General features: G+C 40.5%; 27 protein-coding genes, 1 long non-coding RNA gene and 2 pseudogenes across 45 annotated transcripts; 14 read left to right on the top strand and 16 right to left on the bottom strand.

Moving 5' to 3' along the window:
• Positions 1-5,199: 5,199 nt before the first annotated feature.
• arid6 (AT-rich interaction domain 6) lies at positions 5,200-11,033 on the bottom strand. 4 transcript variants are annotated; one of them, XM_086054180.1, is made up of 7 exons: positions 10,874-11,032; positions 9,860-10,007; positions 8,829-8,991; positions 8,404-8,456; positions 7,972-8,069; positions 7,730-7,889; positions 5,200-6,626 (listed from the first exon to the last, which is right to left on the bottom strand). In XM_086054180.1, the coding sequence occupies exons 3-7, from the start codon at positions 8,926-8,928 to the stop codon at positions 5,331-5,333; spliced, it is 1,707 nt and encodes a 568-aa protein (XP_085910306.1). In that variant the 5' UTR covers positions 8,929-8,991; positions 9,860-10,007; positions 10,874-11,032; the 3' UTR covers positions 5,200-5,330. The 4 variants fall into 4 exon arrangements, with proteins under 4 accessions (XP_085910306.1, XP_085910304.1, XP_085910305.1 ...); XM_086054178.1 differs by lacking the exon at positions 9,860-10,007 and having other exon boundaries at positions 10,874-11,033; XM_086054179.1 differs by lacking the exon at positions 10,874-11,032 and having other exon boundaries at positions 9,860-10,867.
• Positions 11,034-18,758: 7,725 nt separating this feature from the next.
• On the top strand, positions 18,759-19,500 carry LOC147135527 (histone H2B-like). The gene has a single exon (XM_086053408.1). It carries the CDS (start codon positions 18,759-18,761, stop codon positions 19,131-19,133), a length of 375 nt encoding a protein of 124 aa, XP_085909534.1. The 3' UTR covers positions 19,134-19,500.
• A 1,350-nt stretch (positions 19,501-20,850) lies between these two features.
• Positions 20,851-22,509, top strand: LOC147135528 (histone H2B-like). The gene has a single exon (XM_086053339.1). The coding sequence runs from the start codon at positions 20,991-20,993 to the stop codon at positions 21,363-21,365; it is 375 nt and encodes a 124-aa protein (XP_085909465.1). The 5' UTR covers positions 20,851-20,990; the 3' UTR covers positions 21,366-22,509.
• Positions 22,510-22,900: 391 nt separating this feature from the next.
• Positions 22,901-24,091, top strand: LOC147135529 (histone H1 pseudogene; annotated as a pseudogene).
• Positions 24,092-24,628: 537 nt separating this feature from the next.
• On the top strand, positions 24,629-25,685 carry LOC147135530 (histone H3-like). Its single transcript, XM_086053648.1, has one exon. It carries the CDS (start codon positions 24,706-24,708, stop codon positions 25,114-25,116), a length of 411 nt encoding a protein of 136 aa, XP_085909774.1. The 5' UTR covers positions 24,629-24,705; the 3' UTR covers positions 25,117-25,685.
• A 932-nt stretch (positions 25,686-26,617) lies between these two features.
• Positions 26,618-30,386, top strand: LOC147135531 (histone H2A-like). Of its 2 annotated transcripts, none has more exons than XR_015089852.1 (2): positions 26,618-27,292; positions 30,242-30,359. XR_015089852.1 is itself a non-coding variant. In XM_086053649.1 (2 exons), exons 1-2 carry the CDS (start codon positions 26,642-26,644, stop codon positions 30,249-30,251), a joined length of 393 nt encoding a protein of 130 aa, XP_085909775.1. In that variant the 5' UTR covers positions 26,618-26,641; the 3' UTR covers positions 30,252-30,386. The 2 variants fall into 2 exon arrangements, 1 of the variants encoding a protein (XP_085909775.1); XM_086053649.1 differs by having other exon boundaries at positions 26,618-27,024; positions 30,242-30,386.
• Positions 28,942-31,887, top strand: LOC147135532 (uncharacterized). The gene is made up of 2 exons (XM_086053642.1): positions 28,942-29,349; positions 30,242-31,887. The coding sequence occupies exons 1-2, from the start codon at positions 29,229-29,231 to the stop codon at positions 31,390-31,392; spliced, it is 1,272 nt and encodes a 423-aa protein (XP_085909768.1). The 5' UTR covers positions 28,942-29,228; the 3' UTR covers positions 31,393-31,887.
• A 134-nt stretch (positions 31,888-32,021) lies between these two features.
• LOC147135533 (uncharacterized) lies at positions 32,022-35,110 on the top strand. Its single transcript, XM_086053643.1, has 2 exons — positions 32,022-32,426; positions 32,979-35,110. Exons 1-2 carry the CDS (start codon positions 32,303-32,305, stop codon positions 34,118-34,120), a joined length of 1,266 nt encoding a protein of 421 aa, XP_085909769.1. The 5' UTR covers positions 32,022-32,302; the 3' UTR covers positions 34,121-35,110.
• On the top strand, positions 34,934-36,127 carry LOC147135534 (uncharacterized; annotated as a pseudogene).
• A 1,273-nt stretch (positions 36,128-37,400) lies between these two features.
• LOC147135535 (uncharacterized) lies at positions 37,401-48,248 on the bottom strand. Of its 3 annotated transcripts, XM_086053238.1 has the most exons (3): positions 47,876-48,248; positions 46,628-47,047; positions 41,351-43,223 (listed from the first exon to the last, which is right to left on the bottom strand). In XM_086053238.1, exons 2-3 carry the CDS (start codon positions 46,773-46,775, stop codon positions 41,632-41,634), a joined length of 1,740 nt encoding a protein of 579 aa, XP_085909364.1. In that variant the 5' UTR covers positions 46,776-47,047; positions 47,876-48,248; the 3' UTR covers positions 41,351-41,631. The 3 variants fall into 3 exon arrangements, with proteins under 3 accessions (XP_085909366.1, XP_085909364.1, XP_085909365.1); XM_086053240.1 differs by lacking the exons at positions 41,351-43,223; positions 46,628-47,047; positions 47,876-48,248 and adding exons at positions 37,401-38,710; positions 39,337-39,745; XM_086053239.1 differs by lacking the exons at positions 46,628-47,047; positions 47,876-48,248 and adding an exon at positions 44,107-45,793.
• A 325-nt stretch (positions 48,249-48,573) lies between these two features.
• Positions 48,574-51,788, bottom strand: LOC147135536 (histone H2B 1/2-like). Its single transcript, XM_086053245.1, has 3 exons — positions 51,754-51,788; positions 51,563-51,644; positions 48,574-49,855 (listed from the first exon to the last, which is right to left on the bottom strand). The coding sequence occupies exons 2-3, from the start codon at positions 51,563-51,565 to the stop codon at positions 49,436-49,438; spliced, it is 423 nt and encodes a 140-aa protein (XP_085909371.1). The 5' UTR covers positions 51,566-51,644; positions 51,754-51,788; the 3' UTR covers positions 48,574-49,435.
• LOC147135537 (histone H1-like) lies at positions 50,323-51,821 on the bottom strand. Its single transcript, XM_086053242.1, has 3 exons — positions 51,754-51,821; positions 51,563-51,644; positions 50,323-51,496 (listed from the first exon to the last, which is right to left on the bottom strand). Exons 2-3 carry the CDS (start codon positions 51,563-51,565, stop codon positions 50,870-50,872), a joined length of 630 nt encoding a protein of 209 aa, XP_085909368.1. The 5' UTR covers positions 51,566-51,644; positions 51,754-51,821; the 3' UTR covers positions 50,323-50,869.
• A 1,986-nt stretch (positions 51,822-53,807) lies between these two features.
• LOC147135538 (uncharacterized) lies at positions 53,808-59,113 on the bottom strand. Its single transcript, XM_086053241.1, has 2 exons — positions 58,637-59,113; positions 53,808-56,408 (listed from the first exon to the last, which is right to left on the bottom strand). The coding sequence occupies exons 1-2, from the start codon at positions 58,761-58,763 to the stop codon at positions 54,931-54,933; spliced, it is 1,605 nt and encodes a 534-aa protein (XP_085909367.1). The 5' UTR covers positions 58,764-59,113; the 3' UTR covers positions 53,808-54,930.
• A 613-nt stretch (positions 59,114-59,726) lies between these two features.
• LOC147135539 (uncharacterized) lies at positions 59,727-70,322 on the bottom strand. 3 transcript variants are annotated; one of them, XM_086053236.1, is made up of 4 exons: positions 68,981-70,322; positions 68,683-68,789; positions 65,443-65,889; positions 59,727-61,603 (listed from the first exon to the last, which is right to left on the bottom strand). In XM_086053236.1, exons 3-4 carry the CDS (start codon positions 65,801-65,803, stop codon positions 60,057-60,059), a joined length of 1,908 nt encoding a protein of 635 aa, XP_085909362.1. In that variant the 5' UTR covers positions 65,804-65,889; positions 68,683-68,789; positions 68,981-70,322; the 3' UTR covers positions 59,727-60,056. The 3 variants fall into 3 exon arrangements, with proteins under 3 accessions (XP_085909362.1, XP_085909361.1, XP_085909363.1); XM_086053235.1 differs by having other exon boundaries at positions 68,683-70,319; XM_086053237.1 differs by lacking the exon at positions 59,727-61,603 and having other exon boundaries at positions 63,938-65,889; positions 68,999-70,307.
• A 1,471-nt stretch (positions 70,323-71,793) lies between these two features.
• LOC147135540 (histone H1-like) lies at positions 71,794-72,428 on the top strand. The gene has a single exon (XM_086053243.1). It carries the CDS (start codon positions 71,799-71,801, stop codon positions 72,426-72,428), a length of 630 nt encoding a protein of 209 aa, XP_085909369.1. The 5' UTR covers positions 71,794-71,798.
• A 690-nt stretch (positions 72,429-73,118) lies between these two features.
• Positions 73,119-73,598, bottom strand: LOC147135541 (histone H2A-like). The gene has a single exon (XM_086053247.1). The coding sequence runs from the start codon at positions 73,573-73,575 to the stop codon at positions 73,189-73,191; it is 387 nt and encodes a 128-aa protein (XP_085909373.1). The 5' UTR covers positions 73,576-73,598; the 3' UTR covers positions 73,119-73,188.
• Positions 73,599-74,119: 521 nt separating this feature from the next.
• LOC147135542 (histone H3) lies at positions 74,120-74,756 on the top strand. The gene has a single exon (XM_086053246.1). It carries the CDS (start codon positions 74,255-74,257, stop codon positions 74,663-74,665), a length of 411 nt encoding a protein of 136 aa, XP_085909372.1. The 5' UTR covers positions 74,120-74,254; the 3' UTR covers positions 74,666-74,756.
• A 1,047-nt stretch (positions 74,757-75,803) lies between these two features.
• LOC147135543 (histone H2B.3) lies at positions 75,804-76,007 on the bottom strand. Its single transcript, XM_086053293.1, has one exon. The coding sequence runs from the start codon at positions 76,002-76,004 to the stop codon at positions 75,804-75,806; it is 201 nt and encodes a 66-aa protein (XP_085909419.1). The 5' UTR covers positions 76,005-76,007.
• Positions 76,008-79,475: 3,468 nt separating this feature from the next.
• Positions 79,476-103,117, bottom strand: LOC147135544 (glutathione hydrolase 1 proenzyme-like). 8 transcript variants are annotated; one of them, XM_086053641.1, is made up of 16 exons: positions 102,835-103,117; positions 100,771-100,964; positions 93,774-93,921; positions 89,668-89,726; positions 88,920-89,105; positions 87,311-87,441; positions 87,130-87,219; positions 85,617-85,809; positions 85,371-85,534; positions 84,577-84,726; positions 82,505-82,641; positions 81,814-82,001; positions 81,609-81,736; positions 81,333-81,445; positions 80,979-81,092; positions 79,476-80,717 (listed from the first exon to the last, which is right to left on the bottom strand). In XM_086053641.1, exons 2-16 carry the CDS (start codon positions 100,779-100,781, stop codon positions 80,571-80,573), a joined length of 1,959 nt encoding a protein of 652 aa, XP_085909767.1. In that variant the 5' UTR covers positions 100,782-100,964; positions 102,835-103,117; the 3' UTR covers positions 79,476-80,570. The 8 variants fall into 8 exon arrangements, with proteins under 8 accessions (XP_085909767.1, XP_085909763.1, XP_085909761.1 ...); XM_086053635.1 differs by lacking the exon at positions 93,774-93,921 and having other exon boundaries at positions 79,615-80,717; positions 88,920-89,112; positions 89,662-89,726; positions 102,835-102,920; positions 103,056-103,078; XM_086053637.1 differs by lacking the exon at positions 93,774-93,921 and having other exon boundaries at positions 79,614-80,717; positions 88,920-89,112; positions 89,662-89,683; positions 102,835-103,104.
• A 5,395-nt stretch (positions 103,118-108,512) lies between these two features.
• On the bottom strand, positions 108,513-142,458 carry LOC147135545 (uncharacterized). Its single transcript, XR_015089853.1, has 10 exons — positions 142,199-142,458; positions 138,962-139,086; positions 138,823-138,889; positions 134,880-135,165; positions 130,104-130,183; positions 129,654-129,729; positions 125,392-125,497; positions 125,188-125,274; positions 120,847-121,008; positions 108,513-109,242 (listed from the first exon to the last, which is right to left on the bottom strand). It is a non-coding gene; the product is annotated as an uncharacterized LOC147135545 (long non-coding RNA).
• Positions 126,874-142,969, top strand: LOC147135546 (E3 ubiquitin-protein ligase RNF34-like). The gene is made up of 7 exons (XM_086053644.1): positions 126,874-127,009; positions 131,264-131,482; positions 134,708-135,184; positions 138,842-139,118; positions 139,209-139,232; positions 139,896-139,937; positions 140,940-142,969. Exons 1-7 carry the CDS (start codon positions 127,004-127,006, stop codon positions 141,122-141,124), a joined length of 1,230 nt encoding a protein of 409 aa, XP_085909770.1. The 5' UTR covers positions 126,874-127,003; the 3' UTR covers positions 141,125-142,969.
• Positions 142,970-142,980: 11 nt separating this feature from the next.
• On the bottom strand, positions 142,981-169,811 carry kdm2bb (lysine (K)-specific demethylase 2Bb). 2 transcript variants are annotated; one of them, XM_086053629.1, is made up of 22 exons: positions 169,650-169,811; positions 168,800-168,944; positions 168,648-168,726; positions 168,515-168,561; positions 168,018-168,196; positions 167,193-167,299; positions 166,307-166,400; positions 165,182-165,335; positions 164,370-164,485; positions 164,173-164,299; positions 162,651-163,015; positions 161,865-161,951; positions 153,819-154,064; positions 151,607-151,750; positions 150,854-150,940; positions 150,460-150,744; positions 148,748-149,083; positions 147,399-147,958; positions 146,907-147,070; positions 146,336-146,497; positions 146,024-146,242; positions 142,981-145,664 (listed from the first exon to the last, which is right to left on the bottom strand). In XM_086053629.1, exons 1-22 carry the CDS (start codon positions 169,692-169,694, stop codon positions 145,459-145,461), a joined length of 3,954 nt encoding a protein of 1,317 aa, XP_085909755.1. In that variant the 5' UTR covers positions 169,695-169,811; the 3' UTR covers positions 142,981-145,458. The 2 variants fall into 2 exon arrangements, with proteins under 2 accessions (XP_085909755.1, XP_085909754.1); XM_086053628.1 differs by having other exon boundaries at positions 150,460-150,752; positions 150,853-150,940.
• Positions 169,812-171,567: 1,756 nt separating this feature from the next.
• pde8b (phosphodiesterase 8B) lies at positions 171,568-188,834 on the bottom strand. Of its 2 annotated transcripts, XM_086053632.1 has the most exons (23): positions 188,318-188,371; positions 186,337-186,386; positions 184,856-184,912; positions 184,356-184,546; positions 184,165-184,224; positions 182,852-182,909; positions 182,692-182,780; positions 181,848-181,926; positions 181,594-181,734; positions 181,435-181,523; positions 181,294-181,348; positions 179,200-179,251; positions 178,728-178,805; positions 178,559-178,635; positions 178,232-178,396; positions 177,996-178,041; positions 177,466-177,595; positions 176,976-177,174; positions 175,529-175,746; positions 175,046-175,184; positions 174,615-174,782; positions 174,405-174,534; positions 171,568-172,385 (listed from the first exon to the last, which is right to left on the bottom strand). In XM_086053632.1, the coding sequence occupies exons 3-23, from the start codon at positions 184,880-184,882 to the stop codon at positions 172,276-172,278; spliced, it is 2,301 nt and encodes a 766-aa protein (XP_085909758.1). In that variant the 5' UTR covers positions 184,883-184,912; positions 186,337-186,386; positions 188,318-188,371; the 3' UTR covers positions 171,568-172,275. The 2 variants fall into 2 exon arrangements, with proteins under 2 accessions (XP_085909758.1, XP_085909757.1); XM_086053631.1 differs by lacking the exon at positions 186,337-186,386 and having other exon boundaries at positions 188,318-188,834.
• Positions 188,835-193,008: 4,174 nt separating this feature from the next.
• On the top strand, positions 193,009-197,885 carry crhbp (corticotropin releasing hormone binding protein). The gene is made up of 7 exons (XM_086053442.1): positions 193,009-193,204; positions 193,286-193,382; positions 193,773-193,930; positions 194,879-195,092; positions 195,613-195,761; positions 196,543-196,663; positions 197,481-197,885. The coding sequence occupies exons 1-7, from the start codon at positions 193,103-193,105 to the stop codon at positions 197,633-197,635; spliced, it is 996 nt and encodes a 331-aa protein (XP_085909568.1). The 5' UTR covers positions 193,009-193,102; the 3' UTR covers positions 197,636-197,885.
• A 1,939-nt stretch (positions 197,886-199,824) lies between these two features.
• Positions 199,825-203,078, bottom strand: s100z (S100 calcium binding protein Z). The gene is made up of 3 exons (XM_086053415.1): positions 203,034-203,078; positions 202,371-202,561; positions 199,825-199,983 (listed from the first exon to the last, which is right to left on the bottom strand). The coding sequence occupies exons 1-3, from the start codon at positions 203,062-203,064 to the stop codon at positions 199,825-199,827; spliced, it is 381 nt and encodes a 126-aa protein (XP_085909541.1). The 5' UTR covers positions 203,065-203,078.
• A 3,469-nt stretch (positions 203,079-206,547) lies between these two features.
• ch25hl2 (cholesterol 25-hydroxylase like 2) lies at positions 206,548-207,483 on the top strand. Its single transcript, XM_086053831.1, has one exon. It carries the CDS (start codon positions 206,548-206,550, stop codon positions 207,421-207,423), a length of 876 nt encoding a protein of 291 aa, XP_085909957.1. The 3' UTR covers positions 207,424-207,483.
• A 3,505-nt stretch (positions 207,484-210,988) lies between these two features.
• Positions 210,989-215,363, bottom strand: f2rl1.2 (coagulation factor II (thrombin) receptor-like 1, tandem duplicate 2). The gene is made up of 2 exons (XM_086054302.1): positions 215,130-215,363; positions 210,989-214,093 (listed from the first exon to the last, which is right to left on the bottom strand). Exons 1-2 carry the CDS (start codon positions 215,197-215,199, stop codon positions 213,003-213,005), a joined length of 1,161 nt encoding a protein of 386 aa, XP_085910428.1. The 5' UTR covers positions 215,200-215,363; the 3' UTR covers positions 210,989-213,002.
• A 391-nt stretch (positions 215,364-215,754) lies between these two features.
• Positions 215,755-219,710, bottom strand: f2rl1.1 (coagulation factor II (thrombin) receptor-like 1, tandem duplicate 1). Its single transcript, XM_086053493.1, has 2 exons — positions 219,401-219,710; positions 215,755-218,002 (listed from the first exon to the last, which is right to left on the bottom strand). The coding sequence occupies exons 1-2, from the start codon at positions 219,477-219,479 to the stop codon at positions 216,936-216,938; spliced, it is 1,146 nt and encodes a 381-aa protein (XP_085909619.1). The 5' UTR covers positions 219,480-219,710; the 3' UTR covers positions 215,755-216,935.
• A 430-nt stretch (positions 219,711-220,140) lies between these two features.
• On the bottom strand, positions 220,141-223,666 carry LOC147135554 (proteinase-activated receptor 1-like). The gene is made up of 2 exons (XM_086054503.1): positions 223,486-223,666; positions 220,141-222,362 (listed from the first exon to the last, which is right to left on the bottom strand). The coding sequence occupies exons 1-2, from the start codon at positions 223,559-223,561 to the stop codon at positions 221,113-221,115; spliced, it is 1,326 nt and encodes a 441-aa protein (XP_085910629.1). The 5' UTR covers positions 223,562-223,666; the 3' UTR covers positions 220,141-221,112.
• A 4,068-nt stretch (positions 223,667-227,734) lies between these two features.
• LOC147135555 (proteinase-activated receptor 3) lies at positions 227,735-231,430 on the top strand. The gene is made up of 2 exons (XM_086053417.1): positions 227,735-227,914; positions 229,177-231,430. The coding sequence occupies exons 1-2, from the start codon at positions 227,851-227,853 to the stop codon at positions 230,238-230,240; spliced, it is 1,128 nt and encodes a 375-aa protein (XP_085909543.1). The 5' UTR covers positions 227,735-227,850; the 3' UTR covers positions 230,241-231,430.
• The last annotated feature ends 2,178 nt before the right edge of the window (positions 231,431-233,608 follow it).

A 233,608-nucleotide genomic window follows, 5' to 3' on the forward strand; every position in this document is an offset into this window, starting at 1 on the left:
CTGTCCGCCGCTTCTTTTAAACGGCCGTGCGTCGGCAAGTCCGAATAAACTGTCAACATTCCATTTATTCTCAGCGAAACAGGTTTGGGATATTTGATCGTGAGTCTGATGTGTGGAATTTTTTTGTTTAACAATTCTGATAAGCAATAATCTCCAGCATCGTAACAAAAACAAAAACGCTCACCGAGGCTGAAATTTAGTACCAGCAAACGTCGGAATGTTTACATATTTTTACAACGGACAAATGTCTCACGTGTTTGGTAAGTTCAAAGCATGCATTGCAGATTTTCATGACAAGATTGCCTGAGTTACAAAGTGATGACAACGTCTGACACTTTAATTTGTTTATAAGTGTAGACAAAGGCTTTAGTGAAAATACCCCAGGCATCAAGAATTAGTATCAATGTACTGTATTTTGATTGATATTTTAAGACCCACAGATTGTGTTCTGTGACTGCACCAAACGAAAGAGTAGACTATTTGCTTTTTTTTCTTGCTAAAATTAGCCATCTTGCTAGCTGCTTTGGATGGTATGATATATAATGAACCCCTTGTTTATTTTGGGTGATATATTTAGACCATAGGTGCAAATCTATGATCTGGAGAAACTAAATAAAAACACCTCCCACATACTTAAACACATATTAACTTAGTAAAACACACATGTTTATGTATTACTTAACACTCTTTCACTCTTTTGCTGTCAAGAAATGCATGAGTATCATAACACAAACGTTTAAGGAAATGTAAATGAGATTCATGCTCACAGTTCTGCTAATAAGAGACAAAAGCTTCAAGGTGTTTGTCACACCCTGTTTAAATTTACCGTGAAACTGACACATAAAACAAAAGGTAGTTAAATATTGAACTGTATGTTTAAACACAAAAATGTTCAACAGCATCATTTAATACAGTTTAGAACATCACTTAGCTTAATGCTAACATCAGAAATAGGCATTTTACTACAAATTGGGCACCTGTTATTCGTCATCCATCTGCAGGGTGGGTACCCTTCCGTCGTCCGTCATTTGCCTTTTTTTCTGGGGGTGAAAAAAAAAAAAGTATCGACTACAGGCCGGGCCGCCTCTAATTTTAAACGGGTGACGGATGATGGAAGGCTACCTACGCTGCAGACGGATGACGAATAACGGACGCTCATTTTGTAGTAAAATGCCCAGCTCTGGCAATTATAAACCTTCAAACAACTGCTATTTTAACACACGGAGCACAACACAAACAAATGGAGCATACAATACGCCTCTTCTTCTGGCTCTTAATTCCGCTGCATCTCTTCCAGCAGAACTCAGAGCTGCCCGAAATGTTGTGGTACAATGTGGTGCTATACAGAAGGCGTGCAACTCTAAATTTGAGCTTGCCTGCACACTGAAAAAGACATAAAAAATGAAAATAAAAAAAATGGCCAAAAGAATCTGTGATGTAGTGGTGGCGCAAACGATGAACAATGATATAGTGTGCCTTAACCGCGATATTATTGTAAACTATAGTTTGCGTGGTACCGATTCAGGACTTCAGCATCCTTGTCTTTCTCGAGTAGACTTAACTTGCTGTGAAAATGCTGCCCGCTGTTGTTTTTGGTGGGCCCCAAAGCGTGAAAAGCATTTCATTTTGTAGCGATGTATGCCATCCGACACATTGACGTTACCACGGAAGAGACTTAACACGAGATAATTACATATTGGCATCAAAGACCTGTTGGTTCTGTTTCCCAAGATTGGCCTCTGTGAAGCAACACACAATTACGGCAATTAAATAAGGCACAAGCTGTTCTTTCAAACAATCCTTGATGCCAAAAAGCTGCCTAATTGTGACTTTTATTAAATTCCACGCATTGTCACAGTGTCATTGTGACGCTCCGCGCCTGGGGTGTAGTTACATTATACAATCAAATGCAGTATTTGTTTCCCAACATCCATTGAGCAAGGTAGCCTCCAAACTTGGCTCATTTACATCAGTTCTGTTAGGAAGAATGGCCCAAATTCCTGCCAACCATTGTGAGAAGCTTGTGGAAGGGTATCCGAAACGGTTGACCCAAGCCATACAGTTTAACACCCCCCCCCCAAAAAAAAAACTCTCATTATTCTGCCATTTAGCAAATAATAATAATAATTTTGGTAATTCTAATTGATGTATCACAGGAAAAGTTAAGCCTTTAGTCAGGCAGTGAGAAAAGAAAATTGTGCCCGAGAACGTGAAGTGTTATGATTTACTATTTAATGCCATGGAAAACAACGTACTGTAAACAAACTACATCTAAAAGACACCAAATTTCCCATGACACAGATGGTGAGCAAAGTTGAACATGCCAAAACCATCCCAATCATAGTTATCTCGTCAAAGCTGTTTTTGTCCCTTCACATCCTCATAGCAGCGTAATTCTGCGTGTGTGTTTGCGTGTGCGCTCGGGCGTGTGAGTGTGTGACATAGAAACTACACTCTTTTTATTCCGATACAGAGAGAGGCGTTGGAAGTGAGCCTGTGTTAAGGTGGATCTCACTGCAGCTTCCTTGTTTACGAGTTTCACATCGCAGCTCATAAAAGAGAAGGAGCGTATTGTGACGGCACTTGGCAGTAAGTCAGCTATTCGTCAATTGCTAAACTTAATGAGTCCCACATTCTCTTATATGCAAATTAATTGCTGGCATCGTGAGGGTGTGGCGCACCATTGCTTGGATGCCGCTAAGTAACTTCGATGAACTCTACAAGGACAAGTCTCCAACTGCACTGCCTGTGAATATTCTCATTCATCCAGCTCATTGAATTCTCAGGGCGCTGAATCGATTGCAGCTGAGCTATTCTTGACATTTCGCTTCAAGCCTGGCTGGCTGTTGGTGTAGAAACCCATACTTTCCTTGAAGACAAAAAAATATCAAAATGTTGATGGTAAAATGGAACCATTTGCAAATGTTTGTATATTTATAAAATATTTTCAGATGGGCAAGATAAATAATATATACCGGTAGGTACTGATGAGTGAAATTGTTTCATTTGCCTGTGTTAGTGTCGCACCATCCACTCTGGTCCGCATTCTCTCGTTAAAAGTGTGACATACACAGCAGGTTCTCTTCAGTGCAATAGATAGGGCCAAGATGGGGCGTGACATTTATTCTATGTACGCAGCACTTTCGCATTCTATTTGTCTTTTTGGGAAATGACATATACAGTATGTTCATTGGCATAGAATGAGTTAATACCACCAATATCACTTGGCCACAATCAATATTTTTCTAATAATATGCCAAAAAACATTAAACAGAAAGTCAACCCCCCAAAATTCTTGACAAGAATATGGTCTCTACACCGCCACTAGTCTAGACACGGCATTCTGATTAATACAGTATTGCATTTGTGGAATAAGAGTTAAACAGTAAAATCCAGCCGTTTTTAGCCATCTAGGGGTGGATTTTGCTGCTTAACTCTTATTCCACAAACGCAATATTAATCAGAATGCTGTAATGAGACTAGTGAAGGCGCAAAGAATTGTTTTGGGCGGTTGACATCCCTCTTTAAAAAATAATGGCGTGTCTTGCTTGCTCTGACCAACCATTCATCGTTCATGGAGGATGAATTTGAAATCTAGTTAAACAGTCCCACTGCGAATAGTTTATGTATCATCGATCAGTGGTACTGATTCTGCGGGCCTTAGCAAATTAGCTTGATATGACTACACATTTGAACTTGAACATGAAAACAAAAAATTAAAATTCAAAATTCACCTTTTCCCACTTGCTTGTCCTTGTTTGGCCTGAATACGATGACGTCCTTCCAAATGTGTTGAACAATGGGCGTGTCGACCTTTTGTTTGCTGGCTCTCTGCAGAAAATCCCTAAATGTTCTCCTTTAATAATGCAACTAATAATATCGCACCCAATCAAAGTTTCTTAGGTGTATCAACTAATTGAGGGTGTACATAGCAATTACCAGCCGCTCAGCAAGTTTCGCTTCTTGATGAAAGACCTACCGCATAATTCACGGGTGCCTTGGAAAAACAGTTATGAAAAGTGCTTAAAAAGGAAGTCAACTCAAAAAATGTTTTCAAGAATATGCTCTATGCAGGCCCACTAGTCAAAAAATTGAGATCTGATTAATTTTGTGTGTGGAATATGAGTTAAGCAGTAAAGTCCACGCGTTTTTGTCTCTCTCAGGGGGCGGCCGTTTTGTCACATATGTCGACTAAAAATGACATCACAGTTGCTCAGGGTTAAGATAACGACCAATCGTGGCTCAGCTTCTGAAAACAGGTGAGCTGAGATTGGTCGTTACCTGAGCTCTGAGCAACTGCGATGTCATTTTCAGTCGACAGAAGTGACAAAATGGCCGCCCCCTGAGATGGCTAAAAATGGATGGATTAACTCTGATTCCACAAACGCAATATTTATCAAAACCCCTTGTTTCAACTACTGGGCCTGCATAGAACACATTCTTGACAAAAAGAAATGTTTGGGTTGACGTCCGCTTTAATTTTTGGTGTTTATTTGAAGCTCGACTGTTTGAGTTACCAACTCAGTAATTGGAATGTTAACAATCTGAACACAAATGTACGTCTTTTGATTGATGCCTCACCGTTGCAGTGATGTGTTATTAAAAAAAAAAAACCCAAAGACACTGATAAACCAACCATGAGCGTATTTACATTTACATTGTTTTATGCATTCACAGTGGAAAATAATGTTCCCTCACATCAGCGTACATTTTTTTTTTAATTATATGATCGTCGGCCAAGTAATTGAGAATTATATTACATAGGGCGCGCCTCCCCTACAAGGATCCTGCCACGGTTTGCAAACATAGCGAACCTAGTTATTTAGCATCATGCCCATGAAATGCGTAACAAATGCAATGCACTTACTTCATCACTTGAAGGAATGCGAGAAGTCCTTTGTGATGACATTTTGCTTGCACCTCTGCTGAAGAAATCGGTGGTAGGCTTGCGACGTGTGGTCTCTCCGTAAAGGCGCCGTAGTGCGAGTGCTTCAAAATGCACGCGCTTCGTAGGTCGTTGCGTTCTATTAGTTCGCCACCAGGGCACAAAATTCTACAGAATGTCTCTTCACAGCAAGCACATGTTGCTTCTTATTTGGAGAATTGCGCGTGTAACAGTGTTTTTTATGTTTGTTTCATCAGTGATATGAAATGATTGTTTCACATTTCTTGACAGTGACAGAGTCTGGTGTGAAGGAATACTTTAAAAATACTTTAATTAGTTTAAAGGAGGGGTAAAAAAATACAAAAAAGTCTCTTGTATCGCCCATGATGAAACGGGTGTTCTCAATACTTATATTTACACGTTCTTTTTTACACCCACGTGAGTGTCACGTGGAGTTGGAAATGATTTTTTTGAGCTTGATCACCTCCTCGCTGGTTAGCTGCAGCATGGAGGCGGCTAAGTTGGGATTCGACGAGTTTATCTCCGGCGCCTTCCAACTCAGCTCGGCGTCTCTCCGATGGCTCGTTTTCGCCGTGAGATCGTGCGGAACTATAACGGGGCTCTGGGGCAGTTGCCTGTCCTTAGCGGAGGCCTCCCAATAAGATGGATGTTTGGGACCGCTTGATGACGCCCCTTCTGGCGGAGAACACTGAGAAGCGTCCAGAACGGCGCTGGGCTTCCGAGCGCTGCTGGAAGGGGAATCCATTGTGCAGCTGCTGAAATGGTTCTGGCTGGGGATGTGGCGCACTGTGGACGTCTGGATGTTTGAGCTTGGGCTTGGCACTTTTCTGCCAGGCACTCTGAGGTCTTCGATGCTGTCGCTCCGTTGATGGGCGATCGGGTGAAACGGTAACTGCGCCGGGGGCATGTCCTTATTCCTTTGCGCCGCCTCCTGCAAGAGGCGAGGGAGGTGCTTGGCGTCGTAGGTCACACCCGGAGGGCCGTACGTCCTCAGCCAGTTGTGGAACACCGACAGGGGCACCTCGATCTCCATTTTGCCATTTTCGGGAGGCGGGCAGGGCTGATTGTGGCTGATGTTTCGCCTCTTCGCGGCTGGACCTTCCTCTTGCACTTCCGTTTGAGTCTTGTACTCTACTGGTTTCCACTTAGTAACACAGGTACGGCTGTCGGTCGTCATTGTCCGGGCGGCGTCAAACTCTGGACTACTGCTGGAGGTGAGGTCAACCACAAAGTCCTCCCCGGCCCTGGCGAGGTATGGCGTCGCTCCGACTGCGGCCGCCTCGTCCGGCTTCTTGCTGCCATCCTTTCTCGCTACCTGCGAGTACAGTGGCGTGTACAGCGATGATGGCATGTTCAGAAACTTTGGGTTCTTGCTGGCCAAGGGTGGGGAGAATGATGACTTTGCATTCCTGTCCACCCTCTGACTCTCGGCTTTGATGCTCAGGTTGAGAGGCTCGCTCAGTCCGGAAGAAGACTTGTACTGCTCGGCCAGGAAGCGCAAGTGCTCCAGAGGCCTCACTCGTTCCGTCAGGCCCGGACTACATGCGGGGAAGGTGAATTTGGGTGGGGGCGCAGTCTGGGGGCTGTGTGAAGTCAACGGGGAAGCGGAAATGGGGGCATAAGGTGGCAGAATGGCGCGGCTTGAGTGATAATAGTGGGGGGGTTGGAGTTGGAGAGGAAAGACGGCGCGATGAGGGCCCCGCTGGAAATTGGGATGATTCTGTTGGAGATAAAAGCGGTTGGTTTAGTGTGCCTGTCTTATGTTTTTCATGCCATGACATGGTTGCCTTGATCCACTTTAACACTGCTGTGAACTTGAAAATGACTTGAAGGTGAAGTCAATCTCCAAATTTTTAATTTTTCAAGAATATGTTCTATGCGGGCACACTAGTTGAAACGAGGCATTCTGATCGTTTATTCCACGTTTGTGGAATAAGAGTTAATCCACCCGTTTTTAGCCATCTCTTTGGGTGGCCATTTTTGTCACTTCTGTCAGCTGGAAATGACATCACAGTGTCTCAGGGCTCAGGTAACGACCAATCACAGCTGTGATATCATTTTCAGTCAACAGAGGTGAACGAATTGCCGCCCCCCCCTGAGATGGCTAAAAAGCGGGTGGATTTTGCTGCTTAAATCATATTCCACAAACGTAATATTAATCAGAATGCCTTGTCTCAACTAATGGGCTTGCACAGAACATGTTCATGAAAAATATGTTTGTGTTGACTTTCTCTTTAAATAATCTTAAAATAGAATATTCTTGCAAAAGGGAACAACAAAAGAAGTACACACAGTGGTTGTTAACACAATACTTCTCTTAATTTCCCTTTATTCCTACAGTATGGTAGCCACAGGAGCTTCCCTAAATCTAGTCTGTGCTATATGTGACTGTTGTTTTTTTCATATCCCAGCAAGATAATCTTGTCTGACTTAATCGTCCTCTGATTTAACCAAACAGGAACTATAAACTCAACCACAAGCGTACTCGAGAGCCTAATCGCTCATTAGTATTAAGCAAGAATTTACAGTTGTGTAAGGACATACAGAACATAATCTATCATTGCATAATTTTCTATCAAATGCCAAAAATCATTTGGCCTCATCTGATCTATTATCAGACACGTACTCTGATACTACATCTGAAGCCTGCAAATGAGAGTGAGGAAGGAAAAAAAGACAGTTTTGCTGGTACTGTAAAAGGCGCTTGAAAGGTAGACCAGTCAATCATGTTCTCTCGCTGCCCTGACAGGAAATTGGCCTTCAAAACACGTAAGCTAGCTTTCATCATCTTTCGTCTCACCGGAAAGAAGTAACGTGACCAACCTGGTGCTGCAGCGGCAGCGACATCATCTTGCGTTTGACTTGTCTCGGACCGTCCACGTCCTCCACGCCGTAGCCGTGATAGCGGTAATGGTCAACCACGTGCGGCGGCACCACGTTCATCGGCATTCCCTTCAGGTGGCATTCGTACGGCAGCAGCAGCCTTCGCGGGACGCCGACATGTTTGGTGTCAAGTTGAAGTCTGACACATAACTGCCCCCCCCCCCCCCCACCCCGTGACTCACTTCTCGTAATGGCGGCGGGTACAGGTGGCGGCGCTCGTGCTGCGAGGGTTCCCTCCCAGCGAGTTGTAGACCTGCTTCCAGAGCTGCTGAGCCGTCACCTGTCCAGACAAAAAGCTCCATGAGTCGTCTCCATGACACCGAGCTTTGTGAGCAAACCTCAACATGAGGCGATGTCGCATAAAATTGGGCCGGTAGATCCCAGGGGAAAAAAAAATAGTTCTTGCTGAGAATTTGGAGAGAGGAGCTTCAGGAAAGGAAGTGAGGAAACAGAAGCCCAGAGTCTCAGGACGATGTCTGTGACGGACTGAAGAGAAATGTTCCTCGTGTTCACACATGCAATTGTATTTAGATCAGGTTCCGGTCTTTGAATGTTAGCCATAGAAAGAAGAAACAAAGTGGCAGCGAGGCAGAACTAATTCATTAATAACTTACCTGGTGGTAGCCCCCCAAGTCTCTGACAGTCTTGAACATCACAAATAGATCAACTGTAGGGAAAGAAGAATGACATTTTAGGTCTAATTCGGCCACTTTAACCAAAAGCAGAATAACTGTCTTTAAAAATTGTCACCAGGTTGAGGTAATACGACTAAACTAGTGGTGGGAAGTTTTAGGCCCTCTCTGTTAGCCCGAACACTATCTGAAGCGCTGACCTGAATGTACAACCGCAATTCTAACGTTTGTTCCATGAAATTGTATTCATTGATTCCCAACACTTCTCCTCCTCATTTCATAGTGTTCCTTTTGGCTGCACTGCCGCCACTACGTATATGTGGATGTTTTTGTTTTTTTGTCCAATCAGATTTCCGCCTCTGTGTTGCCATGTCAATCTAATGACAATTCCAAAACCACTCAAGTACTTTGTTTAAAGCCCAGATGAGGGATCCTCTCGATGGGTGTATCTCGCTTCTTCATGAAAAGGTAGAGATTGGTCAGGAAGGCCTCCTCACTCGCGCCCATCAACTCCCTACGGCGCTCCTCTGGGACTCCCGGGACACCCAGGTGAGCCTTAGCCGTATGTGCCTGGGAAGGCCAAGAACAACAACAACAATCATCGCTTTGACAAAAGGCTCCCTGTTCTGCTCCTGATTGATGAATGGTCGTCAAACGCGTAAATCAAATCTGAGACGGCCGCGCCATTGTTGCGTCCTTGCATGGATGACGTGTCGGCCTTCGGGAATCTGTCAGCTCGCATGCTGTGACTGCTATTTGACTCTAACATGCTATCCATCCAAAGATCTTAACCCTCACCCAAAACATACCCCGGTTTAACTCCAACTGCAGTTGTAACCCTAATCCCGAACTTCAAACCCTTACCCTACTTTAACCTGAACTCCAACCGCATGATTAAAAGCCCTCTCGCACACCGAGCGATGTTATTGACCATGACAATCCTGCACTAAAGGGGACAGACCTTGAGATTCTAAATATAGTTGAGTATTATTGTAAAACACAATATGTATACAGTATACTGCATATACTGAGCTGGCATTGGTCAGCGGCAGCCGGATGGATCTGGCTTCATACTTGGAAATTTAATTTTTCTTGCGAAAGATGTGAAATGGCATTTTTGATGGTCCCTTCCATCTGCGCTGTTGCAATGCTACTCACCTGCAATTAGGGTTGCCAACTTTCTCACTCCTAAATAAGGGACAGGCGCACGGCGCCACGGTGATGTGAGCATGATGTATGAATTTGGGATTTTTTTCCTAATTTTCACGTGAATGCGGAAACCACATTCACGTAAAAAGAAGAAAAAAAATGAGAAAAATGGACAGTGTTTTTCACAGGACAGCGGCGATCTGTCACCTCATATGAAACCACAATTTGGCTCTTTTCATCAAAAAACAGGTGTAAGAAATCTGAAATGTAAAAGAGGAGTGTGACTCACCAAATTTATTTTTCCATGGATACTTTTGGCTGCTTTTGACCGACTCAAGCAGTGTTCTGTCCTTTTGCGCAGCCAGAGAGAAGTCCTTACATGACAGGTGGAGTGATTGCCGCTTGTTCTGAGATTGACGCTCGATCTGATCTAGGATCTGTCATGCGTAATACCGAGAGTCTCCAGTTAGGAGCGCCGTAATGTGCTATCACTGTTTAAGAACCAGCAATGTATGTTCGAGCAAGTATACAAGTAAAAGAGCTGACAACCCGTCTATGTCCGCCGTTATTGACAATCGATCGCCATCCAAAGCTTTACTAAAAGCTTCTTATATTACAGGATCGGTAGATTGCAGTTTTCTGTATTTGCAAGAGTTGATACTCAATATATGGGACATTTAAGGTCCCGTATGGGACAAACCAAATTAGCCCAATATACGCGACGTCCCGGCTAATACGGGATAGTTGGCAACCCTAGCTGCAATTCAAATTTCAAGTTTATGAAAAAACTAGTTGCCGAGGGTTGGTGACTGATTCAAAACTAGTTGCAGAACACCACACACTACAGAATCCCAGCTTCTTACCCCAAACCCTAGCCCAAACCTGCAACCTTTAACCCAATCCTACCCACAAAATCGTAGTTCCAACCTGCAACCTTAACTCTAATCCTAACCCCAACTCTAAACCCTCTGGATGCTTCTCCTAATCCTAAAACCAAACCCCAAACCCAAAATCCTAACCTGCAACTCTAAACCTACCCTAACCCCACTCCTAACTCAAAAGTCTTCAAATCTAAGACTCTAGTTGCCTCAATTCAACTTTTGCGATTTACCAACACCTGGATGAGAATCTCCACCGCTATAAAAAAAAAAAAAATCTAGCAAGCCTGATTCAGGCAATTATGCTATTAAACTATTAAACTTAACCTGCAACGCTAACCCTACTCTGCCCTAAAGCCAATTCTAACGCTAAAAGTATTCCATGTCTAAAGGACCAAAAGTCATGACACACTTCCTGTACTCACCATTTCCATCATGAGTGCAAGTGAGGGTGCTGATTAGTCAGTGCAGGGCGACATCCGAAACCACTGCAACGCACTAACACCAACAAGCACACGCACATGCGTACGTCTCGGCAGTTGTTTGCAAATACTTGACAGCGCGACAGAAGGTTTCTCTTTCAACGTCCCACTGTTGAGGTTTGGATGGTCCGACCGGTCTGACCAGCTCTCGAACAACTGCAGCGCTGAAATCAACCGCACGGCGCAATTTGGCATGAGAAGTAACCCAACTAGCTCAAATCGTGTACTGAGTCTTGTTCAACGGATCACGTTACGCTCGGATTTTCACGGGAGCGTGTGAGGATTTGATGAAATGTGAAGATATTTCGACGAGCAAAAAGACAGATCACCGCGCTAATATGCAGGCACTGCATGTCATGTCATGTCGTCATATTAACTAAGACAATTATCTGCGTGTGAACAGGAAATTCAGCATTTCAACAGCTCCCCGTCTATTTTTGTCTCTCTGAGGTTTGATTGTATAAGAAATTCTTTTTCATGTTTTATTAATTTGTCGCAGGATTATCTGTGCAATCCTGTTATAAAAGTTTTTTTTTTTTGCTTGAAAAAAAGAAAAACACTCTGGAAACGCTCTAGAGTGGTTTAGATCCTATTTGGCTGACAGGACTTTTTCTGTTAGCCTAGGTCCTCGGAGTACCGCTCTGCCCCTCTATCGTATGGTGTTCCTCAGGGTTCTATTTTGGGGCCCTTGTTGTATTTGCTGCCCCTGGGTTTCAATCCATCCTTAGAAAACATGGCATTTCCTTCCACTGCTATGCGGATGACTGTCAAATCTATGTCCCTCTGAGCAAAAAAGACGGCATCTCATTAAGACCACTTTTGTCCTGCCTAGAGGACATCAAAGCCTGGATGTCACTAAATTTCTTAAATTTCAACAAAAAGAAAACCGAAGTTAAGGCGTTCGGTCCCAGTGGCTCTTCTACATCCCACCCTGTTGCCCTGGGCCCTCTGGCTCCTTATCTGAAGTCATCAGTGTCAAACTTTGGTTTCAAAATGTGTGTGTTTTTAAACCTCTTTGGGCTCAAAAAAAGTATGAAGTTTGAAAAGTGTGCAGGAGCTAAACTAAGCCACACAGATACTACAGTGGGGGTACCCGAGTCGATGTTACTAAATATCAGCAGATGTCAATTTTTGACATCCAAGCTAATAATATTCACCATCATTCCATACTTGGGTAGGCATCATCAGTTCACTGGGTGACAGATGACAATCTATCATCAAATGAATATGTCGAGATGCAATTTAATCTCATGAGGCCCAGCTGGTTCGACAGGAAGGAGATTCGGCAAGTGTTAATCAGATACAATGCAAAGACGCTCCTTTCGACTGGCATGATAATTACATAGACGTGCTTTAACTTGGGGTACATAGATATTCATTCAACGCCTCTTCAAGGACATTTTGGAATGAGTCAGTTATTTTTCCCACTCGGACAACAAATCAATTTCTCTGCTGTTATCATAATAAGTAGATGGTGATAATCACATACAAATACACATTTTAATTTTAAAAACAGGAAAAACAATTTAGAGGCAAGAAAAGTAATAACTCACAAATAACACGGTCAAATAAAAATGTAAAGTACAGTAAAAACTAAAAACCCAAAAATGAAGAGAGGGACAAAGTCCAAAATAAACATAAAAGAGTGAAACTTGCAATCTAAAAATATAGGAAGATAAAATATAATGACTAAATTAAAATATAAGTAAAAAATTAAAAAAAAAAAAAAGAATAGCTGAAAAGGTACAAACTAAAAAGTATAGAAAAAAACTCTTTTAAAAAAATAATACAAAATAATGTACATAAATACCCCAAAATTAAAAAAGAAAAGGCAAAATTTAGAAGAATGACAAATATAAGCATAAGATGTAAAAAACAAAAAAAATCGCAGAATTGCTTGTGGTTGTGCAAGCGTTTCTTTGTTAACTCTAACCGCCCTCTCAGCAAAACAAAGACGACATTGTTTCAGAGGGAAGTCCAAACGTGAAAGTCATGCTTAACCGTCTTCAGATCTGACTGCCACAGGAATCTTATATTGGGAAAGAGGATGTCATACTTCTGTCAGTCGCCTCCTATTTTCATTATATAATATCTACATCAGTCACAGAAACGCTGGGATATTAGGCTGCGGGTGAAATGTTAGCGAAAAATCAACTATAACCTTTACAGGTGACCTTAAATTGACCTTCTGTGAACTTTTGAATGTTTAATGGTTCAGTGTTTTTTGCACAACTTGCTCTCCTCTAAGAAGGAGCTCAGTGGCAAAATTCACACATCATTTCATAACAAATGCATTATTCCGCTAAAATGAGAACTGCCAAAGTCGCTCATTCTGATATAACAAGTCTACACACACACCCTTGTTCGAATGCCAGGTATTGTGATGTGAAATAATCGCTCCAAGATAAATTATTTCAAAACTTTACCCGACATTAATGGGTAAAGTAATCTGTAGCCTGTGCAACTCAAGTGAAGGGAAACAAAATCTTTAATGGAAATGTGGTTGCAGAAGTGTGCACACCCACACATTTATAATCATTTTAAATAAGAATGAATGATGGAGCCCAAATAAAGCTCTGATTTTCTAGTAGGCTTTCTCTGCATATGTTTGCTTTTTAGCAGAAGCTTGAAGTTTTGTATATTTTGAACTGTTCATAATGGTGTGTGTTATTTCACAAATTTTTGAAACCAAAGTTGAACATTTCCACCATATGATTGGTGCAAACACAAAAGAACACCATTCCTACAATGAAGCATGGTGGTTTCGGCATCATGCATTGGGGCTGTTTTTCTACAGCTGGAACTGGGGCCTTAAGTGGAGGGAATTACGAACAGTTCGAATGGGCAGTTAATTTTAGCACATCATCTTCAGGAATATCAGGAAAAGCCTACTTAGAGCAGCTGAACTTTTAATTTATGTTAATCAGAGGTACTTTAAACGGTGGCAGATGAGTGCTGCTGACTCCCATTTTGTGTGACTGAATGTGATTGGTTCCTTCTGAACATCCCCAATTTAAAGAGAGTGCTTTCACTTTTGCTTTCACTGAGTTGTACAGGTTATTGGTTTGAAATGATTTGTCTTGGTATCATTTTTTTTTTACATCACAAAAAATTGAATGAATGCTTTGAACCAAAAAATTTGAATTCGGGGTGTGTAGACTTTTTATATCCACCGTACCTGTTCTGTGAACACGTTATGAGCAGTCGTGAGCAACAATCACACTGACAGCAGATGAAACAGATGTTGGCTGCCAATAAGGGATAATGTGTACTGTCATCATTATAATCTCCCACAGCTCTTTCAGTTCCAAGTTTAGGAGCATTTTAATGAACTAAATGTGACATCTATTACTTTTTTTTTTTTCTTTTTGCTTGTGGTAAAACAACCATGTACATTAGAGCCCTGATGCCAACACTAATACAGTGTTGTCACAGTATGTTAGCTCACTTGCTACTACATTATTTTAATGTTAGAAACAAACCCAATCCTTAATTTCTGCTTGGATGGGCAAATGAATAGAATCGATGTTGCTGTGATACAACCCTTTATGTGCGGTTATAAGTGTTATAACCCAACCACCAGGCCACACAGAAAGATTGAGAAACACTAACCAAAGGTCTGACATTTGCAAACAGCACGCAGCCCCGAACGTGAAATCTGCATATGGAATGCCAAGGTGACAGCAAATTCGACGTTCGGAACCCGAGTTGAATAGCCGGCTTCGGCACAGGCAAAATCTCGCATCGTCTGCGTGACGACTATGTCAAGAATGGTGTCGGCCCACGTGCTGATTTCACATGTGAAGATCCGCTGTTACCGTGTCATCAACGACATGCATATGCCGCCTCTTTAAATTCTTTGTCAAGGGTGTGCCTTTAATTGTTCCACAAGACTTATTTTAGTAGTAGACTTGTTTTTTTTTTGTTTTTTTTATCCGACAGCTGTGACTCGGACCAGGCTGAAAGCGAATATGAAAACAAATGTGGTAAGGGAATTTGCATGAGAGAATGCATACTTTCAGGTTACCAGAGAAATTTTCCTGTCTGATTGTCCTGATATGCTCCTCACTCTGGTATTTTTCTGGCATGAGCATCCACTGATGGTCAGGTGCCCATGCTCATGAATTTTTCTGCTGTCATTAGAGTCGCTACACAGCAAAAAAGTGAAAATAAAAAGTGAGGATAAAAAAAGAAAAACAAGAGAGTGGCAAACCAAAAAAATAATGAAAAAGTAAGAAAAAAAAGAATCCAAAGTTTTTTTTTGACTTTCTTTACAACTGCTTTTAAACTGTTCTCATTTCTTGAGATTTGAGGTTTTTGGTTGTGTTAAAAAAAAAAAGTGAAAAACATTTAGGGAAGCAGGCAGGATAAATGCTTCTATGCAGATGATGTAAAGCTGTCAAAAGATGACTGCTGTGTGTACTCAAACAAATTTGAATTAGTATTGATTTTGTGCCTGTCTTCCAATGAAAATATCAAACCAAGAAAGTCCACAATAAAAAGTGACGAATCTGAAAAATTTTATTTGCAAAAGTAAACAGAAAAAGGCAGAATTCTTAATTAAAAAGGTTACAATTTAAAAAAGTATAGATAACATGAGTAAATAAATGTGAAAAATATGAATCCCCAAAAATCTGAATAATAATATAACAAAAATGTGAAAAGTTAAGTCCAAAGTAAAGAAGTGACAAATAAGTTGAAATAAAAAAGGAAAAAAAGAAAAGGGCAAAATAAAATACGAGTCAAAATTTAAAGTGAACATTTTAAATTTAAACATAAATAGAAATTTTAAAACAGTCAGAAATAAAATTGATAAGTTTAAAAAAAATGAAAAAATAAAAACAATAAAAACTTTAAAAAGTCAAAGGAAAACATATTTACAATAATAGGAAACTGCACAGAAAAAAAGTTTTTGTTGATTAACTCAATTTTATTCTCTAAGTTGTTTCATGAAATAAAGTCAGCTAAACTGTACTACTTAAAAAATGTATCTGTATCCAGATGATTTTATTTTGTGCAGCCACTTGTCGAAATACAATTGAGTAAATTCAACACACAATTTTTTTCAGTGCATGTGAGCGTTAAAAACGACAAGAAAAGAGCAAAAGTAAAAATTGGTGACAACTTAAATAAGTGAAAAAAAAAAAGTTTAAAATAAGTAAAAATTATTCAGCAAAAATAAACAATGGAAAAAATGACAAAAAAAGAAATTAAGAAGAAAAAAATAATTTCTTTGTGACAATACCTTCCTCCCGCCAGGTTCCTTCATTTACATGATGAAGGTCATGCTAATTTCACTCTAATTGCGGCAGTTAACTAAGAGTACAGTTGGTTCCGATTATCTGCAGAATGTCGGGCACGCCTGAGAACAAACTAATGACAAAGTTGTCTTTTCACTGGGCCTTTTGTGTAGTGCTGGCGTCAAACCACTTTAAGGTTTGGCCGCGGGCGCTGGAGATCAAGCGTTCTTTTCCCAATTACTCAACCGCCTCTTGTATTCCGTCTCGTTGCGCCTAATGTCACAGTGCAGCTGTTGATTTCACCGAATATGGTGATGGAGTTTTATGATCGCCATTGTGTCTACAGTTCTTCCATTCCTCATGATGCAGCGGATTGTTGATTTGTTTATTTTTCTCGACATCACATGGAGAACAACGACAAATTGCTAAGTGATGAATAGAAAATCACCATGTAATTGAGGATTTGCTAAATTACACTTGTGACAAAAAGATGCCGTCAAGCCGCATTCTTGGTACGGTAAATAAGGGCGTCAGGAGCAGAGTTAATACATTGGCGCATTTCTGCCTGGAAGGGACATCTGTAATTGTTTTGGGGGCGGGGCCTTCATCTCACAGTGAGAAAGACTAAACGCCTGTTGATTGGATTGCATCCAGCACCAAGATAAGTGAAAACCTGTGATACAGAGAACAGCATTTTTGTAGGTTTACTCAAGATAGACACACTTACCAAATTTTAAAGTTGCTAAGGCAAATTGGATTTGGGTGCTGCATTTATTTCAGGATGGCACTACAAAAGCCAAAATGAACACTTTGAACCAAAATGGCAGATTTTTCATTAAGGCATGGGTTCTTCAGACTTTTTTTGTGAGTCTACTCACAATAGACAGGCCTACATGTTGCTAAGGAAAATGGGATTTGGAGGCTGAATGTATTTTGAAATTGTCAAGGGTGCTACCAATGCAAAATGGGCACTTCGAAGCAAAATAGGTGACTTTTTGTGTGTTTCGGGTCTGGCTTCTTGTGAATTTTTGGTGGGTCTCTTTGTGATAGACAGGTCTATGAAATAAACAAGCTTTGTGGGCTGAATTATTATTATTATTTTTATTCTGTAGGGGAATACAAGAGACTAAATGAATGTTTTGAACCAAAATTGGTCACTTTCAGTTTGTTTTGTTATATTACTTCTTCAGACTTTTTTTGGGGGGTGTCCTCATGATAGACACGTCTACCAAATTTCATGTTTTAAGTAACACTGGCCTTGTAAGTTTGTTTTATTTTATTTTATTTTATTTTATTTTATTTGTTTGTTTGGATGGCACTACTGGAGGAGCACAATTGACCACTTTTAACCCAACTGACAAGACTTCCTGTGCGTTTTTAGGCATACCGGCAACCAGTCACCTGATTGGCCAGGAGATCTGAGACAGGCTAATTGTAGCGATAAGATTGGTTATGAGGTCGACAAGTTAATATCTTCAGCTCCAGGAAGTGAGGTGAGTCACATCATAATCTAATGACTGTCATAACTGCATACGGTGTGGTCACACATCCTCATTAGAAAAGTATTTTAATTGCCCCCTTGTAATAAGAACAGCCTTTTGTCAAAATAGCTGTGTGCTACATTCAGGCTCATTTGGGTTCATTACGCCACTCCCAATTCCAAAGATGCATCACTGCCTCAGCCAATGCATGGTCTCTCTCTCTCTCTCTCTCTCTCTCTCTCTCTCTCTCTCTCTCTCTCTCTCTCTCTCTCTTTCTCTTTCTCTTTCTCTTTCTCTCTCTCTCTCTCTCTCTCTCTCTCTCGCTCTCTCTCGCGCTCTCTCGCTCCCCCTCCCTCTCTCTGTGGGAAATAAAAGGGAGAACTAAAAAAATATAATAGTAAAAGTAGTTTGAAAAATAAAACCAAGGAATGAACTGTAAAAAAAACTGAAAAGAAAGACAACTTTAAAATTATACAAAAGGGTCAAAAGAGTCTTCTTTGAAAAAATGCGAAAAAATGCAAAAAAAAGCAAAAAAGTACATAAACACATCAAAATAAATTAAGATAACCCCAACAAAGAACCGCAAAAATAAGCAAAAACAAAACAAAAACTCCTATGTAAAAAAAGTAAAATAGATAAATAAACAAATGAACAAAGTCAAGATTTTTCAAAATAAACCTTATGAACATTTGACTATCATTGGCTGAAGCCAAAGTGTTGTACACGCAATTTCCACTAGATGGTGTCAAAGTCAGAGCGACGAATTAAGTTCAACTGTAACCATAGTTACTAGTAAAATACTGCGGCTTTATATACCTACAAACTTCAACTAAATAATGTTTAGGGTTTCATATAAACGAATTTTCAAGTCTAGTACGGTTTCTTTGCACGAAGATAATTTTCTTCTATACGCCCTTATAAAGTGTAGTTTGGAAAAGCGCTCATGTTTAATCACGTGGTCAGAAACCGCCATTTTAAATGGACATGAAAACCTCAGAGTGAACGTCCAGATTCCAACCAATCACAGAGTGGCGTTCACACAGTGAAATTTGCATTGTGGTGTCTATAACAATACTGGCTCCTACAATGAGAAGCTTTTAATTAAGCATGCCTGAACTCGCGAAGTCCGCACCCAAGAAGGGCTCAAAGAAAGCCGTAACTAAGACCGCTGGTAAACCCGGCAAGAGAAAAAAGAAGGGAAGGAAGGAGAGCTATGCCATCTACGTGTACAAGGTCCTCAAGCAGGTGCATCCCGACACCGGCATCTCATCAAAGGCTATGAGCATCATGAACTCTTTCGTCAATGACATCTTCGAGCGCATCGCCTCCGAAGCTTCTCGTCTTGCACACTACAACAAGCGATCTACTATCTCGTCCAGGGAGATCCAGACCGCCGTACGCCTGCTGTTACCCGGCGAGCTGGCTAAGCACGCCGTGTCTGAAGGCACCAAGGCGGTTACCAAGTACACAAGCTCTAAGTGAGATATTGCAGTACATCAATAATCCAACGGCTCTTGTAAGAGCCACTCAAATCCACACAAGAGTACTTTTTCCGAGAACATGGTGAAATTAATTTACCCCCGCTATACATTTAATAGTCGCTGATATGTCGCTTCAATGTTTTTCAATGGAGAAGAATGAAGTTCCCTCTGCAGGCAAACAGTGTTTGATATAAGTCTAGCAAGCGTGCTTTGTGCCACCCAAAATAAAGTAGAGCCTGCAAAAGTATTTAAAATCAGTACTTGTATACCTTTAAATCCTACACTTAAAAAATGCATCTATCAAACAGAACCTAAACTATTAAGCAAATAATTTCACTATATTGGAAACGTGCTCTGAGAATGAGTGAGTGGCCCTTAAAAGGGACAAACTTTCGAGGCTCCTCTCTGCTTTAACAAAAGGCCAGACGTATGGCAGCCCAAAAGAGTCAAAATAAAATAAAAACATTTACAATATAAATTAATTAAAAAACACTCTTTTGAGAACAGCCAAATATGCAATATGGCCATTAAATTGTAGAATAAGGTAATATTAGGAAATACGTTCTTAATATTCTTTAATATATTTTTCCTGAATAAATTTATCATTAAGTATTTCATAATTATTTGAACCAAATCGACATCAATAAAACGTTTTCTTTTAATTTCATAATGTCTTTTTCCCACAATGGCCTTTTTATTTCATAATGCCGTTATTCAGCACAACGACTTGGTCTGTCAATCAAGCCACATGAGGCGGTGCCTGTGGAAAAAGAAATCATTTAAAGAGTAGAAAGTGTGATTTTGTTCAAATAATCATGAAATAGTTAATTATACAATTATAAAAACTATATTAACGAAATTTAAGGGCGTATTTCATATGACCTTACTTTTACAACAATTTAATGGCCATTTTATATAGTTGTCTGTCATATATTTATTTCAAAATGTTTTTATTTCTTAAATTTCGACTCTTGGTATTCATACAGACGTGCAGTTACTAAATTTTCCAGCAGATGGTGTAGTTTCACATCTTTTCATCCCTTCGTGAGAAAGGAATAACCATACAACAGTACAGTGTCTTTTATTCGAGGCACAATATGTAAAATCTAGTGTCATCTAGTGTTGAACTAATAGAATGCAACGACCTAAAGTGCGTACATTTTGAAGCGCTAGCACTACGGTGCCTCAGAGAGACCTTACGTCGCAAGCCCACCATCAAAGTTCTTCGAGAGATTTGAGCTTTGATGTTTGAATATAGACGTACCGAAATATTCAATTTTAGATATAATATGAATATTGCATATTTTCTTTAATAAAATAGAACTCAAGCAAGTTCAGTTGACTTAAATGCAATATTTTCCATTGTTGCTCGCTGGTGTGTCCTGAATAAGATGTACGGTTGAAAGATAGAATGGGAAAGATCAGGAACGCTTTGTTGCTGTTTTGAAAGTCTTATACAATTATTTTTTTTGTTTTGTTTTGTTATTTCATGTCGAAAATGTGGACTGGACTCTATGCACGAAGCAGTTAGGCGTATCAATCATGTTTTGGGTTTTATCTATCACGAGGACTTCCCATGAACAACAATGTGTCTTTTAGAAGAAATAGCTTTATTTATTTATTTATTTAACCTCCTTTTAAAACATAGTCTGGAAATGACATGTCAAACAAAGGACTTGACCACGTGATCATGAATCGCCTTCACTGGTTAACTTGATGCCTCACAGTATGGTCCAGATTTTTTTAGCCAATCAGAAAGTGGCGGTGGCATGGTGTAATTTGCATTAAAGCGTCTATAAGTACTCCGGCTTTTTCGCCCACCTCACAATTTCTGGAAGATCTTCTGAGCTTCGTCAGAATGCCAGAGCCAGCAAAATCTGCGCCCAAGAAGGGCTCTAAGAAAGCCGTTACAAAAGCGGCCGGCAAGCCAGGCAGGAGGAGAAAGAAGGGGAGGAAAGAGAGTTACGCTATCTACGTGTACAAGGTGCTGAAACAGGTCCACCCCGACACTGGCATCTCCTCCAAGGCGATGAGCATCATGAACTCGTTTGTCAACGACATCTTCGAGCGTATTGCATCCGAGGCTTCTCGTCTCGCGCACTACAACAAGCGCTCCACCATCACGTCCAGGGAGATCCAGACCGCCGTGCGTCTCCTGTTACCCGGCGAGCTGGCTAAACATGCTGTATCTGAAGGCACCAAGGCTGTGACAAAGTACACCAGCTCTAAGTAATCTTTCCTGGCGTCACCCTAACCCAACGGCTCTTTTAAGAGCCACCCATCTTCTCCAAAGAGTTTACCCTTCATGCACGGGAGAGTGAAGCCTGAATCTCTTGACACTTATTGAATGTGTATTAATGGTTCTTTATATTTGAATCGGTGCTTATTCAAGCAGCCGGAGCTTTATAACCAAGGCTCCCATCCACTCTACAAACACGCTGATTGAATGCACATTAGTACATACGTTACGTAACTGAAATAAAAGGTTTAGTTTTCAAGGGGGAAAAAAATGCAAACTCAGCGAATGTAACGTTTGTATATTGTTGAACTATCGTGGAGCAGTCCTATTTTTTTCTTGATTACATCTGGAAGAAGAATGCGAAGGGGGGTTTGCAAAGTTACACAAAACTGAAATGATTCTTCATAAAGCCTGCGGGTGACTATAAAGTCCAGAATTTCACAGGTACAGAATGTGCCAAGAGTGTTCTCTTTTGTATGTAGTCGTATGCCTTCTGAAATGGCAGAGAATCTACCAGACCAGTGTCACTGTCTGAATGCACATGGCACAACTGATTCTTCACAATTTCACACGTTCATTTGAAACCTTTTTTGTTACTGTTAATGACAGAAAAAAATATTAAACAATGACAGGAAACGTTACTTTTCGATGAAGTCTAAAGTGTAAAAAAAAAAAAAAAAAAAAAAAAAAAATATGGTCAACAAGTAAAGCTTGTACTTTTGAAAGCAAAAGGAACATTTCAATTATTGGTGTCTAACAAAGTTTTAAACCGTATCAATAATCATTGGAACGTTAATTCAAATGACCACTTTTTCTCACTCTGTATAATAACGATGTATGGTAAAAGGACAGAAAGTAAAGCAGCACAATCAAGGGACACCAAAACAGTATTTTATTCACAAAACGTACTGCACTATTTAGAAAGCATTGGTGGCTTCACTGCTTCAGTTCCACTCGAATCCATTCTAGCAACATGCCTGTTTTTCTGATTTGCGCTTAAATATATGAATGAGTAAAACAGAAAATAAGAGTATGAAGAAAACTTAAATTATTGTTTTCATGCGGAATGTTATTGAAGCCCTCACATTAAAGTAGTACATGAGAAACGTCAGTGTGTTTGCTGCCATCACAAAAACGTTGCCTTTCTCCAAAAAGAACATCAAACTGCGTCTGTTTGCCCTTTGGGTGTCTGGTCAAACATGTTTTGTCATCTGTAAAACAATTTGTATTGCTCTGTGGGCGATTTTGAAGCTTTTAGAGGTTTAAAAAGTGAGGAAAATCTTCCAGCCTGGTTGCTCATGCCAATGAAGAGGTGCCGTTTGAAGGCTCTGCAAAGTACCCAGAGAAAGTCAGAGAGCTGTAAACCACTTCAATGCGGCGCAATACTTGTTTTCCATCACTTCAAATCAGATTGGATGTTAAAAATATCTATTAATGTGATTTTTCTGCGTTTAAAGCGCGCACAGAAAGCACAAGTAAAAACGATTTGATCGCAGACAGGCTGCTTGACTCTCCACGGTTCTCATGGCTTGACTCTCCACGGTTCTCATGTGGTGTTTAAGTACTGTCTCTCCACGGTCGGGTGTCAACGTTTAGTGTTAGACGGCAAGCAGCTAATAAAAATGGCAGAAGTCGCTCCAGCTCCAGCCGCTCCGGCGAAAAGCAGCACCAAGAAGAAGGCGGCGTCCAAGCCCAAATCGCCTGGACCCAGCGCTAGCGAGCTCATACTTGAAGCCGTGGCGGCTTCCAAGGAGCGAAATGGCGTGTCCTTGGCTGCCTTGAAGAAGCATCTGGCCAGTAAAGGCTATGACGTGGAGAAGAACAAATCTCGCTTGAAGACTGTCATCAAGGGAATGGTGGCCAAGGGAGTTCTTGTTCAGACCAAGGGCACCGGAGCTTCCGGCTCCTTCAAGATGAACAAGAAGAACGAGGGGAAGACAACGGAAGCGCCCGCTAAGGCTAAGAAGTCACCTGTTAAAGCTAAGAAAGTCGCTGCCAAGAAGACAGTAGTGAGTAAGAAGCCCAAAACTACCGCAGCCAAGGCCGTCGCCAAGAAAGCCGCCAAAAAGTCCGCGTCGCCAAAGAAGACAAAGAAGCCCGTCAAAAGCACCAAGAAGGCAGTGACGCCCAAAAAATCCACCGCGGTTAAGACCACCACCACCAAGAAGGCCCCTGCCAAGAAGGCGGCCAAGCCCAAAACAGTCAAGAAGGCCGCTGCTAAGAAGAAGTGAAGGGATTCATCAACACAGCGTCACACAAAACGGCTCTTTTAAGAGCCACTACATCTTCTTTAGAGAGTAATCGGATTCCCTGTCGTTCGTTTTTGTATCTAAACAGACTGTTGCAACACATTTCATTGAAAGCTCCGTTGGGAGATTATAAACTTACATTGAGGTGACTTTGCTTAAGATATTCAACATTTAAAACGTAAAATGCGAGTCATCTTCATCACCGCTTATCCTGTTCAAGTCGACAGGGTCTGAGCGGGAACCGAGCCTACGGTGCCTGCACACAAGTCAGGCGAGTGTACCGCTACACTACCAGCAACTCATTAAAATGTTTTAAGCCATTTTTTAAATCAAGAAAATGTATACTTGCCAGGTGATTGTTATGTAAGGGGAAAAAAACAGACGTCTTGATTTTAGATTACTCTTATTAGACATGTTAGAAGTGATTCCCAGATCAAATCTAATGAAAATAAAGATAAAATTAATGTGAAAGTTGTTTGAAAGAAGTTTGGCTTTGACTCGGTATTATTTATCGTGTTTACTGTTTTGTCATTAACTTATATTTTTAACTGTTTTTAAGGTCTCATTTTTACTTTATTTACAGCACTGGTCGTAGATATTGCTTGTTTATCATGTGCTCTATAAATAAGATACTTTAAAACACACAAACAAACAAAACCATTAACATTTTGACTAAATCACCTTGACACGGCTTTTCTTACTAAACAAAACTAAATGAATTTTCAATTCATTTTCGATTCCTTTAAAACACAAAATACTGTCACTGGATTTTATGTATAAATATTAACTATCGCTTCTTAATCGGCGTACGCGAAGTTGCCTAAAACGTTCGTTTACTGTAGGCGAAATGTCAAATAAAGTCAGAGGTGTGTATGTCAAACGCATCTCTTTTCTTCACTTTCCATAGGTCAGTTGTAATTGGTGCTGATTGGTTGGATTCAAATTCATGTCATCCAATGGGTCAAGAAGCTTTACGCGCAGGCGCTTCTCAAACGCACCAATCAGCGCTGTCCCGCTTGAATAAAACCCGGCAGCTCACCGACTTCTGATTATTCAATCCTCTAGAACTGCAAAGCGTAGAGAAGATGGCAAGAACTAAGCAAACTGCTCGCAAATCCACTGGAGGCAAGGCCCCCAGGAAGCAGCTAGCCACCAAAGCTGCCCGTAAGAGTGCGCCTGCCACCGGCGGCGTCAAGAAGCCCCATCGCTACAGGCCCGGTACCGTGGCTCTCCGTGAGATTCGTCGCTACCAGAAGTCGACAGAACTTCTCATCCGCAAACTCCCCTTCCAACGTTTAGTGAGGGAGATTGCACAGGACTTCAAAACCGACCTACGCTTTCAGAGCTCGGCCGTTATGGCATTGCAGGAGTCGAGCGAAGCTTATCTGGTGGGTCTTTTCGAGGATACCAATCTCTGCGCAATCCACGCCAAGAGAGTCACTATCATGCCCAAGGACATCCAGCTGGCCCGCAGGATTCGCGGCGAGAGAGCTTAGACTTACTTGACACAACAACAACAACGGCTCTTTTAAGAGCCACAACCATTTTCAACTAAATGAATCATTCCTCCACTTTAGTCAAAATTCTGCCATTAGTATGAACATTTCCTGCATTGATCCAATCGTTGGCTACATTCCACTCATCAGTGCTCCTCATTTCTCAGATGATTCCTCAATGAAAACAGGCTGTTTTGGTTGGCAGAGAAATTTGACTCAGGTACTGACTTTAAACTGTTCCACCAATCCAAATCAGTCAACGAGTGATTTTTCACTTTATTTGATCAATCAAACAAAGGCAGTCGTGGAAAGGGCAAATAAGAACGTGCTAGTGTAGAAGGATGCTCCCTAAAGCAATATCTGAATTTGCAGGGTCTCATTTTATAATTTTGTGCAGATGTTAATGCTTTGACTAAAAATATCAGAAGTTAACTCACCAGTTTCTGAGTACTTTTTTCCCCCACTGAATAATTAAGGAATTAATTGAAGGACCGTTTTTGCTTGCCATTCATTATTCTAAACCGTAGTACGATTTGTGGCTACTCAACCCAACAGTGTGCTAATCCTAAATTACTTGCTTATGTAATTAATGAAAAAGCAAACAGTTGTTGGAACACACATGACATTGTTTTAATAATAAAACTGAATTTTTGAATCTTAAATTCATATACATTGTTTTTGTTTAAACATATCGCTCGCTAACTTAAGATAATGGCCTGACATTTTTTCCCCACTTCATATTAAATTTCACTTCAGGGGTAGAACCGTGTTTAACTAAGAATGTAACTAATAATAGTAGAGGTGGTCAGCATCCTGAGGACATGTTTAGGGCAATTAAGTAAATGCTGTTATTTTAAGAGGGTGACTATATTTGTTACTTCATCCCAAATATGCTTTACTTCACTTCTTTTTCTGTATATGTAAATTATTGACAAATTATGTCGACATCCGTCTATGTTCACATATGTGCTAAGTCTATGTTTAAAAAAATGTCCTTTTGTTTTCAGTTACTCAAATGAGGAGCTTCAGTTCAATAAAACAAAGACATGGGGGGGAAAAAAAATCAGTTACCCGTAATGGATGGACCAATACATATTCTGAGTAGGTCAATATGTGTATCATCAGATTCACGGCATTTAAGTTTATTTTGATTGAGATAGAACAAACAAATGGCACTGATTTGGTGGAATGGCCATACACAAGACAGCAGAAGAGAAAGGTGGCTGTCAGACTGATCGATAATTTACAGATGAAGGAATTAATTGTATTATTTAATTGTATTATTTCTGTTTTAGAATTGATAGTTTAAGAAATAAATGTCTCAAGTCATCTTGAAAAAGGCTCCAATGAGAAGTCTACACAAAAGACAGTGGCGGCAATTAAAGCTCTTTACTGATTGGACAACTGTTTCCCCGTAGCAAGTTGGCCAATCAGTGAGCAGCAGCTGTGTGTATAAGTACCCCTGCTACGCCAGCGGTGTGATATTCTCGAGGTTTTCGAATCCAGTACATTTAGAAAATTTAAGATGTCCGGACGCGGCAAGACCGGTGGAAAGGCAAGGGCGAAGGCTAAGACTCGCTCTTCTCGTGCAGGACTTCAGTTTCCAGTGGGTCGCGTCCACAGGCTGCTCCGCAGAGGCAACTATGCTCAACGAGTCGGTGCCGGCGCACCCGTCTACTTAGCGGCCGTCCTCGAGTACTTGACTGCTGAGATTCTGGAATTGGCTGGTAATGCCGCCCGCGACAACAAAAAGACCAGGATCATCCCACGTCACTTGCAGCTGGCTGTCCGCAACGACGAGGAGCTCAACAAACTTCTCGGCGGAGTGACGATCGCTCAGGGTGGTGTGTTGCCCAATATCCAGGCTGTGCTTCTCCCCAAGAAGACCGAAAAAGCCGGCAAGGCTAAGTAAATACACTTCGTCCTACTACCAAAAACGGCTCTTTTAAGAGCCACCCACTTATTCCGTGAAGAGACCATTCCGGCAAATACTGGCTTGGAAGTACATGCTTTGATCATGAAATACGAAAACATAGAGATATTGGATGTAAGTGAAAGGAACAGTTTATAATAGCCACGACGAGGGTGAAATAAATGAAAACAAAATTGGCATGGACAAGTATCACCACAAAGACCCATACCTGAACACAAAGTCGGGAGAACTGACAAAAACAGGGTAACTGCTCAATCCATACTTTTGATTCCCATAGCATTTGAGCCACATGCGCTTTTAGAACCATGAATAAATTTAAAATAGAATAAAACAAAAATAAGTGCTGATCTCATCTAATTTACTCAGCGGCTCAATTCATGTCGTGATTCATTCACAGGCAAAGTGATTGCGCAACACAAGTTTCTTCTAAATGGGTGTGTCTGCACCCCGCCCCCCGACCGCACTGTGCGCCAGTAATTACCCCGTTTCGAAAACAAAAGCGTCTGAACACACTCTTATGTAGATTAAATAAAAGCCTTTCGTAAATTGGAGACCTTGAGGTAAAGATGGGGTGGAAACGTAAAATGGTGGAACCTTGGAATAAATATTTTATGTTACTGTCGCCACGAAAAGAAGGTTGAATAATGTTTAGCGAAGGGGAAGGGCATCTGGACGTGACGTCGCTCGTGGCGAAATGGTTCAAATATCCTCTTTCAGGTCCGCTGTCTTGTCATATAAAAAAAAATAAAATAAAAAAAAATCATCGACGGGCGTCATGTGTCATTACTTAAAGTACCTGTATTTTTGATTCTGCTAGATGAATTGAAGAAAAATGTCAGGCCCCGGATCAAATAAGATACATTTTTTGATGAAAACAGACTTTGATCTATTATGCCTCCACGAGCTTAGACTGAAAACTAACGCTGACGTGGAGGATGTAATACAATTATGGGCCAGGGGCAAATGTGCAATTTCAATTGGTGACAGTAGTGCTGACGGTGCTGGAATCTTCTTTAAAACCCATGATGTAGAAGAAGAGATGTTATTCCGGGAAGACTTCTGTTTTTGGATGTGTATTATAGAGGGGATAAATACAGAATTATAAAAGTGTATACCCCTCCTGATGCAAGTACGAAAGTTAATATTTTTAGAAAGTTAGGGGAACTACTCCTCATAGGATATCACATTATTGTATGTGGCGATTTTAATACGGTAACGGAGGAGAAAGACCGGATTGGTGCTACGGCGGTTGAACTCTAATTGCGGCCTACCAGCACACAACCAAAACTGTCCTTTTAAGGGCCACCAACTGCTTCTATAATGAGTGCACGTTCATATTTTGTTACTATTCTTTCTTGTCACAGCATTACTAAACCTTGTGGTGGTGCAGATTAAAAGTGCAGTAAATTTCAATGATAATTTTTCAATGTTGTGTATTTCATTTTAAAACATTAATTGCCGAAAAATTGTAAAGTTTGTATGGGGGGCCTCAGGTGACCACACTTTCAACCCATTATTTTATGCAAATGAACTATATTTACATAATTATTCGGCACACTATGCAGGTCAGTGTCTTTTTTATAGGAGAGGGGTTTTGCTTGGTTTGAGCCAGTCTTCCATGGCGCCCACTCTGTCAGTGATATACATACGTCAGGGTTATTTAATTAAATTATTCAGGGCGCCACATTATCAAAAACCCAAGGACATTCCTCTTTCCCATTTTTGTCTATTTGACATGCGCTAATAAAACATAAATAAATAAAACAATAAATAAATAAAACAATAAATAACCATGCCGAGTCGCGTGTTGGCGTGCTGGAGTTTTGTCCAAGTGAGGTTGCCGTAGATTTGACGTATACAGCTGTGCTTCTTTCCAGGCTTTTGTACGTGCACGTTTCAGTACATCATTCGGCCTAAATTCTTACTGTGCCAAACGAAATCTCAAAACTTTGCGTCCATCACTACTTTATTAGAGTAAAAGTAGCGTCACTCATTCAATATTTGTGTCCCGTTAAACTCGTCTCGGTACACGTTGAAGCTTCTCGGCTTTGCTTAGCTTAGTTTATCTTAGCTTATGTTATCTTAGTTTGTCTTGCTAGCTTCTACTAAAGGTACGCGTTTGCACATTGCTCAGCAGAGATCAAGTGTGAGCGTAAAGCGTCGTGGTTGTCGTGTCAACATGTGCGCAAGAAAGATAAAGTACGAAGAGGAATTTTGTGTAACACAAGACGAGAACAAGGGACAACGTCAACTGTTGGGCGCTGTTTGCAAGAATCATCGAGTTGTGTTACATAGAAAAGGTGCGGTGACTAATGTTTTTTTACTCTCACTTGTTGCTTGTTAAGCTTGTTTAGTCAGTGCTTTCTATTTGAAGAATACGTTACGTGTAACATAACATTATTAACGCCCAATAATGTGCACTAACTACATATGATGTAATGTGGACCCGGTGGGCGGACAACTGGTTCATGGAAAATTGGTACTCGCAATAAATCTAACAACCTGTTTGTTTGTGTTAAACAAATATAACAAGAAACTCACGTTTTTAACAGTAAACAAAGACCATAAATTGCTAACAAATCAATCAATATTACAAAATTCCATTTTTTTTCTTTTGCTGAACATTTGGTCAGTCTTCTATCAGAAACTCTGCATTACACAGCACCCTCCTACAATACGAAAGAGTTATTTCTCCAATGATTAGTAGCCCTGATGTTAATATTTTGTACAAATCCTCATGCTCCTCTTTAGCTACTACACAGGTTTTCAATGGGGTTGAGGTCTCGGGGCTGAGATGGCTATGGGACGAGCTTGATTATGTGTCTGGTGAACCATTTTCACAATGCTCAGTATGAGAGTATGATTTATGATCCTGCACTGTAAGTCAGTAATAATTCACACAAACTAAAGTGCTGATTACAAAAATTATGCAAACAAATCTTGCTTTACCACTTTAACAACCGTTATTTTGTTGTTGTTGTTAATTTTCGATCCCCTGTCCCCTGGTTGCCTCTAAAAACTAATAACTGATATACACATTCTCTTTTTACAATTTCTAATAAAGCTTAAATTGTGTTATTTAATTTCTGTGGCTCACCCGATAACCTATCATATAAATAGAAACAACAATGTGCAACATCAAAGTTACCACTGACTGCACTTAACCATATTTTGTTTTCTTTTGATCCTCAGATGTCAGTGAAAAATATCTTCATCCTGAGGAGCAGGAGCCAGAGTTGCCTGTTGTTAAAGAAGAAGAGGAGGAGCAGCTGCAGCTCTCCCACATCCGAAAGGAGGAGCAAGAGTGTCCATACATTAAAAAGGAGGAAGATTTCACAGACTGGCCATTGAATGGTGTCCTGTTGACGAGTGAAGATGAAGGCCAATGTGAGGAGAACAAAGGGTCGCGGCCTCCAAGCAGCAGCTCAAGTCAACGCATGACAATAGAAGGTGATGGTGACCACTGTGGACAGTCACAAGCAGACAACTGGTTAGCTCCACTATCAGAAAGTGACGATATAACGTCAAACTCTCCTGACACCAATTATGGTGATGAAGAGTTTGGTGATATGACATGTCACACTGACAACAAACGCTGGAAATGTCAGCGTGGGAAAACTTTTGGGTCGAAGTGCCTTTTGAAAACTCATTTGAGCGCCCACCCTGGAGAAAAACCATTTGCCTGCGCCGATTGTGATAGAAGATTCTCTCGTATGGGAAACTTAAGGACTCACATGAAAACGCACAGTGATGTGAAGTCTTTTGCTTGCTCAGTTTGCGGTAAAACTCTTTCTACACAAGGAAACTTGAAAAAACACACAACAACACACACTGGGGAGAAACTTTTTTCCTGCTCAATTTGTGGGCAAAGCTTCTCTTCTAATGATTATTTGAAAATACACACAAGAACACATACTGGTGAGAAACCTTTTGCCTGTTCAATTTGTAGTCAAAGCTTCTCTTCAAAAGAATATTTAAAGATACACACAAGAACCCACACTGGTGAGCGACCTTTTGTCTGCTCAGTTTGTGGACAAAGGTTCGCTCAAAAGGTACACTTCAGAACACACACACGAACACACACTGGAGAGAAACCTTTTGCTTGCTCAGTTTGCGGCCAACGATTCTCTCAGAGGGGAATCTTAAAAACACACACAAGAACACACACTGGTGAGAAACCTTTTTCTTGCGCAGTTTGTGGTATAAGATTTTCTACAAAGGGAGTCTTAAATAGACACGCAAGAACACACACGGGTGACAAACCTTTTGCCTGCCCAGTTTGTGGTAAAAAATTCTCTCGTAAGGGAAACTTAAGAATACACGTTAGAATACACTCTGGTTAGGAATGTTTAGTTTACTGAAATAGTAATGCATTTTATGCTAAAACATGCAAAATAATGTTGATTAATAAAAAAAAGTGGTAGGAATGTGCTCTATGTGCATTATACAATAACTGGGCCTGAAAATTATTTTGATTTAATATCTGGCTGGATTATTAGCTGCTCGGTACTTGTACATTTCATTACAAGTAGAAGTTGACTATACAAATGACTCAGTGTACTTTTGCGCTCTACTGAGCATACTTTCTATTCTACTGAAACGATTAACTGTACAAACAATACAGAAGGGTTGAAACAATAGTTTTAAAAAATCTATGTAATTTCTCAATATCATGGAGCCCTATGCCCATATTTTTAAAGAATATTATTGATTGACAATAGACTGTGAATAAACTTTGTCTCTGTGGTAAGATGGAAACGTGTTTATGTTGTCATTTTCTCATATTTGGCTTGCTTTCTCCAATGAATATGCTGCACAAGTAAACATGTTTGTTTTTATGTGTTCGTTGTGTCATCTTTTTTATTTTGTACAGTTAAACGCGCGTTTTCGAACTTGTATTCCTATGACCATGTTGTTTCGTGTGTTAGTGAAACTAAATTTATCCAAGTGGACTTGCCGTAGATATTATGTTTCCAGGCTCCCCACTCCCTTTTTACAACAACAGCCGCTTTGCAGAATAATTCGTCCTAAATTTACTCAAACCTCGACACTGTGCGTCCGTCAATACTTAATTGAAGTCACACATTATTAATATATCTTCGTGATCGGTTTAAAGTCGTCTCACTTGCTCGTTGAAGCTTCTCGGCCTTTATTAGCTTAGCTTAGCTTGCTAGCCGCTAACAAAGGGGACGCGTTTGTTCCCGACACCTCGGCTCAGCAGAGGTCAAGTGTGAGCGTGATTGTCGTGCGAAAATGTGCGCAAGAAACACGGTAAAGTACGAGGAGGATCTTTGTGGAGCGCAAGAAAAGAATGAGCGACAACCCCAACTGCTGGACGCTGTTTGCAAGAGGCCTCCAGTTGTGTTCAACACAGCAGGTTTGTCTCTTGTTTAGTCAATACGTTTTAACGACATTGCCGTGTTTATTTACAATATGAGTTTTTTTTGTCGTGAACCGATTTTTACGATTTTTAATCTAAAATGCACCAATGTGTACTTTGAATTTCACATGGAGAACAATTTATAAAACAACAGAGCAGTGGTTCTGACAGTGTTGTACGGTGTGGGCCTCCCTCTGCGGGAGTGTCAAACTCATTTTTGTCATAGGTTACATCTTCGCAAATTACATGACGTATGCTAGACACACTTTGGTTGCTTTAATGGGCCAAATAAAGTGTGGTTTTAAACCATGTGGTTTTCAACCTTTTATCACCATTATTGATACTTGTCTTGTAGGATATTTATTTTACAAATGTTTATTTTGTTATGATTTAAAAAATATATATATTTAAAGTTTTTTCTTTTGCTAGTTTGGACCATCTGATAACTTAAAAAAAAAGATATATATTTATATATATAAACAAGAGAACACATCATAAAAGCCACAACAGACTGACTTGACCAAAACATGTTTATCTTGTGTCCTGCAGACACCAGTGAAGAAAATGTTGGTCCTGAGCAGCAGGAGCCAAAGTTTCCTAACATTAAAGAGGAGGCAGAGGAGGACCTGGAGCCCTTTCACATTGAAGACTCCCCATACATTAAAGCAGAGGAGGATTTCACAGAGTTGCCAGTGACTGCTGTCCCATTGAAAAGTGAAGATGAAGGTCAATATGAGGAGAACAGATGGGTGGAACCTCCAAGCTGCAGCACAAGTCAGCACATGAAAACAGAAGGTGATGGCGAGCACTGTGGACTATCACTAGCAGACAGACGTTTCACTCCAGTATCAGATAGTGATGACACGTCACACTCTCCTGACACTGATGACGATAAAGAGTCTGAAGATGATATGACATGTCACGCTGTCAGTAAACGGTGGAAATGTTCTCAGTGTGGAAAAGCTTTTGGCTACGAGTCCAATTTGAAAAAACATATTGTATTACACACTGGGAAACGTTTTCCCTGCTCAGTTTGTGGTCAGAGTTTCTCTTTAAGGGGCAACTTAAAAGTACACACAAGAATCCATACTGGAGAGAAACCTTTTTCCTGCGCATTTTGTGGTCAAAGTTTCTCTCAGAAGGGTTATTTAAACATACACATAAGAATCCACACTGGAGAAAAACCCTTTGCCTGTTCAATTTGTGGTCAAAGATTTTGTAGACAGGAACACTTAAAAAAACACAAAAGAACTCACACTGGTGAGAAACCTTTCACCTGCTCAGTTTGTGGGCACAGTTTCTCTACTCGTTGCAGTTTAAAAAACCATGCAACAAGACACACTGGCGAGAAACCTTTTCCCTGCTCAGTGTGTGGTCACAATTTCACTACGCGGGCCAATTTAAAAAAACATGCAGTTTCACACACTGGAATGAAACCTTTTGCCTGCTCAGTTTGTGGCAAGAGGTTCTCTACAAATGGTTATTTAAAAGTGCACACAATGATTCACACTGGAGAAAAACCGTTTCCCTGTTCAGTTTGTGGTCAAAGATTCTATAGACAGCAACACTTAAAAAAACACACAAGAAGTCACACTGGAGAGAAACCTTTTCCCTGCTCAGTTTGTGGTCACAATTTTGCCACACATTACAGCTTAAAAAAACATGCAATAACACATACTCGAAAACGTTAGCCTGTTCAATTTAAGTCAATGATTCTCTATAGACCCGTTTCGCTGATGTATTTTTCCCCACAATGCTTAGTTTCTGGCTGCCATATTTGAGGGCACACACACAGAAGAAAAACACGACGAGAAGCCTTATCCATTGTAAGCGCTATCGGTCATTGGTCTCCATGTGTCTAGTTTCGGTGGAAAGGTCATTATTAGGACACCAATCCATTACATCGACACATTGGAAGCAGTCGTTCGAAGTCAATATGAAGAAAAAACGAAGAAGTTTGGAAGAACTTCCAAAAATCAGACTAGTCAAATGAAGCCAGTTTGTTCCCCAAAGTGAGCTATCACAACATTGTAAATAACTCGATTATAAAGAAGAAGAGTGACTGTAGCAACTGAAACTGCACAGGTTGTTGTGATTTATGAACATAAAAAGGGACTTAGCGAATATTTTTCTTCTGTTTGTCTCACTCACTCGACTGTGTGCTATCCACCGCTTGCCCTCGAACATGGACGCTTTTGCACACAGCGCACGAACGTGATGTCAGAACAGAAGGGTCTATACAGGAGTACTGTACTTAAACACAATAGTTCCCACTAGTGCGGAATGATGTCAATGCGCAGTTTGTAGCCATAAACATTCTGCACAGAGCAATTCACATAAACGCAAAAACACACATTGTCGACAAACCTATACCTGCTTAGTTTGCAGTCAAGCTTAAAAAGATGCCCAATCGCACACACTGGTGAAATCTTTTGCAGAGAAGAGCACACGTTGGTGAAAACGTTTTGCCCGATCTGTTTATGTTAAAAGATTCAAACGTAATGATGAGGTTAAGAGACACAAGTGTGCTGGTGACAATAGCAGTGATCATAGAAGCTTTGTGTTTAATGCTACAATGACAATGATTGTAAATAATCTACATTATTGTATTATGTGTATCTTCTTGTATTTAATCTATCATATGCTGTGCCTGTGATTTAAGGAATAAAAATATTTATGTCAATAAACGTTGTCAAAATGGATATAACAGTAAACGCGTAAATTTCAAATTTTGGGGATTAGTGTTCGTTTTCTTGATTCGTGCGGCACCTATGTGTTAGCACCATATGTTAAAGAGGAGGGAGATTTCACAGAGTTGCCAGTGACTGGTGTCCATTTGAAGACTGCAGATGAAGAGAACAAAGGGGCGGAGCCTCCAAGCAGCAGCTTAAGTCAACACATCACAACAGAAGTTGATGGCGACCACTGTGAAGGATCACAAACAGACAGCCGATTAGCTTCGATGTCAGATAGTGACGACATGCCACACTCTCCTCACACTGATGGCCATGAACAATCTGAAGATGATATGACATGTCACACTGACAGCAAACGCTGGAAATGTTCTCAGTGTGGGAAAACCTTTCGACTTGAGGCTTATTTGAAAAATCATGATTGTCCACACTAGTGACAAACCTTTTGCCTGCTTAACTTGTGGCCAAAGTTTCTCTCAGAAGCTTAAACATACACACAAGAAATGGCACTTGTGAGAAACCTTTTGCACGTTCGGTTCGTGGTTGAAGATTTTCGGAAAAGAGTCACTTGACAAGACACAAGAACCCACATTGGTGAGAAACCTTTTGCATGCGCAGATTGCGGGTTGAGTTTGTATCGGAAGGGACACTTATTAAACCACAAAATAATCCACACTGGTGAGAAACCTTTTTCATGTTCGGTTTGTGGTCGAAGATTTTCTGGAAAGCAAAACTTGACACGACACGCAAGAACACACACTGATGAAAAACCTTTTGTCTGCTCATACTGTGGCCAAAGGTTCTTTTCGAAAGCACACGGATGAGAAACCTTTTGCATGTTCGGTCTGTGGTCAAAAGTTTTCCAAAAAGACAACCTTGGTACAACACACAAGAACACACATTGGTGAAAAACCTTTTGCCTGCTCAGTTTGTAATGAAAGATTCCTAAATAAGGGAAAAATTAAGAGGCATAAGTGTGCTGGTGAGATTCAAGTGATAAATTAAGATTTCTATAATCTCCTTTTAGCGTTTTAAAGATGTTACAGAAAGCACATTTTGTGCACACTAGCTCTGTTGGGTGCCTAGTACCACTGAATGGTTTAATGAATGAATGATCTGTGTACCTGTACTGATTTTTGAATGTTTTGACTTTTTTATTTTTATTTTTTTAAGTATTCAAATTGTTACATTAACCTGCCAAAGAGCTGCAGATTAAAATTAACAATGGCTATAATCTCATGTTAACATGTAAATGCTTGTTAATATAAACTGTCCCATTTTAAATGAATATATACATTAAAATATACATTTTCCATGTTTATTTTTAGCAGTAATTACAATGACAGTGATTCTACATAATCTACATTCTTGTATTATATCGACTCTTTTGTATTTGATCAATTTTGTATTTCTAAATATATTGTTATGCTGCATTTTTAAGGAGAACGAAAGCCAGCCTATCAGAATGACTACTGTTTTACATACTGCAATTGATGCACAAAAGCCACTAATATCATGTCCAAAAATCACAATGACTCTTAATTCTTCGCAATTTATTCACTGCTTTTTACTTAGGGTTGTTCCTGTTTGTATCTCCTTTTTTTTCATGACGATTTATGAAAACATGACAGTGATTGACGTCACACACAATACCTTCTCAGCCATGAGTAATGATTACGAACAAACCAAAGAGTTCAGTGACAAAATAGCAATCTATTCAACTTAGCTGCATTACGTTCGCAGGAAGTTCTGATTGTGGAAATTGCTTGAGTAAATAGCTGACTTACTATACCTTGTATGTAACATTATAAACTGCTCTGCGTCCACTAGAGCAGTGTTTTTCAAACTTTTTTCAATCAAGGCACATTTCTTTCATTGAGAAAAAATGTGCGGCACACCACCAGCTAAAATTGTGAAAAACTGCTTATTTTAACAATAAAAGTGTTGTATTGTTTATATAGGATAGGATAGTATTTTAACCTGGGGTAAGGGTTTGAAAGTAGGGTTTTAATAATGTTAGGGTTTAAAAAAATCAGGGTTTTAACCTAGGGCCAGTCACTGGGGTAAGGGTTTCAAAGTGAAACTAGGATTGGGGTTTCAAATTACAGATAGTATTTTTAATTAGCATTTTACAATTTCTGCCTTATTTTTTCGTTTCAAGATATAAGGCAGAAGCGTGCTCATTTCATTCATTCACTATACTTTAGCATTTGCATGCCAAACTCTCTCAATCGGACAAGCACACAATGTGTCAGTGTGTTTTGTGTGTGTTTATACATCCAATAAAAACCACAGTAGAATAATAAATGTTGGCGTGATTCTTTATTCCCCATGTTGATAAATAATTTTCTGTGTAGCTTTGTACCTTAATTTTTATGGCAGGCTTAATTGATTACTCACCATCACACTCTTATAAACATTCCTTGTTAGAAAGTCTTTGACCACTCTCACCAGTGTGGGTTCTTGTGTGTACGTTTAAGTTTCCTTTCTGAGAGAAACGCTGGCCACAAATTGTGCAGGCAAAAGGTTTCTCTCCGCTGTGCGTTCTTGTGTGTTTGATCAAGGTTCCCTTTTCAGAGAATCTTTGACCGCAAACTGAGCAGGCAAAAGGTTTCTCACCAGTATGAGTTCTCGTGTGTATGGTTAAGCTTCCCTTCTGAGAGAATCCCTGACCACATATTGCGCAAGCAAAAGGCTTCTCTCCAGTGTGCGTTCTTGTGTGTGACCTCAAGTTTGCCCTTTCAGAGAATCTTTGATCACAAACTAAGCAGGCAAACGGTTTCTCACCAGTGTGGGTTCTTGTGTGTGTTTTTAAGCTCACCTGTGTAGAGAAGCTTTGGTTGCAAACTGAGCAGCTAAAAGGCTTCTCTCCAGTGTGTTTTCTTATGTGTGTCCTTAAGTTTCCATTCTGGGAAAATCTTTGACCACAAACTGGGCAAGCAAAAGGTTTTTCACCAGTGTGTGTTTTTGCGTGTGTTCTCAAGTGTCCCTTGTGAGAGAATCTTTTACCGCAATCTGAGCAGACAAAAGGTTTCTCTCCAGTGTGAGATATTATATGGGTTTTCAAAAGTGACTTGTACACAAATGTTTTCCCACACTGAAAACATTTCCAGCATTTGTTGTTGGTGTGACGTGTCATCATCGTGTCACCATTATCATCATCATAATCATCATCATCATCATCATCATCAGCAGCAGCAGCAGCAGCAGCAGCAGCAGCAGCAGTGTCAGAAGACTGTGACATGTCGTCACCATCTGACATTGGCGCTAACAGGCTGTCTGCTTGCAATCCTCCACAGTGGTCGCCATCATCTCCTGTTGTCATGTGTTGACTTGAGCTGCTGCTGCTCAGAGGCTCCGCCCCTCCATTCTCCTCATAATGACCTTCCTCTTCAGATTCGCTCTTCAATGGGATGCCAGTCCACAGCAACTCTATGATATTATCCTCCTGGTCTTCCTCCTCCTTTTTGATGTTGAGGAGCTGCATCTGCTCCTCCTCTTGCATGTAAAGATGCTCTGACTCCTCATCTTTAATGCCAGGCGACCCCGGCTCCTGCTGCTCAGGAAGAAGATATTTTCCACTGATGTCTGTGGGACACAAGAAGACAACACTCCAATTAGCATTAGCACAGGAAGGAACGTCATAACTTTGTCAGATGCCTCATTTGAAAATTGCCTTCTACTACGCTAAGATGTTGATTTCAATTTGATTCATTGTTCAGCTCAAACAGAACGCAAGCAATCCAAGAGTATTTGTGAGTTTTTGTGTGAAGAGTACCCTAAAATTGTCTGAACAATGAATGAAGGTTAATGCAAGTGCATCAACATATGTTTTCATCACCCTAAATACTTGTTTAAAGCACTGCTTGAGAAGTATGGACATACAAATTGTACACAATTATACTGCATTGCAATGTACACAACAGTCTATACTCCTTGAAAGCTGGTTGTAGTACCAGATGTCATCCGTTATTCAGTCGGTCATTTTTGTAAATACAGTAATCCCTTGCCACTTTGCGGTTCGAGTTTCCCGGCCTCAGTGCAAATCCTGTTGGGATTTAGGTCATGACACATACTGTACATAATTTAGGTGATCTTAGTACTTGATATTGAAAACATTAGAGTTGGACGCATTTTCTTTAGCGAAACAATGGTAAACAAGTAATACGGATGAAGTACAGCATTGTCTAAATATGAATAAAAAGTAGGCAAACCTCCTCCGTGTAACACACCCCGAGTCTTCTTGAAAGCAGCGCTCGTCAGAAGTTGACGTTGTCGCTCGTTTCCCTCTATTTTCTCACACAATTCCTTCACTGCCGTTCTTGCAAACATTTTCACACGAGAATCACGACACTTGGCGCTCACACCTGAGCTCTGCTTAGCTAGGAGTTGGCAGCAAACGCCGCTCATTGGTTAGCGGCTAGCTAAAATAAGCTAAGCTAAGCAAGGCCGAGAATCTTCGACGTGCACGGACGCGAGTTTAACCGCACACGAAGATTTAATGGGTGATGTTTTTGAACCACTATAGTAGCAAGGGATGTATTGTATCCAAGCTTCGTGCGTTCAGTTAAGAACAAATGTCAGTGAAGTGCGTGCGGTGAGCACAAGTTGCTACGGACACAACAAACGAAGTACGGCAAAACCACATGAACAAACTACACGAGACACACGCGAACTACCTGAAAGCGAAAGCGAAAAAAAAAAAATCTGCGAAAATTAATTCGATTCAGGCTATAGGTAATACAGTCACATGTATTGGCGCATTATTAATAACATGTGGAAACTGTAAATAAATATTGATAAAAGTGTAGCGGCTACTCTGGTTCTCCTCAGCAGCGGTCCTATCTTGAATGCCCCCCAGTGCCAGACGCTACTTTTCTTCCTGGCTTTTCTTTTGAAATTGTGCAACTAAAGGTTTGCGCTTTTCCTCTCAAGTTTCCCGAAAAACATCCATCCATCCATTATCCATGCCGCTTTACAAAAACAAAATAAAAAAGAACTACATTTACATTTCCCATCTTTGACAAACAATACCCACACACCAGCCAACAGCTGGCAGCCATCTCTCCTCGTGCGAACTCCACACAGGAAGGCCAGTATCCAGATTCGAACCCACGACCTCTGTACTGTGAGCTGGACGTGCTGACCAGCCGTTCCACCCCATATCAAATATATTTAGAAAAAAAAAAAGTCCGATCGGAGAATACACATCATTTCAGCATGTAATAGACAATTCATCGTATAGAAGGTTTAAACGCAAAGCATGAGTGGTAAGTATATAAGCTTTCAAATACTCTTATTCCTAACTATAGCAGCCTTGGCAATACTGTAATGTGTGTACAAAGTACAAAGTGCATTGTAGTATGATTGTTGTCCACTTGGAGTCGCCATTTTCACATACAAGACACTGGAATCCTTCAGTCGATGAGGAGATGTGTAAATAGTGGGTTGAGCCTGGATTTGGACAATTAAACAACAGTGACTGGAGGCATTTCCTTTCCGTCTCTAGTATAAATAACGATGATGACAACAATGCTTTACACATACAGTATCTGTCTTTTAACTCAGAAATCTGAAACAGATGTTTTTGCAACGTACTCAACGTGTTTACACTCACTTATGATGATAGCCTAAAGCACAGAAAGAATGAGTACAGTATTGTGTGTGTTTTTAAAAAACATTTAGTTATTATTATTATTATCATCGTTATTATTATTATTTCTATTTCAAGATCATATCTCATCATCAGTATGATCCATGGACATTTCCTGAGTAACAGGATGAGTGAGGAAGCAATAATCTTGATCAGAATACAGTACTCAACGACGTCAATCGTCGCATCATCAGTTTCCCCGGACACTGCGTCTGGTCCTTCTTTGTTGTTTCAGTTGTTCACTGCAAAAAAAAAGATACTGGCAGAGCTCTCACCTTTCAGGCCAGCTGCAGTTGGAGGTCGGGTGAGGTCAGAGCTTTGGAATTGATGACTAGACACACTGGCTTGTATTACTTATGGTGCATTTGTCTCGGTAGGTATTAACTATCCATCTCCTTTATACTTCTTGAGCCATTACGAAGACATGTGGAAACTTAAAAGTCAAGTTAGTGTTGGCTGGAGCAGCAAATGAAACACTTTCGATGCCATTTCGGCTTTATCAGGTGGTCCCAGAAGCTTGACATCTGACCTTTCCACAGGAAGCTTGGTGATGCTCCACACAAATTGAGCTAGTATCACTGTCTGGAAAATTGCATTTTATTCAGGATTACACGTACATGTACTTTTCCATCTTATCACAAAAAGTTAACGTTTTTTTTTTCGGTCTTTTTCAATCAGTCGTTTACTTATTTGATATGGACATCACAAAAACATTACAGAAACTTGGCAGATTGTCTTAAGTGGTTTTGAGCAAATCCTAATTCTCAACACTTGTCCTCGGGTGGCTTTTAAGAAGATACATAGAATACAAGCAGATAGACAAAATTCAAGAAGATATATAATACAAGAATGTAAATTACTTCAAGTCATTGAAATGACTTTCAATATTACAGATGTCAATTTTCAATTCGAGCTTCTCTCTGCTACTCTCACCAGAACAAATGTGTCTTTTAACCTGATCCTTACGAGAGAAACTCTGACCACATACTGAACAGGCAGTGTGTGTTTTTGTGTGTGCTCTAAAAGTTTCTTTTCTAGGGAATCCTTTACCACACACTGAGCAGGTGTAAGGTTTCTCTCCACTGTGTGCTTTAGTGTGACGATTTAAGTTGCCTTGGTGAGCGAATCGTTGACCGCAGACTGGGCAGGCAAAAGGTTTCTCTCCAGTGTGCGTTCTTGTGTGTGCTTGAAAGTATCTCCGGGAAGAAAATCTTTTACCACATAGTGAACAGGCAAAAGGTCTCTCTCCAGTGTGTGTTCTCGTGTGCGTGGTCAAAGTGCGCCGCTCACAGAATCTTTGACCGCAAACTAAGCAGGCAAAAGGTTTCTCGCCAGTGTGTGTTCTTGTGTGTGTTTTTAGGTTTGCCTTTGTAGAGAAGCTTTTGCCACAATCCAAGCAAGCAAAAGGTTTCTCTCCGGTGTGTGTTCTCATGTGTGTTGTCAAAACGCGGCTCTCGGAGAACCTTTGACCACATACTGAACAGGCAAAAGGTTTCTCTCCAGTGTGTATCCTTGTGTGTATTCTTAAATTTCCTTTTACAGAGAATCGGAGATTGCAGAATGCGCACGCAAAAGGTTTCTCGCCCGTGTGTGTTCTTGTGTGTGATATTAGGTGTACCTTTTGAAAGAATCTTCTGCCACATACTGAGCAGGCAAATGCTTTCTCACCAGTGTGTGTTCTTGTGTGATTTGTCAAAGTGTGTCTATAAGAAAATCTTAGACCGCACACTGAGCAGGCAAAGGCTTTCTCTCCTGTGTGTGTTATTCTATGCCTTCTTAAGCTTCCTTTTTGAGAGAATTGCTGACCGCAAACTGAGCAGGCAAAAGCTTTCTTTCCTGTGTGTGTTATTGTGTGTCTTCTTAAGCTTCCCTTTTGAGAGAATTTTCGACCACAAACTGAGCAGGTAAAAGGTTTTTCTCCAGTGTGGACAATCATATGCATTTTCCAAAGAGACTTGTAGGCAAAAGTCTTCCCACAATGAGAACATTTCCAGCGTTTGCTGTCAGTGTGACGTGTCGTATCATTTTCAGATTGTTCATCATCATCATCATCATCGTCATCATCATCATCGTCATCGTCATCATCATCATCATCAGCGTCAGCGTCAGGAGAATCTGACGCTATGTCATCGCTATCTGATAATGGCGCTAACAGGCTGTCCTGTGATTCTCCATGGTGGTCCCCATCACCTTCTGTTTTCATGCGTTGGCTTGAGATTCTGCAGCTGCTGGTTGGATGCTCCGCCCCTCCTTTCTTCTCCCCATACTGTCTTTCATCTTCAGTCTTCAAATGGACATTGGTCACTGGCAATTCTGTGAATTCCTCCTCCTCTTTAATGTGTGGTGGCTGCGGCTGCTCCTCTGTCTTGACGTGAAGGACCTCCAAAGCGCGCTCCTCTTTTAGAAACTCTGCCTCCTGCTGCTCAAGACCAAATTTTTCACTGACGCCTGCAGGACACAAGAAGAGAACGTACACGGTTTACTGAAGTCAAGTCTGTTGCAAGTTTATTATAGTTAATGGAAACTACCAAAATAATTCAAACGGAAATTGAAAAAGCATTTATTTAACAAAATAATGTAAAAATTAAAATACTTTTAGAAACAAAAACTAACGTAAAGTACATCTTACATTTATAAAACAAACTAAAAGTAACAAAAATAATAGTGAAAATGTCCTTCCTCATTGTCAATTAATTCATACATAAGCTTTCGGGGTTCATTTTAAATGTATTTATTTTGCCATTGCTGTACAGCCAAACAGATGAAGGCTGGTCAATCCAAACAGAAGAGGGAGGATTAAACAGTTGTAATAATAAAATAAATAAATAAAAATTAAACTGAAACAAAGCATTTTCAAAGAAAACAACTAATAACTACTAAACTAATAAACACTAACAAAATGACCTTATCAGGAAATTTCATTACTGTATAGGTCCTGTTATACAATTCCATGTAATAAATAACGAGGCCAGTGTTACTTGTGTACAACTGCTGTTAGCTGTTAGCGTACATCAAGATAAAAACAGGTAAAACAATCAGCAAATGGGCAATTATTTTGACCAATGCTTGAAGGGCCAGAATCGGTACACAACCCTTTCAGATCAAAACTTGAGGAATGCTGCCTGCGAGGACCAGTTGTGACCAGTTCTTCGTCCAACCATAATGAAGGGACACCATTGGAACCCACATGGTACACATTATTGGATGGTAATCATGTGCTATTAAACGAACGTCATAGAGTGCCCGGATGAATAGTCCATAAAAAATAAACACGGAAATGTTGTTAAAAACAGAAAGTACACTAACTAAACAAGAGCAAAAGTAACCACACCTGCTCCGCCTAATACAACTTGAGGCCTTTTGCAAACCGCGTCCAGCACTTGACGTTGTCGCTCCGTCTCCTCGTTTGTTCCATAAAGTTCGTCCTCATACTTTATTGTCTCTCTTGCGCACATTTTCACAATGCAACTACGACACTTTACGCTCACACTCGATCTTTGCTGAGTGAATGTGTGGATAACGAAGGCGTCTCCTTTGTTAGCGGTTAGCAAGCTAAGCTAAACTAAGCTAAGCTAACCAAGGCCGAGAAGCTTCAAGGAGCACCGAGACGAGTTTAACCGGACACGATTTAAATAATAACATATTATTCCACGGAAATTGTGATGCTGATACTGTACCCAGGCTTTAGTGCGTACAGTACTAATTCGGCAAGAATTATTTAGAGATGCGTGCAGGTAAGAAAAAAACATTTGCTGACGTACAGCTTAGCTTAGATGCAAGATGTACGGCAAGTCCACCTGGACAAACTTTGTGATTGTAATAACAGCGAAAGTAGACTACACAAAATATACTTAAAGTATCATTTGACAACTTCAAGGCAAACCATATATATCTATATACATATAAATGTATACAATATTGTATTGTCCATCCCAATCAGATATTGTGCTGCTTGTGGTTGGTGGGGATAACTAAGCTACGTCTGACGCCGTGTCTTTGGAAGACGTTACAATACACTTCAAACGGACAATGGATACCTTGTCGTTGCCAAAATTTGAGTTATGAAATTAGGTCATCCCCAATTGCGACTTTTTAGCTCAGGTAAACTATTTCAAATTGTTTGAATCAGTTTTAAAAGTATTTTTCCTGTAGTGCATGTTATTTTACTAATTTTAGTTAAGCTATTGTGTATGTTTTTCTTTGTTTTGAAATGCCTTTAGTTTTATTCTTTTGAAATGCTTGTTGTACTTTTCGTTATGTAAATCACATTGCGTTGCCTTGTGTATGAAATGGGATACATAAATAAAGCCGTAGTGCCTTATGACTGAGCTTCTGATACCCTCTGTTTGAGTGAAGTGGGGGGGGGGGGTTTATCAATGCCCTCGCATATGGGTAAGCAGAGCCACACAGTCGCTGATATACTTTCGGCCATTTACTTCATTACAGTATGTTATGTTTGATACAACACAAAGCTATGTTCCTTCATTAAGAACATGTAACAACAAATCTGGTGATGTTTTTGTTTTTTGGGGGGTGCTGAATGGATGGCATTTCCATTCAATATTAATAGGGAAATTGATCTAATATACAAGTAAATTGAGTTACTATGAATGTTTGAAAATTAGTGTTTTATTCAGGATCACATTTACACGTTTCCATTTTTTCACTGAGTCAACATTGCTCCAGAGTTTACTGCAATAAATCAATCATTTACTTGATATTTACACCACCAAAAATGGACAAACCACGTACATTGCTTTTAGCACTTGAGCTCAGTCACAACAGTTGTCCGAAGGGGGCTTTCAAAAAGATAGACAGACTACAAGAAGGCAGATATAATACAAAAAAGAATCCAGAATTCAAGATTGTAAATTTAAAGTAAATTCAATATTAAGGATCTAAATTTCCATCTAAAACTTTATTGATTATCAATGGATGGATGATCACTGCTGTTCTCACCAGTACCCTTGTGTCTCTTAACCCAATATTACAATTTTTTTTTCACAAAAAAGCAGTGTGTTGTGTGGGTCCTTAATTTCCCATTCCTTGGGAATCTTTTGCCACACAATTAACATCGGGTTTCCCTCCAATGTGTGCTCTTGTGTGACGCTTTAAGTTTCCTTTCTGAGAGAATCTTTTACCACATTCTAAGCATGCAAAAGGTTTCTCTCCAGTGTGCGTTCTTGTGTGTGTCGTCAAAGTTCGCCTTTCTGAGAATCTTTGCCCGCAAACTAAGCAGGCAAAAGGTTTCTCACCAGTGTGTGTTCTTGTGTGCGTTTTTAAGTTTGTCTTTGTCGAGAAGCTTTTATCACAATTCAAGCAGGAAAAGGGTTTCTCTCCAGTGTGCGTTCTCATGTGTGTTGTCAAAACGCGGCTCTCTGAGAAACATTGACCGCATACCGAACAGGCAAAAGGTTTCTCTCCAGTGTGAATTCTCATGTGTATCCTTAAATTTCCTTTAGTAGAAAATCGTTGATCGCAAAATGAGCACGGAAAAGGTTTCTCTCCTGTGTGTGTTCTGGTGTGTGATATCAAGTGTACCTTTTGAAAGAATCTTCGACCACAAACTGAGCAGGCAAATGCTTTCTCACCAGTGTGGGTTTGCGTGTGAAATTTGACGTATCCCTTTGAGGAGAATGTTTTACCGCAAACTGAGCAAGCAAAACGTTTTTCTCTTGTGTGCGTTTCCAAGTTTCCCTTCTGAGAGAATGTTTGAGCACAGTGTGAGCAGGCGAAAGCTTTTTCTCCTGTGTAGAATATCATATGCGTTTTCAAAAAAGACTTGTACGGCAAAGTTTTCCCACACTGAGAACATTTCGTGTGTTCGTTGTCAGTGTGATGTGTCATATCACCTTCAGACTGTTCATCATCATCATCGTCGTCGTCGTCGTCACCAGTTTGAGGAGAGTGTGACGTTGTGTCGTCATGATCTGATATTGGAGCGAAGAGGCTGTCTGCTTGTGATCCTCCACAGTGGTCTTCATCATCTTCTGTTGTCATTTGTTGTCTTGAGCTGGTGCTTGGAGGCTCCACCCCTCGGTTCTCCTCATATTGACTTGCATCTTCAGTCTTCAAATAGACACCAGTTACTGGCAACTCTGTGTAATCCTCTTCCTCTTTAATGCAAGGTGGCTGCTGCTCCTCATGTTTTATTTTGGGGGGCTGCTGATGCTCCTCCGTTTTAACTTGACTAGGCTCCAAGTCTTCTTCCTCTTTAATGTCAGAGATGTCTGGCTCCTGCTGCTCAGGTTGAATACATTTTTCAGTGAAGCCTGCAGGACACAAGAAGACAAACAAATGGTTTGGTTAAGTCAAGTCTTATGACTTCGATGTATTATAGTTTATATTTATATTCAAAGCATAAGTCAATTAAAACGTTTTCTTTGAAACATGTTTTGTGCTCCTACTCGTCTAAAACACTATATTCTTGACTAATATTGCGTTTGTGGAATATGAATTAATTGATGAATCCACCCGCTTTCAGTTACCCAAGAAGGCTGTTGTTTTATGCAGCCCCTTCTGTTGACTGAAATTGACGTCACGTTGTTATTGAAAATGGCCATGAATGACTTTTTCCATACAGACCTCAAATGTTCAATGGTTGAGGCACACACAATTCTGTACATACATTAAAGCAAGTTTATCAAATTATTTCGTTTGCTTGGGTAGTAGTTAAATTATCTATTTTACATGTAAAATTATCTTTGAAATCTTTGCTTATCCAAGGGGTCTAGAAACACCCATGTGTACATAAACACTACAATACGCCTTATATTTTTGACACATTTTCTGATTGCATTTTTTTTTTAAATTACTGAACACATTTACAATTTTCAAATGTGTTTTGAATTGCTAAAATGTGTATAGCACAGGAAAGGGAATAATACTACATGCAAAAAATATATGCATGCATACAGTACCAGACTGAATATTGATTTCATTTAGCATTACCAAGTGTTCAGCAGGCACTATTTGTTGTTAATAAGCGCAATGTCATGCACTCCCCGAATGAGGATTCAATTGAAAAATGAACACATGAATATTGGTGAAGACAGAGGGTCTTGACTAAAAAAGTGAGAACAAGAAGTGAACAAACCTACTCCGTGTCGCTCGGTCTCCTCTTTTATTCCACTAAGTTCCTCCTCGTATTTTACTCTCGTTCTTGTAAACATTTTTTCGTTCGATATTCACAACAATTTACGCTCATACTTGATTTCCACTGAGCGATGTGTTAAGAAATCAAAAGGAACGCGTTAGCGGCTAGCAGCTAAGCTAAATAAGAAGCCAAAATAAGATTAGCTACACTATGATCGCAAATCTCCGAAGAGCACAAAACAAGTTTGATGAGAACCGATCATTTAATCAGTGATGCTCCAATAAACGGATGTACTGCGTCGGGATTTCGGTGCTCATTCGGGAAGGACTTCTAGAAGCGCATAAGGTTACGAAAAAAAATATATATATGTATATATGCGGAAGTACAACTAGGACGCATTATGTACGGCAAATCCACGTGGACAAAATTGAACGTGGAATAAAAGAAGGCGACTACAACAAAACAAACTTGTAAGCATACAGATATAGGACGTTCAAATGTTTACTCGTCTGGAGAATGCATGATAAAATGCAGTTCTATGGGAGAACAAACCAGTGCTAACCGTAGGATAAAGTTGCAAATTCTGCGACAACCCCCGAAATAAACACACACACTAAAGACTGGTTAAGTAGAGGGTTGAGTCAATCGCGAGCTCACATATTCCTCTATTGTGGGTAGTGGACGAGAATGAAGACCCTTCAATATGTTTCCAGAATGTATTTATTCATGCAGATGTTACAAGACATTAATAGTCTTTATGCTCCTCACGGGATTAAACATGGAAACATGACATGTTTACCTCAATTTAAGTGCATATTCATTATTATAAAAAGACATTTTGCATTCAACACTGTAGACCTTTATTCACAGCTGTTGTGTTTACATGTTAGTCTCACGAGCCTTAGAACGGCTTCAGACAGAGTTCAGCAACAATGAGTCTCAATGATGGTGTGTGAATAAACTGGTTTACGATCTCAATGGTTATTTGACCAACTTACATTTTCTAGCTCAAGAATTGTCAAGAAAATAGCATGTTTTGTTTTTAAAACAAATCTCCAAAAAGCACAAAAGCCCATAAATGGGAAAAGACTGCCACCTAGAGGCTAAACAGTGCATGAGATTGCGTTACCAAAAATGAATGCCCGAAATACTTTTAATAGAAAACATTTGCAAAAGACATTGGTAAATTCCTCTACTCTTAAACACGCAATGACAGATCGCTGCAAATTACAACGGTAATAAAGGCACAGAACTATATTCAAAGACAGGCGAAAAGAGAAAATAACAGCTCAGAACAAAATACCCGACTTCAAACTAAATCAAAAGTTACTGTCGTAATTCTGACTCACTGTTGAGCTTCACCAAAAACGGTCTCTAAAAGTGATAGAATTAAATTTGGGCCATACGGTTTATGAATTCGCCCTCATTATGCATTAGTACACATTAGTGTCTCTACAAGATGACAGAAAATCAACAACCGTACGGGGAATACGTGGTACTCTTTTAGGGAATGAGTTGGTGGTTCTTAAAAGAACCGTTGGGTTGCTGGTCGCTCCAAGAGAGATTACTTGGAGCTGGTGTACTTGGTGACTGCCTTAGTGCCCTCAGACACGGCGTGCTTGGCCAGCTCACCGGGTAACAGGAGACGAACAGCGGTCTGGATTTCCCTGGAGGAGATGGTGGAACGCTTGTTGTAGTGCGCCAGACGTGAAGCCTCTGATGCGATACGCTCGAAGATGTCGTTGACGAATGAATTCATAATACTCATGGCCTTAGAGGAAATACCGGTGTCAGGGTGGACCTGCTTCAGCACCTTATAGACGTAGATGGCATAGCTCTCCTTTCTTCCCTTCCTTCTCTTCTTGTTGCCCGGCTTACCGGCACCCTTGGAGACGGCTTTCTTGGAGCCCTTTTTAGGGGCTGGCTTTGCAGGTTCAGGCATGTCGACTTTGCTTGTCTCTAAGCTGGATCGGAATGGAACAGTCTGGGGAGAGTCAGAGAAGTTATAGGGTCTCTGATGCAAATAGCACTGTGCCATCGCCACTCTTTGATTGGCTAAAAGCAAACCGTGCCACATTTCCTTTGTGACGCTTTCAATGGTCATTAGCATCAGAGATGCGCTGTAGAAAATGTTTCGTTTTTTTATTTTCAAAGTTTCATGATGTCTTTTATCACCTCTTTAGTTATTTTGTTCTATTATCCATTATATGTATTCGTGTTTATCGTTTTTTTAAAAATGAGTACTCTAATTTGACCTTTTATCAAGGTGTAATGTGTTTGTTGTATTAAAAAAAAGGATGAAAATCATATAAATAACTACAGACATCTGACCATAATGAATAATACTGATTATAAAATTGTTGTGAAAAATTAATAGATTAAATGATATCCTTGAAAAATATTTTCTCCTCTGTATTGTAATGGTGAATTGCTCTAATAAAGTTCTGTAAAAATCGAAAGAACAGAGCTTTTCCAAATCGTTGTTTCTATGTTGTTTGTATAATTATGTGGAGGACAAGGTGTGCCATGAGTATTACAAATACTGTGATTAGTAGTAATACTGTTGTTAAACAACTTGGACAATTGCGAAGGGGGAAAAAAAAAGGACCAAAAAAGTTACCCTTGGCATATTTTGGACTTGTTTACTTCTGGAATTATATAATATAATATAATATAATAAAATATATTATACAATATCTACATGAAATGTAGATGTGCCATTGTACGGGTAGTCAATAGATGAGCGCTCCTGCTTCTTGTTATGCATATCCTGCAGCTACCTGGTGTTGCACAGCAAGTGCAGTTTGTCAGTACATTACAGTGTCTACCATTCTATCTAAAGAGAATTGCTCTATTAAATAGTATATGATGCGTTTTGTCAACAAGTCACTGTGGTCTGACTATCCACTATCCAGAATGCAAGAAACACATGAGGGCAAACACTTTAAGATAGGTGTGATGGCTCTTAAAAGAGCCTTTTGTGAAATGCAGTTTGGAATCACTTCTTTTTCGGTGCTGCCTTCTTGACACTTTTAGGCTTGGCCACCTTTTTGACAGGGCTTTTCTTGGCGGCGGAGCTCTTCTTGGCCGCGGGGGCTTTTTTGTCCACCGCCTTCCTAGTGAGGCTCTTGGTGGATTTCTTGGCTGCTTTCTTGGGCGTTGAGGCCTTGGCGGGTTTCTTGGTGGTTGCCTTCTTGACTGCGGTTGTTTTGGGCTTCTTGCTCGGCGTTGCCTTCTTGGCAACAGGCTTCCTGACTTTAGTGGGGCTCTTCTTGGCTACCTTGGCTAGTGCCTTCACCTTCACCTCTGTCTTCTTGTTTATCTTAAAGGAACCGGAAGCGCCGGTGCCCTTGATCTGAACCAGAGTTCCCTTGTTCACCAGGCTGACTACGGCGATCTTGACACGGGACTTGTTCTTGTCCACGTCGTAGCCGGAGACCGCTAGTGACTTCTTGAGGGAGGCCAGAGAAACGCCATTGCGCTCTTTCGACGCGGCCACGGCCTGGACGATGAGCTCGCTGACGCTGGGTCCGACCCTCTTCTTCGTCGGCTTTGGCGTCTTCTTCTTAGCGGCTTTCGCTGGGGAGGGTGGCGCTGGCGCAGCCTCTGCCATTACGTCTGCTAACTAAAGTCAAAATGAATGGACTTGCTATTTACTTGTCCGAGCAAGAAGCAGGACAGTTAAACTCACCATGAGAACCGTGGAGAGTCAACCAGGCAATGTGCTCCACGGCGCGCTGACAAACTCTCCTCACTTGTGTTTCCTCCGCACACTTCAAATGGTGAAAAATCACAATGGAAACAACTCAAACAACGGAAAGTTATTTTAATCGATAGTACATTTATATAATTCTACATTGAAGCTGTTTAAAAGTCGCATACTTCCTGCATTTATTTTGAAGTCCTTCCAAATTTCACCTCCACACTGTCATGTGCTGCGCTACACAGTGCATTGCCTCACTCATTTCTAAAATAAAACTATTTAAAATGACTCACGATTTCACAAAACGTATTTTAAATACGAGGTAACATGTTCAACCAAGCACCAAAAGTCTCAAAAGGAGAGCACTGATGATCATTTTAGAACACGACAACGTTTTCTGACGGCGGCAAACACACATGACGACTGAGACTTCTGACTTGTCTTTTGGCATTTGATAACATTGCTCACATCCTTAAACGGCAAATGTATTTCAAAGCAAAATACACGTTTATCTGTCCGACCATAAAGAACTCACACGAAGGTCAGCCATAGACACAGATTACAGTACAACTTGTACACTGATCATGATTTAATCATTTATAGATTCATAGATAGATCCAAGTCCAAATTTGCAAGATAGTAAGATGTGTATTGGATATACACATATCCACATATCCTAATTCAATTTGTTTTGCCATTGTTGGAGAAGTGGGTTTTGGTTTTGAATGAATAAAATATCTACTAATGTATGTACATGTCTATCAATCTATATCATAGCATACAAAATCAATTGGACTATATTAGCTTTTTCTTACACTGCATCATTCTCAGCTACTGCATACACAACTGCCAAACATTGATGTCATGAGCACATAATGAAATAGTGTTATTTTTACACTAATTATGAAATTCAGGGAAATTCAGTTGACGCTGTAGTGACTGTAATGTACTAAACTTTTGTTGCACGCCCCATAGAGAAGCAGTCCACACTTTTATGCATTCCTGCAACAAGACATGTCAGTCACAGGGCACTGAATAACTAATTGACAGTGTTGGGAAGATTAATTTGCAACATAATTTAATTGATTCTAAGTAGTTATATTTAATGTCCTGATGTTTAAGCATGTTAAAGCTAAACAAACTGTGAGGAATGTTATAATGGCTGATTTTTTTTTTTTTTTTTTTACTAATACAAGCTCTTCGAACTACATCACTGTAATGTAATGGTGGTGGTACTTGGATTGCTAGGTATTTTGTGGTAGAATGTAGTACAAATCTTGAGCTTTTCTTCTCAGTACTGTACGCAAAATTTGAGCTCACTAAATAACTTATGAATTACATTTTTTAAGTTTGAACCCTTATTTATCCAGGAAATATCCTGCTGAGCGTAATAAAAAACCTCTTTTTCAATTGAGTTCTGGCCAAGAGGTAGCAGTTACATATTGAAGTTACAATGAAGTTTACAAACACATGAAAGACACATATATATCGTGGGATTCGTCTAAAATCTATCAAATTAGATTTAAAAGTGCTTGAAGAAATTAAAGCAGTCAACAAAACGTGGTAACGAATTTAGAACAAAGGACATTCAGTTTCGTTCATTCATCAGGCGAGGCTACAAAGGTCCAACCGCGAAATTACTCCAACTGTCCTCTTTCAGGTCCGAAAACTATTGGAAACTGAAAAGGGAGGGGGGGGGATTTTTAAGTAGGTCTGCAACGTGCCATTTATTGCAAGTCCACTTGTACAAAACTTAAATCAGCAAAACGAAAATTTATCAAAATTTTTTGTGCGACAAAAAACTCCTACCATCTAGAGAAAAGGGCATTTTAATTATTTTGTATCCATGTCACTAAAAGTCAGTAGATGGACGAACAAACATTTATACTTAGTTGATTACCGAATAATACACGTTTCTGACAAAGAGGAGTTTGGTCTTTCCCGCATCTCCCACAATGCATTGCCGGTGGACTTATTGAAAGGCTAGCCTCACTCACAACGCGCCATTTGCCATACGTTGTGTAGCTGGCGCTAGTGTTGCCGTCCATTGGTTGCCACGGCAACTCAAACGTGGCCCTGCAAAGGGCGGAAAAGGTTTCTTTAGACTGCCGAAAATAATTACAAACCAGGGATTTGACGTCGCGAAATTACAATGACCAACAGAGGGAGACGGAAAGGGAAGCCTGGTGGTTGGCTTTTCCATTTCACCATCAAGAGTCAGAAGTTCCTTCAGTCTATTTTTATCACTCATTTGCTTATTTAATGTGCTTATCACTAAATCGTTGGACAAATATTCAGTGCTTTAAGTGTTTTTTCCCGAGTGCTAATTCCAAACACTTGTCCACAGGAGATTTTTAAGATGGTACATAAAATACAAGATATACAAAACACAAGAAGGGAAATGGAATGAATACCAGATTGTTTCAAGTCAGTATCACAGTCATTAATTTCAATAACTACTACAATACGCCTGTGAATAGTTTTACTCATCCAGGTCATTTCATTCTCTGGGTATTGAAATCAATCACAACTGGACTGTTCTGACTGTTTAAAGGCTGCCACACACTGACTGAGGCGTCCACACCCGATTGAACTCTCATGCAGCGTTCGGCAACTGTTTTTTAGAAGTTGCCAAACACTTGACCACTGGTTTTGAATTTTAATCGCACTGGTGAAGCAACTAGAAAATCAAAATACAATGAGCTTTCACGAGTTTTTCATGAATTTCTGGGTTTTAAGCAAGCAGATTCAGCCGTCTGCCACCAAGCCAAATATAGTGCATTAAGTATACATTTATTGTGGTTTACAACTATTTTTAATTCTTATTTTGTAAGTACATGTGTGTCAATGAAATTGTGAGGCTTGTGGCCAAAATGTATGGGAACAGTAACACCCTGATCAGTACATTCATGTAAGTGGCAACAAGCTAGACCTTTCAATATATATTTGTCTTTATTCTTGCTCAAATCTTACGAGCAACACGAGAAGTGGCTGCAATTGACACTGCAGCTTTTTGGGGTTAGAAGTGACACAGTACAACATATTGTATGAGAAGCCTCAGAAGCCGATACAGGGTCGCTCAGTTCACATCATGTGGTGTGTCCATAAGTTAAATCGTCCAACGTGCAGGTCTTTTTTTCCCTCCTATGGTATAGTCAAAATAGGCTTTGGACATTATGCTGCTGGCCGTAGAAACCAGTCCACAAGTTCCACAGCAAGATTTAAGCGCTCCAGCGTGAGGTTAGTTACGTCTTATCAAACCTTTGTGTGTGAGCTGATGAAGCCCGCAAAGTGTCTTCCAGGACAACCAGAACAATTCTAGAGAGCATCCAATTCAAAATGCTAAATTTCAAGTTTCATTGATCACTTCTACTGTTACCAACACACTTGTGTCTTTTAATTTTGCCCTTCTGATAGAATCTTTCACCACAATCTAAGCAGGCAAAAGGTTTCTCACCTGTGTGGATTCGTGTATGACTTGTTAAGGTTCCCTTCTGAGAGAACCTTTGACCACAAACTGAGCAGGGAAAAGGTTTCTCACCGGTGTGCGTTCTTGAATGACTTGTCAATGTTCCCTTCTGAGAGAATCTTAGGCCACAAACTGAGCAGGTAAATGGTTTCTCACCAGTGTGCGTTCTAGAGTGACTTCTTAAGGATGCCTTTTTAGAAAATTTTTGACCACAAATTGAGCAATCAAAAGGTTTCTCTCCAGTGTGTGTTCTTACATGTGATGTCAAAACGTGTCTACGAGAGAATGTTTGGCCACAAACTGAGCAGGCAAAGGGTTTCTCTCCGGTGTGTGCTCTTGTGTGTGTAGTCAACGCATGTCTACGAGAGAATCTTTGACCACATATTGAGCAGACAAAGGGTTTCTCTCCAGTGTGTGTTGCTGTGTGACTTATTAGGTTGCCCTTATGAGAGAATCTTTGATCACAAACTGAGCAGGCAAATGGTTTCTCTCCAGTGTGTGTTTTTGCGTGTTTTGTCAAAGTACCATTTTCAGAAAAACTTAGACCACACACTGAGCAGACAAAAGGTTTCTCTCCAGTGTGGGTTCTCATGTGACTTTTTAAGTATCCCTTATGAGAGAATCTTTGGCCACATACGGAGCAGGAAAATGGTTTCTCCCCTGTGTGTGTTCTAGTGTGATAAATTAATGGTCCTTTCTGAGTGAATCTTTGACCGCAAACTGAGCAGGCAAAAGGTTTTTCACCAGTGTGCGTTCTTGTGTGTCTCCTGAGGTTTCCCTTTTCAGAGAATCTCTGACCACAAACTGAGCAGGGAAAGGGTTTCACCCCAGAGTGGCTAATCATATGACTTTTTAACCGGCTCTTAAAACCAAAGGTTTTCCCACACTGAGAACATTTCCAGCGTTTCTTGACACTGTGACATTTTGTATCACCTTCAGACACTTCACCATCATCATCATCATTATTAGTGTCATCCTCTTCCTCCTCCTCATCATCATCATCATGAGAGTGTGTTGTTGTGTCGTCACTATCTGATAAAGGAGCTATGAGTCCGCCTGATTGTGATCCGCCACACTGGTGTCCATCGGTTTCTATTGTAATGTGTTGCCTTGAGCTGTTGCTGCGGCTGCTTGGAGACTCCGCCTCTCTGCTCTCCTCACTTTGACCTTCATCATCATCTTCACTCAGCAAAGGGACATCAGTTAATACAACCTTGATGATATCCTCTTGCTCTTCCTCTTTAATGTGCAGGAACTCTTCCTCCTCTTTGATCTGGGAGGGCTCTTTATCCTTCACTTCTTCTTTAATGTGAGGGGACTCAAATTGAAGATCTGACGAAGACTGATGAACATCTTCACTGATGTCTGCAAGACACAAGAAAACAAACACACTTGAGCCAAATCTTGTTTGATTCGACGCGTCTCAAAAATCAATCAACTCAGGGTCAGAGCACATCCACGTTATGCTTTGTTTTAACATGGAATCAAATTACACTCAGACATGAATTAGTGCTGGTTTAGCACGGCTTTATGTGTCTTCTGTTAATCACTACTTATTATTCTCCTTCTGTGTTAACGATACTTGAGGAAGAGGCATTCTGCGGGATGCAGGCAGAGGCAACAGTATGGCAACAATTAAGTCGGCCTACGTAAGAATTAAGGTTCACGGAACTGTAGCAACGCAGCTGCTTTAGGTAGCATCTTTACATGATCTGCAAATATGCATTTATGGCACTGCAAAAGGAGCATAGATGTAATAAATATTACACAAAAACAGTGTACATTACTTGAAAATTAAGTTGTTTATTTTACCAGATATTTTTGAATGTTATTTTTTTTCCCCCTTTGGGTTGTGTTTTATTGTGGTTGATCTTTATGTAACTCATATGATACTTTTTCTTATTTTAATTAGAAAAAAAACCAATTATAATCAACTGGAGGTGGCATGGCTCAGTGGAGTATTCTTGAGCAAGATGACAAGTGACAGCCCATGTACCATTTACTGACATAAAATTCTCTTACCGTGATACATTTTACAGTCATATCGCCCAGCCCTAGCTAGGTCAAAGACTTGAGGGGGGAAACGGAAGAGTAACGTGAGGGTACAATCTAAATTTACATTTTTTTAACTTTCTCACAACTTTTGGGGAAAGACATTTTTGGGTTTTCATTATCTGTATGTAGGCTTGTCACGATACTGACTACAATTACAGTAATACTAGTCGTCGGACAAATTAAATGGACACAATCTCGTGCATGCATGCACACACACTAGGGGTGTAATGGGTTTTCAAAAGCATTTAAATGTCTCTGTTCGACTGTTAGCATGTCCCGTCGGTTCATAGTTGGGCCAAACAATCACAGAAAATATACTGTAATTATGAGGTTTTTTCCCCACAAAATTGCGATTATCTTTTTAAGGTGCTTATCTAATGTATTTTTCAACAAACAATACACATTTAAAGGTAAATTAAGCATTAATTAATATGAAATACAGTTTATATACTACAATTACAGGTATATACTTTGACGTGCAGTTTGGTAAGCATTCACCATGACAACAATTCTGCCACACAGCTGTGGTGTAAACATACAGCAGTATATACAATACAGTAAATCACTGACATAAACTAAAGTGTAGATTACTATAACACTGGGAAACAACATTGTTGAGTTAGGTCTGACAGCTGTTTTTAACTCATTTTTGGGTGCGGAATCCAAAACTAATGTCAATTTTTTTTAGCTATAGGTTCCCCGTTTTCTTAATCATATGATGTAAATGTGACAAATGTGTAAAACGCTAAGATGTTCTTTAGCTTTCAAAGCTTGTAACTTACAACAACAACACAAAAACAGCATAAAATGACAAATGAAATAGAATAACGGTATGCCCATGGTTACAATGTTAAGAGAAAAGACATCACTGATCCTCTTAATTCCTATTATGATAGCTTTATGTTTACGGATATTGATAGTACTGACCTATTGAGAGCTGCACAAACCTCTCTCAATTGTCTCAATTGTGGCTGCACAAACACGTTGCCGAATAGCTGCAGATGAGGCCAATCATAATTAGCTCTTCTTACCACTGTCGTACTACAGCTACGCAGTGGAATTTTGCTTATCTGGAGCATAAGCTGTGGAGGGAAAAAAACAGTTTTTTTGTTTTGTTTTTAATCAGGACGCAGACTATATGAACGACCTACTAGTGTGTTAATAGGCGGGGTTTTTTCAATAAAATATTCAGCTTTGACATTTCAAAAGGTTGGAGCTTGGAAATGGTTAGAGATAAAGCCATACTGCAAATATCGTTTGTTCCAATTTTGCTGCTCTTGCGCTAAAAGGGTTTTAATATGATAACATGATTGGTAGTAAAGAGAACAAGGGGTAGGACTAAGGTTTTTGTACTTCTTTCTACTCCCTTTGAACATATCACGAACATCTTTGTGATGTGTTTATATGTTCAATCAATCAGATCCAAACATCGCTGAATGTTACTCATCACATCACACAGTACCCGTAAATAAACACAGGATCGATTTTAGTTAAGGTGTTAAGTATTTCCGAAGTAACAGAGTGAGACGTCAACAAACCTGCTGCGTGTAATTCAAGTCGAGGCTTCTTGAGAACATCGTCCGGTAGTTGACGACGTTGTCGCTCGTTCTCCTCTCTTGATCGACAAAATTCCTCCTCGCACTCTGCTGTCCTTCTTGCAGACATCTGTGCGCGAAAACAACACTTAACGCTCACACTTGATCTCAGGTTAGCGATGTGTGACTTACAAACGCGTCTCTTTGTTAGCGGCTAGCACGCTAGGCTAAGCTAAACTAGGCCGAGAAGCTTCAAAGTGCACCGAGTGTAATTTAACCGAACACAGAGTTATCGGATGATTTAGTAGCCCATTGAAGTGACGATGGACGTACAATGTCGAAGATTGTGTATGTTTCGGTAGTAAATCAATAAGCTGAAGTGCAGCGCGTCGATGAAAGTGCGGCGATTATGTAAAATGAACGGGTGAGTTGTCGCTGCATTATCTGCGCTGCGCATGCGCAACAGCTCAGCCATCTTGCATCGCAAGCTACGGCAAACACTCTAGAACAGAATACGTAAGTGGCTCCGGTGTGCTGTGTATTAAGAGTCCACGAATTACTTACAATAACGTTCAGTGTCTCCCGCCTTTCTTCACTTCGTGCCGTCCACAAGTCAGGTCAAATTAAGTCAAATTTATTTATACAGGCATCACATGCCCACAGTTGACAGAGGTGAACGACACTCCCTCGATCTTAAAGGCACGTGTAGAATGTTTTGATTTTTCAATGTTCATTCATTAAAAAAACATTATTAATTTCAATAATATGAACAATAAATAGTTTCTCTCTCAAATGGTTTTATATAATGGTAGGCAGAGCTGGGCATAGCAGAAGGCGATAAATGGACGGCAATTGTTTTGTAAAATGGATATAGATGGATGAAATAGCAGAGCTTCTTCAAAGCAAAGAGGAGAGCTTCCATGGGATCTGTTTGCTTTGAAGTCAGGCGGTAACACACATGATGTGGAGGTCTGGACTGTGGGTTCTTGGGGCTGAGGAAACATTGTGAACCTATCCATTACACTAGATTAAAAAAAAAAGAAAAGAAAAAGAAGCCACTGCAACATTTTAGGCACAGTCGGAACATTTAATACAGTGTTTCTTTCACATACCACTAGAGCATCAAATAATCAAATTCAAGACAGATCTGGCTCACTGCACCACTTTATGCGGCCTACTCAAGCAATTAAAGTTGATCTATTTCTTTTGCACGTTTTTATGGTGCCATTTTTCTTCACTTTTAATTACTATATCAGCAACCCCCCCCCCACCACCACCATATCCCTTCTTAACGTAACGTCAACAATCGTACACTTATTTGTGTGCTGCAATTTTCAATGACTTTTGATCTCAAATTCAGTTCACTGTTAACAATAAACGTAAACAAAGCAAATCATTGGTTGGTTGTACCATAAAAAAATATTCACACCGAAGTTACACCATCGTGCGTTTTTATGTGTGTTTTTAAGCTCCCCTTAAACGTAAAACGCTGACCACAAATCGAACAGGCAAAGGGCTTCTCACCAGTGTGTGTTCTTCTATGTTTTCTTAAGCTTAACTTATCAGAGAATTGTTGATCACAAACAGAGCACTCACAAGGTTTTTCAACAGGGTGTGTTTTTGTATGATGTATTAAGCTTTCCTTACAAGAGAATCTTTGACCACAGACTGAACAGACAAAAATGATTTCACCAGGGTGGTTTCTTGTGTGGGTTCTTAAAAGTCTCTCTTGAGGGAATCTTTCGCCACAAATTAAGCATGAAAATGGCTTAGCTCCAGTGTGTGTTGTTTCATGCCTTGTTAAGGTTGCCTTATAAGTGAATCTTTCACTGCAAACTGGGCAGGCAAAAGGTTTTTCACCAGTATGTATTCTTGTGTGTATTCTTAAATTGTGCTTTTCAGCAAATCTTTTACTACACACTTTGCAGGAAAAAGGTTTCTCTCCAGTGTGTGTTCTTGTGTGTATTCTTAAATTTTGCTTTTCAGAGAATATTTCATCACACAATGAGCAGGCAAAAGATTTTTGCTTCGTATGTGTTCTTGTGTGCATTCTTAGGTTTCCCTTTTCAGAGAATCTTTTACCACACACTGAGCAAACAAAAGGTTTCTCTCCGGTGTGTGTTCTTGTGTGTGCTGCCAGATGTTGTGTTTGAGTGAATCTTTTACCACAAACTGAGCAGGCAAAAGGTTTCTCTCCAGTGTGTGTTCTTGTGTGTGCTGCCAAATGCTGTGTTTGAGTGAATCTTTTACCACAATCTGAGCAGGCAAAAGGTTTCTCTCCAGTATGTATTCTCATGTGTCGTTTCAAATCCCATTTATAAGCTAACGTTTTCCCGCACTGAGAACATTTCCAACGTTTGTTGTCAGTCTGACATGTCATATCATCTTCAGCCTGTTCATCATCAGTATTAGATGACTGCAACACTGTTTCATCACTATCTGATAGTGGTGCTAACAGGTTGTCTGCTCGTGGTCCTCCACAGTGGTCTTCATCACTTTCTGTATTCATGTATTGACTTGAGCTGCTGCTTGGAGGCTCTGCCCTTCTGCTTTGTTCACACTGACTTTTATCTTCATCTTCACTCTTCAAAGGGCCACCAGTCAATGGCATCTTGGTGATATCCTCCTCTACCTCTTCCCCTTTAATCTGTGGAGGCTCTTCCTCATCCTCTTTGAAGTGAGAGAGCGCCTCGTCCTCTTGCTCTTGTATGTAGATTAGCCCTAGTTGCTCTCCCTCCATATTGTGAGGATGCGCTGGGTCCTCCTCTTCTTTAATGTGCATGGGCTTTTGCCCTTCCCCTTTAATGTGGCAGTGCTCTGTCTCCTCTTTCCCTTTATCGTAGGGGGGCTCTGGCTGCTCCTCCTCATCGTCGTCTTCTTTAATGAGTGGGGGCTCTCTGTCATCCGCTTGCTCCTTAAGATGGGGGGACTTTGATTCATTTTGCCCAAGACGAAGATTTTCATTGATTTCTGCAAGACACAAATAATAGAAAATAAACATGGCTTGGAAATATAAATGTTCATTGTGACATTGATGTTCTCTATTATTGTTAATGATTAAGGGTGTTCATTGTACAAGGTGAACCAGAATGCAGCCCTACGGGAGGCACAAGCCGGTACAAACTGTAGGTCGTTCCCAAGACATGTTGTTGAAAGAAACTCGGGTGAAGAAGAAGTGACGGGTACGTTTGGTAACCAGGAAAGGAAGTTATAAGGACACATGGTAGTGAAGTTTTTCACACCTGGTAGGATGGAAATGGCTGTAACGAACACATTCATTCAGAAGAGGCAGGGACATAAAATGACCTTTGCGACTGGAGGAATAGGCACACCCGTAATTTATATTTTGTGAGAATAATGTGATCTAAATCTAAATAAATTAGTGACTGTATAGTAGTGGTAGGGGAGGGTGTAGCTAGGCAGCATAGGATGATGGTGTGTAAAATTACTCTGGTAGCGAGGAAGATGAAGAAGACAATGGTGGAGCAGAGAACCGTGTGACGGAAGCTGAGAAAGGAGGAGATTATTTAAGATTTTAAGAAAATACTACTTCTGTGTATTTTTTCCCCCCGCTGTTTAAAATTACACTGAATATTTAACATCCCAACCACTAATACTGGAAAACTGTCTCAAAGCCCAGTCATTTGGTTATGTATTGATACACACAGTGAGTGATCAGCTGAATGATTGGTTGTAATTCAGTAGAATAACAGTGCAAAGTGCGATCAATTTAAGTGGGTGGAACTCAAAACATTTCGGGTAAAAGTAGAGTTGGGCAATTCCAATTCCTGGTTCCTCGCTGCGATTCTGGTTCCAAACGATTCTTGATTCACATTGTTTTAGGGGGCGGGGTGAAAATAGCTTGTTTTGTTTAAATGACGGAGCAGACCGGTTATTTTGGGATAAAATAGTCTGAATTTATCCATTAATTTTAATTATATGAATTTGACTATAAATGTCTCAGTGCTATTTGTAAGTAGTATATTCATATCACACATATAAACTTGATTTTTTTTTTCACGAGAGCTTTATTTTTGAAAACCTCATGAACTTACATTTCCACACGAGTGTCAGATATGGCAAACACTATCTTTGACCTACTTTAAAAAAAACAAAAAAAAAACAGAAACCAACAAAAAACCTTAACATCTTTCATGCACTCACTACATTTAGTGCAGTTTATCATTGTGCATATTGGTATCTTTTGTGTCTATGTTTCTTTACCTGTCCCTACTAGGGCTGGGATGACACACATTTGTTACGATCCAATTCGTATTGCGATAGTTAAATATTATATAAATATATATTAAAAAAAACTGAGGCATGTGGTTCCAAAGTTTAAACTTAAGTGACATTTATTCAAGTGTCACAAATTGAAAAGTGCATTACTGTTCCAGTAACTGTTCCTGATACAGAGGAGTGCAATAAATAAAATTCCATTCACAAAGCTCAACTTTAAGGACCTCAAATGTTCCAAAAGTATGTTATAGAACATGCAAAAAATAACAAGGTATCGAAAGTATCAATACTTCATCAACGTACCACACCATACCATACTTGGTATCGGCATAAATCATCGCGATACGATATTTTTTTCCCAGCACTAGTCCCTACCTTCCCATGTTTTATTTTTTTTTTAATAACCTTCAATTTTCAAGCAAGTCCTATGTTACTGAGTTGGTGGAAGGGAGCGGTGGGGAACAAAATGTCAAATCAAGTCATTACTTTGCGTAAACTAGCCCCAAGTCAAGTCAGACAATCTTGCACAGTCACACAACACTGGAACGGTCAAATATCTTTTCACTGATAACACAAAAGAAGTACCTTTATATTTCAAATTATTAAATGAACACACGAAAAAGGACATTTACTGTCCATCTAAAATAACTTTGTGGAGTATGGAAACATTTTAAACTTTCAAAGAATGTGTTTGTTTATGTTGTTTTATTAAACTATCATTCAATGAGTGTTGACAGCTACCAATGGATCTGACAGTTACTTTAATACTAAATATTGACGTCACACTGTATAAGAAAGTGAACGTAAACGTAATCATCCGATTTTGAAAATATATACCTCTTAAACTACATTCAAGACTCAATGTTACATTTAAAGCGGAAGTCAACCCAAACATATTTTTTTTCAATAGCATGTTCCCAGCAGCCCCACTAGTTGAAACATGACATTCTGATTAAAATTGTGTTTGTGGAATATAAATTAAGCAGCAAAATGCACTCGTTTTTAGGCATCTCTGGGGGCGGCCATTTTGTCTTCTGTCAACTGAAAATGACATCACAACTGCTCAAAACGGCTGACCTGTTTTCTGAATCTGAACCGTGATTGGTCCTTGTGAGCAGTTGTGATGTCATTTTCAGTCGACAGAAGACACAATGGTCGCCCCCAGAGATGGATAAAAACAGGTGGATTAACTCTTATTCCACAAACACAATATTTATCAGAATGCCCTGTTTCAACTAGTGGTCTTGCATAGAACATATTCTTGGAAAAAAAAAAAAAGTTTGCGTTGACTTCCCCTTTAAATCTTCATTGATCAGTGCTATTCTCACCAGCACACCTGTGTCTCTTAACTTGACCCTTCTGAGAGAATCTTTGACCGCAAACTGTGCAGTTAAAAGGTCTCTCACCTGTGTGTATTCTTTTGTGTATTTTTAAATAACCCTTCTGAGTGAATCTTTGACCACAAACTGAGCAGGCAAAAGGTTTCTCACCAGTGTGGGTTCTCATGTGCAATCTTAAAATTCCCCTTCGGGAGAATGTTTTTCCGCAATCTGAGCAGGTGAATGGTTTCTCACCAGTGTGTGTTCTTGTATGTGTTTTTAAGCTCTCTTTTCTTGAGAATCTTTGACTGCAAACTGAGCAGGCAAAAGATTTTTCACCAGTGTGTGTTATTGCGTGCAATCTCAGGTTTCCCTTTTCAGAGAACCTCTGACCACAAACCGAGCAAACAAACGGCTTCTCTCCGGTGTGTGTTCTTGTGTGTGTAGTCAAATGACTTCCTTGGAAGTATCTTTTACCACAAACTGAGCAAGCGAAAGGTTTCTCACCAGTGTGTGTTCTACTGTGTGTTGCCAAATGGGTTGCTTGGGAGAACCTTTTACCACAAACTGAGCAGACAAAAGGTTTTTCCCCAGTGTGTGTTCTTGTGTGTTTTGTCAAACCACTTTTGGAAGCAAACATTTTCCCACAGTGAGAACATTCCCACAGTTTGTGGTCAGAGTGAGATGTCTTTTCACCTTCAGATTGTTCATCATCATCATCATCATAAGTGTTATGAAAGTGTGCCATTCTGTCATCGCTATCTGATAATGGAGCTAAGAGGTTGTGGGTTTGAGTGTGTGTTGTCAAATTGGCTCTTCTGGTAAATTTTTTACCACAAACTGAGCAGGAAAACCCTTTTTCACCAGTGTGCGTTTTTAAATGTGTTGTCAAATGGGTTGTTTGAGAGAACGTTTTACCACAAACCACACAGGCAAAAGGCCTCTCTCCAGTGTGTGTTCTTGTGTGTGTTGCCAAATGGGTTGTTTGAGAGAATCTTTTTCCACAAACTGAGCAGACAAATGGTTTCTCCCCAGTGTGTGTTCTCATGTGTCGTTTCAAATCCCACTTATAAGCAAACATTTTCCCACATTGAGAACATTTCCAGTGTTTGGTGTTAATATGACCTGGCTTATCATGTTCGAACTGTTCTTCATCATCAGTGTGAGGAGAGTGCGACGTTGCGTCGTCACTATCTGAAAGTGGAGCTAAGAGGCTGTCTACTTGTGATGCTCTACAGAGGTTTCCATCACCTTCTGTTGTCATGCGTTGACTTGAGCTGCTGCTGCTGCTTGGAGGCTGCAGCCCTCTGTTCTCCACACTTTGACCTTCATCTTCACTCTTTGAAGGAACACCAGTTGATGTGATGTCCTCATCCACCTCTTCCTCTTTAACGTGGGGAGGAACTGCCTCCTCCTCTTGCTCTTTAATGAAGAGCGGCTCTGTTTGCTCTTCCGCTATACTGTGAGAATGTGCAGGCGCCTCATTAATATTCAGAGGCTTATCTCCTTCCTCTTTGATGTGGGGCTGCTCTGTCTCCTTCAGTTGAATGTAGGAGGGCTCTGGCTGCTCCTCCTCTCTCAGTTGAGGGAGCTCCCGCTCCTTTTCTTCCATGCGTGCGGAGTCTTTGTTCTCTGCTAGCTTCTTAATGTGGGGAGACTTTGGCCGCTGTCGCTCAGGACGAAGATCTACACTGACACCTGCAAGACATAAGAATAAAAACAAACATGGCTTGGCAATGTCAATTCTCATGTTGTAACTTTGATGTAGTGGATTATTGTTTAGATATGAATATTTAAGGTAAATATATACGTATACAAGGCAGGCGAGAATGCATCCCTAGGGGGGCACAAGCCAGTGCAAACTTTACAATGCTTGTTGGTGAAGGAAACGGTTGATGGATATGTTTAGTATCCAGGGAACGAACTTGAAGGGGATGCAAAAAAGATGCAAATGGCTGCAGCAAACACTTTTTGCCAGGCAGGGCTCTAGAGTGTGTCTAATTTGTGGTTATCTCATCGATTCTGAAAGTATCCATTTGGTTTAACAACACATATTAGGCCTATCGATGTGGCGACTGAAATGAATTGCAAGTTGTACATGTGCAACCAGCAGAAGTTTCGACTAAAAAAAAAAAAATACAGTAATCCCTCGCTACTTCGCGGTTTGAGTTTCGCCGCCCCAGTGCATCGCGGGTTTTCAAAAAATACTCATCAAAAAAATGAAAATGCTAAAATACAGCCATATAGGCAGCCATATTATATATGAATATTGAAGCTGGGTTGCCTGAAGCCGCTTGGATGCCGGAGTGTGATGACGAACAAGACGTACCTTTTCCTTTTTAACTGTACTTTTACCTTTGCTGCTGGATACTATAATTGTGTGGATTTAATCGACATTAGGATTACATTACAAATTAACGAGTTCTAATGACTTTTTACCACACTTTCAACATCCTGGACCAGAGTGCGACCAGTGGGATCTGTGTGGATTGTTGTCAGGTCTGGCAGGAGCTGTAGATAGCGGAGACAACAAACAGAAGCGGGGCTGCCGAGATGGGCTATGGCTAGGCTAAAGTGAATGCTAACCACTCAAATGCCGTTGCCGACCTCTCTACCTCTGACACCGGATCCATAACACACAGAACGGGTGATCTGGAGCAACAACCAGTGGGAAATCGCTAAGTTCAGGACTGTTGCATTTTATTAATCATGTAAACCTGGCTACACGCTTAGATTCCCAACAGTTCAGTGCAACGGTATTTCAAGCTAACCGCGGCACAAAGTGAAGCCTCATCACCAGATTATAATGTCCAATACTGCGCAGACTATGACTAATGATAACTTTATTGCACGCTTGCGACCCTAGTGGGGATAAGTGGTTCAGAAAATGGATAGATGGAGAGAAAACTATATGACACTGCACACACACATATACACAAACAGTAAAACACTCCTGCACGCAGTCCTGCTGTAATGATCCAGAGGTAATTTTTAAAATAGGAAAAATAACATAAATTGGTCAGGAAGTGAATTTCTATAGGATGTCAGCTGTGTGAATGTGATTTTTTTCTGGAGCGTTCGGGCCGCCATTTCATGCACACTGTCCAGGAATGACTCATAAAAGCATTCGCTAATCAAGCCGCTCTTTTATTAAACTAGTAATTTAGTGTTATTCTGTTTGTTGGGAATTGTAGGTTACATTGATACATTTAAAACAATTAAGAAAAAGAAAGGGAAAAGGCAATGCAGCCCCCCAGCCAGGGTAAGACTGGCAAGTGTGACGAAGGAGGAAGAGATAAACAGCAGTTTATCTCACACAGTTCTTATAATTGCTCAAATAAATACTGATTGTAATCTGGCAAGGCCTTCAGTTCAGTTATTTTAATTTTTGATCAAACAGTATGAATATTGATGTTGGATGGAATTATGGATGTTAATCAACCAATAGGTGAATAGTTTAACAATTTTGGACTGCCCCCCTCATTTGAATATTTCTTTCTGCATTTCATGCTGATATGAAGAAATGTTATTCTAATGAGGGGCCGGTCCTGAGTGTGGTTTTGGTTGAACTAGTTTCCTATTGGGTAGGTGATGATGCTTGCCGCAATGAAATGTCGTTCAACCAATAGGAGAATAGTTCAACCAAAGACACACTTAAGTCCGCCGCCTCATTTGAATAACATTTTATTCTGCACTGCAGGACCAAAACTGCCAAAATAAATGAATAAAAGTGAAAATAAAAAACAATTGAAAAAAAATAAAATGAAAAATATACATGGAAATATATATATATATATATATATATATATATATATATATATATATATATATATATATATATATACATACATACACGCGCACACACAAAATACAAGTAAAAATAAATACAAACATTAAGAAAGATTTTTTTTAAAAATAAGTGCCAAAACAAATGTGGAAATAAATACAAAAAGAAATATATAAATACAGTTAAACATGAATTCATATATATATATTATTCATTTAAATTATCCTTCCATTATCTATACCACTTATCCTCACAATATTTTTTTCATATATTTGTTTTTATTTTCACTTTTATTACTATTTATTTGGGCAGTTTTGGTCCTGCAGTGCAGAATAAAATGTTATTCAAATGAGGCGGCGGACTTAAGTGTGTCTTGGGTTGAACTATTTTCCTTGGTTGAACATAGTAATGGGACATCTGATTTTTATTTATATGTGTTCTTCTTTGACATATTTATTGCACAGCCCTAAACCCATAAGATTTTCAAAACTTTGGAAATGCTGCTCGTGTCCACATAATCAAGAGGTGACAGCGTCACATGAATCCACATACTTTATTATTGCACGTTACTAATTTTATATCAAGTTACACTAAATGTGATGTCCTACAATGCCCGGATGACGGTCCCTCCATTAAAACAAACAGGAATACTGTATCCATTTTAAAAAAGTGATTTTCAAAGAAGCGAGCACAAGTGAACAAACCTGCTCTTTGAAACCCAACTCGAGTCTTGAAAACAGCGTCCAGTCGTTGACGATGTCGCTCATTCTCCTCTTTTGTTCCACAAAGTTCCTCCTCATACCCTGCTGTTCTACTTGCACACATTTTCACATGACAATCAACACTTTTGACGCTCACACTTGATCTCTGCTTTGCGATGAGTTCATCACACTCGCGTCTTCTTTGTTAGAAGCTAGCAAGTTGTGTTATGCTAACCTAGGCTAAGCTAACATAAGCTAGGCCAGGCCGCAAAGCTTCATCGTGAACCGAGAGGAGTGTTACCTGAACGCGAAGACTTACAGTGCGATGTTTTTGTCCAGTAAAGTCATGACGAGCATACCGCGCCGAGGCTTCAGAAAGCTCAGCCGGCACAAATTGATGAAGGTATAGAGCTCTTCTAAGCAAGTATGGTTGCGTAAAAAAAAGAATTGGCGCGTTTTGCGGCAGCGGCATAAGTCGCGGCAGCTTTACGTCATTTCCGTTTATGTCGCGGCAGCTCGTGGATGCCTCAGCTCAGGAGAAGGGTATGCGTGGGGAACCAAGTACAGCCTGTTTGCCAAGTCTGGACCCTATGATGACTTCTATAGGCAAGATCTATCTAACTATATCAGTTAGAAGTAACAATCGTAATATACGTTCCTTATTTCAAAAAGATACATCTACAACACTTTCTTACTGGTCTGGTTTTGTTGATAATTTTCACTGGGGAAAAAAATCTGGTCTCTTCCATATAAATATCTTCTGACAAATAAAGTATGGGAAATATCTTTTAAAATTATACACAGGTACTATCCCACCAAGCATTATCTTCTTAAGTTCAAGAATGACTTTTGTGTTGAATGTTTATTTTGTACGATGTCTCCTGAAACTTGATTCACCTGTTCTGGCAATGTCCATATACCATCAAGTTTTGGAAAGATACATCTGGATTTATCATTGATAATATTGACTCTAATTTTATTCTTTGTTGGAAAAATGTACTGTTTGGTTTCTTCAATAACGATGGTAAAACAGCTAAACAAATATGTATTATAAATTTGATTATTCTAGCAAAATTCCATATCCACGAATCCAAATTTAGTCACTCAAAACCTCTATTTGTAATTTTCGAGGCAGGAACCAGACAGTATATAAATTCTATTCTTGATTCTAAAAATATGAAAGCGATTAAGACTGTTGTTTTATGTTATTTATTTTGAATTTTTTTAAATCCGCCTGCCTCTTCTTTTTTTAATTTTCTCTGTATTTTATGTATGTATTATTAACTGTGTTTGGTTTGTTAATGTTAACAAAGTTTATTAAAAAAAAAAAAGGAGAAGGGTATGCGCGGCATGCGGCTACCTCGTATGGAGTAAGATAGCTGTGATTAACGATGCATATCCATAATAGTAATAATTTGTGTTTTAATTATTTCCCTATGAGTACAAATCAAAATTGGGAAGGTTTGAATTTTTTTTTTTTTTTTTAATCATTTCAATCAGGTGTGTCGCAGCAGGGAGATATGCAGGATACCTGCCCTCGAGGACCAGAAATGCCCACCCCTGGTGTATATACAGTAGCATAAAAAAAGTGATTGCCCCCTTCCTGATTTGTGTTTTTTTGTGTTTGTCACAATTAAATGTTTCCCATCATCAAACAAATGTGAATGTTAGTCAAAGACAACAGAAGTAAAACAACATGCATTTTTTGATTGAACGTTTTGATTAAGGGAGAGAAAAAAAAACTTGCATGGTCCTGTGTGGGTGAAAAATGCATTTTGTGTTTACTTTGGTTATTTTTGTCTGATCTTTATAGTTGGTTGATGATCTTAAAAACTCAAGCGGGGAAACAATGCAAGAAAATGAGAATTTTCAAGGGGGGCAAGTACTTTTTCATAGCACTATTCGGATATTCATCGAAACTGAGTATACTGCTGTACAGGAATAAATTGTTGGTAATCCCCTTCAGAACTGCAAGGAAAGCTTTTCTTTGAGAGGCCTGGGGTTTCCTGAACTAAACTCAGAATGAAGCCTATATTTCTTAATGATGTGTCCCATGATGGATTTGGCAAGCACCTGCTTTCTTTCTTGTTTTCTTGTGTTTGGATACTTAATTCGCTCTAAGTTCCTCAATCACAGAAACATGCAGCAGTAGTTGTCTGTGTGAGCTTGGAAGGATAGGAGGTTTCAACAACTCCATGAGATGTATCTGAGGTGACTGGGTTTGGGTTTTCTTGCTTCTTTGCCATATGTTTTTTAAAAAAATTTATGTTGCTCTCTTTATTATTTCTATTTTATTTTAATTTTTACTTTAGCCACTGTAACTTTGAGTAGTTCTCTCTTTTAAGGTTGTTCTATTATATTTTGACAGCATTGCCTTTGTCTGAAACACAAACAAATATTTTAAACCAAATTGGACAAACAGCATAATATACTTTGCTTTGTCTACACTATATTTACACATTTATGCTAAAGTCATGTGTAATTTATTTGTGTAAATTCTTCATAGGAAAGCAGACAAATATACGTGAAGACTTTAAAACAACACAATTGCAGTTAAAAGACGTGATGAGTGTTGCCAAATGCCAACAGACACAAGTCAGAGGTCTCAGTCATCATGTGTGTTTGCTTCTCTCAGAAAACGTTGTCTGGTTCCAAAATTATCATCAATTCTCGCTTGTTTAGATTTTGGGTGCTTGGACGAACATGTTACACCGTATTTGAACACATTTTGTCGAATCGTGAGTTATTTTAAATCGTTTTATTTTAGAAATGAGTGAGGAAATGCACTGAGGAGCGCCACACACGACAGTGTAGAGGTGAAATTTTGAAGCTCTGCTAAATAAATGCAGGAAGTATGCGACTTTAAAACAACTACAATATGGAATTACATATGTGTGCTATCGATTAAAATAACTTTCGTTATTTAAGTTGTTTCCGTTGTGATTTTACATCATTTGAAGTGTGCGGAGAAAACACAAGTGAGGAGAGTTTGTCGGTTCGCCGTGGAGCACATTGCCTGATTGACTCTCCACGGTTCTCATCGTGAGTTTAAGTGTCCGGCCTCTAGCTCGGGATACATATTAGTCTATTCATTCATTAAACCATCGACAGAGGTTCTAATGGCAGAAGTAGCTCCTACCCCAGCCTCCCCGGCGAAAGCGGCAAAGAAGAAAACATCTAAGCCGGTGAAGAAGAGGGTCGGACCCAGCGTCAGCGAGCTCATCGTCCAGGCCGTGACCGCGTCGAAGGAGCGCAATGGCGTTTCTCTGGCCTCCCTCAAGAAGTCATTAGCCGCCTCCGGCTACGACGTGGACAAGAACAGGTCCCGCATCAAGATAGCCGTAGTCAGCCTGGTGAACAAGGGAACTCTCGTTCAGACCAAGGGCACCGGCGCTTCCGGCTCATTCAAGATAAACAAGAAGGCCGAAGGGAAAACGAAGGCGCCCGCTAAGGCAGCTAAGAAGACTCCCGCTAAGGCTAAGAAGCCCGCCGCTAAGAAAGCAACGCCGAGCAAGAAGCCCAAGACAGCCGCAGCCAAGAAGGCAGCCACCAAGAAACCCACCAAGAAACCCGCTAAGTCCTCGACACCCAAGAAGGCTGCCAAGAAAGCCACCAAGAGCCCCGCCAGGAAGGCGGCGGTCAAAAAAGCACCTGCGGCCAAAAAAGCCCCTGCGGCCAAGAAGACCTCTCCCGCTAAAAAGGTGGCCAAGCCCAAAAGTGTGAAAAAGACAGCATCGAAAAAGAAGTGAATTCCGCAATTCCATCCATAAAAGGCTCTTTTAAGAGCCACCATATCACCTCCAAAGAGCAAAATATTCCTTCGCACACATTTCTTGCATTCTGGATACGTCAAACTAAAATAACTTAGTCAGCACGTTGCACACACTAAGAAAAGGAAAAATAGTCTTTCAACATAAAAATACAAGACACTGGACATATACTGACGGTTTGTACGTGATGTATAACAGTTAGCTGCAGGATCTGCATAACATTAAGAGTGCTTATCTACTGACTACCCGTACAAATGGCATCTCCACATTTCATATCGTATCATTTCATTTATAGTGTACACGCACAGATCGTATTCCATTTACACACACCTCACATGCATTTTAACCACACTTGGCGAATCCTGTTAATGTGTGGATGTATAAATTAACGAAAACAAAAAAGCGTTCCGTAGTCTTTGGAAAAAGTGTTTTGTCTTTATTTTTTTTTAAGGAACCCCAAACTTTCAGGCTACGTAGTAATATGAATAGTCACCATACGTTTGAAGCGCAGTATAACGTACAGTACATCCAGTTGAAGTTTTTTGTTTTTTTTTCAGATTGGGTATATTGGAGGTTGATTTAAGCGTAATCAACATTTAATCCGATTTTGTAAATCGTAATTTTGACGTTTCTATTAATCGATCGCTCTAAACCATTGTTTTAGGGGGAATGCTCTTTAAGGGAAGTGCGTGGCTCTTAGAAGAGCCGTTTTGGATTTTTGAAAGTCTAGCAATCAGCTTTACTTAGACTTGGCTGCTTTCTCCGTCTTCTTGGGAAGGAGAACTGCCTGGATGTTGGGCAACACGCCGCCCTGAGCGATGGTCACACCGCCCAGAAGCTTGTTGAGCTCTTCGTCGTTGCGGACAGCCAACTGCAAGTGACGTGGGATGATCCTGGTCTTTTTGTTGTCGCGTGCCGCATTTCCGGCCAACTCCAGGATCTCGGCAGTCAGGTACTCGAGCACAGCCGCCAAGTAGACGGGGGCGCCTGCGCCAACGCGCTGGGCATAGTTGCCTCTACGGAGTAGTCTGTGGACGCGACCGACTGGGAACTGAAGCCCGGCACGTGAGGATCGAGTCTTGGCCTTTGCTCTGGCCTTTCCGCCGGTTTTACCTCTTCCGCTCATTTTGTCTGTCCTTTCTGGAGTGAACGCTCAAAGAGAATACGGCTAGTTGGAGTACAAGTCCTGCTTTAATAGCTGCAGAATGCGCGGGGCGCTTGAGTTCGACCAACCAGAAAAGAGCGCGCAGGGGCGCTTTGCATTTTGACTGTCAGTTTGAACAGAAACACCCCCCAATTGGCAGCGAGCCTTGTGGCTATAGGTCTCTCTTCTAGGCGGGGCTGAGCTCAAGCAGGAATCGCGCACCAATCAGAATAAGGGAGCGGTTCGACCAACCAGAAAAGAGGCTTTCAGCGCGCAACGCGGCTTTGCATTTTGGCGGTCATTTTGAACAGAATCCCGTAGCCCAATTGGCAGCGAGCCTTGTGGCTATAGCGCTCTCCTCTAGGCGGGGCTGAGCTCAAGCAGGAATCGCACACCAATCAGGAAAAGGGAGCGGTTCGACCAACCAGAAAAGAGGCTTTCAGCGCGCAACGCGGCTTTGCAATTTGGCGTTCAGTTTGAACAGAATCCCGCAGCCCAATTGGCAGCGAGCCTTGTGGCTATAGCGCTCTCCTCTAGGCGGGGCTGAGCTCAAGCAGGAATCGCGCACCAATCAGGATAAGGGAGCACTTATGCGCGGCCGAACCAAGCGTTTAAAAACAACTCGCGTCGCTCTTCGTCTTCGATAGAGAACCACTACAAGATGGCAAGAACCAAGCAGACTGCTCGCAAATCCACCGGTGGTAAAGCACCTAGGAAGCAGCTGGCCACCAAGGCAGCCCGCAAGAGCGCCCCGGCCACCGGCGGCGTCAAGAAGCCTCACCGCTACAGGCCCGGTACCGTGGCCCTCCGTGAGATCCGCCGCTACCAGAAGTCCACCGAGCTGCTTATCCGCAAACTGCCCTTCCAGCGTCTGGTCAGAGAGATCGCTCAGGATTTCAAGACCGATCTTCGTTTCCAGAGCTCGGCCGTCATGGCTTTGCAGGAGGCAAGCGAAGCTTATCTAGTAGGCCTGTTTGAGGATACCAACCTGTGTGCCATTCACGCCAAGAGGGTCACCATCATGCCCAAAGACATCCAGCTGGCTCGTCGCATCCGCGGAGAGAGGGCTTAAGATTTCACCCTTCACCCACAACGGCTCTTTTAAGAGCCACCAAACTTTAAACTAACAGAGTAATTTCTAAATATCAGTGCCTTGTAGGGAACAAAACGCTGTCCCAAGATCCCTTAAGATTTTGGGACATTAAAAAAAAAAAACTCATACCTCGACTGGCTGAGTCTCGCTGCAATTGCCTTTTTTGTTTGAATCCACATAGGCCTCATCTGGATCGTGTGAGTGGTTACCTTTAGCCGGAGGATTTGAATCTGAAAATATACTGTAGTATAGATCCCAAGTCTGTATAAAAATTTACTCGATACTGGAGTAACATCGGTTTCATCCCTGTTTACACCACTGCAGCTTCGTCAAACATGCGACATCCAGGTTGCCATATTGGCAGCTTTTGGGTCAGATCAGAGCTGTCGTAATTTGCTCCCCACCCACGTACCCTTATATGACTTGCCAATTCATCTCACCACAATCCCCATTGCAAATATAGAGGCCAAGAATTTAACTTGGTTTGAATATTGATCGGTTTTATCACTTTCCCATCCATACGCCTTCGGATGGATATTAGCGAACGAATCTTTTGAACGGTTCTTTTTGATGAACTGATTTTAATGATTCCGTTCACTTGAACTGTCGTGGCCATCACTACTGGGAGTCGTCTCTTTCAGCGGACATGAGAGAGGACAGCTGACTCAATTCGGCGCGAGGAACGTCACTCAGCTGCCCATCCTCCATAACTTGACTAAACACAATTTTACCTTCTTAGAAGCGACAGTGAGTGATTTTATTAATACTACATCCGTATTTACTCTTACATATTTTGTATTGTTTCGCCTTTCACTTTTGTGGACCCCAGGAAGATGAATCGGCCAGGGATGAATCTAAGCTCATTAATGCAAAATCCAATTTTTGTCTCCAGTTCAGTCAACAAAGTGCAAGTGAGTTAGTCCAAAAGCACTTTTGACTCAAGATAAACAGCTCAGATACAATGAGGAACCAATTTCAAACAGTAGGGTGTGTACAGACTTTGAAAAATCAAGACAAGTTGTTTGAGATAGCGATGCAACAGTGGCTGAAACAAGAATAAGTGGATGGCTCTTAAAAGAGCCGTTGATTTGTACAAGTGCCGAAATGACGGAGCACCCTACTTGGAGCTGGTGTACTTTTTAACGGCCTTGGTGCCCTCTGACACAGCGTGCTTAGCCAACTCGCCGGGGAGCAAGAGATGCACGGCGGTCTGGATCTCTCTGGACGTGATGGTGGAGCGCTTGTTATAGTGAGCAAGACGAGAAGCCTCGGAAGCAATGCGCTCAAAGATGTCGTTGACGAACGAGTTGATGCTCATGGCCTTGGAAATAGAGTGACCAGATCTCAACTCACCAGATGTGGGACAGGGAGTATGCTTGTGGGGGACAATGTGGGACACAGATGACACTGGCGACGGACACTGACAATGTGGGACACAGATGACACTGGCGACGGACACCAAAAATGTATGAGCTCACAATAAAGGATGAAATTAGTCAGTCTCATCATATCTTGACGTAGATGCACTTTATTTGTCGCACTCACACAATAGAACCATGTCAAATCTCAAGTCAACATATTAAGTGCAGTAACAAAGACACGATACTATAACTACTGCAATCCACATTTTCAAATCTAACAGCCACAGCATAAAACGAAAATAAAAAATACTGCAAGTACAATACAGTTGTGAACAAACGTGTCCACCATAGCAGCACTTCCAGAAGCAAGGAAAGCATTAATGAAACACTTTATGTACATCACAACTCAAGTCTTTCAGTTTTCTCCATAATTGCAACAGTAGCCACAAAAGTTCACAGAAAGCTTTATCTGAATTTATCAGGCTTCACCCACGGTCAATGACCCAGACCTTGTTGTAACCACATTTCATTTTCTTTGCAGTCTTCTTACTTTCCTTAGAGTCCTCCATTCTCAATTCTTCACATATTTTTGGAACGTCTGCTCTCCTCACACAGGCATTTAATGTAAAAAAAAAAAACAAGATTTTCAGACGCACGTTTGAAAATTGGTGCCTGCCGGTCAGACATGCGGCAAAGCGAGTCACTTTGCGTTACGCATCAAGAATCATTAAAATGCGGGATGAGGACCTTGTTCACATAGATGGCGTCGCTCTGCTTGCTCCCCTTCTTCTTTCTCTTGCCCGGTTAACCGGCGGACTTGGTGGCCGTGACTATGCAGGTCCAGGCACGGCGTCGCAATGGATAAACGATATGGGGAGTCGAAGGTCTTATGCCGGTCTCATGCAAATAGCACTGTGCCATCGCCACTCTTTGATTGGCTGAAATCATACCACACTATACTTACTTTGTGGTACATTTTCAAGAAGATTTTAGAACATGGACCTACCAGAAAGGCTCCAAACGACACAATTTTACATTTTTATTATGTTTTCTTTCTTTGAATGAAAACATTTCCAGTTTTCCGTCCACTTTTTTTTTTTTAGTGTAGTATAGTTCAGTAGTAGTTTAGTATGTCTGCACTAAATTGGTAATATTCATTTATCCATGATAATATTGCTAGAACTTTCAGTTACTTAGTTTAAAGTTATTAATTATTATTATCATTATTTTAATTATTTATATTGTATTTTTTATTATTATTATTATTATATTATGCACAGCACGGGCACAATACAGAATGTAAATGCACTCATTTGTACAATAACCATAAACACTGGAAAATATTGTACATGTCATCTCAGAAAACCCGTTTATTATTATTATTAATTGGCATACTTTGTATCAAGTTTCCTCTTCCAAATGTGTGCTGTAGTGGCTCAGCACTAGATGGCACCATTGTAGTTGTCCTATGCACTCAGTCAGTGGTCTGTTATCAGAAGCGTGGAGTCGAGGAGGGTATTTGGAAAATGAATCGCAATCCATAAAGGGGAATGAATTACAGCTACTTAACATACGCTTGTCACAAGCCGATTAAAATCGTTTTTTGAGGGGTGGTTCTGTCTCATCCAAATGCGCAACATGGCCTTCGTTGCCATGATGACCGATAGCGGAGGTAGGGCATTGCGACAAAGCTAGCAGCTAGTCAGTGATGCTACCTGTACAAATCTGTTAATATCTGATAACACACATAATTACTGACCTGTTGAGCTATACAACTGGTACCTACATTTAAAGTGGCAATGTCCGAATGATTGCGTTTTGATACATTTACAATATTTATTAAATTATTTCTATTACAGTATTAAAAAGAAAACGTGCAGGAAAAAAACTTTTTCAAAGTTTATATATATATGTTTTACCGGATGTTTCCTCCTCATGTCATATAATTTGAAGGCTATTAAATTTGGAAGGTCGTCACTTAACACCCTTTAACTGACTGGATTGTTTTTTTTTTTTAGTCCTCAAACTTCCAAATGTCAAGGTCTTCCTGACATTAAACAAATGGAACCAAATGATCTACCACGCTAATACAGCATGTTATGCTAAACTAACGTCATTAAGCATGGCCAAGCTAATGAAAGGGTAATCATTTAGCTTTACCTTGACATGTTTTCACAGAATGGACGGGGAATTCTTGTAGGCAGCAAGCTCGTGGACTTTAGTTTTACACAGGACACAATACATTTGCCAAGAATTGTTCGTCGACACACTCCACATCGTCAATCATTTTACTTCTTCTCACGTTCCAATTAAATTATCTTCTGTAGCGGGTAGCATAGCATCTTCTCGGGTGACGCCATAGCTTGAGATAGAGCCAATTACAAGATATGATGTTCGGGACCGGATGTAACTCTTCATATGATTGGCGGAGCCACGAACATTGGTCTATTTTTTTTATTTTTTTTTCATGAATTACAAAGTACTGCAAACAACTTTTCAAGTACAGTAACGAAGCATTTGTACTTACAACAACAAATATTAAAATTGAGGTTGTAAATCGAGAGCAACCATACCTATGATGCAGCCGGTGATGAAAACAATTCGACACTCCTGTCTCCGGTCACTTTGAATGGCAGCCATTTTAATCAAAGCGGCTTTTAGCAGGGCATACAGAGGTGAGGCTGTGCTGTGGATACATCTCCAAAAATACCGGAACCAAGTCTGCCGTCCGAATTACAACGCTCGTTTGACACCGTCCAAAATGGAATTACAACAACTGCAGATTATAGTTTAGATGCAGTGAACAAGTAGTGTGTGCGTGTGTGCGTGTGCGTGTGTGTGTGTGTGTGTTGTTTAAGTGTCAGCAATACGTGTGTGGACCTGAGGTGGTGCTTAATTGGGCCTTGGAGGCATGAAACAGCCACACTCCAATGTCTCCTTGTCTTCTTAATGACTAATTGCCAAAATGCTCAGCAAGTGGGGATCTTTATTAAGTTTGGGGCTTTTTAGTGGCCTTTGGGGGGGGGGGGGGCGCTTTGGGAAGCTTTGAAATATTCACACACGCCCAATTTAGGGCTTTATTACCTCCGCCAAGTATAAGGTGAGTATCTCAATAATATATTTCCTTGATCAACAATGGGGAAGATGAACTTATTAATTGCCTATTTTGTGATTGGAGAATCTCACTTGGAATGTTCTCAACTCGTGTTTCCATAGCACAGATCTTCATAGCTAACGTAATTTTCTTCTTTAAAGCGACACTTTGTCATATGTCAGTTTTTGTTGATTATAGCAGTGCCATGTGGACAAAAGCAGTAGTGTTTTGACAAAAGTCAACCACATTTCCCATGCGCGCCAGCGCGTAGTCTCGTGAAATCCTGAGCTCTCGCTGGCCTGCAAGTTGGACTGAATTACATTTCTATTTCCAGTGGCTGTGTGAAAGATGAAAAGCAATGAGGTAATGAATCTAATTTTGTTTAAACAATACTTTTGGTTTTTTGTTTGTTTTGGGGCTTCTGCCATGACACCAGTAATAGCGCGTAGACGTTTGAATCGACTTCCGTCCTTATAGCGAACAAAAGTCCCATTCAGCTACTTGTCAAGTCAACGTTTCATTAAGAGAGTTGTCCAAAAAATTTATTAGGGTCAAATTCTTTCCCAGTGCTGCTTTAAGCGGTGTACTGTACAAAAAAAATAATTTTCAACATCTCTATAGATTTTTTTTTTTTTTTAACATGAGATGCCATACTTGGTCAGTGAAAAATAGCCAAGTGTACAGTGTTCTTCTTACTACTCTTTTAGTGCATTTCATACCCAAGGTAACTCAGTGTTCTTGGCACGATTAAAATTATAACATTTAAAAGCATTTAAAAACAAAGAGCTAAAGACATTGAACAGACATCATACAGAAATAAGACAGCTTGCTAAATTTACTACAACAACGTAGAGTGCAAGAGAGGGAAAATACTTCATTATGCTGAATGTTGTAAAAAACGAAGAACTTATGCTTCTCTTTCACTTGTTCTACGTGTCACATTGTTTTACGAAACATTTCCACATTCTTGTAGCACAGTACGGCTGTGTGCCACACTGCGATGTATACTGGTGATTTTGAGAGCTTCTGGAGAAAATTCGTTCCTATAAAGAGCAGCTATTCAAATGACAATTCAATCTTTCAATGGATCGAAATGACTTGTCAGTGCTAATGATTGACAAAAAGTCCTTCATAAACAGCAAGGAATCGTACACTTTTATGATCGGCCACGAGGTCACACAGAGGCTGTGCTTTAAACATTCACTGTAGCTCCTTTTAAAAGCCGTGAGGACGATGAGGTGCTGTCCACATACAGCAGACACAAGGAGCAAATACATTTTTTTTTGTTGTTGTTATCCTGATATACCAAAAAAAATAGACAATGATGAACTTTTTGGGGAGAGTGTTTGGTGCAAATGACCACTGTCAGAAGTCCCAAGCGTCTCCAATCTTAATATCCAATCATGGTGGCAGGCTGGCGCAGGTGAGCTCAGTAGCCCGCAGCGTATGCCCACTTGCGAGGGTCAGACTGAGCGTGGAGTCCGTCTTTGTAGCGGACCACCGCCTGCACCACGCCTCCAGTCGATTTAAGGAATTGCGTCTCGTGGTTCTTCTTCGCCAGACCCTCCATGATGTCCTGCCAAGACAAGAAAACAAGACACTTGCAACAGTCTTTCATCTCATTTAAATAATTTGACCACCCCATTTTATAAAATAATGAAACCATTTTTGTTTTCTCGCATGGTTGTAAAGTGGGCAATTTGTGGCCCGCTGGGCCATACTTTCCCCATCTATGAGAGTGAGTACGAACAGCAGGAAGGATTTGAGGTAGGAACTGTTGAGTACCGGTTGACCTTCCCCATGTACGTATATTTTTTTTCCTGATCACGGGCCTCACTTTGTCAAAGTCTGGCTCGGCCACAGTGGCGTTGGGACTCAGCTGGTTGTGGAGCCTCGGGTCGCATACGGCTTTCTTCAGGTCGTAGTCGAAGAACAGCGCCTTCATGATCACCTAGGAGGCACATAATCATTACAACCGTTTTCACAGCAGAGTTCCCTATAATTCCCCGGCGCTTTCGAGCAATTTGGACTGATCCATCAAGACCTACAGAATAATGTGTTTTGTGACAAGATAAGCACCAAATGTGCTCTGCGATTGACTGGCGGCCAGTCCAGGGCGTCCGCGACCCCGTGCTCAAAGTCAGCCGGGATAGACGATAGAGAAAATGAAAACGTCTTCTTTGAGGGTTACCTGAGCAACGGAAGTAGTGATCTTGGTACCACCGGAGCCGCCCACCACCATCTTTACTTGGCCATGTTTGTCGAAGAGGATGGTTGGACACATGGAAGACATTGGCCTTTTCCCTTTGAACAGCATTAAACAGTAGTGGGGTCAGTTATTATTGAACCCAGGCGTGTCACACTAATTTGGTTTCGATGGAGCCGGCCAAACTCCTTCGTAAGCCGCGGTTATATTAGCCGTTCACGGAGGATAAAGAATATAGTAATTAAATAGCCTGTAATCAACCTGGCCTGATGAAGTTATTTGGCGATGGAGGCACCCCAAAACCGTTTGTAATGAGTGGGGAGCTGAAGTCATCCATCTCGTTGTTGAGGAGGATCCCCGTTGACCTCGACATGACTTTGGAACCCAAACTGTGGGCCGAAAGTACCGGTAACCAGCAGAACGTTTAAAAACATGCTGACGCTTCTGGGTAAACGAGAGCTCGTACAATTGGTTAATGGTACTGGTGGCCGCCACGGCGCTGCCGTCCTCCGCCACCACAGAGAGGTGCGAGGTGCCGTGGTTCTCGGGGAGGTAAAACTCTGGTTCGTAGTAGCTCATGTTATGAGTCGTCCAGTCCGTGATCTTTCCCCGGAGCTCATCGGCGTAGGACTGCGAGGTGATGTTCTCAATGATCTTCGCAAGGAGAGAAAGACATAAAAATATTTTAAAATCCATTTTTACAAAGGAATTTGAAAATCCATAAAGAAGGCTGATTATCGTAAATGTTTTACTTGTTCAATATTTACGATAGCAAATCCTTGTGTGTGGCCAACACCAAGTTTGGGGTGAGAAGCCACATACTGGATACACACGTACCAATAATCAGACTGAATTTGTGCATTTTCCTAACCCCCTTCAGATCAAAGTCAGTGAAGACCCGATTATCGGATGTCTACGTACAATATTGTGAAATGGAATCGGGAAGCTCTGATTTTCACAGTCACTTTACCACTATTTACATTCTTTTATTTGACACCCCTTTGATGAATACGATTATTCATTAGTTTAATTAGTTGGATTGAATTAATTAGGAGTTTACAAATAATCTTTTGAATAATAGTACACAAGTCACTAAAGATAAAGGGTATACACATACGGCATGGGGAGGAGCTTGGAATGATTGAAAGAGTCCTTACGTCGGTGATGTTGAGGAAGGCAGGATCTCCGAGTAAGGTCCTCTTTGCATAGGCGAAGCGAAATGCCTCCGTGATGCGGTGGTACGTCAGGATCTTCTTGTCGGTGCTCGCCACACTGTCAGGCGACAAGTTGTACCCTGTGGAAAGTGTTTGTGCTCTTGAGAAACGTTTCATTTTTAAAACAGACAGCTCAGCCGTGAGGTCATTTGGAAAATTCGGTTTTTGTCTCCAGAAGTTAATGATTATGTAAAATATTGTAAATGTATACTCATTTTTGTAATGATTTTAATTGTAGTGAATTAACCGATTATTTAATGCTTGAAAAATATTTGATCATATTTTCCACATCATTTTAATGAATGTTTATTTTAATCAATAAAACATCATTGTAAGTTTTTAATATCTTTATTCATCATTCATTCACTCATGGAAAAGAAAAACCCATCTATGTACTTTGGCGTTGGCCCGCTCACCACAACCAGCTCGATTTTTTTTCCCAATTAGAGCCAAATTGGCCAGATTAAAGATTACACATGAGCCCCGGTGAGTGGGTGGCCCTGTCAGAGCAAAAGAAGATTGGAATAAATTAATGACTTTAGAAAGTCATCTCGCCCTCAGATACTGTCACCAAGGCACACATTTTCACCCTATGAGGCTATGTTTTGCAAGAAACCCGAAAGCAACATCTAAAAAGCCTTTTTGCGCTGAGCTAGGACAAGACAAGGATTCTCATCAGAGAGATCAATTCAACAAAATATTAAGCAGTGTAAAAAAGGTTGAAAGTTGCAATAGTTTAGAACCGCAGCTGATTTGGTAGAACATTATGGTGTTTAGATATACAGATGCAATGTTTACTTCTCTTCTGTTTCACGTGTCAGTTTTAATGTGAACTTCAACCAAGAGTAGCAATTAGCATAACATATATTCTTTATCCTCTGCAAAGAATGACGAATATTACTGCTCTACTAGGAGAGGAGCTAAGCTCCGCACAGTTCATCAGGATGTCTCTCTTAAGACCCCTACACACCAATCCGATGTCAGCCGTCGGAAAGGCGGTAGGCGCCGCCTGTTTGGTGAAGCGCACAATGTCGTAAAGTCGGAGCCGTTGTTGGGATGTCTGGGGGCGTGTTTGGCCCATTCAACATGTAAACTCGGTTTGGGCTGTCAGGACAAATGATCACTGTGATTGGCTGATAGCTAGCGAATCAGTGCACTGGACACGAACGGGAACTGACGAAAGTGGACAAGCGGTGAAAATTGAAGCTATTCCTCAATTGAATCAAATTCGCAAAATTTTTCAGATCTCCTCTATGGACATAATGGCTACGCCGATCGAGTGATGCAAGGCAAACTATGGGAAGCTATTGAGAGGTAGCTAAATATACCAGGTCGAATTTATTTTTATACAGAAACCGTTCGTAATTGTTTGGTAAATATAGTGCTGATGGCTTGGGGGCGGGTTACTACTTCTCACGCATGCGCAGAAGTCTGGAGTAGTCGGCGTCTCCGTCGGGGCTTTTGCAGTGAGTTCTTCCGTCATTTTCCGGTCTGACATGCCGACTTCTAGGCCGACGCGACAGTTGGCCACGACGGCCGAAATTATAGAGTGCTATATTACCCATTTTAAAAACATAAAAAAACATTTGTTTGTATTTTGCGAACGTATTAATAGCATTTTAATTGACAATCATGCCATTTGTTTGTTGGTCAATAAAAAATGTGGGGGCTCAAAATCTTCTTGGTAAAAGCACCAGTGGAGACGTTTTTTTCCGTTTCAATGAATTAGTGTGTTGGGGGTCAATCGCCTGATGTGTGGGACTGCGGGTGTGAGCCACCAACTGGAATTTTTTTATGTGAGAGTCAAGGTGAGATCCTTTTAAAGTCTTTGAGGGTATTGTTGACAGATGCAGTTAAAGCCGATCTTATCTCTTATATTAAGAGCAAAGTTTTGCACTGCTACGGAGTCTTTCCCATTTCGAGCAAGCGGCTGGCAAAAAGTGAAGGAGGCTCACATGAAAGCGCGTCCTCTCCCACACAAGGTGCTTTTTTTGGACAGAGCATCCAAGGTTTACCATTCAAGATGTTTAATATCAGTGAGAGTACAGGGCCGCTGGCGGGGGCGTTGGGAACAGCCATGGTGTACTCCCCCACGTTCACGCTCAAAGGCTCCTCATCCAAGACGGGCACATAATCCCTCAGATCCTCCATTGTGATGATTCCGCCTACGCAGGCGAGAGACAAACACTGTCAATGCACTTGGACTCAATCAGGGATACAAATCCGTCACGCAGTAAAATTAGACGCCGCAAAGAGGGGAGCAGTTTGCTGGGATGCTTGAGAGTGTTTACGTCTTCGAATCAACAAAGATTAAAAAACGGAATATTTCGTTTAAGTAAAAGGCAGTTTCGACTTGATACATGACAGAATGTACCATCCATCTTGATATAAACACTTAGAGAAAGTAGGACCCAACCAATATGTATTTTGGAGGCAAATGCCGATTCCAGTATTTGGCAAAATAAAATTAGGATAACCGATTCATTGGTCAATTGATTAAAAAAAAAAAAAAAAATCAACCCTACAACAAAGATATTAATTACAGGCAGAATATTTGACTGTTTGACAATACTTGGTCTTTTAGTATCTGTTTAACTTCACAACAGAGAGAAATATCAGCAAAAAAAAAAAAAGAAATATTTTGCCCATTTTTTTGGTGGGTGGCCTTGTCTGAAGATCATTTTCGTTGTCTTATGTTGTAATGTGCTGATGTGTTTAATAAAAAGACTTAAAAGAGGGATTTTGTCAGATGGGAAAATATGTTTTAAAAAAATTCAAAGATTCTAAATGATTAAAAAAAACAAATAACCTGCTGCCTGAATATCCGCCACCAGATTCTTTGCCATTTCTCCATGGTAGAAGGTATCAGCGCCTCCTTCTGCTATTCGCCTGTAAGTGTCTGCAAGCTTGGGAAATTTAATAGTGTCGTTTTCTTTCAAGACCTCGCCGCCGCCGCCCCTGCAGAAAACCTCACTGCAAGACAAGGAATGATTTAGTTTGAGCATTCCATAAACACTGCTTGAAAATGAGATTCCTGACAGTTTTCATGTCTCACCACAAGGCTGAGTCTTTGATGATGGTTCCCTTATGTCGGGCCAGAGCTGAGGCGAGCGCCCTGCCTAAAGGAAATCCTTTCTCTGCCAGATCAATGCTCGGCTGGAACAAATCCTTCCAAGGAAGTTTGCCGTGCCGCTTGTGAGCCAGCTCGTAACCTCGAATCTCTCCCGGAACAGCGATGGATAAACCTCCTATCAAGCAATAAAACCAGCAGGATGGATCATTTTATTACCTAATTATGTGAAGGATGAGAGATCCGAGCAAATGATATAAGTTGGAACGGCTTGTAATAGTGACACCATTTCTTTGCAGATCAAACTCCATCAAAGAAAGTAATGTTTCTCATTTTAGAGATGACATTATCCTTTATCGACATGAATTCAAGATTCTGAATGAAGATTGCTGTTATCATTATAGACATTTTTGAAAAAAAATCCTCACATTCAAACTTAAAACGTATGTAATCGTCCGTTGCTATATACTATACTTCACCGCATCAAAGATGATTATTTTTGCCATACTTTTGTTGCAGAATATTCACTGTATTGCAAGATTTTGCACTGATTATTATTTTTGCATACGGACTGTTACTGCAGACCCTCGAAGCGACGAGCGAGAATCAAGACGAAAGAGGACGTAAAACACAGAGACTGTTCAAAGTTTGGCATCATTTAAAAAAGAAGCTAAGATACAATGTGCCAATTGCCAACTACAAATCGCTTCTATATAACTTCTATACAGTTATAACTTATAACTTTACATCTATGGTAAAGAAAACATCGTTAGCTACCACCTCTCGTTACAACAAATTATAGTCCCTCCACAGGTGTTTAAGATAAATGGAATATACTGTAGACAAAGCCGCTCTACATTCTCATTCACTGAATTCCACGTCACTCAACATGCCCGGCCTGCCTTTTAAAAGAAAACGCACCCATTCACTGTCACAGATACTACAGTGTAGCATGTGAGTGGAAAAAAATAATAGCTGTCCTGAACCTCACATGCCTATATTTTTGTATACATTAAGCTTTATATGCATAATAAAATAAATATTTGGTTGCAGATTTTAGTTATTGCGGGGGTGGTCTGGAACGTAAACCCGTTATAAGTGAAGGATTACTGTTAGGGTTTTTTTTCTTCAAGGCAGATTCCCCATGGTAAAGTGAGGAAACTCTGGGGGGAAAAGACAAAATACAAATATATATATATATATATATACTTAATATAATAATTACTACTACATTAATAGTCATTTTAAGAGTCGATGCCGATATAGCGTCCTTCAAGGGCAGTTCTGGTTTTGCTGATGCCATCTCTGTGCTACTGAAACCATGTAAAACTTTATCTTATGCATGATATCCGGGCTTTGCTCACGTGATATTCAGTCAGTTCTGTATTTCCCAGTGCAATCAAGATAAAACCCACATTGGATTTCTTTCGAGCTTGCCAGCAGCATCGGTTTTACAAATGGTTTCATCAACCTAGAGTTCTTTGAGACCCTTAAGTACCTTTCTGGGACAAATCAGTGCTGTTTCCAAACATGTTCTCTGTTGCGTTGCGAGGCGCCGTCTCCCGGGCGTCGATAGTTTCCACTTTGCCTGGGTGTGTTGCAGAGGCGCGTCATTATTATGGGCAGACCGCATGTGCGAGTTATTAAGTAAAGCTGTTCAAGGCGAATCGGCAGCGTACCGCGTGTTGCGTTGTAGATGGTGATGAAAAGCCCTCCCCCGATGCCCATACTGTGAGCGTTCATCAGGCCGACACACAGGAAGGTGGCGATGCAGGCATCCACTGCAGAGCCTCCTTTTTTTAGCGTGTCACTGTCAAAACGCACACAAAGAGGATTTTAGTTTAAGAACTACAGTCACGCCTTGATAAACCAGTGAGCCGACTTTAAGATACAAGCCGTTGTTTGGCCGATTTTTAGTTGGGGTTGCTGTGACCTGTGGACAAAAGCTTGAGATACGAGCGCTGTATGGTGACAGTGAACTCAACTAATTTCAAAACAAGCAGCTGATTGGCAGATAGTAAAAAAAAAAGAAAAAAAAAGAGGCTTTGAATTGTCTGCTGCCAATCCCAGTTCAAGGTTAGTATCAAACTAAACATAACGAAAGAAATACATGTATTTAAAATGTCCACATAAGTTTTCCACAAAATCCGCTAGCCTAATGCTAACACATACTGGAACTTTACTACTTTGAATCGAGATTTAAAGCTTGGAATAGCTAAGTCGACTAATCACAAATCACATTTTTGGCCTCTTCCACTTGGCTTTCGGCGACGGACCTACACAAAAATGTGCAATCGAGGGACGTGAACCACCATCGAGTATGAAATGAAATACGGCAGATGCATTGAAAAGAAGTCCTGCAAATGTATGCATGTGTGTAGCACTGTTCATCCATCCGTGCACATTTTGCAGCCGTTGCATGCTCGCGCAAGTCATTTACATGTTCTCCGAGTCCCATGTTAAGCCCCGTACTCTGTTTCCATGCAAGTCATGGAAGCATGACAAAGGGCTCTCTCATCCTCTCAGGGAAAGTCTTGTGTGTGATGCATAAAATTAGATCTTCCACTATGGATCCACCGGATGTCATTAGATTATTGTGGGGAATGAGAGTGTATACATGACTGTACTGTATATACTGCTTATGGTGTACGGTAGTTAAGCCTGAGCTGGGTTACATTAATGTGTGTGAATAGAGTCATGTAAGGGTATTAATAGCAGTCAGTGATGGTTGCTTCGCCTGAATTCTGTTCATCGGTTTAATTCTCACTCAGTGGTGGTGCGAACGTGAATGTGAATGGTTGTCTGTCTGTATATACATCATTGACTGGCGACCAGTCCAGGGTTTAGTCTGCCTTGTGATCGCTTGTCAGGGATTGGCTTCAGCTTTGTATGACCCTGAACAAGATAAGCGGTATAAATAACGGACACGCTTATAAGTGACCCGGACATGACAGACCCTCTGCACATATGAGCCACTTCATTGCATTGAAGAATAAAAAAAAATTGTTACCTGAGCCCTAAGCGACTGTGATGTCATTTTTAGTTGACAGCAAGTGCCAAAATGGCCGACCCCTGAGATGGATTTAAAACGTGTGGATTTTGCTTCTTAATTCATATTCCACAAACACAATATTAATCAGAATACCGCGTTTAGTCTCCTGGGGGCGCATAGAACATATGGTTATGAAATTGTTTAACTTGACTTCCACTTTAACAGCAGAGCTTGTCAAACTAGGACCCCGTGAGCCTTAGCGTGGGATCGCAAAATGACTGCGTGTGCATGCTTGCCTGCCAATCTCCGAGCACGGCCCAGCGTCCGCCGCCACGGCCGCCCTCAAGTACACGTGGTCGCTCGGGCGCGTGTTTCCGTCCACGCCGAAGTAGACGCCCACAAATATGGCCGCTGCCGCCAGCAATAGCAGCGTCACCGCCAGCACGATCGTCACCCTCACCATTTTGCTGACCTTGGAAACGCTGAAATCTGAAAGCAGAGTTAAATAGAATGTCAAGAATTCATACAAATTCTTACTAGCTTGAAGAACAAGTCACCGCCCCCTCTGATTTTTATTTTATTTTTCTTAGGGAGGCATGATTAAAATGGCACCCAATGACATCTGACATGAGTCGCCCCTCCTCCACTATAGAAGAATTTGAGCTGCTTGGTGACGTAATTGGGAGACCGATTGGATGTCCCATTAGGTACCCACCAATGAGGGTAAGATGCCTTTTTAGGTCATTTTATGAGTACAGTGGACTATTTGTGCAGGACCATAATGATACAAAATCCAGAAATAAAAAATCCCAAAATAATTGCAGCTGTAATTCCATTTGCCATATGACCTTTATATTTGGATTTTAATGTTAATCAGATGAGCGAATTTATTGATTATGTCAAATGACTTGTCACGTAACTAAGTAAGTTACTGAAAATTTTTGTCCATTTTTTGGTAGCAGAGTAACTCAAAATACTGTCGGATTCAATTGCTTTGCATCCAAAGGATGACAATCGGTGAGTGTGAAGTGGTCTTACCTTGACTTGGTGTCAGGATCCTCTGCGGCAAAAAGGTTGGTCCTCGTCGTTATGTTGGCCACATTCTGCAAACCAGGTGATATGCGACACTCACTGTGGCTTTTTAATATGTAACTATCACTGGAGTCGTAAACCTTAAGCCGGCCCACTGTACACCTTTATGAAACGCAGATCATCAGAAGAACACTGACGCCGCCTCGCATGGTGCAGGCAAATTGAAGTTAATTCATCATTTTGAACGTGAGAGGAAACCATATTCAACTGCATTTTCTACTAGCTCCGGTAGTCTAGTATCAATAGTAGTGATATTTAGTTGTATTAGTGTATAGAAGTATTAGTATTTCGTAGTTGTATTAGCATATTTAGTAGTGGTGGTAGTAGTAGCAGTAATTGTAGTGATGGAATGAATTATTCTTATTATTATTAGTAGTAGTAGTAGTGGTACTATTTAATTGTATTATTTATTAGTATTATGATTTATATATCCTAAATGAAGTATTTAGGAGCAATAGTAGTATTTAGCAGTCGTTCAAGTATTTAGTAGTAGTAGTAGTAGTAATTGGGTTAACAGTATGTATTTCTGAGTAAAATTAGTATTATTAGTACTTGTAGTATTCCTCTTATTCATATGAATAGTATCCAAGTAGTATTGGCTAATTGTATTATTAGTGTTATTTACTAGTAGTGGTATTTAAGAGTAGTAGCAGTATTTATTTGAATTAGTATTAAAATAAGTAATGGTAGTAGTATTATTAGTAGTACAGTGTAAATGCAAAATGCAAACTCTAACCCGATCTCCCATAAAAAAAACCCAAAAAAAACCTGTTTAAATCCACGTACCTGGTGAAGGGCAGACCACCAGAAGAACACACTGACAATGAATTAATCATTAAGAACCTGAGAGGAATCCGCATTCAGCTGTGTGACTTGTGCTTAATCTGCACAGACGGTTCAACTTCTCTGCGACAAATATTAACTCTCCACCACATAAGATGACGCATGTCCCACATTGGCCTTTGGTATAGTCGTACAATCAAATGCTAAATGAAGCGCCTCCTCACCCGGAACGAAGCTCCACCAACTGCCAATCACCACAAGGGGAGGAGAGAGGGTAAAAGAACCAAAACCAGGCCAAGAGGTGGTGGTTAACCGGGATGGCGGGCTGGATTCCTGGCAAGTGTGAATGCGAGGGGACAAAACCAACCAGGTGTTGAAATATGCCCCCCAACCCCTCCACCTCCCCTCCGTATCCTTGAACGCGGCCAATCGGGGGAAAGTGTGGCCGGATGGGGGGAGGCGGACGCCTGCTGATTGGCCTTCAAACTCATTCACAACAAGTGCAAATCTTGATTTATCACAGGCTTAAAGTTGGACCTGGTATGGATGCATCTATCTGTAAATCTTTCCCCACTGAAATGGACGGAAATGCTATTCAATGTGTTTTAGCCTGGCCCCAAAATAAAATCTCATTTGGGATTTTTTAATGAAGCAAAAAGAGCACTCTATAATATCGTAGTTTATAAAAACATAAAGTAATAACATTATTGAATAGAACATAAATAAATCCAATTAATTGTGCTGCTCCTTCTAGTATGCCTGCCTTGGCCACCGGGGGGCGGTATAATACAGTCATGCGGACACAAATGAAGAAGAACAGTATTCTTATGACAACTGTAACTCAGTGAGATACTGTAATATTAGTCATTTTTCGTAGATGATCAAGGAAACATGTCTGTGAGTATTGTTTTATTATCGTTCGAACATGCAACTATCAATGCTATAGACATTAGCTTGCCAATGGCTTTTGTATTGTTTGTGAGTTATTAAGCTAAGACGACCTTATTATTAATATTTATTGTTTTGTCGGGGACCATTTACAAAAAACACAGAGATTTGAGAAACATTTAAGAAACATTTTTACATGCAAGTACTCACTCCCATCGAGTCCATTGAAAAGTTAGTCGTTAGAAGAAATCAATTCTGACAGGCTTGGTTTCATCCCTGTGAGAAGTGCCCTTTGACTAATATTTCATTTCATAAAACCGATAAGCAATTTTATGAGTATTCGCTCTGTTGTGGATTTTACGGTTATTTGCTCCCTGCTTAGCTCCAGCTGTGGAAACATTGTCTCTTTTTGGTGTTTTCCCAGCTGCAGCCTTGGAAAGCTGTAACAAGTAGACTGGAGTCTCAATACAAACAGCTGCATACTTTTCTCCACGGTAGGTAAATAAATGACAGATTCAGATGTTGCGTGTTTGTCGATGCTATGTCATAAATAAAGTCTAATTATGCTACAGTACTGTAGGAGTTGTTGTGGGAAGCATATTATTAATGACAGTGCTCTATTATGACATTCATGAATTGCAATACACCCAATTTGTACGAGTGCACGAAAACATCTTTTGACATGTGTAATACATTTTGCGTAATAGTTGTGTTGCACATTGAAACTTGAGAGAACTTGGCAAGACATGGCAAGTTTTTCGGAACCGGATCTGTTCTTGGCAAACCATGCAGAGGAAGGCGTGCTATTACTAGTACTGATAAAAACACCAAACTCCTAGAGGAGGCAGTCATGCAAAGCCGAGAAAGTATATCCAGAGGGCTGCATTAGAATTCAGCATCAGCAAAAGACTAATTCAGCGGATGCTTCGGAGAGTGACCAAGGCCTGGTACACATACTGCACAAGGATTTTTTAACTGTGACAAACCCAACAAATAAATATAGAAAATTTGGCATTTAACAGTTTTGGTTGTATAGTGTATGGTCTGCTCAACACAGAGCCCCACGCACATTAAGATTTTTGTCTCACTATTGATGTAATTAATTTTTTAAAATATTGTTATTATAAGGATTTATTTTTATTGTTACTTTTATGCTTTATGTATACTGCTCAGTGCATCTGAAAAGAATTCATCCTGTACAAACTATAATGAAAATATGTCAACTGTATATAATATTTTGCCTTCATTTATTGCTTTCACTTATTGTATTATTGCCATTTTGTTGTTGTATGTTAAGTGCTTTGTTACAGCTCTAGCTGTTATGAAATGTGCTATATACATTTTATTGAAGACGTTTGCATTTTAATAATAATAATACAACTAATTATTATTATTATTATTATTATTATAGTTGTACTAAAAAGTACAGTGGCCCTGAAGTGCAAATCACTAATACAAAAACAAACAAACAAAAAAATGAATCAAACAAAAAACAAGCAAACAAGAAAAAGGAATCGCAAACAAATAAAGCAAAAAAGAAAAAGAAAAAGAGAAGCACGCAATGTGGTAGGAAAATGTTGCGTGCTTCTCTTTTTTTTCTTAGCTTGTATTTTGGTTGTGATTCCTTTCTGTTGTTTGCTTGTTTTTGTTGTTTGGGGTTCCTTTTTCTTGTTTGCTTATTTTTTCGTTTGCAATTTTGGGTTTGCAGTTGTGTTTTGTCTTTTGTAATGTTTTTGTTGGAGAGTCATTTTTGTTGGCTTGTTTTTTTGGGGGGTTGTAATTTGCACTTCAGTGCCACGGTAAAAAAGTACTACTTTCCTTTCCCTCCCTCAAAATTCTACACACAACACCAAACAATTATTCTTGCAAATTCATTCATTCATTCAGAAAAAAAAAGAAAAAGAAAAACATCGAAGCACTGTTCTACTTTGCATTGCCTATGTGTAATGCTGTCGCTTGAATCTGGTGATGCTTTTGTTGAGAGAGGTCAGGCCAGCAGCTGTTTAGAGAGCGCTCTTCTGATTGGCTGAAAGCAAAACGCGCGTGCACGGTAGATGCGAGGGAAAGGAAGGGGCACGAGGGGCTGTCGACTAAACGCGCATACCACATTTGTCTCACGTTGTGCAGCGTTCAAACTTTCTTCATCATAGATGCGTTTGCGCGCAATTGGCTGCAAAAGTGTCATGTTTCGGCTGCCTTCACGTTTACGCGTAACAACAACAACAACAACAACAATAACAACGCGTGCTCTCAGAAGTGATGGGCTCCAAGTTGAGCAGGCAGAGAAGTCTAGATTTGGAAAGTAAATGGACCAAGAGACCGCGGCAGAGAAATGACTCGCCGGTGCAAAGCGACAGAGGAGGTGGCGGAGGGGATCTGTTGTTTACCTCCTTGATGTTCAAGTCCGACAAGCTGCCGGCGATTCTGCGCAAACGCGACCACAGCCCGTACGTCAAGCGGGTGACTTGGATTCGCGACATCCAGCGACATCTCCGCGAGCACAGGTCCGAGCAAGCGGCCGAAGCGCTCAAACTGCTGAGAAAGGTCAGTTTGTGTTGGGTTAAAGACACCAATGTACCGTTTTTTCCTACTTTGTTCTCACTTTCAAGTTTGTTATTATGCGCATGCACAAAGATGCAGCGGCACGATTGATTTAACAATAGCTTTATTCTAGATGAGGTTACATTTGCACTACGAGCATTCTGGAACAAAAGTTTCCAAACACCATTTCATGATACTGAGTTATTATAATAGATTAACTTCGTTGGCAATATACTGCACGTGTAGAAAGCAACAAAATACAGATTGCATTTAACCACAATTGCATAAACGGTAAATAAATAGCATATTATCTTCTATGTACAGCTAGTATAAGGCAGGCCTAATAATGTAGTCCAGTAAGTGTTCCTGATACGCAGGAGTGCAATAAATAAAACTCTACCCACAAAGCTCAACTTTAAGGACCTCAAATGTTCCAAAATAATGTTATAGAACGTGCAAAACATAACATAAGGTATCGAAAGTATCGATACGTCATCAACGTATCGATATATCAGGATTGTATTCTGCCAAATATTGGAATCGGCTTGAAAAAAATCAAGTCCGGTTGGGCTCTAATACAAACCACTGTAAATTTCATCAAATAAAACTGAACTGCTTCACTGCTTTTTTGAACAGCTCCTCTCTGCCTCTTTTGTGTCATCTTCGTGGCCGCCCGTAACTCGACATACTGCGTCCGTTATCAGATATCCACATGATTGTGTAACTCTTTCCACGCTTTTAATCCGCACTTTCCACAGGGAAGGCGGGGAGGGTGATTTACCCGAACTAGAGAAGTGAGAGTGAGCATCGTTTTTAGAGCTCAGCTTGAGCTTTCCACTTCCTCTTGGTAGCTTTGCACTGATCAAAGGCAGGGAACAGTCAGGATGCTCTGACGGGAGCACTTCTGATCAAGAGAACTCCCCGGTGTTAGGCGGGTAAAAAAAAAAAAAAAAAAAAAACAACAGCAAAAAAACAACAACCTGAAAGTAACTTCCAGCCCATCTGTAGCTGATGTGGCATACACCCACCGTACAGTGAAAGTGAGAAACAATGCTTCTGTGTTGCCCTGAAAGTTCTAAAGCAGAATGTCAAGTAGGTGTAGGATGAACAGATGTCTTTGAATTGATATTCGCATGAAGCTAAAACGATGTGACTCATGCTAAACTTCCTGTAAGACTTTCTGACCAATGTGTCTGCCTGTGCACATTAGCAGCATTTACGTCGTGAGTCACTTAGGATGAGAAGGATCCTTTCATCCTGGGCTCTCCCTGCCTTACTTTTTACACTCTTGTGAAGGTTGAGCGCAACCTACAATGCCATCAAGTGGCTCCAAAGTCCTGGCTAATAGGAAAGTAGAAATTCGTGTCAACAGAAGGATGTTGGAGTGACACATTTTGATTGTGAATAAAAAAAAACACAAAAGTCACAGTCGAACAGATTGTGCACTGTTGCGGAGAGCTAACACTGTATGGGAACAACTCGGCTATTAATACCAGTGTGCCTTGAGATGTGCGTTTTGATGTATTGTGTGACCATGCTCGTAACTCAAAACTTGTTGCATCCCAAATCATTGTTCCCCATTTAAATGAATGCAAATACCATTTTTTCGTGTTTTTTTTTTTGGGTAAAATACCACTCTATAACAGTGTATTTTATACAACATACAGTTATCTGTTTATGTGTCATAATTAATTAAATGCAAATCTTTCTGGTGTGTGCGACCTGACCACCAGGGTGCATTATAATACCATCATGAAGATAAAAAAGAAGACTTTCACAACTACTGTAAGCAACTTTTTTCTCAGACTGCAGTAAAAGTTTTTTTTTTCCCAAGGATAATGATTATATGCCTGTGAGTATTGTTATATTGTCTATCTACATGTGTTGATGCACCGTTTGTATTCAAATATCTGTTCCCTGTAACACCGTGAGTATGCCGTCTATGGCATTTTAGGTTGTTTTTCAGCATTAAGTTAGTAGTGTTGCGTAGTTGTTTTAAATACACAATGTGTGATTCTTTGTTTTATGTTTAGTTTGACCCACGTTTAACTGGGACTGGCAATAAACACCCTAAAGTATCTCTCCCTCTCTTTTTTTTTTTTTTTTTTTATTGTTCCCGATCTGCTAAATAATGATTGCATCTCAAATATTTGCTTGCAAATATAAGCAAAAAATAAAATAAAATAAAAAATCATCCGAACGACATCTAGTCGTAAATCGGGTATGTCTACGTAATTCTTACTTTGTGTATTCTACTAAAAGCATACCACAGACATGCTGTTTGACACAATGGAAATGTTCTAAATTGTGGGAGAAATGCACGAAAATGAGGTTCTATATTAGAATCTGGGTTCTATAGCAAGTGCGGCTTTTCTTTTAAAAACCTTACAGGCTCTTCTGTTTAGTTGTAGAAAGCCGCAGTTCCCCCGTCTCTCATGTGACACTACAGGAGAGAGCCAAGTGTTCAATAATGCTCCATGATTCGAAAAAGAAATGAACTGGCAAAGGTCTCGTTGTTGTTGTGCTGCGGCGATGCAGCTTTATCCTCTCGAGAGGCGGCACGATTTGCAGATAATCACCTTGAGATGATGGAACATGTCTCTTTCACATGGTCGAAGCCATTACAGAGAAGTACCAATAACATCTCCATTGCAACATGTGCCCTCGGGGTTATTAACATAATTACTTTGGGGTTTTTGAGATATTCATTACTGAAGCGAAGAATCAGTAAGTATCAATGTTGGAAGGTGCTCTCTGCTGAGTACAGTAGGGCTCAACAATTCATCCAATTCAAACCGATATCACAATGTAGTAGAATGCAATTTTCATATCGCAAAGACTGCATTTTGGGGGGGTTCATTTGGGTTGGTATATTATAAATTATATTAGTATAGTTGAATTATTTGTCCACCTAGTGTGTAGTTAAGTTCTCCGCTAAAGAAGTGCAGCCCACATATTAACATCATGTTTCATGAAACATGTAAAGTTGAAGTGATAGCCACCAATTTGATGACTTACTGACTTGTTTGCGTCAAGTCAAAGTTAGTTTAGTTTAGTAAGTTAACAATTCCAATTAAAGTATGTATATTTTTAAAGTTTTCAAAGTTGTTTTTTTAAGTTTAAGAGGAAGTCAACCCAAACATATTTTTTTCAAGAATATGTTCCCAGCAGCCCCACTAGTTCAAACATGCCATTCTGATTAATTTTGCGTTTGTGGAATATAAATTAAGCAGCAAAATGCACTCGTTTTTAGCCATCTCTGGGGGCGGCCATTTTGTCTTCTGTCAACTGAAAATGACATCACAACTGCTCACAAGGACCAATCACGGCTGACCTGTTTTCTGAACCTGAGCCATGATTGGTCGTTGTGAGCAGTTGTGATGTCATTTTCAGTTGACAGAAGACAAAATGGCCACTCCCAAAGATGGCTAAAAACGAGTGGACTAACACTTATCCCACAAACGCAGTATTTATCAGAATGCCCTGTTTCAACTAGTGGGCCTGCTGGGAACATATTCTTGAAAAAAATATGCTTGGGTTGACTTGCGCTTTAAGTACAAAAAAGTTCTTTCACATTAATTCAAGGTTGATTTGCCTTTATTTTAGTGCGAGCCGAACTTATGAAAACAAAACAATGCACAATAAATGTGACATTGCTTATTGTAATAGAGATTAATTTAGTTGTTGTGTTTGCTTAACAGTACATGGGAAGAGGATCTTATTCGCACATTAAATCGTAATGTCAATATAGAGGGGACAAAAATCACAAACAGATTCTTTTGGAAATTGTTCACCCCCAGTATGAGGAGTCGAGGTTGGCTCCCATAACACACAGCTTCCTTGTATTACCACTATTCTACAGTTTACCAATTGCACTGCAGTTTTGTTCATGAATGAGTAAACGGGATACAAATGGAGTTGAGATGGCGTTGCATTAAACACAACAACAAAAAATGACAATGATTTCCACAGATTTTTCAAGATGGCTGCTTCACTCTCACATTTACAACTGTGTGTAATTTAGTCTAATCACCCCAACATGACTTGGTGAGAAGAGTGGAGTTCATCCTGGGCAGGTTGTCAGTCAATCACAGGGCCCATACAAACAAAGAAACCTTCACTCACATTCACAGACACATAACCTTTGTTTGAAATTCTCTGGAGGCTCTGTATTATCGGATGCGCGGAAACCCTTAAATCGTCCTTTTGATTACATATCGACGACGCAATTGAAAAAAGAGCATTCACTGCTGCACTTCAGTCCAAAACGTGGCATCACCCAACACGTTATTTATTTCCTCCCCGATGCAAAGTAAACGCTGTCCTGGATCAGTCGCACTTGGCGACATATCTAATTGGATTCTAATGAAGCGCACGAGTGGGAAGAGGCAACACTTCTGATATCAAATGACATGCCCAGCATTCTAAAGGACGTTCCCAATCAGAGCAGAGTCCATCACCAAAAGAGAGATGTGGACAAATGGAAAATATTTGACGCTTTTCCAGTTGGGAATCGGCCAAATTTATCCTTGGAATTAGAGTTGTGGCTGCATCGTAACACAATAGACTTTGTCTCCACAATAAACAATGTGTATTGGTGCGAGCTGGCCTGGACGATAGCCCAGCATCGGGGACTCCCACCGAGGTCCAGTGTAATAAATCAAGTCAGAAGCCAGAGGAGGGGAAAATGCTGATGGGAGTTTTCCTGCTCTACGTGCCCCTCAAAGGGTTTGTTCTGTCAGAGCGCGGAGAGCGTTACATAACCTCGACCCCCAGTCTAATCGTACATTATTACACTATTTGCGAAGATGGTGTTCAATCTTTCTGAGTTGTGTAGTTTTTAACATGATTTATCTGTATTTAGAGTTAAAGAGCTGATACAAATACCATCAGTCCATTCCCCGGAGATGTGTCCTGCTTCTGCATGGCTTTGCTTTGCAGGCTTATGTTCTTTCTAGATATCAGCAGTGGTGGGAAGTAACCAAGTAATAGTGAATTACTAGGAATGTCCTGATCACATTTTTTTTGGACTGGAGTCCGAGTCACTTGATTTTGAGTGTATGCTGATACCGAGTCCCGATCCGATACTTCGACAGTGCACGAAGAAGAAAAGACTGCATCAAAATTCTCATCTTTTTTTTAATTTTTTTTAATTCGAATAAAGGTATCCCAACAGGATGCTTTTTTTATACAGCGGTTTATATAGTAGTTAAAATCAAGTAAACAAATTCAAATATTTTATTTTTGACTTTAAAATTAAGAAAATTTTCAAAATGCAGTCTTTTTCAGCCAACATCAATCAGCTGAAAATCACGTGATCGGAACTCGAGGCCGATCATGATTTTCGTCTGGCTCTGGACATGGCTATTTTTATTTAGTAATCAGAGTTCTACTGACCAGAATCTCTTTTACACACGTATCTGTAGTGTACTCCCACTTGAAGGAGGAGTTTGCAGTTTTCAAACTGCCAACAAGATTCTTGACTGCCCAATAATTGTTGTTTTTGAAACACAAACTCCCCCTTAAGTACAGAGTCAGGATATCAGACTTTTAAAAAAATTAATTATTCTTTAAGCCCACAAATGAAGACTCAATCAATCAATCTACAATACCCCCCCCCCCCCTTCAATATGTCAGCTTTTAAAAGCAGGTAAGATTCATGCAGATAACGCAGATCTCTATTGATTAGTGTCAGGGGAAATTGAATGCATAGAGAGCTACCTTATCAGTCCCGAGCATGATTATTACACTTGCTGTAATGCCAAGATTAGTCTTTCACCAAGGGCCGTTTTTGGAACTCTCTCTCTTCTCAGGATTTGGGACTCCAGGGAACATCGCTCAGTGACATTTTGTACAAGAACGCGGCTTTTCTCAACCTGGTGGACCCCATCTCACACGAGCTGCTGCTGAGTCTGGCCCGAGACCTGCAGTGTCCTAAGAGGGTGAGTGTCCGTAACAATTCCAGATTCAAATTGCTTACTCTCTACGTTGAGAGCCTAAAATGTGTGTAGCATTGGTAACCATCTGTTTTGTATGTGCATTTTAATGATAGAGTAAATAAAGCATCGCCCTTGTTGTCACAAACCAAGTACAACCAAGATACTTCAAGGCAGTTTTTTATCTGAATTGTTGATGTGCTGATAGAAACTGTGGGGCAAGTGTTTGAAAGAATTCTGAGGGTTAGCTACATCCATTAGGAGCCAATTAGAAACAGAAGAATAAATGAAACATTTACAGCCTCATTTTCATGATTTTATAAAAACATTTTTTTTTTTTTTTGGATGACGTTTTTTTAAAACTGAAAAGGTGTCTCAAAGTGGATGGTTTTTAAATGACAGTGAACCGCCACGTTTCTGTAGTATAACTCAACAATGCCACAAGACAATGTCAAAGCCTTGTTGTAATTGATGTCAAGGAAATATGTTGAAGTGATACTTTTCGACTTCTTCAAAGATCTTTGTATGTCGGGGAGGAGCTAAGTTTAGCCTGGGTTGTTAGTGGAGAGTTAACTTTTGCATTATTTCATAATTAAATCAAGCCATTGTTTTTTAGGGGTAAGGTTGCAAGATGAGTTTGAAATTATATTCAAGTGTTTTGTGGTATATTTACAGTTTAAATTATTGGCAAATTAGAAACATTTTTGGGGGGCATCAATTTTTCCTCGATCTGCATCAGGGCTCAGCCCCTATCCACCCCCCAAAAAATGGGGGTTCACCATTCAGCCTTACAGTTGCAGGCACTAAAACTGAGTTTTCGTGTAAATGTTAACATTGTTTATTTTTGCTCTTCGCCGCGAAAAAAAAAAATCATGATCTCAAAGAGAAGCGCTAGATCACAGTTTACCTGCTGCTCATGTGGTCTTTCCACCCAATGGTGAAAAAGGTCGAGCGCGGGGGTTTGGGAACCCTCAGGGGCGTGAGATTGTCTTCCGTGTGAGCGCCGTGGGTGGACCTTTGGATCAAACTAGAGAACCAGGTGCTGCCGTCCGCCACATGCCAGGCTACATTCACTTCTCTTGCTCTTTGCGAGGAGTCAGTCTGCAAAGTAAAAAAAAAAAAAAAAAACAATCAGCACAGCTCGCCCATGTTTGAGGCCATGTTTCCTCAATTTTTGAAAGCAATATGCGGTAAAATTGGTTGCTGTAAAGTGGACATTTGGAGAAAGTCTTCCACCCCTGATCATGTGTCTGTGTGTGCCAACATACACACACAGACACCACAAACACATATCAGTGGAGTGCTGAATCTGTCAACCTGCGCCTGGATCAAATCCAGCCAAATCATGTTACACTGCCTGTGCCACAATTTAGACCAGGGGTCCGTTCCACAAAGCAGGTTCAGTGAAAACTCAAGAGTCTGCTAACCCTGAAATGAGGGGAAACTGAGTTTTCCATTTCAAAAAGGGAGGTAACTCAAATCAGAGAACGAGGGCTAACTCTAGCGAGTCTAGCCAGTTTCAGGGAGAGGTAACTTAAAGAGGAAGTCAACGCACACATATTTTTTTCAAGAATATGTTCAAAGCAGGCCCACTAGTTGAAACAAGCCAATATGATTCATATGAAATATGAGTTAAGCGGCCAAATCCACCCGTTTTTAGCCCTCTCTGGGGGCGGCCATTTTGTCACTTCTGTTGACTGAAAATGACATCACAGACCCTCGGGGGCTCAGATAACGACCAATCACGGCTCACCAGTTTTCCTGAAGCTGATCTATGAATTTTCAGGTGCGCCGGGGGTGTGTAAAAGGAAATGCCCTCGGTCCGCCGGCGAGGCACAACGCGGTCTGCCAAATTCCTAAACACTGTAACCTAGACTTGCCCTGCCACGAAAATGAAGATGTGCAGCTTTTTACGAAGGGAGCCATTTTGAATGGCCATGATTGAAGTCGGCTGTGACCACTCCCACAGTGACATTGCCCTCCTTCTTGCAGATCCTCCAACTTGGCTCATCTTCGAAATTACCGACATCAGGTCTATACGCCACGCCGTATTTACGCCGGTCCTCAAGGCACCACTATACTGACTTTACTGTCTAAACAAAAACACTGAAAAGTGAGTTTTACAAAATCTTAACCTTGGAAGGAGTTTTCCAAAAAGTCAAATTTTTAAACTATTTTTAATTTACTGTAACCGTTCACGCATTATGACTCTTGATGAATCCAAGTGGGCACCCAAGCTCACCACTGGCATACAAATAAGAAACTCCCCATTATGTAGGCGCTAAGAAGGGAAAGAAACTAAATAACCTGAGTGGCTGTAAATCACAGAACAGACCTGACAGCCATTACTGTTATCTGGCATCGGCAGTTTCAGAAAAGATGGGCTGCCTAAAGATTAACTCGCCGGGAGCTCATTTTTACTCACTGAGTCCATGAGGATAATGACCTGTGAGCAATTCTAATCTTATCGCTGTTTATGTTGGCAAAGGGAAGCCCACGAGGGAAGCAGGGAAAGCGTTGGCGGAGGCGTTCGCTTGACTGGCTGGCGACCCGAGACAGGACACAGTCGTGGACGTGACTGGCCTTAGGAGAGGCCGCATGCTCATGATAGATGGGCAGCCGTTGCTATGACCAGTAAAACCAGCATTGACATGTTTTGAATTATATATGTCGATCGCCTTTATTGTACATTATAAAAAAATAAAAAAAACAGAGTATAACGATAAAATCGAATGTAAAGAAATGTGTTTTGATGCAGCACGGGTACCGCGTGACACTGAGTCTTTTGTTCCAAATCACATGTTCACATTGTCCAAGAAAACATTGTTAATCAGTATGTAAGGCTGTGTGTTCAGTAACGTGGCTGAAAACGGCAGCATGGACTGTTTTGAAGTGAGCGACATGTTTGTTTGTCACCCAAGAAACAAAGTGGCAACTGGAATGGTTAATCGCTTTAAGGTACATTTCTTACCCTTCCTCACTCTCTCTCTTTGCCACACTGCTTCTTTCTTGTTGTTGTGTTGTACCATTAATTAGATTCTCCCGGCTCAGCACAACCTATTCCATTTATAGTGACAGAGGAAGGGAGAGGGAAGAGAAGAAGGACATGGAGGAAGAAGGAGGAGGTGGCAGTACGACCGCTAGGTTCATGTTGCCAGGAGGAAAATGTTTCTTTTATAGGATTAGAGATACCTTGCAACAGTGTACATTTGTACAATGACCTGGTTGTTTAAAAAAAAAAAAAGGACTGAACTAAATACAAGCGAACCAACGAAACAACGAGATACACCTGCACAAGACAGGAGTGCCTGAAGTGAGTTGATTGGTTGACGCGAGGGACACTGCTGACAGTTGGAATCAAAAAACTAACGAGCGAGACATGCCAACGTCGGCAAGGCAAAAGACGACTCAACAAAACGAAATCTAATAACAGAAAAGTCAACAAAAACACTGATAATGACACTGACTTAATCATTACTAGCACACCCTAAACCACAAGATATCCGCACAAACATTACCACTGCGCTGCATTCTGTACTTACACATTCACAGACTTAACACTCATGTCATTAATTTTTACTATACTATCAGCCTTGTGTGGAACATCACGTAACCAAATGCGGAAAGCAGGTCCGTGACTCGTGTACAGAAATAACTGCTATTAACTATGGACTGATGGTTTATATAATATTTCAAACTTGGTTTATTCAATAGTTTGAACATAAAAGTTAAATACGTGTACACAAGAATGAAGGCTACAGATTGCATTTAGTCATCTTCAGTGGATCTTTGTGTACTACTAGACATTATAGGCGTTAAATATTCCAGGTGTTGTCCGGGTCTCCTGCCGTAGGGCTCCACGAGTTACCTGAAGCAGACAAAAGTGCTTTGTCATGTTTTGCCGAATGTGTAAGTTGGTTGTGCATAATCCCTTTTACAGGGTACAGTGTTTTCGTGTGTAAACCGTCGGCTAGTTTTGGAGTACAAGAAGAATATCAAGTATCCCTCCTCCGAGCGTGCGACGTTTAGTCATTCCTGGACGCTCCGTTTTATTGAGATTTTCTACTTGGCATTCCATACGCGTCTGTTGTGTTGCCGCAGGAGACGGACTCCCTCAAGTCGACCAACAAGATCTGCCGCCAGCTAATTTACCACCTGACTCCTCACTCCAAGTGGACGAGACAACGCGTTCCCAGGAGGAAGTCTCAGGCCTGGTGAGTGTGTCGCCGCCGCATCATCACTCAGCAGACGGAAGCTCCCTGTCATGCCGGGCACATCCTCGCCATAAATATTAGTGAGAGTCATAAATCCTCCTTAAAGCCTCTCTGAAATACTAATCGGACTTAGTGTACGGAAGTTTGGAGAAGTGCTGCTTACCCTCCTATTTTGTAACCTGCAGCACTTTTTACATTGAATCAGTGACACATTTCCTTAAAGCTGAGGCGGGCCAGTCAGGGTGAATATTGGCGTTTGTGCTTCAACCGTATTGGATATTAGATTTTGGAGCTGCAAGCACTATCTGGAATCACACGAGTGAAATTTCAGTCACGATCCAAGAGAAATGACAGAATCTCGAGCCTTTCGATTGTGAATCACTGCTCTGACAAGCAACAAAATGGTGAATGACAGCCTTTTCAACCGCATGTTCTGAACATAGACTTGAATTTAAACGTTGCCGATGCAGTATCACAATTGTGATCCGATAAATGAAATGTGTAGTGGAAAAGGAGCTTACGTTAAGATAAGATACTACAAGCACAGGATTCCAAGGGGGCTACCGTTGGCTGATAAGGCCTAATCCCTAACATGCGTGAAGACTTTCACTTAAAACATCACACGCATCGAGTGCGGACAAACAAACTGTGAACTTCTCAGCCAATTATTTGCGGAACAAAACAGATTTAACATTGTTGGAAGTTCCTCGAGGTGTTCAAAGACGTCATAAACAACGGTTCTGTCGCTCCTGCCTTCATCTTGCCATGTTTGCAAACAACAATGAGCTCATTAGCGAGCTCTGCTCCTCTCACGGCGACTCATGCAGAAGGACTCATTAAAACAAACAAGAACTGGTTTATGTGATTTGACTGTGCTCATGCACTGAAATGCCGTGCTTTTTAATGTGGGCAAAACAATTGAATAACTGTTAATTGACGGCCAAGTAATACGTTTATAGCGTCCAATCGATAGTAGATCAATTGCTGCTTGAAGCAAATGAGGTAAAGTGGAGTGCACTACTGGGCTGCCACCAGTAGAGTTGCTGTAGAGTTCTTCTTAAATCATTCACTGCCAATGACGAATTTATTTGTCTTTTCACAGTCAAGCCATTCAATCCCAGGAACATGTTTGATATTTTTTTCAAATTTTTTCAAAGGTTAGGGTAAAAGAGGGTCTGAAAATGTCTGGCGGTGAAAGAGTTAACTAGTTTGCAGTCCAAAAGAACACGACTTCAGCTAAATAAAAACACTCACAGGTCGAAGTGAATGGTGTCACAACAGCACTGATGTTCGTGGCTTAAAGCAACACTGTGTCATATGTCCGTTTTTGTTGATTATGGCGGCGCCATGTGGACAAAAGCGGTAATATTTTGACAAAAATCAACCACATTTCCCATGCGTGCCAGCGCGTAGTGTCGTGAAATCCTGAGCCGTCCTTATAGCGAAAGGAGGAAGTGAGTATGCCGTAAAGCAATTCAGGACATTTGTATTTTTTTGTATGCCAGGGTTGATCCCATCCTCCTCAAAGTTGCTTTGTGCCAGTAAAAACGATACAGACCCCCTCAGGGCATGAAGTCCCGTTCAACTACTGTACTTGTAAGTCAATGTTTCATCAAAAGAGTTGTGAAAAAATGTTATTAAAGTCGATTTCTTGCCCGCTTCCTGCGGGATAATGACACATTTTCGGGGATGGAAAACAAACCTCTTAGCAGATGGCTTGTGATGAAGGCTTCCACCATAGTACACGTTGAGTGGCGCAGCCCCAGGGCTACGTTGTGTTTGACATCCCAGATGAGTCACATGGTTCATGGAAACTGAATAAATAAAATTAGCAATGTTAATGTCGCAGCGGAAAGAACCGTCAGTCAGCCAAAAACAAACAAACCCCCAAACAAAACCCCTCTCATCCGGCATATTATTGTAGTGCAGCTGTGAAGTTGCGGTTGTAATGAGACAAGAGAGGACTAATGAGTGCAGTAAACCTTTGCCAGCGATGAGCTACTCCGTCACGCGTCTCTCATGAGCTGCTCGAGCACCAAAGCGGCATAATTAGGAGACATTTGCTTGTCATGCAAAACACATGCGACACATGTCACAGAGAAAGAATGGAAGGAATAATCCCCCTCGAGCACGGTCAATATGAAATGGATTCCATATGGTTGACCCGAGACATCCCAGCCCATTTCCAGTGACCTCTTTGCACAAACTGTACTATTACGCAGCTGTACGGAGTGCTGGACGGCTAAACTACGAACCCGCCAACGATTTGATTCCACGTGACAGACTGGATTCTCGTAAGCAACGAGCACTGCGACAGAACACACAGAAAACAGTTTGCCTTACATAACTGTATGTCGTGGAGGGGCTGCTTTCCGATGTCAAGGAACAGTTATGAAACCAGCATTGAGATGCACAGCTCCAAATACAGTACAAATGGGCTCTGGTGATCTTTATTATCCTTGCAGGGGTTCACATCGGTAAGATCACGGTCAGCTTTGTTTCATTCGATACTCGCATGGCTGGTTTGCAGTTAAAAGACAATCAATAGGAGATTAAGAGCTGTATTAACCCTGCATTAAAAAAAAACAAAAAAAAAACGTTTTAAATTGCTGGGTTTTTTTTTTCTTCTAAACAATGTTTTGAATTTCCACATTCAAGGAAAATCATCACATTCAAATCTTGTGTTTTTCTGTTAACATTTCCTGGGCCTAATAATATCTTTCTGGCCCCATGCCATGACGACTGGACTTTCCCTACTCATCATCGTCTTCCAGGAGCTTTGGGTCTTCCACGGGAAGCCCTCAATTATTCATGTTCATAATTAGCGACGAGGTCAAAGTGTGCAGTCTTGCTGTTCCACGTAAAGCAATATTTTGATGGGCAAACAGAGAAACAAATTCCAGTCAATTCAAGTTTCCCTTAAAGAGGTAGTCAACCCAATCATATTTTTTTCAAGAACATATTCTATGAATGCCCACTAGTTGAAACAAGGAATTCTGATCAATTTTGCGTTTGTGGAATAAGAGTCCTTCTCTGGGGCTGTCACCTCTGTCGACTGAAAATGACATCACAGTTGCTCAGGTGACGACCAATCACAGCTCAGGTTCAGAAAACAGGTGAGCCGTGATTGGTCGTTATCTGAGCTCTGAGCAGTTGCGATATCATTTGCAGTCGACAGAAGTGACAAAATGGCCGCCCCCTGAGATGGCTAAAAAGGGCTGGATTTTGCTGCTTAACTCAATATGCCACAAACGCAATATTAATCAGAATGTCGTGTTTCAACTAGTGGGCCTGCTGGGAACATATTCTTGAAAAGTATGTTTGGGTTGATTTCACTTTTAAACACAAATGAGTCTCAAACGGCTTCACAGACCTACAGTTCGCGATAATCAAAGCCACAGAAAATATAATTTAGAAAAGAAAAAGAAGAAACCTTGAGAAGGGCTCACAGACCAACGGCTTCCCATTCCAGGATGATCAAACTGCAATAGATGCAGAGTGGGCAACATTCATCACTTGATATGATGCTGTAAAATGTTAATTAAAACAGCAAGAAAGCCCATTTAAAAAAATGAAGCGCCGCAGGAAGATGCCTCTGGGGATTTGGTTCACCCAAGGACCTGTTCTGGTCAACCAATGCAAAATCCTTCGAGCAAAAGCCTCACTCTAATCATTGCCGCCGGGTGGGAGGAAAAGCGAGGGTAAAACAGGTTATAATCGAAACGTCGGGTGTGAGCAAATAAAAACAAATGATTAAAAATACAACTCAGCAATACAATGAATATAGTTTTTGCTGCCTGGTCCTGGTCCAGGGCCTGCTAGTTGGACAATGCTGTGTTGCGGAATGCTCCAGATCAGGGGTCACCAACCCCGGTCCTCGAGGGCACCTGTTAATTTTAAAAGGTGTGTTGCAGCAGGGAGAGATTGGAAAACCTGCAGGACAGGTGCACTCGAGGACCGGAGTTGGCGACCCCTGCTCCAGATACTCCTGGAGAAAAATAAATCACTGTGACTTTGAACATATCTGGATTGCAGCTCTGACAAGAGTTTAACCTGCTTCAGGGCTCGACCTCACAAGCTCATCAAAGGTCGACGTGTTGACTCAGCGTGGTTTGGAGGCGCTGTGACTTGGTTCCACAAATAAGTTTGTTCAAGTGGTCACATGTCACATGCATAGAGTTTGCCAGAAGGCCAGAACGCAGAGGAGCGGAGGAGCGGCGTGGCGTGACAGTATTGCTGAGGAGGGATAAAGCTCACGAACAAGAATGTACGATTTCATTTAAAGGGGAAGTGAGGAAAATACTGCTTTTCAAAATGGAAACGGGCATGTCATGTTATTCGAATCTAAGTCAAGTCGAATCTTGCATAAGTTTCAGCTGGCGAACTACGCGATGTACGCGACACTCATTTGTTTGGTGATGTTAGCATTCAAGAGCCAATGCATACTCGGGGGGGGGGCGGGGGGTTAAGTGGTTAGTCGTCTAGTAGACTCTATACCAGCCGGTTTGTTTAAGATAAAGGTGCAAGAATCCTTCTAATTACAGCAATTATAGTGAGCATAATAGTGTTATTTTCTCGCAGTTGTGTTTATTTGTTTCTATCCCTCTCCGTCGAGATAGGTCTTTATATGAAACCGGCCCATGGCGCAAAAACAATTGGGGACTGCTATACTGTGTTGAAAAATGATCAATGACGTCAATGATTAATCGGCTTAGACTCGACTTTTATCACCTTACAGTCGACTGCGAAAAGTCTTTAGTCGTTCAACATCTCGCGTACAGCACCTGCATCAAGGCGTCATCATTTTTGCAGAATTTGATCCTCGAGAGGAAGCAGCTTGCGAGAGAAATTCCGACAGTCATCGTTCACCCCCAGCCGGTGACACACGCCCAAACAGCTGTCACAACCACGACTCATCTCATTTTGATCATCAGACTGGGCATAGCTCTAAGCCTTAAATGCTGCCGGAGCCCACCAGCTGAGTAATGCGCTCTGCTCTGAGACAAAAAGGCAGCGTAATTGCCACACTTTCCTCAGTTGCTTTTCTATAATGCTGATTCAAGACAAACAAGTTGAAGTCGTCTTGTGAAGCCACTCTTGATTTCTCTGCCAGTGTCACGGATGTTCGCGGTAGCTGCTGCAAGGCCGCGCTGTCAATGATGTCCCTGCAGTAAAAACAAGTTGTGAAATTATGTCTGCAATCAGAATACAATCTCACAAAGTGCTCCCAAGAGCAATAATATTATACAATTATTGTAATATGAACTTGAGTCATGCAGTGGTGGGGATAAATGAAATGACCTTGATAATACATACAAGTAATACACGGGTGACAATTAGTGCTAGGAAAGATGTTGTTAACCTGTTTCAGCAAAAAAAAAAAAAAAAAAAAAAAGCAGTTTACAACCGTATTCCTCATTCTCAAATTGTATTTTTCGTTGAATCTCTTTGTAGTGTTGCTCTTGGATTTGAAAATTGATAATTCATAGTTTGTTAGTTAAGTCAGAACTTTAGTTATTTATGTTGTGAATGAATACACAATTTTACGTAAATGTTCACGTCCGGAACTTTTATTTCTTGTGTTGCTACCACTCTAAGTTTCGAGTGAGGGACATTAACCGCGCAATGTCCACCTGTTAATGCCAATGCTACTGTTCATGCTCCGTTAAACTGACGTCAAAAGGACACTAATGAAGACAAAATAAATTCCTTTGTGGATTACCGGACAGTCACCTCTTTTCACGGCAAGCGGCCAACGAGGTATTTATATGTTGTACTTTTTTTTTACCTTGTCGACGCTGTGCATCTCATTTGTACCGTTTTATTGTTTATAAATGTAGTTCTCACGGCATGAGAGGATGCGAAAGCAATAAACGCCCGTCCCCAAGAACCGCCTGTGTCACTTTTGTTGTGGAGAGAGCTACACTCGTCTTTTACCAAACGTATTTTCCTTTCTTTAAAAATGGTGTGGATACTCCAGTGATTTCGAACGTGTCAAGGAAAAAGAAAAAAAAAACGGGTGGTGGGTGTGTGAACACAAGAGCTCTAATCAGCAACCTTGCAGTGATTCCGCCTCCTCCCCTATCTCAGAGTTTGACAGCGTGTTTCCCCAGAGCCTAAGCTCCAACTGCAGCGCTGCTGTGTGTGGCAATAACCGAACAAAATGGACTCTTTACAGTAAGCGAAGAGAAAGCCCCCAGTAACGGAACGGAGGAAGACAATCAATGCAATGACACAGAGGGAAATGGCAATAAGAAACCAGAGAAGTGAAATAAAATGAAAGTGAATGTGCTTCATTCCTAAATTGCTAATTGCTAGGTGATAAAGATTTTGTTGCAGTCGACTACAATGTGATAAAAGTCGAGCTGAAGTTGTTTAATCAATTATGTCATTGATATTTTTTTCAGCAAAGTACAGTACTCTCCCTATTTTGACGGACAGGACAGAACCGCAAATATGTAGAGGATTACTGTAGTTGTTTACTAGGGATCTTAGATATAAATGATAATTGCAGTTTAGTTTCGTATGTACATTGCCTAAAATTCCAAGCCATCAAACGCAGGTTTCGGAGTTAGAAGTTAAATGCAACACCAAAATAAACCAGGTGCAGACTAGAATGGGCGATACCAGTGATTTTGGATTCAATCCGATACCAAGTAATACTGGACCAAATATTGCGATACCGACCTGATATCAATACTGGAATGACATTTTTTTACCACTTCCATGTAACCCTGTCAACAATGGCGTGCACTTCATGCAGTGCCTACGAGACGTGGGCCTTCACCCTCATCGTTCTTCATCCAATCAAATGCAAAGTTTACAAAGTTCTGGTGGGCGGGACCAGAGCCAGCAGTCTGTTTCTGCCAAGGCAGGAAGCTCTTTGCCCTTCGCAACACATAGCGAAAAAATGTGTGTCACATCTCGCCCTGTGGGGAAAATAACACTAACCAACAGGGACACAAATTGAACTAAAAGTAACTTCACATTGAGCTTCATTAAAAATAACCGGACCGCAAAAAAAAAAAAAATGGCCATGAAATTAAAACAGTGTTCAGAAAGTCACTAGTCATAGCCTCCAAGCAATAGCTTTTTAGGCACATTTTTACCTAGCTACAATTTTGGGTCCATGAACCTCTTTTAAGGATGTTAGAAAAACATGCCTTTGCACTTCTAAAATGTATTCTGTGTTAATTATGACCTCATGGAAATCATTTGTTTTAGTCCAAGGATAAGAAAGTAGATCTTGTTCCTCTCTCTCTGATATTGGATTATCACTTTTCTGTGAGACAAATTCAATTCATACTTGGATTAATCAAAAATGCTAAATACACAGAAGTCCAAAATAACAAGGTTCATAGTACAAAACAAACAGTATCAAAAAAGACAAGGACCGAGACAGAAAACAATTGTTTGTTTGCTGTCTCGGTCGTTGAGCCAACAAAGACAGACCGGAATCTTAAATACAAGCATCTGACGAGACAATGAGACAAGACACAAGCGGCTAAGGGAGCTGATTGGTAAACACAAGGGACCGAACGAGACAGACAAGAAAAAAGGGACATTGGGAAAACACTAAATTAAATCGAGTCAAAACCAAAAGAACAAAAACACAGATCATGACAGAGAACCACTGGGCTAGAATATATATGCAGCAAATCCTTGTGGGTTTGTGAGTTACTTTTGAACCGTTTGACCAATGCACAACTTGCGTTGCGCAACAAATAAATAAATAAAAAGACTGCACCAAGAACGAAAACCAACAAGAATTAGATCAAATGGCCTGAAGGGTACACAAGTGAAAGTAGCCATAACCTTCTGTGTAAGTGAGGAAATAAAGAACCACAAACTCTCTTGTCTCCCTGTATATTACTCATTCATGAGAGTAAATGAAGGGGAACTTATAGTCTGCGTGGGAGGACAGTCATTACAAGTTTCTTCCGCCGCATGCTTTTCACTGTCACCCTGGAGGTGCAATATACATGAGTTACTTAATTCTTCCAGTCAAAAAAATTGGTGACTGGTGAGCGTATAGGCAAAGCCTCGACACTCACATACGCCCCCCCCCCCGCCCACTTTCCCTGCAGTATCTTCATGTTCTTGCATATTTGGAGGAGATGAGAACCGAGCTAGAACTAAGCTAAAAGTGCTGCTGCTTTATTGGAGAGATGCACACCCCTACCTGTTACCTTTGAGGCATTGGTCAACTTGAGACAAGCGAGGAATACATGCGAAGGAAAGGAAGTGTGTGAATAGAAGAGTCAATCGATCGTGGCATTTAAAAATGAGACGCTTTTACCTTGTTAGGGGAAGCAGTATGTGAGCCACATGGGACACATCTATCAAAGATGCATGCACCAAGAAAAGGCTAGGCCAAGGGATGGGTAAAATGGCATTAAAAAAAAATGTCACACAAATCTGATTTACGATTTTAATCTATCAACGCACCCCACCCCTTCCCCATCCCCCGATTCCTCCTTTGCTTATCAAATCAAATGGCAGTTTCAGCGTGGTCAGCTCCGTGATTGCCTTCAAGCGGGCTCCATTCAAGTCATCCTGTTCATGTTGTTTGTTTCTTCGCGGGAATGAGTCTTTCTTAGTATTCAAAAATACCATACACAATAACTGGTATCATAAACGTGCTCCTCTTTGTATGCTGCCTTGTTGTTGTGTCAGCAGGGACATGCTCTCAACGATGCAGGCCACTAAAAAAAAGTTGCTCTGAAAAACTCATTTGGATTACTCCATTTATCACAGAGCAATAGATGGGGCTAAAGTTGAGCTTATTGAATGTCTCGAGTTGTTCTGTTGATTAATGCTGTTATAAGTTGTGCTTTCGGTTGTGTTAAGCACATTGAGTTGCCTTGTGTATGAAATGTTCTCTATGAAGGTGCTTTGCCCGTTACAATACTTTGAAAAAGGAGCATGTATTAGTCCTTCTGAAAAGGGCAAAAATCGAAAATGTGTTTCCATATATGAATTTCAGTTTCCATCTCCTATGTTCCAAAAACATGCTACTTAGGTTAATATATTTTTTAATATCCATCCATCCATCCATTATCCGAATAGCTTAAAAAAAAAAAAAATTGGGAGCCAACACATTTTTTTCGTGGAAAAGCTAAATGGAAGTTTCTCCCTGTCTTTTCCTGAATTTGGGGGAGTTTTAATTTTTTTTTTCTTCAATGCATTTACAACGGGAATCAGTTATACAGGGATTTTCGCTATTTGTGGGTCGGCCCAGTCCCTATCCCCAACTGTATTGAAAATGGATGGACGTTCCCGATGTATCATTGTGCATCTGGCCTTTGAAGTCTAGAAAAAATAACATTACACTGATGATAAAGAGACAGCAAAAACTGTAGTATCACATATTGGCATTATTTAACAACGAGAGCCTCTGCTATAATGATGATGTGACTCAGTGCGATTCTCCAGCAACACAGCCCGTAAAAGCATAGCTTCATTAGGCCACACTTTCTCTAGGTTGCGCTGGCCTTTGCAGCATGCCCGTTCCCTCTCCGCCTGCTTTCTATTTCAATATCGCAAAGGCCCCAGACGCTTCCTTTCCCATCTCTGGGCTTTACATAACCACACAACAGCGAGCACCCTTGCTCCGTGCCTGAAAGTTAACAACATCCCCGAGGAATGTCGGGCTATGAAAAGCAATTAGGCTGTCTGCTCTAGCCATATGCAAGCAGTCGATAGTTTGACACACGAGACTCTGCGCTTATTAGATTCCTGCACTGTTGTCAGTTGGTTGCCAACCATGTCAATAAATGCACGTTCCCTAGCTTGATGCGGCACGTGTGCTCTTTCGTCCTGTTTACTAGTAGGGGGCAAGTAACACAGTATAAATAATACTTCATTACTGTGCTTAAAGGGGAGGTTCACCCAAACATATTTTTTTCAAGAATATGTTGTATGCGGGCCCATTCTGATTAGTTGTGCGTTTGTGGGATATAAGTTAAGCAGCAAAATGCACTCATTTTCAGCCATCTCCAGGGGCGGCCATTTTGTACTACTCATCACGACTAATCGCGGCTGACATGTTTTCTGAATCTGAGCCGTGATTGGTCGTTGTGAGCAGTTGTGATGTCATTTTCAGTCGACAGAAGACAAAATGGCCGCCCCCGTAGATGGCTAAAAACAAGTGGATTAACACTATTCCACAAACGCAATATTTATCAGAATGCCTTTTTTCAACTAGTGGGCTTGCATAGAACATATTCTCGAAAAAAAAAAAATGTGTGCCTTGACTTCCACTTTAACTTATATTCCACAAACACAATAACAATCAGAATTCCGTGTTTAGGCTAGTGGGGCTGTATAGAACATATTCTTGTAAGGAAAATATTCTGGTTGACTTCCCCTTTAACAAAAGAATAGATGCTATGCAAAGAACAAATAAACACACGTAAAACTGCTTAGGTCACAAAACACAAATCAGTACAAATGAGATAACAGGACATAACAGTATCTGTAATCCTACAGAAGTACAGACTGTGTGAGTTCTTGTGCCACTCCTTCTGTTTACTCTTTTGATATCATTTACAGGACTCAGCATTTCAGAAGGACACCACTACATTTATGTTATCATGATAATGGATTGTAGTGTACAAAAGCGTGTCTTCAAGAAAATGCAAATCGCTGGGCCGGCGGCCAAATGAGCAGCTTGTGGGTGGGAACTGTGGCCACGTAGCCCCGAGGCAGTGTGCTTGGAAGCTAAGTCTGGAGTCGTCACTCGTCTGGAGTCTCATTAAAAACACAGCCAAAGACAACCGAGCTCACACACCCCTGCACCACCCACTCTCAGTCAATGTACAAACCTTGCTTGACTTTGTTGGTCATGAAGGATATTATTTTCACAGACAAACAAGTGGGAGGGCCTCTCGCTGGGCAAACACCTGCTATAAAAACATTGCTAACACATAGAATCACTCATCAATATAAACATGTTCTAAACTGGACCTTTACAATTGAATTCATATTTCATACTCCGGCTCAGTAGCTACCTGGACAGTGGAAACCCAAATGGATTTACATCAGCGGTGGGCATGTTTTAGATGTTTCCCTCGTCCCAACACACCTGATTGAAATGATCAACTCATCAGCAAGCACCGAAAAAGCCTGATAATGATCCTGATCATTTGACTCAGGCGTGTTGACGGAGGGAAACATCTATGCCGCCCTCGAGGAAAAGAGTTACCCACCCCTGCTTTAAATAATACGTAAAGAAACTCCATCCATCCCCTATAGTGCTTGTCCTCATGAGCTGGAGTCTATCCCAGCTGTTTCTAGCAGTCCAAAGCCATTTCGATAAATCTCTGAAGGAGTTTTATTTTCTTCTTTTTGTTTTTAAATTGCCTAGCATGCTACGAATCAACATATTGGAATATAATGCAGCAGTAGACCAAACAGACTCATTTATCATGCAGTCATTAATAGTAGCACTAGAACATTTGATGAATAGCTGAATGAACCACAGGCAGGAAAACACTCATATGAATAAAATAATCTATAAAAATTACTTAAGGGTTGGGAGGCCAAATGAGAATTTTTTACGAGCCGCTACAGCCGTTCAAGAAAAATATTAGATGAAGATGAACTGTGAGCATATGAAGGAGGAGATGAAGTATAACCCGCTGCTTTAATCAATCATCTCTCGAATCACTGTGCTGATGGTGTCTTATTCCTCAACTGAGCCTGAAGGGTGACAGATGTATATATTGCATGCAAATTAACGAGCAGGGAGACGATCCAGAGGGACACATGCAAGCTAATTAGCCAAAAACTTTAGCCAGTACACAAAAATATGTTTGTTGTTTTTTTTTTAAAGAGCCTCTGACAATCTGAGTTGTTATGTACTTGCTGTAAGAAGTCACGGCCTCCAGCTTATCCCAGCGGAACGCTGTCTTCAACTCTCCTTGAATGTCAGTTTTCAGAGGTGCACGAGTCCCGGAGGTAAAACCCAAGCCACAACAAACCAAATATGACATATGTTATGAACCGGCCTTTACCTTGTTTTTCCTGTACTCCATTTAATTTGTCATTTATCCATCTTTGATTTCACTATTTTTTTTTAAAGGAAAATGACATCCGCCCCCAGGAGCCAGAAGTCATTACTCGAGACTGAGACATATTGAAATGCTAATTCTCTCATTACATTATTGATCTCGGCGCTTGTTACACTCTACTAGAGCTTGCGGGTTCCTTTTTCTTTTTTTGCATACTTTGCGATTCCTGCAGTCTAGTGGGACAGCGTGGCAGCCCATCGACAGAGCCTTAGAAATACAGCATGCACAAGGTAGTTAAGTAACGGGAGACAGAACGATTCATCCATCTGTATACTATACCGCTTAATCTCATCGTGGTCGCCGGTGAGCTGGAGCCTGGGTACACCCTGGACTGGACACAAGCCAATCGCAAAGCAGACAGAACTAGTGATGGACATTTGACCAAAATAGCCTTGATCAAATCTTTGTGTTTGACTGGCTATCGGCGAGCTACATTAAGAAGTTAAAGTAAAGTAGTAATCTTTCTAGGCCTCATGGAACTGTAGTTTCTCCTGGTGGTCTCATCCCATAGCGGAATTATCCTACTAGGGCTGAAGCTGCTCGCGGTTGTAGCTACTCGCAGTCGTAGCGCCTCACACTTGTAGCTCTTTGGAGTTGTAGCTGCCACACACCTGCATACACTTGACTACTCAAAAATGAATCAGCCCCCGATTTAATTTTCTCTCCTTTTTCCAAATAGTCTGAAGACGACCCTAAAGAAGAAGCTGTCCGGCGATGTGGTCAACCTCTCCGGCATCCCGCTCTCGGGAAGAGACGTCCACCGCGTGGCCTTGTACCTGCAGGGTGCCAGCGAGGCCGTGTCGGCCGTGGACTTGAGCTTCACGGGGCTTCAGGACGACAGCTTGCGGCTGCTCCTGCCGGCCCTCGGCGGTCTGCCCAAGCTGACCACGCTCGCCGTCAACGGCAACCGTCTGACGGCGGCCGTCCTCAAGGACTTGATGGAAGCGCTCAAAGACCCAAAGAAGTTCCCGAGCCTGGCGTGGATCGACCTGGGTAACAACGTGGACATCTTCACTGTGCCGCAGCCGCTGCTGGTGGCCCTGCGCCGACGTTTCGGTTTGCGCAGCAGCCTGCCTACCATATACGAGTACAGCGAAGCAAAGGCCTTAAGCAGCTTCGTCCCCAACATGGAGACTTCCGTGGAAGAGAGCAGCGTGTATGAAGAGGGCGACGAAGGCGAGGATGAGCGGGATGAAGATGACGACAGGCTGGAGCTTCAAGCTTGGGGCTTTTCGGAGGAGAGAGCGTCCAGGAATGTGCAGGTGGCCTTCTGTGGGAGGTGATCAAGAAAAGACTTGTCCAAGTTTCCTGGCTCTTCGTCTCGTCTCTTGAGCTAAAAATAAAGTGAAGTGTTGTCCCGCTGGATGCTTCCACCACAGCGATCTGGCTCAGACAAATGTATTTATGGGCTAATTTATCTTCTTATAACAAGACAAAGTTCCACCGTGATTATCATATCACTGATGGCACCGGGTTTCAAACGTTGAGATGTATGTGATACGACACGATCAATTCAGGATATTTGATTGGCCGAAAGCTAATGTAGGAGTAATTGGTTTAGTATGTTTGTAGCTTTTTTATTGGTGCACCAGTCCCCATACGTAGGTATGCATTTGTTAAAAATGATAAAACATAATAGTTTATTGCAAATTATTTTGCAGACTCTTTACCCGAGGAGATTCCCGGGAATCCAGGGACCCAGTTTGACGTCCTTGACTTATGACACCACTGACGGAGACTCTTACAGACCAGTGGAAAAGCTGGACAGTTAAGTGCCTTGCACAAGGGCACCTTAGCAGTCACTGACAAGATGTTTACACAGTCAGTATGGAAATCGTTCCTACTTCCTACTTCCTGACATTGCCAGCCGCAAAATAATTTGTTTGCATCCTCCAGAAAACAAACTCTCAGATCACGTAACTAACTGGTCTTCGATACGTTTAATACGTTTACACAATCCGTTCTGGACGCTGATATTAGGATGTCGAGGTGCCAAAATACTGAGTGTTGCATTTCATTCTTGTAATATTTACTACACATCCCTTAGTGAGCTTTCAAAATAAAAAGGCAGTCAACACTCTGTTGAATATACAATATTTAAAAAAAAAAAAAAATTACACACTGAATTGTTTTTTTAAACAAAAAGAGAACAGGGCACAATGGTTTCACCGTTTCTAGATAGGAGGTGACCTAAAACATTGTCATTTTTTTTAAAGAAACAATTACAATGTTCAGCGAAAATAATTATCAACTGCAGACCAGAACTGATGTCTAAGCGCCATGAGAGAGTTACCTGCTATCAGGGCGCTTCACTGAATTGTATCAGCTGACAGATTGCAGATTTTGCTGGTATTATACTATTGCTATGTCCCCACGTCATCTGTTATATTTAAGAATAAGTTGCGTACAAATCCTTAACTGCTCTTGAACACTCCACTAACTGCGAAGTGTTGTAAAACTTTGCCTCTTCCCTCATGTTGCCAAGATATGCTTGCGGCATAATCGTTACCTCAAGATCTAGAGTCTGAATATATTTCAGACAATAACGATAACAGTTAAATTTGGCTAAGCCTGTTTTATTAAAGAGGAAGTCAACTCCAATTTTTTCTTTACAAAAATATGTTGTATGCTGGCCTACTAATCGAAACACCGCTTCGTTCAAGTTGGATTATACATTGTACTGCTATTGCCCACACACATCAATATATTACCTAAAAAATACATTAAATAACTAATTTAACATTGGCATTGATTAAGATAACACAAACACAAAGCCAACGGCAGCCAAGTATTTCTAAGTCTGCGGTAATGTGAAGCCCCCGTCGTGAAAATGTCACAAAAGCAAACGGCCGCCCTAAAACATCTTCACAAAAGACCTTCTGAAAGGTCTAAAGCCAAAAGTGATGCCATAAATAAAACAATGAGCCAAATAACCCCGTCTGTTAAGTGGATATTATGATGAAACAGAGACTTAACTCTGTGACACACAAGAGTCCTTCTGCAGATTTTGGAGAGATCGACACATTTTAACTGTAACAGAAGATTAGAGAGAGAAAATCTGATATCTTGGGTTTAGTTCCCCTGTAAGAATTGGACATATTTGTGAATGTGAGTGTAAATGCTTGTCTATATTGTATGTGCCCTGAAAGTGGCTGGCAAACAGTCCAGGGTGTAGCCAGCTTCTCTTGGCAAAAGTCAGCAGACTCCAGTTTACTGACAAAGAGAACAAGCACTATAGAAAATAGATAGATGGATCTAAACAGTATTTCTGACTGTAGCTGTGTTCATCTACACACACACATTTTTGGGTGTGTGCTGCCATTGAACTGATTACTGCCTGGGTTCCCTCAAGTCTATTTTTTTCTCAGTAAATAGGACGAGCCCCAGATCATTTTGATGATGGCAAATGATTGATTCTATTTATTCATAGATACAAGAAGGATGGCAATCTGTCATTTCCACGCATGTGCAATACAGGGCACATGAAGTGTACATATGAGCCATATATATAAATATATATATATATATATATATATATATATATATATATATATATATATATATATATATGTATACATTCGTAGCATGTGTGCTTCTCTTTCAGACACATTCAAAATTGTAGCATGTTTTTATGTACATGACTACAAATCATATATATTTTCTTCAGATTTTTGACACTATCCTGCCTCTTGTCGTTGCTGTATTATTGTGTACTTCTTTCCGCTCTATTGTTTGTTTTTTTTGTGCTGGGATATTAATGAGAAGGTTGCCTGGTGCGTGTGTGTTTGATAATTAGAGTGTGCATCAGCGGGCATGCAGCGTAAATTATTACCTTTTGATCGCAGAAACGAAATGTTTACTCATTTGCACTTTAAGGATGGCGAGGCCTCGGAATAAACAAACTTTGTTTTAATGAGTCTTTATTGATATGAAAACAAGAAGTTAATGAAACACTACTGTATATCCTAAAATGATTATTTTGATCGTTTTCTACAGATAAGACGAAGTGTGTACCATCTCAAGGGTTTCTTTTATCAATGGAGTTGTGGCTCGCTTTCAGAATAAAAGTGATGTTTGCCTGCTGTTGGTTCCAAAATAAACTCTGTTTGAATATTTAATTTTGTGGATTTTTGGTCTGTCAGCTTTGGAATTGTGGAATATTTGTGTTTGTGGGATATGAGTTAAGCAGTAAAATCCACCCGTTTTTGTCCATGTCAGAGGGCGGCCATTTTGCCGCTTGCTGTCGACACTGACAAATTGGCCGCCTACTGACATGGCTAAAAACGGGTGGATTTGCCTGCTTAACTCATATTCCACAACCGCAAAATTAATCAGAATGCCAAGTTTAGACTAGTGAAGGCGCATAGAACATATTATTGTAAAGAATTTTTGGGGGTTGACTTCCATTTTCAACTCGGTCAGTTTATGAGTGGAATGAAAGAAGAGCATATCAATGTTAACTGTCTTTCTTTGGCAATGTAGCAAAATAAACACAATCTGAACTTGATCATGCACCTTGTATTGCCACTGACGTGTGTGTTCGAATATGTGTGTGTGTGTGTTTGAGAGAGAGAGAGAGCTGACAAAATGCTGACAGCCGGGTCTCCCCATTCAATCCCCCACACCCCACCATCGACACGTTTGCCTGTCAGCGTTTCATCTGTTCTGTGTGAAGGAGTGTCGCCCTGAGCTGACCTGTCACGCGAAGAATGATACCAGCATCCTGCCAGCGAGGCGTTTTCACCCAGTGAGTGGAGTTTGCAGCTATCCGTCTTCGTTCCGATCCCTGGTCCCTCCATATGAAGGACTGGAGTGTCAGATGGAAAATGTTGAGGCGGGGAGGCCTTCAGGCTTTCACTGTTTCATGTATATGCAATAGAAAACACAAAAGTCAACACATGAGTAAACCTCAAATTCCCAGAATGTCTAATAGATTTTTAATACTGTCAATTATGATTGCCAATTAACAAAATGTTGAAAACTAAAATGACCCTCGAAGCACAGACCTTTGGACATTGTGATGTCAATCTTGAGTGAAACTCACTGAACAAATTCACTCAGCTATCTCATCGGAGAAAGGCCACTAAACTGGAAAATTCTAATCATTAACTCACATCCACACACTAGATGATTGACCCTCACACCCAAATGAACTTGCTGCGACACAAATTGCGACCCCTGGTGTTCTTTTCTGTAAACAATATTTGAGGCTCCACACGTACTGCACTGTATTCTTTTGTTTTGAACCGTAAGCAACATGGCACAGTTGTCAAGGAGGACGCGGACTGCGCCAGCTACTGTGGCGAGGTATAATACAAAGAGAGGAAACATAATTTTTGATGTGAAAGCTCTTGTGATACAAGAATGCCTTTTTGATTGGCCGTTACATTTACAACGTTGCCGTGCATCTACGATTCAAATTTCGGATGGCAACAAAACTAGTTATGACGGTGGCTTACTGATGAGTGAAAACTAATTGCAGAACGCCGTAAGCTGCGCAACAGTTTAGTCGTGTTCAGTCATGTTGCTTGGAGGGTCTAACTCAGCAAACAGCTAATTTAGTAACTCACTCAACTAACTAACTCACTAGACTAATTTGAGTAACTTACTAACTTATACGTCTTACTAACTTACTCGTTAGTGACTCAACTTACTTACTCAACTAACTCCACTAACTTACTCAAACAATTCACTCATCTTACATAATCAAACAGCAACTAATTTACTCTCAACAAATATGTTTAACACAATTAAGTAGCTAACCATTTGACTCAACTAACACCACTCACCTAATTCAAACAACTACTTGCCATACTAACCCACTCACTCAACTAACTACTCCAGTAACTCAGCTAACTTACTAAAAGTATCTAACACATCGAACAAACTCAGCCAACAATTTATTTACTCAACTCACTCATGTAACTCACTCAACTATATCAATCAGCTAACTCACTCATCTAATATATTCAGCTAACTACTCACAATTCAATCAAAAAATGTACACAAGTAACTCAACTAAATTACTGAACTAACTCACACATCTAACTCAACCGACAACTTACATCAACAACTCCTATATTTGAATAACTTACCCAACCATTAGTTTATTCATTCAACTAACGTACTCAAGTAACTATCTAACTCAATCGGTGATTTAGTCAATTAACTCACTTAAGTAACTCAGCCAACCACCTTACTCAAGTCAAAAACCAACTCGCTCATCTCACTAACTCAAAACATAACAAATTGTCATAGTTCGCTCACTCTGTTAACTTACTCCACCAACTCACTCACCCAACATCTGAGTTACTGAAAATCACTCGATCAACTTATTCAAGTAACTCAACTCAACAAAGAATGACACGTATGATTAAAAATGGATGGAGTTATTGCCTCAACGTGTAAACAGTAATCCGTAAACAACGAAAAGATATTAGATTGAAAAACTGAAGTGACTTGTGAATCATGTGGGAACTGGGGATGCTCATTTTACCCGAGTACAAACAAGAACAATCATTTAATAGCTTTGTGTGACCATTTCTGCATCCATAATGCTGGTCGTAGTTGCCGGTTGAACAGAGCAGATTCGTGTCTTTATAAAAGGGTAACTACGCCATCTAGTGATAACAAAAAGGGCTTCACGTGGGCCTCTGCAGATGGATCCATTTGGTGATTTCAATAGGAAGGCCAATGACACTGAGCTTTAGAGCGTCACAAAGTGTCGTTCGCCGGTTGCGACAGGGATGTCAACAGAAAGTCATACAAGTGAACGTCCTTGGAAATTTTTATTTGCAAATCACCTGTTGTGAATTTTGCCATTCAGCTCATTGTTCAAGAACAGCAAGTTGTGTAAAAACTACTTTGAACAGTTGGATATTCCAAAGTTTTGAGGTCAAATTAAGGTCACCTGTAAAAGTTACAGTGCATATTAGCTTCATCTTGATATTTGACCCTGTGTGTGCGTACACGTTCATGTGTGTGCGTACACGTGCATGCGTGTGTACGTGTGTGCATGACAGTGATTCATGGTTCACAGATATTTACTCAAATGAAATCCTTATCTTGTCAACTCTGCTCTCTGCTAGGTGCTAACAATAGCACTCCAGCCAGCTAATATCCTGAAAAGACGTAGTACGGAGTCAAAGGCAAGGATGTGATATGATGTGAACAAAACCACATTTATGATTTTTTTTTTTTTTTTAATAGATAACTTGACTTTAGGTAAATGTAGGGAAATGCTTTGTGTAACATTACAGATTTATGAAAGCTAATTGTTCAGGATGATCTTGGAACTAACTTAAGTTTTAACACTACTACTATAGTCAAATATTATTCGTATTTTTATTCAGGAAGAGCATGACGGAAGAAATGAAGGAAAATAAATAAAATGGGGGGTTGGAAGGATGGTAAGATGAGAGCAAGGAATGAAGAAGGAAAGAAAGACGGGAGGGCGGAACATGAAAAGGTAGGAAAAAGTAACAAAGGAAAAAAGGACATGTGAAACGAAGGAAGGAACAAATAAAGGAAGGATGAAAAAATTAAACAAGGAAAAACAGATGGAAGGAAGGGTTTCATTGCCACTTTTAGGCTCTTCATCGGTCAAAACACTTATTTAAAAAAACACACACACACACACAAACTGGCACTGAAACCATGCTTTGAAATCCTAACTACAAACCCTATCGAGGCTAAAAATTATGCCTTGAACCCTTACTAACCCTGGCTTGTAGCTCTATTTTGAAATCCTACAGAGACTTTAAGAGATTAAACTGTTTATGTTGATCCATCAATTTTCTGAACTGCTTGTCATCACATGTACTTGTAATAAATATATTTAAGTGTAATTTAAAAAATAGATAAGAAAATGAAATGTAAAATGACGTTTTTTTTAAATGTCTGTTTGCTGGCCACTTCCGTATTCGTAATAGATGACGTTAATAAGTGACGCGACGTCGGACAGTAACATTTTTTTTTCACTGTGGGATAGAAGGCAATGAAACTTGAAGCAAGAGCTAAGGTGTTAAGAAACCGCAACACGGTGAACATTTTTACGAAAAAGGTCACGTCAAGTTGTCTTTGGCCCAATCCCAATACCCACACTTGCACGCTATGGTCTTCGCTGAATTGCACATGTAGTCGACGTCTACAGGGGGTTCGAGGGAAGCAGGTTACAAGTGTAAAACAAGACTAAGAAGGTATTTTTTATCCCACCACTGACCACAGTTGTAATGGGTATTTGTTTGCCTAATCTTACACAAAATTTCATTGAAATTGCTTTTGCAGTTTTTTAGTAATCCTGCTCATTTTTATTCAACCACAAATCATTGGATCAATGGAGCCAGGGAACAAGTCAATAGGTGAGGCGCGAGTCAAAATTCACAGCTATCCAAACATTTCAAAACTAGTAAATGAACTACCAGTTTACATTGAATAAAAGCCCTTCCTCACCATCTTTGATGTACCCGACAGTGTGGAGGAATATCCGTGCTAAAGTGTGTCACTGCTGGCTCGAGGGCCTCGGAACATATTTAGACCAAAAAGGCTGTGAAATTAAACCAACAGCGGGTCACTATTGATGTGATATGGCATAGAGAATTTCAAAGGGGCATTTGCATCATTTCTGCGCTTGCCTGCAGTGATGCTGCTGCTGCTGCATAAAATGGAATCTGGTACCCAAATGTGGGCCATTATTATCAAGTGTGAGCTGCCGGAATAATCTTCCTCTCCTGAGGCACACTTGATGATGATTATGATGATATAGTGGAACTTCCAAAGTCAAACAATTCGGAGTTCAACCAAATTATGCCTCGAATTCGTAATTATGAAGCAAGGTACATATGTACTGATAATCCAACCAAAGTTTATCATTTTCTTCTTGGCTTATTGTGCTGGAGTCTGTTAAATCTGGTACACACACACATACTGATAACTGGCCAAGTGTAAGCATTTTCCTTCCACCCATCAGAACAAAGTCAGCAAAGGTATGATGTATGTGCGTGTAACATACACAAACAAACTACAAAAACGACTTACTTCTTCTCCAGCAATGTTTTCTTTGTCTTTTCTGGCAGTCTAGATGCCCTTTGGCACCATGTTGCCTCTCACAGGTCGGTGTTGGTACTGCAACAGACAATGTTTCTCAACTCAGAAAGTGTAACTCAACTCAACTCACCTTTATTTATATAGCGCTTTCACAACAGCTGCAGCTTTAACAAAGCGCTTTACATGTGTGCTCACCTCCAGACTGTGGCGGTCCTAGTTTCGATGGTGCCTTGTACAAGACTTCTGTTGAGGTGCCACTTGGGCCAGCTCTTTTTAGGGAGCAGAGCCTCAAGAACTGGTACTTGAAAAGAGACAAATTTGCCATCACTACAACATGCTTCCATCAACATTTGTGTAAAAATACTAATTTAGTCTGACTTTGATGTCAAATGTCAATTCAGTTGAACAGAAAAAAATAGTTCCGTCACTTCCGGTGACGGAACTGGCGAAACTTCCGTCACCGGAAGTGACGGAACTGGCGGAACTTCCGTCACCGGAAGTGACGAAATGGCGGAACTTCCGTCACCAGAAGTGACGAAATGGTTGAACTTCCGTCAATTCCGGTGACGGAACTGACGGAACTTCCGTCACTTCCGGTGACGGAACTGGCGGAACTTCCGTCACCGGAAGTGACGAAATCGCGGAACTTCCGTCACCGGAAGTGACGAAATGGCGGAGCTTCCGTCGCTTCCGGTGATGGAACTGGCGGAACTTCCGTCACCGGAAGTGACGAAATGGCGGAGCTTCCGTCACCGGAAGTGACGAAATTTCCACCAGTTCACCCAACAAAGGTGAAGGAGAGGTTCCATAAAGTTAGGAGAGCTGACTACGAAGAGGCCCCAGATACAGAGATCTTCAATTACAGAGGATGTCATATGAGTCATGTCCTTGACATCGATCACCTCTCAATTCATTTATGAGCTGAATCATTGAAGAGCTTTTTAAAAATATCTACACAAGGGGGCGCAAATGGCCCACACAAACAAAAAACAGAAACTACCAATGCCTGCAGTACACTACAAGCAGTAAACGCACACTTTACTACCCAGGAATACTAAATGTTACTTTAAACATTCCTACCACCGTAAATAAACGTTTTTAAAACAAATTAATTATATAGTTTTTAGTATTATTGGGAGAAATGGAATTTAGAACAACTACTGCAGCGTCTCAGATTGTTTTAGAGTTTCTAAAATCCTCTCTGCTGCCACCTGCGGGCTGCTAGCAGGTACTGGCTATGCAAAGGAAGGAAACCCCTTTAATCTCTGTACTGCAGGCAGGAACAGACGGCTGGATATAAACCCATTATTTGCCATAGAAGATGACTGAAATGATACCCTTAGGTATTTTGCACCCATGCATAATCATTTTATAACACATCAAAAACAAGCTAGCGACGTTCACCTTATATGACTGGTGGTGAAAAAGAAATAAATATGTGAATGCCCGTGTGGAATAACCGCTGTGTGGGATTATTTAAAAAAGAAAAAGAAAGAAAAACGTGACGCGTACACCAGGGCTTGCACATGCGTCTTTACGCACGGCGCTTTGGCGTAAAGACGGATTGGCTGCTGAACACACCAGCCCCCTTGCGCGCATTTTCATTGGCTGCTGGGCCTGTCTTTGGTCATGACGTTATGCCTACTCCACACATACAAACACACACACATACACGCGTACACACAAAGCACAGACACAGAGAGGCGGCAGGAGAGAGGGAAGACGTAATGGTTTGACTCTGTGTGCGTGCACTTGCGATGATCGTGGCTCCTGCATTAGTCTGCACATTCCTCAAACGCGAGGCGCAATGAAGGTAGGTTCACCCCTTAACCCACCCCCCTCCCCTTGTCATTTATAACACATCTTATTTATGGTGACAAGGCAGTGACTCACTTGTGTTTATGGATCGTATGCGGACGGTGCCGCAGCTTCGCGAGTAAGGTGATTGATTATATTTACACGGGGTTATATAAGGAGACGGGCTTCAATGCAGCATTAGTGGGTATTTTGGGGACTTGTCATAGGTATTCTCGGGTCATGGTTCGTGTTTTTTTGCTTGTGTGTGCGTGTGTGTGTGTGTGTGTGGTCGGTGCAAACGAGAGGCTGCAACGGGAAGCCTAGCTTTGAACTCCCCCCCCCCCCCTCGCGCACACACACACATGCGCACGCACACACACAACACACACTTGGAGAGTTCAGTGGATGCAAAGCCGCTACAGCCACCTTCCATTCATTGCTTTAATCCGCTCTAACGAGATCCCGGGGGCGCGCGCTGGACAGAAGGGGGGGGGATGGGGGGGATCTGCACGCGGAGGATGTTTGGGGGACGTCTTGGGGAGAATGCGAGGATCGCCCCTCAACCCCACACTGTGTGTCGGGGTTCTCCCCTGTGTCTGTTGGTTGCAGATGAGGATGAAGCGATGACGTCATGTGTTCAACCACAACACACAGTACCGTGCAGCTCCAATCTTCCATGAAGATATGTCTCCAATGTGTGCGTGTGTGGTTATTACATGACAATTCAATTAGTAGTCCAATTTGTTATTGCACATATCAATATTTGGTACAAATAATATCCAGTGAAAGAGCATTACATTTTACTTTTCATTGACGCTTGGTTAAAAATAGAGTCAGTAGTGGTTTCACATTGCAGTGGTGTACACTGCATCATACTGAGAGATGTGTTGTAGAATTTTCTCCTTGTCTGTGTGTGACGAGGAAATTGCTACTTCGTCCCTATACTAAATTCAAATGGTAATAATGCACTGTAGATTAACCCATTGTGTTAAGTACATGTTCAAACATAATGCAACAGTCGTGTAAATAAATTGAGACAAAGACCTCAGTCATCCCTTGAAAATGTGAATGGAGTGTAAAAACGAATTATGGAAGAATTGTACTGAAAGTACTGAAAGTTGAGTCAAAGGCTATTACTGTGTTACTGTGTTTTGTTGTCTACTAGAATATTTTGCAAGTGACTGACCGTGCTATCAGTCTCATTTTTGGTTGAATATTTATGATGTTGTCGTATTGCGAGTGTCATTAGATATCAAAAATGTACTGTTAACGTGAATCTCATCTATTGCCTAATAGGCAATACTTATCAGTAGGTCAGTTGGTACCGAATTTCTAGGATCAAATAATTGTAATTGTTCTCTATCTATTCCTTTATTGAGATGGTAAATTTAGGTTTTCATTGGCTGTAAGCGCGAATCATCAAAATTGTATCCCCCAAAAAATGACAAAATATTTCACTGTGTATATTGACTCTATTATACTTGTAACATGTGAGTTCCACTTTTTCAGTTGAATGACATGAAATTAGAATTGCGGCACTTCTTGCTTCCATTTGGCCAAAGTGCATTAGCCTCTCGCCAGAATAATGGACGCAACACTTTGTCGATTAATCTGATTCCAATTGAAAAGCAGCTTTTTCTCTGCTCCAGTTCAAAATAAATCTCCACCGAAATGAGCATATTGGGAATAGTCCCGCAGGTTTCTGCTCATGTTTTTTTTTGTGCGGCGCGGTGATCCCCGCGGCTGTCAATTTTGTTCTGTGCGCTAGAAATGTTTTTCAGTCCCGCCTTCAGGTCTCCTAAATCTCTTTATTATGCAGGAACAAATCTCAACTCGCTTGGTCGCAGCTTGAGTTTCATCTGCGTTCATTCCGCACGTCACACATGAGATTTGACTTCTTTGGGGAGCCGCTTTGACACACATCGGCAATTTGTGCAGTGTACATTTGAGTTTCTCGTGTGACTGTTAGATAAATAGTATTAGGCATGCATTTATGCATTCATATTCTGGTTTTACTTTGTGCCTGAGAGAAAAGAACACACATTCAGCCGAGGGGAAATGAGTCTTGTAGTACTTTATCTTGCATGTAGGATATTTTGTTTCCCCAATTAGACCACGAAGGAAACAAATACCCGAATTCAGCAGTTCACAACGCTTCGTGTGCGGGCTCCCTCTAGTGGTATACGCAAGAATCACTGAATGAAATGTTCAAACCGTGAAAAATGTTATTGTGGCTTATATATGGTTTTAAAAATCCAATACAGTATGTTTGTAAAATACAGTTCAGTTGTATTCAACTTTTAAGAACAATACATTTGCATTTAATCTTTTAGAACAATTAGTACCATATTTTCCGGACTATAAATCGCGTTTTTTTTTTTTTTCATAGTTTGGCCGGGGGTGCGACTTATACTCTGGAGCGACTTATGTGTGAAATTATTAACACATTATTACTGTCATGGCTAGTTAGTGCTGACTTGTATTTATGATGTTTTGCCTCCCTCTGCAGGCGCTTTAAAGCATTCATATTATTTCACATGTTATTGTAACCCACATAAAGAAACATAAGATACATCCTAAAAGCTATTAAAATGCATGAATAATTTAAACGGTTAAAGTCTAACGTTTTGTTAAATAAGTAGTCGAGGAAGCCAGCTTACCCAAACAGCTAAACATTCACAAACAAAGTCCACAGACTCCAGGTGTGCAGCGAAGTTGCCTGTTCATATTGTGAAACTGCAGAAGAAACAGAAAATACTATCAATCTATGCATTACATACACATGTATTTTCATAGACATGAACAAGATGAGCCTATGTTAACGATTAGCATTAGCGATAGTGATTAGTATGTTCAGTCAACAACCTACAATCATCCACAATTCAGCTCGTATATAAATGTCATTACACACAATTGTCTAAGTTAGTTTCAGATGATGGCTGAACAAGAATGAACCACAAACAGGCAGACATGCTAACGATTAGCGATCGCGAGTAGCATTAGCGATAGCGATTATTATGTTCGGTCAACAACATGCACACAATCATCCACAGTTCAGCTTGTATATAAATGTTGCATGCTCATTACACACAATTGTCTAAGTAACTTACAGACGATGGTTGAACAAGAATGAACCACAAACAGGCAGTTGCCTGCCTCTGGCGGGGGTATTGCATCATGCAGCCACACACTAAGAAGCCGAGCACAGAGGAGACAAGACATAATTACGACCGAATACATAAATACTTTTGGATCGTGTCAATCCTGCCAACAAGCAAAGAAACATCAATGAAAACAAAGGTCCGCAAATTTTTCAAGTACAGTCATATTTAGTACACAGGCCTGCAGGTTGAGAGCTTCCCCTCGCCACATATAGTGCCTTGTTCCCGGGATTACATAAACAGTCCCTAAGCAGACGGCTGAGGTCACATCACAGCGTGTTTGTGACAAGTCGGCCCCGGGAGGGAGCTGCCCGGAAACCAGAGGTGAATTCCTGTATTGTGTAGTGCGAAGACTCAGAAGAGCTTCACAATGCGCTCCTTATATGTGTGTGTATGTGTGTGTCAGTTATCGATTGACACAGCCTGGTAGCCCAGAGGAAGACATAGTTCCCCTTGCCCCTCCTCCATTCATTAGTATGCTGCTGAGCTGTTGTTCCACATTTTAATGTCATCAACGGTTTTATGGACTTCAAAACATTCAGCAAGAGTTTTTTCCCCATCCATCATATTTTGTATTTAAAAACTATTTGAATCCGAAAATCGGTTTTGATTTAAAAGATGCAGTCGATTCGATCTGTTTCGAATCACTCCGTTTTAAAATATGGAGGGATACATATCGAATCGTCTTTTATTGCAGAGATAGATCTTTCAATTTACCCACTGACATCCAGATGTGTAAAATGACAAGAAACTCATTGCATCATACCCTCTCGAATTGAGCCGTATTGAATCGAATCATAATATCACTGAATCAAATTGTTCCACTTTAAAATCGAACGACCCTTGAATCATATCTCACCCCGTGTATCGAGATACATATCGAATGCTCTTTTATTGGAGTGATGCACCCAATGCCATCCTAGCAACAGGACTATTCACCTGGCTAATGCCTCGCTGTAGGCCGGCTAACGCCGTGCTATCAAACTTGAACGCCGGACCTGAGAGACCAACTAGCTTAGTACTAGCTAGGATGAGATGATGCTAGGCTAGTAGCAATAGGACCAAAGAGAAAAAACATGAAGTTATTTTGAACTATTTTTGCTCGGCAGGCGGGGGCCTCGTCCATGTGGGCGTCATGCTGCGGGCTGCTGAACGAGGTGATGGGCACGGGCACGGTGCGGGCCCAGCAGCCCGGCTTCGGGGCCGGGGCCGGGCCTTTCCGTTTCGCCCCCAGCGCGGGATACTCCACGTACCCGCCCGCCAGCTCGGGGAGCGCCGGGCAGCTGTGCAAGGCCTGCGGACTGGCCTTCTCCGTCTTCAGACGCAAGGTAAGTCACAGTCAAGTGGAAGTCCACTTTGTTTTGTGCAAGTGTAGAGACAGTGATACTGTCAAAACACTGATGACAACACTTTGTCCAGCAACCGTCGAGATTCACGAGATGCGTGTGACAAAGTTATCACTGCAGTTGTTCTGTCACAGGTTTGTTTCGTAGCTTATGGTAAAACTCAAGAAGAAAATGTGTTTCTTTAAGCTCACTTAATTTTTTAAATGAACACAAAGAGGTGACATGACTCTCACATTCCTGTTTGTATATCCACTCTATAAACGCAACGTTCTTGTCTATCTCTTATATATGTATTCATTTTACACAGTGCCCCCTAGTGTTCGGACTGAGACACCACGTAACTGAAATGTATTTTGTTACGGGCTACATAGAGTGAAATGTGCGGCAAGACTGTTTGAAAAAACATGTTGAAATGTCAGTAATGAGTACTAAGGATAGGTTGTTACTTTAGTAAGTAGGGCTGACCAATTAATCAAATTCAATTCAACATTGCATAGAGTAGAATACAAAACTGCTTCATTTCTGTCGGTCAGTAAACTTTAGTTTTGATTTTATTTATTTTATTAACAGTGTCTAGGTAAGTTCATTGCTTAAGAAATGCAGTCCATGTGTTTATATACCATTGTTTCATGAAACGTAAAAAGTGATAAAAAAGTGATAAAACCACAGATTTGTTCGTATTATTTTTGTCATTTGATTCGTGACTTACTGACTTAATGTTTACGCCACACTTGTTTGGTCGAATTTTGTGAAGTTGCCGTGGTGAACGCTTAAAAGACTGCAAGTCAAAGTACGTTTAGAAAGTTAACAACGCTAAATGAGGTACACATTTTTTTAATTCGTTAGGCCCTCGTGTATTGTATTGTATTGGAGTGAATGTTCAAGAAAGGTATTTGTTTCCGAGCAATATTTGATTAAAATACACATTTTCATTTTCACAACTCCAAGACGTCTTGATATTATCATGGATCCTTACTTGGTATCAGCGAGTCCCTAATTAGAACATATATAGGTTAGTGATACAATTTCCAACTTTCATAAAAATAAAGAATTAAATAATTACCGCCCCACCACCCCTTTGCAATTAAAAATTCAATTTTCTACAATATGTCTCTTTAGTAGAGCATAAGAGTCACAGCGTGGTGATCATGTGCCTGAAGCGATTGTGCTCAAATAAAAAAAACCTCTCCGGGAAACTCAGTCAACTTCTCTTTCCGTTGGCTGCATGTGCAATCTTTGCAAACGATACCCAAATCGTAAAAATCGTATTCAGTCACGCTGACACTTCTGCAGGGATGGGCATGTCAGAGTATAATGGCAGAGTGCATGTGTGTGCCAGTCAGAAGGTCACGTGCCAGCTTCCTGCTTGCTATCGCTGCACAACCGACTCCCCGCGATGGGCTCGTCTGTGAGTCAGCGTGATATTTTCGGTCCACGTTTTAATAAGTGTCGGGGGGGATTAGCAGTAAGTGATAGAGGAGAAGGTGTCGATGATGGTGCAGAAGCGAGACACATTTGCGAGTGAGTGATAAGCAAATGTTTACCAATTGGGCTGACCTCCTTTCACAGCCACTTGAAGCGTCAATTCATTCAGCTGCTCGGTGTAAAAGTGGATGGAGAGTAGAGCTGAAGGATTTTGAAAAACAATCAACTGAGATTCCGCCCACCTCAATATTGGGATTGGGATTTAATATGCGATTACTTCTTGTACTTTTTTTTATTTTTAATGAGAAACAGATGCATTCAATTAATCTGTATTAAAATAAACAATACCAGATGCACATATTGGTTTTTGTTGTTGTTGTTTTTTAACAGTTTGCTGTAATATAACTCAACACAAATGTGGGATAAGTGCAGTGCTCCAAGTACTCTTCCAAATATGAATATTCTTGGAGAGAAACACAACAGAATTCATATCAACCGCGGTGGTGGTTCTTCATCAGGTGGACTGCATGATGACTGACACTTTTGGGTTAAATCCCATCAGTATGTCTGTTTACGACTACAAACGGCAGCTGCAATGAGCTTAGCGCCGCCTTCGGGGGCCACTTTTGCGTATCAAAGTTTGCATAGAGTCGAGCTTATTTATAAGGAGCCACGAGAGGCGCCATCGACCCTTTAAAATGCCGACAGGAGTCAGACATGGAGACGTGCAGTATTTAAGAGCAGTTCATTAAATGATGCTCGGGCGGTATTAAAAAGAATGGTTGATGAGTGTGGAGAAACTGCCTGTGAATGATGAAGCGCTGAAAAGAAAATGAAAACGTAGAACGAACGGAAATATAGGATGTAAGAATAAAAAAGATCAACAACAAATATTAGCCTGATTAGAATGAGATTTGCCTGATTAACCCTTTCATTAATTGAGTAATAATTATTTAAAAAAATAATAATTTTGCATTTTTAAAGAACAAAATGTGGACGTGAGGTGCCTGGTCTGGTGACACATTAGTGATAATACGTTACAGCATAGGACAAATTACATTCATCCATTCAACCATTATCTATATACCGCTTGTCCTCACAAGGGTCGCGGGCATGATGGAGCCTATCCCAGCTGTCTTCGGGCAGTGGGCGGGGGACACCCTGAATTGGTTGCCAGCCAATCGCAGGGCACACAGAGACAAACATCCGCACTCACAATCACACCTAGGGGCAATATAGAGTGTCCAATCAACCTACCAAGCATGTTTTTGGAATGTGGGAGGAAACCGGAGAACCCGGAGAAAACCCACGCTGGCACGGGGAGAACATGCAAACTCCACACAGGGAGGCCGGAGCCGGGATCGAACCCACGACCTCTGAACTGTGAGGCGGACGTGCTAACCAGTCGCCCACCGTGCCGCCCCAAATGACATTCAAACATCAGCAAAAAATAAATAAATAAAATAAAATAAAATCAGCCGATTTTGAGCAGATTTTTCTCTCTGTTGTAAAGTTAAACAGATCCAAATGGACGAACGTATTCCATATCATTCAAATGTTGTGCCTGCAATTCATGTCTTTATTGTTTTAAGCCTTAATGGTCAAGTAAATATATGATGTATCTTTTATTTAATATGCTAAATAATCAGTTATTTTAATTTTGTTCTGCCTAATATGGGAAAGGTCATCGGCCTAAAAAAAATTTTTTTTTAAATCGGTCGAGCCATAATTACAACATTGAATTCCCTCACGCGGCGACTAACGGCGTCCTCTCCTTGACAGCATGTCTGCTGCGATTGCAAGAAGAGCTTCTGCGCGCTGTGCTCGGTGCTGCAGGAGAACCTGCGCTGCTGCGCCACCTGCCACCTGTTGCGGGGCACCGCCTTCCAGCGGCCGCGCCTCATGCAGCTACGCGTCAAGGACCTGCGGCAGTACCTGCTGCTGCGCAACATACCCACGGACACCTGCAGGGAGAAGGAGGATCTGGTGGACCTGGTTCTGTGCCACCGGGGCACCAGGGAGACGCCCCGACCCGTGATGGTGGTGCAGGAGGAGGAGGAGGAGGAGGACGAAGAGGAGGCGGATGCAGACACGCCCGAGGAACAGGAGGAGGGAGATGACGAAGATGATACAGACAGCCTACGCTCACGCGCCGCCTCGCCGCTCTCCCGCGTCGGCTCCACTTCGGAACAGTCGCTCGGATCCGCCTCTCAGGGAGTCGTGCTCAGCCCAAGTGACAGCTCAGGGACCCCAAGCCAGGTGACACACACACAATCACACAATCACACACAGTTAGAGGAGCCAAATGTTAAAAATACATAACAAAACGACCTATTCTCATGAATAATATAAGTGCCAAACTTTGAGAATCATTGCGGTAGACGGTATGAATTTGCACTACAGTAGAGATTTGGACTTTACTGATGATTCGCCAGAACGCTTTTTGATGATGTCACCAAAGTGATAATCAGTGTGAAAATGGCCTCATGCAGGTCTGACCAGGGAGCCGTAGGAGCTGCCAGACATGTGCGTCTGCTGCTCGGAACCTACCGGAGTAATGCTAAGCCAATTTATGCTCCAGTAGCTACGAAAGTTAGCTCGTGCGGCTAAACGCGGTGAGGAGCCATAACTCTTAAGTCGCCTCACCTCCACGGCAGCAGTTAAGCAACACTTCTGACAAATATCGTTTTCACTAAAGGAGGACGAGGAATAGCGACTCATGTGACACATTGAGCAAGAACAGACCACAGGAGAAGACGGAGAACCCATGCTAACTGCTAAGCTAATACTCAGAATGATTAGAGTCTTGCCGCTTCAAATTTTTGTTCAAATGATATTGAAAATGCATTTTAAATGAAAAAACTAAAGTCATTAGAGCTAAATATTTTTTTAAATAAAGTATGCCTCTCAAAATTTTGGTTCAGCAGTTTTACATTTTCTAATGAAAGCAATTAAGAAAATAATCATCAGAATTTTACAATAACAATACATATATAAACAAATGACATATTTTTAATCTATTTAAACATACAGTACAAAAGACCTACCTACACATTTTTTCCCTCTCTTGAACAGTCGACCATGTTCTGAGAAGTTGCTAGTTGGTGACAGAAACAGGATTAAAGTTCCCTACAACCCCTATTTGTTTATATACAATATACAATTATAATATTAGATTATACACATTATCATATTTGTAGTTGAGTTATTTTTCTTAGATTAAAAAACAAAACAAAAAAGCACCATTATTTTAAGCAATTCTTTATCGAACAGAAAACGCATCACAGAATTTCAACATCTGGTTAACATTTAAATTTTACGAATGTCCCATCTGCCGCTTTTAAAAATCGAATGCGGCCCTCGAATCGAAAAGGTTGCTCAGCCCTGCTGCAGATGCTCATTGAGCTAAATTCCACAACAATTATGTTGATTTCCCTCCACTGACTCTGAAAAGTCTCATTCTGCATTCATGTGACAGCTGCAAGCAGCAGCATTTACTCTCTGACTGTCAATGTGTGTGCGTGTGTGCATACAGGCGCGCGTGTGTGTACATGCAGACCAGGGAGCAAGGCGGCTTAAGCCCTTTGCCTTTTTTTAGGTCGCTTACACGGGCTGAGTCAGTTATGTAACGCGCACGCAGGTTGACAATTCCCCGCAGCAACGCAGCTGACACCAAACGCTACACTAAACACTACATTAGCACAGCATTAAAACACTAAACACACACACGAGCGCACAACTTCCCGTGCACTTTGCTGGCCATCTCGCCATCATCGTTTCTTCCTCTGTTGTTTATAGAACGTATAACGTACGTTGTTGCAAGAAAGTAGAAATTCCAATCGGTTCAAAATAATATACTGGAAACATACAAGAGGTGTATTAAAAACGATGCCTTCACAAAGATTAAAATGCTCAGTTTTGAATGACATTGAGCCCCTTTTGCAAAATATGAACTGACTAAGGAATGATGGAATGAAACCCCTCATTTGAAACCTTCACCAGAGTTCCTTTCTTTGAAATCATAACCCCAGTTTGAAACTCTACTTTAAGACCCTAACCGTAATTTAAAACCTCACTTTGAAAGCCTCGCCCTCGTTGAAAATCATAATTTGAAATCCTCGGGAATAATTGAGTAAGTCCATCGGTTCACTTAAATGCTTGACTGCAGTAGCAACTTTCCACCAATAGAGGGTGCCAATAGAATAATAAACTCATATTCATTAATTCATTCATTCATTCATTTTCCGAACCGCTTATCCTCACTAGTGAGTCGTTTAAGGAATAAGAAGCGAAACATGTCTCGACATCTTTTTGTGGTTATCCGACTTAGTCGACTTTATTCCCCCAGCCCTAACCATTTAATACTGAATTAGCATGATTCTTGTTGTACTGAGCTGCCGATTCCCCTTACTAGTAAGTGGCAGTGAACACCACATCTCAGGCTCTGTGGTTCTAGGCCCCACTTCTGTGGTAGGGTCACACATACACACAAAAGGCCAAAGAAAAAGCAAAACACCCAAAAAGAAGAGTGGCTGTTGAGGAGTCTGAGATGGTGTGCTGTCTAGCCAAACCAATTATTATTAATATGTCGGAGGAGGTATGCGCTGAGAGCACAAAACACACACATGCGCACACATCCAACTTGAATCAAGCACTTCCCCATCTCCATTTCCACTACGGAACTATTCATTGATTCCGTCTCCTTTCATTCCTGACCTCCATCTTAAAAGAGAATCATTAAGCGGCGAGTTAAGTGTCTGCCGTGCGTGCAACGGAGTGCGTGCTCAAATATGTCTCCTGTCGTATTAGATAACTGAACAGATGTACTCGGAATATAAGCACTGGAGTCCTTCTGTGCGATACTGAAAGTCATCGCGTAATGAGGTGCATTGTGTGATGCTGTCAAGGAGGACTTGATTTATTTTGAGACATTTAAAAAAAGAGCTTTGAAATGGATTCTTGTAGTGTTGAGGTTCAAGGTCAATTTACAACACAACGTTGTTAGACTTTGACACAATTGTTTGTAGCAATGACATGTGTTCGTAGTAATAATACAGAGTTAGTAGCAGTAATATATATATATATATATATTTCTTTTTTTTACATTTTTAATAGTATTTTCAATTCACTTTTTAAATGGATTTCCTTTTGCTTTAATTTTTTTTAACTTATTTTTGGGTAGTTTTATTTTATTTTTTATTTTTAAATTAAAATATTCAAATATATATTTTTGTTTGCTTTAAGTTATTCATTTTTTAGTCTTGTCATTTTTTGTTTTTTTGCTTTTCAGTTCTAATTTTATTTTTTAATTTTTGTTTATTTTACTTCTTTTATGTATGAAGTTATTTTTTAACTTAGTTTACAAATTTAAATTAATTAAAAATAATTAAATTATAATAATATATGCTTGTGGGCCTGACCAATGAATCAGCCGGCTGATTTGAATTGGCTGACATCGCTTTTGAAATCGGAAAAATAAACAACGATTGTTGCTGATTCTTGCAAATAGTCTTCTTTTTTTTACGCATAATAAGACATTACAACGCAAGACAATGATGACATGAAAAACATTCTTTGTTTTTGTCAGCGTTAATTGGGACCCCAAAATAATTCATTTTATTCATGATATATTTTTGAAGTTAATCAGCCGATTAATCAGTTATCAGAATTTTGTTCTGCCAAATAGTGGAATTGGCCTAAAAAAAAAAATTAAATAAATAAATAAATTATAATTTCAGTCAGGCCTAAAGATTTTATATATTTACAGTAATCTCTGTCCATTCAATGTAAGTTATGGTATTCTAATTTCTTTTTTTCCTTTATTTGTTTTTTTTTACAAAATAGCCATGTGAATATTTGCCAAACTAAGATGCCCGAAGCGGTCAATTGTTCCTTACTTTGTTGCTCTGTTGTTAGTTTTCCCCTCAGGAGCGTGAGGACACGCCAAGCGCGTCGCTCCTCAATCTGGAGCAGACGGCGAGCACAACGGAGGTCAGCCCGGCCATGCAAAGGAGGGTCCGCGCTTCGCTGTCTGACCTGGACGACGAGGACGCCATCGAGAGGCTGTCGGTTCGCCAGCTGAAGGAAATCCTCGCCAGGAACTTCGTCAACTATTCTGGCTGCTGCGAGAAGTGGGAGCTGCTGGAGCGCGTGCATCGCCTCTACAGAGAAAACGAGCATAACAGGAAGTCAAGTATGCACCGTAATTTTACAAAATACGATATTTTACATCTTGACATTTTAATGTGACCTGTTTTTTTTTCTCTCTTTTGTTTTGTTTTAGTGGAAAACGTGAGCATTACTGCAGGTAAGTACTTCCACACTATCCTATTCTCATTACACTACTGACAAAAGTAAGCATTGTTGGGTTACAGTCAATCACGCTATTCATTGGATCAGGCCGGCTTGCGGATCACTAAATTCCTCATATAATTGAACCTCACTGAAACACATTTGAAAAAGGAAAAAAAAAAAAAAGAATTGAAACCCCCAAATTCTTTTAAAAACGCTGATAAAAATTCAATTTACGTTTTTTGCGTAAAACAGGGGAAAATGGGTGCATAAAACCTCAAACCCCACCCCCCAAAACATATTGAACGAAATTTAAAAAAATATTTTAATATGCAATAATTGTGAATATGCAAATCTGCAGGTGGAAGTTGGTCGACGAAAATTGTCGACGGAAACGCTAACGGAAACCTGTTGAAAATTATAGGCAGACCGGCTTATAGGCGATTACTATTTGGTCCAGCCGGACAAAAAGTCGGATAGACGGGCAGCGGAAGGGTACCCTGGCTGCAGGCGGAAGACGATAAACAGACCGGGAAATTTGAGTAAAATTCCCTGCTCCGGTGTTTTGCTGTACTGTATTATATCCATACTTAAAAGTACAAGCTATATATTTGTACACATTCTTTAAGAGCCTGCCCTCTTTCTAAACCCTGTCCTATTTTTTTTCCCCCCTACAAAGTGGTTGCATATCCTCCACCTCTGTGCAACAGTGCCGACGGAGGTAAGCTTATTTGTTTCACCTACTCAGAATATTATGAGTTACATTTTTACATTTTTTTGAGGGAAAAAAAAGTATGATGAGAGTAACGCTTCAAAAAAGTTGGTATTTTGTGCTAAAAATCATTATTTATTTATTTTTCCCTATCTCCATAAATTTGATATCGGAAAGTATGGTTAATAGTGTCAAGCAAATATTTGAGTATACTCTTGTCCAATTTATATTAGCAAGGGATTTGGTGAAAAAATGTGTTTACAAAACGGGTAAAGTGGGAAAAAAAATTCAATTTCGGGACAGATTTCAATGCACAAATGAAAACCACAAATCCAATAAATTAAGTGAGAAACTCAAAGTACAGTACGTTCGAAATGATACAAAATGATTTTGCGAACAACAATACCAACACATAGTACAAGAATAAAGTGCCTTTGGTGTGCAGATATTTTTTTGAGCCACTTGGGGTCGCCCACATCACTTCCTACATTGTAGTTAAGCTAAACTGTAGGTAAGGTAAGGTAACGTAGCTTACATTACTTTATGGGTTCTGTATTGACGGCTGAAGTTTGATGTAGTTTTGTGTTTCTGATCTAAACTTTGCACATTTATAACTCAACTCGCAGGCTGACCAACTGGTTAGCCAGTTAACAGCCAGCCTACTTCCCGACGCCCACGTCACTCACCAGGCTAGGCTCTGCCTTTTGAAGCCTTACACTCAGTCACAGATACTACATTAAGGATGGCGACACCACGTGGACAAAAATAATACCTACAACTCAAATGTGCATGTTATTGTGTTTAATAATGCAAAACCAATTGTTATATTATTAATTGAGGACGATTATTATCAATAACTGCAGCATTTTAGTCCAGTCTCATGAATATCAAGTCAAGCCGCGTCTTTTCATACGTTTTAGCCAAGCAAGTCCCAAGTCGTATAATCAGCGATTTTAAATCAAGTCACGTGACTCGAGTCTGTAAGTGTTTTACGTTGTTTGCGGTCCGCAGACGGCGTGAAAGCCCAGCTGGCCTCGGACGAGAACCTGTGTCGCATCTGCATGGATGCCATCATTGACTGCGTTCTGCTGGAGTGCGGCCACATGGTGACCTGCACTAAATGCGGCAAAAGGATGAACGAGTGCCCCATCTGCAGGCAGTACGTGGTGCGAGCCGTGCACGTCTTCAAGTCCTAGAAAAATTCTTGCTGCCAGAGACGTTTGAAATGTGCGCATTTCCTGCGGTTGGACTGGCGGTTCTCGTGGGGACACGGCAGGGGTTCGGGTCGACATAATCGACTGCAACATGTGCAATACCATTTTTTTTTTTTTTTTTAACTCATTCAGTACCAGACTTTTTCAGACCCTCTGTGAAATGACGTAAATGTCATTGGGATAGAATGGGTTCATGTAGAATATTGGTTCTAGGTGAACAGCACATTTTATGTTAGCAGAAGACGCCAAATAACACGCCTATATGCTCATACTCTTTTTTTACTTTTTTTTTCATAGCCAGCAAGGTTGATGTGATGTAGAATACAATTACAATAAGGGTTTATATTCGTCTCTATTATTTATTTTTTTATTTGGAAGTACAATGACAACCCTGTAACTAAATCATGGCTAATGCAGTGATTCTGTGGTACTGTACAACTAGCAGAACGCGGGCTCCCTCGATGTATCAAATTCACAGCATTCAAAGTATAAAATACAGTTAACCAACCTCCATCGCGGGGTTACGTACCAGTTCACACTTGCAATAAGTATTTATAATAAGCATTTTTTAAGGTTTGCAAACACACTTTAAAATACTACAAACACATTTGAAAACATTTAATGTATTGAGAGGGACCAAGAGAATTGTTTAAGATTATACAGTGTGTGTACCATCCAACATCATCCTATTCCAACATCATGGAGTAAACAAGTCCCTCTTTTTTCAAACTAACAGAAGTATTTCACAACATAGATCAATAATCATGTCCAAAGATGTACATTATAAAAAAGGCGGAGGGACGTTGAGACGTTCAATAATCACTTCCTAATCAGCGAAGAGGAAGCTGACCTTGAAAAACTTCCAATTCTTCCACATTAACAGCACTGAACAATTGTGAGCCACCCATCAATGGCGGAATTTGGAATTACACCCCAAAACAACAACAACACTACTAGACAAATATAACTAGACAAAAAAACAAAACAAAACAGCGAAGTAGCGGGACTGCGAACCTGGATTCCTCGATGGAGGGGGTTAACAGTTTGCATATTTACCTTGCACGTTCGTCACCGCAATCAAGTAAGATCTTGGATTGTTGGAAGGGTTGCCCACAATTTATCTACATCATTTCTTCTTTTTAATGTTGTTTTTGGTCTTCAAAAGTATACGTAGTACCTTTTCCATGATTTCTAACCTTATTTTACACTTCTGCTAAGGTTTAAGAGGTATCGAAAATGAAAACTGCCGCACATCAGTTTTCACGTAATCAATTTGATCGGAACAGCTGCTGACGCCTCCTCGATGGTATCGTTTTTTCACCCTGAGAGAGGTACTAGTCTGTTTTACGTCAGTCTGTTATGCAACGGAAGTCCGACACTTTCTTTCATATCTGCTCACCCATGTTATTAAAAAAAAAAAGAATCTGCGTACAGAATTGCTGTTACTGTAAATGTGTTGCTTATACTGTAGATAGCTTCTATCATTATTATTTTGAATGAAATGTTATATTTTTACATGGACTCGGTGGGAGGCTCGCAGGTGTATGAACAGAATGTATTTATGACGGTATTGTCAAGACCTTTAAATATTGATGGTGTCGGTTTGGAATTTTTTGTCACGCATTCCCCATTCACGTATGTTATTTTTTTCATTATTTGATTTAACGCGGCTGTTTGTCAATGGACGATGTCATTCACGGGCAGCTACAGTCTTCTGGAGGGCACTCGTAATCTTGGATCTTATATTTTGGAATGGTTGGACCTTTTTATTTTGGTAAACAAAACAAAAGATAATTTATTAGATTCAATAAAACTCAGTCAACTCTGTTTGATCCAAGTGTTGTTTTTAAAAGGCTTTTAATATCGCAAACTTTCCCTAGAGGCTTTAAATGTGTACAACATTTACAGTCAACATGTATGATACACATACAGTGGTTTAACCATACCAAATAAGAATGTAAACATGTCTGATGAACTTTAAAATAAAAAAGTACAAAATTGGAAATGAACAAATATCCACATAGAAAGACATGAAAAGTGCATTAAACTACTCACTTTTTGCACTGCTTTAAATACAGTGGACCCCCGCATTCACAAATTCCCCATTATTCACGCCCACATACTGTCTTTTATTTAAACCATTCCCCTGCTTATTCACGGTTTTGATCCAATTCCCTATATAGAAGGCCACAAAGTAATTCAATTTGGTACCTAATTCCCCATGTATTCAGTTTTACCCAATCCCTCACTTATTCAATGTTTTGTAGCCACCAGCCCCTCCCCATATTCACTTTTTGGACCAAATTCCCTTGCTTATTAAATGTTTTGAGTTTTTTTTTACCCAATCCCTGCTTATTCGTGTTTTTGACCCAATCCCTCCAGCCGCCCCGCCCCCCAATTCACAATTAAAGACTCATCATATATTTACGGATTTTCTCTATTTGTGGTCGGGCTTGGCCGATGCCAGCGAATAGCAGGGGTCCACTGTACAATGTTGTTAAGATACTCGATCATTCCAAATGCTGAAAATGTTCAAATTTTACTCAGTTTGAACTCAAAACTTTTGACTTTTTCTTCATGAGTCGAAAATGGGAGAACAAAAATGTACCAAGTTTTTGCAGGTTCTTCAAATGGCATAGGGTAAAAAAATACAAAAAATAACATCAACCTGACATACAGTAATCGTTCACTTTTTTTTATGCACATTCTCTAAAATTGGGGGTAGGGAACTTAAGAACCAGCAGAGCATTATATAAAAGCTCAGATATATCAAATGTCCCCAGCCCACATTTTAAATGAATTCAATCAATTCTCTTTCTGGACTTTTCTAAAGTGACTTCTTCAAACTAATGATGGCTTAATTTTGTTGAAACAAGCAAGCATGCATGCTGAGCTATTAGTACACTTTCTCCACAAATAACACACGTAACAGAGGAATGACGAGAACAAGCTTTTAGCTAGGTACAAAGAAAAATGTATATGCACAGCTCTGAAAGAAAAAAAAAAATTAAGAGACCTTGTTAGACTGACTGTTATTTTGAACTGTTCATAATTCCTCTCAAAATTGACTAAGGCTTGAGCTTCTAACTGAAGTATACGTCCCCAAAGCATGACGTGGCCACCATCATGCTTCATTGTAGGTATGGCGTTTTTTGGTTAAGAACTGTATTGGAACAATAGCCAAATAGTTCTGCTAGAAAAAAAACCCCCTACAACGTCTGCAATATATTTGTGGTTGATCAGAGGTACTTTTAATGGTGGCAGATCTGTGATGACTCCCATTTAAAACGAATTCAAATGTGTTAATTATGAACACAGCCACATCCCATTTATGAGGGTGTGCACACATCTGCAACCATATTATTTCAGTTGCCTTCTCGAAAATATAAATCCTTTTAAAACTTGTTTTAACCATCAATGTGACCTAAAACCTGTACATTTCAATGGATTTTTTCTTATATCATGAAAGCCTGGCATTTGAACAGGGGTGTGTAGACTTTTTTTATATCCACTCTATAATCTTGCAGTGGTCTCACTCTTTTTTTCCAGAGCTGCATGAATACAAGTGCATGTCAATAAATTTGAATAAGGTAGAAAAGTTCATATAAGGTGGTAGTTCAATTCAAAAAGTTAAACTCATTATACTTTGTATGTAATGTGTTACTGTGTGTAAAAAAACAAACAACAATTGACCAAAGAACTGCCTGATTTTTGCAGATTAAAAAAATATGAAAAACGTAATACTTTCTGGATGTACTGTATATAATAAATGAGTTTCATAAAAAGTTACATTTTGAATTGAACTAATGTATTGGCAGTTTTCCGTCGTATTCAAATTTATTGAGATCTACCTGTATATGTGCTTTAATACGCTCGACAGTGTCAGCATTTGTATAATAGGTGCAAAAAAAACGTAAGCTGTACATACACACATTACGATAAGACAAATGTGCTTCAATAAATATAAAACTGAAAAAAATGAAAACAATAACACTGTGTATTGATTATCAATATCAGTAGTATAATACTGTATATGAATGTAGGAAACACTTTCTGCTACAAAAATAGTCAATCTCGAACAGAAAAAAAAATTTAAGAAATAAATAACAAAAACGTTAGACAGTTCCAGTCAAAGGTTTAGAGACGCTTCCTTGTGCTATTGAATGGGAAGGTGTGTCTAAACATTTGGCAAGTACTGTAATTTTTTTTACATTCTGGCTCAGTAGTTGGCAAGGAGAGACAACACACAGTGCTGCCATCCTCTCTTCCTCCTTCTCCTCCGATGGTGGTGTGGCGCCCCCGTGTGGAGCAGCGCATTAATCACGGGCAGAGGCGGCGCCGGGTTGGATCCTCTGCAGCAGTTTGTCGTCGATCAGCTCAAACTGAACGCTGACCGACATCTCGGCCACGAAGCGCTGGCAGCCCTCCCTGCTCACCTGCTTGCAGAAGCGCAGGTCGATGCGGCGGATGCTGCCGCAGCGCTTGAAGTAGGTCAGCGATTGGTCCGTCACCCTGTTGCACACTGGCGGGTCACAAATGGCGTGGGTTAGTAGAAGATAGGAAATCAGATATTCCTATAGAGGCTTTCTGCAGGTAATGACACTTCAATTAATATATATGTTTCAAATTAAATCGGCAGATTGATCCGTTATCAGAATTTTTCGCTGCCAAATATCAGAATAGGCCTTAAAAAAAAAATCCATTACCGGTTGGGCAATAACAACAACAACATATTGACTTATCGCTGTGTTCTGCAAAAATGTGAATGGCAAACCTATCAAAAGAAAGAGAGGACTCTCTTCTTTCACCATAAAGTGTATTTCCAGCTTTTTCACCCCAAAAAACTCTAGTTTGAGTTTTCAGCCATGAACAGGCTCCCACCTGAGAGGTTGACGTCGGTCAGGGAGTCCCGGGTGGTGGTCCCTGCGGCGGTCAGGATGTTGACGGACTGGTCGGTGACGTGGTTGCAGTAGCTGAGGTCCAGTTTGGACAGCGCAGCCATGTGGCGGATGATGAGGCGCAGCGTGGCGTCGGTGACGTCCAGGCCGGCCAGACGGAGGTCCTCCACGTTACGCAGCTTGCTACGGTTGTCCAGCTGGCCTGTAGGCGGCGATACCGAGCGGAGGGCTGTTCGATGATGCACCAAAAGCTAACGAGAGCGAATGTAAGCACGGCCAAATAAACAGTCGGTACCTGGCCTGTTATCGGTAGTGGGTGAAAGAAGGTCCCTCATCTGAGCGTCCTTCAGTCCCTCCACCCACTGAACGTCCAGCGTTCTCAGGAGAGGACAGCAGGAGGTGCAGAGAGCGGAGACGGCCACCCACGAGCACCCCGACAACAACAGCACTCGCAAACCTGTGCGGACAGTGTCAGAATTTACATTAGTTCATGTGGTGACCACGAGTCCTCTTTTTCAAGGCCTTTTTAAAAAAAAAAAAAAAAAAAAAAAAAAAAAAAAAGCATTTTCAGACAATGTTTTCAAGTTAGCATCTAAATTCCCTTCCTAAAAAAAACTCAAGTTTTAGGTGCACTTTAGTATAAGCATTAAGATACAAGACTGAAAGGCTCAAACAGTACGTACACCCTGGACGGGTTGCCAGTTAATCCCAGGACACAAAGTCACCAGCCCGTGGTGAGAAACAGAGACAATCAAGCATTCACATTTACACCAATGGTAAGACTCAAACTCTGATCTCCTGACTGCGAGGCAGATGTGCTAACCGCTGTGCTGTCTGACGTACAAGTCAACGCGCTGTTTTGCTACCTGGCAGTCTGTTGATGAGCCAGCTGAGTTGCTTTTTGGAGATGTTGGTCCAGCTCAGGTCCAGGGCGACCGGCTGCCTCCGGATGATCCCGCTCAGCATGAGGGGTGTGATGGACTTGCAGCGGTTCAGATTGATGCGCTTCCACAGCCTCTTGTCGCAGCACCTTCCAACAAACAAAACATGGCAATTTTATTTTTGAGTAAAGTATATTCGCAAGGGATAGAGGGTCGAGCGTGAGTAATTGTAATTGCCTGTGGAACAACTTATATTAACAGATCATATAACAATATTCACAAGCATAAATTATTTGTCCTCTGCGAAGAACGACTAATATTAATTACTGCAGCTTACTGAAGAGTTTCTACCTTTTCCGTGTATATCCGTATGCACGTATTGAACTGCCCACAGGTGGCCAAGGTGCGTATACCAAAAGGAGCAACACGATACCCAGTGAACCGAAGCAAAAAAAAAAACTGGTGCAGAAAACTCACCATCGGTTCCACGTCCTGCACACGCGCATGCACACGCAGAGATCTCTGAGCGCCAGGTGAGCGAAGACGGACATCCAGGCCTCGCGGCGCATGGCGTGCTCCAGGCCGTCATTCAGGGGAAGCCGGTCGGGCGGGGGGCTGATGGGAGGCGGCCTGATGACGTGGCGCTCCATTTGAACGCATTTGGGCGGCGAGCGGCAGGGCAGCGGGCGGGGTGCGAGCAGCGCCACCGGAGGGCTCCGTTTGCAGCTGAGCGGCGAGTGGCGTCGCGGCGTCCCGTTGGCCTCCCGCCTGTGTCGCATCCAGCCTCCGAGGTCCCCGCTGCCGTTGTTCAGAGGCCATCTCGCATCGGACAGCGCCAAGTCGTTCTCGGGCTCCGCCTTGACCGCTCTGTGGTTCTGATTGGATGGGAGCTCCTCAGATTTGACCATTCTGTTTTGATGGGTCGCCTCTTCCCTTGTTTCCCCCGTCTTTGGCTGACTTTGAAGCTGGTTGGCCAGGCTGTTCTGGTGGTTGACGTTGTCTTCGGTCTTGATCAGGCGTCTGCGTTGATGGCGAGCCTATAAGGGAAGCAAATGAGAAGAGATGGGCATTCCGGTCCAGGGACGGAACGGCTCATTTTGTGGACGGTCGGATGAGAACTCTTTTAAAAAGGACGGACTAAGCAAGGACGGAGGTAGGTTTTTCATCCGTCCGTCTAAATGTCCCTAACCGGGTCAAGTACCGGCAGACGTGTTGTGTTGGGTTCTTTTAAAAAGAAAGACTGCCAGCTCAGGTCGCGAATGGAGGACGGACCGGCGAAAAAGGGTAAAGTGTCCATCTATGCAAATTAGTATGTAAATTTCAGATATGGTTCCACGAGTGGTACGATAGCTCCCTCTAGTGGCACATGAAAGAATCACTGCCTAAGTACAATTTAGTTGCATTTAAGTTCAATGGATTTGCATTTTATGTTTAAAAACTGTTTGCTTTTAAATAGCTATTTAGACTTAAATTTTATGCACATTGAAATTATTATTATTGAATTAACTTAGCTGTACTATCAACAAAAATAAATCTGGAGAGGTGGGAGATTTCAATCACATGACTTGACTTGAGTCAGACTTATTAGAATTTGGGACTTGGCTGAAACTTATGAAAGACTCGACTGGAGGACTTTGACTCCAACTACATGATCTGACATGTCTTGCCTGTATGGCTGCAGCTATCAAAACAATTGAGGGTTGTACCGATTATCTCATCGATTCATCGGATGAAAATGGATTGAATGCTCCAGGTGGATTTTTTTGCTTTGACATTTTTTTGTCATTACATAATTCGATTTAGTTGATCAATTGTTGCAGCCTTACTTTATTTGGTGGCGTCCTCTCCTCGGCCTCCTCGCCGCCGGTACTGGGTCCAACTTCAGAGGCGCTTTTGGACAGCTGCTCGCTATCCCCGGCTGCCCCCGTTCTCCTCAGAGGACTCACAAGCGCTTTGGATTTGTCCTCCGTCCTGTCGTAGGCGTCCTTTTCTCCATCCTTATCATTGTCCTCCTCTCGGCTGTCCAGTTCCTTCTTGGCCTTAAAGTGAATTCGGTGCAAGGAGAATCTGTCTTCCAGGTCGTCCTCGTACTCGCCGAGGTCGTTCTCCGTCTTGATGTGCTGCAGTAGCTTCGCGCTCAGAGGCTGGTCCAGTTTTGAGAGCTTTGGCAAAGGGAAAACAAAGTGGATCAACATGGACAGTCATCATTTGAGTGTGGCCACACAATGACAGTATTTATCTTATCAGCGATATATTAACCCATTAAGGTCTAAAGCGCCTGGCTCTACATCTACCCAAAACCTATGGGCGACTACAGAATCACCCATGGGTCTCCCAGAATTTCAAAACCTACAAAATAATTGATATCACAACCCCTGGAGCAGATAGAAACATAATTCCAAAAGAATTTGAGAGAATTTGCATTTAATTGACTAAGAGACAGAGAGTTGGATTAAAAAAAGAAAATGGCTTAAACGCTCGGTTTAAAGGGTAGAAAGGCGCAAAAGCGCTCCTTACTTCAGTAGCCCCTCAATTCCGGCATTTTACTGGATTTTGACTGATCTTGCAAGGCCCACAGGATATTGTCTTCTATTGCTATGCAATCATGGAGTCTACCAAAAGAATGACTAGAGTCTCTTTCAGCAGAGAAAAAGGTTGTTTCTATCGAGTTCCGTTCGTTACGAATCCGCACTAGAAAATAGATATATTTCATGAAAATTCCAGTTCCTGGAGGAAAAAAAAAGGAGGAAATGAGCTTTTTGAAAAAAGCATGCATTTCAAGCATTCACATTCAACACATTCTATAATTTGTGTTGCCTTTTTCTTTGGCGTCATTTTTTACATATTTGGGTATTTGGCATTTAACTCATTCACTGCTATTGACGAATTTACTTGTCTTTTCACACTCATTTTTTTAAACTTTTTTTTTCAAACGTTTGGGTAAAAGAGGGTCTGAAAATGTCTGGCTGTGAATGAGTTAATAGTTTTGCATTTGTGACTTTTGTTTCATTTTGTATTTTATATTCTATTGTAACATTTGTGTAATTTGCATCTAATACCTTTGTTGAAATAGTTTGGTCTCATATTTGGATAATAGTACAGATTTTTTTTTTCAACATTTGTATAATTTGTTCTGTGTGTATATTTCATCTAATATTTTTATATATGAGTTATACTTTTGTGTAATACTTTGCACTTCATATGTATTAGTTTTTATGGATTATTTGAATTTTCTATTACATTCTGATATATATATATATATATATATATATATATATATATATATATATATATATATACATATATGTACACAATTGCATTTTGCTTGTAATAGATTTATAGATTTTATAATATTGTTGTTGTTTTTTTCCATTATATATTTTTTTTATATAAAATGGTGCATTGTGCTGCAAAACCTGCATATTTTTTCATCTGGTTTCTTCTCTATATCTTCTAGTGGCATCGGGGCCCTTAGCAGGTCCTTAGTTTGTGTGGGCCTTGTGCCTGGTGCAGGTGTACCTAATAATGTGACCCTGACCTTCCTTTTGAAATCGGCAGGCTCGTCTTGAGTGTCAAACAGCTTCCGCTTCTTCCTCAGGGGGTTTTCCTCCAGTCTCGGCCGCGGCGAGCCATCCAGGGAGAGCAGAGGGGGTCGCTTCTTCGGAAGCTCTTCATCTCGTTCGGCTTTTCTCTTGGCGCTAACGGTGGCCGGGAAAGGCGAGTGGGTGTCGGGCTCGTCCTTGGCGTCCCGGCACGGACGCGTTTCTTTCAGCAGCGAGCCCGGGAGGTTTGACGCGTACTTGAATCCCGGACCTCTTTTTTGCTTTGAGGCCAAAAGATTAGAAAGCACAGAATCACTTTATTTCTCTTGTTTGTGGTGACGGTTAGAGATGACCAAAGTGAGCACACAATAAATGCATAAACACGCTTACTTTGCCTGTTTTCCCAGCGTGGTTACACGTGGGACACTCCCAGCAGTTCGGCAACTCGTCATTGACAACGCCAGTGGAATCTTTCACCTGCACACAACAACCACGAGGAGATTAGAAATGTAAAAAAAGGATTTACAGTAAAAAGGAGTGGGGGAAACTAACACGTCACCATTCATATTTTCGTTTTCTTTTCACACTGTTAAGGTGGGTTAACTAAGTGGCCTAATACTTCTGTTCATTTCGTTGACATCATTTTGATTGCTACTCTTTTTATTAGACAGTATATAATGTTTGAATGTGTTTACACTAATTAAAATAGTTTATTGTTTCAGTGTATTTCTATGTAACATATTTATTGGACTTCATTAAATAATGGCTCTTCTTTTCTTTTCTCTTACTTTTTATTGATCCAAACACTAACAATAATTTTTTTTTATTTTACATTTGATTAATTATTTATATTTGTATACATTTTTCAAATAATGACACCTCCTCAATATTTAAAAAAAAAAACGTTTCTGAACCTAAACCTTTATTCAAGAATATCTTATTATTGTTGTTGTTATTACTATTGTGAAAAGTTGATGTGATAGAGAGAAACAAGGGCAGATTCTGAATCAGGGCAAAAAAATGCATCTCGAAAAGTTTAATTGCATCTCCTGATTAAAAAATTTGGTAAAAATGTGTTGAACAGTATAACTGGTCGAGCCCCAATTTTCTCCATTTAGGTGCGAGTTGGAACGCATGGCTTGCCTTTAAACAGTGAGGGTGTACAATCTCGTTGCAGATGGAGCACTCCATCAACATCAGCTGGAACTTCTCCTCGTCCTCCTCCACTGTGTCCTCCTTGCCTGCTTCTCCGCAAACCACACACACCGCCGTGTGCGGCAGCACCGGCTACACACAAACCACGTCATCATCATCGTCATCATCGTCATCATCATCATCATCTATGACTTTTAAAGTGACCAAGATGAATGGCGAATAGTTCAAATGTCAATGTAAAATTGTTTATTTTAGCAGTTGAATAATAATCGGTTCTCATTTTTGAATGTTTTATTTATAACTTAATGTTAATAATTAATGAAGCATTTATTTGAATGAATTTAATTAAATATATATATATATCATATCTAAAATTAGTTCATTATTCAAATATTTAATGGAATGCAGGATGTATTATTTACATTTAGATAATTAGCCAATAAGATAAATGAATAAATTAAATTGGACATATGAGCTAGGTCAATTGTAGCTTGAATAAATAAATAAATAAATAAATAAATAAATACATACATACATAAATACATACATACATTTAAAAAATATGTAAAACTGTTTATATTATTATTACAAAAATATGCTTTAAATTGTATGGTGTTATTTATAATATATTAATAAAGTAAATAAAAGTGTTAATGTATATTTAAATACTTGGATTTTTAGTAATATTTTTCACTTGCATTATTTAAAATAATGAATAATACCTGAAAATTATTGAATGAATTGAATGAATACAAAATAAAGTAAAACAAAGCATAAATACATTTTAACCAATTTCAGTGGTGGGTGGGGGGGTATGATAAATGAATCCAAAACATATGACAGGTCTATTTATGATATAAATGCCTGCTTTGCTAGATGAAACCATGAATACTTTTCCCACCCCCGAGTTCAACTGACAATGCTACACTTGTGATTCCCAGCACAAGACAGCGAGTGGTGCTCCTTAGTGTCACCATAGCAACCATCTGGATGAGGATTGAATGAACAAGTCCCCCAGGTCAAGGTCTAAAAATAGCCATGAAACAATAACTAAGAATGTGATTTCTGTAGAAAGCGGGGCTAAATATTTAAAATGTCAGCATTGATTTGTGAACGTTGTACTGCAAAATGTGGAATACAGAGAACCCCCTCTATTTGAGGTGGATTGGGACTGAGGCGTTTGTAATTGCATATCGATGCCGCAAGACGGCAACAACGTATTTAAAAATAAGCGGATCATGAGGCACCAACACCGCACACCTAGATGTACATAATCATGAACCCATGTTACTGCATATTAACAACTGCATTCAGTAGTTAAATTATTCAACACAAACAAACCACCATGAGGTTCCTCGATAGGATTCGCTAGCAAACTAACCTTAATAACACGCTAGCACAAATTGACATGGCATAACACAAGGGCAAACAAATATGCGCATGAGCATATTACACAGTGTCAAGTCATTAAACATATCTCTAAATACAACACCAAGATATATTACTTTTATTGCTGAGCATGAAAACTATGAATAGACGAGTGGTTCTGCAAATAAGCAGATTTGCAAATGCCAAACCAAACCTATGTAGGGATCACATTGTATTTTAAAAAGCATGTTCTCTCTCTATTTTATTGTCTCTCTATAGTGCAGATTTTGGATCTGGAATGTTAAAAATTAAGTTCACCTGTTTCTGTTTACATTCAAAAGTCAAATATCCTTATTTTATGCGAATACAGTGCTGCCTTAAAATACAAGCCTCCTAATATTACTGCAGCTTACTGAGTCAGTTATGAATGTCTCTCTATGGCTGTATTATACTGACCCCTGGTGGCAAATGTGCGCACACCAGACGAAGAGGACCAGCAAACAAAAAAGTGAAGCAAAAAAAATCTGTCAAAAAATGGCTTCATTTTTTACATCCCATTTAATTTTGTTGCTCTACATTTTTGTAAAGCACAACATTATAGAGTGATGTTTTTCTTTTTAAAATAACAGCACACATTTTTGGAGGTTTATCTTTGGAGGCTGGAATGGATTAATGGCATCCTCATTCATTTCAGTAGAGAAACATGATTTGAGATGTGTTTAGAATTAATTGAATTAATAACTCAAAGCACCACTAACTAGTGCGTTTTAGTGAGTAGTGTACATTTTTTTGACGCAGAATAAACGTGGTATAATAATGGAAGGCAACGTACCGCTATGCACTGCCTCATGATGCACGACTGCTTCATGCGTCCCGGCCCGCCGAACTTCTTCATGTCCTTGCAGAAGTGGCATTCGCCGCACTCGGTCCGCAGGCAGGCCTCGCACTTGCGGCAGCGAGTGCGTCTCCTCCTGGCACTCGACGTCCCGCCGCCGCCGCCGCTGCGGCTCGCCGGGACCTTGAGGGCCGACGCCGGGGACGTCGCCATCTTGGGCTTGGGTCGGTGGGGAGGTCTGGCCTGAGGGGCGGAAAGCATAGATACAGCAGCCAATCAGATTTAGTTCCAGGTGCCAAGTCCAGGCATTGACAATCAGGAGACAAAATATCTCTGGGCTGTTCAGACTTAGGGTTAGAAATATGCCTAAATAAATAAGTAAATAAATAAATGTAAGAAATACAATTAAAAACTCTAATATATAGGGTACCGGTACCAATTACTTAAAAATAAATAAAGTTGAATGTTTATGCAAATGTACCTTTTTTTTTTTTTAAATTATGTAAAACAAATCAATTGACTACTTATTTAATAAATAAATATATGTACAATTTTACTATTTATATTATTGACAATGACTAAAAACGGATTATTTTTAATTTGAAACATTTAAAAGTTTAATGTGGGACTGAAAACATTTTATTTATTATTTTTTTTATGTGTTTGTGCGTGAAAAAAATGGGGGGTTTAAAACAAGATTTAAAAAAACAAAACAAAAAAACATTCTCAAAGATGGAGCAACACTTTGAGTTGCATTTTTGTGTATGAAAAGTGCTATATAAATAAAATGTGATTGATTGATTGATTGATTGATTGAACACTCCTCCGGGCTGGTTTATCCTCTTTCATACAATAATGACACAGCAACAGGAGTTCAGAACATTCAGACATAGATCCTCCGTTCTCACTGATAACAATGAATGGATTAATTACTGGTTAATTCTCCTCTGGTATAAAAAGAAAAAAAAGAAGAAGCGTGCTGAGGTGGAAGATGAAGCGAAAGAAGAGATCCATCAAGACGCTCCCCGGAGGCGTCTTCCACATTTAGCTCCTCACTTACTCGCCTGTTTCCACTTCAAAGAGGAAGCGGACGCTCTTTGCTACATTTCCACTCTCTGGCTGCCGCGATTGTTCGTCGCTGGGGAATAAAGTGGGGGAGGGGGGGGGGCTTACATTTACAATGCTGTGCGCTAAATGGGTGCCGGTTCATACAACTGCGTAATGGAGACGCCTTTGATCTGGGTCATTATTGATCCAAATGTATTCTTCGCTCCGGTGCCAAACATGGCTGCTAGTTTTACACACTCGACAATACAATACAGTAAAGTAATTTACTCGCTTTGGAAAATGTATTTCACTGCATTTGCGTTCTTCTGTGGCTTTATATTTCCTGCATCCTTCCTTCCATCTACATCCACAAAGTGGATATAAAAAGTCAACACACCCCTCTCAACAAATAGCTGGTTTTGCCAGGACAGAGGTCTGGAAAATATTGAAATTCTGTCAGGTTGGATGGTGGACGTTGGTGGACAGCCATTTTCGTGTCTCTCCAGAGATGCTCCATCGGGTTTAGGTCAGGGCTCTGGCTGTGCCAGTCAAGAACGGTCACAGTTGTTCTGAAACCACTCCTTTGTTATTTTAGCTGTGTGCTTGGGGTCATTGTCCTGTTGAAAGGTGAACCTTTGGCCCAATCTGAGGTCCTGAGCACTCTGGAAGAGGTTTTCCTCCAGGATATCTCTGTACTTGGCCGCATTCATCTTTCCTTCAATTGCAACCAGTCGTCCTGTCCCTGCAACTGAAAAACACCCCCACAACATGATGCCCCCCACCACCATGTTCCACTGTCGGGATTGTATTGGGCAGGTGATGAGCAGTGCCTAGGTTTCTCCACATATACCGAGTGCTTAGAATTAACACCAAAAAGTTCAATCTTGGTCTCATCAGACCAGAAAATCGCATTTCTCAGAGTCTGGGAGTCCTTCATGTGTTTTTTTGGCAAACTCTATGCTGGCTTTCATGTGTCATGTGAGAGGCTTCCGTTGGGCCACTCTGCGTAAAAGTTGACTTTGTGGAACTTTCTCCCATCTCCCTACTGTATCTCTGGAGCTCAGCCACAGCAATCTTTGGGTTCTTCTTTGCCTCTCTCACTTCTCCCACGATTGCTCAGTTTGGCTGGACGGCTAGGTCTAGGAAGAGTTGTGGTCGTCCCAAACTTATTCCATTTGAGGATTATGGAGGCCGCACTGCTCTTAGGAACCTCGAGTGCTCCAGAAATTATTTTGTAACCATGGCCTGATCTGTGCCTTGCCACAATTCTGTCTCTGATCACCTTGGATAGTTCCTTCAACCTCATGATGCTCATTTGCTCTGACATGCACTGTGGGCTGGAAGGTCTTATATAGACAGGTGTGTGCCTTTCCTAATCAAGTCCAAACAGTTTAACGAAACACAGCTGGACTCCAATAAAGGAGCAGAACCATCTCAAGGAGGATCAGAAGAAATAGCCAGCATGTGAGTTAAATATGAAGGTCGCTGCAAAGGGTCTGAATACTTATGATCATATGATATTTCAGTTTTTCTTTTTTCAGAAATTTGCAAACATTTTTTGTATTTCTGTTTTTTTCTGTCAAGATGGGGTGCTGAGTATACACGAATGAGAAATAAAATGAACTTTTTGATTTTGGCAAATGGCTGCAATGACACAGAAAGTGAAACATTTCCAGGGGTCTGAATACTTTCCGTACCCACTGTGAGTCACATTAAAACTCTTGCCAATGCTTAAGTTATTCTGATTCACCTCAAATTTCAAAGTTCTTTTTCCTTTGTTCCTTCCAAAACTTCCTACATACATCCTTGTTTATTTCCCCCCTTCCATTCATCAATTTCCTTACACTTTGCTACCTTAATTCTTTCAATTTTTCTTACATCCTTGTTTCCTTCCTTCCTTTCACACATTTGTTTCCTTCCATTCTTCCCCCATCCCTTCCAATGTACAATTGTGCTTTCTTTTTTCCTCCCTTCCTTCACATTTCACTCCCCCTTCTTGCATTCCATACATACCATCCTTCTCTCCTTCCATTACTTCCATTCTTATTTCCTGTGTTCCTTCCTACCTTCTATACTTCCTCTGTCATCTTTCCATCCATAACATCATTGATTCTTTCTCTTTCCTTCCTTCCTTTCTTATGCCATACTTGTTTATTTCCTTATTTCCTTACATTGTTCCAGTCCTCCTTCCTTCTTCTTCCCTCACCTTTCGGCCTCATTTTCCTTCCTTTTTAAATCCTTTCTTCCCTCCTTGTTTCCTTTCATGCATTGCTTCCTCCTATCCTTCCATCCCATTCATTACGTCCTTGCTTCCTCCATCCCTTCCATTTGCCCTTTCATACTATTGCTTCCTTCCTTACATCCTTGTCAGACAATCCTAAATTCCATCCTTCCTTTTTTTCCAGCCCCCTTTTCTACCTCTATACTTTTCTTTCCCTCTTTTCCTTCATTCATAAAATCCTAGTTTAATCGCCTCCATCTATCCTTCCTTTTCTTCAACCCCCTCTCTTTCTTTCATCTGTCCTTCCTACAATCTTTCCTTCCTTCCATCCTTCCTCTTTGCCTCCCTTTAATCGTTAGTCTCCCTTCCTCCTTTCCATTAGTCTTCCCTCCCTCACACACTCCCTCCCCTTCTTCCTTCCTTCCTCTCTTCCTTCCTTCCTTTCTAAAAATGCTGTCCCTTCTTTTGGTCCATGCTGTATGTATACTGGATATGTATATATTGGACACTTTGATGAAAGCTTGTAAACAAAAACAAAATAAACGTCAGCTGTTAGAAATCAAGATCAGCTGTCACCCGCTGAGATTTTTTTTTTTTTTTCCCAGCGTCAGCATAGCAACAGCCCAGTTCTGACACACTGACACACACATGCACACACAGAACCAATAAGAGAAGCACAGTGTGGTCTATTATTCTAATACTGGCGTGAAATGTCAAAGGCAGTCAGATGCCAGGTTACCCGGTGGGATTAGTGGGAGATACTGGATGGGATCGGGATGCTGTAATCTGCCCCGGTCTGGATCTGAGGGGTTTGAATTGGGGATTACCGGCGAGGAACTACAAGAACAGACGAGCAACAACAGTAATGGGAATATTGGCAAAATAATAAAATTAAATCAGCACAGCAAAAATTATGCATTTACTAGGGATATCACGATATCCAAATGTCACGATATGATAATATCACGATATGAACCACACAATACGATAATTATCATGATATTGTGGGGGGGGGGGGTTGTCGATATATAAAAAGCTCACAATATTGTGTAAAAGCTCATGATATTGTAAAAATAATGATCTTATATAAAAAGACAACAAACATCACAATATACTGTTTTTGTTCATGGCCAGTACTGCGCTCCTATTGGCTTTGCACAGCAGAAGAAAGTATCATGGTCTATGTCACGGGTAGGGAACTCCGGTTCCTCGAGATCCATATCCTGCCTGTTTTGGATGTTGCACGTCTAACATAATAACACTTAAAACAACATCATCCGACTTTCAATGTTAGAATGACGAGGAAGCAAGCAGTCGTTTTAGCCAAAAACAAAGTACAAAAGCACTCTCCTTCGTTCTCCGCTGCTCCTCTCACTAGCCGTACGATGCATTCATGAACCTCGGAAACACTACAACTCGGCAAAACACAAATCCGACCACAACACATATAACCCAATTCGTTACAATATGCTGTTGCCCATTCAAAGATTCTAATGCATAAAAAGTGTAAATAATTTCATAAAGACTTTAAAGTTACTATATTTCATTATAAAAATTGTTTTAATATACTTAGCAATAGCTAAAATAGCTCACTTTTATTATTTTTTTCTAAAGAATATACCGTTTACTTGTCATCTTTTCAAAATAAACATATATTTTTTTAAAAATCAGGGTTTTTTTTGTACCGAAAATATACCGAACCGAATTTTCCAAGATATTGAACCGAACAGAAATGTGATTTAGCGTACCGTTACACCCCTAATATACACATACATATATATACACATACATATACATATACATATATATATATATATATATATATATATATATATATATATATATATATACATACATACACACAGTATATATACAGTATATACACGCACACACACACACATTAGCATTTAGCTCTCATTATATTTGAGTGAAACTTCACCACAACTGCGAGCCGAAATTATGAATGAAGTGCCTGCACTCCGTATCGGCGAGTAGTCAAACGTAAGTATTTGGTAGTGGTATCTGTGCATTACAAATTATAATGCAAACCCCCAATGTAAGGCTCGCGCACTCCAGTTTGACAATCACTGCTCTAGTGGAACAAGCATCCTTTTTGACTCACTAGGCAACAACAACAATATTATCATTGTCACAATTTGGTAGAAGGATGGAACAAAGGTCCTCTGTGTGTACGTTATGTCTCGCCGATAACGCTGAAATGCAATAAATGGAAAGAAAAAAGAAAAAATACAGAAGAACCAATCTACTGTTTGTACAGGAATTGTCATTCCTCTGGTTCACAACCAATCACAGCCTTCAGTCTCTCAGCTGGAAAAACACTCTTATGAAGGGATTTATCACACTCAAGCACACACACGCAGCAAACCTGTCACCAAAAAGACCAGCAAAGGGGAATTTCATCTGTTTATCCTCAGGTAGCTCAATCTTCCCGCTACGCTGCAGAGCTGCTGCATGCATGCATTCCTACGGTGGCCTCCTCACTACGCAAGCCTGTCGGAAAGATGGGAGGAGGCGTGGGGTGGCTAACCTGCTCCGAGTCGGAGTCGTAGTCCTCATCGTCGGCGCTCAGCGACATGGCCATGGCGGCTTTTTCACACGCTGTCCAGCGCGCGACCAAATGACATGGCTGCACTTGTCTCCTCCTCCCCCTCCTCCCTACAACTCCACAATACCACCAGCAGATGTCGGCAGCACAAGACCAGCCAGCCTCATTAATATAGGGGGGTAGGAAAGGAAGGCAGTGCACAGCCAATGAGAGGCTGGCGTGCATCCCAACAGGCATGCCCTCCACCAATCAAGAGAGGAGGTGCGCACAGATTCATAATTATCACATGATGCGATGCCAATGGGGACAGATGGCATCACAGTGCAAAAAGAAAACATAAACATTCAGATTTTTTTTATATGTAATATATATGTGGAAAAATAAAATTGTATCTGATTAATTTTTACAGGTTTTCAATGTTTTTTCTAAATGGGACTAAATGGCAATATTACCTTTTCTAAATGAATGCAACCTTTTACTAATACAACTTTATTCTCCTAGTAAGATTTTTTTCAAATATGTCTTTATCTTTTATATATCTTTACTAAAATGGGGGTCAATCGGGAGACAGTAGTGCAGCCAATGGGAGACTGGCATGCGACTCAAAACGCACTTGGTGTTGAAAACTTCAGCCGGTCCGTTTATCTCGCTTACACTAACATCGATGACCACAAGACCGCATTCTCTCAAGGTCTAATTTATCCAAAATGGTTGCTTGTTTTTAAACCTACATATGGGGACAACTTTGCCTCACCCATGTGATAATGTGTGACTCCACGTTCTTCACGATGTTCAATTAGATTGCGTGCCAAGACTGCCATAGATATGGAAGACCAAGCAAGAGAGAGGGCACGGCGACATAACGGACTAGTTCAAGTCACCTAGCTAATTAGTTAACATTGTAGCGTGCAGCGCCCTCCTCCAATGAGAGGAGATGCGCTGATATTCCTATCACACAGAGCCAATAGAGACAGATGGCATCGCATTGCAAAAAGGCAAACATAGGCATACACACACGCACGCACAACCACACGCACACACAGCAGCAAGTGGCCTTCACATCTATATACGTAGGTCCTCCTATGTTGACTGAACATTTTTTTTTTAATTGAAAAAAAAGTCAGACTTTTATTGAAGAGTTTTTTTTTGTTTGTTGTTCTTCAAACTTTATTCTCATAATATTCTGATTTATTTCTTGAAAACATACTACTTCATTCTGGTAATGTGAATATTTTTCATCAAAAATTAGTGTACCATGACTTATTTCTCCCCCCAAAAAATTTAATTGAACAATCTAAAAGAAACTACATATAACTTTATTTTCATAATATTAAAATTTCTTAAGCCATCCTATAACTTTTTCTTGCAATATTATTATTTTTTCCAATTAGAAAAAAAAGTTTATTCTCCTAGTACTCCAAGTTTCTAATAAAAAATATGACTTCATTCATGTATAATCTAAGTCATTTATCCTAAAAATAAACGAATAAAAGAAATACTATGACTTAATATATATATATATATATATATATATATATATATATATATATATATATATATATATATATGTGCATATAAGTACAGTATTCGCATAAATGATCATTTTTTTTTGAAAATACACAAGTTTTTATTTAAATGAATACAACTTTATTCTTGTTATTTTAATATTTTCTTAAACAGAAAATGGAACTTTAATCTTGTAACATTTCAACTTATTTCTCAAAAAGCAAGAGTTACATTGATAAAGAATACAACTATCGATATAATAATAATTTCATCAAAAATCCTATTTTATTCTTCCAAGTTTAGGTCTATGTTCCTCGAAAAAACATTATATCTCCAAAAAACAACTGTGTTGTTTTAACATTATGCTTTTTTTTTTTTTTTTAATTACAACTTTTTATCTAACGAAAATAAGACTAATTTTATAATATTACAACTTATTTCTTGAAATAATATGGCTTATTTTCTCGGAAAACAAACAAAAAATGCAAAAGCCATTCCATCTTAGTGTGGACCAAATTCCACTTCAGTTCTCAATGACGCACACACTCAGATGCTATCTCATTCTCTTCAGAGCACACACTGCCGCTTGAAGAAAAGAATACAATAATACCGCTGGTGGGAAAATCAAATATTAATTTTCTTCCCCCATTTTGTTAACAGTACAGAAGAGCAACTGCAGATAAATTAATTACTTTAAGTCTACCTTCATGGTTCTCTTTGGCCAGAACACAACCGGAAGTCCAGTGATGGCTAACTTTGGGTCATCATCGGCGTGTTCCTTTAAGACAACCTACAGCCAACAATAAAAAGACTTGATTACATTCATTATGCCACTGTGTACACTGATTTTTTTTTTTCCATCTTGCTTTTTACCTTCATTCGTTATAACTTTGCTAAAATAATTATGATTTTTTTTCTTGTAAGTTTATGACTTAAAACAAAGTGTTTCTGACGCCAAAAAAATTACGTTTGTCTTTTAATATTATGACAGTTATCTGATTTGTTATCTTGAAAAAATACTTTATTTTCATAATATTTAAGCTTATTTCTTGGACAGCTACGACTGTAATAAAAAAAAAAAAAACCACACACTTTTCTTGTAATATTACAACATTACATTACAACATCTCAGAAAATAGATCTCGTCGTAAGACTGTAATCGAAAAACGTTTTTGCAAAAAATACATTAAAAAAAAAATACAAGTTTATTCTTATAGCATTACAAGTTGTTTTTTTTCCTCAAGAAATAAAAATGTGACCTCAGAAAACAGAATTTTATTCCCTTTAACATTACGCCTTTGGGAAATGGGAAACATTACCCCGGTTCCTGAACGTTTCGTGGGTCACGCAACAGTTTAATTCTGTAATCCCAGGTTTCACTGTATTTCTTGAATAAGTATGACTTTTTATCTAAAAAAAAATGCGACTTTATTCTTATAAGTTTAGTTTTTTTTTCTTCCTCAAGTAGAAAGTGCTTCATATGTCTTACCTTCATGTCCTCCAGCAGGCCTAGTGGGTTCTCCAATCCCTCTGGAACTTCTCTCTTATGCTCGGGTAGCGACTCCAGCTTTTCCACCAGCCTCTTCAGCCCGTTGATTTCAAATTCTGTCAGATGAATCCACTTGTGCGATTCCAAGGTCAGCGATTCAGATAGGAAGTCCGCAGCGTTGGAGACGGGATAACAGCTGTCCTCCGAGTAGGCGGGCAACGTGGCTTTCGGAAATTGCTGGATGGAAACCACTGCTGGACTTTCGCACAGGTCATCTCTGAGCTGTGAATCGCACCAGTCTTCATTCATGTCCTGACTTCTTGAGTCGGAGCAGGGGCTTCCCATGTGGACTTTTGTCTCACAGTCTGGAAGGACACGTAAAGATAAAAATAAATGCTACACTGGCTTTCTGCAGACTGACAATCCATCAATGAAGTTGCGGAAATGGGGTAATAAATGATGAGATGAGGAGACGAAGGTGAGTCGAGACTCTTTACTCTCCACAACCAAACTGATGTTTACAGAGCAAGCAGCAAGCTAGTCCCTTAAAACCCTTTCAGAAAAATTCCTTCTCCCATAAAAGTACAGGTCCCTGGTGAATGACTATGTTTACATGGAGCCAACATTTGGGTTAAGGTCAAACTTCAGATTTCTGAAACATTTGGAAAAATCCGTTTACATGGGCGAGTCGACAGAGGTATGCCCGCATTCAAATCAACCTATTGAAACGGCGATGCACGCACGTCGTGACGCAAGTCGACGTCACTTCCGCTTGTTACTTGCTACCATCAATAAAACATATTACCGTTATATTCATGTCACTCACCACAGGAATAAAGCAGTCGATTTCCTCCACGTTCCAAAAGTCTGCCACTGCGGTACGCCTCTGAGCTTCGCCATGATTGTTTAAATCTCGGCTTGTGTATTTCCGGCGAGTTGCGTGCCAGACATGCGCACTTATACACACGTATACATGTGTCTCGATACACATACACACTGTTTCGCTTGTGCCGTAGGGACAGAAAATACTGTGAAAACGCCGCAAAGGAATCATTGCATTCAAGTTAGACTCGCTACGGTGAGGATGCCGCATTTACAAGCACTTCCTGTACTACAAAGACCAAGATTCCTTGTAGTTGAGCATACACAGAGTGAGCCGTGCATTCGGGATATTCCGATTGCCGTATACATGCACGCATACTCGGTTGGAAAGGGAGTAACCCAGGCATGATATTCGGAATTTTAAAAACCCCAATAAGGGCATATTCGGGTTATTGCATGCGTTTACATGGCTTTTAGAAACCCGAACACTGCCATTATTTGGGTTGTAAACGTAGCCTATGTCTCTCCATTGTGATTAGATGCATTGTTGAGTAGCTTAGTAGCTGGGTTATTAGGTAGGTACACACTGCAGACAATAAGTAGAATATTATTACTACACAGTGACCAGGAATTATTTATCTCACGCAGCGGGGTGTTATTTTAGAAATGAAATCATATTCACAAGTGTGATTGTGCTGACCCATGAGAAAAGGCTCCTTCCGGATCTCCTGAGAAAGGTAGGACCGTTTGGTCAGGCAGTGCATGTATCTCTCCAAGACGTACCAGCACATCTCATAGTAGAAGGGGAAGCGGAACTTCGAGTGAACCTGAAAAAAATATATATATAGTTTTACCTCATTTTAGTTTCTATGTCTTTCTAGAACTGCCGACACCCACCTTGGTACGGTTCTCAATCTCGTGGATGGTGAGCTGCATTGGAATGTTAAAGCTGTGCAGGATGTTGCCGCCGAAGACCAGCGTGTCCTCGGGAGTGTACACCGCATGAATCCACCCTAATAATGGAAAAGTGGAAATATACTTCTTGTCTTAAAAAAAATAAATAAATAAATAAATAAAATACTCATTGCTTAAAAAAATAAATGTAATTGAAAAAATAAAACACTTTAGACTTCTAATATTACAACTTTTTCAAAAATAAATAAATACCGGTAAATGCAAAATGTTATCCCGCAAAATAAAACTTGAGTCTCAAAGTAATCAGACTTTAAAAATACATTTGAAAAAAAGGTATACAACTATACAATATTATTGTAATGTCATGAGTTTTTCTAAAAAGTTTTTTTTTTTACCCCAAAAAAAACACACATTTATCAAGAAAGATGTAAATGTATTCTCATCATATTACAACTTTAAAAAATAAATTCTAAAAAATACATCAGTCATGAGTAATATTCTTTTACTGTCATAATGTATCCATGTAAGATTAGACTTTCAATGTATCTCAAGAAATCCACATTTTAGTCAAGAAAAATCCACAAAATGCTTGCCATGAGTTTTTTCTCCAAAATAAACATTTTCATCTAGAAAATGCAACTTAATTTTCATAATAGACTTTACATCTAAACTTAAAAAAAACATTCCTTCGTAACGTTATGTCTGTTTTTTTGGTTTGTCATTAATGTAATCTCATCCTCACACTTTTTGCAAGGTAAACTGCTGCACTGAGCAGGTTTCAAATGGGAACCCACCAGACGGGATGAAGAAGGTGTATCCCTGCTTGAGCTCCACTCTCTGGCATCCGTCGGCGCGATCTCCCAGGAAGATGTCGCTCTGCTTGCCTGACAGCACCCAGTCCTCGTACAGGGCAAGGTTGTGCAGCGTTGGGGGCACCAACCAGAACACCTGAGGGTCAATCCATGGCAACAACAGTCCCAAATATGACTGGTTATCTTGAGAAAACATCTGACTTAAGTCTTGAAATAATTTAAAAATGTAATATGTGTCATTTAAAATGGAATTATATGACCAAATTATCACAGTGGTTACATCTTAAATAGTCTGTTTAGATACAGAAAAAACTAAAGCCCTCATCTCAATTTGTTTTACTACTTCACTGTAGACGTTTTCAGTCATGAACAAGGTGGCTGTCTTTTAAGTCCTTAATCATTAAAACATAAATTTTTCATTAAATTTGATTAATATTGTAACTTTTCATTTTAAAATTTGGTTTTTTTTACCTTGAAAAATACTATTTATTCTCAAAATATTACGTTTTTCCCTAAAAAATGCACATGCAAAATATGACTTTGTTAAAAAATTCATCAACATTAAAAAAATATACTTTCTTAAAATAAAACTTTTTCCTCAGAAAAATAGGACATCATTCTAGTATGATTAACCCTTTTTTCCCCCCAAAAAAGGATTCTTGTTATAAGACAACGGTTTTAAAAAATAAATTGTTTTTTTTATTTATTACTTTATTCTCATACGATGATATAAAATAAAAATGTAATTCCTGTAATATTACGATTTGAAAAAAAAATCTTTAAAAAAAGTCAACTATTGTAAAATGGCAACTAAAAAAATACTTTTTAACCTAAATAAAACAAAATTTTAGTGTCGCAATATTACAACTTTTCCTTTTAAAAAGCAACATAATGAAAAAAACACCTCACTTCATTCAAGTAAAAGGACTTTTACTTATAGTCACACCTTTTAAAAATTAATAAATAAACAAAACAACTTTATTCTACTATGGCCTTTTCTTTCCATCGAAAAAGTACGGCTTCAATCAAAAAAGTAATATGATTTCATATCCCTGAAAAGAAATCGGGAAATTGATGGTTGTCATGACAACACCATTGCATACATACTTTTTGCCCCTTGAAGACATGATACCACACGGATGTTCCCCCAAAATCGATGTGGAAGTCCGTATAGCAGCCCTTCACACTCATCAAACAATACCTAGGACAGAAAATACACATACGGTATAGTCATATACGGAAGGATAAACAAACGTGTACATCTACAAACAATAGTAAAAGAGAACTGGAACGGGCTCCGAGCGTAGACAGGGATGTAAACTGAAGAGTGTTAAATCTCCAAGGGGGCCATTAATAATTCAGTCATTGAGCAGGATGTGAGTTAGATGAGATGAGCCTTAATTTGATGGGAGAGAATCTCAGGAGGAAGGAGAAAAGAACATAACCGGAGGAATTATTTGAACAGTGTTAAGCCGGCGAGCATCTCTCGGACAACTAAAAATACATGGAATCCTACGAAAAACTCTTTACGTTCGTCGGCCACCACATTAGTTACACCTGTACGATCCAACTAGAAGCATAAAAAAAAGAATAGTGCACATTGGACAATATAGCAACACATGTTGTGTTTTTCCAATAAAACCAAGGTTGAATTTTGGCCATCATTACAAAAGCTTTGTTTGGCGCTAGTATAACACAGCTAACATAATAGAGTTTCTCACTTAAATTAAAGTGAAAACCAAAGTAAAATAAAAACTAAATATGCAAACACCGACTCTCTAAAATGACATTATTCAAATCAGATCAGTATTTGGAATGAATAATACATATAAAGTGGATCATGAGATATGTCTCTGAGCTGATTGTGCAGCCAGCAGCAGTCAGTGGAACTATTTGAAATAAAAAAATAAAAAAATGTGGAAGACTGGAATAGTGCCACTTAAGAAAGTGGAGAGGACCACTAGTTCAGTACGCAGCTCTCCAGCATGCCTACCTTTGCACTTTCGGATATTTCATCTCCGAGATGACATTGGTGCCCTCGGTTTGGCTCTGCTTCAGATAAGAAGGCCACATGTTGTCCACCCAGTCCACTTGATCAACCTGGAAGAGTTGATTATTTTTCGATTAATTTGATGAATCGGATAAAAACAAACTGTTGGGGAAAAAAAACGTTATAATATATAACTTGCATCTAGAAAACATACAGATTAACTTGTAAAATGTAAACATAAAGTTTAAAATACCACTTTATTCTTGCCTGATAATGGCTTGTTTTCTCGAAAAATTGGACTTTTATCTCAAAACAATTAGACTTTATTCTCCTAATATTCTATTTTTTTCCTCATAAAAGCTTATCTAAAAAAAATCCAACTTTATTCTCATATTTTAAAAAACGTTTCCAGTAATATGACTGCTTTCCTCGCCAAAAACATATAGTAATACAAATATAAAGACTCAAAAATCTCAAAAATGTTTTACTTTTTACTTGTAATATGACAGACAGTTTTAGATGGAAAAAGAAGTCATCCATCTTATCTAAAATGTGTTATTTTGATAACTTAATCTTGATAAAATACACATTTTATCATGACCTTTGTCAGCTGCTCCGACTATTTTACTAAAAAAATAAATACATTTAAAAAACAAGACTGAATCTTGATGGAAAAAATACCCCTCCAAGAAAAAAAAAAGGTAGGACTTTTAACCACAAAAACACAAAAGTAAGTAACATGTGAGTGTTCAAAACACTAACATGAAGTCACTTGATTTTCACCAAATCCGTCCATCTCCTTCTCCACCATGTAGGAGAGTGACGTACCACAGTGGGTCTCTTGATGAGGTTCTCCAGCTTAGTGTGGCTGAACTCCAAGCTGATCACGTTGAACAGTTTGTCGCGCTCTTCCTCTGGCGTCTCGTAGTAGCGCACAAACTGGGCCATGCTCATTTCCGAGCCTTTCTGAGTGCTCACGTCCATCACGTCCACCGAGCGACGGCTACCTGTATGCAGAAGTAGGACACATACATATTATTGGGGCTGATGCCAATTCCAACATTTGGCAGAATAAACAAAAAACAACAATTAATCATCCGATTAATTCAAAATATAAACAATGAATAAAAAAAACTTGTTTAGGTCCTTCAATGCTTACAACAATATTGGATATGAATTACCGGCAGAAAATTGGACTGTTTTACAATACTTTGTCCTGTAGTATTTGTTTAACTTTACAACAGAGAAAAATTTGCAAAAGTCTGCCAATTGTTTTGAGGGGCCAAATGCATGACAAAATGAGTCGATAATAGCATTTGACTTACCGACTAAGCCTTTAATTTCCGACACTGTGAATTCCGGATCAGGCATTCTGTGTACATTCCAAAAGACCAATTTTCCTCAGTTAATAGTTACAAAACAATACATTCAGTAAAAACGAAGTAAATGAGTACTTACATGATCCCAAGTCCTTCTTTCTCTTTGAAAATAAGTGGAACTTTTAGGGCCTCCCGTTGCACATATTCATAAGTGAAGTCTGTGCGTACACAAGAGGGACAATTTACTGATAATATAAATTGACGAGGTGAGAGCGCGTTACTGCTTTTTACCTTTAGCTTCCATGAAACGGACAAAGTTTGCGGCATAGTTGTCGCTGGCCAGCTTGTCCTCCACACTGAATCCTCGGATGTTGACCATCTCCTCAACATCGGACAGGTCCTCGTTCTCGTCGTACAGCCGCCGGCAGATGGAACGCTGCCCGTTTTCAAAACACACACTTTAGGGTTGTGTACATACAAATTAATTTCCCTCAAGGGCTCGAGATCAATCACTTTGTTGTTTTATACTGGTAGTTTTTTGTTTTTTTAGAACAATAGGGCAGTAGTTCTGAACTTATTTTATGGTGTAAATGTACAAATACATGACAAATATGAGTCTTTCTCGGGTTCTGCAGAAATGTACAATCTACACACTAAATTCACTTGCGAAATCCATATATTTTGAAGAATCTTGCTTTTTTTTTTAGGTTTATTTACCCCAAAATGTTAATGACCTCTCTCTCTCTCTCTCTCTCTGCACACAAACAGACTTGATTTTTATCGCATTTTGGTCACTGTTAATACTCATTTGTATGCTTCTATTCTATACCTGAGTGTTTCTTTTCAGCATTATATCTAATTGTGATGTTGTCAAATGAAAAACAAATAATGTTTTGCAACTTAAAAAAATAAATAGAAAAGAAAAAGGCTTTCACTGCTTAGCATACAATGCTTCCTCGCATTCAGTGTCACATAATATCAAAAACTTGTCATTGCTGTGCCAGTGATACTACTACGGCTACTAGCACTACTACTACTACTACTACTGTACACGGTGCACAGTATTAGCTCGGCTAACTAATTAGCTCCAAGCCTCTGCCCTCTCCTCGGCCAAACGTCGCCACGGTTCGCGGTTACCCACCAGCCGGCGGCCGGACTCGGCACACCTTTCCCCGTCCTGAGCCATCGCCTGCTGGGGGAGAGTCTCTTCTACTCGTTCAGCCTCGAAACAGCATCTCCGCGCGTAGCGCGTAGCATGCTTCACAGGTCCAAAACAAGGGAACCATGTTTTTGTGTGTTACGTCACCGCCAGGAACCAAAACATTGGCGGACAGCATCACTTATTTATTTATTTTTCATTTGCAGAAAAATCGTATGCAACTGTTAATTTATAATCCATAATGAACATGGAAAAATTTATTATTGTTAACAAAGCATAGGTTATAATCAAAAATATAATAAATAAATAAATACATACATAAATACATACATACATAAGTAAGAACTACTAAATCACTGCGACATCCATTCTTTTTAAAAATAATTATAGAACGTAACTTTATTATGATTAAAAGGTGTCAAATGAACCGCATATGAAAAAGCGTTTCGTACATATTACATATTAGCATGTCTATCGGAGTGGCATAATCGATAATTGGACGACCAGTTAAAAATCAATTGCCTCTATCACTGCCAAATGCTGACACTTCCGGGATAGGGTAAGCAAGCCCTCTTCATTGGCTGGATAGAATGTAAGTACTCTCTACGTTGGATGACTGGAGTCATGTGACAATAATAAATAATTGCGTGTAAAAATGCAAACGAAAAAAACCACTTAGTTCTGAATGTATTATTAAAAATAAATTACAGTAGTTGTTAAGCGGATGCTGCCCAACGGTCAATGATGCTGATGCAGAATTAAATAAATTATCACTCTAATTTCTTTGTCCATTTAGGACCTATCTTTTAGAAAAAAAAGTGTTGTTATTTGTGAGTCGAGTAATTAGTAATATTATGTTTGCTATAGTGAGACCTTCTACATTACACTACCATCTACATTATTTTTGAAGCGAACAAAAAGTAACTGTGTTATTATTATAACTGTATAGGAAAAAGGAAAGGGCACGCAGAAATTGGACAACCCTGACGGTTCCCTCAGTTGATATTCTCTCTTGGTTGTGCCAAACGGAAGTTTTTAAATGTATCTCCACTTTTGAAGACATCCAAAGCCTTAAATACAATTTTGTGTTCAATGGACCAAAAGTCTTGGTAAGAAAATCTTATTTGTAAAAAAGGATTAAACTCTCATCTTCTAAATCCGAATAATGTTGTTTGAAATGCGTCTACAGTCATAAAACCAGAGTTTCTTAATTTATGCCGTTCGCGATTCTTTCAAAATTGTAATTAAACATATTGCCAAAATGTTTTAATCGTTGTTGGCCCCCAATTGTCCAACAATGAAGTGTCTTTCTGTGATTTGGGAAGCAACATAATTAAACCTAGAGTTAAAGATGGAGGGAGCTTGTGTATCTAAACCTATGTCATATTAAAAAGAAAATGCTTTCTGAGAACATTTTGAATCTCTCCCTTTGTCAAACCATCTGTCCCAGGATTTTTCTGTTGTTACCTGTCAACGCGCCATCTTGTGAGTGATGATGAGCCTGCTCGCGGGCCCTCTATTGGCTGAGTGGAGTCACGTGATAATGGTTACGTTCTCATGTGTAACAACGCTTGCAAAATAAAATATAAATAAATACATAAACAATAGTAATAATAACAAATAATAACAATAATAATAAGTAGAAGATTCAATAATAATGATAATAATAAAACGCTTTATTTGTCACGACGTCTATAAATTTGTCTTGACTCCCCAATATGTTTTATAATAAAGTAGTTATTGGTATGTTGTATTTTTTTAGAGCAGATGTTGCCTGCAAACGCCCTATAGTGGCTAACTGAGTGCTTGTTAACTCTCTATTGGTTGAGTGGAGTCATGTTTTAATCGTTGATCGCATACAAAAACACTTTGTGATGTTTTTAATGAGAAAAAAAACAAATTATTTTTACATGAGAATTCATTTTAATCTGATTTGCAGGTAAAATGGCAGCTCTGCTCCACAGAGCTGTCGTACTTCAACAGCAGCACTTCCAATGGGTTAGGGTTAGAGCTCAGCAACGTTTCACTTTTTTCTTTTTTAAATGAATACAAATATGTAAACTCTCCCGTCTTCTTTCACAAGCACTCCCATGGTCACAAGCACTTACATTTCCAAAACGTACGTTGCCCACGTTTTTTTTACATAAACTTCTTTCATTCACTTGGCACTTTGTCATCAGCTGGTTGCGTAAACATGGCCATTAAAGCACTCATTTGGTGTCTACATGTCAGAATGAATCAACCTTGAGTCTTTTTTTTTTCAATCCGGGATCTTGTAGTGACTTATTATATGCACTAGATGGCGCAATTAAGCTATAAACCAACAGCTAGGATGGCTGATACCTTTTTCAGGCCGCTACAAGTACAAGTATTCACCCTTTGAGTACTCACCAATAAAGTATCGATACCACTATTACTTTTTTTGTGTATAAAATTTCATTTAACACAATAACAAACAAACAATAACAAAATTGTGAACAACCCACAAAGTTGATGGTTTCAGCACTTTCCGTCACACCTGCATGTGATGTGTGTGTAAAATTTACAGTATTTTTTCTTTTAAACTAGACTTGTCTCCTCTATGTGAGGACCGCATCCATGTAGGCAGTCAAGATGGCGGCGGCGGACGCAGACTCTTGCACTTCATGTCGTCCAGAGTCTTCCAGTAGTTGTAGTTCTCCGACAGGTGTTCCATGAGACCCGTCAAGCTGGCGAATGCTGCAGAAACATGTGAGTATCGGTCGTCATGGAAACACATAGCGTGAGAGAAGAGGGGGTCAGATGCGATAAAGACGACAGATGTTATCAATTATGCTAAAGCAAGTCTGTTGGTAAAATAAAGAAATGCTGTTACGAGAAAAAAGATGTACTTTTACGTAAATCAATCACGATTTACCCAGAAATAACACTGCAATGTTACAAAAATTTGCAATGTTGTGAGAAAGAAGTCAAAATGTCAAGAGAAAACGTCGAAATGTCATGAGAACGTTTTAAATTGGGAGTGTGAATTGCAATTTTACAAGAAAAATAGTCATGTTATGAGAATAGTCACAATTTGAAAAAGAAAAAAGTTTGTATGAAAATTTTCTTATATTATGAAAATAACGTCAGAATTTTATGAGGAAAAAAAGCTGCTACGTTATGAGGAAAAAGTTATAATTTTACAAGAAAACCGTTGCAATGGTACAAGAAAAATATAGTACTGTTATAAGAATAATATTGTAATATTGCAAGACATTATTTGCAATGTTGCAGGAAATGTTATCATGTTATGAGAATAAAGTTGTCATTTTATGACAAAAAGTCGAGTTGGGGGAATAAAAGTGTCATTTTACATGAGAGGAATCATAATGTTGGGAGAAAAAAAACTGGTCAAGACTAGAATTAAGTCACAATTTATGAGTAAAAGGTTGTAATGTTGTGCCAATAAATTGCGATTTTCCGAGGACAAAAAAAAAACGAAATTTTAGAATTAAACCGTACAGTGCTATGAGATTAAAGTTTTAATTTGACAAAAATAAAGACAATGTGAGTCACGCAAGCATTGTTCTCTGTCGATACACCCAGAAGGCTCCGCTCTGCATCTTGACACCCTCATCGTAAAACCCCTTAGCTTGGGCTTCCTCGGGCCAACATCATCGCCCCCCCCTGAGGTATTCTCTTTCCGTCCCCTCGCATAGATGAGGAATCTTTCCGTGACATCAGCGTGGCGCTGGACAGAAAATAAGCCCAATAAGTCATCTCTTGGGGAGAATCAAATTTGATCTGGAGTGGGAACGAGAGAGGCTGCCAGCACCGTTGCTTCTCAAGCAACAACACACTACTCATATACAATGTAGATGAGCTTCAAAAAAACATGTTACCGTTTCCAAAATTAAGTCCAAATGAAATTTTTATTCAAGGTGGGATCAAAAACACAAACGGTATTATTGACATCACCAGCGAACTCACTTGACTGTCGCTTACAGCCACAAGGGAGCATATTTGCTAAAATTATGCCGTGATGTAACTTCACTGTTTATAAAGAGCCTCAAAACTTCTGTTTTTTCAAGAAACATGACAATTTTATACTTCAAATTATAATTTTACCTTTGTAATATTACAACTTTATCTGCATGATACCATGACTCAGAACTACAAAAATTTATTGTCATAACAATACAGTTTTTTTTGTTAGTATTTTTTTTTCCAATGACGATGCTATAAAAAAAAAAAAGTTTTAGGCTACTCCTGATAATACTTTTTCTAAAAAATACTACTTCATTCTTGTAATACAACATTTCTTTTCCAAAATTCAAAAAAGTACATTACCTTTATTCAAAAAACAATTTCTCCTTATGATATTATTTTCCCGGAAAAATATTACTTTATTCTTGAAGTATTGGGAGCTTTTTTTTTCTTTCTTTCTCGTAATACAGTACTACAAAGTTATAAAAAAGACTAGATTTTTTTGTGATATTAGTTTTATTAAAAAAATATAACTTTATTGTTCCGAAAAATCTTTTTCTTTAGTTAAAAATGTGACTTTATTCTAAAATATTACAAATCTAGACTTAAAGTTACGTTTTTAAAAATATATTTTATTGGGAAAAATGACTTTAAAATAAAATTTATTGAAATAAAAATAAAATTATACTTTATTCTTGCAACTTTTTTCTTGTCTTTTTTTCTCACAACTTGACGACTCGACTTGCTTAAAACTGCAACGCTCGTCCCCTATTATTGCATCATTCCTACCATCCCAGGCGTCAAACATGTCGGTGATGAAGTAGTCGATGAAGGAGAGCTGTGACTTGGGCACGCTGCAGGTATTGCGGTCAAACACTGGCATCACCACGGGCAGCCCTTGCCTCTTCTCCTCATCCGTCTGCAAGAAGACAGAGAGAAGAAAAAGATCACCATGACGACAGCGTGATGTTTACAAGGACGGAGGTCCATGACGTGCACCTGAGCAAAGTACTCCTCGGAGATGCGCCCCGCCCACTCAATGCAGAGCTCCAGCGGCCTGCATGGGTTGGCCACGTCGGCACACTTGATCAGCATTCGCTTGATCAGCAGCCGGTTCTCCGGAGAGTTGTTGATGTTTGCTTGACCTTCGCAGTCGCTGCTCATGCTCTGCGCACATTACGCACAACATACAAACACTTTTCATCTCCAAAAATGATCACGTTACAAGAACAGCTTCATGTTATGAGTATAGAGTCATAATGATAAGAGAGTAACTTAGTGATACGTCAAGAATTTGTCAAGCAATGGACAAAAAAAAAGCAATATTCCATGAATATTGTTGTAAGAATACCATCGTAATGTAATGTGAAAGTGGCTATATTATACGTAAAAAAGTTGGCTTGTAAAAAAAGGCAACGTTTTGCACTCACACAGATGTTGGTCTCCTCGATGGCCGCCATGGGCTTGTTGATGCTGTTGACAAACTTGTTGACATGCTCAAAGTGTCGCGTCATCTCCGTGGCCAGCACCATGTCAATGATGGCTTGCCGCAACGTTCGGAACTGGTTCCTGTTGGCGTTCGGAAACAAAGATGGGATTCTATTTGATTCGCAGCAATTTCTACTCCACGTGTGTCACGGAAAGTTAGAAAATGTAAACTTTTAACTGGCCAGAAAATTATGATTTATCAATTAAAAAATATGATAACACTGGATGATAATCTTTGTTCATCTACATCTACCAGTGACGCATACCGGTAATTACAGGCAGAACAATTAAATGCTCTTCATCTAGATGGGATAAGATATAGTTTACCAGTCTAACAACCGGTTGCCATTTATTTAACAGAATAATACCTATACATGCTCTGCAGTATTGAAATGTCAAGAATAAAAAATACCGATGCCACTGACCGCTCGATATTCTTGAAGATGTTACTCTTGCCGTCACGCATGGTGAGCTGGAAGGCGAGGGCAGCGTGGTGGCTCTCCAGCACAGCCGTGTCGTTGTACAGGACGGCCAGCTCGCTGCCGGCGTTGCACAAGAATGAGTTGGTGCGGCCCGGGTGGTCCACATCGTGCACGGTAGCAGCAATCAATGCCGCCACCTCGTCCAGCTGATCTAAACTGCTCTGAAGAAAACACAGAAGGTGCACGGCCAATGTCAGCATGCTCTCTTGACATTTTTGTGCTTGAGGCATGCTTCAGGGCTCTGTGCTCAATCCCCTCATGTTTTTCAAACACAATACAGTCCAATACAGTAGGTTCGGCAGGTGTCTCATACAGCCTTGAAGTTGCAATATTCTGAGAATAAACTAAAGAATAACTGGACAATTATAGAAGAAAAAGTTGTATTGTTACAATACAGTACTCATTTTACGTGGGAAAAATTATGTTGCTATAAAAAAGGTCTAACCTTACACGAATAAAGTCTGAATTTTATATGAAAAGTTGTCATGTTAAAAGAGTGGTCTATGTTTTCAGAATGAGAAAAAAATGGGGATTTTACATAAAAAAAAGTTGAAATGAAATAAAATAAGATTTGTTACAATTAAAAAAAACAATTCTAATGTTATGGAAATAAAGCTGTCATATGGGGAGAAAAAATGTCTAATATTCAAATAAAAAGTTGTAATTTTTCAAGAAAAACATTTTACAAGAACAACTTGGAATGCTACGACAATAAAGTTGTACTGTGAAGGATGATTTGCGATGTTACCATAATAAAGTTGTCATTTTACAAGAATATGTTTTGTTATGAGAAAAAAGCTATAATGTTACAAAGCTGTAATGTTGATGATGTTGATCACCTGTTCAAATAGAGTCATAAAGTTACTAGAAAAAAAGTTGTAACTTTACATGAATAGTGTAGTTATTCAAGAAAAAGGTGTAGTGAGACTAATGCCATAGCTGTACAAGAAAAAGTTTTAATGTTACAAGAAAAAAGTCTTCTTTTTTATTTTGTGCCAGAGGAGTCCCGCAAGACTCCATCCTTGGTCCCTTAAAGTTTTCCATACACCAAACGGATTGATCTACATGAGGTATGTCCAACTCTGGTCGTCGAGGTGCCGCTGTTCTGCTTGTTTTAGACAATATGTCTCCCTATTCCAACACAACTGAACTGATTTAAATAATCAGCTCAGCAAACTCTGAAAAAGCCTAATAATGATCCTGATCATTAGAATCAGGTGTGTTGGAGTAGGGAGACATATAAAACATGCAGAACAGCGGCCCCTCGACAACCAGAGCTGGATATGCCTGATGTAGATCAATGTATGTTTTGTGTATGGAAAACATTTGGGGACCAAGGATAGAGCCTTGAGGGACTCCTTTGGACGCCCCTGAGCTATATAATACCAACCTTGACTCGCTCTTTGCGTAAAAAATATGCAGTGGCGTGCAACACGTCGGCGGCGTGCGTTGAGTTATGGTAGGAGTTGGACGAGTGGTAGCTGGCTTCCATCAGCTGCAGCCAGGAGCGCAGCGACGTCTCTGTACAGTCGAGGAAGTCGCACACCCCGAAACTGGAGAAGATCTTCAGGCCCAGGTAAATCAGCGGCCTTTGAGTCACCCAACAAAATGGTAAGCTGTGTCTATCGAGCACTGAAAGACTGTTAATCTAACTGCAATGCTTGTAAAAAACTTTGGTAGCCTATACACTAGCTTCCGATTTACCTTGTGACCACACAAAGCATAAGACCAATCACAGCACAGAACTTTGACCGTTTACATTTTTCTTTTATGTTTTGGATACTTTTTAAAAACTACATGAGCCATATTAACGCAGGTTCAAGATAAAAGTAATTTGTATAGAAATTTAAATATATTCAAAAGCACACACTGCATACTACCTCTTGTGAGTGGCCGCCTCCAAGTCGAGGATGTTGAACTCCCAGCATTCCTCATCGTTAAGCATGTCAGCGATGGACTGAGGTACGTCGCTCAGTGTGACCGGAATTGTCAGCTGGCTTTGGCTCGTGTCTGGAAGAAACAATTACCTCATCAAGCCCCCTTCTAGGCATGCAATTTGATGATTAAATATTAAAATAATAAAACAATGAAAGAAAACAAACATGAGACAAAAGATAAATATTAAAAATAAGCATAAACAATCAAATAAAGAACACAAAAAAATATCCATCCATCCCTTATCTGATGAATAATTTAAATGTAATAAAGCATAAACACAATAATAGAAATAAAGCAATAATTAAAATACAACAATTGGAAAATCGTGGTATGAAGCAAAGTTATTCAAATGTATCTCTTTTAGTCTCTTTTTTTTAAACTACACCTAACCCCATATCACATTTAAACAATGTTAATCGATTTGAGGCTGTTAATTCCAAACTGTCACAACTGCCTTTCGACGCTCACTTACTTTTGGAGAAAACATACTCGTTGCCAGATAGCCGTCGTAGCCCGTCCTGTGGAAGGAAATGAAACAATTGCTAAGTTGACCGTCCTTTAAATTAGAGTAAATAATTAATCATTTTACCGTTGTAACATTTGCATTTAACTCCATTCTACACTTTGCATGATAGATGAAAATGTAACAAAAAAGACTCGTCAGGCACAACCAAAATACCTATCTTAAGTATTTCTAGTGTCTCTTACACTCATGAGCCCGCCGACCAGGTCATTAGTGTGTGGGTCGTCGTCCTTGGACGCCAGCTGAGGCGAGTAGAGCTCAGCGGTCCTCAGGATCTCCAGAACGCGCTCCAGAGCGTCAGCCACCGTCAGTGGGCTGTTCTCCTGGGCGGCATTGATGATGTTGATCACCTGTTGAAATGGACATAGGCTACTTGGTTTTCTGAGACAGAATCAAAATTGACACTGTAGTGTAGAGAAAATGATATGGTACATTGTCATATTTATAATCGACCCCATTTCTAAAACATCTGAAACGGAAGCGATTATTAAAAATGTTTATAAAATAGCAACCTTGGTGATGGGAGCCTCGATAGTCATGGAGTGAATCCTGGCAACGGAGGAGTGTCGCCGGTTCTGTAAACTGGCGGCTGGTGGCAGAGTTTCAGAGAGCTAGTATTAACATTTTAAGAGGTAATAATAATAAAAATAAGAATTAATTATAATAATAAAACCTCCTCACCGTCACTACTGCGGGAGCTGAGTGATCTCGTATCCATCGAGTCTTTCCTCCTGTCGCGGTGGAGTAGAGAGTGGCACTCTTAAAATAACAAGGTGGGAGGCGGTAAAAACAAACAAAAAATTACTAAAAATGTATTGAAATAATTATGTGACTAACACACGACGCATTAGGCTAATCCTCTGCTAACTGCGACTAAAATGGTGAAAAGGCTATACTATATGAGAAATGCAGTACAGTAGCGGCTAATGCTTCTTTGCTACCACATGTAAGTGGCTAAAACACCGCTAATAGATAGAAGGCGCTAACACAGCATTAAATGAGCTAATACATTGCTAACAAGCGAAAAGCTTTGCCTTAACAAGTCTGACAAAATTCATTGCTTTATATATGTGCTAAAATGCCAGAAGTAGAAATATAACAAAACAAGATCACGTAGTGCCCTGCTAATAGCAGCTAACACTGCATAAATTACCTGAGTGCGAATATTCAACACTGCACCGATCCTCCTTGTTATACTTGTGCACCTGACACCAGAAAATATAAAGAATTAATTTAAAGATAAATTGAGAGAGAGTCAATAAAATGTTCCATGAAATATGAGTAAAATGACGCGGCATGTCATTTGCTGTCATAATGCATTTTACTGAAAACAACCCTCAATGAAATCTTTCAGGACGTTCTAAATGGAACAACAAGCAGCACACCATGCACTGCCGTGCCTATTCCAATGTCCTTTACTGCAAGCAACCGATGAGCAGAGCCGGGCATTACGCCTATGTGACGGATTGGTCCGTCTATCTGCCTATGACGGACGACGTAAGCGATAAATGAAAGATGGGAACCTTAAAAAAAATCGGAATCCCTTTTTTCTGTCTGTTTAACAGTCTATTGTCATTTTTCGATGAGGCTTCAATGGTTTCTGGTTCAGGTTTTTGGGTCCTAAAAGAAGAGCATTTAGTCCAGCCGAGTCTTTCGTTTCAAATATCACTCGGCGTGGGTGCTACTGGTAGTTGGTCGAAATTGGTAGATGGAAACGCTAACGCAATGCCATTTAATATGCTAGGCGGACTGGCCTATAGGTGATTACTATTTGGTCCGTCAGAACAAAAATTTGGACAGACGGACAGCAGAAGGGTACCCCGGCTGCAGACGGAAGGCGATAAACGGACCGGGAAATTTTTCATAAAATGCCCAGCTCTGTCAATGAGTTATAGTAAGATGTTGGCTCGTACAATAAACACATCTAATGTACTCTGAACACTGTTGCCAGATTTAAAGAGCATCTTGGGCTGCGTTGTCAAAATAAAAAATGTCTGCAGAATGATCTCAACTATGCCCCTGGAATACTTGAGATGATGACAGCCCTTAAGTGAGAGGGAAAAGTTAAACAGAACATGCTTGAAGTCCCGAGTGCCTCCAAAAACACAGCCAACTAAATAACACAATGAAATGGAAATCCAGTTTCACGGCCAAACGTGCGTTCAACGACTTAATGAGTGATTGTGTCTGGAGAAACGTGGCACGCTATCAGAACAAAGTACCATGTGGTCTTGTATTGTCTGATTAATTGTCAGATCATATCGTAAAACTGAACTTGTATCAATACTTTTAATCAGTGTTTTGCTCACAACACAGAAATAACTCCATTGCGACGGAACAAATCGGATCAGCCGCTCGAGATTCCCAATCCCAACAAGCAGGAGTTGACGCCATTTGGCAGGCCAATGCAAAAGGTTGACTCACCTTTTGTATACATGTGGAGGAAAAAGCGCTAACGCTAGCCCCTCATTCATATAAATAGACCTGAGGCCTGGCCACTAGCCCTTGCGGGCCTTATCCTGACGCTTAGCCGTAGCTTAGCATAGCGTGACGTAATTGGGACGGGAGCCTTGCTGAGGGAAGCGACGCGCTGGATTCACTAATCAACTCAGGCCATATTTATGCACATTTTCTTTACAATATTAAAAAACGTTAGCAGTACATTCCAATTTATGCCAAGTGAAAGCACACAACACATCAAATTCTACTGGAATGCTAATCATTAACATAAAAACAACTTTTAATGCGTTGCAAGCATCTTATGAATTTGCCTTTATAGCTGCTGCTGTTTTGGTTAGCAAATAGGCTGAGCGGTTAAGAATTTAGTGTCTGTGTGTCTACAAGTGTTTATGAACCGAAGTAATAACAGTTACCACTAGGGCTATTCTTGTTTTATTTATTTTTTAGCACTTTCTGTAGTTGAAAGCTTATTTTCAAGGACAGAGGTGTAACGCTTTTTTTTTTCCTTTAAGTATCGGCAGCCACCTGGAGTAATCAATACCTTGAGATAACGCCGGTATTGGCCTGACACCGATACCCTGGTATCGGTACTCGCATAGCCACTGTTGCCAACTTAATTCCAACCATGACAACAAACAAACAATACAATAATTGTAATAATAATCATAATTAATAATACAGTATCATCTCTATTTAGCATCATCTGCACAGTGTTGCGTTAGTTGTAAGAAATAAAAAAAATAGCAACTTCAATTCCAACTTATTTGGTCATTTTTGCAACACCCACTTGACTGTTGTTGTCCACATGCGGTCTCTTGATGGCTACGAAGTGTCGTATCTTCCTGTCGGGAAACAGCGAGAAGAAAGTTGTCATTGATTTCCAACTCCTTTAAAACATTCTCCGGTACCATCTGATATCTGAACTCACCCCCCTTGGCCGACGACAGGCGTTATATTAACATGTTGTGCCAGACTGTCACCCGACTTCTTTCTGCCGTAGTAAATCCCCTGCCATTCCTGTGAGTGATAAGGTGCACTTAAGTTCTGGTCAGTCTCAGCGGGAGCGTTGGGTCGGACGCGGACTCACCTTTCCTTTTTCAATGCAGGTGTTGATGGCGTCCAAATGGTCTGCCCTGTTTCTGTCGCTCTTGGGGAGCTCAGTCAGCTCCTTGCCGATCAGTTCACCCTTGTGGTAGCCCATCATGCGTTCAAAGGCGGGGTTCACGTACTGTAAAAGTATGGTTAAAACACATCCATGGTGGATCAGTATTTCATTTTATTCCATTGTGCCATTACGGCCGATGGGACAAAAATAGCATTTTGTAAGTCTTTTCCTCCTACCTGTATGACGTGGTCTTCACTGGTGATCTCCACGGCTTCCTGGCACTTCTCCAGAGCTGTAAAAGCCGAGTTACAAGCCCTTCCAGAACAGGAAAGTCGCACGATTAGGAACCATATAGTGGCAAAGTGTTTGCAAGTGTACTTGTCTATGTGTGTGTGTGCGGTCAGGAAAGCCATTCCATGAAGATAAAAAAAAAAGGAAAAATAATGATGAAATTATTTTTAATTTCGTGAAGGGGGTGTCAGTCTGCGTTAAAAAAAAAAAAGTAGACACTCTCTTATAATCCCTTGTGAAATTTGTCACTTGGTCGACATACAAGGCAGCCAGTTATACATGCCTCACATACATACAAGGGTGCTAATTTGCAAATCTAGCAATTTTCATTTTGTTCCGTCTCCTCTAAACTTAATAATAAAGCATATAAATGATTAGGACCAAGTAAGCCAAATATGTCGCCCAGTCTGCCGACAGCCAACCGTCGTCAAGAACGTACTTACTACATCGACGGAATGATGACTGAAGTGCCCACAACTGGGAGAAGATTAGGTGCTGTTTTGTTGGCAAAAGGGTGTTGTACAAAATATGAACATCATGGGTGCTAATAATTGTGGCTCACATGATTTGATGAAAAACAATTCATTCTTATTGTGGGATTGTTTTTACTTGAGGAAAAAAATGAATTTATTAGCAGCTAAAGAACAAAGAATCTTAACCAGGGATGCCAATAATAATGGAGCACAGTGTATGCATTTGCTTTATACTTGTCTGTTTGGCTCATACATTTGTAAAGCTGACTCTTGACTTACCAGCCATGAACCTCACCGCACATCGTATGTGATATACCTGAGTTTGAAGTGGCATCGCACTTCTCCGTGCTCAAGTTGAAGCAGTTCATTATAGCACGCTGACACGCTGGTGTTCTCCACAAACCTCTGCAAAGGTGCGAAGAGTCGATTGTTGCGTACGTTCATTAGGTTACAACAAAAGTGACGGAAGAACATACTCGGCTGAATCCGGCACACAGCAGAGGAAGAACAGAGGGTTCATCCTGGTCAGATGGCCTACAGCACGAAACAGAAACACATAGATAATCCAATGTGTCATTAAAGACTCATCATTGAAGTCTTTCCTGTTTATTGGAAATACTAACAAGTCATTGAACGTGGGCGGCATAATGTGAGAAAAACTCAAAAGCTTTGATCTGACCATCAAATTCTTTCGGACAAGTTTGCTTTTGAAGAACCACTGGGAATGACCAAAATGGCCACTTCAAACAAAAAATGTCAGATTTCCCATCACTTTTCAAGCTCCTTGAGATTTTTTTGTGTGTCTAATCATGACAGATATTAAAAGCACATTTCATGTTCCTAAGTAAAACTGACCTTGTGGAGCTGAGGTCTTGTTTTTTTGGCCGCCATGCTCTGACCACAATCAAAGACGAAAAAATCAAATTTGTGCTGTTAATGTGCTTCAAATTTGGTAGCAATTGTCCAAAATCCCTAGAACCAAGTTCACCTGGCAATATCCAAAATGGTCCTGAAACAGCCCCTTCAAATCCAAATGCCAAATTTCCTGTGCATTTTCAGGCTCTTGAAGCGCATTCGTCCTGTCTTGATAAACATGCCAACCAAATTTCATGTTGCAAACTGACTTCTGTGAGAGATTTTTTTTTCAATAAAAATAATTCACTTACTAGAATTGTAAAGGGAGATACAGTACAATTTATGCCCTGTTTTTAGATACTGAGGATTGTTATGTGAGATACGAGTAACACAACTTTAAAACGTTTCAATACCAGCCGTCGTTTGTCCTTTTTAAAAAAAATTTTTTACTTTGTCTTGTGAGCAATTATTTGAAATATGAGTGCAAGATGGTGGCAATGAATTCAACTCAACTGACAGCAACAAAAAAAACCAGAATAATATTACTGCAGATGTACTGAGTCACAGTGGTTGTGAAACTCTTCTTTGTGTCTGAATGACTGTGTTATACTGCCTCCCGGTGGCCAGATGGGGCACATCAGTCAGTTGTAATGAATTATTCATTCAATTATTCTTTACATTCTATTTAATTATGTTATTACTGTATGTTTTGATAAGGTAAAATATTATAGAGTGCTAATTTGCTTTTTAAAATACTGTACACATTAAAATTTGGGAATTTTTGGGGGGGAGGCTGGAACGGATTAACGGCATTTCCATTCATTTAATCGGAGAACGATGATTTGAAATACACACTTTTTTTAGAATTCAACTCACATGTTGATGCACCTATCCTGCAAAAAAACACGGTGCAGACAACATTGCATTGACTTACTTTTGTGGCACAACGGCGAGAATAACAGTGTTTTCTGAGGGCTTCCTGGCACGGATCATACTGCAAAACAAAACCAGAAGAAAGAGATCATGTCAGACATGTTCGTGAGCTCTGAAGACACAGGACGCACTCTTCGCAATTTTTTGCGCCGAAGAATTTTTATGACAATGTCAACTGATCACGTCCCTCACCGGCATACAACCTCGGGCTCAAAGTAGCGCGAGTGGCGTCCGTCGATGACAACTATCTCGTGATGCTTGTCCAGGAAACACTCGAGCGCAGATTCGGGCGTCCGGGCGATGTTGCACCTGAAACCAGCGCGGTCACACGCCCACCACAAGGCGTCGCTCTGGCCATCCTCCTTGGCAAACACCAGCAAGACCTGTGAAGTGGAAACAAGATGCCAGCATGAGACACTGACGAATAATTTTTGTGTAATTAAAATAAAAATGTTTTATAGTTTTGAGAAAAAAAGTCTAAATAACACAAGAAAAAAGTTGCTTTTTTGCAGAAAAAAAAGTCATAATATTATTGTACAGTTATGAGGAAAAATAGCCATAATCACATCACAATAAAGTCACACATTTAAAAAAAAAACCTATTCCAGAAAATAAGTGTTTGATGTTGCTCTTGTAGTCCATCTCACTAGTGGCCTTGAAGTGTAAAGTAACAATCATAATTGTAGTCTCACCTGAATGGGCTCCTGGCTCACTCTCATGGGTCCCACACATTGTTCTGTAGAGGAAACCTGCCAAGAGAGAGAGCAAAAATTAGCAACAGAGTATTCCTGTCACAGCATTTGGTATCAGTGTAACGTGCTGTATCGCAGGGCTCCATGTGTGAGTCATTGACCTCCGTGGTGGAGCATGACAAAGTAACGGATGAATGTCATGTGAATCAATGTACAGTATCTCTATTTGCTGTCAAACGCAAATTCCTTCAGGCTGTTCTGCACGCTGTTTCCCAGCATGTCAAAATCAGCCGCTCAGCAAGTGAGCCTTCACATACACGTACGTAGCTTACCCCACCCTGAGGCTTCTGTTTCATGCATGGGACCCCAAGTGCAAGTTAAGATGCCTCAAGATAACTTAGCTGGTAGTCTGACAATGACTGATTTGGTTGATTACGTAGTATATGGATTGAATGATGACGCATATTGGCATATTTTTTGTGAGGCCACCACAGAACGTTTACGACTCACATTTAACCTAAGATCATTTTTAGCAAGAGATGAGGTGTACAGTACACCCTGGACTGGTCGGCCATTTCTTTTTTCAGCTGGCTATCAAGTCGGATTACAATGGATTCAGTGTCACTATGGCGACCGTCAAGTTGTTTATTATACCCGAGATGTTGCACTTCAACATGGAGAATTAACGTTAACGTTCGATCTTTTTTCCAGGAAACTCGAGTGGCAGCTTGTCCTTTGATGGACTTTGTATGTACAGTACTTCACTTTCACAGGCACTTAGCTTCAAGAGATTCTGCACAAATCTCTTTTGGTACGTCACAACACACATTCAACTTTCTGTTGACTCTCTGTGTGACACTGTTTATTTCAAATAAGAAAGACGACACGTTCAAGACGGCCATACAATGGCCACTTAAGCCAAAATGGACTTTATTTGCCTTTTCAGGCATAGGTTCAAAAGACTTTTTTGTAGTTCTACTCAACTAGAAACGCTGTCACGTGCTTCCAGCCTAAATGGATTAACCCCCTGTGCTGACGCCGACTATGAGGCTTCTTTGGACCCTCTATTGTTGGGCAGTATCTGAATTTGCACATTGCTGTTTGATATTTTTCATTATTGACATTCATTATTCAGATTTTTTTTTTTTAAATGACACCAGAAGTTACACACCAGTTACTCAGCATTTAAGTATTTTTTTTTTTCACTGAATACCTATTCACGTATAAAAACAGTATACTTGAGCACAATTTTTGGCTATTCTGCCGACCCCTACATTTACGACGAGGGTTAATGGGTTAAGAAATTTATGGGTTTAGGATTGGGTTAGAGTTAGTGGGTAGGATCAAGAGGTTAAGGAGTAAGGTATAGTTTTACATGCACACAGAGCGAATCAGGGTTAGGGTTCAATTTAAGTACTTGCTCGCCACAAAACGCACACTGTTAACAAACTTGCGACGGCTCTCATCTCTATTTTACTGACCTTCAGGCGAGAGTGCCGGCATCAGCGCCTTCATGTGACTCGCACACACACTGACCAGAGGGGTAAACAAACCATTTGTGCATACAAACATGCGGACAATAACACTCACACAAGTACACACACAGGAGCATGATCACCACCATGGAAGATTGTCAAGGTCCTGCAGGGGGGAAGGCTTTAAGTGTTGGTCTCAAATGATCAATGGCATCATTGATCACTCCTCTGAAGCAACAGTTGGTACACCAACCACAGACACATAGACACGCACAAACACACACTCGTGACACAGTGCTAAATGCTGCTATTAAAACAAGCTTGTGTTCATCTGCTGCCACTTTTTGCATCCTGATTTATTTCTGGATTTGGTAGGTTCACATAGCTGACTTTTGCCCAGCTGGTCCCTGATTAGGAGCATAGTACTAACTCGTACAGTCAATGGTTTCTGGCATGTGCACAGGATGGCTTTGCTGACCAAAAACATAAAAAGAAATTGCTATGTTAAGTGAAATAGTTTTGTTTTCCGCAAAGGATTGACCTATCACTCATCGGCATTTGCATGGAGATTTTGCGCCTCCTTGTGGAGCCAGCCTCTGAATTAAGAAAAATACACGGGTGAATGTAAACCTCTGGGCTGAACCTAAATCAAATGATAATAATACCAATACTGTATTGTGATTAGAACCCTATTATATAGGTTACCAATTTTAATGACTCAGTTGAAACTGAACTAAAAAAAATGAAATGAAGAGGGCACTAAACTAACCTTACTCATTGTTTTTTTTAAAAAAAAAAAAGAAAAATAGCACTCTGGGATATTGTACTTTAATAACACTGTGTCACAAATTTGTTAGCCCGTCTGTGGCGTTTTGCATTCTTTGTGAGCACTAAACTACACTGACTACCGTACTCTAAAACTACAGTATGTGGTTGTTTGAAAAACACACTATGCAATTATTTTTGTTTTATGTTTAACTAGGAGTTGCAATAAAAAGCTTGATGTTTGTTTGTTTGTTTGTTTGTTTAAAAATTGTTCACTTTATTTCCCAGGGTTAACGGGGGGCTTGACCAATACATTGGGGGGGCTGCAAAAAATATGTAAATATTTTTTAAAATATCAAATAAAATGCTTAGGGTCTGAATTGCGGCGACACACATTTGTGATGGGGCTAAGCCCCACCTTAGCCCCGGTTTATCGCCATCCTTTTCTTCTACCAAACTGTTGTGTGTTGTGACATGCGTAAAGTTCACCATCATACAGCGCTCGTAAATTAAATTTTTGCTTGCTAGTCAAACCCAAAAATTGGCCAAATGGCCGCTCGTATCTTGAAAAACTCATCTGCTTTACATTTGTTTTGTTTGTCTTTTTACTGATTTTTTTGCACGCTTGTGGGCTTAGGCTACTTTTTTCACATATGTCACATATGAGCAAGATTAGCATTTAACAAAGCACCTGATTTTAAAACTTCTTTCAGACTGGTGATCAATAAAAAATGTGTTCATTCTCATGGACCCCTCCACACCAACATCAAATGTGTTTATGTGTTAATATTTCAAAACAAATATAAAAATAATCAGTCACTTTTCAATTTTTTAATTGCTAATTTGTAAAAAAAAAAAAAAAAGGTCTGAGACTGCACTGGCTTCACTAATATCGTAAAACTGCAGTGGAACCCCATAAAATCACACGTAAGAATGCAAAAATTCTTGAACAAACGGAAATAAACCACCAATAAGCATTTTTCACAGAAAGCGGGTCCCCCCTGCACAAAAAAAACCAAACAGTTTTAAAATGTAAGGAAAAAAATAGCGAGTAGTCGGGAGTGTATTTCAATTACGTGTTGTGTATTGCAAGTGCATCCATGAGCAATGCGACTCCACCGGTGACGTCATATTGATACTCACGCTGCTGGCCCTGTTTTCCGCGGCTCAAAAACAAATACAGAGGCCTGCTCACGTGTGCTCAACCGCCTGGCGGGGTTACCTTGATGCCGGCGTCGTTGGTTTGCGTCTCGGCCTCGATGAGGACGTGCGCGCCCCCTCCGCCACCGCCTCCGCCCGTGTCCCAGCGCTCCCGGTGGGAGTTGAAGCTCGAATGTCGGCTCTGGTAGGCGATGACGGACGGGATGGCGTCGGCCGCGTCGGTCTTGATGAAGAGGCCGTGCAGCGCGCCGCCGCCGCCCCCCTGCGAGATGGTGGTGGTGGTCTGGTGCGGCGAGTTGGACTCGTCCGAGTCGCGGCAGTAGATGACGCCGCTCTGCGAGACGTGGATGCTGGGTGCGCAGCCCATGCCACCCACGCTGAGCCAAGTCACGGTCCTCCTCCTCCTCTGCTAAGGCATCAGGCTGGATGTCAATTTTGCTGTCCGGCACGATGGCTCTGCTACGCGGCGTCTAGTGTATGAATGGAGCGGCACCTGAACGCATCACACCCACCGCTTCTTCTGTAACATATTGAGCTAGATCGTTGGGAGGAACTGACTTGATATGACATTAGTTATTCCCCCCAATATCCCACCCACTAATAATATGACATAATACTCCTTCCCCACCCCCCCGCCCCAATCTTTGCACATGACCAAAAGTGATAACAATAGTAGTTTTCATCATGCCTGCGGAATGTACCCAAGTCATAAAATAGAAAACTCCAAACCAGGCACTGACATCCATAACTATGACTGAGGTGCCTCCGGGCAATGTACTCAGCCCATTTAAAATCCATCCATCCATTATCCAAACCGGTTATCCTCACAAGGGCCACGGGGGTGCTGGAGCCTATCCCAGCTGACTCAGACAAGGTACATCCCAAACTGGATGCCAGCCAATTGCAGCGCGCACAGAGACAAACGAACATTCACACTCACAATCATACCTAGGGACAATTTAGTGTGACCAATAAACCTGCCATGTTTTGGAATGTGGGAGGAAACCAGAGTACCCGGAGAAAACCCACGCTGGCAAAGGGAGAACATGTAAACTCCACACAGGAAGGTCCGGGGCCTTGATTCTAACTCTGGAACCCTGCACTGCGAGGCGGATGTGCTAACCATTTGGTCACCATGTTGCCTCCCGAGTGAAAGTTTAGTTGGATTTGGACGGCCGTTTAAAAGTAGAGGCAGAGCGGTCTATAGACGGGCACTATTTTTTTCCCCCCCGGGGAAAAATGACGATAACGGACGACGGAAGGCTCCCTTCGCTGTTGACGGATGACGGACGCTCAATTTTTAGTAAAATTCCCAGATCTGGTAATAATTCAGTTAACTCCCTCTTGTGGTCACTTAATGTAATGTATGCATATATTGTATTATAAAACTCATTTCCTAGTTTGAAAGAAAAAATTGGCTCGAAATTTTAGAGTATCACAGGTAGAAGGTGTGGCCAAAAGTATGACCCGATGTTATATGCAATATTGTTGCATTACTGTAGATGTTTTGTCCTAAAATTAATTGCAATTCTTTTTATTTTATTTACCAATTTGTATGTATTTGTTATTAACTTCTCTAATTAAAGAATAATTGTTTGAATATTGTTGAAACAACTCCACATACATTTAACCATGATAGATTAATTTTAACAAATAATTGTTTAATCAATGATAATCTAATAAAAATAATATATCTAAGATAAATATATCCTAATTTAATGATAAATAATGTAATTTTAAAATGAATACTGTATCAATTATTTTACTATTAGAAGAAATTATTCCTACACACACATTAATTCCAGAATATTTTTCTCCTATACTACATCAGTGCCTGTCCATTTAAGAAAAATTAATAAGGCCCGTGAGCACCAAAGTTTGCCCAGCCCTGACCGTGATACCCACAACGTGTAATTGTATGTCCTCTTGCGGGAAAAGACACAAATGGAGGCGAAAGATGCTGAAGGCGCTGTCATGGCCGTCAAAAGGAAGTTGCCGTTGAGCCTCTTCTGCTGGCAGCATCGACTAGCTTAGCCCGTTATGACATAAGCCGGCCTTTGTTTCCCTAAATCTCAATTATGCACGGCTCAACTGAATCCGCCTTATGCACACACACACACACACACACACACACACCCACGACCCCCCCCCCCCCCACACACACACACACACACATGCACGCACACGCATGCTTGGGTATGATTGTCTATGTCAGTGTTTCCCTCCCTTTATGGAGCCATGCACATATTTTACATGAGAAAAACACACCACCAAACAAAATATGTCACAACAATGTCTATTTCTATCTGGTTGGCAGTGGCGTCAATGTAACTCACTTCACAACAAGCAGCCATTTGGCAGTTAACAATTCTTTTAAAAAAAAAAAAAAAAAAAAAAAAAGGTTTACTGTCAAACTAAACATCAAACAAAAATGAATTCGGGGCCTAAAGAGCCTCCAGGAGGACCAATTTTCCAAACTTCTATGTAGTGTTTCCATACTTAACACCAACTAGTGGCCTGGAATGTCTACTACAGCTTTTTCTGACATGAATTTTCAAACACAAAAAAACAAACAAAAAAGACAATACTGTTTCTACACGCTCATTGTCAACTTACACTGAGACGCCGGAAGCACTCTCATGGCCACCAAGCTCAAGTCGTTGACCGGACAACGGATCATATATGTAACATCAAGATGCTGCTGGCATCAGTAGGGAAGCAATCTTGTGGGGCATTTAGGGCATCTTCTGGAGGAAATTCAGTTTTTTATTGCTAAGAAATGACAGGCAGGCATGGCAGTGATGGCGTCTGCCCGCTTCCTATATTTAGCCCTTTAATTTCTATCAGGCCCTGGAGGCGTGTGATTATTTTTGATGGAGGTTTCCAGCTTGACGGGTGATCTTATCTTGGACACACAAACAAGTCCTGCATGTGCCACTCGCCATCAGCCAGCGGGCAAAGACGAGTGTCTTCTTTTCGGCGGTGTACTTGAACGTCGGACCTTCACGACACTATATGTGTTTTTTTGTTGTTGTTTTTTTTAAATAAAAAAAACAATTTAGTCTGCAAAGAATCTTACATGTATTTTTGTAAATACAGTATTTTCATCAAACTTACCTGTTTTTCATGAGCATTAAAGACAATTTAGTCTTTACCGTTACGTAGGTGTTAATGAAGCTTGATAAACCTTCCATACGCGAATGAATCTAACAGATGTTTTTGAAACCATCAAAGACAATTTAGTTTTCAAATAACCTTATAAAATTTACGAATGTCACGTCCATGTTTCTGTAAAAATCCAAATCATTTTTTAGTGTTTCAAAGACAATTTAGTCATTAATGAAGCTTACAAACGTGCCTCTGAACACAAGATTCGTGTGTTCGTAAACATGAAGACAATTTCGTCTTCTATTAATCTTATGTACGTGTTTATGAATTTGATATTCATTTTTCTGTTTACGAATGACAATTTAATCTTCACTTTGCCATAAATAAGTGTTTACAAACCTATCATACTGTATGTGAACACACCAACGACAATTTAGTCTTCACTGCACTTCACATTTGTTTACAAACCTAGCATGCATGTTTTGGTAGACACCATCTTGAATGCAACGCCCTGCATTTTGTAATCCAACGTTTGCAGCAGTCAATTTGCACAGTTGACACCTGAGCCAAGCCGCTTTACATTGCTGCCAGCGTTTTGTCACCATCACGTCACGCAGGGATGGCATGTAATCAGTTTAATCGTCATCACCCAGGTGCAGCGTGAACGTCATGTAAAATGTCCGTAGGCTCTTTGGTATAAACGGTCGAGCGCCAATTAACGGACAGATTGCTTCTTGTTTTATTGAGCGCGGCAAGAAAACGATTGAAAACACTTTTAATCTTCACTTTTACTCCTCAACTCAATCTCGCAGACAATTCAGAATTTCAGGGATTCTAACGTCTGTTTTTCCCTAAACATCAAATACAAGTTAGCCTTCAATGATCTTGATATTTATGAACATAATGTACGTGTTTTTGTTTTAAGGAAATTTGGCTTTCCAATTAACCTTATATACTATACATGTTTACAAAACCAACGTACATGTTTCTGTGAAAATCAATACAAGGCTCTAATGAGTATGACTCTTTGTTTAAAAAAAATCCCTAAAGGTTCATGGAGTTTTGTTCTATTCCCAAATACCAAAGACGATTAATTCTCAATGAATCTAATGTTTTTCAGAATGTAACACACGTTTCTGAAAACATCAAAAACAAGTCTTTGAATGAATGTTACAAAAGTGTTCATGTTTTTGTCCAAATTTTGTCTTCAATTAACCAAAAATCAGAGCTGGGCATTTTACTAAAAATTGAGCGTCCGTCATCCGTCATCAGCGAGGGTATCCTTCCGTCGTCCGTCATTTTTCCCGGGGGAAAAAATAATACCGTCTACAGGCCGGTCTGCCTCTACTTTTAAACGGCCGTCCGTCGGCGAGTCCGACTAAACTTTCAATCTAAACTATCACTCACTCTACGTCCCTGCGTTTAAGTCCCATATTGACAATATCAATAGCAACAATGATCAGTAACGATGGAACTTTAGTCTCTTTTTCATCAAACTCATCCAAATATTTATTTGAACTGAAGGTTTCTTTGGATTCTTTGCGCAAGTGAGCGGGATTACTGGAGTCTGCTCTCAATGTTGACACCTCTGCCCCTCCCCCCCGTCCTCACCGTCACCATCCTTGCCCTCGTCACAAGTGCGCAATCACTTGGTAATGGGGCTCTGAGCGGCTGGAAGGTGGTCTTCGCAGAACTTATAAAAGGTGGCGGCGGCCCCCACGAAGGCTCCGATGATGCGATGACGGTGACGACGATGATGACGGAGTGCACTTTTCGGCAGCAGCTCTTCTTCTTGCTCTTGAGCTTGTGCATCCTCAAGGGAGACTGCAGACACATCGAGGTAGGACGGTCTTCACTCACCATCATCATCATCATCGTCATCATCATCATTAAACATTCTCTCCTGTCCTCTACCGTATAGGACAACAACGTCCTAAAGGATGAATTATATTCCTTCTTCAACATGGAGCTGCGCAGGGAGACGGCACAGGAGTTGATCATGTACCAACGACCACTGCGTGAGTTTTTCCCACTTTTGATGACGTCCGCTAATTTCCTATTAGAATCAGAATCACCTTTTTTGCCAAGTGTGTAAAACACACAAGGAATCTCCGGCAGTAACCCTAACCATAACCTTATTAATCAAACTTTGGACAAACCTAACATGTGTGTTTTTCAAAACATTGAAGACAATTTAGTTAATAACTTGGCTACATGTTGCTGTTTTTAAAATCTTAACTATTTATCTTTTGTTGGTACTTAACTTGTTTATTTTTGTAGAATTTAAAAGTATTTTCGTCTTAAACCGATTACGTTTTTTTCTCGAAATACTAATTTACAGTTTTTGATAAATCTAATCTTTCCTGTACATTTAAAGCATTTTTTTTTAACTTCAATTCACTTTTCAGGTTGTGTGGACATGGTTGCGGTTGAGGGTCGCTTCACCTTTACGGCTGAGTCTCCCCAGCTCAGCTGCGCCACCTTCTTCATGGCTGAGCCCAACGAGGTCGTCAGCGTTGAGTACGACAGAGTCGACATCGACTGCCAGGCAGGAGACTTCATCACGGTGAGGCTGAAATTCGATTTTAGTGCTGAGAGATGGCAATACAACAATCAAAGTGAGGACTAAGACAACATCAAGAAAAATGCAAAATGATAATACTCAAACGTGCGTAATAGCTGTGCCATGTTGCGACAGATTAGACATCTATCAAGATTTATTTGAGCACAAAGTTTAGATTGTGTGGGCTATTATTTTGACCTTGTGTGAAGGCTGTGACTGCTGTTCTTGACCAATAAAAATGCTAAATGCTAACATTTTAACGGCGCGTAATAGCGGCGCCTTTTTTTGACATGTGACCTCGATCAAGATCAATATGTATGCTATGTTTGAAAGCAAGAGTGGAGGTTTTTTGAGAACAGGAAAAATGCTTACAATTAAACATGGGTTAATAGCAGTGCTTTTTTCGTCAAATTTGGCCTCATTTAAGATCAATATGTGTATGTAGCTATGTTTGGACTTTGTGTACTCATACTAATACATAGTGTAAGTGTGAATGATGCTAATGCTATTCTTGAATAAGAATAAATGCTAACATGTAAACATCTCATATTAGCAGTAAACCGACTTTATCGCAGCCTGAGGGTATAAAAAATCTGAACATATAAATGACCTCTTTTACTTGAATCAAAATCAGTGTGTTCGCTATCTTTGGAATGTGTGTGTAATTACTTTGCACTAGTGTCAATATTGTGTTATTATTGAACAAGGAAAATGCTAAATGCTAACGAAATCGCGGCCTTTTTAAAAAAATTAAAAAAACAATAACATTATTAAGATTAATATGTGCGCTATGTTTGGAATGTGTGGGATGACTTGGAGCTAGCGTCAATGCTGTGAATGCTATTCTTGAACAAGAAAAATGCAAAATGCTAACATTTAATTTTCTAGTTCAGTTCAGTTAACAAAAATGCAGCCCATTGATCACATCATATCTCGCATGTAATCTTAAAGGTGTTTGATGGCTGGGTGATGAAAGGTGAGAAGTTTCCTAGCTCGCAGGACCACCCGCTGTCCTCGCATGAGCGCTACGTGGAATACTGTGATTCCGCCACTTCCACCAGGAGAAGCGTGCGCTCCTCCCAGAACGTGGCCATGATTTTCTTCCGCTTGCACAACGCCGGCAGCAGCTTCACCCTTATATTCAGGAAACTCGCCAACCCCTTCCGTAAGTGAATGCAATCCTTAAATACAACCCAACTATGGTGATGCCGGGACATCTTTGTCTTTGTCATCTTTTTTTTTATTTTGGAACCATTAACTGTCACATATTTGAAAGCAGCTGCACAATAACGAACATGGCAGCTACTGCTATTACACATGCTAAGCAATTAGCTTTTTTTCTAAAATAACACATACACGAGTCACACTACTTGACTAAAGGTGCTTTTGATGACCAAAAACCACTCTAAATAATGTAAAATTTCAAAATAATCATTTTACGAAACTTCTTCCATTATGTTTCACTCACAAGAAATTCTAATTCCGATACCTTGCAAAAATGTTTAAAAGTTGCCTAAAATTTTGTCTGATAGCATACACATTTTGAACTTTGTGGCCATTTTGATCGTGGCTATTGTGCACCATGTGAATGTTAGCATTGTGCATTTTTCTTGTTGTAGAACAAGAAATATTTGCGGTTTGTGTGTTAACGTGACGATTACCGTGTCTCATGTGCCTTGTTGCAGCCTGCAATGTCATCTCGCAGTCACCAGAGGGCACTTTCACCATGGTGAGCCCACAGCAGCACAGGAACTGCAGCTTCTCCATAGTCTACCCGGTAGAGGTTGACGTCTCAGAATTTTCCTCCTTAGGACTCCGCGGCAACTTCCCGAAGGTGAAGCAACAGAAACTGAATGTCAGCCTCCCGTACTTTTATGTTTACGTTGGGTCGTTATACAAGAAAAAAAACATAGGTTATTCTATTTTTGAAACTCAACATTTAATTGTGAAATAGTGAAACCTATAAGGGTAAAAGTTGGACAATTTAGAATGGAATTTTCAGAAAAAATGTATGTCTGAAGTCGCATGAATCATTGCCTGTGTCCCATTATTTTCCATGGGAACGTTTTTCAGCATCCCAACAAATCGTAAATCAACTAATTGTGTTTGACCTTAAATCTATTTTTTATTGGTTCACGGTAAATTTAAACAAATTTTTATTTTATTGTTTGTGTTTTTTTTCTTGTTGGCCCACAAATGTTTTTTATTGTTTTCTCGTTATGGGTATATTCAACTTATTTGTTGATTTATGTATTTATTTACTTATTTATTTATCTATCTTTTTCATTTTTGAAGATAATCCAAACCACATGCAAAAAAAAAATAATAATAATAATTTTAAATTTAAAGAGATATTAACTCATTCACTGCCAGACATTTTCAGAGCCTCTTTTACCCGAAAACTTGAAAAAATTAGAAAAAAATATAATTAAATTATATTGTAAAAAAGACTGGACTGTAAAAAGACAAATAAATATATCAATGGAAGTGAATAAGTTAATGGCTCATGATTGTCAAAAATCAGTCTTTTGTCAGTATTTTGTCAGTATTTTGACTCATTTGCCATTTGGTGAGTTTTGTTTGGACTAAAATGTTGGCTGCCCCTCCACCCGTAGTGGCCAAGGTCAGGTTGCGCGTCTGACTCCGAGGACATGCTGCAGCTCCTGGGGGGAAACGGTCTAGACACATCCAAGATGCTCCCCCTCGCGGAGCTCTGCAGCTCCTCTGCTGGGCCCAGTGAGTAGTTGACATATATTTGTACATGTCTTCTATTCTTTCTTTCTTTCTGTATATTCTATACATATTTTTATGACCAAATTATTCAATGATATTTCGTTTTAAAGCATATTCGTCAACTTATTCAGGTACCTCTGTTCAGTTAGACCATTAATTATTGACTACACATTGTATTGTTTACATTATTTAAAGATGGCGTTTTTAGCATCACTTCATTAATCCCCCAATTGACCAAATCCGCACTCCTCACTGATATGCAAGGCATGCTATCATAAATGCTATCATAAAAGTTCTTAGTTGCGATAAATAATCACAGAGAATACAGTCGACATGAACAAAATAGCAGCACTAGCATGACTAAACTAGCATTAGCAATGTAAACAAGCTGATTTTAGCCACGGCCGTTACCCTGGTAGCGTGACTTGTTATAGTGTTACTGTCTATAGCACTAAATGTCATTGGTTTGCAGTTTTATTTTTTGGAATGAATCAATTAAAACCAAAATGAGGTGATAAACGTGACTGTCGGGGAGAAGTGATGATAATTTGTCTCACTTTCTCAATCCTCTCCGCCGCCTTAAGTCCTCATGCTCTGTTCTGCTTTAGTAGCGTAGGCCTATTCACTTTTCAGTCAACTAGTGCGTCATCACGTTGCATAAATCACACCCAGTCCTCTCTTGCCGTGTAGCACTGCTACACTAGTTTACAGTGCGTGTGAACAATCAACAATCAATATTATGGCCCAAAATTTTGCCTCTATGGGGCCCCATGGAGCCGTGGGCCGGCTCCGACTCTATGGTCTTCTCTTCTCCCTGCAGGCCACGTGAAGGTGGGCTGCGACAACACGGTGGTGCGCATGGTGTCCAGTGGCCGCTACGTCAACAGGGTGTCCTTCAGCTACCGCCTGCTGGACAGCCAAGAGCTGCAGAAGCTTCGAGTCAACAATGTGGAAGATTTCTGCTTGGTCAACTGATCGCTCTCGTTTCTACAACCAAAAAACCAAACATGACTGGGAGTGTGTTATGTTTGTTTTGTTAGTCCCTCCCAACATCCATGCTTGTTTGTTGAATTAAGTCATTGTTGCCGCCTTTGTTGTGACATTCTTGAGATGAATGGTGCTAAAGTGAATTTATTGTCAGTGATACGCTGTTAATAAATACAATTTATTGCCATTTGTGTACATATGTTTTTTAGTAATAAAATTACACTGCATGGCAAAGCAATTGTTCGTCTTGTTTCCTGTTGAGAGAACATTTCAGTGTTTCCACTTTACACAGCCAATGGAGTTATGGCAACTGTAGCCATGGCGACCGGCCACGACATAAGCTGCACTGAAAATGATAACACACAAACACACACTTTTTCTTTAATTTTATGAATAATTGTCTTATTGAATTTTTATAGGCCCGTGACCTTACTTTTTTCTAATTGCCACACAGCATATTCTAATAGAATATAAACAAAGTTCAATTTTTGAATGTGATCGTATGTACTTATGTCACATATATCTATTTTTTTAAATGGTGCCCACATAAACTAACATTTTGGAAAAATTAACAACATATCTAAAATTCTTTGGGATCATCATTTAAAAACTTCTATGGGCCTGTAACAGTTGAAATTTAAATTTATATATATATATATATTGAGTATGCATTTTTCTAAACAACGGCCAATGAAATATTAATTGTAACTAAATATTTTTTATCACCAGGTGGCATATTAAAAAAAATGTTTTACAATGTTTCATTTGTTTGTTTTCTAATTGTTTCCGTCATTCTTCAGTCCGTCATTTTTCGTGACGAACTGAAGTTAGCATTACCTACATGTTGGTGCTTTTCTTTACTCATGCACTTTGATTCATTTAATGTTGCGTAAAAAAAAAGTGTTACAGTGGTTTTGGACAAAGTTTTACATACCATATTATAACCTTTACTTCTTGAAAATATACAACTTCTTTTCATAAAAAAGTACTATTGCTTTCTTGAAAATGTATGTATTTTTAATCAGAAATATATGAAAAGTTTTTTTTTTTTTAAAGACTCAACTAATGTTTTGTCAAAACCCGAATTACAAGTGTCAAGGCAAGCCTTTGTTTTCGACAGCCATAACAACACCCAGGTATGTAGGTTGCAAATTATCAAAGGACTCCTTTGATTGATTGCAACCTTTTCTGCATTAACCACGACTCATAATTATGACTTCCCATTGGGGGAGCGCATCCGCTCATTTCAATCAAAGCCAATCAAGTTAACAAGGAGCATTTGAGTATAAAAGCATCCCACCTAATTTATTTTGCCGTAAAATGTCATCTCCAATCAAACGATGACATAGTGCAAATCCATTTTTATGGATTTTACGTCGAACCGAAAGTGTCGGTTTTGCTGCTTGCGGCGGGAAAATGTGTTAGATGTGAGTGGACGACGTGAGTGGACGCAGGTGGCCCGTGCGTCACGCTTACCGGGAAGAGGGTCGCTTCCCAAAAAGCGAAGCCGTCGGTTGTCGTCCCGGTGTCAAAAATGGCCGCTAGCGTGTGAGGGGTGTGAGGTTGGCACCAGCTCAAAGTTGTGGAAACGCAGATGTGCTTTCGCACTTCATATTTCAAATAAAATAAGATGACTTTTGTGTAACGTCTGGGTCATGGCCGAGGCGGAATTGGTTTGGGGATGAAGGCCTTCGTATTTTGTATTTTTCTAGCTGTGCTAGTCAGTAAAATAAAAATTAAAAAAAATCCCCACCAATCTGGGCTGAAGGCGCTTTCTCATTGAAATGTGATTAAATGAAATGAAATTAGAATAATTCAAATAGATAGATAGATAGATAGATAGATAGATAGATAGATAGATAGATAGATAGATAGATAGATAGATAGATAGATAGATAGATAGATAGATAGATAGATAGATAGATAGATAGATAGATCCAATTAAACTTCATTTCATGCAAATGGGAATCATTTAAAACAACGGACGACAAAATGTTTTGCCACGATTGCTGGAGCATCTGAGCGATAATGTCATTTGAACAACGGAGGGCATGATTTAAAAGGAAAGGGAAATCATCACATTTATTGACAACAGTGCAATAAAACATTTATGTTTCTTTTGTTTTGTTTTGTTTTTTTTACGACCAAGATATACAGTGTAGTTAAAAAAGGAACAACTACTTTGTCGTTTTCTTCTTCTGTTCTTGGAAAAAGTCGTTGCAGGCGACAGTGAGCGCCGCCACCAGTACCACAAACTCGTTGAAGTCCACCTCGTTGTCTTTGTTGGAGTCAAGGTCGCTCATAATCTTCTCCACCAGCAGTGGGTCCTTTTGCGACTGAAAAAAATATATAAAAATCACACCACGCTTAAGGACTTTAAGATTTGTGTCAATATATCAATAAGCAACACTCCCAATTGAAGTTGTACCATCAAATTAAACACAAAACTTAGAGAATTACACCGTGTGTATTCAAAATAAGCACAGAGCTTAGCGTTTTAGTGTGCTATCTTAATGCTAACACTAAATAGCATCTATGTTGTGGTGCTATAACCCTTTAAGCAATGCATTGAAAGAAATCAGTGCAACAACAAATTTTTGCAGACAATATAACTTGGACAGTCATATATTCTTTATCCATTGTGTAGAACAACACATATAAGTGCTGTACTGACAAACTGAGAGAAAGTCACTGATAGTATAGTGGTACACGCGCCCGAATTGTGTGCGGCCAGCGTGGGATCGATTCCCGCTCAGTGATGGTGTCTGTGTGTGTCCTACTAATAGGGTTGCGTCAGGAAGGGCATCCGGCGTAAAAATGCTTGCCAAATCAATGATGCGACTCGTGCGTGCACCTGATTCGCTGTGGCGGCCCCTGAGGGGAAAAGCCGAAAGGATAACGACAACTGACAAACTGAGAGAGGAGTTGAAACGTGTGTAAAAAAAAAAAAAGTTCTTCAATTATGTAAAGACTTGTCATGTGTCATCTTCCACACTGCTTATCCTGTACAGGGTCGCCGGGAGGTGCTGGAGCCTATCCCAGCTGACAGTGGGCGAAAGGCCGACTACCGACTGAACTGCCAGTCGCAGGGCACACACACAGACACAGTCACTGAGTGGGAACCGATCCCACGCTGCCTGCACACAACTCGGGCGAGTGTACCTCCGCACCATCAGCCACCCTTTTTAAAGACTTTTCGAATATATTTACCTACAAAATGACTTTTTCAAGCTTTTTAATTTTGAAAAAAAAAAATTTTTTTCTCGAGACAATCTTTATTCTAAAATAATACGTAAATAACAATAACGTAAATCACGTATTTATAATAATAGTATAAATAAACTAAATAAAATAAATATGTTTGAATATACTGTGTAAGGTATATATTTTGAGTTAAAAATAAAATGAAATTCGAATATAAAATACTTTTTAATGAATTTGAGTATTTTTTTTAATTGAATATTAATACAGTATACATTTGTACTGTGTCCATTTCATTCCAATTGAAAAGACATTTTTTGAAGGTTAATAGCAATGCTGTATGCTTTCGATGCTTTTATGATTCAAATGCAATGAAACAAGACTACCCCTTACACTCAATGTCTGCAATCTGATGTGATTGCCGCCCACAGGGCTGCGATGACATCATGGCAGCGTCTATATTTGGAGGTGATGTGGGCCCCCGATGACACTGATGACGCGCCAGCACCTGAGGCTTTGGCTTCCATTCACATGCCGGATGATAACAAGAAAAAAAAAAAAAAAAGACTCAAAGATATCTTTGGTTATCAAGCTTCCAGACGACCGTCTCAAACACAGGAAGTGTTGTTTGCTATCACAAGGGTTCAGCTCGAGGGGCGGGCGGCTTATTTGCAACGATTGGACTGGGTTAGGGTCAGAAGATGCTTCCAACAGCCTTGTTCCAATCAGGAGCCATATTCCATGCTTGCACACAGACAACACGCAAACGTAGTGCACATAGGTTTTTGGAATGAATCCATCCGAGATTCAAACTGAGGTAGACATTGCTAACGCAATTCAATCTGATTGGACGATTAGTAAATACTATGATAAAAGTAGGTAATTTTGAAAAAAATAAAAAATAAAAGTAATACACTAAAGTTGAATACAAAAAATATCACAATTAAAAAAAAGAATCCCATATGATTTAGATGCAAAATATTATTTCATTAGACCAACTGCATAATTGTCCAAGTTATTCTAACTTACTGCCGTAATAATATCAACAATTAAAAAAAATACCAATGTGCTTACCCCCCAAAAAAAATGTTTTCTTTACCTGTGTCGAGTCTCAGTTATCCGAGTCATGGTAATCTACAAAATTTGAATCGAGTCAATTGGACTTTTGTTGTTTTCTTTCGTTTGACTTAGGCAACTATGCTATTAGGCTAACACATTTTTGGCAAGGCGGTTTTAGTATTCACACACAATAGTAAATAGAAGAAAAAAAAAATCATATTTGAAGTGTACATGATCATATTTCTAGTTAGGCAATACAGTATTCCACGATATGATCTTGGTGAAATACTAGCTCTACAACACACATAAACTCATTGTTTCCTGTATAGCTCTCTGAAAGTGATCACGAGGCAGTACTTTTGACGAGTCATATCTCCCCAAAGGGCTATAAAAATAAAGTTGAGTTGAGTTGAGTATGTGAATGAAATAAATGGAAAACGCGCAGCGAGGTTCGAAGTGTTACCGTGAGGAAGTCCGTGAGCTCGGTGTGCAGCAGCTGCTTGAGCTCGCCCTTGTTCAGCTTGTACTTGTCTCCGTCGTGACCCGAGTAGTTGTAGAAGACGGCGATCAGCGCGTCCATGGCGCCCTCCAGCTGGCTCGGCATCTTGCTGGCCCAATGGAGCAGAAAGCAAAGAAGAAGAGGAGAGGTCCTACCTGTGAGCAGAGGTGTTCAAATGTGACAGCTCACTTGTTTGTCAGGAAGTGAACCACAAGTGGGGGAGTCGCAGTAGGCGCTCGGAGGGGTCCGCCCGACGGGCTAATTAATTCCACCGGCGAGAGCATCCATGGCGACCATCTTCCTTTCCAGCCGCATGCTTGGAAAACAAAACATGTGCCGATGTGACCCTGCCTCAAACCACCAAGGGCACAGGATGGAGCCTACATGCCACCTTCTCCATCTCGGCGTTTAATTATTCCGGTGTTTCCACGATCTCCCGGGAGGCCATGTGATCGGGGTGATACTTCGACTAGCACAGGATGCGAGCTGGGTCACACGGGTGAGTCAATGCCCTAGGTGACTCAGGGAGGATTTGAACCCTCATACTGAATCAGGGTTCCCTAGTCAAGGTCTGTATTAACCAGAATACCTTTAGTACCTCGGACTCTGAATGGTTAGCAGACTCACCAGAAACACATGGAATGACCAGGAAAAACATGGCAGAATCGGACGAACCGCTTCCCTGACGAGAGTTCGCAGACTCACCGAAACACCGACCACGAAGATGATTTGATTCACCTTCTCATATTAGTAGAATCCCCAGAAACACTGTAGATTGGAATTCGTCAGACTCCGATGATTTGGTTCACTGACTCTAACAGGTTCATCAGAAAATGCAGTGAACTCAGACCCTTTGACTCGGGACTTCGAATTCCCCAAGAGCGCCACAGTCTTGACGATCCAATTCACTGACTCAAGTTTGCGGTCTCACCGGGTCACAGTGAACTCAGATGATTGAGGTCACAGACTCAAGTTAGTCCAAACATCGTAAACCCCTCGCGGCTTTGGTTCACTGACTTCAATATAGTCTATACAGGAAACATGACAGGCTCTGATGATATGGTTCAGTGACTCACTGGAAACACCTCCAACTGACGAATGGGTTAATTGACTCGAGTTTGCAGGCTCATGGGCAACACCTCAGACTTGGATGAGTTAGTGAACTTAACGAAAAATCTGTAAACTAGAATGATTCGGTTTGTTGACCCAAGTGGTTGGACTGACTGGAAATGCAGTAGATTCAGACAATTAGATTTAGTGACTAGAGTTGTTCATGGACTCCGCAGAAACACAGCAGACTGGGTGACTGGGTTCACTGGCTTGAGTCAGCTGACTAACCGGAAACACAGAAGACATGCACAGTTTGATCAGTTAAACAGTTTGGTTTACTGACTCGAGGTAGCGGACAGACCTGAAACACCACAGACTCAGATGATTTAGTTCACTGAATTGACTTGACGGAATATACCGCAAACTTCAACGATGTGGTTCACGTTTTGGTTCATTTGGTTAATAAGTCTAGACTTCTTGCCACTCCCTTTTGATCATGGGAGACTTGTGTTAAGTGTGCTTTGGCTAATTTTTGCTTGTTGTTTTTTCCCCCCCACACACATTTTATTTTCATTTTTACGATTATATGTTTTTTTTCTTCATGTTCAAATGAGTGTTTCTTCATTCATTCATAACTTAAGTGTACTCACCAAAAACAGACAGAGACAGACTCTAATTAGCTGGCTCACTGGCAACATTTCAGATTCAGATAATTCAGTTTACTGAATCGAGTAAGCGGAATCAGTAGAAGCACCAAAGACTTGGGTGATTTGGTTCACTGACTTGAGTTAGTGGATTCACAGGGGGGAAAAGTAGGATTGGTCACAGACAAAAGTTAGCAGACTCGCTGAAAACACTGTAAATCTGCAAGAAGTACAAACGGTTGTACTATATGTTTTAATTCAAAAATAAAATTAAATGCGTCTTCCATCTTTAGTTTCCATTTCGACTTGGAATGATCATTTTGAACATGCACAAAGTGCCCCTGGTTCTTACATGTTTTGAAGAGAAAAAAAAAGAAAAAAAAAAAGGATCTCCTGTGTTTGACTTGTAGCGACTTGTTCCTTTTTGCTTTGCCGGGGTGCCGCAATCCCGTGAGTTTCCTTGCGATGTAGCCAGGTTTATTTTTAACCACGGTGGGTTTCATCCTTTCATCATTTTCTTGACTTAACTGCCGCCGACCAGAATAGCAGTCGGCCCCCAAGGAGGAGCCCCGCAGGACAACTTTTCTTCCACTCGCAACAAGTTTCCATTTGTTAACTTGACGAAACCCTTGCAGCAGCGGGACCTATGGGGAGTGGAGGCAAGCATCATTAAACGATTCTTATTGTCATGTCACTGAGACAAATTGAAATACTGGGACAACAGATCAACAGTTGCTTTAAGGGCTGCTTGACGGACTGTACATCACTTCGAGACCCCCCCAACTCCCATCCTTGTGGCTCACTGCAGCATCCTCAAGGGTGTTGCAAAGAAACACAACATCCTCAATATGCCTTTGGCCCTAGAGAGAATATGCGTGTGTGGTCTATACAGCATGTGCATGTGAGACAAAGTATGCTAATGTTTATACGCCAGCGTATGCTAGACTGTGTAAATATACATATATACACACATATGTATTTATTTATGCATACACACACTAGGGGTGTAACAAAAAAACAGAAAACCTTTTTTTTTTTTTTACACTTTCAAATGTATCGAGATACATATCGAATCGTCTTTTATTGGAGAGATATCTCTTGGAAGGAATTGTCATATTTACAGTATTGACAAATGCATTCAAATGTGGATGAATAAGTAATCGCATCATACGCTCTCGAACTGAGGCATACTATATCGAATCAAATCGTAATCTGACTGAACCGAATCGTTTCACTTTCAAATCGAACCGTCCTTGAATAGTTTTGCACCTAACATATCGAAAAACGTATGGAATCGTCTTTTGCGGAGAGATGCACACCCCTAACACACATACTGTATACACACCTATATACATACATCTATAAATAGATAGCACATACATAGGTGGCACCTTGTTTTCTACTGTTCGTAGTTTTTTTTTTTTTTTCAAATAAAGCTCTTTAAAAAGTGACAGACAGATAGACATACAGGCAGATAGTAGGTTGAGTGACAGCCTTCAGATGGAGGCCAGGCACCACCGTGTTGAGCTCTACTGCCCTCTACAGGCCTCTTGGAGACAAAATAGCGTGCTGACCACTTAACATCCAATTTCAAATCATCTTTTCCATCCATTGATTTGAGCTCACAATGCTGTTTCCTTGGCAACCCATACTGCAGAGTAAGGACATGAAGAAATGGCAGGAACAAGGCATTAAACATTAAGGAAATGAAACACTACAAGGATTATGGCGCCTGATTATTAATGCAAAAAAGAAATCACAACAATAACAAAAAAACACTCACAGTGGAGACCAACTGAGAGGAAGCGCTATTGACTTCATCAAGTTTGACCCTTGGAAATGACCCTAAAACGGGATCTTTAAACCTCAATGGCATACTTCCTTTGTCTCTTCAGGCATGGCTTCATGAGATTTTCTTTTTTTTCTTTTTTTTGTGGGTCTTCTCATCATATTATATAGCTACTAAATTTCTATTTGAGGTAGTCCTGGAAATGTCCAAAATGAGTCTAGCTTAGCTACTTTGACCCAAAATGGCTGACTTCACGTGTTTTTTTCAAGCATGGCTTCTTGAGACCTTTTTGAACATTGACTCATGATAGAAAAATCTATTGAATTTCAAAATATCTGATAAGTTTATCTATAACTGCTCAAATTACCAAACTGACCATTAATAACATTCATTTTGCTAACATGAAAAAATATAAACCAGCTGCTCTTGTTTTTGGGAGAATTAAACGGGGAAATAATGAGAGCGTCTGTGGGTCCCAAGTGCTGGCTGCCATCCTTGCGCCCATGAAAAGGGGATTTTACAGAGCGCCCTCTTTTAAAGCAGAGTTGGGTAGGGGTGGGGGGTGGGGTGATTAGGAGGTGGGGCTTGAACATACATAAAAGCTTTAGACAGTCGGGCCGTCCGAGTTGGCACAGCCTCACCAGTTGATTTGCCGTCGATGTTCTTTCCAGCTGAGGCGGCTGCATCCCGGATGTCGGGGGCGAGCAACGTGACAGGGGGCCCCCCCGGGTCCAGTTTGGTCCTTCAGCCGGCCTGGGACTACCTCCGCCAGAACCACCACGGCCTCCTGAGGAGCCCATTGTTCCCCGTGGCACTTTCCGTCTCCACCTACTTCTTCCTGGTGGGTGTCTACACCGTGTTGGACCTGTTGTCACCCGCCTGGCCCAGCATCAACCGCTACCGGCTGCACCCGGACAGACCCGTCACCTGGCCCTGCATCGGGACCACGCTGGGCGTCACCGTCTACAACCACCTGCTTTACGTCTTCCCTGCCGCTGTGGGCCAGTGGCTTTGGAGGCCGCCCACCCCGCTGCCTCACCTGGCGCCTACCCTCTGGGAGTTCTCCCTGGGGATCCTGGGCTGCGTGGTGGTCTTTGACTTCCAGTATTACCTCTGGCACATGCTGCACCACCGCATCCCCTGGCTGTACCGCACCTTCCACGCAGTGCACCATGAGTACCGGCGCCCGTTCAGCCTGGTCACGCAGTACCTGTCTGGCTGGGAGCTGGTCAGCGTGGGCTTCTGGGCTACAGTGGACCCTGTTCTGCTGAGGTGTCACTGCCTCACCACGTGGGGCTTCATGGTCTTCAACGTCTATGTGTCCACTGAGGACCACTGCGGCTACGACTTCCCGTGGTCCATGCACAACTTGGTGCCCTTTGGCCTCTGGGGGGGTGCCCCCAAGCATGACGCCCACCACCGGTGGCCCGCCACCAACTTTGCACCTTTCTTCCCCCACTGGGACCAGCTGGGGGGCACCCACATGGTGCCACCTACCAGCGGACACGGCTCCGAAGGCGATCCTAAGGACTAACCAGTCACTTTTGTACCTTTTCATGATCCAGAATGTTCCCTTTCCTGTGTGCCCTTTCTATGTATTTTTGGAATCCTTAGAGAGGAAGTACATTATTCCCCTGCATTATCGCAGTTCATTGTTCTCACCCCTGGGGGTACTCGATTTATTTTTGTTTTTATCTGCGGGAATACATTCCAGACCCACCCGCAGTATAGGTGGAAATCTGTAAAAGGTTTATACGACTACTTTACTCATAGTTTAACCGCTTCCACAGGGTTTAAGAAAAAAACTTATATGAACACACGCAAAAACATTGTAAAAATTAAAAGTATAGAATATAAGTCCCATAAAAACAAGTCCATCAAGATGCTAGTCATTCCTTGGATTCAAGCAAAAATTTTCCCACCAATTTTCAGACCTCCCACCGCTAGATGGCAGCAGCAAATGTTGCAACATCCGGCCACAATCAATTCACATTGGTTTCCTAGCAGTGAAGTAATATTCCAGTTGGTGGCGCTAGTGCACCATTAAGTTGGTTTGCCAACAGGCTCCACAGAAGAACAAGAAGGAAGGACGATACATTAGGTACAGTCATGTTTGTACCTGCATTGTCCGTGTATGCTGGTTATGTGGCAAGCAAATGTGAAATAAGTCAATGCAGTACTGTCGAGTACAAAACTATTCAAAAAAGCTCATTTTGATTTTTTTGGGTGGGTCTGGAATGGATTAATTGCACTCCGATTCATGGAAGTGGGGAAAGGTGCTTTATGTGCTTTGACTGTTTTGTGGTCACAGAAGTAATTACAATGTTGAGGTTTTATGAATTTCTGGTCAATGTGACATTGTGGACCATCATGCAGTGTTTTCAACTTTTCCACTGCTCTGTTTATTGTTATTTTGGCAATCTCTCAGGTCCGTTTCCGTTGCCGACGGGAGACAAAAATCAAAATAAAACCAATAAGTGCACTTATTTGACAGCGGCGTCTTTTCACTGAGAGAATCACAGCGAGCCTGCGGGTCGTGTGTGATCTCGGCCACGCTCGCTCATTCTCTGTCCTCGCCGGATACCCGTCGTGCATGAATGGCGGTCTTTTAGCAGCAGTCGCGGGTCAGGACGCGCGGCTTGCAATACTAATGGCTCTGCGCTTGAAAGGAGTTCTCAATTAAAGTGCAAGTCAGCTAAATATTTACTGTGGATGTAAAAAATATACATACATCCCTGTTCAAATGCCATTATTTTTTTGTGATCTAAAAAATCAGAAAAAGATAAAACATTGCTAGACTTATTTTACAGTATTAATGTGACGCATAACCTGTCACCTCCCTTGAAAGAAAAAAATTAATCATTTTTCTGATTTATTTTATTTAAACTGTACTTACTGATTTAATTAAAATGTATTACACCTTAAAGTTGAACAAAAACGGTACTTAAAGCCCACTAGTTGAAACAAGGCATTCTGATAAATATTTCGATTAAATGAACACTTGAAAACAAATGCATTTGGAAATGCATTTTCAGGGTATAGGCATAGCTAGCTGTAGCTATCTTCATGTAGTGGTAGAAATTCACTAACTCGCTATTGAGTCAGATAATCACTGATGTGAATGATGGCACTCACGTTTTTAATAAAGTTGGGGGAGGCAGTTCATGCCCGGTGCCGAAATGCGACACTATGCATCCGTTTTAGCCGTAAAAGGAAAAAGGAAAACTGAAACGGTGAAAAACAATTCAATACTCTAAAATTCAGTACTACACAGATAGTTCTTCGCCTGCATATTTTCAGCATTTACTGTATCTTCAAACATTTGTGATACATTTAGAAACAAACCCCTAATTTTTCTTTACAGGGTCTTTAAAACAATAACACTTAAAGCAACAAATGAAGTTTGAATCCTGGCTTGTCCCCGCCTACCCTGTGACCCTCTCTCCTTTGTGGCTCCTCACGAGGGACGGCTAGAACCGGTTTGACGTGATTTGAGCTTTACGAGTGGCATGTCTGTTGCAAGAGGTGATGTTTATTTTAGCAGCAGTGATGCAAAATGCAGACGCTTCGAGCGAACCCGTCATAGCCGCCCGCCATCGCAGCCAAGAAGCCTTTAAAATCAGCAAAACAGGAAGTCAAAAATGTCAAAACTATAAACAGAAGAACTACGCCCGTACGTCGACGTATGTAAAGCTTGCGGTCGAAAAGGGCAGTTTGGTGTTTACGAGACGTTCGGGGCCATATAGTTCTCGTTACGACATCAGAGATGTGCAACTGTACGCACGAATGCAAGAAGTATAACCACATCCGATTTATGTTAAACATGCACACTGCTGGAGTACTGCAGTTGAAAGCTTTGTGAGCGGGGTGTTGTCAAGGTAAACACGCAACACACAAAGACCCAAAATAAGGGTGGGTTGGTGGGGGTAGCCTTAATGCAGGTAACCTAAACCTGCAGAACCACCTTGAAATGTACATTTTTGCTATAAAATTTATCATGTCGTTTTTTTCATCTACTTAAGCACAAGTGTGAGTAACTTTTGCCACCTCTGCTCTTTTCTAATTGTAGTGTACTACTGCTATTTCTCTGAATTCCTACTAAAATGGCTCCTTTGTCATTAAGTAACCTCACAGTAAAGTCTGCCATGAATACAGAATAGAAATACGATACCTAGAGACAACCCCGCTGAGAGGTGATACGTGCAAGAATGAATCATTGACCTGCTATGCACACAAGGAGATTCATTTGATTGTAATCTGTTCAGAGATGCTGGTTGACTCCAAATTTGCTGTAATTTAAAAACAAATGCATAGGAAATAAATACAAATAATAGGTTCGTTTTTGTATTTTAAAGAAAGAGTCAACCGCTGTAATGTGCTTTATCTAGAGGTTGACTTTTTATGAGACATGTTACAGCGTTTCTGGTCATTTCAATTTATGATAGCGCCAACTTGGTGAAAGCTATTTGTGTGTAAGTAATTCATAGTTAAGAGTGGTTGGATTCATCATTTTGTTTAAAATGAGTATCCAACGGTTTTAAATGCGGCGGTAAAGTTCCAATTATGGTTCTATAGTTATCATCACACAGCTCTCTGCATTGTTTTTTTTTTTTTTCCTCAGGTCAACGGGGGACTGTCAAGAGTGCATCTTGTATCATGTGCTTGGCCTTGGTTTATGTTGTTAGTTTAAAGTTAATCATCTCCTCACTTTCGTCTTATCAGCTTTGGGGAATGTGCACTTGTAAGACACGAAATTAGTAACATGTTAAGAAATCTATTTTCCTTTTTATGAAGCCACTTTGACAGCCAGCCGTCACTCGCCAAAAAGTACATGTTTGTTGTTGGACTTCACGCGCCTAAACGTAATCGTCGACAGCGGGGCGGCGGACATAACAGTACGAAAGTTAATCGGCCACGGGGTTTGGGGGTGACCGTCACGCGCTTCGACCAGCTCGGAAATACACCGGCCGTTTGGGAAAATCACCACATCTCCCCCGAAATTCCAGATAGCCAACATGCCCTTGTCCCGAGGCATGTTTTTACAGCAATTATGGTACTTTTGTTTGTTTTTTATGTTTTTAAACACACAATACTAATAAAACATTTAAAAACATTTATTATACTGAGGGAGACCAAGAGAAATCGATATGAATATATTACACAGTGTGTACCATCGAACATCATGCTATCATCATGCGGTAAACAAATCCCGTTTTTCCCCAAACCAACAAACCTAAAATCTCACATAATATATCAATAAGCATACCCAAAGATGTTCATTATGAAATGAAAATACAGTCCCTGCCGAAATCGTAAGAATGGAGGATGGAAGACGATTGAGACATTCAATAATCTCTATCCAGCAACGAGGCTGATAATGAAAAACTTCCCGTCTACTTCCAAATGTGCACTGTGTTAAACAATTGTGTGCAGCTACCCAGTGGCAGAAAGTGGAACTACACCCAGACATAAAACTTTAATACTGCACTGGACAAAAACAAAAGTGAAATACTGGGACCGCGAACTCTGATTACCGCGATGGAGGGGCGGTTTACTCCATCTATTTCATTAGGGGTGTTCCGATCAGGGTTTCATGCTACCGATTCCGATCGTCCATGAGTGAGATCGGCCGATACCGATCACATTACCCACACATTTATCAAATTTTAGAGCTGAGATAATGTCAATATTGATTCATCTGTCAATTATTCTTTTTTCAATTAATTGATGACTCTGATTTAAAAAAAGAAAAAAACATTCTATCCCTTATTATACAAATACAGGGCATTATTTCAAACTGAAAATGCACAAACATCTATTGTGATTAATTTACTAGTTTGGTCTGTAACATGCAGTGTTAAGGAGTGGAGGAGGGGACACTACACTGCAGAAATGCTGGTCTCTAGTTGGAAGGTACGCGCTGCGGATAATCAATTTTTGTGATCAGCAAATGAAAGGCGTTTTCGACATATGCATGTCACGTACTTTTCCACGGAAATCGATCGATCGATCAGAGCATCACTATTATCTATATCTATATACTGTATATAAAATCTTCCAAGACCCAAAAAGCTCTTGAACGCAAGAGTTTTGTTTGGTTGCGCAGGTTTAATGTGACTCACAAACAAAACAGCAGAGAAGAACAAAAGGTAACAGGACACTCGGCAACAATCATTTACCTCTTACAAGTAGCTTCGCCTGACACAGGTAGCCTTTCATCATGGACCCTGGAGGTGGGGGCAGGGGGGAAATGTCTCTGTGGGTAGTTGGGGGAGTGGGGGGTTGATATAACAATTTAAATTTCGACAACAACTGGAAAGATGTGGATGGTGAACCCACGATTTAAATCGGATACAAAAATAATTTGTGTTATTAAACATAACATATGCATGTGACGTACAGGCATTATTTTTGTCCACTTTCGGTTGACATGCTCGTTCTACTGTAGTAGGTGTGACTTTTTTGTGCCACTAATGGACTCTTTCCTCCCGGATCTTATTGCAACACAGAGTTGCACGTTCGACTTCAGTAACAGTCTGCGCGGAAAAACGATCCATGCAAAGCTTTCAGGCAGAGATTTTGCTTCAGTCATTTTTGTGATCGATTTTCAAGTAATTTGATTCATCGTCACAGGCCTAGTTGAAACCTTTTGTCGGGAAACCTGTTGGTAAAACTGATGAAAATTGGGGGCATGAAACGGTTCGTCTGAGGTTGACATTAACACCGTAGCTTCCCGCTCGTTGTGCAGCAACAGAAGATTGCGGCTGTTGAAGCTTGACATTGGGAAAAGAGCATCCTCTGCGAGTTGCTGGAGGATAGGTCAGCACAGGACACTTTTCTTTACTCAACAGTTTCTTATCTAGGAAGGACAAGACTGGGCCAACCATGGGGAAAGCCACATTCCGGGAATTCCAGTCTGGCAGCGTCACCATGCAGCATGCAGTCGTTGAACAGAACGGTCAGCTCATTGTCTTTCAGTATTTATTTACAAAACGATGTAACACTAAATGAGGTTAAAAACACTTTGAAAGTCTTTGCCAGTCCAGCCGGACGGAACATAACCAAAAGCAGCTTGCGTCGCAATAAAAGTCCACCCGACCGTCCGGCCGCTTGCTAGCACGAGCTGCTCTGCGTGTTGCCTGTGTCCGACACGTACGACTGGCTCTTCCTGGAGTACTTCATGGAGCTGAAGGACACTCGCATGCGTTCCACCGTCCGGCTGCTGCGGCACAGCAGCGTGTTCTTGACGTGCTGGCGGAAATCGTCGGACACAAAGTAGTAGATGAAGGGGTCCAGCACACTGTTGAGGCTGGCCAAGCACAGTGTGGTGATGTAGAAGGCGTAGCCGTTGTCCGCCGCGCCGTCCTTGAGCAACGAGTAATGCAGCACCAGCATGACATTACTGGGGATGAAGCAAACCAGGAAGGTGAGCAGTACGACCGCGATAAGCACCACCGCCCTCCGCCGGTTCTTGGCCGCCGCGCCATCCTCCATTCCGCGGCCCAGTGCCCGCAGAAGCAGAACGTAGGACAACACGATGACGACGCACGGCACCAGGAACACTACCACGCCCATCAGGATGAAGTAGAAGTAAGGCAGGCGGACCGACGCGAAGGGGTCCAGAGGGTCCAGGATGACGCTGACATCGTGGCATGTGGTGATGGCGGGCTCGCGCAGCCGGGCCGTGTGCTGGTACAGGTAGAGCGGCGTGGTGGTGAGCCAGATGAAAATCCAGATGGCCACGCACACGCCCACCGCCACCTTGTTGTTCTTGCGCTGCTGTGAAAGCGGGTGCGCCACCACCCAGTAGCGCTGCACGCTGAGGCAGGCGATGAATAAGATGGAGCAGTACATGTTCCCATAGAAAAAGCCCACCAGGACTTTGCACAGCCCCTCGCCGTACGCCCAGTCGTTGCCGGCCAGGTGGTAGGCAATCTTGAGCGGCGTCCAGATGACGAAGAGCACGTCGGCTAGAGCCAGGTTAGCCATGTAGATTGATGATGGGTGTTTCTTCTTGGTGCGGAACAGGAACACCCAGATGGCCATGACGTTGGCGGGCAGGCCCACCACGAACACCACGATGTAGACGATCGGCAGGAAGACGGTGGTCAGGCCGCTCTGTAGGGTCTCCATGGTGGCGCGCTCCACCACCACCAAGTCCGAGGTCTGGGGGTCTATGAAGCCGATAAAGCCGCGACCCTTTCCTGGGCAAAAAATTAAACCAAGCTAAAATATCACAAATGTGACCAAAATGAATACACATGCTAAAGTTATCTTAGCTTTTTACAGGGAAACCGCTGAAGGGTTAAAATAATTTGGGATTTTTCTAGGGCTGTCAATGTTAAAGCGTTAACTGTGAAGAGTCATTTAAAATTGATACCGCATTTAAGAAAAATGAACTCAGTTTTATTTACTTCCTGTGGCAGCTGACAGTTGATGTAGTTTTACTTTGAAAAGTTGCTTGACGGCTCATTGGAGAAATCCAAAATTAGTTGCGCACTTTGCAAAGCCAAATTCCAATACCATATTAGTTGTACATCTTTGGTTTATCATTCAACGGTTGTAATTTACAGGAACAGAATCGTAGTGAAGGATCAAAGAAAGCTATTAGAACAGTGTTTGAATCAAAATATACTTTTAATTTTTTTTTTATTTTACTCAAGTAAATATCAGTTCCGAGCTTTTTAAAAAAAATTGTAGCTGAAAAATATGATTAATTATTATTATTATTAATTATTATGTCACAGGTAATGCAAACTGTGTGGTTTGGCCAATGGAAAATCTGAGTGGGTACTATGCAATTACAGAATTATGATGATTCAGGTTCTGCTATTTTTATACAGTTCTGCTTTCATAAATGTGAGATTTTAAAAGCATTTACGGCACCCAATGATTCGTTTAAAACGAACAATCTCAAAAACGTAGCATTTTAAAGCCCAAGGCGGTTAAAGTAAATGCTCAGTGGCTCGTTTAAACAAACACGTTAACTCCCGGTCGTTAATATTTGGTTTTATTCAAATTGTGGACAAGACAGACGAGGCTCGTCCAAACCGCAATATTTGTCCACGCGACAAGGCCCAACTCGGAGGACACATAAGCCAAGGTTGGAGCACTGAACTCCGTCAAAGGTTGAGTTTTATCTTTTCTTTTCGTTTCTTTGTCAACACAGCCCAAAGTCATTTTAATCATCGGATTACATGGAATGATCAAGACTAATCGAGCGACTTCGGGAAAACTTACCTGTGCCATCCGCGAAACAAAAGTGACGCAAGATGATCAAGGAGAGCGCCAAAAAGTGAGCTGGGTCCATGTTTTCTTTGGATTTAATTATGTTCCCTCCTCTAGCTAGTTATCCTTTATGTTCTGCGTTCGTCTGCGAGCTGTGTCCGTGCCCAGAGAGCACGTCCTTTAATTTCAACATCCGCCTACGAGTCCTCCTTCACTCACGGTACCACCGAAGCTCGCCGGCCACGCCCCGAGACTACCTGGCTGGCATGGCCTGCGAGGCTTAGTGACGTCAGTTGCCGAGCCGGTTGCTCTCTTTGACGACGTCACCACCAAGAGAAAAAGAATTGGCACAACTTTACTTAAGTTTATATTGTAGTCTTGAAATGACTTTAAATGATTGATAATTTAGTCAAGGTTTCGGTATATTTGCCATACTTTTATTTTACTGCATCTGTTACAGCTCTCTTGTAATACATGTATTTTGACATAACTGTATGTAAATTGCTGGTTTAAAGTTTTTTTTTTTTTAACATTTTCCCAAAGTTTACATCACTGTATTTTCTTGCATTTTAATTAAAAAATAACAATCACACCATGTACACCATTACTGTAGAATGAAGGACAGCCATGTTTTGAGTATTTTTAAATCCACAATTTATTTCATTTCACACAGTGCAAAACTTCAAAAGAGAAAAAAATGATATACAGTGGTATATATAGTAATAATCTTACATGCAGTCATCAAAAAAAAATAACAAAAAACATTTCAGTGTTAAGATGTATATCTTGTTTGCCCCTCCCCACCTGTTTTAGAGTGTCTGTCTGTTATGTAGGTTCTTAAACTGATACTAACGCACAAATAAACACAAGGTGGCTTTTTTCACATTGTACTCAAATGTAAATGAAAAACATGGTGGCCTCAAAGAGTCCATGAGGCTCTGAACTGTGTAGACACACAACGACCTGACAAACTAAACTAAGGATTATTAAAAAACAAACACAAAAACACATCCAAGAGGCGGCGTAAAACCGGGATTGGTCATTAGTCAAGCCGGCCATCCAGCCATCAGCCTGTAGGGCACATATAGACAACTATTTACATTTAAAGTCGTACCAATGGATAATTTAAAGTCTTTAAAGAGGAAGTCAATTCAAACATTTTCTTTACAAGAATGTGCTCTATGCATTCTGATTACTATTGTGTTTTTGGAATATGACTTCAAAAAACAAATCCTCCCGTTTTTGTCCTTTTGGATTTTGCTACTTAAGTCATATTCCACAAACACAATATTAATCAGAATGCCATGCTTAGACTTTTGAAGGTGCATAGAATATATTATTGCAAAGAATTTTCGTGGGTTGACTTCCCTTTAAGGAAGCTAACGTTTATATTTTTGGGAATGTGGGAGGTAGCTGGTACCTAGAGAAAACTTTAAACATTCATTGTGCTTTAAGAGAAGCTAATGCAGGAGCGCTAGGATGCACAAAACAAGTACAGGGTACATGCTGTAAAGAAAATTAATAAATCTAACATTCATATTTGAGGAATGCGAAAGGAAACTGCAGTCTCTGGCGAAGAAGACCTTTAACATGTATTCACTGTGCTTTTGAGAGGAGAGAGAGGAGGAGGAAAATATGGACTGGTCATCACATGCAAATCTGGCCAATTTTGAGTCAACATTGAATGTTTTGAGAATGGAAGCTTCGGAGTTTACAACCTCAGAACTATGAGGCAGAAGTGATAACCAACCCCTGGTCCTTTTGTGCTGCCCAATTTAAAACAGTAACAACAAAACACAGTCACAGTCGGAGTGCCGGCTAGCACTGCGAGCTGCCCGTGTTTTCGCCGGAGTTGGACGTGTACGTGTTGCTCTTCTTGGAGAACTTGAGCGCGCTGAAAGACACACGCATCCTTTCCACAGTGCGCTGGCTCCGGCACAGGAAGGTGTTCTTGACGTGCTGGCGGAAGTCGCCCGAGATGTAGTAGTAGACGAAGGGGTCGATGCAGCTGTTGAGGCTGGCCAGGCACAACGTGGTGATGTAGAAGCCGTAGAGGTTGTCGGGCACCTCGTTCAGGAGCAGCGCGTAGTGCGCCAGCAGCATGATGTTGCTGGGCGCGAAGCACAACATGAACATCAGCAGCACGGTGACGATCAGCACCACCGCCTTTCGCCGATTTTTGGCCACGTTGGTGTCTGCAGTCATGCTGCTGCGCAGCGCCCGAAGCATCAGCGCGTAGGAGACGGCGCACACGGCGGCCGGCCCCACGAAGCCCACCGTGCCCATGGTAAGGAAGTAGCCCGCCGCAATCTTCTTCTGGCTGGGCCGGGTGACGTCGTGGCAGGTGTGGATGTCCAGGTTGACCACGCGCACCTCCTGGTCATACAGGTAGAGCGGCACGGTGAGGAGCCACACCGTCGCCCAGACGGCCGCCGAGACCGCGTAGGCTATCGTATTCTCGCGCATGCGCTGCGACAGCGGGTGGACTATGACCCAGTAACGCTGCGCGCTGATGCAGGCGATGAAGGCCATGGAGCAGTACATGTTCCCGTAGAAGAAGACCACCAGGACCTTGCACAGCCCCTCGCCGTATGTCCAGTTGTTGTTGTTAAAGTGATAGGCGATCTTCAGCGGCACCCATATGACGAAGAGCAGGTCGGCCAGAGCCAGGTTGGCCATGTAGATGGACGACGGGTGCTTCTTCTTGGTGCGGAACAGGAACACCCAGACGGCCATTGCGTTGGCGGGCAGGCCCACAATGAACACGACGATGTAGACGACCGGCAAGAAGACTGTGGTGAGGCCACTGCTCAGGACCGACCTGGCATGAGGGCCGACCCAAATCCCGTGGGTGGTCTCTGTGCCGGTGAAGCCTCGCGAGTCGTCTGAGGGAGAAAACGGAGGAATTAGCTGGGATTTAAGAAGAAAATAACATGGCGGGGGCTTGTCTTGATTTCTTGTGAATCGCCAAACAAATATTTCGTTGTATAAACGCTCTTTCTGATAACTCAATATTCAATCAATATTTAGCACCTAGCTTGTACTGCAATCAAAGACTACTGGTCTGCAGTAAACTTTAAAGCGGTGATAATCATCAAGCACCAACACCATACTTCTAGCACAGGGGTAGGGAACTCCGGTGCCTCGAGAGCCATATCCTCCCTGTTTTGGATCTCTCCCTACTACAACACACCTGATTCAAATGATCAGCTCATCAGCATGCTCGGTAGAAGTCTGAAACGATCCTGATCATTTGAGTCAGGTGTGTTGTAGTAGGGAGTTATCCAAAACAGGCATGTTATGGCTCTCAAGGTACTGGAGTTCCTTTCCCCCGTTCTAGTATGTACACAATCATGAGCCCATGTTACATAAATGACTATTCAGTAGCTAAAACCAGTCAACACAAGCAAACCACCTTTTCACAAGTATCATCAATAGAATTACCATACTAGCCTAAGTAAAATTGATGTGACATCACGCATGCAAACAATCATGCGCACAAGCACTTCACATTGAAGGACTGCCAATAAAACAGGACATCTCAAACACAGACCATAAAACATTATCAATGAATAAAATAAAAACAATATTCCACTAGACGGCGACAAATTTATTTCTGTGGGGTGACCACATACATTGAATAGATGAGATTTTCAGAAAAAAAAACCCACAAATATATGTGAGGCATATTTTGCAATTTCTTTTTGCTTTCCAGTGAATCGCTGAACTAATTTAGTTACTGAAACGTGGTTTCTGAGATGTTCTCATGTTTATTGCATAGACTTTATCAACTTCTAGTCTATTTAGTATTCTAAACTAGGACGATTTGTCCAAGTCCATGTTTTATTCTGGTGAATCACTGTTACCACTATTGGATCATAAACACATTGCTTCTCATGTGTGCTGCCTGGAGTTCCTGATTTCGACATTAGTGGTTGTCAGTCGTGTTTATTTGTTGACATTTTCCTGTGACTGTGACACTTTGTGGTCTGACAGAATAAAAGTTGCGCCATCTGCTGTAAAGCACTTCCCCTATAGGAGACAAACTGGAAGTACACTGATGTCACAGACAAGTGCCACGTGACGTCACTTAAAAAACCTCTACCTTCGACCTGCATTAATCACTTACCCCGCAAAAAAAATGCTCCATAGTCATATAAAACCTACTATATTACACACACTGATTAAATACATAATGTCTTCTTCTTATGCGTGCTTTGTGGACCACTGCAACAGCCGAAACTGTTCCGCTCTAGAAAAGTAGGTAGGCAAAACGAACTCACCTGTGTCACATGAGCAGGTGTGTAGACAACGAAGAAGTACGACAACGAACACAACAAGTCGTCCATCCCGCGAAGTCATGGCGGCGTCGTATTTAAGTTAGTTTTGTTGAAGTAAATAAACAAATACAAAAAAAACAACGACGTTGTCGTGAGTGGTGGTGGAAGTGATGTCGGCGGGCGTGGCACCTTGCGCTTGCTTTCCTTGCCATAAATCTCCGCCCGACGAGTAGTTTTTTCTTCTGCTTGTTTATAGGCGGGTGGCCACCAGGACCTGGCGTTCACACCTTGGTGACGTCACAGTACCACATGACCGTGCGTAGCCAATCGTGGTAATAATAATAATGATGATAATACACACATATATATATATATATATATATATATATATATATATATATATATATATATATATATATATATATGTATATATGTACATATGTATGTATGTATATGTATGTATATATGTATAGCAAATAAATATATTCATTTATACACACACGGTAAAGCATGAATTATCTTTATATCACAGCTAAAATATCTAAAAACTGAGTTGGTGACAATGATTGCCAAAACTGTTCCTTTGTCGTCATCTAGTGGAGAAAACAAGAACCGGCTGGCTTGATGGAGATGGAATGCTCATGATGGTCGACAGGGGGCAGCAAGACCACTGACAACATCAAAAGTCTGCTGGCTTATTTGCTGGATAAGCGTATTTATCATTCGCAAAGCGGGTCAAAAAGTGGTTTGAAATGTAAACGTGTTTATTGAAACGTGTTTATATAACAAAGAAAGTGTAAAGGAAAATACCAGTTAAGAAAGTGAGCAGATATACACACAATACGTACGAAAATTGACTTTGCTAAACATTACAATGAAACAGCATAGTTTTAGTGTGCAAAATGAGAAGTCCTTCATTGTTTTTAAATGCTTATTATTTCACATTTATGTGGTAAAACAGAAATATTTGTGAAAAATTACAGTAACAGGTGTATTTCTTCTGTAGGAACCTTCTGAATATTCCTTGAGAAAGTTCCCAAGGTTCAATCTAAATACTGTAGTCACACTGCAGAAACCACTCTAAAGGTTCCTGAACCTTTTTAAAATTAGGGACTTCTTGGGATGATTGGTCAATCAGTCAAGAACCTAATTTAGCCTTGGTTTCTAAGATTCACTTTTGGGAGGCTTGCTCAACATGCCCAAAACTACATTTTGAAACTTCAACAAAACCACATTTTGTTGAAGTTTCAGAAAACTTCTGGTTTTTGAGAGGGTTGATCAATTAGTTACATTTTCAATGTGGTTCCTAAGATTGTGGTCTTCCGAGGGAAAGTTTCTACGGTGGCAAGCTGTCCAGTCAAAAATGTTCCACACTGCAGATCCCACCCCAGTAGTTCCTGGACCCTTCAAAAGCATTCTGTTCGGGACTTTTTGGGAGGGACGGTAAATCAACACAAAACTACATTTAAACCCTGGTTCCTGATATCCAGTGGTCCTTTGAATAAACTTTCTGCAGGTTCCTGGGGTAGGTTCTTGTGGTTCAGTGTAAAATGTCCCTGTCTGCAGACTCCATCCCAAAAGTTCCGGAAGCTTTCTTGGGAGAGTTGATCAACTTAGACTGTGGTCATCTTTGTTTCTTCTGAAGATTCTTGGGGAATGTTGGTTTGGTAAAAATGCACTCAGGTTTGTCTGGTCAGTGGTCTTGGGAAAGGTAGTCAAACCAGAAGTTTTTTGTACAGTCCGCCATGGCTTCCTTGCAAGGAATCCTTTTTTGCGAATGAGATGTTTCGCTCTGAACTTTCAATGCGGCTGGACTTCAGGATGGTCCTGGTGCTGGACCTGTACGAGTCCGATGAGCTGGTGCTGAAGCTCTCGGCTATCTTCTGACACCTCAGCGCCCCGGCGAGCTCTCGCTGGCACTGGGACGAACCGAAGCAGTAGAGCACTGGGTCCAGCAGACAGTTGAGGCTCCCCAAACACAAAAAGACCAGATAGGCCACGTACGAGCCCTCAGGGGCCTCACGAGCCTGGTGCACCCCATCGTGGAGCTGCGCGTAGTGGACCAAGAGCAGGCAATTTGTGGGCGCAAAGCACAACAAGAAGATCACCAGCACAGTCAGCGCCATTACCAGGGCCCTAGTTCTCCGGCGGGAGTGTCCAGGAATTCCACGAGGGGCCCGGCTCAAGGACCAGACCACGCGGGTGTAAGAAATGACAGTGACCAGCAAGGGGGCGACGAAGAGGGCGACACACAGGGCAATGAAGTACGCCCCGTACAGCCCGACTACCTCACCCACCGGCCGGACGTCGTGGCAGGTGGTGATGTCCAGCTCTTTCAGGTAGAAAGTCTGCTCTGAGACTACCAGGGGGACCGAACCGGCTAGGGACATGAACCACATGGCAAGGCAGGCTAGGATGGCATTGCGGGGCTTCCTCCAGGCCAGGGAGTCGATGGGGTACACAACGGCTAGGAGGCGGTCCACACTGATGCAGGCCACCAGGAGGACTGAGCAATACATGTTCCAGTAGAAGGCGGCGGTGACCACACGGCACATGGATTCGCCGAACACCCAGTTGTTCCCGGAGAAGTGGTATGCCGCCTTCAAGGGCAGGAGGACGGCGAAGAGCAGGTCGGCGCACGCCAGGTTGAGCATGTAGATGACCGCAGGTTTCTTGGGTCGGATGCGGCGTGAGAAGGCCAGGGTGGCGCAGGCGTTGATGGGCACGGCGAGCACGCACACCACGACGTAGAATGACGGGATGATCACTGTGGAAAGGCGACCCGTGAGGAAGCTGCGGACCTCCTCGGAGATGGCAGTCATGTTGCTGATCCTCAAGGTGCCTCTGACCCTCGGGGTTCTGTTCACGCTCGGGTCCGCTTCGAGACCGTAGACATCATTCAGGGTGAAGGGTTCGTCGGTGAATGAGGTATCGAAGTAGGAGAACATTCTTCCTCTGGCGCTTTCTGGACATAAATAATGGGTTAAAATAGCGTTTAGTTTTTAGTTGATTAGCACGTTAGCATATGCTAACAAAATCCAAGCTAAGAGCTGCAACTCTTTGAGAAATAGTTTATACATAATTGTGCTTAGTTGGAGTAGTTTTTCATATTTGTTTAACTTAACTAGAAATTCTATTTTTCTAGTTTTTTGGTAGTGGTTTGTTCTATTATTTATCCTATATGGCTACACAAGCCCTATAGTTGTCCCGTACACCACAAGTGAAGTGAGTTAAAAAGCTCTCCGCTGATTACGTAACTCTTTTTAGAAGAATTGCACACTATCCGCCGAACTAAATGCTGCTTGGCAACTACAGCTCGTATCTCGAAAAACTCCCACTCACACTTGTATTACAAGGCACCACATTACCATAAATTAAACAATGTGTTGTTATTGACATGTTTGTAGTTTGGACTGTGTTTGTTTACCACTTGATATTTGTTTATTTCTTGATCTCTTTGAATGCAATACAGTTTATATCCTAATACTGTATACATTTTATTTCATTTGGCGTAATTGTTTTTAAAATAACTTTTAATAATCTGATTATTTAATGCATAAAAATGCATTCCTTCATAATTTAATGTGTATAATGTTAGGAACAGCTCCCAGTACAGTTCAATTGAATTAAAAATGTTATCACATGAATACATAGCGGTATGTAATACATGTTGCAGTGAATTACATAAACATATTGTTAAATTACTCTCATTCCTCTGACAAAAAAAATAAATAGATAAGAAACTATTTTCAATATAGTAAGATTAAAGAAAGTGATCTCCATCTTTATTTGTGAAAAAAAAAATTAATTCTAAAGATTTGTTATTCAGCATTATCGAGCATGTGCTCGTTATGAATCATCAATGAAGTCATTAAACACTTGTAACATCAAAGATATGTATGACTCAGCGGGCTGTAAAACGCATTGGTGACGTCACACAATACAAAGGTTATCATAATCCATAAAGATATTTACACATACAGCATAGTGAACAAAAATGGCTATCTTTTTTTTTAATCCCCAAGTAACTTTAACTTGATTATCTTTATCATGAAATACACACAAACACGTGCGCGCACAAAACTTACTATTGTCGTGGGCTGCCGATGCGGCGCATGCGCACACGGCAAGCAGCAGCAGCACGTGAAGCGTTGCTGCAGACATTTGTCAGCTTCAGCAATTAAATACAGGCACGAAGAACAGAATAAAACGTCTCTCGGCGAGTCTATGGAGCCTCTCACGCGCTCGATGTTAGTGTGCTGATGCTGATCTCCGTTCCCAGGATGTTCTGCTGGTTCCGCCCACCCAAAAAGTGGGCTCTGACTTGCGGCCAATCAGCAGCGAGCGGAACAACATTCTTTGGGGGATGACGTCAACCTTCCCGTCACCCCTGCAGTCGGATGAGAGCCAGGAGTTCATTGGCCGACCGTGAGGCTAGACACGGGTCCGAATGTCCAAAAAGACAACACCAGCAGCAGTATTGCAAACGTGTTGAAAGCAAACTTTTTAGTTTCATGTAATTTATAATAATAAATAAAATAATGTATATCCCCATATATTATGATTATTATTATTTTTTATCATTATTGAGCAAGGCGTCTTCATTTACTTAGCACATTATAACTCAACATGCTTCACAGAATTAAAAGTACAACATTAAAAAGCATTTACAAACAAAAGTGTTAAAGACACTTTAAAGCAAAGTAAAGAAATAAAAAGTAGCTTACTAAAATTAATAAAAAGAACCTGCAGTGCAAGACCAAGTTTTTGGAAAACATAATTTTAAAAATTGCTTTGAAAGACCTTAATCATAGGTATCAGGGGTGGGGAGAGCTAAATTTTTTAATGTATTTTAAAGAATTATATGTTATTATTATTATTATTATTATTATTATTATTATTATTATATGTAATTATACTGGTATTTTATTGTCCTGAATTTAACAGTTTTATAGATTCTCTTTCATCCACATACAGTATTTGCTATAGCTTTCATCCACATAGAGTATTTGCTATATGTACAATATTAACATTGGCAAACATTTTTTAATGATTGTCTGCAGTTTTATTTAATTATTTTTTTTCTGTAGAATTGTATTTCGTCACATTCGGATGGATGCCTTGCATCCGCAAAAGCAAAACTATTCAGGAAAAACGACATCTCTTACCAAACATCACATTGTTAAAGGTGGTCTTAAATCTAATAGTGTTGTCATATAACATTGTGTATCATCAACACAAGTCCACATAATAATGTTCAATGACCAATTTGATTGGGGAAAAAAAAGAAAATGATAGTGGGTTACACTAACTGTGATTAAACTGTCAAGTGCCGCCGTCAGCCATCATCTTCCCAAACTCTGTTTCAAAGGTCTAAGAGCCATGATTGATGCAACAAAAAAATAAATAAATAAACATGAGCCAACTAGAAACTGCATGCCAATGTACCATCATGGCTGACAGGCTTCAGCAACAACGCATTACAGCTATCAATGTTTACCAAAAACAGGCTCACTAGAATGTATCAAACCAACTATTTGCACTCATTTTTGTATTAAAGAAACTTTTAATCTTGAGGCAAGTCTTCCACAGAATGAGCAAGAGTTGGAGTAAGATGACACTTTAAGACAGCTCAAGTTTACAGTATCAAAGCGTTAATGAATTTGCAACCCTTTATGTTGTTAATGATTTGTCAAAAAAACAAAACAAGTAACAGTTAATGTAGGCTACTGACTATTGGTATCACTTAGTGAAAAAATAAGAGTTTTAAAAATATCAGTTTTCATTAACCATAATAACCTTGTCCTGTACTGTTTTCCAGCCTACAACAGATCTTGAAGCTATCGCCATCTGGTCCCCATTTTACAGTTCATCATAGCAAGCGCTTTAACAGTTTTTGTGGACTCCTAGCCATCAAACATCCAAACTGTTGGACTCTTATAATCAGATTAAAGACTACAACAATCAACAAAGGAGGTTAAGTGAGGAGTTGGCGAGGTCACGTTGTCCTCATAGCCAACGTGGAGTCAAATCTGTAGGAGTTCACATCCGAAATGAAGTCCACGGCACAGTGCAAGTCACAAAAAGATTAATTCTTTTTTGGCTTACCGTTATCCTTTCACTATCGGCCTCGTCCAATCAGAGCTTAGCTGCGGAGCTGCAACAGGAAAAGTCCGGAACATGGCGACGTGGATCCCTGTTTTAATTGGTTTCACTCTTGTTTCCAATATACGTCAAGCTTCTTTGCTGGCATTTCCATGAGATAAAGCTGTTTCCTGTTGTTGGCTTGTCTGAGTTATTTTTGGGATCTGGCAATACAGCAAATGTAAACAAGTGTTCCTCCTCTCGCTTCAAATAAGGAAGAATGCAGTTGATGTGGGGACATCTTGTTTTTGTGGCTGTGACAGTCAGATTGATGGCAATGGTTTAATATGACCACTTGCCTGTTTGACAAAGAGGAGAAGAAAAACAGCACAATAGACAAAACCGCAACTCTCACCGGAACCTTAAAACCTAATCCCAAACCCACATTAGCCCTACCTTAAACCCCAACCTTAACCCTAAACCTTTTCAAGATGTTTATTGCCACTCCCAGTTGAAGTTTACTGTCAAACTACCCAAACCAACCACATAGCTTAGCATTTCAGTCCAATAATATAATGCTAATGCTAACAAAATAATGCAAAACTCCATTGATGATTCACTAATAGCATCTATGTTGCAGTGTTACAAACTTGGATATTTGAACAATAGACAGTGTAACAATGCTCACAGTTATATTGTATTTTCTTCAACCTCTTCAAAGAACGACTCATTTTAGTTCTGTATTGAGGAACTGAGACCGAGCAGTTGACTTCTGTGTAGAGAAGGGGTGGGCAATTCCTATTCCTATCTGTACCTGCTGCAGCACACCTGATTCAAATGATTATATAATCAGCAAGTTCTGCACAATCTGGATACACAAGCCGATCATTAGAATCAGGTGGGTTGCAGAAGGGTGACATATAAAACGTGTAAGATACCGGCCCTCGAGGGCCGGAATTGCCCACCCCTGATGTAGAGTGGGCTGCCTGTCTGTCTTATACTTCCCTCGGGTGGCCTGAGCGGGTCCCAGAAGGAGCAGCACAATTTCCATTCAATTGATATTTGTGTGACACAAACAGTTGAATTCTTTTGGGTTCAATTCAGTGGTGTCACAAATGTATGTTTTTAAGTAGCCTATTAGTGTGCTATATATTTTTCATCATTAAAAACACTTTACACTTTTTTGTTGTTGTTTTTTGTTTTGGTCAAGAAGGAACCAATTAACACCATTTCCATTCATTTCAATGGGAAAAGATGATTTGCGCACATTGTGCACATTGCGTAAGATGGAACTTAAAGACCTAACCCTTGTCAGTACTTTGCCTTGACGTTGATTGGCTCTAGACACACACACACACACACACGCACACACACACACGCACACGCCAACACCCCCCCCCCCCACACACACACACACATTACATTTCAGCACACCGGCGCTTCAACATTAGCAAGAATGCTATTTATGTTTTTATCATGGCAGATGGCTGACTCTTGAAAAACGTCAACATAATCTCTCGTTTGTTTTCGGAAGAGAGAAGACATGTAAGCAGCTGGAATCCAACAGCTGGCTAGCCCTCGATGACATCACAATTTTTCCGCTTATGTTCGTTTGGAAGAAGAAGGTTGCCGGTTCGTATCCGGGCTCCCGCCTTCCTGTGTGGAGTTTGCATGTTCTCCCCATGCCTGAGTGGGTTTCCTCCGGATATGCTGGTTTCCTCTCACATTCCAAAAACATGCATGGTTAGGTTAATTCTACACTCTCTAATGTCCCTGTGAACGTTTCAGTTTTGAGAACGCAAACAAATAGGCCCCTGTCAAAATCCCTAATCCGAACATTCACTGTGTATTGAATGTGAACGAATGCTCCAGTACAGTATGTGGCTCAATTGTGTGCTGTTATACTGCATTTTTATATATGGTTTCTATGATTACAACATGACAGTGTACATTGGTATTAAGCAGTACATTAAGTCATGTTAAATAGCCACAGAAGGCCAAATGTGGCCTGCAACTGGAAAAAAAAAAAGGTCCGGAAGTGGAGCAGCTCGTGTTGAGACAAGTTTATCATCTCCCGGCAGATATTTCCTCTGCACGTATTATGGTTGTAGGATATGACCTCACATTAAAGGATCATATTTCAAGGCCAAATTGGAGATATGGAATATTAAGTCCACATGAGAAAAAAAAAAAAGAAAGTTATGTCATCCCCGGACTGTCACCTTTGAACGTCAGGATCATAAGTAGGTCTGGTAATGGTCTCACAGAGGCCAACCCACATGGAAGTTGTTTTTTTTTCCTCTCATGGTTAAGTGAAAGAGTAGCAGACGGTGAGTGGAGCTGCATGCGGGTCAAAGGCGAAGACAAACATGGGGAAATACCTAGTTTTGCTGGTTCTGGCGCTCTGTATAAGCGGAACGCTTCAGAAAAAAGGTGAGATATGATAAAATTGCATGTCATGAAAGCGTAGGACAATTATTTCAGGATTATTTGGCTTCTGTTTCACTTTTGACACTTGTGTTGATTCAGGGAACATGTTTTGTCCAGGGTGTGCCTCTCACAATCCCAAATGTTTTCTTTGTGTTTTTACAGCTGAGCTTCTCAGGACACTTTGTACGTTGCCTCCCACACTAGAATCATTCTCATAAGACTTTAGTTTAGAGCAGTAGAATGAGCAGAAAATAGCGACAATCAGTATATGTGAGGGTTTACTTTATAAATTTGTTACCTTGTAACAAACTGTGTGATTAACAGATATATATCGGATGCTTTTCCACTTACACAATATCTGTTTATTATATGTATTGAGCTACTGGCTGTTAAAATAAGGAATAATTCAGATATATCAGGTTTATTCCCAAATGGACAGGAAATAAAGTTGTATGCGGATGATGCAACATTCTTTATACAACCAAAACAAATTTCTCTGGGAGCATTCATTACAGAGTTAAATAATTTTATCAAAATATCAGGTTTGAAGTCTAATTTGGACAAATGTAATATTTTGCGAATAGGATAATTAGGAGATACCGATTTTACGTTGATTATTCTGTTCCAGTTAAATGGTGTAATGGAGCAGTGGATGTTTTAGGTATCAATCTATCGGTAAACTGCAAAGACATTGTAGAGTATGATTACGAGAGAAGAATGGAAAAGGTGGACAGAATTTTACAACCCTGGAGGGGAAATTCATTAACAATACAAGGTTAAGTCATACCGGTTAACAGAGCTCGGCATTTGACGAAAAATTGAGCGTCCGTTATCCGTCATCCGTCTGCAGCGTGGGTACCCTTTCGTCGTCCGTCATTCGCCTTTTTTTGTTTGTTGTTGTTTTTTGACATTTGCAAGCCTAAAAACACATCACATGATCATATTTTGACAAAATATTTATAGATCTGGAAAGCTCAGAATAAGGCCTTTCACTCATTCATTGCCATTGACGTATTTATTTGTCTTTTCACAGTCCAGCCATTCAATCCTAGGAATTTATTTCTATTTTTTTTCATTTTTTTTCAAACATTAGGGTAAAAGTTGAGTGAGTTAATATGAAGTATGAGTTGATATGTATTTTTTTACATTGTTGTTTTTTAACATATTCAAATAAGAAAAAAATGCTGTTGCTCTTATGTAATATTTTGGTTACACGACAGACTTTAGGTTGTACCAATGTACCGAACAGAATGTTTTTGTGGCAGGTAAAAAGAAGTTAAGCAACAGAGAGCAGAAGAACGCGACTGAAGTTATTTTTCCCAGAACCTTCAAAGGAGTACCGTTGGCCAAGACCCGCTTCTTCTCTTCGAACAGGACGCACCTATCCGTCTCCGCACCTCCCAGGCTCCGGTTGCTAAGCAACAGCACCGCGGGGTACCTGGACGGCCCGCTGAGCACCAAGGTCCTCCCTGCCACCTACATGCTGGTCGTGGTCGTGGGGCTCCCGGCAAATGTGGCCATCCTCAGCGCGCTGGCCGCCAAGGTGCGAGCGGTGTCATCGGCCATCCTCTACAGCAGCCTGGCGGCCTCCGACCTCCTCCTTCTGGTCTCGCTTTTCTTCAAGGCCCACTACCATCTCCATGGCAACCACTGGGTGCTCGGAGAGGCCGTCTGCCGAGTGGTCACGGCCTGTTTCTATGGCAACCTCTACTGCTCGGCGCACACGCTGGCCTGCGTTAGCGTCCAGCGCTACCTGGCCGTGGTGCACCCCTTCACGTACAAGCGTCTCCCCAAGCGCTGCTACGCCGCCTGGACTGCGGCGGCCGTCTGGGGGGTGTTCGCCGCCGCCGGCCTGCCCCAGCTGCTGGTGCGGCAGAGCTTTCGGATCCCCGAGCTGGGCCGCACCACCTGCCACGACGTGCTGCCGCTGGACCTCGGCTCCCACGTCTTCCTGCTCCACTACAACCTCTTCCTGACGCTGGCGGGACTCCTGGGCCCGCTGGTGGTGACGGTCCTGTGCTACGGTCGGATCATGTGCGAGCTGCAGCGGTCGCATCTGGACTGGGCCGCCTACATGAAGGCCAGTTCTCTGGTGTTTGCCATCTTCCTGGTGTGCTTCACGCCCGCCGGGGTGGTGCACTTCCTTCATTATGTGCAGCTTTTTGTGGACGGTACCGAGGGTTCCTACGCGGTCTTCAACGTGGCCGTTTGTCTTCGCTGCGTACATGCCTGTTTGGACCCCTTCCTCTTTCTTCTCATGTCCAAATCTGCTGGATCCAGGTTGTACTACATTGCCTCTAAGCCAAGAAGCCTCAGCATTTCCTCTTGAGAAATGTTACCCATCAACAACTCCTTATGGTTTAGTTTGTAACAAACATACTACTTTTCCAGTTAAAACAAAACTTTTTTTTTTTTTAATACAATCATACGAAGGTAGTTTGACAAAATAATTACATACAGTATGTGAAAACTCCCAACCATGGTCGCTCTTCTGAGCTGTAAGTTGATGTTTATTTTGCAAATGTTTTACAATATTGTTTGTTTCTGCGTTTTGACATTTTCATGCCGAAAAATGTGTTTTATGGACATTGAATCATCGTACAAATGTATTTTGACAAAATAATTACATATTTGGAATGTCTCAGACAAAGCCATTAATATGAGATATGAGTCGACACGGTTTGTCATAAATGTTTTTTTTTAACATTGTTGCTACTTTTTGACATTTTCAAGCCCCCAAAACATGTTTTCTGGTCAATACATCATCAGCCAAGGGTATTTTGACAAAATAATTAGATATCTGGATAGTCCTGACCATGGCCATTAACATGAGGTATGAGTCGACATGGTTTGTTGAAAATGACTTTTTTTTTTATCCCATGTTATTGTTATATTGTTATATTGTTATATTGTTATTGTCATTTCCAATGAGTTGTTGAGTTTAGTCATGGTCAGTCGCCACAAAACTCAACTGAAGTTTACGTGAGACTTTACACTTTTAGCTCAAATTTGAAAACATGCAATGTAACTCTGATTATGTATGTAAGAGCGGGACCCTCATACAAATAAATCAAACATATGCTTAATGTAGACAAAGATGTAACATGAATAAAACTTTTTTGTTTACTTTCTTTTTTTTTTTTTGACGATTAATTTTGCGGGCCGAAGTTTTCTCAAATGTTAACAGAGTTTTATTTTCTGTGTCGATACAACTAATATATGGAAACGTTTATTAGACAAACATATTTTCAGTATTTGCTGCAAAGTGGATTGTTTGCAGAGGGCTGTTTCTTGTTTTATCGTTATCTTCTTTGAGACTTGTCCTAATGATAGCTTAGCACAAATGTAGCATTTAAAAGAGGAGAGGCATAGAAGAGGCATTTCCTGGACTTCCGGTGACAGGAAGCAGTGAGACACGCCTGTAATCACACGATCCCAAAAGAACTGGGAACAAAATGCAGGCATGCTGTTCCACTTGTGTAACTTGTCTCTATTTAAATAAAGTTATTTTTATTCGCACTTGATTTGTGTCATTTATTTATCTATTTTTCATTAGATTCTTTCACACAGTAATCCAGCAAAGTTTTTCCATCAGAGACATTTTAACATGCTCTTTTATTAAGTCTTAGTATTTACATTTTATAACACGGTGCTACTTAGCACCAAAAAAAGGTTTTTGGGGCTCTGGCACCATCAACTGGTGAGTACATGATAAAAACAACAAGAAGGTCTTGAGTTCAAATGAGAGATTTTATGTAGACGCCACACATGGCATTCACCACATAGACTTTCTTATGAAAATAAGTCATTCAGGCGCACAGGTAGAACATCTTGGCAACAACGACATGGCATCACGTCGCCACTGACGTGACCGCGTGACAAAAAGACAATGAGGAAGAAAATATTACAGGCGACACGAAGGAAGGACATTTTGCAACAAACATGCAGGGTTTGGAAACAGGAATGTGTGGCGAGAGTTGTGCAAATTGTGTAGCCTAGCTTTTCAAGCGGTATTTGGAACATTTGGAATTAAAATTGTCAAAAGTCACTTAATACAAGGAAGCTTTGAGAAGTTGCATTTTATGCGTAAGCTAAACTCTTTTTTAATTGCCTTTTCAATTACATTGGGGAATTAAAAATAGTGCAATAAAATGAATTACAAAAAAACATATTCACTATAGGAAATTTGTCATGTTTTTTCTATAGGTTGTAAAGCGTCATATCCCAAGATTTGGAACTTGACCAACATTTTCGAGAAAATTACTGTACATCCCTCTGACAAAAAAAAAAGCTTGCTTGCTTTATTTCTACGGGGGGGAAAAGCAATATATGGAGGTGATGGGATGAATATCATAGATAAAGCGCCTATGCTACATCACATATGCAGTCAGCTGATGTAGAAGCAACACTGGAACTTCAAAAGTTTTCCCCACGGTTGCAGACGCATTAGGTGGAGGAAAACACAACAAAGCAGCAGAGCTTCCAGCCACGTTTGGGAAGCGAGAGAAAGAGAGGCACCACATTAGAGAAAAAAGGCCTGGCAGCTTTTTTTGGTGGGGGGGAGTGCAAGGCGAGGCAAGACACAATCGGAGAAGCGACGAGACGAGCGAGCGGTCTTTGAACAAACACACAGGCGTGTAAAAAGCAGAAAATGTAAACTTGTTTTTGTGTCACTGAAGAAATGGCGCTGCTTTGAATGCTTGTAGGGCCTTAAGGTTATTCTCGCAAAAAAAGCTTCACGCGTCATGTCGGCATGGTGATAGCATCTTATTGAGGAGAAGAATTTAGTAGGAAATCCCAAAGAAAGTGAAGTGTTAGCTGACGTATTTCACAGCAGCAGCAGCTGAGGCTCTCGTTAATTTGGCGACAAAGGATAGATTATGCAATGAAATTGCTCAATTTTGCTAATAAAATTGTGTAAATTGTGCAAAAAAACAATCAAACAAACAAACACTACTTTGTACAACAAAATACAAAATGTTACAGTGAAAATGTTGGATTTTTCAATGAAAATGAAAAAAACATGAAAATGCTATATATTGTGATGGAAATGCAACATTTTGTATTGAAAATCCAATATTTTGAAATTAAAATGCCAGATATTGCCTAGAAAATGGAAGGTTTTGCAATAAAAAGTCAGCTTTGTTCTATGAATAAACTAAATTATTCAATGAAATTGCAATATTTTAGCCAAAATTATTGGAAGCTGTTCATTTCGTTGAACAAATATCCATATCCAGTATCATAAGCACTGGGATACATTGGCCCTTGGGATACATTGCGGTGGTCTACTTTTGCTGGTCCGTCAACTTTTCGTGGCATTTCCTACTAAATTAAATGGCCTGTTCTGTATGAATCACAAAATAACTACAAATTAAATTAAACATATCCACATTATCGCTGTTCACAGAATGTCTAACTAAAGTCTTGTGAGGAAAATATAATTGTGAAAAATAAATAAAACAAAAACAAATCATGAATTCAATGACTAAAATTCAATTATTAAATTAAATTACATAAAATTATTAAATAAAAAAATATTTTATATCAAATAAATAATTTGCCACTGTTCACTGAAAAACATACATCTCAAATTTTTGTTTGTCCTTTCAATTTCAGAGAATCAACAAATTTTGGGCTACAATGAAGAAAAAAACCCCAAACATAACAGAGTAAACAAACACAAAACTTGGAGAT

The sequence above is a fragment of the Filicampus tigris genome, chromosome 15 (assembly GCF_054856515.1).
Source record: "Filicampus tigris isolate MCC_2025a chromosome 15, RoL_Ftig_1.0, whole genome shotgun sequence".
NCBI classification, from domain to species: Eukaryota; Metazoa; Chordata; class Actinopteri; order Syngnathiformes; family Syngnathidae; genus Filicampus; species Filicampus tigris.

Coding starts and splice junctions, on each gene's coding strand:
- LOC147135546 (XM_086053644.1), top strand. Junction 139,119..139,208: donor CGAGCATAACAGGAAGTCAA/GTATGCACCGTA, acceptor GTTTTGTTTTAG/TGGAAAACGTGAGCATTACT. Junction 139,233..139,895: donor AAACGTGAGCATTACTGCAG/GTAAGTACTTCC, acceptor CCCCCTACAAAG/TGGTTGCATATCCTCCACCT.
- LOC147135541 (XM_086053247.1), bottom strand. CDS start 73,575: ATGAGCGGAAGAGGTAAAACCGGCGGAAAGGCCAGAGCAAAGGCCAAG.
- LOC147135527 (XM_086053408.1), top strand. CDS start 18,759: ATGCCTGAACTCGCGAAGTCCGCACCCAAGAAGGGCTCAAAGAAAGCC.
- LOC147135544 (XM_086053641.1), bottom strand. Junction 89,106..89,667: donor GCAGAGGATCCTGACACCAA/GTCAAGGTAAGA, acceptor TTCAGATTTCAG/CGTTTCCAAGGTCAGCAAAA. Junction 85,535..85,616: donor ATCAAAGACTCAGCCTTGTG/GTGAGACATGAA, acceptor CTTGTCTTGCAG/TGAGGTTTTCTGCAGGGGCG.
- LOC147135538 (XM_086053241.1), bottom strand. CDS start 58,763: ATGTCTGCAAGAAGGACAGCAGAGTGCGAGGAGGAATTTTGTCGATCA. Junction 56,409..58,636: donor ACTTGAATTACACGCAGCAG/GTTTGTTGACGT, acceptor TGTGTCTTGCAG/ACATCAGTGAAGATGTTCAT.
- LOC147135542 (XM_086053246.1), top strand. CDS start 74,255: ATGGCAAGAACCAAGCAGACTGCTCGCAAATCCACCGGTGGTAAAGCA.
- LOC147135532 (XM_086053642.1), top strand. CDS start 29,229: ATGTGCGCAAGAAAGATAAAGTACGAAGAGGAATTTTGTGTAACACAA. Junction 29,350..30,241: donor AGTTGTGTTACATAGAAAAG/GTGCGGTGACTA, acceptor TTTGATCCTCAG/ATGTCAGTGAAAAATATCTT.
- pde8b (XM_086053631.1), bottom strand. CDS start 188,623: ATGGGCTGCGCACCCAGCATCCACGTCTCGCAGAGCGGCGTCATCTAC. Junction 184,225..184,355: donor GAGCCCGAGGTTGTATGCCG/GTGAGGGACGTG, acceptor TTTGTTTTGCAG/TATGATCCGTGCCAGGAAGC. Junction 182,910..184,164: donor CTCGCCGTTGTGCCACAAAA/GTAAGTCAATGC, acceptor TTCGTGCTGTAG/GCCATCTGACCAGGATGAAC.
- s100z (XM_086053415.1), bottom strand. CDS start 203,064: ATGTTTTTCCTGGTCATTCCATGTGTTTCTG. Junction 202,562..203,033: donor GGTCATTCCATGTGTTTCTG/GTGAGTCTGCTA, acceptor CTCTGCTCACAG/GTAGGACCTCTCCTCTTCTT. Junction 199,984..202,370: donor AGCTCACGGACTTCCTCACG/GTAACACTTCGA, acceptor TATTTTTTTCAG/TCGCAAAAGGACCCACTGCT.
- f2rl1.1 (XM_086053493.1), bottom strand. CDS start 219,479: ATGACTTCGCGGGATGGACGACTTGTTGTGTTCGTTGTCGTACTTCTT. Junction 218,003..219,400: donor CACCTGCTCATGTGACACAG/GTGAGTTCGTTT, acceptor TTTCTCCCTCAG/ACGACTCGCGAGGCTTCACC.
- LOC147135528 (XM_086053339.1), top strand. CDS start 20,991: ATGCCAGAGCCAGCAAAATCTGCGCCCAAGAAGGGCTCTAAGAAAGCC.
- LOC147135531 (XM_086053649.1), top strand. CDS start 26,642: ATGTCCGGACGCGGCAAGACCGGTGGAAAGGCAAGGGCGAAGGCTAAG.
- LOC147135530 (XM_086053648.1), top strand. CDS start 24,706: ATGGCAAGAACTAAGCAAACTGCTCGCAAATCCACTGGAGGCAAGGCC.
- LOC147135543 (XM_086053293.1), bottom strand. CDS start 76,004: ATGAGCATCAACTCGTTCGTCAACGACATCTTTGAGCGCATTGCTTCC.
- LOC147135554 (XM_086054503.1), bottom strand. CDS start 223,561: ATGTCTGCAGCAACGCTTCACGTGCTGCTGCTGCTTGCCGTGTGCGCA. Junction 222,363..223,485: donor ATCGGCAGCCCACGACAATA/GTAAGTTTTGTG, acceptor ATTTATGTCCAG/AAAGCGCCAGAGGAAGAATG.
- crhbp (XM_086053442.1), top strand. CDS start 193,103: ATGACGGTGACGACGATGATGACGGAGTGCACTTTTCGGCAGCAGCTC. Junction 193,205..193,285: donor GAGACTGCAGACACATCGAG/GTAGGACGGTCT, acceptor TCTACCGTATAG/GACAACAACGTCCTAAAGGA. Junction 193,931..194,878: donor AGGCAGGAGACTTCATCACG/GTGAGGCTGAAA, acceptor GTAATCTTAAAG/GTGTTTGATGGCTGGGTGAT.
- LOC147135539 (XM_086053235.1), bottom strand. CDS start 68,803: ATGTGTGCAAGTAGAACAGCAGGGTATGAGGAGGAACTTTGTGGAACA. Junction 65,890..68,682: donor AGTTGGGTTTCAAAGAGCAG/GTTTGTTCACTT, acceptor TATGTCTTGCAG/GTGTCAGTGTAGATCTTCGT. Junction 61,604..65,442: donor TCAACGCATGACAACAGAAG/GTGATGGAAACC, acceptor TGTGTCTTGCAG/AAATCAATGAAAATCTTCGT.
- LOC147135535 (XM_086053238.1), bottom strand. CDS start 46,775: ATGACAACAGAAGATGATGAAGACCACTGTGGAGGATCACAAGCAGAC. Junction 43,224..46,627: donor TGATGATGAACAGTCTGAAG/GTGATATGACAC, acceptor TGTGTCCTGCAG/GCGTCAGTGAAAAATTTGGT.
- arid6 (XM_086054178.1), bottom strand. Junction 8,457..8,828: donor TCATCTGGGCTTTAAACAAA/GTACTTGAGTGG, acceptor CTTTCCCTACAG/TTGATCTATTTGTGATGTTC. Junction 6,627..7,729: donor CGCTGCCGCTGCAGCACCAG/GTTGGTCACGTT, acceptor TATCTCCAACAG/AATCATCCCAATTTCCAGCG.
- kdm2bb (XM_086053628.1), bottom strand. CDS start 169,694: ATGGCTCAGGACGGGGAAAGGTGTGCCGAGTCCGGCCGCCGGCTG. Junction 165,336..166,306: donor ATGTCTTCAAGGGGCAAAAA/GTATGTATGCAA, acceptor ATTGACCCTCAG/GTGTTCTGGTTGGTGCCCCC. Junction 151,751..153,818: donor TCATGAGGCAGTGCATAGCG/GTACGTTGCCTT, acceptor GTTTGTGTGTAG/CCGGTGCTGCCGCACACGGC.
- LOC147135533 (XM_086053643.1), top strand. CDS start 32,303: ATGTGCGCAAGAAACACGGTAAAGTACGAGGAGGATCTTTGTGGAGCG. Junction 32,427..32,978: donor AGTTGTGTTCAACACAGCAG/GTTTGTCTCTTG, acceptor TGTGTCCTGCAG/ACACCAGTGAAGAAAATGTT.
- LOC147135555 (XM_086053417.1), top strand. CDS start 227,851: ATGGGGAAATACCTAGTTTTGCTGGTTCTGGCGCTCTGTATAAGCGGA. Junction 227,915..229,176: donor CGGAACGCTTCAGAAAAAAG/GTGAGATATGAT, acceptor TTTTTGTGGCAG/GTAAAAAGAAGTTAAGCAAC.
- f2rl1.2 (XM_086054302.1), bottom strand. CDS start 215,199: ATGGACCCAGCTCACTTTTTGGCGCTCTCCTTGATCATCTTGCGTCAC. Junction 214,094..215,129: donor TTGTTTCGCGGATGGCACAG/GTAAGTTTTCCC, acceptor TTTTTTGCCCAG/GAAAGGGTCGCGGCTTTATC.
- ch25hl2 (XM_086053831.1), top strand. CDS start 206,548: ATGTTCTTTCCAGCTGAGGCGGCTGCATCCCGGATGTCGGGGGCGAGC.
- LOC147135540 (XM_086053243.1), top strand. CDS start 71,799: ATGGCAGAAGTAGCTCCTACCCCAGCCTCCCCGGCGAAAGCGGCAAAG.